Source organism: Limanda limanda, chromosome 13 (genome assembly GCF_963576545.1).
Source record: "Limanda limanda chromosome 13, fLimLim1.1, whole genome shotgun sequence".
Lineage (NCBI taxonomy): Eukaryota > Metazoa > Chordata > Actinopteri > Pleuronectiformes > Pleuronectidae > Limanda > Limanda limanda.
In genome coordinates, this window is record NC_083648.1 from 7,936,653 (window position 1) to 8,219,981 (window position 283,329).

The window sequence follows — 283,329 nt, forward strand, 5'->3', positions numbered from 1 at the left end:
ACTCAGTTTCCATGTACACAATGAACACACACACACACTCACACACACACAAACCTCACCCCGTCACCAGCGTCACTTTTTCCGCCATGAAGGCCTCAAAGGTCAGAGAAACACTGGCAGTGTTTCAACACACACCCCCCCCACACACACACACATTTACTATCAACAGGAAACATCTTTCACGGCAAAGGAAGTGTTACTCTCTAATTGGCCTGATGTGATTCAATGACCAGGCCGCTCTCAGCCAATGGGAGGGGGCTTATTTTAGGCGGCGGTATAAAGGGGAACAAGTGTCCTTCCAGAAAGCGCAGACGCCACCGGGTTCTCGCAGCGACAGCACGGCGGCGGCCGCTCGGCTCAACTTCTGCAAAAGTCTTGAGGACTGAACACGGAGGCATTAGTAAGCACATCTGGTTTCATTGTTGTTTCATGGATCCCATAACACATCCTGAAACCACAGTCTAAGCAAAAGGAGATGGAGGGGAAACCCAGATTGTGCAAAAAAACAACAAAAAACTGATGATTAGGATTCTCCCGTCATGAACGATGAATTCAATCCAAACTTTATGCGCACGTAGAGAGAAACGCTCCATGTGTTCAGTAGCATGTGATGTATCAAACCCATGAATCACCCGGGAGCCAGCAGGCGAGTGGAGGTGAAGAGGAAAGTCCCGTCACCAGGGATTCACTGGGAGCTCGTGACGGAGCAGTTGCCCCCCCGCAGCTGCCACCGATGCCACAGTCTCCTTCTTTTTTTTTTTTTTTACCCCGCACATTCCTAAAGGTGACTGTTCTTGCCAACTTTGACTTTTTCTGTTTTTTCTTCTGAGGCATGAGAGCAGAGCCAAAAATATCATTCCACAGAGGGGGGTGACACTATAGGAGAGGGGGGGGGGGTGCGGGGGGGGCTATGACGGAGTTCCCTGATTAGTGAGTTGCCACCACACGGAGACAAAGGGCCTCTGGAATCACAGGAAACAGAACAATCAAAGAGCCCGGCGCACACATTCCAAGAAAAGCAACACGCAGTCCCACGAAAAACACACAACGTGATCCGGGACATCGGCTGCGTCTGAGACGTCGGATGAAAGCTTCGGCCGAGCGAGTGCGAATGAAACACGGCGGCGAAAGAGTGACACGGAGAGAACGGAAATCAGACGCCGCTATCTACGACTTCTGTTCCTGCTCAGAGAGAAGGAAACGGGTGTAAGTCATGTACGGATAAGAACGGATTCCTAATTATAACCTCGGTTTTATAACCTCACTGACAGGTATTTTCTCAGAATAGCAAAACCTCCAGACCCTCAGAACTGTGGGTTCCCCCACCCCCTCTCCCCCCCCACCAACACACCACAGTGGCCGGCTCTGCTTCCCCTCATGATCCATCAGCTCCCGGGCCTGCCATGGACTCAGGAAATAACTGGCTCCTTCCCCTTCTCTCCAAAATGGCAGCTCGGTTTCCGCAGCATCGGTTTGCTGGATTAGAACAATTCCCCCACCAGCCCATAATTTGTGGGATTCTCATAGCACGACACACCCTAACCCATGTATTTCTATTATAACTCCATTTTTGTCCCTGTGATGAGGATATTTCAGGACGTGGGGAGGACGTATTATCTCATTTGGGGTGAGGGACCCTTTGGGGGTTTTGGGGTTACCGGCCTGGTGGTGGAGGAGCTTCTCGTGTTCTTTGAGCGTCTCCGGTTTCTCCTCGGTTGTTCGGTGAGCAGGTAACAGCAGGGTTGGCTGGAGCAACCTTCAATGTGGTCGCACAAATTCTAGGTCAAGTCGAGATGAAGGGGATCTATTCTCAGCACATAAAAAAGAAAGAAGCTGCTGTTTATCTCTGTGCGTGAAGCCGGTGGGGAACCTCTTCCTCCACGGCTCGGGCCCACTTCTCTAATTTGCGGTGCCTGTGCTGATACCTGATGTGATGCAGCTGTGAGATTATCTGTTCTCTTTTTTCTCCTCTGAGGTTGTTCTTTTTTATGCAACCAATTTGTTTATCAACTAGAATAGCGCTCAGCAGAGCATATAACCCAACAGGCCTCTTTTGAAACCACATTTAAATTCACTAGATATGGATTTGTGTATCTGGATCTGCAGCAAAACTCACAAATATCAGTTCTAAACATGTGTGGTTTTATCCATTAGCTAATCTCTGAGAGGAGAATTGAAATGATAAGAAAATACTTTAAGTAAATTGAAAAAAAAACAAAGTTTAAAGTGTTCTTCCTTGAGTCATGCCCTCCCACCCCTCTATGTAATTTCATGGAGTCGTTTTTTGCATAATCCTGTTTACCATCTAACAAACAAACAAACAAACAAACAAACAGAGGTAAAAACTTGGCGGTGTTTGTTTATCAACTAGAAGAGCGCTCAGCAGAGCATATAACCCAACAGGCCTCTTATGAAACCACATTTAAATTCTGAAAACACTGAAACTCACAAATATCAGTCTAAAACATGTGTGGTTTTATCCATTAGCTAATCTCTGAGAAGACAATAAAGAAAAGAAGAAAAAAATACTTTAAGTAAATTGAAAACAAACCAAAGTTTAAAGTGTTCTTCCTGGGGTCATGCCCTCCCACCCCTTCATGTAATATCATGAAAATCGGTTGAGTCGTTTTTTGCATAATCCTGTTTACCATCTAACAAACAAACAAACAAACAAACAAACAGAGGTAAAAACATAGCGGTGTTTGTTTATCAACTAGAAGAGCGCTCAGCAGAGCATATAACCCAACAGGCCTCTTATGAAACCACATTTAAATTCACTAGATATGGATTTTTTTATCTAGATCTGCACTGAAACTCACAAATATCAGTCATAAACATGTGTGGTTTTATCCATAAACTAATCTCTGAGAGGAGAATTGAAATGTTGATAGTATACTTATTCTTTTAAAGTTAAGTAACTTGAAAACTAGCCAAAGTTTAAAGTGTTCTTCCTTGGGTCATGCCCTCATAGACATATATAAAGACTAGATGTCTCGTTCGACGGAGCCGGACGTCACCACATGGCGGCCATCTTGCTACGGGGCAGCTCGCTCACCCATAACATTGTGCTGGTAGTGGTAAATAACCATAACTTGCTCAATTCTCAACCGATTTTGAAAGGGTCTGGTTTGTTATAAACGTCAGAGATGTAGTTATGACACTGCATAAATTATTATTATTTTTTAGAAAATAACATCATTATTCATAAGTATGCAGTGTCATAAAGGCCAAACAGACTTGTGCACAACTGGCCTACTGGAGAGAATGCGGAGAGGTCTTTGCTGATCATGCCCATATTTTTTGGTCTTGCCCCTCCATCCAGTCTTTCTGGAGAGAAGTGGCAAAAATTGTTTCAAAGGTCCTATGCTTTAATATGAATGTATTGTTCACAACTCTCTATCTTGGGAATATGCCAGATGGGTTGAGTAAAGCGGATATATACCTACTTAGGGTCTTGCTGGCTGCAAGTAAAAAGGCCTTCACAAAATGTTGGCTCCAAAAAAACGCTCCCACTACAGACTCTTTTGTTAATATTGTAAAACAACTACATGTACTAGAGCAAATGACTTATTCAGTCAGACTCCAAAAAGACTTAGGTGAAAAACGATGGCAGAAATGGCAAGCCTACTTGGCCAATGAGTGAGACTGTATGCACGTACTGGGTTTCATACTTTGTCTTTTGGATTTATTGATCACCCCTGGACCTTGAATTTTGGTAATTGTTCAATGTTTTGTATTTGTCTTTTGTTCTCCCTGTACTAAAAGATGAAAATTATCTATAAATCAAGAGTTTAAAAAAAAATTATGCAGTGTCATATCTACATCTCTGACGTTTATAACAAACCAGACCGTTTCAAAATCGGACATCTAGTCTTTATATATGTCTATTCATGCCCTCCCCGACCCCTCTATGTAATTTCATGGAAATCAGTTGAGTCGTTTTTTGCATAATCCTGTTTACCATCTAACAAACAAACAAACAAACAAACAGAGGTGAAAACATGGCGGTGTTGAGGTCATAACAACTTGCTAGTGAACCTCGACAGTGAGTTTCCATGTATTTGAAGTTTCTGCCTGATTATAAACATGACGTGTTGTGAGTCGCAGAGAACAGAACAAGCTGTGAGTCCTCTCCCTGTGTTTCCTGTGCAGCAGTGGATCAGCCCGGCCTGTGGGACTCGAAGGGGCAGGGGCGAGAAAATGTCAGATGAGTATAAATCTTAAACACGCTCGACCTCGGAGTCTGCGAAAACAAATTAGGGGCCAGCAGTTCCCTTTGGCTCGCTCTGCAGCCGCCCACTTTATATACACAACTGGCGGACATGTGTTGCTGTTAATCTCTGATTTGAGAGACAACACTCGACGCTGGCGGGAATGTGTCGTCTCCGTCTCCGAGGCTGCGTGAGGTCCGAGCCGCCAGGCCGACGAGCCGATTGCAGACAGAAAAGCACAAAGGAGAGATGAAGAGATCCAGAGACAACGTGAACACACACATCTCATTTTTCATCTGCAGCTTAAAAAACGAGCAGAGGAGATTAGAGCGTGAGTGACGAGCGATGGATGACACATCGGTTTCCTGATGACTTCCAGCGAAGACGCTTCTACACATGTCAGTCAGAAGAGAAGTGTTGTTTGATTTACTCCATCACACCTTCGCTCCATTAACACAACGACTTTCACACATGAAACTGCACAACATGCACGAGAAGCTGCACATGCACAAGGACACAGATCCGGAACGTTACAGGTGCATCACGCCTGCCAGAATATCTGATAGAGAGCGTTTTGCAGAACACGTCGAGGGAGAGAGAGGAGCCGTGATTGTTCATCGACAAAACATTGCAAGCCACCTCAGGGTGCATGAACCCACAACACACAAACGCTCACGCACACCAAACACACACTTCAGGAAACCATGGCCAAACTGTGAGAAGATTCACTGTTCGAAAAACAGGAAGTGGTTACCAGCTGCATTAAACCCGAGGAGGCTGTAATACTGACTCTGAAAATACACCGACGACCTACTATGGGACTCGTGCAAAGCAGAACCGAGAGAACAGTTTCACCACCTCCTCACAACTACACTTTTTATTCAAGACACAGATGAATGTTCAAACGAACGCGTTATTCAAGGAGCGTCACTCTGGTGCTGGAATGCAGTTCCTCAGAGAAGCTTTGAGCCCGTTTCTCATTAGAAAGTTGTTTTCGCTCTCATGCATTCAGGCCTCTGTCAAAGAGCATCTCTGTCCCAGGAACAAAAGAATGTCTGAACTGCATAATATGCCAAGCAGGTAGATTAGTGAAAGGCTTATTCTTCCTTTCCCAGTGTCTGAGCCTCAGGTGAAACAGAGCAGCTGCAGTTTTGGAGAATGTCACCCAGAGCTGCAGGCTTCTCCTTCCAGATGAGAACACATGCATTTATGGATCAGGCGTGTTTATCTGCTCAGCTCGCCGCAGGTTGACCAAGGGAGGGCATTAATTGAGAGTGGGGAGTCATTAGCTGAGCGGTTTGAGTCAGAGGACGCCGCCGCCGCCGCCGCTGGAGAACAGGTTCTGACGGTTTGAGCCGAGCCGCAAACAAGACTGGCCAGATAAGAGCTTAAGTGGAGATCAGGTGAGTTCTTAAAGTGGTCAGTCAAGGTTGAGAGGGCCGGGACCTCAAACCCTCCAGAGGTCACGGCCTCAGAGAAGCGTCCACTTTGACCTTTGACCCCCTGGAGGACGCCTCACAGAGACGTGGGGACACGGCTCAGACGTGGAGGAAGGAGAGGTCGCTCTGTGTGAGCAACACAATGTGTGTGTGTGTGTGAGTGAGTTAGTGTATGTGTGTGTGTGTGTGTGTGTGTGTGTGAGTGTGTGTGTGTGTGTGTGTGTGTGTGTGACTGAGTGAGTGAGTGAGTGTGTGTGTGTGTGTTTGAGTGTGTGTGTGTGTGTGAGTGAGTGTGTGTGTGTGTGTGTGTGTGTGTGTGTGTGTGTGTGTGTGTGAGTGAGTGTGTGTGTGAGTGAGTGTGAGTGAGTGTGAGTGTGTGTGTGTGAGTGTGTGAGTGAGTGTGTGTGTGTGAGAGTGCGTGCGTGTGTGTGTGTGTGAGTGTTTGAGTGAGTGTGTGTGTGTGTGTGTGTGTGTGTGTGAGTGAGTGTGTGTGTGTGTTACTCACTATTCACAAAGGGATCACATATTTTGTGAAACATCTGACTGATGAATAAGAGGCTCACTCATGCAACACCACGGTGAGGTTACGTCAACTGTCTGCAGTCACCCCCCCCACCCCCCCCCACCCCCCCGGCCGATCCCTGACCCTGACGTGTTGCTAACACACCATCGGACCATCGGACTCATTATACAGTTCAGAAATCACCATCATCCTCATGTCAGATGGAGTCATCTACTACTTAGATTTCATCCGTGGTGCCCTTAGAGTTCAGTCCCCCCCCCCCCCCCAGGATCTCAGCCATGATAAGAACCAGTCCCCGTCTATTCCCCCCCCCCACACACACACAGAAAGCCCATAAATTACAGCCTGATCAATGGTGGGCCCCATTCAGGAAGCGAGTGGCGAGGCACAGATGATACGAGAGATACAGGTTATTAAAGAGGAGGAGGTGGGGGGGGTGGGGGGGGGTTTGAAGTTAACCAGTCGAGTGAGGCCCCTGAGCCGTTGCACCGGGTTAATTATACCTCAGTTGAAGTGTTAAATAGAAGAGTAACCTGCGCTTTGGAGCCATTTATTGAAGCCAGGTGTGGTGAATAAATCAATTAGGGTCTGAGGCTTCAGGAGCCAATGAGCTGGTTCGGTCCTCAGGGGGGGGGCGGCTGCACACGACACGAGTTCAACTCCTGACCGGTTTAAAAACAACTTCATGACAGATTGAACTGATTTTAATAGAAAAACTAGAACGCAAACACTGGAGGATTTGGCCAGAGACTTGATATCTCACAGAAACTTCTTCTTCTTCTTCCAGAAACAACTTTCAGGTGCATTAGCGAGAGAAGAATCGTTTTATTGAACGTGATTTCAGAAGAAAAACAAACATGGAGGAGGACATGATGTATGTTCGGTTTTGTAGAGAAAAACAAAATAACTAAATAAAGGTATTATATTACATTACATTACATTACATTACATTTAGCTGACGCTTTTATCCAAAGCGACTTACAATAAGTGCATCAACCCCGAGGGAACAAACCAAGAACAACAAGAATCAAGAAAGTACAATTTCTTCAAAAGTAAAGCAAAACTACAAAGTGCTATAAGTAAGTGCCATTTAAGTGCTACCAAAGTGTTAGTTTCAAAAAGTGGTTAGTTTTTTTTTATCAAGATACAGTCGGTAGAGGTGTGTTTTTAGTTTTCGGCGGAAGATGTGTAAACTCTCCGATGTCCGGATGTTGATTGGGAGCTCATTCCACTATTAAGGAGCCAGGACAGCAAACAGTCGTGATTTTGATGAGTGTTTAGCTTATTAGTGTTATTAGTGTTTAGTTTTGACCGTGACTTCAGAAGAAAAACAAACATGGAGGAGGACATGATGTTGTATGTTCTGTTTTGCACAGAAAAACTAAATAACTGAATAAAAGTATGCACGTAATCATGGCAGGATTATACTTACAACATCAGCTCCCTCTCACTGGCTATAAGTTTCTGTGGAGGCCGATAGAACATGTTTGATATTTAGGATTCAAGCTGAGAGCTCTCACTTGATCACTTGCATTAAGATTATTTTATAGATCCCTCACACTTCAGGATTATTTGGGCAGATGATCAGAACCTCCTACGACCCCAGGATTGTCGTAAGAGGCAAATCGGGTGTTTAAAATCTGCCCGGTCATCCTCCAGCGTGCAGCAGCCTTTAATTCTGAGCGCTGTGTGGTTATTTTAAATTCTGTTACAGCAGGAACCCATCATGCAAATCCTCCAACTGTTGACAGCGTATTTTCAAATCAGGTTTCATCAGCGGCTCACACACAAGGCCACAGAGAGAAACTGCAGAAAGTCGGAGAGGAAACCGACGTGTGGCTCGTCAAACCACTCTCTCCGTTGAGGTAGCACACTTTTTTGCACTGGTGTGGATCCGCTCTTTGCACCGTGGACCCACCTGGTTAGCAGACAAAACCACACTTCTAACACCAGTTCCTGTCAGCAGCCTCAGAGTGAAACAGCGACACATCAGAATCTGAAAGCGACACGTGCCAAATTGTCGATTCGTACCGGATCTCGTTTGTCTGTCGACCACAGATCACTATCGTCACTGGCTTTTTGCAACCAAACCCTGAAATCAAAATTACTCAGTGGTAGATCCACCCTCCACACCTGAACACTCCCTGTAACTGCTCTAACTGTCCAACGTACAAAAACACAGGTTTCTAAAGTTGCTGCACGCTGAAATCCCCATCTTCACTTTTCTCAGAAATACAGTTTAAATATTATACGTTGCAAAAACAGAAATGAAGTGATACTGAGGGAACTACTCTAGAAACCATCCGTCAGCATCTTCTCTCACCCCTCACCCGCTCAGAGAGCAGCGGGGTTTTATGGCAGTTTGACTCAGGGTTAATGTCCCTGTGCTCCTTTGAGATAACATCTGCAATGTGCAGAGAAACATGTCCGACCCCCAAAGAGCCACAGCTCCAGGAGCTCTCCGCTCACTGAAGGCTGGACGGCTTGCAGGTAAATTCATGATCTTCCCCCCCGGAGGAGAACAGACTCCACCTGAGTGGATTTGAGTTTCTGTCACTTCTCTCACCAGGGGCTGATGCAACCGTTAATCCAGGAAAAGAATCAAATTACAAATCGGTGGCTGTATGTGTGTGTTTTCTTTATTCAAATGGAAAACAGGTTTAAAACTAGATTTAAATAAACTTCTAATGTTCTTAAATACCTCATTTCAAAGTGGTCTTGGGCTCTAATCTAGATGCCACACTGTCTTTGTTACTATACTTTACTGACTTAACAAAAGCAGCAATAATCAATATTTCAATCACTATGATGCATCTTCAGACAGTTATCACCCACATCTCCAGCTCTATGTGGCTTTAAAAGAGCTTTATATCAAATGTCACCTCCTCTGACCTGCAACTTAGGTCAGAGGAGGTCAAAGTCCCTAGAAAGCCAAGCCAGCTATTTCCCATAAGAGCTGCAGTTGTCAATAAAGCAGATTTGTTGTCTCAATTCAAGTTAAGTCTATTTCTTGAAACAAGACGTTTCATCTTTTATAAATAATACAGCAGCTTAAAAACCTTATGACATGTCAAAAAAGCTTGTTTCATCTGAGATATGACTCAAAACAAGATGTTTTCAAGACTGTTTCGCTTAACAAGATATTCAAGATGCACTGTCTTAAAACAAGCTCCTTTATCTGAATTAGATCTTACTCTTTAGGCGATTTTTGTCTTATATTAAGTGTGATGAGAAATTAGACAAATATACTTGGCAAGATTTTGAGTTTTTGTAGTGTAAAGAACAAAACCGGGGCTAAAACAGAGCGATTACTGTATTTACATTCACTCCACAACTATGAATCCAATTGAATGATAATGTTGATCCATAATAACTGGTTAAATACACTATCACGATATCATCTGGACGAGAATGTTGTGTTCCCAGTGTCTTGGACTCGAGTCTACGGGTGAACGCTAACCGGACTTCCTCTCACGTCTCTAACACAGCCTCTCTGTTGCAAGCAGGGATGATTGAGAAACTTTTAAAATGCTCTCTGAGTAACCTCGTATACATCATACAGCTTTTTTTTTACAGGCGAGGTAGAACGACACGTAAACTGAACTTGTGGAAAATCAGCGTCATGACTCTCCTCACACCCATTCAGTCACATAGTCCTGCGTCACATTCAGGGTCCGGTTTTCCACTCACTGACACAGGCGCATCCCGACCTTTTGACCCTTCAGCCGATGACCAATCTCTGCTTCCCACTGGATTTCACACACGACAAATGACACTCGCTGCGACCTTTCATCAGTTTCCCCATCTCGTCTCCGCCCGCAGTCACTGCAAAACAACTCAGCAATAAAGTCCCGACCGCTTGGGGCCCGAATGACATCAGTCTTTGGCCCTTTCAGAGGCCTGCACCCTTTCAATGTCTTCCATTGAGCCCCAAACACAACCCTGCTCCCGGGTACAGGATCAATATCCACTCTCTGAAAGAGCCGGGTTCACTGGAAACAGGCGAGTGCACTCAAGGAATCGTAACCAGGTGCAGGGGAGGAAATACCTGGAGCATTCCGCTGCAGGAATGTTTTTATTAGCCTTTTTACAAATGTCGCCATTTCGAGGTGTGTACACTGTAAAGTGCACTGCAGGCTGGATCACTCAATCAACCCCAGCGCGGCTTCAATGGGTAACCTGTGCTGGGGCCGGGGTTATGCTATTTGAACAGCTGGCACAGTTTAGTTCGGCATGTTCAAATGTGCACCGGTGTGAGGCTGCCGTACCACACAGTCCCCCCCCCCCAGCCCCCTGCTTTCAGCTGGATAGACTCTACTTTATACAGTGTCATCAAAGTGTTGAACCAACAGTGGAGCTCACATGCCGACACTGGACGGGTCAGAAAATGCAAAACAAAACAGAATTATGTTTTAATCGACAGCTCAGTACAAACCACAAACTGTTGTTTATACATATATACATATACATATACAGCACATATAGATTAAATACAAAAGATACTGTGTGTTACTAATGCTGCTTTCAGACTCACACTGAACTCCGGACAGTTTCCTGAGAATCTCCAGAGGGGCTGAATGTGGGTACACAAATTTTCCGGGTATTTTCTGGAAATGTTCCTGCCAGACCCCGGGTGAAACGTCTGGAAAGTGTAGGAGTGGGCTCACGTGAGAATACAGCAGAGTGAGCGGGTACGCTGATGACGTTTCCAACACGGAGCGGAAGAAGAGGACGAAGAAGAGGAGCCATACACGTAGAGGACGCAGACAAAGGTATCGACTTGGAAAGACGACCAGATTTCAGAACTTTTTGACGATGTACATATGACATTAGGAAACGGAAGAGTTTACAACAAGCTGTACGACTCAAGGAGAAAATGAGACATGACAAAAAAACACAACAACTTGTATTTCACAACCAGCTCTTTGAATCGTCAAGTGTCCAAACGGCCGGTGTGAAAGTGTTCCTGTACTTTCAGAGCGGCCACTCGCTCCTGACCCATTCTCATCTATCACATAAAAAGAACCTTTCTCTGCACTTTGGAGAGAAAAAACATTTTCACAGTCAGAGAAGCCGTGAGTGTGTGTGAGTGTGAGTTTGTGTGTGTGTGTGTGTGTGTGTGTGTGTGTGTGTGTGTGTGTGTGTGTGTGTGTGTGTGTGTGTGCTGTGATGAGTGGGACCAGTATGATTCCTGGTGTTAACAGCTAATAAATTGGGGGCCCATCCCCCCGGTGCTCTACTGGCTCAATTATATCCACATGTAGCCATTACTCGTGCCATGTTAGCCCGAGTGGGCTGCATATTTTGAAAAGGTGGGTTTTCCATAACACTTGCTGAAAGCTGCGCTGGTTGTCGAGACACATGTTTGGGTTCTGTGGAAGCCAGACGCTCGCTGTGTTAATGCAGAGGAGCTGTGGAACGCAGCGTGGACCCAGTGTGGAGCCTTTGTTTTCTAAAGCCTCACCACAGTTATGTGTGTGCAGACGATAAACAGGTTTACTACCTGGAGAAAGTCACAAACCTTTCAAAGTTTCTCGCTAGAAACAAGAAAGGAGGAGTTCTTGATTTCAACCTTTTTGTCAATAGGTTTTTTTTCAGCAACACAACTGACGTGGCAATTTAAATTCGGCGAATTTGCCTAAAAGGAATCAAAGCAAACGAGCTGCAATTAAGTCAATAATTTGCATTTTAAGGTTCGGAAGTTGTTGAAACTGTTTTAGAGACGTGTTGATTCCCTCAAATATTGAATCTAACACGTTTTCACCTCAGTTTGTTTGTTGCTTTCTTTCTTTCTTTGTTTGTAAGTGTTGTTTGTTCTTTTTCAGGATTTGCATTATTTTTCAGGGAAAAATCAAATAAGTTGACTTAAGTGGACTTAATGGATTTAATCATCCTCATCATTTTATTATATTTTATTCATGTTATTTTATTATTTTATTGTATTTTGCACTGTGTCTGCTTTTATTGTACAACACTTTGCTTAAATGCGTGTTTTTATACGTGCTATATTAATAAAACAATTGTTACCATACTCAATAAAACAAAAATTTCTAACTAAAAATATATCCAAAATATTGAAGCCATGTTTTGTGTGGCTGGATTTTGAGTCGGTTTCTCTGTGTTCTCCGGTATCGACTCTTTTCACTTTACATCCCGACAATGTAAACAACCCCGGCAGTGTCATGCAACACATTATTCAAATGAGCGTTGTGTAATTACCTGTTGTATATACTGTAGGTCGCTGGCCGCTCTGTTTGGTGACAGTTATCTTCAACAGTGAAACTCAACTGCTCTGTAGTTATGTTAATTCCCCTGAAGATACTGAGTTGAATGCCTCTCCGCAGGTAGGACTGCGTTCTCCCTGTTTCTCTAAACCCACGTTTGAGGCTTTTTTTTTAAATTGGAGTAGGCCTGGAGCCAGCTCTTTGAATGTCACGCCGGCGACGCGTGCCAACCTTTTTCTGCCGAACATTTCTCGGCCCCCTCCGTCTTTTTTTCCAAATAGGGGGGATGGCGAGCCTCAATGGTATCATTCTTTGATTCTGTTTGAATCTGGCCGCGTGTGAGCAGGAAAAGGAGCCAAAACGTGCTTCCTGAGTGGTCCGGGGGGGAAACGCTGTAATAAGCAAGGGGCGGGTGGTTAAAAATAACTGAGCTATATAAGCGCAGAGCAGGATCCCACTCACTCTCAAACTCACACTGGCTCTGGCTGGGCCGGGACGTCCCAAGCAGGCCCGGCTGCCTCTCACACTCACACACAGATTTTCCAGGGAAGTTGGTGCAGCGAGCCACATGAGGCCGAGCTGATGAGTCCAGATCCCAACCGCAGTGACGGAACACTCACAGACACGATGCAATGCCTGTGTTCACGTCACTGACAGCTCAATAACAACTCGTAGGTGACAACACAGGAGCCCATCATGGAGAATATGAGACATATACAATGTACTGGAGGTGAAAGTCTCTGAAGACTCACTGTTACCATGTCGACGGAAAGATGTGCCGTTTGTTTTTCTGTCAACAATAAAGACTCTGAGGTGTTAACATGCAAACACTGAAGGCCGGGACTCTAGTGTAACATGTACGTGTGAGTGAAAGGAGGATATTGATTCACGTGTTCTACTTTCTCTCAGATTTGTGTCGAGTCCTTTGTATTTTGGTCAATCCCTCTGTTTGGGTGGGGTGTACATTTTCTGATTTACAGCATTGATGTAATAGTTCAAAATTTTATATATGTAAATTTTTTAGATGAGAGGAGAACAATGGAAATTCTCAACATCGCTGTTATGAGTTATACATGGGAGAGTCTCTGTAGAAGAGTCATTTGATATTTGATCAAAGTTAGTCTCATTGTTGCTGGTGTAAGAACATGTCAACAACTCTGTGACTCGTTGAAAAAACAAAGAACACTAAAGTCGGCAGCACAATCTTTGTGATTGTGAAATGAAATGTTGCCTAATGGCGAATCTATTGTGTAAATCACAATTCAGGGAAGGAGATTCTCAGAAGGCCTCTGAGGAAACGCTGCTCATCCAGGAGCAGGTAGCAGGGGGGGGTTCTGCAGGCCGGGGGGCTGTGATCTGACTTCAGGACACAGGGTCAAGCACCTGAGGAGGACGCTGCATCCCGACCAGCTCCGATGTGTCCGTCCTGTTCTGGACCTTTTGACCTCAGTGTGGACAGGGATCCTACAGGGATCCATTCAGGCCCACTTCTTTATGGAGGCCTCACAGATCCCCCTGACTTAAACTGAGAAATGTGTTCTGCAGTCGGAGGCGTCCCACCCATCCCAAGTGAGGCCCAATTTACCCCGAGATGAAATTCTCTCGTCGGGTACGTACACTTCTCCACAGGAAGTGACGGATCAGAATGAAACACAAACCTGCCGCTTCAACGTCATGCGAATTAGGGAGTTCTCTCTCCCGAGGAAACTCCCGAGCTGCCAGCTCCAGCTCTCCTGCTCCTTCTGCCTCTCTCTCCTCTTCACAGAGCTGCGAGCGGTTTCACATGAGTTCAGGTTCCTCAAGTGCAAAACCCTTCGGTCCTCTCTGGCTGACATCTGAATCCGCCAGGTGCAGGATTGTCTAGTAAAAAGTCTTCATGCAGTTCTGTTGCAAATGTCCTGTTAACCGGGTCCGGTTGCATCATGAGGTTTCACTGAGTGTGTGAGCAAATAATGGATAAACCAGCTGTGAGGAACTTCCCCTGTAGTGTGAGTTCTGCTCAGTGGCTTTTGGTTTGTGGTGGTAAAAGTAAAAGTTGATAAATAAAGAATATATTGTGAGATAAGGTTGATTTTTCTGTGTTATAGTTAAATTCAGAGTCAAAATTAACATCTCTACAAACCTCCGACATAGCAAACTTGACACCAGAGTGCCAAAAAATAAAAAATAAAAACCCAAACAAAGTCTAAGACAAAGTAAAAGTCACTGAGGTTATGAAAAGTTCAGTGACAGAGACCAAATTAAGTTCCTTATATTAAAAGTTTGAACCATGACAAAGCTTCAGGGCACCTGAGTGTAAACAGGGAAGTGAAAGAGCTCTCACTTTCCCTGGAAGCCGAGCAGAGGAGGAGGAGCGCTGCACGGACCAGGGGTCAGAGCGGGCGGTCAGGGGTTCAGACATCAGGCCGGCTGCTCGGCTGCCACTAAAAACACACTTCCTCTCCAGGCCTTTACTGGACTGCTGCCGCGTGACGCACTTTCCACCGAACACCCGGCGCAGATCAGGGATCAGGAAGTGGAAAGCTCACAGCTGCACTGACAGGGCTCTCTGGTCAGCGTGGACATGACAGCTTGATGAGAGGGGACGCTTCTCTCAGGAGGAGCCGAGCTCGTTCTTCTCTCTTCACACATTCATTACCCTCGCTGGGTGTGTGTGTCTCTCTGGGGGTTCAGATTAAAGAGAGTGTGTTGAAAGTGTGTGCAGAACACGATGTTTTAATCAGTGGTTATTAAAACACTTCCACTCACATGCTGACGTCCTTGTACTGTAACCACTGTTCCCACTTTACTCTCTGACTCTCTGGCTCTTTTTCAGAGGGGATCATATGATGCTGCTATGACGTGAATACTTTATGAATTTCAGACATAAAATCCAAGATATAACATTTTAAAGTGAGGTGCTTTTGTTTGTTGGAGTTTGTGGGTTTATTTTTGTTTGATTGAAAGCAAGATTACACAAAAAACACTAAATGGATTTCCACAGGACTTGGTGGAACGATGAGCTTGGGGTCCAGGATTTTTTTTTTACTCTCTTTAACCTTGTGAGATACAGCATTTCTCAACATCTTGACCATTCTGCATGGAAATCAACTAGGCATATTTAGAGGGTGTGAAATTTGGGCCTTGGCGGAGGTATGGGATCCGAGTGCTGGTCCAGTCTCTCCAAGTTGTAAAAAAACAAGGAAACACCTTAACTATTGTGCTTTTTACACATATTAAATATATATTAGTTATTTGTCACTTCACCTCTCTCATGTTTTGCGTAAATTAATATTAACATGTGAAAAGCATCAGTTATATTGATCTAGTAGTACAGCTGCTGTACTCTCTGCATAATAAGTACTTTTGACATTTCAAGTAAAGTTTGCTGATATTGCTCTAAGAAACTTTTGTGTTTCAATGGAAATATTATTATATTCACATTTTGGCATTGCTACTTATCTTATGAGCAAAGAAGCTGATGACTGTGACATTTTAATAAACTGAAATAAGGGAAAACCTTAGATTGTGGTCCCTTTATGTATTGTATTTATTTGGTATTTTCACGAGGATTTCTTTGTGTTATATAAATGATGTCTTCTTTAACTTGTCTTTAAATCAATTTGCTTTTCAGGACATTACCTTTCAATCCATTGTACTGTATTCTAAATCAAAATTCAAGTTCAGGTAAGTGATTTCACGTCAAGAAACAATATGATCTAAGTGTTATTTAAGGCTTTTAGAGTCACAATTAACCTGCTGACCTCTGGAGCCAGAGGGTCCCTGCAGAGAAAACCCCTCCACGTCAGAAACTAGATCCGTGCAGCCGACACATTAACCAGGAGGCGGCTGAGTTGTGGTGTAAATGTGTCTCCTGCAGTCCACACACACTGCCCGGCATTTACACCTGAATGGGACGTTACCTGGAACCGTGTTTACATCGCGACTGGCGCAGGGAGCCGAGCAAACCGCCTGGAGACGAGCCTGGCGCCTGTTTGGACAAGCCCGCTGTGGAGGGACAAAACCCGTCCTCCATTAATGATAATGAGGCGAGAGAGACACGTCCAACAGGTGGAGGCACAGACACACACACACGCACGCACGCACACACACACACACACACACACGCACACACACACACACGCACACACACGCACACACGAACGCACACACACACAAACTGACTCACTCACCCACACACAGGTTTGCACAGCCCTCCTTATTAAAATAATTGATATTAATTGTAATTAACATCTTATTTCTATTCATCTTCAATCTTATCCCTAAACTTAATCATGACTAGTTCATGTCGAACCTTAACCTATATAACCACAGTTCAAATGTAACACACACACACACACACACACTTACTCAATCACTAACACACACAGGTTTGCACAGCCCTCCTTATAAAATAATTGATATTAATTGTAATTAACATCTTATTTCTATTCATCTTCAATCTTATCCCTAAACTTTATCATGAGTAGTTCAAGTCGAACCTTAACCTATATAACCACAGTTCAAATGTAACACACACACACACACACACACACACACACACACACACACACACACACACACACACACACACACACACACACACACACACACACACACATACTTACTCAATCACTAACACACACAGGTTTGCACAGCCCACCTTATTAAGATAATTGAAATTAATTCTAATTAACATCTTATTTCTATTCATCTTCAATCTTATCCCTTAACTTAATCATGACTAGTTCATGTCGAACCTTAACCTATATAACCACCATTCACATGTAACACACACACACACACACACACACACACATACTTACTCAATCACTAACACACACAGGTTTGCACAGCCCTCCTTATTAAGATAATTGATATTAATTCTAATTAACATCTTATTTCTATTGACTTCTTTTCATCTTCTATCTTATCCCTAAACTTAATCGTAATAAGTTAATGTCTAACCTATATAACCACAATTAACATGTAACACACGCACACACACACACGCCCAGCAGAGAACATCTTAAACATCTTTATAAATCCGGCGTTATTATGATCAAACATTTAATATGCAGATGTTTTATGGACACAGATCTGGAGGTATGAATGGAGCGAGTCATTATCACGAAGGTGAAGAAACGAAACTGGAAACTGACAAATAAAACCACTTGGAGATTTAAAGAGAATCCTCTCGTCAGATTCAATAAAATCAATGAATCCTGACTTTTATGCTTCTTATCCAACGTGTTTCCTGACCCACTGCTCTAAGTTGTATATTTTATTGTGTAAATATTAATATGTATCTGTCCTGATGATTAACAGGGAACCCTGACAGCCTTCATATGAACTTCTTACTGCCGCTCCATGGCCTCGGGCGCTCCTCTGTCACTCCTCAGCCTTGTTCTATTTCACCTCGTTACGTAAGAACGCACGGTTGCCATATCTCCCGTTTGTGTGTGTGTTTATGATTCTCCTGCAACTTGTTTCCAGCAGCTTAGCGCAGGTTGGTCAGGTTTGCGTGGCGTGCGTCAGCGTGCGGGGGAGGGAGGGAGCGCGCTTTATAGGCAGCTCCCGCACCGCTGTGCCGGTCACACGCCTGCAGCAGCCGCTTTATAAAGAGCTATATTTACCAAACCCTCTACGTGGTTTCCTGAGCTCTCACAATTGGCCAGGAGCGAGCTGCCCGGAGAGTTAAAAGGTCGGAGGACCTCCTACCACTTTTCAAAAACTTGTGTTCATGCCCGTGGAGAGACACCACTGGGACGCGGGCGCACGGACTCCAGGCGCAGAACCAGTCGGACTCCACCACAGTTCCCAGTTTGATTACACCGACCAGTTTGATTACCACAGCGAGCAGGAGATGGCTTTATCCGGAGTGATGCTGCCGTCGTTCGCCACCTTCTCCAACCAAAGAGAGAAACCCTGGGAAAACGTGAGTTAACGAGTTGGATACAATGTAACTTTTTTTGTTTCACCTGTTTGTAGCGAAGTTTGACACAACGAATTTGCGTAAAGAGAAACAAAGATGCAAACTTAGTTCATCACATTAACAGAAGGAGAAGTTGTGTGTGTTTTTGTGTAACTTAAACTTGTGGTGCTCGGCTCTGTGAACTGATGGTGTTTTCTTTGCTCATTCCAGAGGTGGAAAGGAGAGATGGACAAACTGGTTTCCAGCAGCTGCTCCATGCTCGAAATGGTACAAAACCTGGACAATCACAGCAAAAAGGACGACGAGGATCTGAGCAACTATCTGGATCTGGATTTTATTCTCGCCAACACGACGGGCTCGGACAGCGGAGCGGAGTACGTGGGCAGCGTGGAGCCCATCGGCATGTACCCCGGAGCCTCGGTGCCATCCTACCCGGCGGAGGAGCACCGATCCCCGCCGCCTCCGTACGGCGTGAGCCTCATGACGGAGCTCCTTCGCTCGGAGGGCTCCAACAGCTTCTCCCTCACCCGCAGCCCCAGCGTGGTGCACGGCAGGTTTTACGTCAACACCGCTCCTTCTTCTTTCCCTCGGCTGGACAACATCAAGGTGGAGCCCTCCATGGACGCGTACGGCCCCTGCGTGGGCATGGTGCCTCAGAGCTGCAGCAAGATCAAGCAGGAGGGCAACGTGTCCGCCTGCATGCTGGGGGGCTTCGAGCAGCCCCGGGTGGCCATCTCCCCGCGGGGGGCCAGCAGCAGCATGACGCCGCCGCTGAGCCCGGACGAGCAAGGGGTGGCAGCCTCTTCCTCGGAGTGCCAGGCCCAGCTGTGCCACTCCATGAACTTCCAGCAGAAGTACCACAGTGCGGTGCCTTTCCCGCACAACAACCAGCAGCACCCACAGCACCAGCACCCGCAACAGCAGCTGCACATGTCCTACCACCACAACCCGCACGGAGCCTTCGGCATGTACGACGAGGGTCTGGGTCTGCAGCCGGGCGGGCACCGGGTGATGCTGACACCGCCCTCCTCGCCCCTGGAGCTGCTGGAGTCCAAACCGAAGAGAGGGAGACGGACGTGGCCGAGGAAACGCACGGCGTCACATACGTGCACGTTCGCAGGCTGCGGGAAAACTTACACCAAGAGCTCCCACCTCAAGGCTCACCTCAGGACGCACACCGGTAAGTCACAGCTCCATCTCCCAGTGCAACCAGTCTGACTACATGTCTCCTCTCTGCACAGCCCAGTGACTCCTCTCTCTCTCTGTGCACGTTCTGACCATGTCCCTTCTCTCTGTCCCTCCAGGTGAGAAGCCTTACCACTGCAGCTGGGAGGGCTGCGGGTGGAAGTTCGCCCGGTCCGACGAGCTCACTCGGCATTTCAGGAAACACACCGGACACAGGCCGTTCCAGTGCCACCTGTGCGAGAGAGCCTTCTCCAGGTCCGACCACCTGGCCCTGCACATGAAGAGGCACATGTGATTGGACCCCCCCAAAAAAGAACTTGGGGTTCAGGGGTGTGTGTGTATGTGTGTGTTATTTTTATTGTGATCCAACTGATGTATTTTTTTTATTTAAGTTGTTCTCCACATGACCAAAGTCCATGGACCAAAGTTTTTTTTTTTATAAATATATATAATATTGAATTAAAAAAAAAAAAGTTTTAGTGTTATTATTTTCTAATGACGTAGCTGGTACTACTTTGGTTCTTTGAAAGCTTTAGAAAAGCTTTGTTTGCTCTAGAGCAGGCAGACCAAGAAGGGGCTGGCCCTGTATATACTACTCTTCCTTGACAGAACTGGAATGCGGTGTTTGACACAAGTGCCTCTCTCATGACTGTGCTACTGTAAAAAAACTCTTTAGTGACAGAAAGACATGGCCACAGACCAGGACGTGTTCTCGTCCACGGGAGTGAGATGCACATGCAGTTGCCAAAACGTGTGCAAAGACAATGTTTTATTTAAACTGCCTCAATGTCCAAATGGCCTGAACTGTTTTTGTATTTTATTGCTTCTTCCTGCTCGGAGTCATTGTGTCTCCTCTGGTGTGAAACTCCCTGATCCAGCCCCTGTGTACACTATCAGGGCTTGATGTCCTGTGCATTATTTTTTACTTAAATTTATAAGAATATGTAAATGGAATTTTATACTGTGTAAAATGTGTATTTATTGTAAATATTAAAAATCAATGAAATTGAATTGACGTCACAGCCTCTCTCTCTATTTCTGAGCGACCTCTTGTTCACACCTCGACTTCAATGAACCACATGCGCCCACTGGAAGTTTCATACTCTGCTCACAGCCGCAGGACCTGCACACCATCACATCACTGACACTAAACGGGTTATACATGCTGCCATTGTATACGGACTTTTTCAAAATATGGCCACTTGATTTCCACTGTGATGCTATGCAGCTGCACGACAGAAAAAGGGCAGCCACTTGTGGGCTTAGCCTATAAATACAAACACTCCATCTCCATAATTACAGAGTGAGCCAGGAGCCGTCTGGACAGAGGGGAACAGCAAACCCTCATCAGGGAGCCCTTAGACTCCCTTTCTGATGGGTAGAAATTATAGTGGGACATCAAAGGGCCTTAATACTACAATTACACAGAGTCACTCGGCACTGCAGTTTCAAAGTATCCGGGTCTGTGCATAATACGTCTGCGTGGTGTCAGTATTTGTTTCCCCAGCATCAAAGAGTCTAGATTCGAGTGGATGTATCAAAACCAGACGGCATCTTTTTAAAAAGGTTCAAAATTTTCTTGTAGTATGTGGTTTTAGTGATTAATCAATTTAAACAACTTTAAACAGAACTTGATAGAAAGTGTTATAGAACGTGACTATAGATGTGTGGGTATAAAACTCTGCTGCAATTCAACACAAAAAGAGGAAGCACATACTTGGTCAAAAATATCCACGCTGGAAGATGCAAATGTGTCACTCTCATTTCCCTTTTCTTCTCACAATATCAATGCATAACTCAAATATGTCAACAAATAATATAAAATGATTTAAAAAAAGAAGCAGATTACCATTTAAAGCTAAAGTTGACACAATATATCTATATCTACCACTGATGCATAATTTAGATTACAAAATAAATGTATTACCATGTGTTTCTTTCTTTCTGTGACCGCTATTACAATACTAAACATATTCCAGTCATGTTAAAAATCACTTTTATTCAATTAAAAGCTAGTACACTTCTGAGCAACTCTAAGAATTGTTTTAATATATATAGATATATATATCATCATCACATACATACTGTGCAATATAATGTTAAAATGATATGTTGATAAATAAGGCAATGCCACCTTGTCCAGTAGGTGCTGGAATATACAGTGCCTACATTATGTGCCGAATAAACCTGATTAGTGTTTCATAATTACAAGGAAGCATTGTGAGGATATTTACACAAATGTCCTTCAGCTGGATCGTTAGATATTAACGCACAGAAAAGACACAGAGCTTAAAAATAACAAATCCAATGGTTGATTGGAGCAAAAAGCTAAAAACTTTCTAAAGAGCAGCCGTCACTGTGCATGAGTGGTGATGTGAAGGAGAAGAAGAAGGAGAAGGAGTAAAAAGAGGACAAATCTAGAATGTAACAGCACCAGCATAAACAACGTAGGTTTACACTTTGTCCATTTGATAGAGGCTTTTAGTTGTATGGGAGTGCAGGTTGTTTGGGCGTTACAACAAGGCAGCCAATGACAAACCAGCTGACATCAGGGGGGGGGGGGGGGCGGATCAACAGCGCTCCAGGTGAAACCGACTGAACTTGGATCAGAAGAAAGGAAGACCTCCATGATTATCTCTACCATCTTAATGACTCTAAACACAAGAAGTTAACTCACTGAAGCTTTGCTATAGGAATAAAATGCTCATTCGTTTCCCAAATCATCACAACTTCTACATTTACATGAATATTCCTTTTGAGGGTTCGATTATATTCAAATGTTTCTTCAATCCACAGACTCTAAGGCCATAAATATAAGATATGCATTCAGGATTGTAAGGAAACACTTGTATCATTTGAAATGAAAATCTAAATCATGCCATTGTCATGCCGATAACTAAAATCTAGTCCTATGAGATGGACTTGGAAATAAAACTATCAATATTTACAGTATATGAACATAACTCTCGCACAAACCCAACAGAGTTCTTAGCTTGTATGGTTTGACTTTCAATAGGACTTTTTAGGAGTAATCAAAGATTATATAAAACAGTTTATACAGTGCACTTTGCAAGTCCTTCATAGTCATTGATACATAACAGATTCATTGCTTTTGTACACAAATAAAATGGTAAAATATTCTTAAGATTGCTTCTTTTTTTTTTGCAACATACAGGCTTTTAGTTAAGGCAGGGTGATTAACCATGACGAGATATGGAGCTAGATTGAGGTTGTAGTGGAGAAGCCTCCTGGTTTAGGTTTCGTTAAATCGCTCTGGTCTTGCAGGATGAAGCCAGGCTTAAATCAAGTGGCTCCGTATCGTCCCTGATTATAGTTGCCATGTAGTTTGAGTCATTTGACGGTGGGGGAAACACTGGTGTCTTGCACAAATTGGTAACAGGGGCTGCTAGTCATGTCGGGCCAGCGTCGGTGCTGTTGTCATGCGCCAGAGGACGGAGGACTATAAGGCAACAGGAGGAGGAGTGGAAAGCTGTGGGGGGGGGGGCGTGCCTGGTCAGGCGCCGGGCATGTCGGCCCTGCTGAGGGCGATGGCGAGCTCCAGGTCCTGCTGCTCCTGGAGCCGGAGCCTCCTCAGCCGGTCCTGCTCCGCCCGCTCGCTCTCCTGCTTGGCCCATTCCAGCTGCTGGTTCTCACTTCCAAACTAGAGCAGGGAAACAAAATGTTAGATGTGGACAAAACACAGGAATGCAGGCTGACATGTCAACACAACACACAAACAAAAAAGAGACAAATCACTGGACGAAAGCCGATGTAGAAACAAAAGGTGGTTGCAAATTTGAAATCAGGCCTAATTTGGCAGAAAAGATAATGTCCACACAACACGGAAAGTATTTGAGATACGACGGTAAGCTGAGGAAAAAAAAATGCATAAATCAGGACTTTATAATTCACTGGGACGTCACAAAATAGCAAAGAAATCGGCACTAAAAGCTTAATTAAAAGGATTTCTACTCAAAAACTCGAGCTACAGCAGTGCCAAAAATCACTGGTCACATAAATATTCAGGAGCTGGATCGATGTGACTGTGGAAACATTGAAAATAATCGTGCTGATGAATCACCCAACGCAGATTCTGCTGTGCGGACAGGTTTTTTTTCACATGCAAAGGATTGACCACCACACCCTCGCACAGTCTTACCTTGACATGTTCGGATCCTGGCAGAAAAACAAAGATTACAATGCAGAGCTCGATGTCAAAAAAAAAAAAGAAACCACACAAATCCCTTTCACAACGGTCATGCTGGCAGGAGGGATAACATAAATTCATGTCACATCAAATGAAACAATCGGGACACAAAAAGAACTGCCATGCATCAACCTCCCACGTGAGAGGACGCTCAGCTGTTAGACTTTTTACACGAGAGCAAAGAAGCGGAAGGTGGAGGACAAAGAGGCAGATTTACTCTGTTGTGCTCTGCTTCCAGGCATTTCATGCTTTGACAGAAAATAAGCCTTTAGCTTGTTCTTCAACACTTGAAAAATGCTCCTCCAGTGCTGCCTGACCGGGCAAGTTCACAGACTCGCCTGCTAACAGTGTGTGAATCCTGACTTCCTGTCTGAGACGACGACGAGCATGCGAAGCCCCTCTACCAGAACCGTCCAAGTGGGTCATGCAAACACGTATTCTCACTTTCATTCGAAGCTCTGAGATGTTCTGTCAGTTGTTAGTCGACAGCCAGTAGAAAACATCAGTCCTGTGATTGCTTTCTAAAGTCACCATGTGAGGGAGAGTTTACAGAATGAGGCCCAGAGACAGAGCAGCCGACACCTGTGAGCCTGCAGCTCCAGAATCCAGAGAGTGAGATCGAAGGGTTCGGCAGCTCATGCAGACAAAAGGGACGTGATCCGACGGAAGGAACTGTAAGTGGACTAGACTTACAGAGTCAAAATGTGCAAAACCCACAGGGCAGTCTTTGGATGTTTTACTCGAGTCTGCCGAAGCATTAGAGTGTTTACTGTCGGCCGCGGAGCAAACACTCTGGAACGGCTCTGACGCACCCGAGCCGAGCACACCCACTGGAGAAGGAAGATATTTCAATAAATACCAAATCCATGTCATAAAAACATTGTTCGGAGGCCTGACTATATGGAGGACAACAACTGTTTGCCCTCTTGGGAAAATCACCTCACACTTCAGAGGCGTGGGTCGTATTCTGTTGCACAATTTTTTACAGGAAGCCTAGAGCTTGAAGCTCTGTAGTTACCCATGGGTGATGTCTGTTTAAAAAAGGTGTTAACCACATTTATTGAGTAAAGCTGACTGATGCATCGCAGCTTGAGAAGCAAAGTGCTGCTTTTTTGGAAAAGAGAATTGAAGAAGAGTGACCCACCCTCGTCTCCAGTTAGCGCTGAATACATTTCCTCTAATGATGTATTATTATCTGCCCAGGACAACACAAAAAGGCTGCATCAGCAAATTCACAGGGCTTCGATTTCTCTAATGAAATACTAATTTACTAGTTACACTGCTTCACAAATGCCTGAAAAATTGCTGCAACAGTTAATTCACACCGGTTTACTCGACCAGAACTGGTTGCACACTCGTTCCTGTGATGCAGAACCTTCAGAGCGGCCCACGTCTCGGAGTGTGGGCTTCTCACTTCCCCATCGTGAACGAAACACATCTCTGGTGCTGGCTCGCTATTTAGCAGCCGATACTCATCTCTACCACTCTCTGTGTGGTTAAGCAAAGGGGAACACCAACTTTCTCACGCTGTGGCTTCTGCTAAAAGAATAAGTGCAAGGTAACAGCGGAAGGGCATGTGTTGGGCATGTCCTGTCAGCATGTGTGTGACTTTGTACGAGATGAACAAGAGGGTAAACATGTCAGGAGGTTAAATAGCTGAGAAGAGGGTTTTTTTTTATAGCTTCTCAGTAAATTCACACAGCATGGAGCTACATAAACAAAAATAAAGTTATTAAACTGTCTTTATTACACATTACTTTTAGAAACCCATGCTAGGATCATATCCTCCCGCCACCAACTTTACTGTTCTAACTTCAGAAACTTGTCAGAAACTTTTCCTGCACCCTCACAGCTCAACAGGGAAGTGGATTTTTTTCCTCATACCATCAGGGCATAATAATCCCTGTCTTATGTGCAACATGTTGTTGCTGCTACATTTTTGTGACAAGTCAAGTAGAACAGGACGACCTACAGTTGTACCGACAACAACAGCGTGATAAATCATAAATGGCATCGAATTCAATTGGGTTAAACCAACAATACATGCTGGTTATGGACAACAATAAACCATTAATGTCAAGTTAAGCGGCAAGCACGGTCATGTTGAGGCAAGCAAACAAACACATGCATAAATTCAGCTCTTACCATAGGGAGGTGCAGGTCGGTTAGGCACACTTTTCTTTGATGGGAGCACGGGGTTGTCTGGTTTCTGTTCGCACACAAAAAAAATCCCTCACCTATCACACAACATGATGACGCCGACAGAAATGTCAGCCAAGATCTAAAGCCCCTGGCCTCATACCAGAGAGACTGTTTTCACAAACGTTATAAACTGGTTAAAAAAAATTAAGAAATAAATCAAGACTGGAGAAGAAGTAACAACATAGTTTTTCTACAGCTTCGGTGGAAAATGATGTTTTATGGTGCAACTGATTCATAACTCACCTTTGACATCTGACTAAAGTCAGCAAAACCACCTCCTTTGCCTCCAAAAGACTGGCTTCGGAAGGGGTCCACTTTCCCAAACACTTCTGTGACAAGAGTACATTGAGAAGCATTTGGAACATTTGAATACATTTATGGAAAGAACCAGAAACTATAATGAAGTTCAGTCCCCTGAACCACGCATTCAAAAGCATCTCTACATCTCGGGCCTATTCTGAGAAGGCCTGCGTACGATTTCCAGGGGAGGGAATGAGGCATGACTGTTTAATTTTCCATGACATTTTCGGGGAAAAAAACCTGGAACGCAGAGGTTTTGTTTAACCTGACGTATGTATCTGATCAACTAATTAGAGGCGTCAGTTGGCGCAGTGTTAACCAGAACTGTGCCCGGCTTGTTTTGAAGCTCGGTGGTATGCTGCTTAATGAAAAAAAAAAAGGCAAACTGTCGATCGTTACAGTGAAAAAACAAAACATTGTAATAGAATATGTTTGTTGTGCATGTGCAACCACAAGAGACCCCATTCATGTGAGCTACGCGGTGTTTTCCTTTACACACAGTCACTGGGCTCAGGTCTACAGATGCCTCTGTGTTCTTGTGGAGGTGTGTAAGCGCTGCAGAGCACTGGCCAGGACCGGCCACTAACTTAAAACAACTTCTACACTGAATGAGGCAGAGCGAGTCAATAGCAGCAGATATAAAGGCAGGACAGAAGCAGGAATGAACTGGTTAAAGGAGTGGCAGTGTATTCTAGTAGAGCAGGACCAGCAGTCACAGAGTTTCTGTTATGCTTGGATCCTGCGAGCCTCCTGTTTTTCCAGGGTAGGGGGGAGTATTTTTAGTTGGCCAGTAGTTAAATGCGTAGGTACTCAACTAAAAATAGCCCAAAACCACAGGAAAAAGTGAAGCCACAGTGAGTAAAAATTGTTTGCCCCTCATGCCCCCAAAAACATAATCTAAATCTCACACGTCACCCAGAAAAGCAAAGAAGGACTCTTTGAGATGGGTTTCACAACGGGGACGTTCTCTCACGTTCTGACCTCTGTTAATAGAGTCACATTGTGGGAAACCTGCGTGGAAAATCTGCACATATTTAGCACGGGGACGACGACGGCTTTCACTCTTTCTATTTGACCAAGTGCCACGGCAGGAAGTCAGCGTAAAGTACCTTCTACGGCAGCATAGCAGCTTCCTGATTACAATAATAGTAGTAAGAAATACTTCAAACAATAAACAAAGGAATCTTTGACAACCTGTTCCGTGTGAAAAGAAAAACAACAAATACAAAACGTCATAACAGACTAAATACTCATTTAAACAGGAAAATTAAGAGTTTTGGACTTGTCCCAGAACAACAGGGATAAACATGAACTCAGAAGAATCAGAGTTAATCATCCTCTGCGAACCGACTTCCAATGTGTGCAGCAAAGTACCTGAGTTGTTTGGCTTGGGGCTGTTTGATGTGAAGCGATCACCGCCGCTGAAGGCACTTGGCTGGGAAAAACAAGCAAAGCACAAGTTCAGTGAGTGAGCTATTCAATAGATCTTTTGTGAATATCCATACGAAACGACCACATCTACATAACCGCGTACACACACAATGGTGAAAACACGTCAGGGCTTGTTTCCACAGTATCAGCACCACAGCAAGTCATTAAATGTAGAAAGGAAAACAGCATTTCAGAGTTTGATCGCTGAAAAACAGGAGGCGTCTGATACCTTGGCTGGCAGTGAGGGTTTTCTTCCGAAGGGTTCTGAGGATGCGAACAAGTCTGACTTATCCGTCCTCTTAAAGAAATCTTCAGATGAGGTGCCTTTAAAGGGATCGCTCTCCTTAAAAGGGTCTGCTCCAAAGGGATCTGGAAAAAGAAAGTCATCTTCAGCATCTTACAAAAAATGATAACCTCCGCCGATTAAGGAGATTGTGTTTCTTTTCCATAGATCATGATAAAGAAAATCAGGCATGTTTAGGGACATAGGAATGTGAAATTTGGTGCAGATTCAAATAAAAATCCAGATCTACAGAGATAAATTGTGGTTTCATGAGGGGACTGTTAGCCCTTGGTGGATGTACGCGCTCTACTGAGTGCCATTCAACATACTGTATTAATATAGTATATTATTTATATTCTTTCACCGCATGAACAACAAAGATATCATATAAACATCAACAATGAGGTGCCTATTCCGGTGGTAAAAGGAAAAGCTTGAGTCACGTGTTTAGCAGAGCATACATCTTCATCCCTACAGATATATAGAAGCAAATGATAGAGAGATTGAAGAATGTGTTGGAGACCTTTGAAGAGATCGGACTTAAAGGGGTCTTCTGTCTGGAAGGGGTCGGCTGGGGCCTCCTTAACACCGCTGGTGTTGAACTTGGCGATCTTCGACTTGAAAGAATCATCCTGGTGCATGAAAACAGAAACACAACCACGAGTTCAGAGAGAGAGAGAGAGAGAGAGACAACAATGAAAGAAAGTGCGCACACTAACTCAAAAGAAAGACAACAAACACAGAATATCTAATCTGTAGTTGTAAGGAATGACTTATAGCCCCATTCAGCAAAAATACCTTTAAATTACAGGAACTAAAAAGTTTGATGAGTGCTGTCCAACTATGAAAACAAGCTTTCAAGAGAGTATTTGTTTTTGAACTCTGGCATCTGAATCGCACTGAACAGGTAAAGTACGGGTAAGAGTGGCAAAAAAGAAAAAGGGTAATTGTGAAGATTGAAATGTTCCCCACTTTCTCCAGTCTGTCTGGGTTTTTGACAGCAAGCCACTAAAACCAGTCCGGTTTTTCAAGTGGAAAGGTCTAGACGAAAAGAATATACACAGGTTTCATCGTCTCCTCACCGTGCTCCTGAATCCTCCGTTCTCCTTCTCGGCAAAACCTTCACTTAAGTCCGGCAGGTTGCTGAAGTTCCCTCCGTTGATGTCGCTCAAAGCGCCGTTGTACTGCTCAATGGTCTTGGTCATCTCCTTCTGGTTTTCCTGGATCATTGACAACTTGCTGCGAGCCTGAGAACATGTAAAAAATATGCGATTCCATTTAGTATAGTTCACGTATTTGATTTCCCAGCTGGCAGAAGTTAGTAAACTGATTTGATTCCACATTTTCAAATATAAAAATATTTTTAAAGCAAAGTAGAAAAGTAGAAATCAGTATTCCAAGAGTAGAAATCAGGCTTCTGCTGGTTAGTGGTTAGTAGCTGAGTTGATGAAAAAAGTAACCTTAACCAATAGAGCATTTTTCAGAGATGAATTTCAGAAAAAGTCCAGAAAATTGGGTCTGAACATTTGCTGGAGTTAGTCTTTTATATGAAAAACGCAGCAGTAGATTGTTTAGGTCAGAGAATACAACAGGAAAATGCCTGGGTAGGTCATGTAGGAAGCAGGACACTTTGTGTTGATCCTGTATAGAAATGCGGTGAATTCTCATTTTCCTGCTGTATTTTCACATGGGCTCACTCTGACAAAAGGGCTGTCGTGAAAAACCCCAGAAATGTCGCTCGGACATTTGTGTTCTCACTTGCAGCCCAACCGAAAAATGTCCTGGGCTCAGTGCATGTCTGGAAGCAACTTCCAACAGTTTCATTTCAGTGTGCTTCAAAGCATGAATCATAAGCAGGACAATGATCGGAGAAATGAAAGTAGAACTTATGTTTCCAAAAGTGAACTTGCGGCATTCCCGACACGATTTCCAGTTAAATAAAACATGTTGCAGATAGCATATGAAATATAAAAACCTTTCTGCCTCCAGTCCTGCATTATGACTGAGTATCCAGAGCTAATATTTGTGTGAACAACTAAACCTATCTAACTTTACAATCTTATCTTTATGCTACAAAACAGTGAGTTAATCAGTTACTTGAACAATCGTTGTGTAACCTGTTGTCTCCACATCTGCACTGACCTGGTTGATCTCTTCCTGGGTGGTTTTGAGCGACTTGATGATGCTGTCCAGCTGGACCTGACCAGAGAGCAGGCTCTGCTCCAGCTGGACCTCCTCCTCGTGCAGCCGGCCCAGGTCTGCCTTGGTGCGGCTCATTTCATCCTCCCTGCTCTGGACGTCGCTCTCCTGAGAGCGGATCTGGCTCTGCAGGGACGATATCTGATACGTGCATGCAGAACCAAAGAGGGAAGCTTTAAATACTTAGACTTGTTTTGATTGAATTTGAGTTTGATTCGTTAATTAAGTTTTGCTTGTTTGGACAAATTAAAGCAGAAGCATTTAGTATTACTGAAGCTTGCTCTCAAGAGCAGGAAAAAACCTTGGTACAGTAAGATGATGATGATGATCATTATACCTACTTGTAAATTACACTCTTAGACTAAATCAATCAATTAGAATGGAATGCTTCATGAATTAACATATTTATAAAGTTACAAAAGAGATTACACGCCACACTTACACTGCAGAACACTCAGTGACTGTTTAAAAATAAAAAACGTATCCTCGACTGACCTCAGTGCTTGACTGAGCGTGACAGTGCGTTCATGTGGTGTAAAAATAATCATAATGATTGCACATTAATATCCCTAACCTGACTCCAAATACCCCACAGTCTTATTAGTAAAGACATTTGAACACAATAAGATCAGGACTGTGTATGATCATATCACCAGAAGCAGACTATTTAATAAAACAGAATTTTGTTATGTATTTTAATAAGTCTCTGACCATTTGAGACTCCTCCTGGCACTTGATCTTGACGTCGTTGAGCATCCCTTCCAGCTTGGAGCGCTGCTGGTCCATCTCCTCCAGACGCTCCTGGGAATCCTGCTTTTGGGAATCCAGGTCCTGCAGGCTGCTGCCTTCTCTGTCCAAGTCATTCTGCATATTCTGAGGAACACACACAGACCAGGAGTTTTAGAAACCAAGCACTGAGATCAACTGCGACTCATGAAATACAAAGTCACTGATGTTTGACTATAGAATACCTCTAGTTAGCCTTACCTGAACGTCACTGTTTTGCTGCCTGATGGAATCCTCCTTTTCCCTGATCTCCTGCTCCAGGATGAATTTCTCTCTGTCGGTGAAGCACGTAGGAGGAGAGCGAGGGAATCAAGTAAGAAATTCTGTTATCAACAAAGCCAACTCTGACATTATAATGTGAAATGCCATTTCAAACTTGAAATCACAAAAGATGAGGTATCTGTTGCAACCATCTGATCAGTATTCTTTTATTTCTTTATTTCCATGGACTATTCATGCATAAAGCACTAACATATATCAGAATATTTAGTATATAACTGTATGCATTTGAAATATAAATCTCTATTTAGTCAAACTGAAACTTTCAAGTTATGTTTTTAGCCTTACAAAGTATCAGTAAAGCTTCATGGTGATATTGTTTTCTTTTCAGAGTCTCTCTAGGAATAAGAAACAAAAACACTTGGTTAAATAAACTAAAACTAATGTTTTAAAAGAGCTTTGATCCTGAGCCTCAACATCACCTCACTGCAACCTTTCCTCCTTTTTCTCAGAGGAAATGAAACAAAACTATCCTTTCCTCCTTATGCTCAGGGTGCAGGGGCTCACCTCTGCAGCTGAGTTATTTCCTGACCGAGGTCATCCAGCTCTCTGATGCCTGTCAGCTCGGCCGACCCTGTGGAGCTGTTGCTGTCCTGAGGCCAGAGACATTGAGGAAGATGAGAAAGAGAAAATGAAGGCAGGGTAAGAGGGTTCACTGTAGGATGTGAGGGTGATGGTAGGGGGAGAACAGAGACACAGAGAGGGGCAAACAGCAGCTCGGACAGGGAAATGAATAAATGGATGCGATTAAGATTTTAGCAGAAATGTTCTCATGTGAAAAAGGGGGGGAAAGGGGGGGAGAAGGAGAGCAAAGGGGAGAAGGAGAGGTATGCAGGAGGGAAGAGGAGCTCCCCACTGATCAGTCTAACAAAACAAAAGACAGGAAGGAAATACAAACACCTCGCACAGCTAGGGAGGGAGCCAGAGATTCAGACAATAGAAAAAGAGAAGTGCACATAGGACAATGCAGAGGAATGTAACTCCACAGTGACATCGGTCTTATCCATCAGTGTTCAACATCAGGCTTATAACAAATTAATGAGTTTCAATTAAAAAAAAACTCAGTGAGAGCACTTGTGAAAGACTTAAAAAAGTATATGTTATTCTAGTCCTTTGAATTCTATCAGACTTAATTGTATTTTTGCTCTATTCTTAACTTCAATTTCTTAATTATAAACACACTACTTGTTATATTGGATTTGGTAAGCACATCATGATGGACATATGTTGACATTGGGTGCAGTGGTGGGTCATTGCGGGTGAAGCTCCAGCAGGTGGCAGTATAAGCCATAAACACAGCTAAAGTTCTAACTAAATTCACAAAAACAACAAAATATGTTGATAAAAGCGAACAACACCTAAGACGTTCTGTGCTTCCTTCTGTTGGGAACGTAACTTGGAAAACTGATGTATAATAAAAAAGGAACAAGGTGTTTACACCCAGTGCTTCAGACAGAGATGGAGAATATGACAGTACAAGAGCGCCACCTTGTGACACAAAGCTAAACTACTCACTCTGCGCATACTGGCAAGTGCAGCAGGTTCAGGCCTCACAGAGGACAGAAGGCCCCCATAGCTCTGTTCGGTTGGATAGAGAAGAGGTCATACACAGAAAAAGCATATAAGCAGGGTTGCAGAGCAAAGGCTAAAAGGCCACAGAGCAAAATGCTGCAGTTGCAGAGAAACATAGATTCCTAATGCACAGAATCAGATGACAGTGACAATATTTGCTTTGGAAATGAGACAGAATTTGAATAAACAGAGAAACATAAAGACGAAGCAGGAGTGAGCTGAAGTCCAGACTCACGGGAACCGTTGCTGCTGTTCCGGTCCTTTCTGAGGGGGGAATCATGTCTGGGGTGAGACTGGAGGGGGGGTCGACACCTTTAGTGACCTTCTGCTGAATCAGGTACATGGCCAGAGAGAACTGCTCATGGCTCAGCTTTCCTGTCCGTTTAGTGTCGGCCAATCCCCTGCAGACAGAAGAGTAAGCTTTACTCAGAAAACTCAGGTACTAGACACTTTGAAAGATAATAATAATATCGAAGAAGGATTAACCACTTCTACTGACGCACTTAAGCGGCGCTTCAAAGTTTTCATCTTATGTTGCACAGAGAAAATGTAATGATTCAAACTGTCCAAAAGATGGTGCTATGGTACTGAGCCTGATTGAGCTTGCAGCACATGTGAATGAGTCATTGAGCCCTTCTCAAGTACCCAGGTATGACAGCATGCGTATGATTGGATCATTTTATCTTGACAATGAAAAGGCCATTTAGATAATAAATGTAGTTTTTCTAGGCAGGACAACAAAATGTGGGATTTTAGTTTTGATTTTATGACAAGTGGACAGCGTTAGTCTGTTCACATTTGGCATTAAAATGTGTCTCCTGTCAGCACTTGTGATTGGATCGCACCTCCCCACTCTATATGCAAATAATCCCACAAGTCAAGGTCAAATTTTGATAGGTTCTATCCAGTGTGTGTTTGTGTTGGTGCAGGCTAGAGAGAAACAGAGAGAGATTTAGGATGTGGTCTCACCATATCTGCGCCAACATCGTCTGGGAAAGACTGGACTGCATAAAGATCTCTATCACCTCGCCGCCAGTGACCAGGCCGTCACCGTCTGAGTCTGTTTGATTGAAAATGTCTTTATATCGCTCCCTGTCAGCCACCGGTACCACCCAGTTCACCGCCGGCTAGAACAAGAAAATAACAACATTTATGTGATTTCAAAAACATCTACAACAAAATCCTGGGACTTTCAATGTTACTGGACATAATCTAAACAGGGCTGTTGAAAAATCAGATTGCAAGGAAATCCAATGTTGTTTTAGGAAGGAAATGAAAATAATTTACTATGAATCCTCCCTATGATGAAAATGCAATGCCTTGCTCAACAGCCGGATGATTTGACACACACGTTCACACCCATACTGGAAATGTGATCACCGTCACTAAATAAACTAATCAGATTGACAGTGAGTAAACAAGAAAGATTCACAGTATAAATTACATAAGGATCCTTACAAAATATGGCATTTAGTTTTTGGTATTTGAGAGAATTTACCACCTTAGTGAGGTTAAAAATAGCTTTAAAAGAACATTTTAAATGACATCCATTGAGAAAAATTGTCACGAAAGCCACGTCAGGTAATTGTGGAAAGACTGTGAGCAGAGAAAGTCATTGCCCTTCACTCTCAGGGAAACCTGTTCCTCCGAGCCGCGGGTGAAAGATCACTTCACAATGCTTGGAGCAATGTGGTGAAACAAGTCCAGCCATTAGCAATAGAAGAGCATCAATACATTATAGGTTGGTTTCTTTGAGATGCCAGGTCCTGCCCTTCTGACTCTTCTTTGATGAGGAACCGGATGTGTTTATTTAACATTTTCACTTTGTATTTCTACTTAGAGAACCCTCTATATATAGAAACAGACATCCTCATACATACATGGGATTTTCCTGGATTACAGGTCACTGCATTTAGATAGATATATGAAGGATGTATTATTTTTCTAAAACAATCAATCCAATCAGTAAGGAATCTGTACCAATGACATCAGACAGATTATAAAAGACACCAATTATTTTAACTAGTAAGGAAGGAGAGAGAGAGAGAGAGAGAGAGAGAGGGAGGGAGAGAGCGAGAGCGTGAGTGCGCACTATTAATACTTATGAACCATGTTATAAATTGTTTTGACAAAATAAGGTAGAGTGCTTCGATTCATAAATAACTACATTAGAGTTATGGAGTTTATCATCACAATGAACATTAGTCTCATTACTTTATATGATAATTCAGACTGTTTCTATATTCGGGTGTATTGTCATTTCTTCCTAACAGCTCCCCAGGACAAGCCCAAGTGAGGAGGCGAGGTGACAGACCTGCGTGCTGGATTTGAAGGAGTGTTTTGGAGAGAGGCTGACAGCACTGACGCTGAGGGGAGTAGAGCTGATCAGAGGAGAAGTGCTTCGCAAGGAGTCTTTGAAAAGGCCGTGGCCGGATGGAAACCCCGACAGACCGGGCAGCACAGCCACGGCACCGGGCATTGCACCGGCAGACTTCTTCCTTTTGGAAGGGGGGATGAGGGAAGTGGGTAGGCTCGTTGGGAGGGGCTCCATCTCCATGGATCGGTACACCAGATGCATGGCCTAAACAACAGGGGAAATCAGTTAATTTATGTGATTAAATGTTACATTTTCTTGTGATATAAAGTATTTTTTCGATTAGCTTACCACTGTGAACTCATCTTTGTCCAAAAGCCCATCTTTATCGACATCACTTAGGTCCCAAATCTATGGAAACATTAACGAAATGCAAGATATACACATGATTTAGCTGCTTTGAATTATTAATTATTAATTATTAGTGGGTATAATCACTCTTAAAGGGTCATGTCACCTTTCCTAACACGTCCATAGGTAGCTTGGAGTTTATCAGAACGGGCCTGACTTTCTCCCCGGAGAGAAGACCCTTCACAGGACCCAGACTCTCAAAAATACCCTCAAACTTCCCTTTTTCATCAGGCTGGGAGAGAAAAGAAAAAAAATCAAGATCAGATGACGAGCTTCACTTTCTTATATCTTCAATAATGTTTGTTTTATTATTATTAAATACTATCAACTCACCCTTATTGCCCACTGCGAGTCAGGCGCTGTCGTGGGAATACTTAACAACGGGCTGCTGCTGTCCTTCTGTGAAAGATAGAGTGAGAATAAGGTAATTTCCCAGACAAACACAGGAACAAATGCAGGAAGCTCCAGGAATGGTAAGTTCCCCAGCTGCCATTTGTCTCTCTGTCACACACACTCCATTTCAACACTTACAAATTTCGGTGCAGCCAGGATTTGGTTGAGGTTGTTGAGGCTGATGTCATTTCCTCCCTGTGCTGAGGCCACCAGTCTCAGAGCGATGAAGAAACCCTAAAGAAAAGAGGAAGAGAGGGTGTTAAACGCACATGTCAGCATCAGCAATCACTGCAAATGTACAGAGAAATTCAGTGTCACCCTTTTATCCAGAAATCCTTTCCGTTCCGAATCTGCCAAATCCCAAACCTAAGGGAAATAATAACAACACAATCTAGAAGCCATAGATTAGGTATACACTGTGTGTGTCTCATGTGTTCATGTGTTTGAAACCCACCTTCCCCAATGTGCTGTCCGACAGCCCGGACTTCTTAAGGAACTGCGCAGAGTCTCCAGCTGATATTCTGCCTGTGTTCCCAGGATCCAGCTACACACAAGAGTCAAGACACACACAAGCATGAAGTGGACACATGGAGACACAACTTGTGTTTGTTACAGGGACAGAACTGAGTGACCAGTAGCAGCTAGTGGACGTCTCACCTGTCTGTAGTAGTGTTCATAGGCTGGGTTTCCACCCGAGAGCTGCAGAGGGCAGATGGGAGAGACAAACACAACAACATGAAGCTGACTCACAACCAGAGAGTAGACAAACTGGAGCTGGTAGTTCACACTCTTTGACAAAGAAGAAGATAAACAAAGCTAATGCTAGCTAGCTGCTCATTGGCTTTGGTTCCACTTTAACGATACATAACGAACAGGTGCCTCTCTAGATGTTAGCTTCCCTGTGCTAACAGATGTAGCTTCCCCTCTTCCATGGAGGAAACCCACAGTAACTTTGTTATCTTCACTTCACTTCAACGAGCCAACCAACTCGTTCCCCCCCACAGCTAAACGTCCCTGATACGGGTCCCCAGCTGGGGGTTCACCGCGGTCTGTCCAGCAGCGGACAGGGGACATCACAGAGACACTGTCCCCGTCCCTGGAAGGTGAGCAGCTTCTCATTTAACAGGCTTTTAGGGACATAGTTCGCTTCTTACCTGACTGAGCGTCATGAGCGCCGCCATATTTCCTGGTGTCTCGGGAGCGCGCATACGCCCCTTAAGCGAGGAGACGCGGGGGCGAGCGGAGGGAGAGGGCGGAGAGGTTCCGGGAGGAAACCGTCTGAGTCACAACACCTGCGGCACTGACCTGGATTAACCGGGCCTAACCGGGACTAACCGGGCCGAACCGGGACAGGAGCTCGGACGAAGTTAACAAGAAAGCCAAAACAGAGCCAACAAAAATATTAACAGTATCAGGGAAAATATGTTTTAATGGGATTTACTTGGAAGAGCTGCAATCCTCCCAAAGCATGGTGTACTTTTTGAGCGACAGCTGTGATTCAGTTGCTATTAAACTTGAATATCATAATTTTATTTAATTTGTTCATTAAATACTAGACCGTGTCATCCATAAAATGCCTTCATTATTCTTTATCATCTCCAAAAAGCTCAACCTGAGGAATAACAAATGTATTTATTATGACCACCAGCATATAATCCACATGTATTCATCGAATCAAACCATCTCAGTTTCAGAGATTCCACTGTTCAAATACAGTATATGCTGTATCTTTTTTTTGTTTTGTATTTAATTTTTTGTTTTTTATTTTATTTATCTCCTGCGCAGAAGTGAGCTGCGCAGGATTAATTTAATTTAATTTAATTTGGTTGTATTTTGTATTTTTTACAATGTGTTCTCTTTGCCCACAAAAATATGTAATCCTATGATATAACGATAGTTTAATTATTAACTTGTAATTGGTCCATACATCATTCATTTGCAGCAGTATGTGTTTTCAAAAATACCACATGCCCTAATAACCTGATCATTAAATCTTTAAATCTCATTCATTACAACAATCAGTCTGACGTTTATTCTAACTTCTGTAAGAGCAAGGAAGTATAAAATAAATATAATTGAAATTATATATACAATTGAAACAGAATATATACAGTGGAATGCATTGCACATTAGCCATGGAATTCCACAGATAGGAGTGAGTATTAAATGGATAATAGTCACCCCTTTAAATTGTAATTATGTGTGTTTACAGACAGTTGTTAATTCAACACAAAAACGTCACCCTCTTTTACAGCAACAAATAACTGGAAGTCAATAAAGTCAAAAATTATTTTTGAGACTAATGTATTTGACGTGTACTGTGACATTTTGGTTTGGTCCATTGACACAGTAGATGCAGGGTATATGACCCACACTGCAGCCGGCCACCAGGGGGCATTCAAGAAGCTTCTCTTTAGGGGAACAGTCATACAGTCCATCCTTATACACAATCTATGCTCTCGACCACCAAAGACATAAATCGGATTACCCACCCAGCAGTGTTAGCAGCAGGTCCTCAAATCCAGTTTTTTGGATATTCACACCACTCTAGTTCGAGTACATTTATTTTTCTGTCAATATTTTGTTTTTAATGACACATGACTGGTTTCTGTAATCTACAGTTTCAGGACATGCATGTATAATTTAAAAAATATGACAATTAGGCAATATGGTTATAATCTTTTAATAAAAACTTTGGTATCAATAACATTCTGTCCAATAAAAATAGGTTTGACCCTAATTGATGTCATGAGTCATACCAGGGGCTCGCTCACTGTCTGTTTCTCCAGACTTTCAGGAAACAATGCATGTCCAATCACATTCCCATGAACACATGTTGAATTCATGTCATTTCAATGTCAGAAAACATTTACACTTGGGATTTCATTCAATTGTGCCTTAAAGAGTGTAGAAAGGAAAATAAAAACTCAGTGCCAAAGACATAACCAAAATAAGTTACACTACAGACTGGAATTCTGTATTTTGTGATTATTTTTACTGTAAGCTTTACAGTTTTTGCCAATATCATGTCAGGTTATGTGGATTCTGTGTTTCAACCAGGCTGAAAAAGAATTATTAAGTCAACATATGATTGTCTCTATTCTCCACCGATCACAATTTGCCATATCATCAAACTTTTAATCACAGATGAGTGAGTGTGCAAAGGGAACCTGCAAATAACATGAATGTGTAAATCAAGGAAAAACAAATCTAGAAAACAGAAGATGTCAGCGCCTCCTTATTTTCTGTTTTGACAAAACAAGGGATGAACTTTGTCGCTGAAAAACCATATAAATCAACAGGGCAACATCAAGACCAAAATGAAAGAGAAACTACGTCTGTTAACACCCACCTGCCCCACTTCACTACATTTGCCCCCCAAGTTGGGTCGTGTCCAGATCTCAGGGAAAGGATGCACAGCAGCCACATTACCCCTGGGGAATACAGGACAGAGTTTCTAAAGGAGGGACAGAAAAGCTCTGGCTCCTTAAAGCTCATCTTTAAGTTTTGCTTCCTCTTCATCCATTTCTGAAAGTGCCTCTTCCATTGCATCCTTTGTGTCTTCCTCATCCTCCTCATCATCATCTTCTTCATCATCCTCGTCATCTGCTGCTTCTTCCTCAGCTTCAGCTTCGATATCTTGCTCTTTGTTCTTCTCATCCTCTTCTTTTCGCTTCAGGTCATCTTGCTCCTGCTTCATTTTCTTCTCTGGTTCCTGTGTGGAAAGTTAAGATAATTACAAACCGTGTCCCTGGTTGATGTATTTGGTTTCTCCCCGACAATAGTTTCAAGTGTTGTAAATGTAACAAAATATATATATATATATATATCAATCTACCTTTGTGGCACCCCACGTCTCGTTTCCGATCTCCTCTGCTTCCTTCACGTCATCTGAGATGAGGAAGTTGTCAAAAATGGTACCGGATTTCACCTGAAATGAAAAGTAAAACATGTTAAACTGGGGATAAATATCACTGCAACAATAACAGGACAACAGGAGGATCTCCTTTCTCACCTGCCACAGATCAAGACCTAAAACTCCAATGTTATCGAACTTGTAGATGCTGGAATCTGCGCTGTATTCAGGATTGTCAATCTCGGGATGCACCCATGATCCTTTGTAGTTGGGGTTGTCGACCTGCTTGGGTTTCCATTCTCCCTGTAACAATAAATGTTGATGAGTCATTAACTCTGAATTTTAAAGCATTTCTCAGATAGAACGATCGTGAAAAATTGTTTAACCTACCTTGTACTCTGGGTTGGGGATCATGGGGGGCTCCCACTCTCCATCCATATCCACGTCCCAGTCTTCAGGCTTTTTAGCATCAGGGTCTGGAATGTTTTCAGGTTTGTCCCACTCCTAAAAGAGGAAAACACACACAACTATGAATGAAAGCTCCTTAAAGCCCAGGACTCAAGTGGAAAACCTGTCAGCATTTGAGATTGATAAACATGATTACGCAGTTATAAAGTAAGCTCATTTACCTCAGGCTTGGCGTCATCAGCATCGTCAATCTTGGCACGATCATCCCAGTCCTCTGGCTTCTTGGCCTCAGGGTCCTTAACCTTCTTAGGAGGCAGGAGGTCCCAGTCTTCCTCCAGGCTGCCAGACTCCACCTTCTCATTGTCAATTTTCACCTCATAGGTCTGATCTGGATTCAGGATCAGTGTGTACAAGTGGCTCAGCTCATCATCCTGCAAGAAACAGATATGATTGGATTTACCTACTGGAGCAGAGGCGATGCATGTTTGCATTTTATTAGGGTATATAAAAAAATAATTTGAAAGTCTGAATTACCTTGCACTTGATCTCTTTCTTGATCAGGTGATTCTTGCCTTTGTAGTTGAAGATAACGTGGACTTTCTTTGTGCTGTAGCCACAGATATCAGGACCTGAGGGAAATAAATTAAATTACAACATTAAGCAAATTTTGTAATTGTAACTATTCAGTTTACGTTTCATTACTGCGTCCGTCACCACTTACCAAACATGATGTAGTATGAGGAGTCTCCGTGCATTGCAGTCTGTTCCAAATCAGCAGGGAAGACCTTCACGTAGCCGCCGCCGCAGTCGATCTTCTGCTCGTGCTTCACGGTGAACTGAATGACCAGAGACTTGCCCTCGTTGCTAAAAGGCTCAAAACGGGCAGAGGAGGCATAGAACCGAGCATCCTGGCTGGTCTGGAGACCTGAAATACAAGGTTCAAAAATAAATATTTAGCAAAACAGGTTCTCTTTAGTAAACTGTAAAAAAAATGTAGAAACTCCAAGTAGAGATGTTTTGATAACAGCCTCTGATGCTGCTGAAAAATTCTGTGTTGGGCACTGAGGTTAAACCAGTTACGGAAGTTAAGTGTCTTGTTTAAATCAGGAAATATTAATGCTGTAGAATCAAGATGCATCTGACCAACACATTTAAAAAGATCAGAGGAGACGAAAATGCTGTATTGATAATAAGAAATGTAAATTTAAAAAAAACACCTATCCAGCCTGGTGTTCATAAAGCAATTCACAATTTTATAGTTTTACTATCTATTTCACAGGCAAGGCCATTTTGAATTTACTCAAATTACTTTCACTTTCTCTTATAGTCTACTTTATATGTTTATGACTTTGTGATGCATTTCTCATGTTTTAAACAGAGCTATGTTTTGTCGATCAGTTTGAATTGCATTGGATTTGTTGCCTCATCGATATAGTTTGATCTGTTGAGCTCTTATACTTTATTGATCTCAGACTTTACACCAAAATACCGTATTAGCATATTTGAGGCCCTGATGCAAATACAGTTGATTCTCATTTGAAGATACGTGGAGTTAAACCTCATTTACCTTTGTCCTTCTCAGCGTCTCCGTAGAAGTCCCCAGCCGTCAGCTTCCACTCCCCGTAGTCCGACTTGTGTTTGGAGCTCACCCAGCGACTTTTCCATTCATCTGCACACACCAGGGACAGCGTTAACCCCGGAGGAAGCTTCCAGACACTTCCAGAGAACAGTCACACAACAAATACAACCACACCTGCACGTTTAACCCATTTTTTTTGTTTTAAAACCTGCAGACTCCACAACTTGAACGTGTAACTTCAGCAGGGTGGGACGTCACGTCTGCTATGCTAGCTTCGGGGCCTTGGCTAAAGTGAGCTAGCTAACAGGCTATATACCTCATGCAAATTAAAAGTCTGATGTTAACACTTGATTCCTCGAACACAGGGAGACTTCGATATCAAACCCAATTATAAATTCACAGGTAAAAAAAGCGAGGAATGAAATAAACACACGATTTGGATTTAACCCCCCAAACCAGCCCGTGTTGAGCAGGACTATACTGGGACCACCACCCCACTGGGAACTCACCACCGTCCAGGAACTCCTCCCGCAGGTAGACCTTAGCATGAGCACAGTAAAGCGCCACGACCACCGCTGCTACACCGAGGACCTTCATGGTTCTTCTGCCCCAACACAAGCTGCTGCTGCCGGGGAAGTCTCAGCTGGATGAAGACCGAGAGAAGGAGGAAGAGGAGGAGGATTTTTAGAGTCGCTCCAGCGAACAGATGTCTCCCTGTGATTGGCCGGGGACAAGCCGAGGCTGGACCAATCACAGGAGACCACGAAACATATGTCTTCCGCGTACCGCTGATCCGGAATCGTCATGTCCAACGTGTTGTTGTGGGAGACGTCCGGTAGAGGGCGCCAAATACTAAGGGCCCTGGTGTTAGCTTAGCCTCACAAAGTCAATAATAACATCCAGGGTAAGATAGCAACCAGAAATAATGAACTGTAATAATTATATACAAGTCTGACCTTTAGCCTTTATTTTTAAATGAGCAACTTAGGAGCTTGTTTGCTGTTATAGTGTTTGGCTCAAAAGTTCAAAGGAACTAGCATTTGGGTTCCTGCCTGTAGTATAATTCATTTACAAGTGTATATTGCCCAATTGTATCGTCTCATAGACTCTCATAGATATTATGTATAAGGGGGAAATGACTGTTTTATGGTGAGTTGTGACTGAAGGGAGTGGCGGAAACAAAATAAACGAGGAAACCCTGTGTCCATAGCTTTGCTCGTCGACGGTTCCTCATCTACATGATAAGAAAATAAAAATAAAAATAAAAAACAAAGTTTAACTCAAACTGTACATTGTCATTTGATCAGAGTTTCAATTTAAGACTTTTACATATAACATAACTTAGTTTAACACCAGTTTCATACTCAAGTATGAGATGATGTGGCTGGAAACTGTTGTATCTTTCTGGCTGTATGTAGCCTAAAGAAGATTTCTAATGAGAATTGAAACTAGTGGTCAAAGTTACATATGTAAATAAGAAGTTGAGCATGTTAAAGCCCTCAAAAAGTAAAAATTAATTTGCCTGAATAATAATAATAATAATAATAAAACATTTTTAGGGCTGCAAAGCAGCCCTGGGTGGGCCCGAGCACATCCATTTTGAAGCGTTGCATGCTTTTTGTCTGAAAAAACAAAAATAACCAGTTCTGAGAGAGAAAGAGACGTGACCTTTGCAAGACATAAAGTTTCCTTTGATCTAGGAAGACTGAAATCAAAGGATTCATGGTCCATGTATCTCCGCGTTATAGAACATCGTGTTTTAATGGCGTGTAATCAAACTTTGACGCCACGCCACGGTCACACTGTGTGATTAAAAAAAATCCGTCAGTCAGTTTTTATCTCCATCTTGTTGTGATGACACTCATCTCAATTTGAAGTTGATTCGATGAAAACCCTGGTACAAGTGTATCAAAGAAAAAATGTGGAATATGGCCAAAATGGCCACTAAATACAAAATAGCAGGCTTCCTGTTTTGTTTTTCCAATTGCATCTAGAGACTTTTTTGTTTGTCTGGTCATGATACACCTTTGTATTGATTTTTGTGAAGATCGGTCAATGGGAACACCTTCCGGGGGTCTCGGGCTATCTCGGGGGGCACCGTTGAGCCATTTTGCGACGCCTATTGAAAATTCCTTCAGAATACGTAAATTTTCACCACTTTCTAACTTTCTGCAAATTTTGGTAAGAAGTTGAGCATGTTAAAGCCCTCAAAAAGCCAATTCATTTGCCTGAATAATAATAAGAATGAATAATAATAATAACAAGAAGTAAAGTAAGTGAATCAATTTAAATGCCCACCTTGTTTCTTCTGTCAGTCAGTAAGGGCAAGCCCAAATCGTGGCAGCTGAGGTCGTAGAGGCACTTCTGGTGTGAACAGAAACTGCAACACTGCCAGTTAAGTCAGTGTGGCAACAAATTCAAGGGCCTCGGATGCCACACTGACTTTGTTGCCTTTGAGGCAGCTGCCATTGATTCCACACTGTTTCAAGGCAGAGATGGGATATCATAGTCATTATCAAAGGACTCTTAGTTTAATACACTAACATTCATAAGAACATTTAAAAATAGAATCACTGAAGCAATAAATTGATTATAAAAATTGGTTTTCCAATTAATTTTCTGCTGATCAAGCTGCTAATCATTCCCAAAATGTTAATGTTAAAATGACAATTGGCTAATAAATCACTATTAAACTACTCTGAGTCGTCCATACAATAATTCTAATAATAATAATAAATAATAATAATAACCAGGGGTCTCGGGGGCACCGTTGAGCCATTTTGCGACGCCCATTGAAAATTCCTTCAGAATACGTAAATTTTCACCACTTACTAACTTTCTGCAAATTTTGGTAAGAAGTTGAGCATGTTAAAGCCCTCAAAAAGCCAATTCATTTGCCTGAAGAAGAAGAAAAAGAAGAAGAAGAAAAATAATAATCCTTACAATAACAATAGGGTCCTCCCTGACCTTTGATCAGTGCTCGGGCCCTAATAATAAGAAATAATAATAGTCCTTACAATTTCAATAGGGTCTCACCAGACACCTTTGATGTCTGTGGTCGGGCCCTAATTACCTGAACTACAGTATCTCTGAACTGTAAACCAGTTCTCCTGTTGGTTACTGAACTTTCATTAACTGAGGCTGACCTGAAACTGTCTCGAGCCCCCTCCCACTTTGAAAACCTGTGGCCTACACTCATGGATATGTGATATTCTGGCCTGCTCCATCTGGACTGATCCTGCCATTCTAACTTAAAGTATGAATTATCATAACGACCTACTACTGGGGAAACAGCAATATAGTATTTCATTTGTGAAAAACTATTTTTTGCAAATAAGCTATTGCTAATATGTATCAAAATGAGGGACAACAATATGCGAATAAGTATCAGGGTTAGTTGAACATTAATCAAGAGTTACTGGGTGAGTGGTCAAGTCAATATTAAAGTTTCACTGTTTAAACTTAGTGACTTCTAGTGGTGAAGTTGCATATTGCAGCTGAACACCCCTCACCTCACCCTCCCCTTCCAAACATGACAGAGAACCTGTGGCATCCTTCAGTCGTCATTAAAACTCAAAAGGTGTTAAGTTTGTCCAGTTTGGGATACTGTAAAAAACATGGTGGCCTCTGTAGAGAGGACCTGCTCCTGATGTAGATGTAAATTATTTAAATACAATGGGCTAATTCTGGGTATAGAAAATTACAATTTTTACAATTTAGATGAAACACACATAAGGGAAAACATCACTAGAATTATTTTATATTCAATTTCTGCCAATAGATCCCTCTCATCTAAATCCCAAACACTGGACCCTTAAGCCATTGACACGGGCACTGGTGCATGTCAGGCACATGTTTGTAAGGCAAGTAACTTTTTGAGTGACATGTGCACCTCCTCAAAGTGAAGAGTGGGATGAAGACGAGCAACTGGCGCCAACCATCAACCCCCCTGCACACACACACACTCCCACACACACACATGCGCATGCACATAAACACTCACTCCGCAATTACGTCAAGAGGAGAAAATGGTGTCCCTTTGAAAAGTGTTCTTAATCAAACCCAATTATTTCCGCTCTTTTCCCTTATTATTTCCACCATGGACCACGTCCCGCCAGTCAGCCTGTTAACTAGAGCCCGGGCCCCAGCGAAGGTCATGCTTGGCCAAGCAAAATAACATAATAATAATTACTAGGTCTGAGTGCGTCTCTTGTAATTTCAGGATGTTGCTACGTTGAGTCTTTTTGACAAAGGTGTGGTGAGAGAGGTTATCACTAAATATAGCATGGTCAAACACTTCTCATCTACATGCCTCTGCTGATTTATTATGCCGAACTGCTCAGGCATAGAAATGGTGAGAAACTTAGGTGATTTCTCTCCCTGCAACAATATTAGGAGGGCGGAGGGAGCAAGAAACAAACTTTTGTCTCTGTCTAAAATTGCTCATACAGTATAGACATTGGGTAAAATGCATACATTCAGCATTTTTGTTTGTAACATTTTAAAATTTGTAATCTAAAAGATTAGGTTTTAACTCTGCAAAAAAAGTTAACTTGCTTCTCAAGTTACATACTGCTTTTGTGCAATATTATCAGATCAAATATAGTAACTATAACCCTTAGTAGTAGCCATGGACATATTCGATTTTTGCTATCACCACCTTCAGACGATATGTGCACACCATTGTTACTTTAATATCATGACCGTTTAACAGACCTATTAAACCTGCATTTTCTGTATCTAACAATTTTCCTCATTAAATTCCTAATTTATTTTAGTTTAGACAGAAGTAGTATAGACATAAGTGTCTGACCGACGCAGCAAACTTATATCAACTTTTAAATGGTGAATATTGTAGATCAGGTTGTTACTCATCTGTTGCTGCAAAATACTGCAAAAAAGACCACTGCTCAAACCTTTATCCCAAAATAAATTGGGGCAGTTAAGCCACACGAGCTACTGGAGGGCAATTAAGGCTTGAGCCCTTGTGGCCTCTGCAGCCTAGCAGGCGGGGCCTCCTGACACCCCTGGTTGGGCCTGATGGAGTGGAGCCTCATCTGCCTAACGGCCTGGCAAAGCTCCACAGGCCTGGGCGAGCACAACAGGCCTCCATCAGGCCAGCTTGCTCTGTCACAGCTTACATGGCCTATTGTATGTGGGCGCTCATTAATGGCACTAAGTCATGTTGGTGGCTCACTAATGGATGTGTGCAAAGAAAAACAAGGTCTACAATCAAAGTGCTTCTACAGTAGTGCTACTGTAACTTTATTCTATGTTTTGCACATGGAAAAAAGGAGATCAAAGTTTAAAAACCTGGAAGAACTAGAAATTAGTATACAATGATACTTAAAACGGATGCAAAAATAACAAACATCCACAAATAGTAAAAAGAAAAGTTCCTTCTTATTTCTTTGGCCTTTTCGTCCACCGGTGTGAACGGGGATTAGAACAAAACAAACAGCAAAACCTATACAACTGTGGATGATGCCATTTCTAAAGGCTGTGATATACAGACAATTGAGGACAGTATTATCGATGGAGTCGTATTGATTCAGGTATTGATCAGTTTAACGTCATGCCGCATTTTGATAAAGGGATGGGGGAGATGCTTAGCAAGATCTATTCCCTGGAGTCCATGAACTAAAATGTCATTTGATTTATTGATTTAGAGCCACAGAAGAAATCCTAATCAGGAAAAAGGTTGTTTTGCTAACACAGCAGCCTTCGACATCAGTTTAATGCAAAAACATAAAAAGAAACACGTTGTCCTCTCCTCCCATTTGTGGTCCAACAGTTTTTATCAAACTGTGCTTTTTCCAAGAGGTACGAGGGGCTGCCAGCCTCCATTAACTTTCTCAGCTTAAATCCATTTGACTCAAGTGACTATTGTGTCAACAATGTAATAAGAAGCATCCTTTACCAATAAGGATGGAGATCAAGACAATAGAAGTATAACACTGGTATGTAGTGTTGTATCTGTAAATTAGAAATAATATAAACGAGCAACTTTGAGGGGGAGTTAATCAGGTCTTTTAAAGGGGTTTTCAGGGGCATCTGAGGGCATGCTGTCTATGGCGGAAAATCCGGGGTTAATCGCTTTAAATGCAGTAATTAGGTGTTAAGAGGTATGCTTGTCTGTTTAAATTAGCCCTCGAACCAGATTATGCTCTCTGACTTCCTATAACCTCCCCCATTCGGACTCCATGCTCTCCAAAAGGCCATTTCAATGATTTTTAAAAAGACAATCATATTGCTTTTTAACCCAAATTACAATAAAGAGATGAAACTTTGAAAAATTTGAAAGTACAGTAAAAAATAAAAATAAAATGGACAAAGTGAAAAAGCCCACCAATCAGATAATCACGGGGGAAAAAACTATTTCTTGAGGATTAGATACCAACAAACACCCTGAAAGTGCAGTTCAGTGGCCATTTATGTAAACCTCATGTTATCACTTCAGGGAAACAGGAAGATCTTACACTCAGGTACCTGTAGTGAGAGTTAGCTTCAGAAATTCTAAAGTATATTTCAACAAAGAGGTCAGAACGCCACTGGATTAAGACAGCAAACTTATATAAATGTTTTGAAATCTGTAAAGTAATAACTCTAAATGAAAAAAAATGTTGCTAATACTGACCACATTGCTCTATTTAGTCTCTTATATACTATACTGTATTTCATTGTGTCAGTAAAATGTCTGAAACTGGTCAGAAATATACAAAATTAACAGGGACACTAATTTAAAGTGTCAACACATTCACGTTGAAGATTTCCTCTCACTCCAAAACAAAAGAATATTCCCAAACATCTCATGCTCAACCAGAATAATGACCACCAGAGATTTGATCATTAATCCTTGCGACCAAAAACCTTGTTTGGTCAAAATTAATAACTTTTTTAAAGTTAATTTTTAAAACACCAAAAATCACAAGAAGTCCAATTTGAGAGTTGCTTGTTAGCCTCATTTAAAAAAAAAATAGCAGCCTCTCAAACTCCTTTGGTGTCATGTACTGTATCCTCTTCATCGGTACATGAAACTAACAGTTGAAAAGCAGTTTGTAAACATTCACGGGAGCAGCTCAGTAATCCGTCCATAGCCACATCACATGTGCTGCCAGGTTTTATCCATGGACTGAATGTGCTCTTTGGCCTTCATCCTGAGTGCTGCGATGCTGGTACTCCTGTCATCCTCCATTGGGTATTTATCGTTGAAGCTGGGAGGGCACTGGTAAGCAGGTGGGCCCATGGGCTGCATACCTTGGACCATGCCAGACGGGCTGTTGAGAAAGCCGTGGCTCTGATAGGCGGGCTGCATTCCCTGCGGTGAGCCCATAAACCCCGGGATGGTGTGCATGGGCGTGGCACTGGACATGGGCGAGGTCAGCCAGGGATCCAGGGGCATGGCGTTGCCCACGGGACCAACGTTGGGAGGCATCGAGGGGCGACTGAAGGAGAGCATGGGGGAGTCGTGAAGCTTCATGGTGCTCGTGTCCATCTTTTCTTGACGTCGCCACTTGGCCCTTCGGTTCTGGAACCACACCTGGCCAGAGAGAAATGAAATGAGATGAGATGCAGTGACAAAATAGTACTGAGACAAAAGAGCAGGAATTCAATCATGAGACAAATACATATAAGAGGGGATTGTGTGTGCCACTGTTTATTTTCCTGAATCATCATTAGGTAGTGAAGTCGGCCGCATTCCACTCCGCCACAGAGGTTATGTTGTGGCCCCTGTTAATTTGTTTGTTTGTGGTTTAGTTTGTTTATTTGTTTTCAGGAGGATTACGCAAAATCGTCTGTGCGGATTTCTACAGAACTTGGATTGAGAAAGAATGAGACATGGGCCGAGTTAGAAACTGTCACATTTTGTCATGGAAACCAACCAAAGGCCGATTCCAGGATTATTTTATTGTTAATTTTCTTTAACAATGTGAGATAGGGTGTTTTTTGTTGTTGTTGTTTTTACATTTTCACAGATTTCCCAGGGAAGAATAACTGATCTTGATTGAATTCTCAATTTGGAGTGGCTTGATTGAATTTAGGGGAACTGTTGGAACTTGGCGGAGCTGTACGTTCTGAGTATCACTCTAGTTTCGTTGGATTCTGAAGCATGAATTGATTAAATCTGTCACTTTGGCGTTACGTAGTCTTTACCTGAACTCGGACCTCGGGCAAGTTGACCTTCATGGCTAGCTCCTCGCGGCTGTAGACGTCCGGGTAGTGGGACTTCTCGAAGGCTCGCTCCAGCTCATGAAGCTGATAGGTGGTGAAAGTGGTGCGATTTCTTCTGTGTTTCTTCTTAGTGTGCTCCTCCTCTTTAAGGGTTTCCGGAGACCCCTCACCCTCCTCCACGCTCTTCTGCAGGTCACTCATTTCTCCATCACACTTGTCACCTGAGAAAAGGTCAGATTCTGAAATGAAGAAGAGAAAACATAGATAAGTAAGAAATCTTGTGTCTTAAATGTCAACAACAGACACCCATTGGTTAATCTTCCTTGTTGGGGATTTACATCCATCAACACCTTTCAGAATTGATGTAACAATGACCAACTGGCGTGCAACTGGTATCAAGCCACTAAGAAAGCCTTAAATTTGGCAACACTGCCAAGTTAACAAATCTTATGTGGCAGAGTAAAGCCAAAGACGTGAGGGCAGAGCAAGGTTGAGCTAAAAGAGCAATTAGGGATCTAAGTAAGTATACGGAGGCTACGACCTAAACCACAAAGCCAAATCCATCAGTTCAGGGGCCTCCCTGTGCATTACCCCACCAATAACAGGACATGTTCATAAATCTATGAGATTTGACAGCTTAAAGAAAATATTTGGCTTTCCAGACTTGTGAGAATAGTGATTCACAAATACAGACATTAACTCCCCAGGTAACCGAATACCTTGTCACCTGATTCTTTACCAGAAGTTAATTTACATCTGTTGGCGATATCCGACTACAAATTGTGTTGCATGAATATGAAGACTTTAACAGTATTATGATCACTAGACCAAAAGCTTTCTTATTGCATTTTCTACTTGATCTACAATATATTGTGTTTGATCTAGTTCAAGGACAAAAACATGTCACCAGGAGAAAACATCTTTACTCGTGTGACTGTGAATTATATCAAAATAGAAGTAATTTTTTGGATGTTCACTCCGATCAAAAAGTGAAACGTTAACTCCTCTCCTCATGATAAAACAGCTTAATGACTGATGAGCCTTTATACGGTTGATGGTTTGGAACCCCGGGGGTTCGGTGAGTCCAAATGACAACGTCTTTCACTGAATTCTTCCCCTGCAGTAATCCCATGGTAACAGATGCCACCAGTTAAAGCTGCGAGTGCCCGCCTCCCCTAATCTAACAAGGGACTTAAGTTGGCTTCTGCACAGGTGGAGTAAAGAGCCATATTGTGTGATCCAAGAAATTAATGTAGAGCATGTCGTGTGTGTGTGTGTGTGTGTGTGTGTGTGTGTGTGTGTGTGTGTGTGTGTGTGTGTGTGTGTGTGTGTGTGTGTGTGTGTGTGTGTGTGTGATGCACCAATGCTTTTTAATCGTATCACTTCACTGGTCATCACATCACTGGTTTGCAATAAGGAGACGTCGTATAGCAAAAGCTTTGTGTTCAGAGTTTGTTGTGATATTAAAAGCGTGATTATTATAAACATGAATATAGAATGAATGGGATGTTTTTTTTCTGAATGACAGCACATGTTTTCCATAGCAGCAGAATCCTGAACTACAGCCTTTGCATTCGGTTCCACCTGTGGTATAACAAGGCAATAAACACCCCATATTGGGTGGAAGCCTGCAATATCAGGAGCAAATATTGATCAGCAAATGTGGTAATATAAATGTTAAGTTTCTTTACATGTTTCCATTGAAATTAGATTCTGTGGCCAACTTATTTCTCTAGTGGATCCAAGGAGATACAGATCATTCCTCTCTCTTTCCTCTTTCAATATCCTGGTCCTGCATCGGACAGAAATGCTCCAGCCGAGCTCACCCACCATCTTCTGTCAGTTGCTGTTAATGTAGTTTGATGGTTACTGTACTGTTCGCATATTGTATGTAACACCGAAAATTCACACTGTGGCATGTAACAAGATGCAGTTTTTAGGGGTCCACAGGATGCATATTACATAATTTAGGCTGAATAAGTTTACAGCAGGCCACATTCTGGCAATTTGAGTAATAAATCACTTGTGGATTTGATGGTATCCAGGATTCTACAGTGCTTTAACTGCTCTTATGTTGCTATAGTCAAGCTAAGCACATTTTAAATGACAAAAACAGTGTAATTTCCAGGAAATATTTCAAATAACATAAAACAGTTTATTAAATTGCATAAAGCAGGTGATGGTGTCAACCCCATAGGATTTATTTTCCAAAAATGTAAAGTATCTATTAACATCCCTGATTTACAGTGGGCAGCAATGTTACAATCAACCACTGGCCTCCAAAGCTCTTACTTTCAGCCAGAGTCACCTGTTGGTCCACATTCACTCGTGTAAGAACATATATTCTAAGTTTCCCAAAGTTACCAGAGCAACAGATAAATTAGGCAGAATGGACTTTTCTCATGATCATCATTTGAACAACTAGCGCACAAGTGAAGCTAATGACATTAACCTTCGCTCCCTGCCAGTCCAGTGTGTCGCTATGACATGATACCTGGGCCCTGGCACTAAAACACGTGAATGGAACGTAACAGTGGGTATCATCAGCTGCCACACGTGTATGACATGTCAGTGAAATGTGTATAATAAGATGTACAAAGCATTCCTCAGTTTTGGCTTCGTATCGATAGATATAGAGCAGGTCAACACAGATCCTCATGTGATTTAGTCAGGCATGTTTTAGTGATGGGAGAAGAAAGTCAGGATTCAACAGCGTAGCTTGGACACTCATGAGTAAAGCTACAGTATATCATAATGTTGAGCATGTTTGCTCGAGAGCCATTAGTTGATAATCCATCATTCTTCCACCGACAGGCCTTTCAGTTGAGGTTTTTCTAGAGTAGCCACTTCAAATGTGAGTTGCAAAAAATAATATTATTCAAACCAAAATTGTATCTGTTTAGAGGGACGTACACAAATATACTGTAACACCACTGAATATTGTCACTGTAATATCAAACAAGCCATAATGTCCAATAAAGAGAGTGGTTGTGAAAAGATGGCATTTAACTTCTTCTTTCTGGAAGAGCACTCGTCCAAAACAGTGGGAAAACTTTGTGGGAGTATTGTATTCTATTCTCTGACAAACTTAGTTCCGCTCCAATTCCACTTGGTGCATGGTTCAAGACAATATGCCCTGAACATATTACAATTCAAACACATTTACTAGAGTTTCTGCGGTCGACAAAGATTTTTTAAATCTCAAAGTACTCACCATGGTAGGAGGAATGCTGGGAGCTGTCGCCCAGTTCTGGAAGGTGCCCGTACGGGTCGAGCTGGACCTGCTTTTCAGAGAGATGAAGGTCTTCTCCGTTGGCTTTTTGTTCGTCACCATCTCCTACCGAATGGAGTAAAGCGTCCTGATCTTTAGTGAATCCAAGTATGACATCAATGCTGTGGACCCTGCCTCCACTGCTCGACCCGGCATTTTTTGCAATGTCATAGTTGTCCAGGCAACTATCGTCCACTATTCCAAGGGCATCCATTGACAAATGCATCCGATCCTTCTTAAACACTTTTTCTCCTCCTCGAAAAAAGTTGGAACGTGACAAAGTGGGACTAAGCAAAGCAGCTGTTGCACAGAGCGCTTTAGGTTCTGCTTCACGTGCAATGGGGCAGATTTATGTGGTGCATGGGGGCCGTATCCTTTAAGGATAACTTCTGTGACGTTCAATATAGTGTTTCCACAGAAGCAGAGCAAACTTGCATCTTCAGCTGCAAGTGAAAAGAGAAATACAGTGCAGCTGTGAATTTACATTTAAAAAGTTATTATTATTGCTATACACATGATACTTGTATTACAGAGCAGTTTTACATGTTTCAATTAAAATAAACTGCGTTAATAATGAATGTGAATATCTTCCATTAATTTCGTGATACTCGACCATAAGAAAGTTCAGTTTAGGCATAATTCCTATTACTATTGATAATTACAGCCATAAACTTGTGTTGATGATATAAAGGAAGAAAGAAAATAAAAATACGAAGAATTCAGCTTTGGATCTGAGTATGTTTAGCATGTAGAAATCAAATTATCTTTCCAAACTGTTTCCCATTAGTTTTTACTTTGACTCATCACATGTTTAAAGAGTTACTTCAGCTGAGAGTCGTTGGTTTATACACCCAAAGACGTTTGAGCCTTTTGAGAGGCAGCAAAAAACAAGCTGCATTTTGTCTATATTTTTTTTTAATCTTTTAATGAAATAATGAACCTTACAGAAACCTTTTCACCAAAAAAATCTCAGAACTAACAGAAATGGATTAACATTAAGTAAACTTACCGCTCCTCAGGTTCCTGCAACGCACATGGTGTCTACATAGTCCATAAGTCGACTAATGACACTAACAACATGTAGTGTAGGCACTTGTTACTCCCAGTTAAGTCCTTGAAATCCCCTGCACACAAGTGAGCAAGGGAGCGACTGTTGGGAGCCCTCAGCAACAAGCACAGATAATGTTGTTCTCCTCTGGAAAAACTCTCCTTAACCACACAAGACACCAAAGCTTGCAGGGGAATGGTAGTAAAACCAAAGGGTTTAAGAGGTTTATTAATTGGAATCCTTCCCCTTTAAGAATGACTGACAGTTGTTTTCTGGTCAAGTAATTGCTCCAAATGTGTCCTGCATTCAGACCACAGAGGGAGGTCATTGCTAATGAAGCCTCCACAAAACTTTCTTTCAAAAAATCTATTGTCTGAAAGATAATGGCTTGTACTGAGAGTTTTCACTAATCCTTTCATTATAGACAATGTAAGGGAGAAAAGACACAGAGATGGACTTTTCATTTGAATGGCTACACACTGTTCATAAAATAGTTTAATTCAAGTAGGCACCTAATTCTTTATGGGCACCACTGCGTTTGGAGCGGCAGACTTTAATAAGGAAATTAAACAAAGAAGTGAACACTCACGGTTTAAAGCAAATTTTTATTACACTGCATTGTTTTGTAAGGGAAAAGGAAGGGGCTTATTTTTGCTATAATGGTTCTCCGATTAAGGAATTCATCAAATCTATTTTTTTATTTCTAGTAACTATAAATAGCACAGAACTAATGAGATGCCCTGAACTTTAATAATAGACGACGGATGCTGCACGTTTCATGGTTGGATCAGGAGGAGCAGCAACAAGACAAATGAGCGATGAGTTAAAATGCAGGTTTAGAGAAGCAAAGTAATAAATGGACAATCCGCTAACCTACTTTAACCTAATTAGCCTAGTTTAACCTAATTAATTCAAACGCGACCAATTAGCGGACAAAACCAATGTTGAACCTATTCCCAATTATCCCTTTAAAATGTCTCAGTTGCGAATGTGACTCAGAATCATATTGCTTTCATGTGTTGAATAAATAAACAAATAGCGTGGCCTGACTGTGAACTTGTCTCGCTTTCCTCCGATGGTTCCCAGTGGAATTGGGTTGGGGCATGGGGGGTGTTGCATCCTGCAGCCTACACAGTTCTACTTGGCCACTTGGCAGAACCGAAGCTTTGGCAGCTCCAGTAGGTGTTGCAGAGATCAATCCTGTCCTTAATGAGCCTAAAGACTTCACTAGAGATTTCCTCTGACCTCACTCCTCCTATGTGGAAGATATATTTAGGAGCTGTTCGCACGCCAAATTCAAACTCCAACGTAAAAAGTGCTGCCACATTTTTGTGCATATCTAACACAAGAAAACAAATGCTCCAATTATATTTTTTAGCATTGAGTAAAGTCTCGAACATCAGAGCACGTATACCATATACCCACGTCTTTTTAGTTTTTCTGTATTTAGACAAATAATTTAGGCAGAAACTTTGCAGATCATTGAAAGTATAGACATACAAAAAAAGAATAATATTAAAGTGATAAAAAGTATTTCTGCTCATACAAGGGAGGATCTTCTTTCAATTGTTTCACCATCTTCTCTGGGTCAGAGTGACACAGACGTCTTCACACTTGTTCCTAGCGAGGGCATATGTCTAAGCAGCTGAGGAATTCTAAACGCCAACAAGTTTAAAGCCATCTGGCAACACTGGGCTGCGTTGCCAATGCTTCTATGGGCAGAATGCCTATGGGTTAAGTGGCTTTGGCCCTACACCTTTTCATGGTTGTCAAGGTTGTTTTCTAAGATAGCAGAAAGCCTTTTACTTTTGCCTGAGACCGACAAACTTCCCTAACAGCTACATGAAGTAAAGAAGTTAAAAATGCCTCTGTGGCAGGATTTACTGTGAAGTAGTAGGTTTCTACCATATGATGACGGTAAGACAGTCCGGCCATGTGAGGTGTTTTTTTGCCAGGTTCTTCCAACTTTTACTATATGCACAAAAAAAACCTGGAAAAAACAGCCAATTTTCAATTAATAAGATAATTATCCTACTTTTAATATCTGGCAAAACATTGACAGGAGCATTAACTGCCTTAGTAAGCGGATATCATAAGATAATCAATGGATTTAGGGGATGATAATTAGTCTGATTAATTAGTAAACGAGGTGAGAAGATTCACTGTGATTCTGTCCATTCATTTGTACACCGAGAGAGTGATTGATATAATTATCAGATGTGTGTGTCTGTGTGTGTGTGTGTGTGTGTGTGTGTGTGTGTGTGTGTGTGTGTGTGTACAGCATGCACATGATAAAAGAAGAGTTTGACGTTATTAATCATATTATATGCATTAATCATATACAGTGGCACTGATATCTGTGTTATCAGTGCAGGTTAATAATTTGTATATAAAGAGTTGGTATTCTCAGTTGACTGAAGCATGTTGGTGTTGCATTAAACCACTGGTGTATATCAGTAGTTCAGCTTCCTTAATGGCTCAGTTCCATTAGCGTGCTAGCTTGTGTAATGCATGTTCCGGCCTCGTAGTGACACACACATTCTTAGGATTCAGCTTATGATGACCCGTGGTTATTTAAACTCGTTAAATAGATAAAAATGTCAGATCTTGCATCTGTATTTGGAAATTCGACGACGCTATCGACAGGTAATAAATTTTCAGATCCAATTTGAAATATTCTAATGCGGACTCCATCAATGAAAAATATTAATATAAGACCTGGTCCTAATACCAGCTGAGTTATAGATGAGGGGACTTGATAATCATTTTATCACATTGATATATTAAAGCTGTCCCTCTTTGCCTGTTTCCCCATTATCCTAATTGAGTACAAATTGGTTAAGAGGGTGCAGCATAGCCATCAAGCTCCTTAGTTTTATCAGATGACAATTTAAGCCCTTGGCATCCTATTAGAAAGAAAGCGGCTAATGTTTAAAGGCGCTGTGTCAGCTTACAAGGGGGAAAGGGGGATGGTGAGCAGCAGGGGGATGACAGGGAGACAATGGAAAGGGAGGGTAAAACGCTGGTCATGTGATCAGTTTTTAAACGTGAAGGAAAAGCTCATTGGGTCACATAGTGTACAGTCGTAGATGTGCCGGTTCAATATCAATATCTTGTTTATTTTTTTTATTTCAAATGGAATCTTTATTCAATGCTGACTCTGCTTTGAAGCTAATTTCAAAAAATATGTTTCATGTCTTTAAAAACTAAAAATATCAACAAATACCATTTAGACATGAGAGTGAACAGAGGAGGACAAACCGGTATCAGGGTAGAAAGTCTAATCCTAGCTTATGCAGTATGTCCTATAAGGTGTTCTATAGGTACAAGCATTTCAAAATGGCTGCCCAAGCAAGGTGCACACACTTCCAGGGGGGGGGCTACAATTTTAGCCCGGTGCATTTGTCCTATACTTCTATGCTATTTTAAAATCTGGTTATTTAGTATTTGAACCATTGCTAACAATGACACATAGGTCGGGGGAAAATATGTATGATTGGAGCAATCAGGTATATCTCTTTTAATCTTTTAGTTTGTCTCAACAGCACCCCCCCACTTCCATTCCTCCAGATTACAGGACTTTCATTGCCCTATGGTCTTCTTCTTCTTCTTCTTCGTCCGGTTAATTGGCGGGTGGTAACCAACGTCAAGTTGTATTACTGCCATCCACAGGGTGTTTCAATATCCTACTTGTTCTTCTTCTTCCTCATTCAGAACTGTTATTATTATCACTCTTCATATTTGATTGCAAGGGTAATAAGAGAGCCCCGGGGGGGGGCATTTTGCAGTCACATGAGAGTCGACTTCTCCTCTGCAGTCTCCTTTTATCTACATCCATGTTTTGAAGCCTATAGAGAAATGACTCATCGGTCTCCTCTTCCTCATCTTCATCCACCAGGTTTGGAAGGTCCTCTGGGAGGTCGATGTCATCTCCGGCCCAAATTGCGTGCACATTGTTGCACGTTTACTTGTGTCGAAAATCTCTTTATCCTCACTCCACCTTGTCCAGGAAGCCTAAGCTCAAACAAGTGTGTCCACGCATAAGCACAGTGTATTAAAAGGTTAGAGGGTAGGCAAAGAAGCAGGTGGCTTTGAGTAAAGCTTTCCTTAAAGATCAGTGTCTTATCATCAGCAGCATTACCCATAGGCATTACCACATTACAGTAATGTTGTTAGCAAGGGAAAACAATTGACTCCAGCAGCACCTGAGCGGAGTCAATGAGCTCACTCTATGAAACATTATCTTATTAATCTAATCAATTACTCACACGTTACTGTTTGGGTGTGGTTAATCAAGCTGTTTACTGGTCCTCATCCTTTTATGACTCTGTGTGGATCTGTGAGAATACGAGAGTACTAATACCTTTTGTTTTCTTTTGCATCCTTGCCACACTTGCTGTTTATCCTACTTTTTACAAGTAACGAAGGAAGACAAAGTTCTCTTGTCTTTGTATATTGGCACAGACTGACCTAATGGGGGCGCTGTGACTGAAGATCAGTAAACCTTGAAGTACTTTGAGTACTGCAACTAAAGGAACTGCAAGGTTTAGTTTGAAATCTCTAACATCCCTGAACTGGATTTGACAGAACACATCTCTATACGTTTGGTATTTGCATTTTAATTATAGCAATGAAGGCCTCTTTATATAATGTTTTTCATACTTATACAGAGGTAATAATTTGAATCTTTTTAATACTAATTGTAGTAGTTGCATTTAGCCAACCTTTACATTTCGAGCTAAAACAATCGGATCATTCTTCCACATCAAGATACACCAGTTATTTAATTCCATCAGTAGTTGAATTCAGGTTTATTCGTAAATCATTTATTTTATAAATAAAAACACACATTATCTCCGGGTATTTTGCAGTGTAAGTAAGGTTCCATGTTGGCACTACTTGACCCATGTCTATTTAAGGGTGGTCTGCTCAGGCCCCGACTCTGTTTTAATAAGATTATCTGAACCGAGAGCTGCAGCTTGGCACAGATTTGCAGTAACTTGGTGCCTTTAAGTTCTTTGACAGGGCTGAACTCCTCCACATTGTGCTGAACACCATCTCTAAGATACCGTTTTGTGCTTCGACAGTTTATAGATTCTAGTGTAACCATAGAAACTGCAAACAGCTAACACAGTGAGATGTCCCTGTGCCGCCCCCATCACTGTGTTGACAGTGCAGACGACCTGGAACAGTGAACTGTGAGTCAGTCACAGACCTAGATACTGACTCTTACACACACAAAACAAAATGTGGACTAATGTACCTTATTCTCGGAATAAAGCTTGAATGACAGTCAATTAGAATCTTAAACAATAAACAAAACTTATTGAAATCCTGGGTCTCGGTGATGTTTTACAAAAATGACTGACACATCATTCAGTTCACATTCTCCGTTGGACGGTGAGACCCCAACGTCATTAATAATCTGCCTTTTCACTTGATAATTGAGGATAACTAGCACATCTGCATCCCCTGAGTGTGTAATGTGATTAAATAATAATTGTTTTAAAGCGCACTGCCTAAGAGATGTGTTTAATGGCGGCTTCTTCAAACTGAGCCCTGACCAGTTATTGCTCACAGAGCCTAATCTGCTTCTCTGGCTAATTTGAGCGCCGAGGAAATAAACCCCCACCTAAAGCTACCTTTTAAGCCTGGCTCGCATCCGTTGATGTCACACACGCATCACATGACGCCGCAGAGGGAAGCGAATTCAAACTGCCTAATGCACCCCCGCACACTTATATAAAGAACTGTCAATCAATATATTTCAGTTGTTGTAGCTGTATTGCTGTTAAATCAATAACGGTCATGATCTTGTAGTATATAAGCCACAACATGAATTTAATTAGAGTATTTGTGTATAAGGAAAATTATTTATATTTTTCTTCGATTACAAGTCACACATTTGTATTGTTAACTAAACACACTAGTTCATTGTCTTTTGTGGCAGATGGACCACATCTGTAGGAGTTTGCTAAAACCTGTCCAGAGGAGTTATAGTCATATATGTTTTAAAATACTCAGATCGACGGATCATATTGTATCTGAAGAAGTTGGACTTTTTGGTTTGTTTGTTTTTATATTGATGTTTCTGAGACAAACATGGGGAGGGGGCCCACTTTAAGTCATACTAATCACACCTGCTAATCCCTGCTTATGGATATGTAGGTCATATTTCCTATGCTATCTCTCAGCAATTTACAAAGAACATTCGCACATTAATTGCACACTTTTGTCCATGAAATATCAATATCTCTGTATTTTATTTTAAACAAAGTCCTTCTACTGACAGACACAAAAACATTTAGACAGTTTAATGTTATTTAGCTTCTTGCTGTGCACAAGGAAAAGCACCTTTCCTACACAGAGATAGATTGATTGTGCACAATAGATTTTAAGCTGGACTTCATAAATATGATTTTCTTACCACTGTCGTCCTATTGGCATCTTTGCTTACTCACTTTTCTTCCACACCTCAAACTCCTCCCTGGATATGACTTTGGCTTCTGGGCTTTCCTTCCCACGTGTTTCTGCTTCTTCGTCATCTTCGTCTTCCTCCTCCGATGAAACTCTTCAACTTGTCCCCGAACATTTGATTCATGATATACCCCAAAGCTCTCTTCAAATAAACGTTATTTAGTCCTGCAGGGATGAGAGGAGTCGATGGCTGCAGGAGAAGTATAACATAAAAACCAACAAATTACCAACAAGAGCCTCTCACTATTCAGACTTCTCAAAGTGAAACGTTGGCTATTGTGTGCCGAGATGATCAGACTGTATCAATAACTTGTGGCCGGAGGAAAACCTCTCAAGAGCTTAGCTCATAATTGGCAGCCGACAGACAATAGAGAGTCACTGTAAACAAGAAGCAGGACGATAGACCTTCAGGGTGAAGGCGGCTGTCTGCTTCCCCGGTAATTACCTCTGCCAAGAAGGTTGGGTTTTAGCCCCTGTTCATTGGTTTGTGTGTTTGTTTTATCTATTGGTTTCCACTGACTCCAAAAAACATATATCAAACTACACCTGGGTTGATGCCTGAAAGTCGTATTTGATTTGATAGTGACATTTCAAGGTGTCCACCTCACGGCCATCTTTAGCAGATCCAGAGCCTAGTTTACACCAGTTCAAGGGATTTTCTGTGTGTCCTGATGGGATTCCTGTCACTTGTAGATTTGTAACTTCTACGTAAGCTGACTCTGTAACTTAAACAGACTCAAGTTGCACTTAAGATACTTAAAATCTCACTGATTAGCTGCACCGTCCTCCACCTTTGTCATATTGTCCTCATGAGACTCAGTGTTTTAAGGACACAGTTGACTTAACACCTCAGTGACCTAGAACCTTTGTACCCAACCCAGAACTAATAAGGCTGTGTACGTCAAGCTTTCAGGACTTACTTATAATCACAGAGTATCTGTTCGAATTATTTTCCGTAAGACTAAAGCCACATTATTCAACTTTAACAAGGTGTGGCAACCTTGTGATTAATTATAATAATAATAAAACATGCATTTTATATAGTAACTTTAACAGAAATAACATCTATAGGCTAAAAAAAAGAGAATAAAATGAATAAATTAACCATTTAATAAAAACACAAAGTTGATGATTAATGTAGTGAAGTGAATTTGTTTAAATCAGCCAAGAGAAGAACATCTGGACTTTCCGACCGATTAACTACGTTGACTTACTGGTGACTGGACTTCATTCATTACAAGGACTAACAATTCAAAAGGTGATTTTTTTCAACATTTATTTATTCATTTAACTGTTTAGTTTATTTATTTAAGTACCAAACAAATGTGAGAATGTCACCTTTAATATTTGTCTTTAGGTACTTATGTCATGTTATTGACTTGTCACTTTTTGGTGTATTTATTAAACTACAACTTCATTTTCATGATTGTATCCTGGGGTCATGTGCTCTGAAAAACTTGGAAAAATTGAGTAGGGTTAATTAAACATATAAGTCCTCTTGTCCTATAGAGACACCAAACACTTGTCTCCGTCGTTCTTCACAGTCTTTGAGGTCCAACAACTAAAGAGATGGAAACAGTTTGTCTTCAGTCTGAGTTGGACTCAGTAGAAGTTGCAGAACCACAGGAAATTCAAACATACCACAGATGTAATATTCTGGCGTTCCTGAAGAGAAACCTTTTTGTTATTCTCACAGTTACAGCTGTTGCATCAGGTAAGTGATCATCAAACAAACTTCACTGTGGAAATTGTGTTGCCTTATGACAAACACAATAACTGACTAGCCTGTGCTTCTGCTTCTTCAAGGAATTGGTTTGGGCTTTGCTCTACGATCCATTAACATGTCAGACAGGGATGTAAGATACTTAATGTTTCCCGGAGAGCTGCTGCTGAGACTCCTGCAGATGCTGATGCTTCCTCTCATCGTTTCAAGTCTGATTTCAGGTAAGATGCACTCATCAGCCTGTTAAAATGGATTTTCAGGCTCTCAACAAATACATGGTTTGACCCACATTTCATGTCGTAATGGCTCCTGTTAATAATCAACACAGTGGATAAACATGTGTCGTCTGTTTGTCGAACTGAGGCTCTCAAAGACTTATAGACTATACCATATAGTATAGACTTCTGTTCAGAGTTTCCCTCAAAAGTTTAAATGTTTTCACATTCACGAATATAAATATTGGATTTTCTGTAATTGTGCTTTAAAATAGGAGTTTATTTACTCTTTATGAGACGAAAAAGATAAACTGTATATTTAAGGTGTTTTTATTTAATCTCATTTATTTTATGAAACTCTCTGTTTTTTATGTTATAAAAATAATTGAACTATACATACATATCAAAATGATTTTATAGATTGTATAGATTTATTTTTGTATTTAAGTATTTGAATGTGTCAGTCAGGTTTTAACCCAATAAACAACTGATTGTACCAGCAGATTTACATTGATACAGTTAAGGAATGTAAACATGTTGCACCTTCTCTTTTCATCAGGCACGTCGTCTGTGGACAGGAAAGCTTATGGGAGAATTGGACTGAGGGCGATTTGCTACTACCTGCTCACCACACTTATTGCTGCATTCACTGGCATCATTTTAGCCGTCATCATCCAGCCAGGGAACTGGTCCAGGAACACCTCAGCCTCCTCTGGTGGTCACGCTGAGGCTGTGCAGACTGTGGACGCTATTCTGGATCTAATCAGGTTTGTGTGGTGATAATTATAAACTAAGAGGGATTTATAAGGGTACAGATATCAGCCTTCAAAAACACCTCATATGTGTGTTTTTTTTTATTTATAGAAACATGATTCCCTCAAATCTGGTTGAAGCTTGTTTCAGAAAGGTAAGATCTGCAGTGGCTATGAGTTGCCTTTATATCGATAATCTCACATATTATTACTGATTTTAACATTTGCTTGTTCTCCAGTTTAAAACAGTTTATTCCAGGAGTGATTCTACAGGATTTAATATCACTGAGGCCGGTGAAAACAGTGAGATTCCTCTTTTTATCTACCTGCAAGGCGTAATCTTCATTATTCCTATCAACATTGATACAATCAAATTCCACCTCTTATTTTACTGTCATCATTTGGACCCTGTAGACAACACTGTACCAGTGCCGGGCTCGTCAGATGGTATGAATATGTTGGGGCTGTTGGTCTTCTCTGTTGCCTTCGGCCTCATTCTGGGCGGCATGGGATCTCAGGGAAAACCTTTGAGGGATTTCTTTGACTGCCTTAATACAGCTGTTATGTCTCTGGTCAACATTTTCATCTGGTAAGCAGGGAAATCTCATATATAGACTTAGATTGTTGCCTTGATGTTTTTCAACTGTCTCTAGTTTGTGGAGCCTCTTTGATTTTCTCTAGACTAATGTGTGTCCCCTCTGTATACCACAGGTACTCCCCTGTGGGAATCCTCTTCCTGATGGCAGGGCAGGTTGTGAAAATGACAGATATGGGAGAGATTGGCCTGGAAGTAGGGATGTATACTCTCACTGTGATTGCTGGCCTGCTCATTCACAGTTTCCTCACTCTGCCCCTCATCTACTTTTCTGTCACACGGAAGAATCCCTTCAGATTCATGAGTGGTGTTCTGCAGGCTCTCGCCACTGCCTTTGGGACGTCATCAAGGTGAGCCAGTGCATTAATACCAAACATAACAGTTTGACAGAGTTAAAACGTCTTTGCACTTCTGTGTTTTCACAGTTCTGCAACTTTACCTGTAACTCTGCACTGCATGGAGGTCAATCACAGCATGGACACACGGGTGACCCGCTTCTTGCTTCCTACTGGCGCCACTATGAACATGGATGGTGCCGCCCTCTATGAAGCAGTGGCAGCTTTATTCATAGCCCAGCTACATAATATGAATTTTGGCCTGGGTCAAATCATCGTCCTCAGGTGAGTTCATATAGAAACCTTGACCATGTAGAAGTAGGTCTGTCTGCATCTACCTATTTACATATAAGACTACTAAAATAACTTTTTTAAATCATTTTTTATTGCTCCCTTTATTGCTCCCTATTATAATTGATAACACTAAACAACTTGTATTAGTAATTGGCATTTAAATGGGTAGAAAACAGACATAACAGCACAGGACCAGTTTCCTTTAAAGTACCCATCGTATGCCCATTTTACCACAGTTGATATGGGTCTTAATAAAATGTCTGTAACATATTTTGGCCAAATACCACAAGGATCATTTAAAACAGCACCCTTTTCACCCTGTCTAAAACAGCCCTCCTCAGATTTACCTGTTTTGAGTGCCCCCCCCCCCCCTCCTCCCTCCTTCACGAGATACAAGCGCCCAGATTTTTAGCTATCCATTACCTCTGTAGAAATATGGCTACTGGAGATGAAGATACAATCTTGCAACCATATCATTTTGAACCAGAGTCAGGTGGGCCGAAGCCTGGCTCCGCGTTAGGACTGCCCGGCTCCACCGGCCCGGTTAACGCTAGCCCGGCTCCCCGGCTAGCTTTAGCTCGCGAGCTAACCAGGCCGGCCGCGAGTCAACCGCCGGGCCGGCGAGCTAACCGGGCTAGCCGCGAGCTAGCCGGACAGGCCGCGAGCTAACCGCCAGCCGGCAAACTAACCACTCCCATTCGACGCCATCTAGCGTATCGTTTCTGACATAGAGGAACCACAACAAATCTCGGGAGTTGTTTTTTTTCAGAGTTTTTGGGACGGTAGAAATGCTAGATACCCAAATTAACGTGTAGAAACACTACAAAAGTGAAATTTTCATAATATGTGCCCTGTAAGGTTGACGTGGCTCCTTCTGATTGGTTGAACTTGCAAAAACGTAATTGACTGATCATAATTGGCTGATGCAAAGATCCCTGCAAATGATGTTCTGCTTGTTTTGGATATACCCCAATAAATGGATAACCCATGCTGCTTCCAAGTTTGATTGTTACAGCTTCGAGCACTGGTGGGGCAGGCATCCCACAGGCTGGACTGGTAACCATGATGATAGTGTTGTCATCCGCTGGACTGCCCACTGAAAATATCTCACTGCTTATCATGGTTGACTGGATTCTGTGAGTGAACATTTCTTCACAAGGTTGTATAAGGTTTTGAATTTAAGGTCGGAGATAAGAACAATTTGAGTAAATTGAATAGTTTGAAACATTTTGAAATCAATCTTTTATCTCGTTGGTCAAGTTTCTGCTATAACTGAGATATTCATGTTTGTTTCTTGAAAGTGATCGTTTGAGGACAACCACCAACGTCCTGGGAGACTGTATTGGTGTCGGTGTGGTTCAGCATCTGTCCAGACGTGAGCTGCAGAGCTCCGAGCCTGCAGGAGAAAGTTTGATGGAAGAAAACCTCCATCTATGAGTTTCATGATACTTGACAGCATCATTTTCTATAAGCTTATGATTCGTGATAGCAAAATTACTAATCAAACCAAACTTCCTGTGATAAATATATTTGACATGTGTTCATTTAAATGCTTTGGCTTCACTTTTGAGCAGCTTGCAGTCTGTCGTCCATGATTATCTACAGTCTGTGATGTATCCTAGTTTATAACCCACTGTAGTGGTTAGGGTTCTTCACAGGGAACACTCTGCCACCACCTGGTGGTAGAAAAGTCAGTGACCAAGTTACATTTGCTATTCATACAGCCTTTATTGAACTGTTTAATATGTTATGGTGCTACATTTAATGGAATCAAATACAGCACAATGCTTCACTGCAACTGAAATTATTGTGGTGTGTGTTTACTCTGCAAAAAGCTTCTGGTTTATTGAATAAAAACTGAACATCAGAAGATCCTTTGCACCTACTGACGATTAAAAACATCTTTAGATAGTGTAGCACTCCAAACAAGACAATTAAAAGTTCAGAGAACCTTTCCTCAAACTCCTCCCTAAATATGACTTTGGATTCTGGGCATTCCTTCCCATGTGTTTCTGCTTCTTCGTCATCTTCGTCTTCCTCCTCCGATGAAACTCTTCAACTTGTCCCCCAACATTTGATTCATGAGAAACGCCACAGCTCTCTTCAAATAAACGTTATTTAGTCCTGCAGGGAGGAGGGGAGTCGATGGCTGTGATTGGTCCGCTAATGACAGCATTTCGGAACGACATCATTCCGGACCTCAAACTTCCTGCTTCATTCCCTGTATCACAATAAACCCAAACACAACTACGATTCTACGATTAATGTGACAAGTGTGTTAAGCCAGCAGAGTTGTTCAGCTGACGGTGGCTGGTTAGAGCACTAACAGCATGTGTGTACGGTCTCATACGGTTATAACAAACTTTCATAACGGCGCTAGCGGGCTAGCCACCATGCTAACTGCGGTGGTAACAGCGCACAAACCCGCTGTCACAACTTCAATTCCACTGCTATCATGGCACTGTTTCCCAAACAACGCCAGGTTAGAAGTAAACACTGGGTAGTAGTTAGTGTCGGGAGTCCCTGCTGACTGTGTGTGGAAGCTTGGGCGGAAGCTAGCTGCCTCCGTGTAGCTTCAAGCTGTGGGATTAGCAACAACCTTCGGAAACAAGACCGGGGAACCGCTGCGCTATGAAACGATGGCATCAGCATTTTAACCCACTGGGTATCACTTTATTTTATTTAGTTGCCATCGTTCACTGTGTGTGAGGAAAGCTGGGAGGAGATAAATAAACAACGTGGACTAGTTCTGAGATCTCATGAGGTAGGCTTCTCTAAGCTTTTCTTCCGTTGCGCCACCTACTGTTCATTCACATTGCCAAACAGGGCGGTACAAAATAAAATTATGAAGTGCACATTTCAGGTCAACAAGGACTCAGCCTATAGTGCAGTTAAACCATGGCTTATTACTTTCTTTTTTTTCAAGTTTGCTGTGAACATAGCAGTCAGGCTGGAGGCGAACACAGATACTGAAGCTCGGTAGAAACCAACTGCAGCTTCTGCTCTGATCAAGAAGCTGACGCGCTGATCTCTGAGCAGCTGAGACCAGAGAAACTCTGTGTTTTCACTGTTTCCTTTGATAAGAAGCAGCCGGTGAGTCAGTGAGCGGCTGCTTCACATTAACGAGCTCTTATCTCACAGTGTCTCTCTGAACGAGTGAGCGGGGGCGGGGGGCGGAGCCCCGGGACGGGTGCGATATCTGGGAGCACACACACACACACACACAGACACACACACACACACACACTCACACACACTCGCCCGCTCCTGGTACTTCATGACGGCCTGATACGATGATGTTTTAAAAAATTATTGTGACTTAGTCAACCACCAACATGCAAAAGTGTGTGTCACACGGCGAAAGCGTGAGAGTTGGCAGCTCTGCGTTAATCTCGTGAGAAAAAAATTGACGTGGTTAAAATGGTTTGCGTTAACGCAGTTAATAACGCGTTTAACTGAGAGCACTAGTTTTAGCCCCTGTCAATTGGTTTCCACTGACTCCAAAAAACATATCTCAAACTACACCTGGGTAATGCCTAAAAGTTAAATTTGATTTGATAGTGAATTTCGATAGTGTCCACCTCACGATCATCTTCAGCAGATCCACAGCCTAGTTTGCACCAGTTCAAGGGATATTCTGTATGTCCTGATGGGATTCCTGTCACTTGTAGATTTGTAACAATTACGTAAGCTGACTCTGTAACTTAAACAGACTCAAGTTGCACTAAGATACTTAAAATCTCACTGATTAGCTCCACCGTCCTCCACCTTTGTCATATTGTCCTCATGAGACTCAGTGTTTAAAGGACACAGTTGACTTAACGCCTCAGTGACCTAGAACCTTTGTACCCAACCCAGAACTAATAAGGCTGTGTACGTCAAGCTTTCAGGACTTACTTATAATCACAGAGTATCTGTTTGAATTATTTTCCGACAGACTAAAGCCACATTATTCAACTTTAACAAGGTGTGGCAACCTTGTGATTAATTATTATAAGAATAAAACATGCATTTTAGATAGTAACTTTAACAGAAATAACATCTATAAGCTAAATAAAAGAATAAAATGAATAAATTTACTATTTGATAAAAACACAAAGTTGATGATTAATGTAGTGAAGTGAATTTGTTTAAAATCAGCCAAGAGAAGAACATCTGGACTTTCCAACCGATTGACTTGACTTACTGGTGACTGGACTTTCAAGGACTAACAATTCAAAAGGTGATTTTTTTCAACATTTATTTATTAATTTAACTGTTTATTTTATTTATTTAAGTACCAAACAAATGTGAGAATGTCACCTTTAGTATTTATCTTTGGTTACTTCTGGCATGTTATTGACTTAACCTTAACATTATTAAACTGCAACTTCATTTTCATAATATATCCTGGGGTCATGTTCTCTGAAAAACTTGAAAAACTTGAGTAGGGTTAATTAAACATATAAGTCCTCTTGTCCTATAGAGACACAAACACTTGTCTCCGTCGTTCTTCACAGTCTTTGAGGTCCAACAACCAAAGAGATGGAAACAGATTGTCTTCAGTCTGAGTTGGACTCAGTAGAAGTTGCAGAACCACAGGAAATTCAAACATACCACAGATGTAATATGCTGGCGTTCCTGAAGAGAAACCTTTTTGTTATTCTCACAGTTACAGCTGTTGCATCAGGTAAGTGATCATCAAACAAATTTCACTGTGGAAATTGTGTTGCCTTATGACAAACACAATAACTGACTAGCCTGTGCTTCTGCTTCTTCAAGGAATTGGTTTGGGCTTTGCTCTACGACCCATTAACATGTCAGACAGGGATTTAAGATACTTAATGTTTCCCGGAGAGCTGCTGCTGAGACTCCTGCAGATGCTGATGCTTCCTCTCATCGTTTCAAGTCTGGTTTCAGGTAAGATGCACTCATCAGCCTGTTAAAATGGATTTTCAGGCTCTCAACAAATACACGGTTTGACCCACATTTCATGTCGTAATGGCTCCTGTTAATAATCAACACAGTGGATAAACATGTGTCGTCTGTGTGTCGAACTGAGGCTCTCAAAGACTTGTAGACTATAGCATATAGTATAGACTTCTGTTCAGAGTTTCCCTCAAAAGTTTAAATGTTTTCACATTCACGAATATAAATATTGGATTTTCTGTAATTGTGCTTTAAAATAGGAGTTTATTTACTCTTTATGAGACGAAAAAGATAAACTGTATATTTAAGGTGTTTTTATTTAATCTCATTTATTTTATGAAACTCTCTGTTTTTTATGTTATAAAAATATTTGAACTATACATACATATCAAAATGATTTTATAGATTGTATAGATTTATTTTTGTATTTTAGTATTTGAATGTGTCAGTCAGGTTTTAACCCAATAAACAACTGATTGTACCAGCAGATTTACATTGATACAGTTAAGGAATGTAAACCTGTTGCACCTTCTCTTTTCATCAGGCACGTCGTCTGTGGACAGGAAAGCTTATGGGAGAATTGGACTGAGGGCGATTTGCTACTACCTGCTCACCACACTTATTGCTGCATTCACTGGCATCATTTTAGCCGTCATCATCCAGCCAGGGAACTGGTCCAGGAACACCTCAGCCTCCTCTGGTGGTCACGCTGAGGCTGTGCAGACTGTGGACGCTATTCTGGATCTAATCAGGTTTGTGTGATGATAATTATAAACTAAGAGGGATTTATAAGGGTACAGATATCAGCCTTCAAAAACACCTCATATGTGTGTTTTTTTTTATTTATAGAAACATGATTCCCTTAAATCTGGTTGAAGCTTGTTTCAGAAAGGTAAGATCTGCAGTGGCTATGATTTGCCTTTATATCGATAATCTCACATATTATTACTGACTTTTAACATTTGCTTGTTCTCCAGTTTAAAACAGTTTATTCCAGGAGTGATTCTACAGGATTTAATATCACTGAGGCCGGTGAAAACAGTGAGATTCCTCTTTTTATCTACCTGCAAGGCGTAATCTTCATTATTCCTATCAACATTGATACAATCTAATTCCACCTCTTATTTTACTGTCATCATTTGGACCCTGTAGACAACGCGGTACCAGTGCCGGGCTCGTCAGATGGTATGAATATGTTGGGGCTGTTGGTCTTCTCTGTTGCCTTCGGCCTCATTCTGGGCGGCATGGGGTCTCAGGGAAAACCTTTGAGGGATTTCTTTGACTGCCTTAATACAGCTGTTATGTCTCTGGTCAACATATTCATCTGGTAAGCAGGGAAATCTCACATTTAGACTAAGATTGTTGCCTTGATGTGTTTCACCTGTTCGTCCTGCCACCTGTCTCTAGTTTGTCATCAGTTCACTTTGTATTTAGGTCAACTGATCCCCACACCTCACCGTGGCAATATGTTTGTTACTTACCCCAAATTATTAAGTGATTATTAAGTGCCTTGTGATGATTGTTTGAAAATCTATATATCTATCATCCTCATGCAATGAACAACAAATATCCTTATTGTAGAGCCTCCTTGATTTTCTCTAGACGAATGTGTGTCCCCTCTGTATACCACAGGTACTCCCCTGTAGGAATCCTCTTCCTGATGGCAGGTCAGGTTGTGAAGATGACAGATATGGGAGAGATGGGCCGGGAAGTAGGGATGTATACTCTCACTGTGATTGCTGGCCTGCTCATTCACAGTTTCCTCACTCTGCCCCTCATCTACTTTTCTGTCACACGGAAGAATCCCTTCAGATTCATGAGTGGTGTTCTGCAGGCTCTCGCCACTGCCTTTGGGACGTCATCAAGGTGAGCCAGTGCATTAATACCAAACATAACAGTTTGACAGAGTTAAAATGTCTTTGCTCTTCTGTGTTTTCACAGTTCTGCAACTTTACCTGTAACTCTGCACTGCATGGAGGTCAATCACAGCATGGACACACGGGTGACCCGCTTCATGCTGCCTACTGGTGCCACAATGAACATGGATGGTGCCGCCCTCTATGAAGCAGTGGCAGCTTTATTCATAGCCCAACTACATAATATGAATTTTGACCTGGGTCAAATCATCGTCCTCAGGTGAGTTCATATAGAAACCTTGACCATATAGAAGCAGGTCTGTCTGTATTTACCTATTTACACACAAGACTACTAAAATAACCTTTTTAAATAATTTTGTGTTGCTCCCTTTATTGCTCCCCATTATCATTTTTATGACATAAAAAAGCTGAGACACTAAACAACTTATATTAGTCATTGGCATTTAAATGGGTAGAAAACAGACGTAACAGCACAGGACCAGTTTCCTATAAGGTTGCAGTGGCTCCTTTTGATTGGTTGAGATAGCACATAACATTTTTTAACGTAATTTACTGATCATAATTGGCTGATGCTAAGATCCCTGCAAATGTCGCTCTGCTTGTTTTGGATATACCCCAATAAATGGATAACCAATGCTTTGTCCCAGTTTGATTGTTACAGCTGCGAGCACTGGTGCGGCAGGCATCCCACAGGCTGGAATGGTAACCATGATGATAGTGTTGTCATCAGCTGGACTGCCAACTGAAAATATCTCACTGCTTATCATGGTTGACTGGATTCTGTGAGTGAACATTTCTTCACAAGGTTGTTTACGGTTTTCGACTTTAAGGTTGGAGATAAGAACAATAGAGTAATAAAGTGTAGAAACTTTATATTTTGTTGATCCTGTTTGGAATTGAAAGACCCAAAAACTATTTGAGGAAATTGAATAGTTTCTTTTCACCTGTAACATTTTGAAATCAAACTTTTATCTCGTTGGTCAAGTTCCTGCCATAACCAGAGATATTTATGTTTGTTTCTTGAAAGTGATCGTTTGAGGACAACCACCAACGTCCTGGGAGACTGTATTGGTGTCGGTGTGGTTCAGCATCTGTCCAGACGTGAGCTGCAGAGCTCCGGGCCTGCAGGAGAAAGTTTGATGGAAGAAAACCTCCATCTATGAGTTTCATGATACTTGACAGAATAATTTTCTATAAGCTTATGATTCGTGATAGCAAAATTACTAATCAAACCAAACTTCCTGTGATAAATATATTTGACATGTGTTTATTTGAAATGCTTTGGCTTCACTTTTGAGCAGCTTGCAGTCTGTCGGCCATGATTATCTACAGTCTGTGATGTATCCTAGTTTATGACCCACTGTAGTGGTCAGGGTTCTTCAAAGGGAACACTCTGCCACCACCTGATAGTGGGAAAGTCAGTGACCAAGTTACATATGCTATTCATATAGGCCTTTATTGAACTGTTTAATATTTTATGGTGCTACATTTTATGGAATCAAATACAGCACAATGCTTCACTGCAACTGAAATTATTGTGGTGTGTGTTACTCTGCAAAAAGTTTCTGGTTTATTGAATAAAAACTGAACATCAGAAGATCCTTTTCACCTACTGACGATTAAAAACATCTTCAGATATTGAAGCACTCGAAACAAGACAATTAAAAGTTCAGAGAACCTTTCCTCAAACTCCTCCCTAAATATGACTTTGGATTCTGGGCATTCCTTCCCACGTGTTTCTGCTTCTTCGTCATCTTCGTCTTCCTCCTCCGATGAAACTCTTCAACTTGTCCCTCAACATTTTATTAATGAGAAACGCCACAGCTCTCACCAAATAAACGTTATTTAGTCCTGCAGGGAGGAGGGGAGTCGATTGCTGCAGGAGAAGCATAAAGTAAAAAACAAGAAATTAACAACAAGAGCCTCTTTCTATTCAGGCTTCTCAAAGTGAAACCTTGGATATTGTGTGTCGTGTTGATCAGACTGTATCAATAACTTGTGGCCGGAGTAAAACCTCTCAAGAGCTTAAGGCCGATGTATGCTTCTCCTTTTTTACTGACACGGACGAAAACGGACAGAGAAACGCCCACTCCGAGCGCCTCGGAGAGCTTTTTGTGCACCTCTGATTTGTCTAACTATCCGTGGGCATTTTGGAGAGCCTCGGGACAGCCCTTGGCTGTGATTGGTCCGCTCACGACAGAATTTCTGGACCTCAAACTTCCTGCTTCATTCCCTGTATCACAATAAACCCAAACACAACTACGATTCTATGATTAATGTGACAAGTGTGTTAAGCCAGCAGAGTTGTTCAGCTGACGGTGTCTGGTTAGAGCACTAACAGCATGTGTGTACGGTCTCATACGGTTATAACTAACTTTCATAACGGCGCTAGCGTGCTAGCCACCATGCTAACTGCGGTGGTAACAGCGCACAAACCCGCTGTCACGACTTTAATTCCACTGCTATCATGGCACTGTTTCCCAAATACCGTCAGGTTAGAAGCAAACACTGGGTAGTAGTTAGTGTCGGGAGTCCCTGCTGACTGTATGTGGAAGCTGGGAGGGGAGCTAGCTGCCTCCGTGTGGCTTCAAGCTGTGGGATTAGCAACAACCTTCGGAAACCAGACCGGGGAACTGCTGCGCTATGAAACGATGGCGTCAGCATTTTGACCCGCTGGGTGTCACTTTATTTTATTTAGTTGCCATCGTTCACTGTGTGTGAGGAAAGCTGGGAGGAGATAAATAAACAACGTGGACTTCTTCTGAGATCTCATGAGGTAGGCTTCTCTAAGCTTGTCTTCCGTTGCGCCACCTACTGTTCATTCACATTGCCAAACAGGGCGGTACAAAATAAAATTATGAAGTGCACATTTCAGGTAAACAAGGACTCAGCCTATAGTGCAGTTAAACCATGGCTTAATACTTTGTTTTTTTCAAGTTTGCTGTGAACATAGCAGTCAGGCCTCTTATTTCAGAAACAATGAACCTAACAGTTGGGTTACCAATAAAAGGTAAGCCTACTACTTCTTTGCTTTCAGCCAGCTACTGAAACAGACAAGCAACAAAATAACAAACAAACGAAATACACAGGCAAGTGTCGGCCTACTTTGAAATAAATTAAACACAGAACTTTGTAGGGCTATTTGAGTCCTCCCCATATTTGTGGAAAATGTATGAAATAAGAAGTACCCTATTTTGAAATAAATACAAACGTATAGCTGCAGCCTAATAGCTTAAAAATATATATTTTAGTTGGCGAAATATTAAAACAAAAAGCGAGAGCAGGTCAGTATGGGGTGCCGTTTGTAAAGCAGCTCACGCTGAAAATAACAGCAACATTTTGTCACATTTAGCTTCAAACCATGTTTAAAAAACTGGTGTGAATTTTTGAGAGTCACTTTTTTGCACATTTACAACAATATTTGTCAAGTTAGAGATATTTTAAATATTTAAATCCAAATGTTAAATGTTACACTTAAATGTTAAATCTAAATGCTAAATCTAAATGTTAAATTTAAATCTAAATGTGAAATCTAAATGTTTAATCTAAATGTTAAATCTAAATCTAAATGTTAAATTTAAATTTAATCTAAATGTTAAATAAAAATCTAAATGTTAAATCTAAATCTAAATGTTAAATCTAAATCTAAATGTTAAATCTAAATGTTTCGGGTGAAACTAAATATTTAACTAATATGCAAATTAAAATGCCGGTAACAGGAAGTAACAAAATAAAATCTCGAGAAGGTCAGAGTGCGCCCCCTTGTGGCTGGCTATAGTGGCTACAGGTCATAAGTCCCGCATCCTTCATAAAAGTGACACTAAAAACTCAAAGTGCTCTTCAAATAAAGTTTCTCCAAACGTGTTTGTTAATTTATGTAGTTAATATCACGATAATCCATGTCCAAGAGTCCATTTCCCCGGATAAAATTATTCGTTATTTGCCACTATAAACACACTCTGACCTCCTCAAGCTTTTATTTTGTTACTTCCTGTTACCTGCATTTGAATTTGCATATTGGTAAAATATTTAGTTTCACCCGAAACATTTAGATTTAGATTCAGATTCAACATTTAGATTTAGATTTAACATTTAGATTTAACATTTAGATTTAAATTTAAGATTTCGATTTTACATTTAGATTTAACATTTAGATTTAACATTTAGATTTAGATTAAACATTAAGATTTCACATTTAGATTTAAATTTAACATTTAGATTTAGCATTTAGATTTAACATTTAAGTGTAAAATTTAACATTTGGATTTAAATATTTAAAATATCTCTAAGTTGACAAATATTGTTGCAAATGTGCAAAAAAGTGACTCTCAAAAATTCACACCAGTTTTCTAAACATGGTTTGAAGCTAAATGTGACAAAATGTTGCTGTTATTTTCAGCGTGAGTTGCTTTACAAACGCCACCCCATAGGTCAGACTGGAGGAAAACACAGATACTGAAGCTCGGTAGAAACCAACTGCAGCTTCTGCTCTGATCAAGAAGTCAAGAAGCTGAGGTGCTGATCTCTGAGCAGATGAGACCAGAGAAACTCGGTGTTTTCACTGTTTCCAGTGATAAGAAGCAGCCGGTGGGTCAGTGAGCGTCTGCTTCAAATGAACGAGCTCTGATATCACAGTGTCTCTCTGAGCGAGTGAGCGGGGGCGGGGGGCGGAGCCCCGGGACCGGTGCGCTATCTGGGAGCACACACACACACAGACACACACACACTCGCCCGCTTCGGCACTTCATGACGGCCTGATACGATGATGTTTTAAAAAATTATTGTGACTTAGTCAACCACCAACATGCAAAAGCGTGTGTCACACGGCGAAAGCGTAAGAGTTGGCAGCTCTGCGTTAATCACGCGAGAAAAAAATTGACGTGGTTAAAATGGGTTTGCGTGAACGCCGTTAATATCGCGTTTAACTTAGAGCACTAGTTTTAGCCCCTTTCCATTGGTTTCCACTGACTCCAAAAAACATATCTCAAACTACACCTGGGTAATGCCTGAAAGTTAAATTTGATTTGATAGTGAATTTCGATAGTGTCCACCTCACGATCATCTTCAGCAGATCCACAGCCTAGTTTGCACCAGTTCAAGGGATTTTCTGTATGTCCTGATGGGATTCCTGTCACTTGTAGATTTGTAACTATTACGTAAGCTGACTCTGTAACTTAAACAGACTCAAGTTGCACTAAGATACTTAAAATCTCACTGATTAGCTCCACCGTCCTCCACCTTTGTCATATTGTCCTCATGAGACTCAGTGTTTTAAGGACACAGTTGACTTAACACCTCAGTGACCTAGAACCTTTGTACCCAACCCAGAACTAATAAGGCTGTGTACGTCAAGCTTTCAGGACTTACTTATAATCACAGAGTATCTGTTTGAATTATTTTCCGACAGACTAAAGCCACATTATTCAACTTTAACAAGATGTGGCAACCTTGTGATTAATTATAATAAGAATAAAACATGCATTTTATATAGTAACTTTAACAGAAATAAAATCTATATGCTAAAGAAAAGAGAGTAAAATGAATAAATTAACCAATTGACAAAGCCACAAAGTTGATGATTAATGTAGTGAAGTGAATTTGTTTAAAATCAGCCAAGAGAAGAACAACTGGACTATTAGTTACTTCTGTCATGTTATTGACTTTTCACTTTGTTCTGTCTTTATTTAACTACAACTTCATTTTCATAATATATCCTGGGGTCATGTGCTCTGAAAAACCTGAAAAACTTGGTTAGGGTTAATTAGTCATATCAGCCCTGTCGTCCTAGAGAGACACCAAACACTTGTCTCCGTCGTTCTTCACAGTCTTTGAGGACCAACAACCAAAGAGATGGAAACAGATTGTCTTCAGTCTGAGTTGGACTCAGTAGAAGTTGCAGAACCTCAGGAAATTCAAACATACCGCAAATGTAATATTGTGGCCTTCCTGAAGAGAAACCTTTTTGTTATTCTCACAGTTACAGCTGTTGTATCAGGTAAGTGATCATCAAACATACTTCATTGTGGAAATTCTACTTTAATCCACCGTTGATCTGTTTTACAAGACAGTTTGGGACCTGCTGCTTTATATAAGCATTCTTATTCTCCAGCACTTCTCCTTCTAGAGGCTCTGTTACATTTTTTTTTTTACCCTGCCTTATGACAAACACAATAACTGACTAGCCTGCACTTCTGCTTCTTCAAGGAATTGGTTTGGGGTTTGTTCTACGACCCCTTAACATGTCAGACAGGGATGTAAGATACTTAATGTTTCCCGGAGAGCTGCTGCTCAGAAGCCTGCAGATGCTGATGCTTCCTCTCATCGTTGCAAGTCTGATTTCAGGTAAGATGCACTCATCAGCCTGTTAAAAGGGATATTCAGGCTCTCGACAAAGACATGGTTTGACCCACATTTCATGTCGTAATGGTTCCTGTTAATAATCAACACAGTGGATAAACATGTGTCGTCTGTATTTCGAACGGAGGCTCTCAAAGATGGTAGCCAGTGGCGATTTTAGCATGAAATTTCTGGTGGGGCAATTTTGTATGACGTCATGTCACCGTCACAAAAATAGAGGTGGCTGATTATTATAAGCAGTAGGCCTATATAGACCAGTGAGATATACCATGGGCTGCATTTTGAGTGCCAGCAGGGAGCAGAAATCGAATTTCAAATACATTTCACGTGCTTTAGCGCTCAGCCCGACACAAAGATGTTGCCTATAATCGAGCATTAAAGTAAAATGATTACAACAAAGTAAAAAGATTAGACAGACACATAGCTCAAATAACTTGAATAATTTATTAATATCAACATGACATGACACGACATGCACCAGCTTCATCTGCACAACACTTTGTGTTTTCCTCCCTTAACTAAAGAAGGCCTTCAACTGTTTAGAGTATGCAGTCATTGCTAGGTGTCATGGATAATAGAGTTAATTTCTATATTCATTTTATATTATATATTCAAATGAACACTTATTAGAACAATGTTTATCTTTTGCTTCCTGATTTGATACACTTTAGATAAGAACCCAGTGTTTTATTTTTCTTCTTTGCCATAAGAGACAGAACACGGTCAGCACAGATGTGTCTTTCAGGCTCGTCCGTACCTAATAAAATGATAGGAAACATAAAATATGGCATTATTGTAGAAGAAGTGTTACACAAAGTGTGTATCTTTATTTTCTGTGGATATTCAACTACTGATTTTGAATATGGTTTTGGATTAAACTGTGCACTACCAAGACAATGCATGTACTGTATGGAGTTCTTCCACATTATTAGTATTGCATAGCTTATTCTCCAAACACACTCATCCTCATAAACGAACGCTTCTCTCTGCTGGGTGGACCGGATCATGTAGCATGACTGCGGGCTAGCCGCCGAGCTAAGCTAACCACCAGGTACACGTCCCTTTGAATCACTACTTACAGATAAATACAATACTAAACTTGACTAACCTCAGAAACGGGAGCTCACACGTCTTTAGCCTCTCTGCCAGGAGAACAAGCTGTGGCTTGTTCTCCTGGCAGAAGAACACTACTTTAGGTTTTTCAACACTTTTTTCACTGTTACAGTGTTATCTACAGGGTCCAAATGATGACAATAAAAAAAGAGGCGACATTATATTGTATCAATGTTGATAAGAATAATTAAGGTAATGCCTTGCAGGTAGATAAAAAGAGGAAACTCACTGTTTTTTTCTACACTTTTTTAGGCGTTTCTACACTAGGGCTAGTGTAGAAACGCCACTGATGGTAGCTGTTCTAAAATTGCATATAAACTTATAGACTATAGTATATAGTATAGACTTCTGTTCATAGTTCCCCTCAAAAGTTTAAATGTTTTCACATTCACAAATATAAATATTGGATTTTCTGTAATTGTGCTATAAAAGAGCAGATTTCTTTACTCTTTATGAAACGAAAAAGATAAACTGTATATTTAAGGTGTTTTTATTTGATCTCATTTATTTTTTGATAATTTTTGTTCGTTATGTCATAAAAACATTTGAACTATAAATAAATATCAAAATGATTTCATAGATTTTTTTGCATTTGAACGTGTGAATCAGGTTTTTAACCCAATAAACAACTGTTTGTACCAGCAGATGTAAATTGATACAGTTAAGGAATGTAAACCCCTTCTCTTTTCATCAGGCACGTCGTCTGTGGACAGGAAAGCTTATGGGAGAATTGGACTGAGGGCGATTTGCTACTACCTGCTCACCACACTTATTGCTACAGTCACTGGCATCGTTTTAGCCGTCATCATCCAGCCAGGGAACTGGTCCAGGAACACCTCGGCCTCCTCTGGAGGTCGAGCTGAGGCTGTGCAGACTGTGGACGCTATTCTGGATCTAATCAGGTTTGTGTGATGATAATTATAAACTAAGAGGGATTTATAAGGGTACAGATATCAGCCTTCAAAAACACCTCATATTTGTTTTTTTATTTATAGAAACATGATTCCCTCAAATCTGGTTGAAGCTTGTTTCAGAAAGGTAAGATCTGCAGTGGCTATGATTTGTCTTATATATTGATACTCTCACATACTGTTAGTGACTATAAACATTTGCTTGTTCTCCAGTTTAAAACAGTTTATTCCAGCAGTGATTCTACAGGATTTAATATCACTGAGGCTGGTGAAAACAGTGAGTTTCCTCTTTTTATCTACCTGCAAGGCGTAATCTTCATTATTCATTATTCCTATCAACATTGATACAAATCTTTTTTTATTGTCATCATTTGGACCCTGTAGACAACACTGTACCAGTGCCGGGCTCGTCAGATGGTGTGAATATTTTGGGGCTGTTGGTCTTCTCTGTTGCCTTCGGCCTCATTCTGGGCGGCATGGGGTCTCAGGGAAAACCTCTGAGGGATTTCTTTGACTGCCTTAATACAGCTGTTATGTCTCTGGTCAACATATTCATCTGGTAAGCATGGAAATCTCACATTTAGACTTAGATTGTTGCCTAGACAAATGTGTGTCCCCTCTGTATACCACAGGTACTCCCCTGTGGGAATCCTCTTCCTGATGGCAGGTCAGGTTGTGAAGATGACAGATATGGGAGAGATGGGCCTGGAAGTAGGGATGTATACTCTCACTGTGATTGCTGGCCTGCTCATTCACAGTTTCCTCACTCTGCCCCTCATCTACTTCTCTGTCACACGGAAGAATCCCTTCAGATTCATGAGTGGTGTTCTGCAGGCTCTCGCCACTGCCTTTGGGACGTCATCAAGGTGAGCCAGTGCATTAATACCAAACATAACAGTTTGACAGAGTTAAAATGTTTTTGCTCTTCTGTGTTTTCACAGTTCTGCAACTTTACCTGTAACTCTGCACTGCATGGAGGTCAATCACAGCATGGACACACGGGTGACCCGCTTCATGCTGCCTACTGGTGCCACTATGAACATGGATGGTGGAGCCCTCTATGAAGCAGTGGCAGCTTTATTCATAGCCCAGCTACATAATATTAATTTTGGCCTGGGTCAAATCATCGTCCTCAGGTGAGTTCATATAGAAACCTTGACCATGTAGAAGTAGGTCTGTCTGTATCTACATATTTACATATAAGTTATAACTTTTTTAAATCATTTTCTATTGCTCCCTTTATTGCTCCCTCTTATTATTGATAACACTGAAAAACTTGTATTAGTCATTGACATTTAAATGGGTAGAAAACAGAAGTAACCGCACAGGGCCAGTTTCCTATAAGGTTGTCCTGGCTCTTGCTGATTGGTTGAGCTTGCACATAAACTGGCTGATCATAATTGGCTGATGCTAAGATCCCTGCAAATGTCGTTCTGCTTGTTTTGAATATAACCCAATAAATGGATAACCGATGCTTCGTCCCAGTTTGATTGTTATAGTTGCGAGCACTGGCGGGGCAGGCATCCCACAGGCTGGACTGGTAACCATGATGATAGTGTTGTCATCAGCTGGACTGCCCACTGAAGATATCTCACTGCTAATCATGGTTGATTGGATTCTGTGAGTGAACATTTCTTCACAGGGTTGTTTAAGGTTTCGATTTCAAGGTCGGAGATAAGAACAATAAAGTGTAGAAACTTTATATTTTGTCGATCCTGTTTGGAATGGAAAGACAAAAAACCATTTGAGGAAATTGAATAGTTATAAACATTTTGAAATCAATCTTTTATCTCATTGGTCAAGTTCCTGCCATAACTGAGATATTCATGTTTTTTTCTTGAAAGTGATCGTTTGAGGACAACCACCAACGTCCTGGGAGACTGTATTGGTGTCGGTGTGGTTCAGCATCTGTCCAGACGTGAGCTGCAGAGCTCCGGGCCTGCAGGAGAAAGTTTGAAGGAAGAAAACCTCCATCTATGAGTTTCATGATACTTGACAGCATCATTTTCTATAAGCTTATGATTCGTGATAGCAAAATTACCAATCAAACCAAACTTTCTGAGAAAATTATATTTGACATGTGTTCTTTTGAAATGCTTTGGCATCCCTTTCGAGCAGCTTGCAGTCTGTCGGCCATGATTATCTACAGTCTGTGATGTATCCTAGTTTATAACCCACTGTAGTGGTCAGGGTTCTTCACAGGGAACACTCTGCCACCACCTGGTGGTAGGAAAGTCAGTGACCCAGTTACACATGCTATTCATATAGGCCTATATGGATCTGTTTAATATGTTATCGTGCAACATTTTATGGAATCAAACACAGCACAATGCTTGAATGTAACTGAAATTATTGTGGTGTGTGTTTACTCTGCAAAAAGCTTCTGGTTTATTGAATAAAAACTGAACATCAGAAGATCCTTTTCACCTACTGACGATTTAAAACATCTTCAGATAGTGAAGCACTCAAAATAAGACAATTAAAAGTTCAGAGAACCTTTATTGGAAACAATGTACTTTAAAAAAAACATTAAAACAATGTTTATATGTCTAGTTTACATTCTGCATCAGTCAGCTGAACTGGACCTGCAGGGAAACACATGCTTTCAGTCACATGTCGGCATATTTCAGTATTTTACTGCTGTGCAAAGTAACGTTGCTAATAGAAATCTATAGCTGGGAGAAGAATATGAAAACGGTGACTGCTCCGGGGCTGAGCTCAGTGCAGTTGAGGGAGGAGAGGGAGAGGAGGGGAGGAATGGGGCAGGAGGGGGTGAGCATCACAGATCGTGAGACGAGGAGGGGTTTCATCAAGGGAGAGAGAGCTTAGAATAAATGGTGAGAAAAAGCAAGAGAGAGAGAGAGAGAGGAGCTGTGTGAGGGAGAGAGGCAGAGAAGGGGGGAGATGCTGTTGCCTGGTAACAGCGTTGAAGTAGAAAACCCAGTGGTTTCCAGCTCGTTTGAAAATAATCTGACTGGAAACGATGGATGCAACACGGACCGACTGTGAGGGAACAGAAAACAGATGATTGTGACTCCGGACGGGCTCCAGGGAACCAAAGAGAAGGTAGGCATGTGTGATTATGTAACCGCCATAACACAGCTCCCACCCGGGTGACATCACCACAGCGGGATTAGAGCCCTGGGGTAGGGGCATTATGAGTCTGTGCAGGGAGGAGGAGGAGGAGGAGGAGAGAAGTATAAATGAGAGGGAGTGATCATCATGAGACAAACTAAAAGCTCTGCATGAGGATTATCTTTTGTCAAAAAACAAATCAGCACAGGATCTGACCGGTGGAGGGAACAGTGAAAAGATGAGAGCAGGATGGAGTCTGATGTGTGACCACCCTGGTTCTCCTCTCCTCTCTGCAGGAGGACAGCTCGGCTCGTCCCTCAGCCTCCATTAGCAGCATCAGGATCCAGCCTGAGGTGAGGAGCAGCCTGCGGATGTCCCACCTGCAGATGTAAACAGTGATGACGCTCACTTGGACGATCTAAAAATAAAGAAAGAGGATCTGAAAGAGGATCTGAGAGCAAAAGGAGGGAAGCTCTCCAAACACTGAAGAGGCGTCCTTCCTCTCTACATCATGTGAGTAATGTTCCTCTGCATGTAAACAGCTGGATTAGATGGTTTTCTTCTTGGAGGACACATTCTGATCAGATGCTGTTTCGTTCTGCTTCAGTATGTGAATCCATTTGTGAAGGAATGTGTGAAATGCACTTTCTCAGTCAGCTTCTTAGTTTGAATAATAGGATCCTTATCATCTCTGCCAGAGTAAGAACATCTTTTAATACTGAATACTGAAAGACATTAGTGTTATTCTGTATTTGTGTGTATTTTTTATCATTGATTCATTGAAGTGATAGGATCAAGATTTAGCCACATTTGACCCTGATGAGTGTCGGGATTGTTCGGTCATTCAGCAAGCAAATCTCATTATTATGATAATACACACACATATATATATACACTCTGGTTGTTACTTCTTCATGAATATTTAATGTTACAGAGAAAGGCCGTGTTTTCAGGGGCTTTACTTTAAAGTCTTTTTATGTCACTGACCTCGTGTCTGTAAATTTTAATTTCAATTTGAGGAAAGCTACTGTATCACGTCTCTGTTACCTTTCATCATCAGTGGCTCTATTGATGATTATCTCATGCACGCTGCAAGTCATGCAAGTTATTTCACAAGGCACAGAAGGAAATGTGTGTGTGTCTGAAATTCTATTTCGAAGGAAGAGCAATCATGATTGAATTTTATTTTAAAGATCTAATGACACAGATCTCCACCAAGGCCCAACAGTAATTCACATATTTAAATTCTCTATAGATCTTGACTTTTATTCGGATCTGCCACAAATTGAGCAGCCTCATAAATACCAGTCCCTTTATCAAGTCTGTTTCCCTTCACAAAGATCCATTTATTATTCTCTAAGACATCGAGTAAAATTTTGAAAAACATCCAGTCTCGCAATGTTAAAGAAAGTGACGAAAACATTCAAGGATCTGTTCACCCAGTTCCGCATCTGGTCCTTTCCCAACCCACCACAACATTTCAGTAGTTATTGCATAATCCTGCTAACTGACAAATAAACACATGAAATGATGACCTCCTTAGTGAAGGTAACAAATGCATTTATAGCAAATATACGTGCAAGTGTAGTTTAAGTTTCTTGGGCATCTACAGCAGCTTTCTTTCCTCCTCTGAGGCAGAATTTCCACTCTCACGTTTGACTGGCAGAGCAGCGGTGAAAGTCTGTCCTCACAAGTTAGTGTTGGGTAAATGAAGGCAGCGCTGCCATCTGGACACAAATCCCCAACAAACACGTGCTGCTGCAACATAACTCATCACTGTGCAGTTCAGTGTGCGAGCAGCTGAGCCTCGGAGAGAGAGAGACATCTGCACTGACCACAAACCTCACGCACTGATCTGCTGCTTCCGTGGGAACTTTCTCTCCTGATTCTCAGCTGCAGTCGCATCCCGGATGATCGATCTCCTCTCGTGGTGCTTTCTTAAAAGATTATATATGTGTGAGAACAGAAGAAGATTACCCAAAGTGTGATATAACCAGAAGGGTCTTATAAAAGTAGCAGTTAATGAATTCCCTCGCTCTGTAAACCTCAGTGCTCCAGTCACAGCAGCACCAGCCTCCTGCAGCCCGAGGCCCTGCTGCTTTTAGTCCACATTTGCTTGTTTATTCCATATGTGCTCTGATGTGTGTCGCTAACAGCACATCAGTGCCGTCCCAGTGGACAAATGGACTGTGGTAACGTCTGCTGCAGCGTGAACTCTGACTGGGACAGGGATGCAGGAGGTACACTCCTTCCCCCCATACGCACGCTTCTGACACAGAGCTGCCATATGATGTCTGACAGTTCCCTGTGTGACTCTGTAAAGCTTTACGTGACATGTCAGGAAACGACATGCAACTTCAGTCGGAGCCTTCTGGCATCTCTGCTTCAATACGCCAAGGAGGTCATGTTTTCAACCCTGTCCTTTTGTTTGTCGGTTTGTTTGGACGGATTAGTAGTTTGACAGAAGGATGCAATTTGGGTCAGAGAAGAACCCATTAGATTCTCATGCAGTTCCAGAAATGTTTTTATCACTTTCTTTCTTAACATTACACGATTGGACTATTTCCAAGGGAAAAATTCATGGATCTTATTAAAAGACAATTGACAATTTAGAATTTTTGGGGTCAAATCTTTTAATATTTGAATGTTGGCAGAGGAATGCGCTCTACTGAGAGCCATTCTAGTTTGGTTATGTAAAATATGATCACTATCTGCTTTGTGCAACCGCTTCTGATTTGCTTGTATCACCCTGAGGGGCTGTGTGAGCTATGTGGAGTTTTATTTTTGTCTCCTGCCTCAGGGACGGTGGGGGAAACAAACCCAGTGGGGTTTAGTTTTGCCTAATTTTTGTCACTATGACTCTTCTGCACATTCACCCACAGTGACATTTTGTACTTTATATTACATTTTTTATTGTTGGTTTGATTCCTCCTCACACCAGTGCTGTGCTGCTGCTTCCAAGAGGAACTAATTACACCAGAAACCTACATCAGCTTTTACTTTACTCAAGGGACAAATTAAGTGATTACTCAAGCTAAGAAATGAAGCAAAGGCTGCTGGAAGAAGTGTGGACTCAAGGTGATACTAAATCCTACATTTCCCAGAATACAACTGCATCATTTCTCTCTCTACTTCCCTCCCTGCCTGGTAAACACCCACATCTTTCCATCCTCCACACCCTCAGTTTGAGAGTCTGAAGCCTGAAGTCAGTTAATCCTGATGAAATCACCAGAGTTGCAGTAGATGTCTGAAATGGGTGGAGTGTTGCTCCACGACAGCGTCATGCAACTGTGTGTTTTCCTCCCTGGTGTCTAATGAATGACTTTATTTCACATGTGTGTCAGCCTCAGCGAGCTGAAGCCTGTCCTCCCCGGCCGAGGATGGGCACAGCAGAAGCCACTTTACGTATGGACAGCATGGAGGTCAAGGACGAGTGGCAGGACGAGGACTTCCCCAGGTAATCCTGCGTTTGAATGAGTGAAGGAGAGGGAGAGCATCTGCTTGTGTGTGTGTGTGTGTGTGTGCCCAGTTTGTCCGATTTGTGCTCATGCTTTGACAAACAGGCCACAGCAATGATCAGTCGTGTGTGTGTTTGATGCTGAGGGACGGCAGGTGTGTTCTGTCCTGGATGTCCTTGTGTGTTACGTGAGCAGAACAACAGGAGAAGTCAAACACATCAGGCTCCATTGTTGAAACAGTCCTCCGCCTACACTCTGACTGTCGAGTGTTCCTACCACAGAGGGAATGTGTGTGTGTGTGAGAAATGAACGGAGGGAAATGGATTATTCACAAACATTCACAACATATTTACACACCTTCATTTCCACAAGTTGTAATAACATAACTTTACACTTTGATTAAAGAAAATTGAATAAAAAACTTAAAATTTCATGTTTTTCCTGTTTGTCTTTTGTGTCAAAGTTGTTGCCAAACAGAAACACAAAGGAACAGTCTTTCTCGTCTCCATTGTTTCATCCACTCCCTTAATGTCCGTTGGTTCCGCCTTCAGCTTACCTCCACAAAGCCACTGACAACATAATAACAGCAATTACTCAAACAGCAAGCCCGTGCTTGTAGTGTTTAAGGGCGTGTGTGTGTTGTGTGTGTGTGTGTGTTACTAAAATAACGTCCTCATCCCCCAGCACTGTGTGTTCAGTTGTCTTGATGGAGAGGTGATGGTAATTACTGGGGTTGTTCCCGAGAAAAAACACAAAACACAAAGAGCAAACTGTCAAGAGATACTGTAGAGTTTATTTTAGCATCTTTTATTACAGTGTTTTCAAAATGCTTGCAATCAATAAGGCTAAAGTAACCTTTGACTAAGCAGCAGGAGAATAAATTCAAAGAGAAACTGCTGTATTTACATCAGTTCATCTGTAATTTATAATGTTTCTGTTGTTATTGTTCTTCTCCATGTTCAATATTCCTGTCTCTCCCTGCAGGCCTCTACCAGAAGATGGAGATGTTGATTCTTCATGTGGCCTCACAGACAACAGAAAATGTAACTTCACACATAGCATTGAATATGATTTTTTGTTTTAAATCACTACTTCACTTTGTATCTAAACTCTCCCGTTCTGTTGTTTCCAGACCCCCCCGCCTCTCTGAATGTTGGCGAGAGCGTGGCGCAGCACAAACGTCGGACCCTGGTGGCCCCCGACATGAACCTGTCCCTGGATCAGAGCGAAGGGTCCGTGCTCTCTGACGATTATCTGGAAACGCCCGACGACCTGGACATCAACGTAGAAGACATCGAGACCCCCGATGATACCGACTCGCTGGAGTTCATCAACAACGGCAACGAGCTGGAGTGGGAAGGTCAGACAGAGGTCGAATTAGACTGAAATGTTTCAGCATATTTAGTAAGAAAGGTGCTGCTCAGGTTGAAAACATCACAAACACGAGAAATGTCCAACTCCCTAATCTACCTCATGAGGATTTCATAGATGTTAGGACAGAGGAATGTGAAAACCAACTGACCAACAACTTTCTTGCGTCACCTTTGAATCCAGATGACACGCCGGTGGCCACCGCCAAACGTCTTCCAGGCGACAGCGAGGAGGAGAGAGACTCGTCGGGTCGTCTGTGGCGAACGGTGATCATCGGCGATCAGGAGCAGAGGATCGACATGCAGGTCATCAGGCCGTACCTGAGGGTGGTCACACATGGAGGTTAGAGTGTGTGTGTGTGTGTGTCTGTGTGTGTATATGTGTGTGGCAGGGGAACTACTATCTCTTATTTACTTGATGCGTTTTTCCGATTTAAAGTTGCTTTTTGTAAGTTTTTGCTGTAGCTGCATAGCCAAAGCCAGCATTAAGAGCTCTTTACTTTACAATCAAACAGAATCATGCAGGTTAATTTTGTGATTGATTGATTGATATCAGTGTTTGATACCAGAGGTCTCCCTCCTCTCTCAGGTTATTATGGCGAGGGTCTGAACGCCATCATCGTGTTTGCAGCCTGTTGTCTTCCTGACAGCAGCTGTGAGGACTACACGTACATCATGGAGAACCTCTTCCTGTGAGATTCATTCAACTTTTTTTACAACAACTTTTTTTTTTGAACATTTTGATTGTTGTTCTGCTTTTCTTTTCTTGTTTTCCCTCAAAAGAAATAACCTGAGGAAATGTTTCAATGAAACAAGCTTGTCAGATCGTGCCTGAATAGATTAACTTGAAATGATAGAAATAAGAGATGAATCAGTTTAACAAACCCTCACTTATTCTTTTTTCATGCCCGAGTCAGATGTGAGTTTGTCTGCTCTGTTGTCAGATATGTGGTGAGCAGCCTGGAGCTTCTGGTGGCAGAAGATTACATGATTGTCTACCTGAACGGAGCCACTCCTCGCAGGAAGATGCCCGGCATCAGCTGGCTGAAGAGATGCTACCAGATGATCGACAGGAAGTAAGGCAGAGACTATCAGAGCAGTTTGGGCAACTGTGATGGGAAATTAATAGATAGTGAAGAATGTTGGTGAAAGGGAATCAATGATTTTAAAATTGAAAACATCACTTAACACGTGAATGTCTCCTACAGACTGAGGAAGAATCTGAAGTGTCTCATTATCGCTCACCCCACATGGTTCATCCGAACCGTCCTCGCCATCTCAAGACCCTTCATCAGGTGAGGACGTGGTTATGAGCTCACGAATCTGAAAGAACAGAGAGAAGACAGAAGATAAATGGATTTACATTAAAGCCAACACCGTACATAAAAGTGTTGCTTTTACATAACCAGACATGAGCATCTGTGGCACTAACTACATGTGGCTCTATGTTTTCTTCAGTGTGAAGTTCATGGATAAAATCCGCTACGTTCACTCACTGACGGAGCTGAGCCAGATCATCCCCATGGAGCATGTGCAGATCCCCGAGTGTGTGCTGCAGTAAGTACTCTGAGCCACCAAGGGTCAACATTGAGTTACCACATGTGTGTGTGTCACCGCATGTTGTATGAACAGTTAGAAAAATGCTCAGTATAGTGAACAGTTTGTTATTATTTAACTGAATGCGTGGTTATTCTGGTGTTATTGTTTATTTTCATGCGGTTGGCTGAAACAGTGTGGGATCAAGATGGTGTGCAACGTGTTGGCAGTGACAGAAAAGTGAACGAATTGAGATCAACATTCATTTTTTAAGACTTTCTGTCTTTTGTTGCAAGCAGCAGGCATCTTAAAACTACAATCAGATGAAAGTCCAACAGAGAGAAAACAGCGGATCTGTATTTCTGTTTGATTTGATTTTGAGGCAAACTGTAGGCGGCTGTACTTTAGAAGTTGGTAGCTTCAGCTGAGCGAGGCTTTGAATGAACAAACACAGTGAAAGAGGCCAGAGTATAAGAGAAGAAATTATCTTTTATTCATCTTCTGTCTGCCACCGATGAAAAGCATATGTGTGTAATTACACATCATTTACAGATTTCTATCCTTCACTTTTAAAGGTATGATGACGAGAAGATAAGAGCTCAGACGGAGAGGTGAGCGATGAAGTTTTATTTGATTTTTAAATCATTTTCCTGCATGTAGTTATTTAGTAGTTCCTTCTTTTCTTACAGACAAGAGCAAGATCAGCAGCACAACAACTCAACAGCAGCTAAAGAAAGGTGACTAATATACACACAGTTCCAGCAGCTGGTATGGAAAACTTCACATGTTTCTTTTGTATAAAAGTGGTGATTAGACTGAAACCATTAACTTTAACGTCAGTTCTTTCCTTTTATGACCTGTCACCAGTTCAGATTATGAAATAAGGCCGTTCTCCTCATTAGAAGTAAACTGGGATGTGAATAGCTGCATGGAAAATCAAGTAATCAAGTAGACTCTTCTCTTTAGGTTTAATAACAGCAGCTACACAGCTCAACCTAATATAGGATAGATGACTGAGCAGAGTATTGATGTACTAATGGCTTGTCTCTAATTAAACACTTCCAGGCCAAAGTCAATGATAGCAGATGTTGGATGTGACATCTGACATTAAGGTAAGGGATCTTCTTCACTCAAGTACCTTCACACAACATGGTTTGTAATGTCAAGCCACCGTAACTAATCTCCAACATGCAAGGAAATGTTCTCTTCTGCACACACACACACACACACATAAACATGCTTATGTGTGCAGAAGGTTCACGATAGAGTAAATACCCTAAATGATGGACGATGGCCTGTCTGCAGTGTTGTGTCACTGAAAGGTCCAAGGGTTCAGTTCTTAGTGCAGGGACACAAAGATCCAATTCCCAGTTTGGGCAAGTCGACCAGAGCGAACGAGAGGATGAGTCGGACCTTAAAACTCTAGGATGTTTTTATGTTCATAAGTAAAATGAAATCAAACTAGAGTTTAAGAGTTTAAGTCCAATTTAAAGTACATCTCTTTACATGGTAACTGTTTCTTAAATGAATGTAAGTTATATTTTTTAATCGTATAATACAAATTGCATCCAAATCAAGGGCTAAGGTTAAGTTAAGGTTATGAAACTGAAGCTTTAGTCTGCGGTTGTAGCCACTTGCTGTATTTCCCCTCTCTCTCCCTGCTTTGAATCTAAATCTAAACCCTAACCCTAACCCTGACAATAAAGGTGATGGAATGCCAAAGAAAGATATTTTTTAAAAAGTTATTTCAGAGACAAGTGTTTATTTCTTCCTGGTCTTATTAACTGAGTTCACTGAAACCCTGAAGCACAAACAACATCTCAGTGGATCACTGTTAAATCCTGGAGTCCGGCTCCTTTACACCTCTGCCAAGTCATGTTTCAGCTCTTTACATTCAGATTGAACCAAGTCCAAGAAACGTCAGCTGATCCCGGGACATCGTATTCCCTCCGAACACTCTCTGTTACATAAAGCACAGCTGCTCCTCTCGTTAAGCTGCTGCAACAACCGATCGACTCTATTTTTAATAGGGATGCACAAGGGTCCGGCAAATTGATCTGCGCCTCACGACCCACCCGCTGCAGCAAGCCCGGGTGGGGAAGGGTGGGTTATTTTAGAATCACCGCCCCACTCATACACATTCGCCAACCTGAGCTGCTGACTGTTCCTATCAACCTCCATATTTCAAAAGAGCTATCAACCGAAATGACTGGCCGACATCCCAGGAATCCCAGGAAGCAGAAGGAAGATGAATAGTCGAACCTCCTGTGTGTCATGTTGGATCTAATTTAGTGCCGACTGACCTGTTGCCAAACTGAATCGTTATATTTGAGTTTTTTAAATTGCGGAGTTAAACCATCTGTATTTTGCATTGCAGGGTTTGAGATGGAAGAACCGGCGTGGGGGAACATTCATTCATTACTGCAGGAGAACTTCACAAATCTCCCGACTGGATTGCTGGCTGCAAGACAATCATTTCTCAATATGTCCTCCGCTGCTCCTATAACTGAAAGTTAATTTGCACCAAAGGCATCGACACATACGTAAAACTAAATCCAAAAAATTGTTTCCGCTCCCTGCATGATGAGGTGAGCTTCATCTACAGCATGACTCCCATCGTATAAACACACATCTGTGGACTCGGATGAACCTTCAAACATCTTCCGACAGAGAACGTTGTGTAAATAAATGTTGATATATATTTTTGAGAAAGGTGTTTGCACAGATATTTTTTTTTATATATATATATATGGATGATATGGAATGGGTATCGTGAAGTTTACTGAAAAATGACGTGCAATGATATTGTTCTTAGACCGACAGTTAGATGTTACCGATGCAAACGTGTGTTGCAGTTCTCAAAGTTTTTCCAGAGTTTGATATGCAGGTGGCATGCTCGTTCATATCCATGTTACATGTTGACGTCCATAACGTTTGTTTTGTCATCATGTTTTAAAAGATACTTTTACAGGACAGATGCAGATGAGTTTAATTCATTTCTATAAGTGTTATTTATGAAAATGTGCCATTTACTGTTTGTAAAAAAATTAAATGAGTGAACTTAAAACATACTTTGTCGTGACTCTTGTTTCCAGACTTCACCTCTGATACAGCCTAAAGTCCATATACATTACAAATACACTGCTTATAGCCAATATACATTAAAAATAAACAGCCTAGTTGATTGAATATGCATTTGAGTATTATTATCCTTATACTCCAGTATTGCATGATACTTATTATCACTCACTGATGCCTATTTTGACTCTTGCTGCTGTAATATTGCAATTTTCCCCATTGTGGGACTAATACAGAATTATCTTATCTTACACATATATAGCTTTGCCCTCTATATATTAAAAATTAGACAGCATTACATATGCATTACAAATGTACACTGTACAGCCTGTACACAAAACAAATATACAGCCTAGTCGATTAGATATACATTACATATCCATCTTTGCCTGTATACATTACAAATGGTCAGCCTTGCCCATATATATATAACAAATAGTCAGCCTCCCCGTACACATGAACAATTTGCAGCAGTGCCAATGTACGAGACGAATATAGAGCATCAGCCTTAGCCATGTACATTAAAAATGACAGCTTTACATTTGTAAATATACAGCCTTGCGCCTATACATTACAGCTTATATCTAATCCCTTTTACAACCTCTCGCTCCACTTTGCCCCTGCTTGTTTTTGACACGTCCTGGTGAGTTATGAAAGGACATAATTCTGATTTATGAGCGTCATCCCAGCGGATGTTTTTTGCATCATTTGGACTTCTCGAAGGGACCCGTTACTTTATATTTGCAAGGTCACTGAGATGAGAACGATATGTCACTCGTTGTTCTGTGTGTTATTGAAAGGTCTGTTGTGCAAAATCTATCAGTACGACAAACTATTGGTTGATTGATATGTTAATATCAGATTACGTCTCAGTCTATGATAATATTAGCATTCTAGCAAAAATAGACAAAAGTCTGTTTCCTGATAGTTAATGTTGAATAATTATAAAGAAAAACACATGGTCACTCTCTGAAAAGTAAAGAATATATCTCGTACATTCCAGCACCGAGCTACAAGCTGGAGGCCAACGTCTTATTTTAGAATCAAGAGAGGAAACAGGAGGAACATCTTTCCTGTCTCCGTCACACCAACACCTCTGTGGCTGACTGACTCACACCTGGTTCCAGGCGTACGTGCACAGAGACTTAAAAAAAAAATAGTTGGAAAGATTAAAACAACCAACTTAGGTCATGTTAATAAGTGAACTATTAGCAAGGTTGGATGTTTCCATTCACATTTGTGCTACACTAAGCTCATTTACCCTCATTAACCAGTTATGAAGCCAACATCGACTAAGATGGAGGAGGTGGGGTTTGTGACCTTTACTGCAGCCAGGCATTAAGGGGCGATGAAGACACTTTGGCTTCACTGTAAAGGCGTCCATATTTATATACTGTACAGTCGAACTACTTACTACTGCAGAAACATGAGAGTCTCATTTGAGTCATGAAAATGTAATCCTCGATAAATGTCAATCTTTTCCTTTAAGCCTTGGAAATGTAGATAATTTGACAACTTCCCAGGTAATTTGATTGTCAAATTCTAAATGTAGGCGTCAACATAGGGCTCAAGTGAAGGTTTGTCTTGTTGGTCTTAGATGGAAGAAGAATGTTCCCCACATGCTGTACATACCGGATCACATGCTCTGGGGTCCTAAAGTGTGTCTGAGCGTATGTAGGGCAGTTTTATAATCCTGAATTCTTTACCCACAAGTAACTTCCTCTGTTTACCAACAACTAATAACCTCATGACTGACAACGACTTTTATCTAAGAGGGAAAAATGTTCTATCGGATCCCTTTGACTCATGTGAAAGTATCTTGAGTTGTGAAACACGAGTTCAGCTTCTCCTTCACACCTACGCTTGCTGAGATAAGAGGCCGTAAAAAAGACTGTAAAACAACACTAAGTGAGACCGCACACATCCGGAGTTGTGTGAGGAAACGGTGGAGATAAGCAGTGGGCTTCTGCACGTTCAAAGAAAAGCTGCTATCAGACATGCGGCCGCGACTCATGGTAACACAGCCTGCGGCCATGCTCTCCGGCCGGTTGCATCAGAAATATGTGTGTGACACAGTAGGCAGACTCACAACAGCCGTCTAAATATAACCGGCTGCTTCTGGTTTTCACCCGTCTGGAGCTGTCGAAGCATGGAGAGTTTTTCCGTGTGAAAAGCCAAATACCCAGGTTGTTTCTTTGTGATACAGATGTGTCAGGAACAAGGTGTGACTCATACCCCCCCGGCCTGAACCACACTGAATCCTAATGATTGTGCTGTTCACAGACTTTTTCCCTCCTTTCTAAATGATACTTTTTCTTGGACAAAACATCTCTTTGTCTGAAAGACTTGGAGTTTGTCAATATTATCTCAAATTCCCAATGATTGTAGAAGCTGCAGACTGTAATGGTCACCCGTCTACAACTGCAGACTCACCACGTGTTTGTCAAGCTTATCACAAGGTTTCATTTTACGTTTCACATCTCGGCCACATCACTCGTTTCTCTCTAATAGTCTAAGAACTCTGGTGGTGTGGGATTTGTCGAGTGTCCACGCTGACCCCCTGGACAGCAGGTGGAAAATCACGGATCCGCTTTCATGCAAATGAGACGTTCCTACTCCGTCCTCCTCTCATGCTGTGTAGTGTCAGCTGACTGGCTGCTGGACAAAGAGGCCTGATTGGTTTGGGGGGGGCGTGACGCTGCATCAAATCCCTATATATACCCGGCGTGGAGATTGTCTATCAATGAAGTAGTAAAAGGAGGGAACGTCTGTGGAACAGAGCGAGGGGAAGGTCTTCAATAGAAACCTTTGGTAGAGACAGTTTGATTTGGCTGGGTTCCCTTCTTTTATTTACTTAATTCCACAAGTGACCAAAACACACAACAACTGAAAATGAAGTTCATCATCGGCATCGGAGGGTAAGTGTCATTCCACTGATTCACCTGCTCGTTAAATACCTAACGTGTGACTCGTGTTAATGGCATCAAATCTCTTCTGATTGCAGAGTGACCAACGGTGGGAAGACCACTTTGACAAACAGTCTTCTAAAGACATTACCTAACTGCTGTGTGGTGCATCAGGATGACTTCTTCAAGGTAAGATCAATGCAAATAACCGTTTAGTTCAGATTTAAAAATCAGTGAACATTCAATTCAATGCTACAATAACTATTTTTATTGTGTTTATTTAAGCTTGAGTTAACAAGAGAAGTATTTTTGATATATTATTTGTTAAATAAGCTGTAGCCTTGAGGACATTTTGTGCTCAGTGATTATCAGCCAGTCTGAGATGTGCTGCCATCGCAGTAGCCTAGTAATGCATCTGGCTGATTGTTTCCTGGACAGCCAATGAAAGGGCCGAGCGTCCCCACTTAAAATGTCTCAGTCCAACCAACGTCTTGCATGACTATAAACACAATTTGGTTTTAAATTGTTTTTTATAATTATAAAAAAGCCAGAAAATGGTATCTCTTCGTGCTGCATTCAGGGTCGGTCGACATCTCGTCAACACCACTGACTTTTTTCACATTATATAAAATGGAGAGAAAGAGAATGAGGGTGGTGGCTGGATCCGCACAGTTCGGGAAAGAAAATAAAAGCGAAATAAAAAAAAAGATCGCAATTTTTCTTACAAGAGGATTTTGAGACTTAGACTTAGATTAGTTTTAGTTTAATTGAAAACGATAGTTCTCCGACAAAGTCCTATATGGAGCCTCACCACCCTTATGCAAAGTTTTTGGAAATACTAAAGACATTATTTAGGATAAACTCAAATTTCGTCAGCGTTTCGCTACTTTAGGTGGAGACGAGTCCTTCACTTGCCCTGTCCAGGTGTGATCAGCTCCAACTGGTTACTAGGTTGCAGCAATGTTTTATTGGTGACTGTTTCAGAAACCTGATCAAATAGAAGTCGGGGAGGACGGCTTTAGACAGTGGGATGGTAAGAATGGATTTCCCGTGTAGGAAAACCATGCCGTAATGTACTTTTTCTTTCCTGCACATTTCTTAAAAAAACAAACATTGGATATGTCATCTATTATGTGAATGCTACAGCCATTCACTGTTGGTGACTAGTTTCAAGCACATTGTTGAGCAGCGTTGGTTGCATGTGTGGTGAAGATCCTCTCTTTTCTCTACCCTCTAGTTATCAGCGCCCTGGACATGGAGGCGATGGTTAACACAGTGAAGGGCTGGAAGGAGAACCCGGTCAAGTTCGCCCGCTCTCACGGGGTCAGTCTATCACCTGAAGCTGAGGAGTCCGACTCAGGGGAGAAGGGGATCCATATTCTCATCATCGAGGGGTTCCTCATCTATAACTACAAGTGTGTTCCGCTCATTATCACTGAAAGATTTGACATCTTGACCTCTAAAGCTTTTCACTAACCTGAGCTCCTCCCTCTAGGCCTCTGATCGACGCTTTTGACAAATGTTACTACATTGCCATTCCTCGGGAGGAGTGCAAAAGGAGGAGAAGGTAACAAGCTCTTCAACGACAAGTTAAGTGTTGGACACTATATTCAGGTTATAATATGACCTGATCTATTATGTTTCCGCAGTACAAGGTCATACACAGTCCCCGACCCCCCCGGCCTGTTCGACGGCCACGTCTGGCCCATGTACGTGAAACACAGGAAAGAGATGGAAAGCAACTGCGACACGTTAGGTTCGTTAAACCGATTATTCCCCTTGACAACTAAATGTCAGTTTCCTACATTAATCCATCTTCCTATCCACAACCTGGACGTCACAATAAAAGCAAAATGTTTCAAACCGTTTTTCTGATTTGTCTCTGAACAGAGTATCTCGACGGGACGACATCTACGGAAAACATTTACAACAGAGTCTATGAAAGCATTCAGAACTCCCTGCTGAACAAATTATAGGTACGAGGAATCCTGAGATGAACGGGCTGTGACAGATGAACAACACGTGTTTTATTCAGAGTGTGTAACTCCTCTCTTCTCTCTCTCTCTCTGCAGCCGGACGGGGTCAACAGCGGACTTATGTATAGACTTGTAAATATGATGTTGAGTAAATGTGTAACACCAGCTCGGTTCTTCTAGTCTGATCTGTAAATAGTCAATCATGTAACTTATTAAGAACTAATGGCAGAAGTTGTCTTGTTTTCTATAATCCTGTAACTTTTTCTAAAATGATGAACCACCTCATGACTGCCCGATGTTTAACATCAGGGGCAGATATCAAATAAGATATAAGTCAAAATCCCCATTGGGAGGAACGATTTGTGTTATGCAACATAAAGAAATGACTGAATCCACTGTATGGCTCCTGTTCTTCTTCTCAAATCACTCATTCACTTTGTTCACATGTTTTGTTCAGGGGTATAAATCTCACGTTTTACAACACAAACACTGATAAAGTCCTGCAGCTCTTGACCCAGTCTCCTTATCACAAAGATAACCTCCGCAATAAAAAGCTAGATAGAAAAATTCCTCCGAACAGACAATAAGACGCTGATTACAGGAAGGAAAATCATAAACTCAAATGTCAGTTGAAACAATGTGAAACATAAACGTGACAAGAGCGTCACTCAGCAGAGAGCATACATGTCTCTTTATGAAAACACATTCCAATTTGAAAGATTTTTATTTGGATCTGTACCAAATCTCACACAATCATAAACATCAATCCCATGAACATGCCTGATTTATTTAATTAAGATCCATGAATTATTCTCTGATGAATCGATGAATAGGTTTCAAAACACCTCATGTCACAATGTTAGAGACGATGAAAGAAAAACACTTTGATCTGGATCCACACTGAAAACCAGTCGTTTGAAAGGAGACTGGATTTACTCTCATGCTGCTGCTTACAACACATTGATAATGATAATGGATTTTATTTTCTAGATTTTTGTTCCTTTTATTTGAAGGAGCTCAAACATACATTATTAAGAACTTAAAGACAAATACTTGACATCATTATACGTTGAAAGCAGTTCTGAAGATGTGAGCTTTGACTAAAGACTTTACATTAGATGTTATGTTTAGTATTCTTCCTGCTGCAGCTTGGTCGGTGGTGTTTGCCTTAAGCCCTGAACTAATCCTTAACCCTCTTTTATGTAAGTTGCCACACAATCAACATATAGTGCTTTTATTTGCACTTGCAGCTCGAGGTGGAACTAGTTTGAACTAGTTTTTAAAGTAGATTCATCCACTAGTTCCTAACCGAGTGGGTGGGAAATGAAATGATCAACTGGAAATAAGGAAATTTGCATCAAACCTAATATTTCTTTTATATTAAATATCCGTTTACTTTGAGTGTAGTATCCATCCAAGAAGTTTAGAGGGGAAATGTATTTTCAGTGGAAATGCAAATGTCAACCGACTTGGTGTTTATTAATATTGGTATAACATAACAAAGTATAACATAGTATTTTATAAGCTTATCTTATGGTTCATTTTTTAATATCTGTTAATGTGAAAACAAACAGATACACTTGTCCAGAAACACTTGAATTGAAAGTTTCCTTCTTGAATGTGTAAAAGGTTTGAAGTTTTGTAAGATGGAAATAATCAAGTAAAGTACTTAGTTACTTTCCAACTGTTGTTTCCAAGGTCGCAACTTCCACAAAAGTTCAAAAGTCCTTTAATAAAGTCGCCCACACTGATCTACAGGCGGCACATGAAACATAGAACCACAAGTTTTATTGATATTTGAGATAAAAAACTCAATAAGGGTTACATATTATATATTATATATATTATATTGGGACCATGAGGGTTTCATATCCGGACTGTAAAACAAATGATTAACAAATCAAAGGTTTTTATAATCCGAGCAGATAGAGTCAAAGATACTCTGCCTGTTTATTACTCTTTATTATCACTGTTCTGAATCTGAGCTTGTTCTGATCCCTGAAAAGCTCTCACTGTACTTTACTCGGTCCCGGGACCCAGGGCGTGCTCGTGGGGGGGGTCGGGGTCTTGTGATGCGTGTCTGAGAGTTTTTAAATGCTAGCACTTGGCCTGGAGCAGCTCTGTCAGTTTATATTTAGGATAAGGGTCTGGGGTGTCAGGGGAGTATATTTAACAAGTACACACACACCCACTTGACGCTGCACAGCCGGGTCTGACTCAGGGGCCAGTCCCCTCACGCCACCTCAAGGCGGGGGGGTAGAAGAACCTTGTGGGGCGGCATGTGGTCCCACGTCACCCGCCGCCATGGAAACCCCCCAAAGTTAAAACTGGGGTATCCATATTAGGATTAGGGTGGGGAGGCAGTGACCCTGGAAATGATGAGTGGCTATCACATGTCCCCCCCCTCTCATATGAGTGAGTGAGGACCCCTGAGGCATGTGAACAGTTGTGAATGTGACACAGAAATATTTATGGCTACCGCACTGAGACAAAATGGAACAAGTGACTTGGTTAATGTGCAACACTTGACTTTAAATCCCCCCCCGTCGTAAATATTATTCATACCCAGTAGATAAACACTATTTATAAGGCACCATAAATACTTTTCATATGAATATTTAGAGATTTTAACACATTTAATTTGTGTTAAATATATAAACTACACCCATAGAGGGTGATCTTAAATCACACAGTGACAGTTTAACTGTTTATTCAACATAACACAAAGTTTAATCTCTACATGCTTTCAGGGTTGTTTAGACTTCCTAATTACGTTAAATATTTTTTTATTATTATTATTATCCAAATGTTTGGTCTCCAAACATTATTCTATTCTATTCTGTTTTACACTGTTCTATTCTATTCTATTAGAATATATTATATTATATTAGATAATTTTATATTTTATTTTATTGTATTATGTTATATTATATTACATTATAATATGTTATATCTTTCATATTATATTATATTACATTATAGTCGTTATATTCTATTATTTCATATTATGAAAATTACATCTTAATTTTTTGGTGTATAACTTTTTGTAATGTCATGTCACCTCAGACTTACAACTCTTGACTTAATGTACTTAGTTACTTACACCACTGATGCCACGTCCCAACACTACAGACCAAAACTTGTCGGATTTGACATTTGACAGAATTTGTGTAAAGTTTGAGTCGGTGGGTCACGTGTCAAGTGGTCTCAACACTAACTTGTCACGTGTAGTTAAATGAAAGCCAGAGGACGGACACAGGGACAAGTCGCTCGGAGCTGAAACGTGAGGAGAGCTGACCACGCTGACTCTGGCAAAGCTCAATCAAAGAGGAGCAGGACACAGGTCACAAGAAACCTGAGGATGTGCCGAGCTGCAGCTGCCAAACCACATGAAATTCACTATTCATCACACTTTTCTATTTCCATTCAGGTCACATTGCATAAATCAGCTCAGCTTTATTCAAAACGTTGCTGTCACAGTGTATCAGGATGGAACCTAAGTATCCACATGAGTTGAGATTTGCTCAGAGATTAATCATTTTTACTTGTCAAACATTATTGTCAGCGTCTCACCTGTCTTGTCTCCCCATGATCTGTGGTAAACCTTCAGGATCTATCATTTTACTCCTCAGACTTGCAGTGTGAGGCCTCGGGGGGAGGACAACAGGTATAATCCTTGTAGGAGAAGCTTTCTTGTGGTAAAACCATTTTAAGACCATCATCTTCGATTAATCTCACAAGAAGCAAAGCCTGGACACCTAGATTCATGGGATCAGATATATTCAAAGCGTACAAGAATTAGTCTTTCACTCAGGGTGAGATCTGCTGCTGCTGCTGCTGCTGCTGAGCACCATGAAAACAACCAGAAACTTTATTTTATTTCCAAGCAACATTAATTTACAGAAAACATTAAGTTTTTTTTTGTGGCAACATTTATTGTGATTTGTTTACTTCCACTTCAGACACACAAGAAAGACTCAATTCAACGTTAATACTCACTCGCTAAACTTTGTGGTTTACATGTCCTGCTCGGGAAGTCTTGTGCCAAACCAGTACCGAGGATCTGCCGCTCTTATAAATACGGTCTGGAAACAGGTGGAGCCGAGCTCTGCAGCAGGGGGTGGGGTTTCTTCTTTGCCAAGAATAGAAAAACACGCGGCCTCACCACCATGTTGCCCTATTTGGCAGAGGAAACACTCCCCGTGATCCTGCATGTGAGAGGTGACACACACTGAACTCTGCTGGAGTCCTCTGTAGATCAGAAGGTGTAGATTCTCCTCTGTGCGTGTGACTCCATATCATGCAGCCGCACACGTCCCTGTCGCTGAGTCATGCCAATAATCTTTAATCTTTAGTTAAAGTCATGTTTGTACCTGAGCTGCTCAGTAAAATACACAACATGCTCCACAAACTCTCAATCTGAACTCTCTGAAGTCACCTTACAGAAGTCCCCTCCTGTTTGTGTACTTATATGTTTGTTCTTAACTTTTGTTTTCTTTGTTTTTAACGTGTATTGTTCTTTTAATTGTCATTTTCATCATTTTAAATGCTTCAATGTATTATATAGGGCACTATATATGCCAACGTGCTGTATAAAGTGCTATTACCATGTTCTGCTGTTCATGTATTAGAATACACACATTTTCAGTTTGGCAGCTGTAACTATAACAGCCTATAAAATATGATGCATCATCTAATTCTAAAACAACTTCTTAACAGGTTGTTTTGTACAAAAGAAACATAGAAACATAGAAATATAGAAAATAGGGATCCTAAGGAGCCAGTGATTAAAATTACCATGTGCCTGTGCACTCTTTGTTTCATTCTGTTCTCACTGTGTCGACGTTGCTTTTTGCACGTAGTTAATTGACCTTTGAACCACCATCTGTATAACTTTATGAGGTCGCCTGTAAATTGTCAATAAATAATAAGTGATTGGATTCTGTGAACAGACATAACAGTACACTCTGTGTATTTCCAGGAATGAAAAATATTAATATCTATATTGATGTCAATAAATCTCAGTTAGAAGCAGAACATTTAATTACAAAAAGATTGAATTCAAGAAGTATTGAAGGTCAAACGAACTTTCATTTGAAACATTCATGTTTTAAAATGATATTGGAGTTTGTTTGCATATATTGTTCAGTTTGGGTTTAAACCATTGAAACTGGGCTTAAACGTAGACAGAAATAATAAAAACATTGTTTGTTCACAACAGAGTCAGTGAAGCCTTAAACTAGGATCTCTTCGAATGGACTCATGGGATCTATAGGACTGATGATGAACTCTCCACAGAGGAAAGGTAACGTGTAGATGCAGCCTGCCACCGTGTGGTGGATCTGTAGTCCTGCATGGGACCGTGGAGCCGAGTAGAGTTGTTTTAAAACGCATCAGATACTTCTTGTGATTTTTGATATTGATAAACTGAACATTTCAGACACTTTAATGATACGAAGTCAAACCAAATACTAATAAAACAAGTTTCTAAAGTCAGTCTTATACATCAAAGACTCATTAAACTGTGTTTCTCTGCAGATTCTAATTTAGAAGACGACTGATGTGAAAGTGAAGTTAAAACCCTGATTCAACAGAAACCTTTTTCTTTATTTCTGCAGTGAATTGATTCTGCTACTTGAGGACGAGCAGGTTGACTGGTCACATTCAGATGACTGCAGCTCACACCAGTGCGTAAAGTTTACTCAGCAAACTCCCTTGTGTAAGGCTTGTGTAACGGGACCAAACCACGGGCAGGGACGGGTTAAATCCTCCTGACAGAAACTTTGACTTTGCATCAGTAACTGGGCTGAATTAGATAAATGAGTTTGGGGGGGGGGGGGGAGACTCCAGCCCTCCTCTCCTGAGAACTGATATGTTGTTCTGCGTAAAAGGAGCAGAGAGCGCACTCCTGCTTCCCATCCACCTTCCACCAAGAAACATCTGTGCGCGCACTGCATCCCATTAATTTATTTCCCACTAACCTATTGAAGGGATTTCACTTTCATTTAGTTTTTTCACTGCCATGGCGGGATCACTTTTACTTTTATACGTTTTCCAAGGACTACTTCCCCTGATCTGCGGGCAGCTGCGCTCGGCTGGGCCCTGGCGGCACCGGGTCCAGTGGCAGAACAACGGGCAGGTTTACAGTCTGATGAGCACCGGGTCGGAGTACCAGGCTCCGGTTCGCTCCAGGAGCCAGTCGAGGGTGTATGTGAGCGGCAGGAGGGACGGCACCAGGAGCCAGATGTCCGGAGCGCACAGAGGAACCATGCTTGTGAGAACCGGACAGGGTGAGTCCAGGGTGATCAGGACCGATCCAGGTGGAGAAGCAGGGTCGTATGCACTAGGTAGACCCTTTGTGCCGGTGAATGCTCATGCATCAGGGGCCAGGCAGCAGGGAACAGGAGCTGCAGGTTATCCAGTTGCACGACGACTTGTCCCTGAACACATCAACAGCATCAATGCATCTGCACCGGGGTCTTCAGCTGATGTCCCCGGGAGAAGAGGAGGTGTGAGGGTGGACTCTCCCGCAGGAGGAGAACCGGGACCCGGTGCGCCACCTTTACGCACGGTGCCACAGGCTGTCCCTGTCCTCCGGCAGACAGGTCCATCCATCCCAGGGTCTCCCACAGCTGTGGAGAGGGAACCTTCAGAGGATGCTTCCAGCGAGGCGACCACAAACAGAGAGGACATGGTTAACGACGACCCTCGAAACCCATTTAAAAACCACAGGAATTCAGTTTTCTACAACTTGTATCCCAGCAGAGAGAGACCAGGGGCGCAGCGTCCACCCGACTCAGGATATGGAACAAGATACTTTCAAAATGGTAAGAGTCACATTTGTGAGTTTATCCTTGTTAATTAGCAATGGATTCAAATCCTAGACTAACATGGTCTTCCAAAGTACATTCACTTGATTACTGCATTTTTCATGTAGTAGTACTGTATATAAGTGGATTTATCTTCAGGCTTTCACTCCACTAATTCAAATATCTGTACTTTCTTCTCTCCTGCATTTTTGCAATGCATTGTGTGAAATCTTAACATTACATTACATCTCATTTAGCTGACGCTTTTATCCAAAGTAACTTACAATAAGTGCATTCAACCCTGAGGGTACAAACCAAGATTAACAAGGAACAAGAAAGTATAATTTCTTTAAAAATAAAGCAAGACTACAAAGTGCTATAAGTAAGTGCTATTTAAGTGCTACTAACATAGTATTTTAGATTTTTTTAAAGATTTTTTAAAAGTATTCAGTGACAACAGGAGTAACATTCATTGGTAATGAGGTACTCACTCTGGGAAAGACTACACTTAGAAAGTACTTTTACTTTTAATATAAGTATATATTTAAAAACAAGTACTTAATGTTACTAGAGTAGAAAAGTTAAAGTGGTACCTTTACTTACCTGAGTACATTTTTGACTATATGTTTTTACTTTTACTTGAGTAAAATGTTTGAGTTCTTCCTCCACCACTGTCCTATCCTGGGCATCAGTCAGGATAAAACCGACTCACTCAAAATGTTTCATCTCCTGCACTCGTCTCACTCACTGAGAGAAAAAAGATTCATGTCAAGTCGGGAACGATCCCGTTGGTACAGTTTATCCCAGAATGACACATCAGGAATGTAAAAGTGATGAATTAAGCCAACAAAACACAAACAGCTGCTTGTATTTACCAGTTTATTCTCAGTGTGAGCAGAGAGTGTATCAACATCAAGATCTCAAACTTGGATTTGTCCCTTTAATTTCCTGCAGGGCTGCCCGACCTTGTGCCGGACCCATATGCCATCCAAGCAGGTGCTTACATCCAGCGCATGCAGATGTACGCGCTCCGCTGTGCAGCTGAGGAGAACTGTCTGGCCAGGTAATGTGTGGTGCCAGGAGTGATTCACCTCTTCAGCACGCTCACAACAGCACGTAGACACTGAAGCAGACACACACACACAGACGTTACACACACAGACATGTATTTCCTTTGTTTTTACAGCTTGGCGAAGATACATTTTACATGATTGAGGAGAATTCTTCGGTGGTTTCGAATATCTTTGAATTATCTCAGTTTCCTTGAGGATAAATGTTAAGTTGATCGAGTTACAGAAACTGTTTGACCTTATTATGGAGCAGTGATTCTCCAACATCTTTTCCTGCCAAGACATAAATGTTCTGGATTGGTTTTCCCAAAAGCATTAAGTGCAATGGAACAAACTCTTTGCGCTCCGTTACTTTTAAGACAACTGGTTCCCCGGGAGCTCGGCCAGTAGCACTTTCCAACGCAGCTTATACGTCCATTTCCTCCTGTGATCCATCCAAGGTCGGCTTATGGACCCGGCGTGCGAGACATCGACTTCAGAGTCCTCCTGAGGTTCCCCCAGAAGGTGAAGAATCAAGGCACCTCGGACTTCCTGCCCGTCAAGCCGAGATATCAGTGGGACTGGCACAGCTGTCACCAGTGAGTCTACACAGCCGGACATGAAGGGAAATCACCCAGATGTTGTGATTAGCACGGTTCCGCTTTCATCTGATAACAGAGAAACACCACACCCTCAAAGTTCAGTCAAAGTTTTACTCTCAAAGAAAGTCCTCATCCTAATCTATCCGCCCTACGTCCTCAGGCACTACCACAGCATGGACGCCTTCAGTAACTACGACCTGTTGGACGCCATCACTGGACGTAAAGTGGCCGAGGGACACAAGGCCAGTTTCTGCCTCGAGGACACCGGCTGTGACCCTGGATTCAGGCGGCGCTACGCCTGCACATCCCACACACAGGTAAAGGGAGAAGATAGATAGATGGATAGATAGATGGATAGATAGATAGATAGATAGACAGACAGACAGACAGACAGACAGACAGACAGACAGACAGACAGACAGACAGACAGACAGACAGACAGACAGACAGACAGACAGACAGACAGACAGACAGACAGACAGACAGACAGACAGACAGACAGACAGACAGACAGACAGACAGACAGACAGACAGACAGACAGACAGACAGACAGACAGACAGACAGACAGACAGACAGACAGACAGACAGACAGACAGACAGACAGACAGACAGACAGACAGACAGACAGACAGACAGACAGACAGACAGACAGACAGACAGACAGACAGACAGACAGACAGACAGACAGACAGATAGATAGATAGATAGATAGATAGATAGATAGATAGATAGATAGATAGATAGATAGATAGATAGATAGATAGATAGATAGATAGATAGATAGATAGATAGATAGATAGATAGATAGATAGATAGATAGATAGATAGATAGATAGATAGATAGATAGATAGATAGATAGATAGATAGATAGATAGATAGATAGATAGATAGATAGATAGATAGATAGATAGATAGATAGATAGATAGATAGATAGATAGGTAGGTAGATAGATAGGTAGGTAGATAGGTAGGTAGCAGGAGTATTATTTTGTGGCTTATAAATTTGAATTTCCCAGATTAGCTGTGAAAACTTCCAGTACCAAGGTTAATTTGATGGTAAATTTGACACTCATGGGGAAATGGACCAAAATAAAGTATTTTATCTAACATTATTTTATCACATTAAAACAGTGAAGATATTTAATGGGACCAATCAGAGGCTCCAGAGTTTTTTATTTTTTTCTAGACATTTTCCAGCTCCACGCCTGAAACCAAAAACTGATTTATTCCAAAAACATCCTGAAGACGTTGGAATATTTATTATATCTGTTGTCTGGGTCTGAGCTCTGTGATTCTGGCTTTCCGCTCTTCAGTCCCGGTGTCTTGTAACAGCTTCACTTCCAAGAGCTGTTTATTTAAGTTATTCTCAAATCTGCCTCATTTGCAGCACTTGCAGGAAAACAGTCGTCATACCACACTCAGGGTTTTGGATGTTGTGTGTTTCAGGGTCTGAGCCCAGGATGTCATGACGTCTACGCCGCCAACATCGACTGTCAGTGGATCGACATCACTGATGTTCCTCCAGGAAACTATATCCTGAAGGTAAGCAACGTGTCAGCCTGACTTTATATCAACTCTTCGACTGCAGAACATCTCTCAGATTTTGATTTCTCAGCACTGAGGTTTATTTTACTGAACTGCCTGCAGAGCAAACTCTTATTCATGTTTTGTTTTCCCAGGTTACTGTCAATCCCAATTTCCACGTCCTGGAGTCGGACTTCACCAACAACGTAGTGAGATGTGATATCACGTACACAGGAATTTATGTTCAGACGCGGAACTGCAGAGTAGCAAGGTAATGTAGAGAGATTATATCAAACACAAAGCTGCATGTGATTTATTCTTTATTTTAAACAGCTTAAACACTCTCATAATTATCCATTTGCTAATGAAAACATTGTTATCTTAATTATTAAGCCAAATAAACCTTTTAATCCTGTTAAATTAGTTGGTAAATGCATTATTAAAGAGCAGAAAATATGGTTCTTTATGTAAGTTTGAATCAAAAAGTGAATGTATAGAAGTTGTAAACAGTCTGATTGCAGGTGTAAGATCCTGTATCATTGTGTGTTGTGTGTGAACATGTTCTCATTTCTTTCTCTCTCTCTTTCCAGGGGTTGAAATCTGCATCAGCATCAACACTCTGATTAACAATAAGTGTAAAAGCCAAAGAGTTAAATAAATAAACTGTAACTTTGTGCAATGTTGCTGCCGGTGAGTCCGATATGTTGCATTTATTGATTCTAAATGCAAAAGTTTACACCAATTTTGTTCATGAAACAAGTGAGATCACCAGAAATAATAATTCCTACTTACATGGCTTGATTCATGACATATTTCCTTTGGGCTTAACAAAGACGAGTACTGTGTTTGTATAGGTTCGGTACTTGAATGCATGTTTTATTGCCTATTTGGTGCTATTTGTTGGTCTGTGTCTTGTTTTTTCTGCTTCATGTTATTATTACACTTACGACATTTGGTTTATATGAAGGATGAATATTCTATATTTTTGTTTATGACAAAAAATCTCATGAAAAGACCAAAAGCCAACGATACATTCATTCATCAATCAAAACTTTCTCACCTCTCTTTGCTGTTTGTGGCTCTTAATCCTGAACCCAATGTTAATCTTTAAAGATAAGTCACAAATATGTTACATTTTTAAAGAAATTATTTAACAGCTGTACACAGTTTTCAATGTTCATTGTTGATTTGAATCTTTATAAGAAATAGAATATCACCTTTATCCACCTGATAATCATGAATATCTCTAATAGCAGTTGAAGTATGTCGGTGGTGTATGTTTATGTAAATGTTTGCTTGTGTATATCTAAGTGAATGGAAAATGTTGATAACTGAAATGTAAAACTGTTGATATTGCTTGAATATTGTTGAAAATATGTATCTTATTCTGTTAAATTTAATGCAATAAAGATGTTTAGGAGTGAAATGTCTTCCCTGTTCTTTTCTAAATAATAATAACCACATGCATCACTTTAATCTTGTAAAATAGTGGAGAAAAAAATGCAGCCAAGGACAATTAAAGAACATATACTTCGTGTAGGTTTTGAATGTGTCTTGTTCCTCTTGCATCTCTGCAGGATGATCTGTGTCTCTTTGTGAATGCAGCTTCCCTCGGAGCGCTGCGTTCCGATGGCGGCCTCAGAGACAAACAGGCCGCAGACAGACACCGGTGGCATGTTTGCTGACAGGCCTCTGTGAAGACACAACTGGCAGGATCTTATCCAGCCGCTCCACATCCACTAAAACACAGCCCGAGCAAGATGAATGGAGGCCTCTTCTCACCCTTTCCTCCTCGGCACATGTAAAAAGCAGCGTCTCTCGACTGCCGGCCCAGAATTCACCACATCGTCTGGAAAGGGATTGTCCAAGACGACAGCTGACAGCACCGAGATATGTTGCCTAGGTTCGAGGATCGACACAACCAACAGAGAACATCTCCAAAGACAAATGTGTTTGTGCAGGAAGCACCAGACTGTTTCAAACAGTTAAAGAACGGCAGGAAAAAGCACAAATCGAGAGCAGCGACTCATTCAAAGATGTTTCTTTACCTTAAACGATCGCTCAATCCCAAAAAGGTTTATACATTGTGAGGCCATTTCGAATCCAAGTCGAAAACATGCAGCCTCTACACAATGTATGCGCTATTAAATGCACAGATGTGAGCTATTTACAACAAAGCAGAGCCGAGTCTCAGCTTAAGAAAGCGAGGGAACCAGGGATATTAAGCCCAAATGAAATGGTTTACGTTGGAGTTGCCAAGGTGCTTCCCTGCCAGGGGAGATTGTCTGTGTTATTGAGAGTCTGGAAAATCCCCCCAACTCCTATTTAGTCGACTCCTTTCCTGTGTGTCTAGGAGTTTTCAGGACAATATTTACAGACACTGGCTGTTAGAGCAAAGAATATCTGAGGGTAGAACTTCTCTGTGTCCAACAAGTGGAAAACTCTTCAGTTTACTATGTTCACCATCTGAGTTCAGCCGTGTTAACATGTTATCATTTGTTACAGCTGAGGCTCATGCGTAGTTTTGCAGGTATTTGGTCAAACTGTGGATCAGAAGTATTACAAATTAAGTTTAAACCTTGTTATGGCACTAGATGTAAAGTTGTCGGGTCAAGTCAAGTAACAAGTCGATACAGGGGAAAATGAACATATGAATCAAATTTAACAGCAATCTATCAAATAGCTATCATCATATTTGACCAAAAAACTAAGGTGTGGACCCCATGAAGACACGAGTGGAAAAATCTGATAATCACTGATGTCATCAGTGTCTGTGGATTATGAATGTCTGTACAAAATGTCACGGTAAGCCATCCAACAGTTGTCAGGATTTTTCCATCTGGACCGAAGTAAAAATCCAACTGACAAAAAGTTATGTCTGGATTCTGCAATTGTAGGATTGCAAACACATTTTTTTACATTGAAGTTAATTCCAGCAATAACCAGACTGGCTCAGTGGAAACACATACCTGCACTCAAGGCCCAACAGTCCCCTCATGAAACCACAATTAAATTCAACCAAATCCAGATTTTTATTTGGATCTGCACCCAACTCATAAATATCCGTCCCAAAAACATTGTTGCTGTCATGAATTCTTCTCTGAGAAATCAGCCAAAAGGATCCGGCTCCAAGCTAAAGTTTGATGGGTTCAGGTTCTTCCTCGGGTCCAGCCCCACCCTTCCACGGAATTTCACAGATGAAATACTGAAATATGAAAAAAACCCTTTGGAGGAAATAACAATAAATTAGACCCAGATCTTTTTTTAATGATTGCCTCTATCCTCTGATTTCTGTCATACCTTCTAAGATCTGTTTTAACATCCGAAATCCGTTGAACTTTAACCTGTTCTATAACAAGCTGATCACGTGATGAGGGCTGGGCTGCTCCTCAGTGCTCAGCTGGTCTCCTCCTTTTTGGACCAGCGTGTCATTTTAAACATGTCACGCTGTAGAGAAGACAGCCACTGTTTGCTCAGCTGTGCAGCTTGACACCAGCATCTGGTTGGAGTCTCGCGTTGGCTTTACACAAGCATCGGCAAAGGCGGAAAAAAAAGAGAGAAGGCCGGCTGGCACCTTTCACTTGGCCACAACAAATACAGTCCAGCGTGCAGGTAGGTAAGGTGAGGGGAGGACGGGTTCGCAGGATGCATCTGCACGTCGGCGGGCCAGGGTTGGGAGAGGTTACCGAGGGCAGGGTTTGGAATTTGTAGGGTCATATTTCAACAAAGCGAGATGGGGGGGGGGGCACGTGAGAGCCGGCGGGGGACGTAACAAAGGAACACGCTCAGCCCAAAGGCAGCGTCTTGACAGGTTGGTTTAGGCACCGAGCAGAGACATTCCTCAGCAGTTCTGTCATCCCGTCGAGATTGCGAGCGGCGCTGAGGTCAGCCGGCGAGCAGAGAGGGCGTGGAGGGCAGACACACTCGGCCACTTCCTGTCCCCGGGGGTCACTCGCACAACCGGCCGGACACAGAGCTGCAACTGTGGAGAGTGAGAAGCGACGTGGAGATCTGAGACAAAACACAGAGGACTTATCTTCCAGTGGGACTGATGATGAACTGTGTTTCTCTTTCGAGCTGGGTGGTATTATGACTTGGGTGGTATTTGAAGGGACGGCTCAAAGGATTTGCTCGTCTTTGATTGCTGATCCGCCGGAGCGTGCGAGTGTGTATGTTTCATCTCCTGCTTCAAACACTCGTATTAATTTCCCTCGAATTCGATTTGTTCTCTTTAAAAGGCCTGAAGGGAAGAACCCGGTCGAGTTGGGAGCCGCGAGACACAAAGGAGTGTTAGACAATGAATTCCATGTGTGATCGTCTTTGTAAAAAACACTTTGTTGACTAGAGAGAGAAGAAACAGACAATCCAAATCACTTTCATTTTGTCAGATGCCTGTTTAGTTTGGAAGTTTTAGTATTTCAAGGTAACCTCCACAAACAAATCTAATTTCTTTCAGTTTTTATGCAACTTTGATGTACAATAATGAGACACAGCATCTTTTCTTTTTCTGTTATCTCTGATGGTATAAGTAAGAAAAGAGTATCAGGGAAGGGTTGAAATTATTTTGTGCTTTGTTGAAGGAATAATAAAAACAGCCCCCTAATCGTGTTAAAATAAGAATTTAAGGATATTCACTGCAACAAGATGTCACCAACATTACAACTTGAGTGAATCATCAACAACGTACACATGTACAAATACGATAATTATCGTACGTCCGTGGCAAAACTGAACCAGTTTGAAACTTTAAACAGAGGAAAGTCAAAAACCTTTTTACAGTGTAAGTTATTTTTTGAAACTAACATTTGTCTGCGTTCTCTGTTGAATAAATACAACTGTAATTTAGATCCTGTTTCTAAACTATCTCAAACTTGACTTTAGCATCTCTGTGCTGTTATTTCTGAATTAACATATACACCATTACCAATATCTACAATCTATGATATTCTGCTGCAGTCGATTTGATATTTGATCTACAATAAACATGATTTAAAATTATGTTAAAATGGAAATAATAGAGCCCTATGTCAATAAGAATATATTAATATATAACCAAAATCTGGCCACTGTGTTTTTCTAGTCATTAAAGCAAACCACAGTCTTTGTTGTAATCAGTTTAGTTTTACATGTTATGATCTGAAAGCTGTTTCTCTCCCTGCCTGGCTCTGGAGGCCGCTGGGATCTGTTAGCACCTACATGTTGTTCAGGATCCGACCCTGGCCTCAGACACAAAGACCCTGGTTGTTCACAGAGCTGCAGTTTTTCCATCCAGAACCCCAAACAGATCAGGAAACAAATACTCCGCCGGACAAGCATCCAACACCTGCGGTTTGAACTGCATCCTTCCCGTTGTGTTATTTTTGGGTGGATGAGACAAACGGGAAGTGGCGGTACTCAGAGTCAGTGCTGTTCTTGGTCTGAATCTCCGTCTGACATTCCAGAATCAGTCCAGTATTTGCAGAGGCAGAACTTTGCAGCGGCTCAGCCCGGGTGCCTCCTGTCTGACAGGCTCCTGCAGACAGGGCGTGGAGAAAGGCCCAGACTTGGACTGTGTCAAAACCCACCAGGCTTTATGTGCTGCACATCCAGGCCAACAGATTCTCAAATGACCACTCTGAGGATTGATGGTTGTTTCTGCGATTGGGTTCACACGGCGCTCGGAACTTCTCCTATCCTCAGACGTTTGTTTTAAAAGTTTGACTTCAAATAAAATACATCAAGGAATGGTCTTTAAGACAGCATTTTTTATCTCAGTGCCAAAACAGACCTCTCCTGTGAATAGCAGGCAGAGGGATGTTGTATCTGAGAAAATAGTGATTCGAATGTATGTTTATCTAGTATTAAGTCATTTGAAAACATTAGAAAATTTTCAGCGTTACTTTCAAGTTAGTTGCTTCAAGTTATTAATCAAACAAACATGCTAAACATGGTTTCCAACATTCCAACTCCTCATGTGTGAATATGTGCTGCTTTTCTTGGTTTTCTAGCTTTTGAAAAATGTATGATTTCGGGCAGGGTCATGATCATTTCAAAAACAACTATGTCAGCAGTCTTTGTCTATCTCATCCTTCCCCATCTCTCTGCTTAGCTGCAGCCTAAATTTGCACTATTATCGAATCATCGCACAATAGAACATTCCAGGGCCCATTTTTCATTTTGAATGTTGCTCTTGACAAGAATTAAGTTGACAAAAACAACCTTCAACGTCTCATTCGATTCTTTTCATTCGCCCTCGTAACACAATTACTCTCACAGCTCATCCAGACTGCAGACACACACAGTGAGGGACAAAGGGACAGTTCGCATGTGTTACCCTTCATCCGAATATCTCCATCAGTGAGGCAGACATGAAGAAAGAAACAGTTGCTACATGGGGAAATGGTGAAGTATCGCACCAGAAGTTTTAAATTATCGTAGTTTGAGGGAAATTATCGTACGAGACCAAAGAAGGGATGAAGGGATGAGACGACTGGCTGGAAAGACATCATGTGACAAAAAATGCATAAAGACAGACGTGATCCATATTTTACTATCAAGCTGATAATACGAAGTGTTGCGAAATGATAAAATTATCTTACATCATGGAAATTTTGGCATTATTGATCATACCGAGGGCAAACTTATTGCATGCTATATATGAATACTACAGTTATCGTAGAGCTACTGGCGAGGGATGCATTTTGCTCTTGTTTAATGGTGGATGTATTGTAGTGGTTCCCAGAGGGAGGCGCTGCACTCTGATGGAAGCCGGGCCCTTTGAGAGCAGAGTGGTGAAAGTCTCAGACAAGATTTAAACAAACACTGACACAGACGCTGGCTCGACCGGCCCGGGCTGCGAGCAGCGAGCGAGCCCCTCTGACAGAATAAGGCCACGAGAGATCAGACACTGCCATCTCCAGACCAGACCAGAGAAGTATTCCTGATTCCACTTTAACTTCTGCTCCACACAAAGGACGAACAAATCATTTGTCAGAGTCAGGGGTGATAAAACGCTGGCGTCATTTCCTTTATTTCTCGTTAAAATGTGGGACATCCAGCAGTCAACACAACATCTCTGGAGTTAGATAATTGAGATGTCAGATTGATTTTGTATGAGAAAAAGTGCAGAGGAATCTATAATATTGCAGTTTTAGCTCCGCTCTGCTTTTACAGCTTTCTTCTCTTGTCGCTGTTTTTCCTCTTAGGTCCTGTGACAACCACGGGAAAGACAGTCTGTAAAATATCTGTATAACAGTTTAGATGAATCTTAACACAGCATCCATTAGTATCACTAGCATCCAGACTGGTGTAAGCTGCCTGACCACAGATGTTTCTTTCTTCAATTTAACAAAAATAGTAAAAAATAAATTAACACTGGCATGAAAAGATACCCTTATGTTTCTATGGGCGGTTGCAGCAGTTCACAGTTTATCTTTATTACTCTCCACTACGTCTCCAGTTCAAAGTGAAAGCCCGAGTCGTCGGAGAGGTTCCAGCGCCACTCGTCCGTGCGGCTGCGCTCACACACTCACAGGTCGACTCCTGGGAGAGTTTTCCCTTTGGAAACATCTCCACCTTCAGGCCGTGCTCTGTTTCCATCGGCTGACAGCTCGTCTCAGCGGCATCAGCTCCTGCCGAAAACATCATAACAAGAAAAAACAGAGAGGGGGGGGTAAAAAAATAAGAATTTAAATTCAGAACTCAGCTGAACCTCCACGAGCTCCAAGTCAAGGTTGCTTCCCCCAAATCAAATACTGTGCACACAACTTCTGCTTTTTCTTTTAAACTTTCTACTTTACTGAAAGCAAGACGTTGTGTGTGTGTGTGTGTTATAATTTTGTCCGGATTAACGTGGTATCAGGGAGAAACTTAGCTGAGGGCAGAAGAACAGAATAAAAGCACATGAACACAACACGAAGAAGGACAATTAAAGATGAGAGGATAAATAAACAATTGAAAACCAATTCTTAAAAACCCAAGTTAGCCCAAATGCAACAAGATATTTTAACATAGTGAAATTTTGTTTCATTAATGTAGAGCAGTCTAACTATGGTGTTCTGAGCCATATTTAAACCATACTGGTACATCTCTTACACCAAATACTCAATGAATTAATGTAGTTGTTTGTATTGACCTTGAACACTGACCTTTTTTTTTTTTTTTTTTTGGGAGGCGGGCACTTTGTCCTTTGTTGTCCTTTGCTGTCCTTTGTTATGTCTCTATACTGTTGGTATACTGATATGTTTGTTTGTACACATTACATATGAAACTGAAAATAAAATATTTTTAAAAAAAAATAAATATGGTGTTCTGCAGAGTGTTGCATTATCGGTTGACGGCTTACTGTTGTGTTACTGTAGTGTTTTCATGTCCGTCTGTAGTGAGTCTATCAGAGGTAGTAAACTTTATTTTACTTTCTTCACCAAATTTCAGTTGATATCGCATTTAGTCGTGCATATTCACAAATAAGACTAATCAAACTGCCACAAAGTACTAATCTGTGGCTTTCGGGGCCCTGCTGGTCTAAGACTTCAGGTCACAGGTTCCAGCATCGTGGCTGATGTAAATATATCTGTCCTGGTCTCTGTCGTGACTTGTGTTTCTAGTGTCTCCCACCCTGTGTCACCAGTGTCTATGCCTCTCACTCTTCCTACACCTGCCATCCATCACCTGTCCATCAGCTCACTGACACAGCAGTGCTTAAACCCCAGGTCTTCATCACCCCTACATGTGTTTTAAATCACTGGAAAATGATTTTTACTGTAGATAATTGTGCAATCAATTCTAACAATGAGTAAATTCAACAGAGCATTTTTGTCAGTGCACTGTGTAGCTGTGTGCCTGCCTCTCCATCTGGGATGCTCACTGCTCATCTCACCACGTTCCTCCAGCTCCTTCTCCTCCATCTCTCCTCTCTGTCCTCCACCCTTCACCAGCTGGAACCCTCACTTCCTGACTCATTGTCTGCTGTACCCACAATCCTCATTCAACCGTCTTTATACTGATGTTCTGCATTTGGATTCAGCCTAACACAGACTTTATAAACTCTGCTAACTCAACATTTTAAATTCCCTCTGTTCATTTCTTCTTCTGCCAGTTTACTTTTTATGTAATCGTATATGGCAGCATATAGTTCGTTATAACAACTGCAAAGGGGTCATCAGTGTTTATTGATGGACTCATTATTAAGACTACGAACTACCTTAGGGGGAGCTAATGGAATCCAAATAGTAAAACAAAACAAATAAAAGCCTGTGTGTGTGTGTGTGTGTGTGTGTGTGTGTGTGTGTGTGTGTGTGTGTGTGTGTGTGTGTGTGTGTGTGTGTGTGTGCGTGCGTGCGTGTGTGTGTGTGTGTGTGTGTGTGCAGTTCCCTTGGGTAATGGTTTAGCTACCTCCTGTAAAACTAATAAATAATAAACCAAACACAACAGTTACTCGATTCACAACATAAACAAAGGAGTGTTTGTGTGTCTGTGTTGCTTAGCACACATTCTGTTGTGCTCTGGGTGACTAATTCGGATGATTCAGTCCTTGTCGGCAGCATTGACGCTCTGAAAGACTCTGAAAGTGAAAAGACAGGACGTCGTCTCAGAGACAAGCTCCGTTGCACTTACAGCCAATCAAAAGCCTATCTCACTAAATGAATGAAAGCTGGAGATCAGGCACTTTTCTCCCGGCTGCCGGCGTCGACTCCGAGCTGCAGCGCCGCCGCTGCGTCTCTGCTGCAGCAGGACGTGGCGAGGAGCTGCTCTGCTGTGCGGAGGTGCTCCTGTTTATATGGACGTCACATATATACCAGGAGTTTGCCTCACTCCGTTCTGGCACGTGGCCAGGGGGATTTTATGATTAAAACCAGATTGTGCTTGCCCAACTCTGAGAGGCCAGAAAAATAGATTGCAGTAACGCATACTCTGCACAAGAGGGAAGTACAGAAACATGCAGCCTCTGCAGCATCTGCAAAGGTGGACTTGTTTTTTAAGGGGGAATACTACGTATCATGCATGTGTTGTTTAAATGTTCCTATTGTGCTGCAGGGAGTTTTTCACAGATGTCATCTTGTTATTAATTCTAGTTCCATCAGTAATGATACTTCTGAGTGTGGCATCAGAAGAAAGGTTCGATTTCTCGTCATCGCCCTCCAACAGTAAATTATGCCAATTGTGAGTCAGAGCTTTGATCATCCTGTAAACATAATGACTCCTCTTTTGTGTCACATAATTGGAGTCAAGTGACTCGAGGGTCTCGCTGTGCCAATAAACCACTGAGCTTCTGCCAAATCTCAGAAAAGTCAAAGATATGGTAAGATGACTAAGATACACTGTAAAACAAAACAAGTCAGAATGATCTTCTTCTGAGTTTTAGGAACTAGAATGATACATGTTTTATAGATAGATGGTCTTAAAATATGCAATAAAGTATGTTTAGTCCTGGAATGTTATCACCTCAAAATATTCGTTTCACTTCCAGGCTGATCGTCAATGACGTCTAAAATAAACGGAACTTCAAAAAAGGGCTTCCTTCTCCTTTCACTTGCCGGGACAGGCTCATTTAGCAGTGTAGTGAAGACTGGGAAATCATGTGACATCAACAAAAGCAGACACATCCCCCTTTCCCCCCCACCCCCTTTCTGCCGCCGCCCACACACACACGCATACATCAAACACTCAATAAACCCTTTTTTGTAACTGGGAGGAACGCTGCAATTCATTTACTGACTTTGAAAACCACGCTGCCAGTAAACACGGCGAACGTCATCAGCTGCGAGCGCCGACGCAAACATCAACACTGTGAAAGTAGTGAGAGAGAAAAATAAACATCCTCTTGTTATCTGAGCTCACCATGAGTTGTTCCCCTGCCTGGTCCCTTCTGACCGACCACTCGCTGCAGCAGGGTCTCATGTTTCAAGCCCCCCTTGGCACCGGGGCAGACCACCACCAGCCCCCAACCCCCTTCACACCATGCTGGTGCTCTGGCGGCCCTTCGCGAGGTAGGCAGGGGTCCTCGCCGGTTTGGGAGGCGGGTACGGGCCCTTGCCGCACCGCCCGTTTTGCGGGTAAGGTGGAGGCTTCTGAGTTTTTGAACTGGAGGTGCTGTTCCCAATGACGACCTTGGGGTCCAGAGTCTGTGGGTGGGGCTGTGGGGGAGTATGGGGGTGCAGGTGAGGCGGGTGGCCGTTCACCCGCGGCCTCTCGTGGTTGGCGTCCTTACTGTGGCTGGGTCTGGTGAAGCGGCTGGTTTTAACCACAGCTGCCATGTGGACGGGGGAGGGAGAGTTAGTCCTTAAGATGATTCGCTCCTCGTGGACGTTTGGCGACGCCAGGATTGCAGCCGGCTTGTGATTGGACAGCGGCGCCGCCCTGGTGTCACCGCCATGAGCCGAGCTGTCGGAGTTATTGGACGGCCCCTGAATGCTGCAGGGCGCCTCCTCGCTGAGGTCAATACTGGCGGTGAGACGATCAATCTGCTGGACCACCTGAATGATAATAAAGAAGGTCAATACGTGTCCAAACTGCAGTGATGGAAAATAACTGAGGACATTCTGTACTGTTGAATCTGTACTTGTGTACAGTTCTCAAGTTAGTTACCTAAACTTTATTTACATTTAGTGTCACTTTATTCTCCACTTTATTCCAGAAGGAAATTCTTAATTGAATGAAAAAGAGTTAACATGGAACACAATGATAAAGTGCAGAAAATTGTTGAGATTAAACATGTGGTTCCAGCAGATTTTGTGAAGCAGGACTTTCTTATATCTTCCCTCCCTCATCCCATGACCTCTCATCTGTCAGGTGACACGTTGGGATGAAGCTGTTGGACTAAACCAAACAGTATGAGGGGCTGATTTCAAGATACAAGTCCTCCTCTTCCTCTTGATACTTGAGGTACATTAAGCTCATAAATCCTCTGTTACTTTACTTAAGTATGATTTTACTGCAAGATTTTACCCGTAAATTGAGTTTTCCTTTTCCAACACCACTGCCAAACGGTATTTACAACCACAAGCTCTGACTGTGCTAAAACTGAAGTCAAAATCAGCAGCTCAACCGAACCTTTTCAGACCGAAGCTGTTTTTAGATGTGCTTTGTTTTGAAACTGTCTAAATGCACAATCACCGTGATGATTTTACTTTTAAATGTATATTCGCCTCCCACAGATGCATTCAGTGGTGAATCGATGCTATTCCACAGCTTCATGCAAAATGGACACTGGAAGAGCAAGGCATAATTCAGTAACAGTCTCCAGCCAGGCTTTTTAATGCGCTGGTCGGGAGACTGCCAACTTCAGGCAGCGTTCTGCAAAAGGTCAGAGCAAATCGTTCTCAATCGCTGCTTGGGTAAGAGACCGTGAGTCACAAACAATGCAGTCAGCAAGTACACACACACACACACACAACCTGTTTCAGTCTCATGCTCACACAGACACACAACCTGTGTCCAACCGATCTGCACTGTGACTCTTTTGTTAGCATCGCGGCTTAATCGCTTTAAACGTGACGATATCCAGGGGAGCCTCTGTGAAAGGTTGGGACATCTGCACCTGACACCGGCCATCGTGGTCAAACACCCGATTTACATCTATTCAACAAACAGAATGACAGGATAACAACGGAGCCTCCTACCTCTCTCATCTCCACGTGAACTTGCTTCAAACCTCCCAACACACCCTCCAGATCTGTCACCACTTGCCGGATCTGATCCCTCACCGAGTCCTCCCTGCTCTTTGGCTTCACCACCTCAGCAGCCCGGTGCTGGTGGTCGACGGTGGGTGTTGGGTTTGAGGTTTCCGCACTGCTGATGCCAGAGAGAGGGATGCAGGGCCCCTTCCGTTTGCTTTGGTTCAAGTGTTTTTGCGGGACTTCAGTGGGGAAGAACCCTTTGTGGGAGCCACTGCGTCCGTTGTAACCTTCCTCTGATCCACCCCTGTGTTTGCCCCAGTCCTGATGGATATCTCTTTCCTGCCCTCCCTCGAAAAGCCCTGGCCTCGGTCCACAGTGGCCATTTGGCACGGGTACATGACCCGGAGGGGAACAGTGATGGCTCTCCTGGGTGCGTTCACATCCTTCCTCTCCCTCGTCCACGCACACATACCTGACTGTCCTCCTGTGTCTGTATCCTTGACCTTTGACCTGAAGATGAGGAAGAGGGTGTGGCGTCCCGGCCTTGAAGGTGTGCGCCCTGGTGTCACCCTGCGCCACACAGCCACACTGTTCTCTGACAGGCGGGTAGTGTCTCACCCCAGACTCCAGTGCGTAGCTCCACTGGGCAGGGTTCAACTCCCAGGGGCACACTAGGCTCAAGTCGTCTGAATGAGTGCACGGGCCGGGCCCGGCGAACACAGGCCTCCTCTGTGGGCTGCGGTGACCGCTTCGCTCTCCCCTGTCCACCAAGAAACCTCTGCCTCCTACGTCTTTAACCCGAGGAGCCGGGACGTCTCTCCTGCAGTCCGGAGATGGGTGGTCCGGCTGTCTGGCTGATGCTGGTTGGTATCCCGGCCCACCGTGATGGCCGTACGGCTGCTCGTGGTGGACACAGTGCTGGCAGGGGCAGGGGGCCGGGGTGCCCTTGTGCTGAAGAAATCGATGGTGTCCCGCTGTCTGTGCGTTTTCTGTGTACATGTCCAAAGGAGTCCAGAGGATTGTGTGGAAAAGGCGTCAGAAAAACAACTGGTTTCCTCCGCTCCCTGCTCTCTCCAGCCCAGTCATTCACTCCCCCTGTTTTCCTCATCTGCGCCTTCCCACAAGAAAACTTTTTCTTCAGCTCTTTTTTCCTTTTTTCTTTCTCTCTACCCAAGACTTCTCCCTCCCCTTCCTTCCTGTCTGTTGTTTCCCTTCTCCTTCTCCTTCTCCTTCTCCTTCTCCTTCTCCTTCTCCTTCTCCTTCTCCTTCTCCTTCTCCTTCTCCGTTTCCTTCTCCTTCTCCTTCTGCTGCTTCTCCTCTCCTTCAGTTGTTAATCTCTGCTACAGCTCTTTTCCTTCCCTGGACAACCGCTCTCCTACTTATCCCAACTTTTTCTTACTCCTTCTTCTTCCTCACCCTGTAGCCCTCTCTCCTACACTGGGCCCCTCTCCCTCCCTCTCTCTGTCTGTCTCTCTACCTCTCCCGCCTCGTTGTTCTATCTCATTTGCTGCTGCAGGCTTCTACTCTCTCTCTCTCTCTCTCTCTCTCTCTCTCTCTCTCTCTCTCTCTCTCCCTCTCTCTCTCTCTCTCTCTCTCTGGCTGTGTATTTCCCGTTTCCTCCCCTCCCCTCCCCTGCTCTCCTCTTTTCCTCCACCTCTTACTCTGCCTCTTGCCTCTGGTTTATTCCCTCACATACTCGGCAGTACCTGGATCTGTGAGCTCCTTCTGCCTCCACCACCTGAGGTTCCAGGCTCCTCCGGTCAGGGACTCCATGCAGGACTTCAGTCTCTCAGATAGTGTGCGAAGTGGCTCATTAGCCCAAACTAAAGCCTTTGCACTCTGCAATTAAACACTGTCTGGGACTCCGTGGCCAGAGCCCGAGAGAGGAGGGGAGGAGAGGGGAGGAGAGACGCACCGGGGGAGGTGGGGTTTCTAGCAGCCCTCTGAGTCAAGGAGACAGAGCCACTGCTTTTGTACGAGAGGAACACTTCCATGCTTCTGAGTCGCCTTCATTTTTCTACCTCTCTCTCCACCAATTCATCCCATCTCTTCCACTCCTGCCATTGTCTCAGATAAAGTGATGTAACCTCAACAGCTGAGCAAAGCTTGGTCACCATAGTAGCTCTGATTATAGGAAATTAAGCCTCCTGCCATATAATAGCTGTTTGTGTGCTGTCAGAAATGTCAAGCTATGCGTTAAAGCCATGTTGGACTGAGCATCCATTTCATTACAAATCTCCCCTATACATAACTATAATCTCTACATGAATGGGACAAAAAAAAACTCCCTCACACAAACAGTAAAACAGGATATGCAATCGAGCTCCCCCCCCACGTCTAAAATAGCATGAGGCGTTTATGTTGCGGCTCAGCGACAGAGGACATCCAGGCGTTTATTTTCAAAGAAAGCTTTGAAAACAATGTGTTGTACAAAAATCAAAATAAATAAACTACTGGGAATCACAACATAGGAAGATAAAGAGGGTTTATGCATCCCAGCAGGAGGATGAGCAGCAGTCCAGTCACAGCTGCTGGGAAACACTGCTGCTGTATAGATGAAACAAAACTGCAGAGACTACACAAAACACATATAGTAGATATTCTCACAGGAGAGGGATGTGAATCTATATAAAACAGGGATGATAATCAGTAGTTAGTAAGTAAGCAAAGTTTTCAGGCAGCAAATCTCCAGTGACTGATTTGTTTGGCCTCTTTGAAGAAGTGAAAAACGAGCTGTGAAAATAAGTAGTTGGCCACATGCAAACACATGCAGCGGTTACATGGCAACATGATTATTCATTTGCAGTTCTGCTTCTGCTCATCTGGCAACAATCCAACTGACATCGTCTCAAACAGGAAATATCTGATACACACCCTCAATAGATCCTGAGCCAATCTCAGCTGTCAATCATTTGAATATCGTCTTATAAGTAATTAAACCAAACTTACTGGTAAAATGAACACATGCACACACATCCTAGTGAACTGAGGAACTACCAGAAATGAAACTGAAACTGTCTCAGAGAAAGATGTATTTGACTTGGACCTTTTAGTTTGGTCTATGTCCCAGCTGCTAATATGGAGGAGGCAGGTTTTATGGCCTAAATCAGCAGGTGGCGCTCTTGTCACTTTAGCTTCACTTTTGGCGAGTTTTCATGGCATCCATCTTTACTTTCTGTTTATAGTTTGAACCTAAACTGTAAATTCCTGTGCCCTGGAGTCAAAAGAAGAAGCTGAAAGGTCGTAAAACATTCCACCAAAGTGCAGAGTCAGGTGATTTTTCTTTGTGAGCTCAAGAACAATCCCACAAGTCATTTGATCAAATGTTAATGTAAAAATATTGATCATAACAGCTTTAAAATCAAGAATACTGTTGTCAGTTAATCTGTAAATGAAATACTTGAGAAATCAAATTACGTCAATTATGAAAATCCAGTTCTGCTCACACTGACATAATGAACCAAGAGAAAGAGGCAGATACCAAATAGAAAAACCTTCCTATCATCTCTCAGCACTTTGATATTGTCCAACCCTAGAGTACAATAGTTTAATCGATGTTAGTACTCTGCTGTTATACATATTTCATGGTCTCTTAATAAACCACCCACAATCAAATATACTGACAGGCGCTTTTAAAACTGCATCATCGTTAACTTATGAAAACTTCCACTTGTCCTTGACTTGAGCAAATTATCAGCAGAGCAGTATTTCCACCTGAGTGCGACATTTCAGGCTCTTTTCCACTCCTGAATTGAAGCACTGCACTCCAAAGCTTTGTATCTCATCCATATGCATACGATCCAGACAGAGAGTCGATAAGTGGAGACTCGGGAACACCTCAACCTGTCATCTTAATCTCAGTGTTTCTTTAATAGCGATTCCTCAGGCTCATTCTTTCGCTACCCGCTGCAGTAGAAATATCAAAAGTTGAAGATGTCATACACCCATTAATTTAGATGGGTGTAGCATGTGTGTGTCTGTGTGTTTGTGTGTGTGTGTTGCCTCAGAAAGTTCCCAGCTTGTGAGGCTCTTACATCAGATGTCTTTGTGTCGGCCTGCCCACTTCCCGCTTCGCTGCATGACTGCAGGGCAACCACAAAGTAGAGAATGGGATCCACACTTCCCCACTCGCAGCTCCGTGCTCTCACATCCTCGCCAGGGTCAAGATGACCTAATTAGAACATATGGATGATTCCAAATTAGACTATAACAGGAGCTCAGTATGGTGTCGGGGACGTGTCGTATGATTTGTGGCCTATTTACCCTCTGATGCAGCATCCCAGGATATGCAAATTGTTCCTTATGTTACTGGATTCATGCAATTTATATTGTAGGTGATATGATGGATGTTTTGTCTGTGACTTCCTCAGACTCTACAGGCACATTTTAGCGTCGTTACCCCGGCTTCCAGTGTGTTATATTGATATTAAATTAATTTCAATTAATTTTCCTGGAATTTTAACTATCATCCCTCAGTGGGTCTGCAATCATGTTAAAGTACCTTCAAGACATAGCTTTTGCAGCTGTGGTCAACTTTAAATCAGTAGTATTTAGTAGTAGTCCTTTTAAATCAATCTATAGTAACATTGCATTAGTCCTTATACGAGTTGAGCCTGTGTTTCTAGCTGAAGGTTTCTATATATTAAAAGGAGTGAGAGTCCCAATGGGCTCGTACACACATGCATTAGCGTGCATGCAGCTAGCAGAGCCTTTGTTGCATGTCAGCCCTGCTGCTCTCTCTCTCCCTGCTGTGAACTTTGAAGTAAAGGTAAAATGTCAGAAATAAAAAGGCACATATTACTTTGTCCCTTGTGCTGTAAAAGGAAATGTTGTCAGGCCACATTGTGTTTATAAATGACTCAGAGAGTTAGACAGGTAAAAATCCCCTCGGTTGCCTGAGCTATAAGAAGATATGAACAGTATGAAATGATATTGCACTCTATTTTACTTACACCACAAACATGTTGGTCAAAACCTTCTAACTTTAATTATTGAATATTTCCAAAACATAAGCAGCTATAAACATCAACCTTTTCTAAATACTACAAAATTCTGAATTTAAATCTGAACTATCTGATAAGCTAAAAAGATTCATTTTCAGCTTTTGATTTTTGACAGTTTTGGACACTCCATGTTCTATGGACCCATTTTGATTGGAAGCAAAAGAGTAATCAGATTCAACACAGCTCCTGTTTATCACTATTCAATAAAAAACAAACAAGCTTCTTAATAACCCTCCACAACAGATTCAGCAGTGCACTCTTTGAAAACACTTCACAGAAAGTTTTAAGCATTTTCAGGGTCTCGTCTTGAATCTGAAACGTGAATCATTCATGCAGCGGCTCACTTCAATGCTTTAATGTAGGCTGAATGTATAAGAAACAAGGAGCACCTGTGTGACACTGCAGCACTCCTCTGCCTTTCTCTCTCTACACCTTCTCCTGAGCCGCTGCTGCAACACTCTAATAAAGAAAATCTATGTTGCCTGAAATTTTGCATATTCATTGTACACTGAGAGGTTTAATGAGGATGAATAGTTCCTGCGTCTGCAGATGAGGTCAATCTAATTTCACTCGCAAGTTATCTCCTATTGTGTGTATTGCATTGCGATTTCCTCAGGAGCTCCCATCACCATGAAACAGACACAGCACAGTGTCCGTCCTGCTGCCTTGAAATGAGATTATAGGTTTATAATATCAAATACTGGCACGATTCATGCTTAGTCACGGAGACTCCCCCTGCAGCCAAGAATGAAGTGTGACTAAGGTGTCCGACTGAGAGTATGGAGCAGATTCAATGTTAAACTGTTAGAAACACCTTTAAGTGCCTGCTGGAGGAGACGTACGTCATCAGGGTGGACACATGGTCCATTCACACTAAAGAGGGGACTGTGTTTGAGGGACTTGTGTGGTAAAATGAACTGGAGAAACCAGAGGGGCGTATTTGTTTTTCCACTTGTTTCAGAGATGCCATTTAAAGGAGACACATGAATGCAGGGATTTAAACCCCTAAATATATATACAGTATATGCTTTGAGATAATAGTTTCCTTATTTGCTGTGTTTTTATTAGGTGTGTGACATAAATCTTTCCAAAATAGATGAACTCACTCTGAACGATATTGAAATACACCATGCACCCGAGTCCTGTCCAATAACCAGAGTCTCTCTCAGAGAACAAGAAGGAGCAGAGTCTGACCAATTATTGTGGGATTTCATGCTGTTATTGTTAAAGTTGAATTGTCCTTCTCTCTCTGTTGGGTTTTCACATGTGATTCAGGTGTTTAAATGTCCAAAGACCATTGAAGCAGAACTGAGGTGACTGGGACAAGTGAAAGTGGCCATAAAAAAACTGCAGTCAGAAGAGATTCTCCACCGTGAGATTTCCAGACTAGCGACAGCGCTGAGCCCATTTTACAGAAAACCCTGTTAGATCCAACACCCGGTGAGGTCACATCTTATATCAGTGCACGTCCTGATTTTAGGGAACACAATGGTTGCGTTGTTCCAAAGAGGATTATGAAACAATTCCTATTTCCCAAGCCAGGAAACCCAATTGCATCATGCCACAAAAAAAAAAACCTGCTGTGACATGCAAATCCAAGGATACATTTCCAGTGAGTTTTTGTGAGAAAAGGTTAAATTTGTGTTGTTGGAAAAGGGAAGTTGAGACTCGAATGCTCTAAGAGACACGAGGTTGGATATTAATAAAATCCCTGCCGTCAACTCTTTGTACAAGATTGGATAATTATTGTCACAAGAGAAGATTTACTTCCTACTTTTCATCTTCTCTGTTAGAACGAACGCTCCTTGAGACGATTCCACTTATAGTGAGTTATTATAAGCAACTGGTCTCCCAATGCATTGCGCATACTGTCAACCTGCACAAAGCTTAAAGACCTCAGGGTGCTGTAGCTAATTTGTCTTTATACCCTGAGCATCAAGGGCACCAAGCGGGAGCCTGCTGTTAAAAAAAAAGAAGCCTGAAATACAAATAACAATGGCAAAAAGCACTAATGGACGGGATAATGATGGAGTGGAGTGAGTGTTGCCTTGAGAAGCACAGCAGAGGTGGCTCGCAGGAAGCTGTTGCCATGGCTGAGAGGAAGAAAGTGGAGAAGAAATGTTTTAATCTTTCCCCTGTTGGGGTGAGATGCATCGTAGGGACATGGGGACAAGACACGGCAAAAAGCTGGTGTAAATATGATTTGATTTTTGAATGGCGATGGTGGAGGAGGGACAGATTGACGCATACTGTCTAACATGGGAGGGATGTCAGATAGTAGGGACATACAGCAGTGGATGTTTGTGGTTAAAACTACATTCAATGTGTGTTAAGTAATTCTGAGACCGGATCCACGAGAAATAGATAGTGTGGATTACGCCAAGACCCCGAAGCTGTGCCAATGTCAGATTGACAGATTGTATTGTTTCAAGGATGAACAGTGACAGTGATGAATCTGGGAGATTCTCCACTGTACAGATGCTGATGGGAATGTCAATAGTTTAGCAGGTATTTGGCATCAGCTGTTTATAAAGATGGACGACATGATGGCTCCCCGAAGGTGAAGCCTAGGGTCTCTATCAAACTCTGGAGGCTGGCTGCAGTATACGCCATAAACCCCGCCTCCTCCATGTTAGCAGATGGGACAAGGAACAAGCTAAAAAGTTAAGGTAGACATTAAAATGTTTTTCTCATAGATCGTAGGTAAGTTTGGTTGTAATCAGTTGTTTGAAGGTATATAAGTATGGTGAAACATCATGATTGAAAGCCGACACTGACATGTAATTGGTCAATTTCCTGAATTGTTATTGACTCTGGCTCCAAAATGATTTCTTCAGCGTTGGTATCCGGGATATTTTTGTCATTGATTCTGGAGGAAAGTGTAAATATCAATAGAAATACTAAAGTACTGAATACAATTTGCTTACAATTGCACTTGAGTACTTATATACCTCTCTGATAAACATACTTAGTGAAACTCTGACAAGCTTTTCAAGGACTAAGTGTGGGTTCCTTCCTCTACCTTTTATGTAAAGACTTAATGTGCAATATCAAGATTATATCATAAGTAACTTGGACGTTTCTGCATAAAACATTTTAGTTCATCTCTTATTTTAATGAAATGAGTGACAGTAGCAGATTCTCGCCCTTTGATATTTAGATATTTGCCTTTGAGGCACCAGAGTAAAGGTCAGCATCTAACTGAGAAACATTCAAGCATTCAACCGTTTATCTACAACAACTTCAGAGTATTAAAAGATCCTCGAGAAATCTTACAGAAAAATACTTCCATTTGAAACAAGTCGAAGTAGTTTGCGATTTGAGAAATACAAACCTTTGACTCTTGATGTTCATGAATCCACAGGTGGATATAAGTGTCTTTATCAAACTGTCCATTAAAAAGCTTGAAATATAATTACTCAAAATCACACTTAGCCTCATGGTGATGCTATGAAAAGTTACTTTGATTGTTATCCTCTGGGAACCACTCCATCTTATAGATATTGAGATATTTCACAGAGAACTTTCTACTGCTGGTGGAACTTGATGGAGTCACTGGGGTTCATCCTCTGGGAACCATGAATATATTTTCCTGCATGATGTTAACCAACCCTTTTTCTTTTTTGATAATTCACAACATAAACCTTGAGCTTGAAGAAAAGAAAAACCAAATGACTCATGGTTATTAGTTGTTAACCAAAGTGTTAACCAACCCATGAAGTAGATGTTGAGATATTTAACAAGATCAAGCTTGAAAACATTAAAATAAAATCTTCTACTGGTGGACCTTGAAAAAAAAGACACACCATTAGAATTCATTAGAACCATCCTCTGGGACCCATTAATATATTTTCCTGTAAAGGTGAATCAGCCCATCCAGTGTGTTTTACAAGCTACAACTTTAAAAACTTTCATCTGAAGATTGATTGAATAGGACAAGGAGTCATTAAGATGTATCTTCTAGGACGCCAGATACGTACAAACACAGTCAACATGTTACCAGCCCTGCATACATAAGGAAATAAAAAGTTATCTAACTTAGAATCCCTTTTCTTTTCTTTTATCTTTCCTTTTCTAATCGTGAATCACTGGAATATTTTCCTCTCAGCTTCTAAAAATCATATTTCTTTCTTCTGATCTGGTCACAATAGTCGTTTAAAACCCCTGAGAACAGGTTAGACACATTTTTGTACTATTAGACCATCACAAGCCAAAAATCAGGGAACCACAGTGTATCTGTTCGTTCACATGACAGAGTCGAGGATCCAGTTAATTAAAACTGATCACGTCACATCAGGGGAATCAGAGGCTCTGCGGAGACCCACCACATTAAGATTTGATAAACTCGTTCTCAGATGCCAGTGAGACATAATTACTGCACAAATCCTGCTGTAATTCACATTAAACAGAGGATTAAGGTCAGATCCCTTTTTTTAATTTGCAGCAACTTTCCAAACACATTAGCCTGCCCTTCAAGATCAGGCCCGTTCCGTTTGTTCGGAGTAATTTCTCGTGTTTGCACCCCCACCCTGAAAGAACAACAGCTGAGTCATTTATTCATCACCATTCAAAGCTCTGTGTGTCTTTCACACAGCAAAGTCAGAGTTGATGGTGAAAGCGGGAAACTGTTGAAAGTGCTGTCGAGCCTCCAGCCTTCATATTCTGAGATGAGTAGCAATGAACTCCACTTAAACTTGACAGCCGCTCACTATCTGTGGTGCTTGAATTCAGATAATGTGCGAAATACTCCAGGGAAACCAGTTAATGTCATAATCTGCATTTGCTCCGTAGTGTTTCAGATCTGCTGCAAGTGATGACTCTAAATTGGCCTCAAACAAAAACCTTTACTCTGGAAAAGATGAGCGTTTGATTTGTGGATATTTCAAGTGGCGCTCAGTGTCTTTTATTGAGTAGAAAGTAGAAATGTACAGTAGATGGCAAAGAAAATCATCTTCTGATTCACTGTACAGCCAATTGAAACTGAGACCAGTGCTTAAAAGTTCAGTGTGTAGAGTTTAGTGACATCTAGTGGTGGAGTTGCAAGTTGCAGCTGAATACCTCTCACCTCACCCTCCCCTCCATAGAGAAGACCCACTACTGATGTAAATATAACGTATTTAAATTTAAAGGACCCATTTTAGGGTAAAGGAAACAACAATTTGTACAATTTAGATGAAACACACCAGTGAAAACATCACTAGGATTATTTTAAATTCAAATTCTGCCCATAGATCCCTTTCACCTGAAGCCTACACACTAGTACTTTAAGTCATGAAACATGCCAGCACAGATCGTGGGTCATTAAAAAGGCCGGAGACCTCACTTGTAGAAAGTTTGTGGACGTGTCCTCGTGCAGCCTCTGAGTCGGAGCTGCTGCTGACGGTCAGTGAAGGCGTCAACAGGGTTTTTTAATGCTTGGTAAACAGCCATTTAAGAAAGATGGCAGTCCTGCAAGACCTCGGTTGAACCACCTCCAGGAACAGCCCGGCCTGGGAGTGTGGTTTTAACACACTGTGCTGACACTATGCTCAATCTTGGCTCCGGCTATGCGACGTCTCTTATTTTCCTAAGTGGCAGTATCTTATTTAGTGCCGCAGCTCTCATGGAGCATTGTCCTGTGAACGCTGGGGCTTTTCTTTTCGTTCCTTTAAATCACTGTCAGATCTGTGGTGAAGATCACATGAGAAACCTCTCAGGCTCAGGCCTCTGTGCATTCACTTGATTCTCAGTTCACGACGGGACTGAGACTCATGTGTGTCAGTTCAGGAAGAAAATGTTCACAATAGGAAAGAATAAGACACATTCATCATCTTGCTTTGTGTGAATGTTTTTATAAATCAAAGGCTTAATCAAACTAATTATCATTATTTGCGGCGCCATCAGGACACAGTTATGATCCACAGCATTTATGAGGGTGTGTTTATTCATAGCTGCCATTAAAACTAGCCCTGAAGTGCAAATCACACAACAGCAAATCAAAACACACAATAAAACACGACTACATTAAACTTTAACAAAAAAGGGAGGTACCAGCTATCAACAAGGATGGTTGTTGTGTTTTTTATTTGTTGTGGTGATTTTTTATGTATGCTGTTGTACTTTATTATTTGTTGATCAGTTTTGTCATTTTGTGTTATGTTTTGTGTGTTGATTTAAGTGATTTACTGTTGTGTTTTGCTAATTTGTCATTAAGTTTTGTTGTTGTGTTTAGTGATTTGTTATTGAGTTTTATGTTTTGTTGTTGTGTTTTTTTATTTGCTTTTGTGTTTTCCCATTTATCGTAGTCATTTGCACTTCACGGCTACCGTATTAAACACACAATTTTAACAGCAGAATTTGTTTAACAAAAACTCAGCAGAGACTTGCATTCAAGCGTGAGACGTTCAGCGTTTGAAAGCAGTGCAGAGTGTTTCCTCCTCTGAAGAGATCGTCCCTGGGTGATTATTTATCTACTTTTAAACTGAAACACGTCCTCTGAAGCTTCACTTCAGATTTAGTGACTATAATTACCTCCCTTGCATTTCCTGTGTGACACCGCTTGTACCGCAGAGACGAGTGGCGCAGACAACCTCACAGCTTGGTCTCCACAAGTGTCACCGACCCACACTAACCACTGGGAGGGTCAAAGGTCGGACACTCGTGTTCACAGATGTTGTTTTCCTGTCTTGTTGCAACTGGATCTCTACTGATCCTGCAGCTGCTCACAAAGGCAATGCTCTTTGTTTCCTTCGGCGTTTAAAACATTTTCTAAAGAACTGATCTTTGCACCTCAAAATAGATTGGAATTCTCATCATGATCAATAGGTGGCAGTCTCGATCTTTGAGAGTTTTGCAAGGTCACACTTACAGGAAGAGATTAGAGCTGCAAACAGTGAGTCAGGTGCATTTGACTAACTAATTACCACACAGTACATCTCAAAACACGTGTAAATCTGTCACTTGATATATAAAATATCCTTTATGATTAGAAAACAATGCTATCCCACATGAAATAGTGACGTGAACAAACTTATGATGGATGTTAGAGTGAAACAACCTTTTCTGACACAAGGGTGCTGTCCTTCATTTTCAATCTTGGCAGCTGAAAGTCTTCATTCAAGCATTTATCACCTCCAGCTTTTGATTAATGCAACAGCTCCCTCTACGGCCCATCCTCCCAGGATCCTGCAGCACATCCAAAAAACCCTCTCGCCTGAGTGCTCTCTCTCTCTCTCTCTCTCTCTCTCTCTCTCTCTCTCTCTCTCTCTCTCTCTCTCTCTCTCTCTCTCTCTCTTTCTCTGCTGCTCTCTTATATAACTTGCTCCCTCCAAAATACCCATTGGCAGTGCACCCAGCATAAGGTTGCATATCAATCCACTTCTCTCTGCATAAAGAGCGGCTCTTCACATGGCTCCAGTCCATCTCTGTGGCCTATCACACACCTCCCTGCAGAGCTGTGCCAAAGTCCTGGCCATGGCGCAAGGACGGAAAAAAGTCCTACGATTATCAACCTTTAGTCAAACTGTTAACGATAGATAGATAGATAGATAGGTAGGTAGGTAGATAGATAGATAGATAGATAGATAGATAGATAGATAGATAGATAGATAGATAGATAGATAGATAGATAGATAGATAGATAGATAGATAGATAGATAGATAGATAGATAGATAGATAGATAGATAGATAGATAGATAGATAGATAGATAGATAGATAGATAAACATACAGATAGATAGATAGATAGATAGATATACAGACAGACAGATAGATAGATAGATAGATAGATAGATAGATAGATAGATAGATAGATAGATAGATAGATAGATAGATAGATAGATAGATAGATAGATAGATAGATAGATAGATAGATAGATAGATAGATAGATAGATAGATAGATAGATAGATAGATAGATAGATAGATAGATAGACATACAGATAGATAGATAGATAGATAGATAGATAGATAGATAGATAGATAGATAGATAGATAGATAGATAGATAGATAGATAGATAGATAGATAGATAGATAGATAGATAGATAGATAGATAGATAGATAGATAGATAGATAGGTAGATAGATAGGTAGATAGATAGATAGATAGATAGATAGATAGATAGATAGATAGATAGATAGATAGATAGATAGATAGATAGATAGATAGATAGATAGATAGATAGATAGATAGATAGATAGATAGATAGATAGATAGATAGATAGATAGATAGATAGATAGATAGATAGATAGATAGATAGATAGATAGATAATTAGACATTTTTCTCCCAAGAGCAATAACGTCCGTAGAATGGCTGAAAGCAGGAATTAACACAGATATACAATTTAATAATTATAGCTACGACTGCCCTGCAACAGAACCACATCAATCAATCTGCATAGTACGACACAGCTTTAGAGATCGGGCTCAAATGATTGAATGATCAGAGACTTGTTGGACGTCTGCAGCCAAAGCGCAGTTTACCTTCAAACTCCTCCATCCACATAATGGACAATCAGGCCTGTCGGAGCCAGCTAGCCCATTAGCCCGGGCTAATGCATCCAGGACTCCCCGCCATGCGCTGCCCATCACTCTCGACCGGATCCGGTTTCACACAGGAGCCGCCTCATCTCTTTGTGCCGGGGGAAACTTTCCTCCAAAACAACAACCCTTGGGGGGGGAAAAACAGTTGAGGTAATTTAAAGGTCCGGGAGTATCTGGAAAAATAATTAACATTTCCAGGTTTTCACAAGACAGACATATTCTCAGAAGAACAAGCTGCAACAACCTGTAAAATGTAGAACTTGTGTAATGTGCGTGTACAGCAACACGTATCGGATTCCGGTTTCAAAGTGTAAAGTGGATATTGGCTCAATCAGAGGGTGAAATTGTTTTTGACCAGGCCTGTGATCTTGGGTTTCACAGCTCTGCCTTGCTAAATGGACCGGGTGCATTAGGGGCCAGAGAGGAGCGGGCTGCAGAGTGCTCTTAAAAGGCAGAGGAGGAAAACAACAACTCCAGAGACAGCCTCCCTGCTCCTTTCTCTGTTTTTCAGCTGCGGAGGGACAGTGACATGTAGCAACCATGTATGGACGTGCGGCGTGTCAGGTTTCTGCCGTCAAATCAAAACAAGCCTCCTGATGGAGAGAGGGGACGAATGGATACGGAGGGTATGGTGACTGACACGAGGGTCCTGATGTGATGGAGGGTGAAAGTTTTCCATTCGCTCTTCTTTGTAACAAGTGGATAGAGTTTACAAGTTTTTCTTCTAATGGGCTTAGAATACCAGGGGAGCGGTGCTTGGACAAACAAAAGGAGAGAGCAAGAGTCAATTTCTGTGATCAGATTTATTTGGTGAAATATCTCATAACGCAAAAAGGAATGTGAGATGTTTTAATCTGTTTTTGCATTTTGAATTTTCGTTGCACCGGCTATAGCTAAGTTTGCCTTAAGTTAACTTTCCTTCTCTCCTTTAGTTAAATACTTGATATAAATAAACAACTTATTAGGTTACTTTGGCAAACTTCATAGCAAATAGCTGCTTATTTAAACATCCATCAATCATCTGGAGTTTTGATGACTGCAGGGTCAATGTTCATTCCTTTCAACTCTGTTTTTGGTCTCCACCAACTCGTGAGGGGACGATCCTGCTCTTTAGCTCGTCTGTGTTCACAAACAAGTTGCTAACTTTGTCTTTCTGCTGTTTGGTGCATACCAAGTGTTGCACAGTGGGTTTTTAGAGCTTTTTAAATGAAAGCAGCTGCCGGCTGTGGCAGAAAACTATGCAAAGAGCGGTGGGAGTGAACCAAAACAATAACGCTGTCGACCAAAACAAAGACTACTACGACATTAAGTTGAGCTGTGAGAAACGCAAGAGATTGGATATAATTTCAGTTTTATCATTACACTTTTCATATAGCCTGTTTAAAGGACTCATGAACTGTATTATATACTTTTCAGAGGTTCAAGAATGAACACCCAAAGAATTTTCTTGTCTTCTTTGTCTGATTTAAAAGTTGCCACTCATAACTTCTTTCACACAAGTAAAAAGGTATTAAAGTTGGGTACCAGTGTGTTACTGCAGTGTAGAGTATTACTTATCGTGTATGATTTACGATCCCCGCGTTTGATCAAAGCTCTCACTTTGAAATAAAAATGAAACAAAAAGATACAAGAGATAAGAAAACATACTTTAAAGATGAGGTTACGTTTGATATTTTACAAACATATCTCCGGAATAATTGAGGGGATTGATCAGGTATTCAGGTTGCTTGGTTTTTGACTGTTCTTCTCAAATTTCTCTATTTAAGCATTGTGGTAATTTCTCTGATTTACATCCCAGCTCTCTCCCTTAATCTCTTTTCTTTTTGACAAAACCGCTCCATTTGTGTTAGAAACTAGCTTTTTTCGTGAATGTTTTTGTCGATGTGCTCTGTTAAATCTGACACCTACTGCACTTCTGTCAGCCCCCAGGTTTCTGTCAGGTTTCTGCAGTTGTTCCCACTTGTTAAAATAGTTTTTTGGAAGTTTTTTAGTCGAGGGGTTATAGGGACAGAGCATGTCACACCTTGTTTAACCCTATGAGGCAGATTATGTGATAATAAATTGGACTGAATGATTGAAAACCTTTATCACTTTGTATTTCCTCACACCCTGAAACAATTACACATCCTGTCCATTTCAACACAACCTTTTCACTCCTTTATATTTCACTCTGTTCCTCCCCCACACCCCCCCTCCATAATAACAATGACGCATCACGCTGGAGCAAACATGCCACCAGCGGAGTGTGTAAATTCCACACCTGTCCGATTATCCTCCTCCCTTCTCTCCCTCCCTTTCTCCCTCCCTTCCTACCTCCCTCTTTTGTGCCTCCTCTCTTCTCCACACATGCTCGCCCCCCCCTCGTTCACTCACACCTCACACTGAGAAGCTTGAGGATTGGAAGGCAGCGCTGGGAACATGCAACAGAGAACTGGGACCGACGAGAGCTTGACCACACCGAGGGCCTCTTCTCTTCTGTCTCATTAACCACAGCTTGGCTTTACTCACAGGTGAGTTGAGATTCTCGTCCTTTTCACAGGTGCTTTAACAGCCAGATGAAGGAAGGTGGATTTTCCCGCCCTTGGAGGAATTTGGGATGAGATGCAACAAATGTGAAAATCCTTTGCATGTGTCTTATTCATACTTTAATGCAGTTAAGTCCATCTTTTCTTGATCAAGGAATGTTTTTACTTAATATGACTCTACTTGATTGTTTGTATCGACTAGTTTCCACTGTACCACTCTCTCCATTCTGTTCCCTTCATTTTCTCTTTCTCAATCCCACTCTTCCAAACACTTTTCCCTCATAAGAACTTCCCCATTTTCCCCCTGAGAAAGATTCAGGTGATAATGGATCGCTTTGTTGTCCTGCTCATTTCGTGCAAAGATGGATCATCCTCACACTTCTTCTCTGCAGGAGAGGAGGAGTTAGCCGCATGACAAAGGCTGCAGCTGCCTTTTCTTCTCAAGAAACGGGATGAAAAATGACATAATGGCAGCTGAGCTCAGGTAACTTCTCCCGGACATTGATACCCTTGAAACTAATCCAACCCCTGGGTTGTGTTTACAGGGTTTGTGCCGCTGCGAGTGTGAAATCTAAGCTATTTTGAGGGCAGAGTCTGAGATGATGACTTATTTGGGTAACAAGACTGAAGGACTTAAGATGATCTCCACTTAACCTTGTGTTTGTTGTTTTACTGTGATTAAACCAGTGTAACTTGCAGGAGATGAACACTTGAAGCCCAAACTCAGATCCTGTCTTTTCAATTAACACAGACAGAATGGATGCATGTGCGTGTTGTGTAAGGCTCCAGATTGTGGTGGCACAAATGGCGTGAGTGAGTTGTTTTTCATCAGACGGTGATGTCATGACACCACTGTTCGGATGGACTAACAGTTTGTAACAGAAATCTGAGTCTGTGTCCTGAGGCTCAGGCAAATTATCTGAGTACAAACGACGAATGAAGAGACTCCTGATGGGAAAGGAGAAATTGATATCTGCTTTTAAAGCAAAATGTGCAGTGAGCTGAACTTTCAAGGGATGTGCCGCCCAGCGCCGGACGCATCATCCAGGAGAGGTTTGCCTCTACACTCTTTCATTTTTCCTCCATTTCAGGGACTTTCATTTATAATTTCATTTTCTGCTACTTGAGAATTTCTATTTCACCACATTTCGCATTTTAAATATTAAACTTTTACTTCACTAAATGTATTTGTTGAAAGCCAATTATAATAAAGTTGCAACGTCAAATTCTGCATCATTAAATGCTGTTTACATTTTTATACATCGTTATTAATAATCCACTTATACCTAATGTAAATATCTAACTCCGACAAGCACTGTGGATACCTGTACTTTTATATACCTTATGTCCTTTTTGCTGTTAATCTGTGACTTTACCTTTTACTTGTAATGTGGTGATTTCACATTGTTTCCTTCCTGATTTTACTTCTGTAAAGGTTTTGAAAACTTCTTCCACCAGTCGATCGGAGAACGGATGTGAGGCCATTTCATTTTTACAATGGTCATTAACATGCAGGTCATGAAAAGAGCTTCTCTGTTCTTGCATTTCAATGTAATAAACTGTGGTCGGACTCTTCAGCCGACCACTACTCTTACGTTTCCATTCATTATTAGTGGTCAGTATATATTAGACTTGGTTTTTACGAGACAATTACCTGCTAACTCTCCCTTTAATGTCTTCTTTGCCTGAAGTGAAGCTGGATAAACATTATCACTTTTACTGGGCTGCACGTGACTGCACCTCCATTTAAATCTGTGATCGCCATTAAAAATCTGTATAATTTTATGAGATGTACAAACTTCTTGTTTTCTTTTCTTGCAGAATGAGAAGCACAAAGCTCAGATGTCCTTCTCTGCGATGACTTTTCTGAAGATGCAGAACTTAGCTCATTAGTGAGCATTCAACTTAACAGGAATTGTTCACAGTGGCTAAGTTCAGTGTCTGACATGAAGGAAGGAGCTCCGAGCACACCTGAGCGTCCGGGACATCACAGCCGTGAGGGAAGGAAAAGGATGAAAAAGCACGACCACATGTATTGTACAACAAAGAGAAAATGCTGTAAAGGGATTTGCATGTCCAGACAAAAAGTGTAACCCCTGGTTTCTTCTGATTTATTGTAAGTTTATGAAGATGGACAAGAAATGAAAACAATGAATGACAGAAGATCTAGTCACTTTTATTACAAAATGTATCATGCACATTTAAGCATTTTCTGAGATAAGATAACTTCAGTATTGTGTTACTCTCTGTGTGTCAGATCTGCACTTTCCTTGCTGTGCAGAGTTAAAAATAGAAGCAGAACTCGCTCGATTCTGTGCTTTCAATCATTTTGGGGAATGTTGCAACGAGGCATTTTTTTCGGCTGTGTACTCGTGTGCCTACTGAACTGGTTTCAGTGTGTCTTTGCAGAACTGGCTCAGTCCAGCAGGAACAAGAGTGACATCCAAAAGGCACCATTGGTGCTAACAAGGCCTCCATCATCATCCTCCCTTTAAATAATCAGAATAACCAGAGACATGTTAAATAAACCACTCAGTGGCAGGTATATGTCAGGAGTGATGCATTTGTGATTGTGACACATAGAAACAATGTGTGTGTGTGTGTGTCTATCTCTCTCTGTGTGTTTGTGTTTGTGTGGGTGTGTGTGCCTCCTAATTTGTCTTCCTGTGTGGGTGAATATGGCTGCGTCTGCAGGCAGTCGTTATCAGCAGCAGCTGATTTGTGCTGAGTAACACTTTACCCCCTCTTCATTCCACACAATATAATAAGCTGTCAGTGTGTCGGCAAACTTCTTCACCAAACTGAGGTACAGTGTGATACAGGCTCGACACCTCTGCTCTCATTATGCACCTGAGTGGGCAGAGGCTGCATTAGCATAAAGCTAAACTGGTCATCACAAGACAAACTATTGATTTTGTACATATCCTCTGTTTTCAGGGTGTCACTTAAACGAGAACTTTCCACCATGGGCCACCTTTGTTAAAAACGTGCAGACATGGACAAAAATGTTGCTCAGAAAATGAACTGGTGTTGATTTTCATGTTGATTTCACTGAGTAAAACTTGTCAGAATATGAATAGTAGATTGGACTTTTTATTTATTCGTCATGCATGGTGATTTCTTCTATTTCACACCCATAACTGTACAGCTCAAATTATTATCTTTTTACAGCTGAAGGTGGAGAATGTACCTTAATAGTCAAGACACTTTTCTGTCTGTGCCTAGCTGAGGATTAAAATGTTGCCAATCAATGTGACAAACATCTGTTCTATGGCATCATTTGTGGGACTAAGAACAATTTAGGACTGGGTTTGATTTCAGTTATAAAAACACTATGGTAAAAACACTGGAATTTGTTTTTGCCGATAATGGTGATTAAATTATCCAAAGCTGGTGTATTTCTGAAAATTTGATTACTGAAAATTCATTTTTATGTCTTGTTGTATTGTGGTTTTAAGTCTCTTTGTGGTCATGTTGTGTCTCTAAGTGTTCGATATTTGTCTTTTCACAATCATTTTCACCTTCCTGTAGTAATTTTCGTTTTTTTTTTAGGTTGTCATTAGTATATAGAACTTTTAAATAAAAGAAGTAGTTCTTCTTTGTATAATTTTTAAATTCATTTTGTGTATTCCTGCACGCAACAGTGGGGAAATCACAACCAAATTAAAGGTTTGAGAGTTTTTAAACATAAAAATGTCATATGTGTCTGTGTGTGGGACGTAACAGCCTGTTAACATGTTTAAAAATATAAATCTATTTTTCTAACTTTAACAAATATGTAGGGAGTCACTTGTTTACAAATACAGACAGTTGCTGTGCGCTGAGTTTGCTGTAATACCTCACACATCCAGTAGGTGGCGCCTCCAACTCACCCTGCTCAAGCCTGGTCTGTTAAACACATTCACGTAAATGATGGAAAATAATTAATTGTCGTAAAATTACAAAAGTCCACATTTAATCCAACCTGAATATAGTCCATTTCCATTGTGTATTACATGAGTATAATTCTCTGTATTTAAGATTTTTATATATAAAATGTGAAAGAAGGTTTTTATTTTATGACTTCTTCTGTCTAAACCCCCTTAATTTAATAATTTTTCCTGAGCTCCAGGTACAAGCACAACTCGTCCACTTTGAAATAATCTGAAACAAACGACAAAATCAAAATATTATACCCTTAAGTATTAATATTTAATACTTTTTTGAAATCATATTCTTTTTCTCAACAGCTTTCATGTCATGTGACCCACTGACTCCAAACCAAAGCTGAGTTGTGTTATCACCCTGAAAAAAGAAGACACATCTCCTTGTATGTTAGTGCTTCTTGTATTTTATATGAATATTAATGATTAAAACAATAAAAAAATATTTAAAATACAGTTATTCAAGTACAGAATTGTTTTATCTTTGGTCTCCATAATCCAATAATATATTAAAATCCCGTCTTGAACGCTTTAATAAACATTTATATATTTTTGAGTAATAAAAATGCTTGAGTGAGACGTTCACTGCCAATGGGACGTTTACGTACATGTCTTGCGTAAACCCTCTGCACTTTTCAGTTGTACCTGCTGTGAGCGAGCTGTCCAGTCCCTGAAGGCATCACTTCATTTCCACCTCGTCAGTGTGTGCGTGTGCGTGTGCGTGCATGTGAGTGTAAATCTAGGAAGTAAATTCTCGACCCGGGGCAGGAACGCGGTGGACACGTCAGATTCCTCCACTTCTCTGATAGAACTGTGATTTCAAGGAAGTACTTATTTCTCCCACGAAATGCGTGTGAGCTCCTGGGAGGAGATTTGAAACGGAGAGAGAAACAGTTTCCTGTCTCACCTTTTTCCTCTGGAGGCTCAGGTGAGGGAAGTTTTTCTCTGACTTGGTTTCACTGGAGCTGCAGGAACTCGTCTCCTCTCTCCTTCGCTGTCGTTGGGACTTTTCCAGCTCTTCAACATGAAATTAGCGGTTTGGTGAGTTTTTATTTGGACATTTGAATCCAGTTGGACACTTGTTGCTGTCACTGTTTGACATTTGTCCCCTGGGTGGATGTGTGGGAACTTAGTGTGGTGATTTAGGGAAAAGAGGTTAATTCCTGATACTGCAGGTTGATACTATGTGTGGAAATGAGGGAAGCAAAGTGTTTTAATGTGTTTTGTCGTTTTTTATGCCAAATGACCGTACTTTTAAAGTATGTTCACTGAGTTTCAGAGTTTTCAACCAAAAGAACACTTATAAATATCAGAGGACAAACAGGTAAAGAGAAAAAAAGACTAAGACACCGAGACAGAAAAAAGTACAGTACACAGAAGGAATATACAAGGGGGAGAACCTGTACCTCAGGACCATGTTAGACCATGTAGACCCATTCTAAGAGCTGATCTGGGCCCTGTCAACCCCACTGAAGTCTGGAAAAACTGTCTTTCAGTCTTTAGGACATACTCAATGAAAAATATCCATGACAGATAAAAGGAAACTAGTGCAACAAGAGTCATTAGTCGATTTCATGGCGACTATCAGTGAACAGACCTCTATGTCTTCAACCAACTTCTCTAGCTGGACCCCGTCCTCCCCTATTCACTCCAGAAAGGATCCTGGATCTTGTAAAAACTTGAACAGCTTGTCTCTCAGCCAGAAGCATATCGCTTCCAGAGAGATACATTCCATAAATCTCCAGATCCAAAAACCATATGCGGACATTGTTCAATATCCAAAGAGGGAGAACACATCTCCTGACCGGAGCAAGACAGTAGAGTGGATTGAATGATTGTAAAAAAAGGTCCCAGCCAGAAACCATTTACAAGAGGACAGTCAAAAATAGTTTTACACTTATTACAGTAAGTTGAAAGCAAAGGTTTGAACTTGATATGTTTCACTGGGATAATATTAAGCAAATAAAAATAATTTTACTGTAAAAAGGAGGTTTCGGATGCTTAATTAGGTCGTGCTTAGATTTAGTTGTTTTGATTTCATTTTGATTTTCATCATCTAACTATTTCATTAATCTCATGTGTGTGTTTCCACAGTGGAAGCTGCAGAGAGATGTCACAGTGAGTTATGCTGAAGCCTGCGTCCGTGTATCAGGATGAGCACTACAGACGGAGCCGGGGCCCCTGAGCAGGACGGAAGGGCCGTGGTCGTGCAGATCTACCCCCGGGTGTCCCAGGAAACGGCCGTCTACTGTCCCCTGCAGGTGAGCGGCAGCGACAATGCCAGGTCCGTCATCCACAACGCTATCGTCACCCTGGGCCTGGACTCCAGCCAGAGGTACTCCCTGCTGGAGGTCAGGGAGAGGGATGGAGAAGAGATGCCTCTGGAAGAGGGCGAATTTCCTCTGGAGCGAGTCCTGCTGTGGCCAGCGCAGGCACAGAGGTGGCATCCTCGGGGCCAGGGCCACTACTTCATCCTGCAGCAGCAGGCAGTCGCCATCGGAGGCGACCAAGAGAGCAGCACCGAGGACTATGATGACCTCTGCAACCTCCCAGCTGTGACTGACCAGAGTATTCTGGAGGCCTTACGCCAACGCTTCTACAAGTTCAAAATCTACACCTACGCCAGCAACATCCTCATCGCCATCAATCCCAATAAGCTGCTTCCTGTTTACTACAACCCCAAGTATATCAAGAAGTACGAGAAGCAGCCACTGGGCAAACTAAGCCCTCATATATTTGCGGTAGCAGACGTGGCCTTCCGCACCATGCTGAGCCGGCAGGTCAACCAGTGCATCGTCATATCTGGAGCAATCGGCTCAGGGAAGACGGAGAGCAGCAGTTACCTCATCCACTGCCTGACCGCGCTGGGCCAGAAGACCTACTCCACCGGGCTGGAGCGGACCATCCTTGGGGCGGGACCGCTGCTGGAGGTAGGTGACTCCAGAATCCACTGACCCCTGCGTCTGTAGTTAAAGATTGACTTTCTCGCTGTCTGACACGGATATCAAACACACAGTTATCGCAGTTTCAGATTTCTTAGCTAAGGGGTCATAACAATCAATCAAAAGATTCCGATTATCAGTCAGTGATAAAGCGTTGTAGTCATTTAATAAGACCTTTGGTTGGAAGAAAACTATTATTAGAAGACAGTGTGATGACTCTGGGAAATGTAGGAATCTTTTTGTGGCCATTTTGATCTGTTCGCACTCAAAACTAGAGCTCTAACTAACGATTATGCTAATTTTTAAAGATCAAATTTCTTGATTAATCATGTGATCTTTTCAAGAGTCTTAATCTTGTTGGCCTGTAGAGAGGGACATTAACTGAACCTACATTCTGACCTCATACAGTCATGGTGGTATGAGTTTGTGGAACACCACTTGGATGTGGGTGATTTTTTGTTTCAGGTCAGGGGCAGAGTCCGAATCAAACTGAAACAACTTATTTCATGAATATTATCATGTTAATCATGCTATTCTGGTTAAAAATAAACAGAATCCACTCCTGTAATACAGGAAATATATTCCAGACCCTTGTGTTTTCCACTTCCTGCAGTTAAACACACGATTGTGTTCAAGAATACCCACAAAAAGCTGCAGTGTGCCCCATGAATGACTTTTTTAGTAGTTGTGTATTTCTGAGATAAACTGCCACAAGTGATGGATTATCATCAAGAGCCATTTACATGAACCAGATCGACCACATTTTGATTACATAGTTTCCTCAAATTAACCTAACTCAAAATGCAAACACAACTTTACATTTACATTTAGGTTAAATGGTGTGTTTGATGTTTCTGTGGCTCTCTTCCACAGTAGCTGTGTCAGTGTCAGGAACTTGAAGCCACAGTTCCCTCAGATCTCGGCTTTCTGTTTCAAATGTCGGTTAAATTACACAACATGTTCAAATAACCGACATGAAACTAGGCCAGATGGTTTTTTGAAAAGGGAACTTTTAAACTCGCCTCTTCAGAACATGTGTTTTACAGGAAAAACACAATTTCTTTCTCAGTTTCCCAGTTGTCAGTCTGATTTCAATGCTCAGGGAACAGATCAACGAGTGGGAACTGGAAACATCAACTGGTTTCACTTCATTCCAAAACCAAATTTCTGAAAGGGAAACATTTGGTTCATATTTTGAAAGTGCAGCATGTGACTCTTGCTTTATACCTTTTTTAAATCCACTGTTTCTGCCAGTAAATGTGAACCGTGTTGGAGCAGAAGGCGTGGAGACGTGTCGAGCCTGGTTTTTTCAGATTAGTGCTTGATCCATTCTCTGTCTCTTCATCAATACACCAGTTAACCTTTCACATGAATGATCCTGGTCCTCTTGGTACTGTTCACACCCCCACACACACAATCCCAGGGGGCCTGCCTCTTATCGGACAGAGAAACAAGATATGTATTCCTCCCCTTTCTGAACAAGACGAACAGGCTTTTCCTAAGTATTAAGTATTTTTCTGCAGAATGATCTCACTGGCATTTTGTTGTTTTGAGCTAATCTTCTAAAAGTCAGAGGTAAGTCCTGAGCAGAGAGTGGTTTGTTGTGTTAATGGCAAATTGAAAATGCAGAAGAAGTGCTCCGATGAAGAAATATTGAGGAAGAATATAATAAGAATAGCGGAATTGATCCAAAGCCGTCTTCCATTTGCACTAGTGAAGGTTTTTTGGTTGTTGTGTTTCTTCAGACGTTTTGCTTTGCCCCTTACGAGTTTCCTTTGCATTCATGAGTCATGCCCTGTGAAACTTGTTCCTTATCGGAAATCTAAGAAGTGTAGCTTCCTTATCTTTCCCTCTCACGTGTCATTAAATGATCTCTCGCTAAAGTTGAGTGACAGACAAACTGCCACTGTACTCGGGGTTTCTCTTTAGAATGTAAGTAATGAATAATGCAATGTTTGATGCATGTTGTTGGATATTAAAACCAGGAGGAAAATTGCAGTTAATAGCCAGGGAGTGATGACACCTTGCGGTGGTTGCTGGAGGTTTGTAGCTCGCTCCACAGGGGGAATGTGCAGGGCGTTGTCCTGGAGGGAGCACCAGAGAGAGAAAAGAATCGGGAACGTGTCAGAACAGGCTCAGCCAGTTTGCGGGAAAACCTACAAAGCAAAGCAGAAATCACCTTATCGCTCTCAACCTAAACCCCATTCTCACAAAAGCACCTTTTCTCCCCCTCTCTTCTCCCTTTATTCCAGCTGTGTGTCAATCCAGGGATCTCAGATTCGTCCTGGCTTTTCATTTCAAGAGAACATTCATCCCCCTTTTCCCATTTTGACAAGCATATTCTGTCACATTTTAAAGGCCTCCACATATTCCAGCTAGAAATGCAGCTTTTTATCTTAGTCTCAATTTGTTTGACAACACCGGTGGATCCTTTGCAGCCTCCTGTATCCCATAATCCACTTTGCAGCATTTGCATCAGGTTATGTTTTTATCAGCATGAGTTTGTGGGGATTATGCAAAAACAACTGACCGACTCTCCATGAAACTTGGTGGACTGATGCAGTATGACTCAAGGACTCTGCAGGAGTTTGTTTTCACTTTCTTCAACGTTGCGAAATAGTGAATTTAAATGTGGTTTCATAAGAGTTTAATTGGGCCTTGGCAGAGTAAGGATCCTTAATCTGGGCCAAAGTCTTCGATTGTGTTCACGACATCCTTGTTAGTTCACAAAGCCAGTTAATGATCACAAGATAGATCCCAGGGAAATATTCCCAAACCTTTAAGTTTTGGACCCCAATATCTTCCAGAATAAATATATGAAGTATCACAAGACTCCATGGGAGTGTTTACGCTTCCAGATAGCAACTCCCTAAAGATTTGAGCTGAGGAAGCATTGGTGTTTATTTCCATTAAACCAGTGAATCAGATCTATCCATTGAACCCGAACTGCTTGTCCATGTGAGCCTGTTAAACTTCTGTCGCTAAAAACAATACGACGTGCAGAAAGCTAGTCTCGCTTTCTGTCTGGTGCGTTGCTTTTACCATCACTTCTCATCTGCCATCTTTACTGGTGATGTAGGCTTCCACTGTTCGGAATCAACCGCTCCCATTGGCTCTGGTGGGTGTCGTCACAGCCAAGTGTCGGATTCAGAGCACGAGAGCCGGGCTTTGTTAGTAAACTCAAACAGGAATAACACGGGATTATTCTGGGCTGAAAGCAAAGAGGAGTCGGGCTCAGTTTGTTGTGGTGACAGAAATAAAGACAAATATATGACGCGAGGAAGATATTTAGTTCAGCTGAGGTTTCGCAGCTGAATACTTCAAGGAGAAACAGACCTACAGTTTATATGATAATAATACTGTGTTTTCTCTGTAAGCGATACGGATCAGTAAAATTATGTAACTGACTTTTATTGTGTAGTAGCGTATGGTAGAAGTTAACAGTTTCTGAAATGAACCAAATACTATTGAAAACTATTTTGGTAATTTCAATGAATCCTGTGAGTGATTGTGAACAGGAACTGCTGCCTTGTGTTTTGTGTTTAGGGACATTTGGGAAAAGGCCTTAAACTGGCAAAAAGACACAAGAATATAAGAGCTTCAATCACTTCAAACATAAACCAAAGTATAGGTGTGAAAACTTTTTATGTTCAGTACTTTAGAATATCGATCACAATGTAATTATTCAAACCACAAACTCAGAGAACAGGATAGAAAAAGAAGGAAAAACATGTTGTCTATAAAACCCTAATGCCTCTGAAAGTTCTGGATAAATCTGTGGTTTAACTGGTAATCGCCTTGCTGCTGTGAAACCAGTGCTGAGCGCTCACAGCTAAAAGTTTGGGACCGAACTAATGAATGAAACACAGTGTGTGAATACTGAAGTGGATGCAGGGTTTGAATTCTATCAGTGGTTTTTATTAATCCTCTTGTTTTTTTGTTGTGAGTATTACAGCTAAATGGATGTGGTAACGATTAGGACTTAATAGAACAATTACCTTTTATTATAAGTTTATAGATGATTTATTCTGTGCATGAATTAATCATTTAAGATATAAAGCATCAGGAAATTAGGAAAAATTATCATTTGCTCGATAGCTGTTAAAAACTCTTCAGGTACTTAATTCATATTGAAAGACATGTCACAGCAGATAAGTTATCACAGCTCATTCTGTAAACTCTAGTATTATGAAACCTTTTACCCCTGGTGGATTTCCCCTTGTTTCCTGCAGGTGAATTTCTGGTGACAAATATGCAAATCTTTGACTCTTTGAATGATCTGTTATCTGTGTTCCTGTAAATCAGGAGGATTCCTCTGAGCCTCTACGTCCTCTCTTTTAAGATCATGTCCTTCAGAGGATCCAGTCCCCAAACTGGGACCTGACAAACACCTGTTCTCTCTCTCTCTCTCTCTCTCTCCCACCATCTTTACATGTTTCCCCTCCGCATTCCTTTCATTCTTATCTCGTTACATCTACCATCTTTTATCGAGCTGGTTGAAAATGAAATTCTTCACCTCGGTGCGTTGCAAAAGCTTCACAGGAACATTCCAGCAATTCAGAGCTTTACAGTGTGTGATCAGTGCAGATGGCAGACCTGTCTCACCATCTGTGTAGACATTACTCCGGCGGGTTGAGACACGACTCTCTGCACAGCTCTCACAGGAATGAAGACAGGGATATGTTTGGAGACAGACCTGGGCTCAGTTGGGATTTTTCTTTTCCTTTTGGGAAAGGTTCAGTCTTGGGAAGTAGAAGCTGATCCAGAGTCAGCAGGTGCTGATGTGTCATTTTACCCACTGACGTTACCTAGGTGGAGTCTCCTGTGCTTTTGGTGGTGAACCTTGGATACTGTCTCCAGTGTGTCATACAATAACACACTATGCAATGTTTGTGGGAGGGCTTCACTGACTGATTACCCTCATTATTGTTTCTCAAAGGCTAAAAAAACAATCACAAGGTTTTTCTGACAAATAAACATGACGAAATATCTAAGTTAGTCTGAACCACAGTTAAGGTGTTTGATTTAAGACAATTGAGGTGAAACTATCAAATAATAAATGGATTAGTTATTACAGTAATTTAAAATTGACTGTTATAATAATTTTTAAATGAATATGAGGGAAATTCAGGATTATTTTTTCATTTTTTATTTATCGCTTCTTTTATTTTAATTTTAAACTGAAGGGGTATTTGAGATGTTAATTGGCAAAACAAGCATATTTTAAGACAAATACAAGTTTTAACTACATTTCCTCACTTTTTACACTGAATTTTGAATGGATCAGTTAAGAAAATAAGATAAAGGAAGTTATTATTTGAAGCTCTGCACATAGAGCAGAGCAGAACAAAAAATAATATTCCTCACATTTGAGATGTGGGAACAAGCTAAAGTTTTGTACAACTAGTGAACTCATCCACTACACGTAAAATAAATGTTTATTTATTTCATAAGTTCTTTGAGGCTTTAAGGATTTAATCCTCGTCATCACTTCATTATGTGACTGATGTGATTCTCCCGGTTTGACTGCATTTTTTAAAAACATTGCAGTTTATGAATGCAAATCAGGCAGACTGAAATCTGATGTGGTGAACAAGGGTGAATTCCTAAAGTGGTGATGTTGTAAATCATGTGATTCAATTGTAAGTTCTTGGAAATTGTTAAAATCAGACAAACAACTTTAAAATATGGAAAAACCTCTCTTACATAATTTCAGATTTATGTTTTAAATCCTTATTACAACAGTTTTCTATTTCCCACAATTCTTGTTATTCTTATTAGTACGTAGGGATTTGTCACTTCTTGTTTCGCAGGCTACACTCATGAAGAGAGTTTGCAGAACTCCATCTTTGCTCTTTTCCTCCAGGAACGCACACTCTACCATCCAAACACCAAACTGATTTAATTTATAGCTCCTCTGAGCAGCTGACATTTGCAGTGTTTAGGTTTTGGTGCCAGTGTCTGTGACAAATGTGTCCGTTCATTTCCGTGGAAACTTATACTCTCTATATTTCAAACAGGCTTTTGGCAACGCCAGGACTTCAGAGAATAACAACTCCAGTCGCTTCGGGAAGTTCATCCAGCTCCAGTACCTGGAGAGCGGTGTCATCAGAGGGTGAGGCGGCGAGTTTTATTATCCTCCACAACCTCCTGTGCTCCTTTTTTAATGTATCCTCCAGGCGTCTGCGCTCCTGTTTATTTTCGGAGGATGTCTTTGTTAGGCAAATTTTTCTTCTCATGTCACAATTGGTCAATGTTGGCAACCTCGGCAAAGCGTCGCAGGCTTTGTTGACACTCTCCTCTTCTCTGTGTGTGTGTGTTTCTTGCAGGGCAGTTATTGAGAAGTACCTACTTGAAAGGAGCCGCCTGGTGTCCAGAGATAAGACGGAGAGGTAAGATGAAGACAGGTGACATTTCAAAAACTCACATTTTAACGGAAAATCTGAGCATGGAAATGAATCTCTACTGAGACCAACCTTGCTCAGACTAACAAACAAGGGCGGCTTTGGCATAATACATGCATGGGCCAGCGACTGAACCACCCTTACCCCTGACGGCTGTGACGACTGTGTGTGATAGTGCTGCGAATAGAAGCCTTGTATGAATGTGTGTCTGAATGGACGAATGTACTTTAAGGTGCTTGGAATTCTCGATAACACTTGTGGACGGCTGTGGCTCAGGAGATCGAACAGGTCGTCCCCGGGTCGTCCATACCATGTGCTGAAGTGATGCTAGAGAAAGGGCTCAGCATAAAAGCTCTATATGAATATGAATGCACGGTAAAGCCTTTTGAAAGATGTAAAAGCCTTTTGTAAATACACTCCATTCACCATCGTACCTGCGCCCTGATCTGTGGAAGGGGTCAGGAACAGCAGACCTCACTCAAAACAACCCGCCTGCAGCGCCGTGTTGACTGAATAACACGAGCCCTGACCGACTGTACCTGCGCTCTGTGACCTTTGACCTGCAGGAACTACCACGTGTTCTACTATCTGCTGGTGGGAGCGTCCAAAGACGAGCAGGAGGAGTTTCACCTGCTGAAGCCGCAGGATTATCTATACCTCAAGCAGGTAACTTTGATCCACAATCTTTACAGAGGCATGACACAGTGATGTGTCATTTAATACTGTCAAAGGTGGGGGGGGGGGAGGGAGAGATCAGTGTTTTATTTATAGACGGAGAACAATAATATCTTGAAACCCTCACATAAAACTGTAAAACACTTCCCCTAGGCGCATAGTGCTCCTGTTTTCCTTCAAAATCATTTTATTACATTTTCAGTTTAGGAACATGTCGACCTCCAACATGTTTATTTAGGTTTCAGTGAACATGCTTTACTTTATTAGCACTTAAATTCATTTAGTCATATTTATTTTTTACTGTGTTGTGATTGAAGTCTCAGTGTAGACTAAACAACACAAGGGGTCAACCTGAAAACATGGGTCTCTGTGTGGTTTATGGTGTTTTTAAGGTATTGTGACAATGCAACTTGGAAGAACAAACAAGCTTTTACCTAGATCATGTTCCAGTTAAAAACATTTTTTATTTTTTAGTAGCTTTTCCTCATATGTGGGTGCATTTCAGTTGCAGCAATGAGTCGTGGATGGCGCTCAAAAACAAAACAGAAAGTAAACCTTTAAGTTCAGGGATGAGAAGCATCATTTTGCTTGAGTCAGTGTCTCTGAATCTGATTTTTATGTTCATGCATTTCTGATGATGAAGAATGACTCTAAATTAAACTAATTTACATGTGTCAACACAACCTGGGAAATTTAAAGTACCTTTTTAGACACGGACCCATGGAGTTTTTCCCACTGTATTCTCACATGGAGTCACTCTGACATTTACTGGACATTTTCCCAGGGGCCCGGCAGGAAAAAATTTGGAAAATGTCAGGAGCAACTGGCTCTGATATTTGCATTCTCACAAGCTGCCCCAATGCAATACTTCAGGAAGATAACTGAGTTCAGTGCAAGTCTGAAAGCAGCTTTATAAGCAACAGAAGTAAACCAAAGTGGATTATAGAGAAACTGAAACGAGATAAATATTCACAAATGTACATGAAAGTAAATAAATAGCATGAGAATAAAAGAAGCTGAAGAAAATGGAGGATTCTGATGTTGTTTGATATAATGTTTCCATGCATAAACCTCTTTTGCTCTATGCTTAATATTCCTGTTAATATCTCTCTTCACATCCTCTCTGTTTATTCTGCAGGTCTTCCTCAGTCTTATAGATGATGAGGAGAAACTGGGGCAGGAGTACAAACGGCTCCATCAGGCCATGGAAATGGTCGGCTTCCTGGCCTCCACCAAGAAACAGTATGTATGGTTTTTATAACTCAGCTGAGGCAAATTGTACAAGCAGTATAAGAAAACACAGCAAAGATGACTTTAAAAATAAAATATAGGTTAAAAAGGAGTTAAATACAGAATAAATAAGTGCAGTTTCCAAAATGTGTAATTGAATGATTTAATAAAAGTCTGAGACAAACACAACAGTTGATTGATTTAAAAGGAACTCAGATTTGCATCAGACCTGCATTTCTCTGGAACAGGTTCCACAGTTTAACGTCAGCTGCACTAACCTGGAATATAAAAGATGAGCGTGAACGTGAACTCTTGTGAAATTCAGACCGAACCTTCTCTGAGAGCCTCAGCTTTCTTTGCTCATGTAACAGGTCATAGCTTGTCAAGTGAAGCAGGAGAAAAATGCAGCAAGCATGTTGGCAAGTGCCTGACAGCCTTGGGACACAGCGCGCACATGAAAGCAGCAGCAGCATAGTTCTCGATCCGTCCTTAGCAGACACCTGTAGAGCTGCCACAGGAATCCAGGGCAGAATTGCTTGTGCACATAGTAAATCAAGTAAATCTCATTGATTTGCCACGTTTGTTAACAACTATCCTCGAGATTTTACAATTCTAGGTGTGCTTGCTCAAAGGCAACACCAACACAGCAAAGTTTACTGTTCACAACACTGACTCCAAATTCACCAGTCTCACATCAGCTTAGTGTTAATACTGACTTGCTGATGAACCATCAACCAGGCTGTAGAAACAGGAAAAGAGATAAAAACGAGATGCAAAAGTCCGTCTACAGAACATGTGTCTGAGAACATGATCAGTTGATAATCTGAATATGGAGCAAGTCATTCAGTTTCTAGAAAATTAAAAGTTCTATATATGTATTTCAGGCAGAAATTATGTATTATTTTAATGCCTGTCCTCGATCCTCGTCATTCCTGTAACTAGCAAATTAATTGAAATACTTTTGCACAGAAGTGAATGGGTTCTTTCCTGACCCATATTGAATCCTCCCAACATTTGAAATTATTCATTATTCAAGTAATTTTTTGCATAATCTTGCAGATATACAAGCAAACCAACAATTAATAAACAACCATAACCTCCTTAACAACCATGGTTTTACCCAATATGCCACAAATAAAGCCCCCCAGTGTGTCTGCCAGATGTGATGTGCCACCAAAGAAAAACACTGACCCCTTGAGTGTGTTTGTTTGTTCCGTGCAGAATATTTTCCACGCTCTCTGCCATCCTCCACCTGGGCAATGTGACGTACGCCCTGTCAGAGGACACTCAGGTCCTGGAGGTTGGATCTGCTGAGGTCCTGTCGACACTGTCTGAGCTGCTCAAGGTGCGTCCTTAAAGCCAAACACACATCACTAAATCCTCATCTGGGTTTATTATCTACATCCAGGTTTAATCTTGAATTGTATCGGTGTGTTACGTCAAAAATAACTTTATAGTTTAGATGAAATTTGGAGCTAAAAGCAGCCTTAATTCTGTATTGTTTGATAACAGTTGTTTTACAGTGGATTAAATATAAACAGTATATTTATCACATGTTGAAAAATTTTCTCAACTTTTTCTGTTTTCAATTTATTTCCAGGTGAAAGAAGAGATGCTGGTGAAGACTTTGACCAAGAGGAGAGTCGTGACCACCAACGCCACCATAAACTATCCGTACACACTAGAAGAGGTATGGTGTTTAAATGTATTATTAAGGCCGCCAGTTTACCTGTAATTATTATTAAAAATTGTGCATTAAATATACGATTTTCTGTGCAGGCCTCCAAAATGCGGGACTCCATGGCCAAGTCTCTGTACAGCGCTCTGTTTGACTGGATCGTCCTTCACATCAACCTGGCGATGCTCAACAGACGGGACATGGAGGACTCCGTCTCTGTAAGTCACCAGGACTCACCACGGGAGGATAACATGTGTAATGTTCCCCCAAGAACTCAAAGTATTCATGTTGTCCTTGTTTCAGTGTTTGTCCATCGGTGTGTTGGACATGTTTGGATTCGAGAACCTCCACACAAACGGTTTTGAGCAGCTGTGCATCAACTACACGAATGAAAAGCTGCAGCATTACATCAACCAGAACATCTTCAAGCTTAAGCAAGTAGGTGTATTTAGATACATACACACACATATATACTGTATATTTCTGCTGAAACATTTTTCCAGTTTTATTTGTCTTTAGGTTTCTATGGACTTGAAACGTTTTATTTCTGCAGCTGCTGTTTCAGCCTGTGCTCTGTTATCTCAGTGCTTGCTAATCCCACAATATCTAAAAATGTCTTTATTCCAGTATGTTCTATTTGTCCATTACTACTGTTTCATTTAATTTACATTTGATCTGATCGTGTGATTGTGAATAAAACTTTATTCCAGGAGGATTATGTGTCGGAGGGCCTCACTTGGCAGAACATTGAATACAGCGACAACAGTGGCTGCATCAAACTGATCAGCCAGAAATCAACTGGAATCTTCGACCTGCTGCAGAACGAGGACGAGTGAGTGATCTTCATCTGAGACATTGCCACGATTTTCATCTCTCAGATTACAACATCTGATGGGTTAAGGATTGTGTATTAGTACAGATGGGTCTTATTATATTGTCAATCATTGGTTGTCAAACACCAAGGAGGAAGAATAGCTGTTGACAAATGCCTGTAGCTACATTATTGTGTGTTATATGTTAAAATAATTTAATTACAACTAGTTTTCCAAACAAAAAAAACAGGGTACATACAGCAAGAGTAATCATGGAAGCATTTTATCTGTGGTGTAAATGTGACTGGGAAAGCAATATTGAATGATAATCTAAATAAATGTACATATACGTAGATATTATCTTAAAATGTTTTTGTTGAGCTTTAGAATTTGCTGTTATATCATCATGTCACTACCTTGTTCTATCAATGAAAGCAAATAATCAGTCAATACCTTTAATTGAACAATGCAGCAGATTCCATTGCTGTTCACATGCTCCTCTGTTTGAGTCTCATTGTCTTTCTCCTGTATCACATGTGTAACTGGATATGTTGGCCTCTGTGTGTTCCTTCAGCCCCCCCGAGGCCACAGATGAAACCCTGATGCACCAGCTGAAGCAGCAGCATCACAACAACCCCCTTTTTGTACCTTCTCCGAACACAAAGCTGACTTTTGCCATCCGACACTTTGCTGGGACTGTTGAATATCACATCCAGGTGGAGCATTGTTCCCACTTTGCAAACGTCCATATTCATCCGTGTGAATTACGTTTTCTCCGGCCACATTTGAAACTTAGTACTTTCCATCATTCCCCTGAAAAAGGGTGTTGATCTGCTGTGGCCTTGTCAGATAAAGCAGTGTGAGAAAAACCTGAAAATATGTGAACTAAGTGAATGATTAACCCGGCTCCCTCCTCGCATGTAACGAATGTGAAGCCTCACAGATTCTCGGACTTCTAGAGCAGAAGTTTTCAGAGTGTGAATCCTGATTATTTTTATTCTCCAGGACTTCAGAGAGAGGAACTCGGAGCACATGCGTCCTGAAGTCGTGTCTCTGCTACGCAGCAGCGAGCGGTCCTTCCTGCATCAGCTGGTTGCTTCCAGCCCAGAGGCGCTGTTCAGATGGGGCGTCCTCCGAGCCACCATCCGAATCCTCTCCGTGTTCAAAAACCTGGGACGCCAGCGGGCAGACAAGAGTAGGTGGCTTGAGCTGCTAGTTGAGTCACATTTTTACCTGGAACCAGCAGCTGCATTCCTCACTCTGTGTTCCTCAGAGAAATGTTGACTTGACAGTGAATTTGTTGTTGCTGGAAAAGCTGGTTCCAGTTCCTCAGCCATGACGACTTTTTACAAGCGACACCATCAACGTGTTTCTCTTTTTCTTCTAGTGATCAATGTTCTGATGATTTTTTTTTAAACTGACTTTTATTGTCACCACAGGCGTCAGACGGACCTCCCGCAAATCCCTCAAAGAAATCAGACAGCGCAACAGTAACAAGGACCGACTCTCCAGGTGAGTACTGAACACAACACCTTTATTGAATCAGGCAGGAACATTGTGTTATAGAGTTAGCAACTGTAGCCGTTAACCATCCAGGTCTGATTACAACATTGCATTTAAAAATAATTCATTCAGTTTCTTGCGTTTTTCTGTTTTGTCGCTCAGCTGTATTTGTTGAGGAAAGATAAAGTAGCCTGAAATCCTGGTTATTCGCTCTGAACTCAACTGAGGATGTTTTTATTATTATATTTATATATATTTGTATTTATTGTTCTGTAGGAATTTAAGAGTGATCCAGACCAAACGACGTGTGGTTCACCATTAATGAAATCCTGTAAAAAAAAACATTTACTAGTCAAAATGCAAAGATGCCACTTAAAAAATACAAAATGTTTCCAGCCACAGCATCACTCTGGACTTCTCCTTCGATCGCTCTGACGAACATCCCCTCGATGTATTCGAAGACATCTTCATCAGTTATGAAATGAGAAAGTAAGTCAGCCATATTCATGTAGTTTAAACTAAAGTTGATCTACTTTTTAAATCTTGTTAACAGCTACAGTCTGTACTGTTTTTTGTTTGGAGACTCATTTCATGTGTGTTGTCTGCAGGCGGAGGAGCAAAGGAGGTCGACAGAAACAGCTCATTCCAAAGGTAAAGTGTTTGTCAAGTGTTTGTCGTCTCAAGAGTTTGTTATTAGCTGTACGATGTATTAATTAATTAATTATCATATCTCATCAAACAGAAACTCATGGATTTTCGGTCACTCCAACATATTGTTGGTCTCACTGCGCACGACCGAACAAGCAAATCCGTCTTCCACCCTCACAGGAGAGTGATGCCTCTCACAGTCAGTTCTCAGCTGCAGGTTTGTCATCTTCTTCTCCTCTTCTCTATATGTAACTTTGCCGTGTTGCTCATGTGTGGTAGGGATCAGCTAAAGAATTATCCTAAAATGATCAGAACCATGTATCTGGTGAGTCCTAATAAGTAAAGGGTATATCTATTGAATCCTTCAGGCTTCACTCAAAAAGCTGATGGAGACGATTGAAAAAGCTGAGCCTTTTTTCATTTTCTGTCTTCGCTCCAACACTGAAAAGGTAAAACGTAATTTATGAATCTGCAAAATTATCCTGATGAATTTAGTCTCAGCTTTTGTTATCAGACTGATGGTTCACTTAATTGTTTATCACAGAAAGAGCTGCACTTTGACGAAGAACTCGTGCTGAAGCAAATCCGGTACACAGACATGCTGCAGATGGTTCACATCCAGAAGTCTGGCTACAGTGCTAGATACACATTCATGGTAGGAAGAAAACACTAGATATTTACAAAGCATTAAAGGAACATAAAAACCTCAAATAGTACAGTGATAATACTGTTTTTCTGTTGATAACAGGAGTTTGTGGAGAAGTTCAGGATGTTATTCCCAAAAGGAGCACGTGGAGCTCCTGAGCACATAACTGCGCTGTTTGAGAAGATGAAGCTCGACACGTCCACCTACCAAATAGGAACAACCAAGGTGAATCAAAATCATCACTATTTTATTATGAATATTAACTCTGCATGTTCCTGTGTATTACGGTGACCAGAAAGTAAAAGTAGCATTTCTACGGTAACTGTAAATGAGACAACATCCAGGAAATTCATGAACATACGTCTCCTCATGTAAACTGCTACACTTGATGGTTTATACAAGGTCATAAAAACAATAACGAATGAACATAGATGTTGAACTGACTTCACAGTACAACTAACCCATACTTTTCTGTTCTTCTCTTTCATCTGCTCAGGTTTTCCTCAAGGAAAAGGAGAGGCAGCTGCTCCAAGACACTCACAACAAAGAGGTGATGCGTCGCCTCGTCATTCTGCAGCGCTGGTTCCGGGCTTCTCTCATACGACAGCACTTTCTGCAAAAGAAAGATGCCACGCTTCTCATTCAGGTGCGGTTTGTGTAAAAACATGCTTTGGAATATAACAGTACTTTCAGGGATCTCCTTATGTGGACTGCTGGACAATGAAAACTCTCCATCACATTTAACAAGCACCTTGTTGATATTGTGACACAGTAACTATTCACCCTCACATTTACATGACTCTTAATCAGTTAAAGGTGTCACAATGCCATTGGCTTCTCATTTTGAAGAGTGAAAGGTGAATAAAGATTGAATTAGATGTTCTGACATCAGACTGAGGTTGACGGAGGATTTCGGTTGTTTCAGAGGAGCTGGCGTGAGTTTTATGAGAATCAAAACCAAGCTGCGACCGTGATCCAGACGGCGTGGAGGACTTCCCTGAAGAGGTCGAGTCAGCAGCAGGGGAAGGTCGAGGGGACGACTCGGCCTGGAAGGAACAGGTACATAGACCGCTGTATGATTCAATCGATTACCTGTCTCTCTTCAGATCAACACGGTGTTCAGAGGCATGTGTGCAACAGGTAGAATAGTGTTCAAAGACAATATGAGCCAATATAGTTCAGGTCAGTGGTTTGATCCTCCACTCCGTGGGCTAAATTTCATATGGGCACGACACTGAACCCCAAATTGCTCCTGACAGTTGTGCTGGAAGTGTTTGGAGGATTGTGAGAGAAAGTGACTGAAAAGCACCATTAAAAACACAAGAAAAAAAACAATATGTATTATGAATACAGTTACTGCAATGCCAGTCTAATATAATGGTTCGTACTCAACAGCATGACAAAAAAAGAGTTCAAGAGGCAGCAAAAGGTGGAGCTGAGCCCCAACCGGACCCAGAAGCTCGACCCCGACAGCAACCAGTCGGCACCGAGGGACCAGAGCCGGGAGAAACGAGACGGCAGAGGATCCCCCCCGACGCTCACCAGGCCCCACTCCTGCCCTCTGGACCCTAAAGTCCGCGTCGAGGATTGCTCCACCAGCCCCTCCAGCAGCTCGCTTCAGCGCTACACAGACATGGAGGGCTTCAAGGAGAAGGCCGAGAAGTGGAAGGAAAAAAAGAGTGAGGGCGAGTCGAGTCCAGAAACATTCAGGCGAGATGTACAGGCGGATAGGGTGGATGACTTTCAGTAAGTAAAAGCTCTATTATTCTATCATTATTCTGCATATCTTGATGCTTTTACCAGCAAATGCGAAGTGTCTAAAATTAGTTCCCCAGTAATCTACAGCTTTGCTCTGTTTTCCTTCTGTGAAACAGCCGAAAAGGGAAATCCAAGTCTGTCGATGAACTGTCAAAGATCAGCTCATCAGGCTCCGATAGTTCACCTACCGGCTGTGAGGTAAAATATAATTTAAAGCATGGTTGTTGTTGTTTTTTGCCACTTAGACGTTGACGAGCTGTAGTTGTGTGCACTGTAAACGTATGTTACGATCACAAAGCCGTGGAGGCTCCTTTCGAGTCCGAGCCCTCCCAGTCTCTTCCTCACCACCTTTCCTGACCCAATTAGGTCAGGGTGCGCCTCCGAAAGATGCCCAAACGCAAACGGCGCTTAGCCTACGCCCGCAGCGGGTTGATGGCTAACTTTGGGGGCTCCAAGGAGAGCGAGTACTGGAGCTTTCCGCTGCCTCCCCTCAGCCCCCACGTAAAGGCCATGAAGGGCTCGGTCAGTAGCGCGGATGTCCGGGGCTATAAACCCCGGGACAAGGTACTGACCAAAGGGACGCTGATCCACGATGCTGCTTCTCTGCATGCAGGCCTCGCATGTCTATGCCCTGAACAGAACAAGGGTTATGTTCTTGTGGAGCTCTGCATATTTCTTCTCTGCAAACCAGCGCAATGATAAATGAGCAGTTGCTTCCAAAGTGAGAGGAAATGTGAAAACCTATTTCCACAGCGCATTGCTCATCTTTTTTTCGACCCCTTACCCAAATGAGTCTTGCGTCAGTAGATTCAATTTACAACAGAAGATAGTGACTTGTTTCAGTGTCGGTTTGTTTTTGTTCGCTTCATAGTTGAATCCGGGGTTTGTTCTGTGGCCTCAGGAATCCCAGGTTATAGCTTTATACAGGCTTGTTGTGATTGTGTTAATGTACATGCTCACTAAAACTTAACCATGGCAGCTTGTGTTGATCCTAATCTATATATGGACCAAGTTTTAATTAACCAATGTTTAAAAATCCTCACTTTATATAATTTAATCGGCACTGGAATATTTTTCATTACTCATAAAAATCCTACTTTTTTTGCACAGAGCAAATCACTTCAAATACTTAACGCAGTAACATGGGTAATATGAATCTGTAAATTTGTCTTTTAAGTCTTACTAACCTGGCGTTAATGAAAATAATGACATACACTTATTAACTATCATACTAATTGAAAGGAACAAGGTTAAAGTTGAGGTGGCAGCAGGAGACCGTGTTCCCTTGCATGATTAATACAAATGGTGAAGGACTAAAGCGGCTGTGCTAATATTTGATCTGGTTTACGGGTGTGTGGTATGGTGGTGGAGGAGCTGTGGGCGGAGCTTTGGAGGCGTTTGGTGCGATCTGTCGCTGCAGGTGAACATGGCGGGGGGGGAAAGGTGCTAACTCTGATACCAGCGGTATTTATTTTTGTCTTGTTAAGTCGGTCACACGTCAAATTGAAGTATGTTCACGTCTTAATACTTTTGCAGATTTCAGCAGAACCTGATGGGGCGAGGTTCAGCCTCCAGCCCAGGACCAGCAACGAGATCTCACGACAACAGGTGTCGAACCAATCGCAGCTCACCACTCCTGAGAAGTAAGAATTAATAATAAGTAAATTAATTAGCGGCTTGAGTTTTTAGAAGCAATTTCTTGCATGAATATAACCCCTGCGTGGAATAAACACAAATTGTCTTTTCTACAGGATCTGGTTTCTCAGCAGATTCCTCAAGAAACGAGTACCGAAACTTTCCCCGAGCAGTGACTCTCCTACAGGTAAAACCGGTAACATAAATCTGTAGTTTCATTCTTTTACTTGTGCAGCGCAGATATTTGAAATATACACATGCTTTAAATACACTGTAGCAGTAGCACAAACATGTGAATATGATGATGTACCCTGATATACCCACGCTTCTGTTTACTGCCACCTGGAGGTCAGTTTCCCATAAATAATTGCTGTCAGACTTTTCACGTCATTTCTGTTAAATGGCTTTGAGATTGAAGAGAGAATCTCTCCAGATAAAGCTAAATTCATGTCCGACGAATAACGCCGTCTCTACTCATGTCGCCTCCAGTCACCCTGCCCAGCTACACTCCACATTCCTACCACATGCCGAGCAACAACAGTGGGAGGCCCGATCGAAACCCCACCATTAAAATCAGCCGCACCACCCGGTCGATCGAGTGGAACACATCTCTGGACCGAGAGATCAGCGACACCAAGGAGCTACGACACCTGGACGAGTTTCTCGGAAACCAGGTGAGATCGGGAGGAAAAAGAGAAGAATGATAAATCAACTCTTCACACTTTCATGGCTGTGCAGATAAATTGTCTGTGTCAGAGAACGGATGATTTATATATTTTGATTAACTCTCTGTTCTTCCTCGTTTCCTCACCTCTCATCAGGTCAACGAGCTCCGAACAAGAATAAAAGAGCTGTCGCAAACAGAGAGCATCTTCCTGACAGCCACCATGCAGTTCAGAGAAACCATCAAAGGCATGTACTCGTTGGAGGTGAGTCCATTTCTTTCCTCCATATGAACGAGAACCTTAAAGCTTCATCGCAGGGGAACAGTTTGGTTCTCCCCTTTTTGTTTTAGCATGTATCACTTTTGTTTATTTTACAATCGCTGGTCAGAAGGGGATTGACGGTAAAATCGTGATTAACAGTTTCAATGGGCACTTTGTGACCAACAGAAGCCGAAGATTGCCTACAAAGATCTGATGAAAGGTTACCACAACAAGGTGAACACACTCGCTGGACCCGGAGGGGAGGCTAAAGTCTCCCTGGTGGTCAACCTGTTCCAGTCCGTGCTCGACGGCTTCATCAGGGGCGAAAAGAAACGAGTCGAGTCCGAACCGCCGAAGGTAAATGTGAGAATTTAAGACAATCATCACCCTCTGAACCATTGTGACAGTATAAACTAAATATATTTCTCACTCTCTCAGGCGCCTAAAGGGACAAAGAAGAGGCGGAAAAAGGAAAAATGTGTAAGTTTAATATCTCTATCTGCACTGTTGGGTTCTCTCAATATGAATCTAGTGAAATAATCCCAGTGTATATTCTCTGTCCCAGCTCGACAGTCCTCTGGATCACCTGTTCAGCACCTACCAGGTAAACATCATGCAGTCATGTGACTTGTGTGGCTCCTACATCTGGGGGATGGAGAAAGCGTACATGTGCAGCGGTGAGTTGGAAAAAGCGTCACAATCAAATATTAACAACTAAAGAAACACAACGGCCTTAAAATAAACTAATCTTTTGTTCTTCTGTTTTTATTTTAGCCTGCAAATTAATATGTCACAAGAAATGCTTGGACAAAATCATCACAGATTGCTCCACACGCTGCGCCAGACAGGTAGGAACGAAATTTAATATTTCCTAACTTCGCTTTCTCAAGAATGAATCCCTCACTTTAACTCGTTCTGTCTTTCCGTCCGACAGGATGAAAACTTGCCCGGCTCCCTTCACTTTGGGGTGCAGGTGTGTGTCCTCACCAGTAAAGCCAACCCTGTGCCCAAGGTGGTGGAGATGCTGCTGTTGTATGTGGAGATAAACGGCCTCTACACCGAGGGCATCTACCGCAAGTCGGGCTCGGCCGTTCGAGCGAGGGAGCTTCACCAGATCCTGGAGACCAGTAAGAAATGTCTAGTCCTTGTCTCTGTTAGTTTGATCTACTTTGAATGTTTGATTACTTTTATTTTAATCGTTCAAGTTCAATTAAAAGTCTTTTAGAGTCAATCACGTAAAACGTACAACAATTAAAATATATTTAAACTCAATACTTGTTGGTAAAACAAATCTACAATCACATCCTTTGCCGCTCAACAACATTTACTGAGAAATGACTTTGGACCATTATAAAGAAATGTTTTTTTAACTCTGTGTTGTCTGTCTTGTTCCATCAGATCCTGAGTCAGCATGTTTAGAGAACTACCCCATCCACACCATCACAGGTCTGCTTAAACGATGGCTCAGAGAGCTGCCTGACCCCCTCTTGACCTATTCCCTCTACAGTGACTTTCTCCATGCTGCAGGTGAGAAAATATGAAAAGAATTCATATTTTCATTTCACATATAAACCTTGAGGGGTCCCGTTACAACGTAGGCCTTTGTTTTTTTTATTTCCCTTAACACATTCCTGATCTGCTTCTTTTTTTCCACTGTCAGAGCTGCCTGAGAAGGATGACAGAATCCGGGCTGTGTACCAGAAGGTTGATGAACTTCCTCCTGCTAATCACAACACATTGGAGCGGCTCATCTTTCACCTCGTCAGGTATGAGGGTATTTGTTTGTTTTGTGTATTTGGTGTCAACTTGGGAGAGAACAGGGAGATCTTGACCTTTGTGTCTTTTTAGGGTCGCAAAGGAAGAAGAGCACAACAAAATGACGCCGACCTCTCTGGCTATTGTGTTTGCCCCCTGCATCCTGCGCTCTCCTGACTCTGACGACCCCTTCCTGGGTATGAAGGACGTGTCCAAGACAACACAGTGAGTCAACCTGCTGCACATCCCTCACCACAGTCCTTTATTTTTCATGTCACAACACGGCATGTTCCAGATACTGTCTGTGTTTCCAGAGATGGATTGTGATTCATGGAGGCGCTCTGTTTTCTGCAGGTGTGTGGAGACGCTGATCCGTGAGCAGTTCAGACGCTACAATGAGAAGATGCAGAATATCCAGGAGCTGGAATATGCCGAGGCCCTAGCTGTGAATCAGCTGAAACTGAAGAGACAGAACACGGTGAGAGGACAACACAAGACCCGGTTTTAAGACCTGGCATCAGTGCTGAGGTCTGAACGTAACCGAATGCGTGTTCGGAGGTGGTTGTTGGATTTAGTGAGGCTGCATTGTCTTTTGTCCTTTGACCAGCTACATTCAAATATTCAATCCAACATGTTTCTATGCTTTTTTGTTTGTGCTCAGTCACATTATAAAAACTGATCACCACATAGCAATTGCTTCTTTTTAAGATTCATTCAGCCCATCCCTGTCTCTAGGGAGACACATACACACACACACACACCAACACACACATGGACATCGGACTCATCTGTTTACTCAGTCTGGGTTAAAACAACATCATTTGATCTTCACAAATGACGTATGTGATTATTTGCACATGGAGCTGGGAAGCAAGCTTCGACACGAGTGGTAACAGGAGACAGATTCAGCAAGCATTTTAATTCTGTTCACTCTCAAAGGCTTTCCTGATTAAGAACAGGCAGCCCTTTTTGCCAATTGTTAAAAGTTAATTTTAAACAAAAACTTGACTGTATCTGAGTGATGAGACATATTGAAATATAAACCTAAGCTTAAAGATGAGAGCAACTATTCTGAATATATCTATAGTTCCTAGAGTAGTTGGATGTTACTTGTGGAATGAATTCCAGTGGAAACAGCGTCTCCATTTAGCAGTTTACGCCCAATCACTAATCTGATCCATGTGCAGGTTGTTGAAAACCCTTCAGAGCTGAAGGTTCCAGAGGCAATCAACATTGATGAAACAGAGATGACTCTCATCGAAAGGATCAAGTCCATCAAGCAAGAAAAGTGAGATGAAGTTTTTTTTTTTTTCATTAAAGTTCATTAGAGATTCATCAGAGTCTGAATATTGACACTATCTTGTGTTGTTATCTCCAGGGTGGACCTGGCCTGCAGGCTACCTGACCTTGAGCAGGAGAACTCCGACAACGACAATCTGGACTCATCGTCATCTTTGAGCTCCGAGAGCCTCGATGACCCTCTGGGGAGCCTGGAATCGGAAGGTCAGTAGGGAGGTAAGGTACTTTCACCTTCCCCTGGGTTTAAGAAGAAAACACACCAGCAAAGCTAATGTAATCATTTAGTGTATTTTTTTTATTTTCATTGCTCTACCTCCTAAATACATAGTTATGTCATTGTGATAGCAGCTCCTGTCACTGTGCATGCATTTGTTATAGGCACATATATGAATGAAGTAGTTGCGTCTCAGTTTTTTCACGTACTGTATTTACAAACCAGTGCAACAATATGAATCTGTCACGGAAAGATTTTCCAAAGAGTGTGCATCATAGGCTGTATGTTAAGATGAGCAATATGAAAGTTCCCCAGAAGTGAAGCCAAAACATCAACAAAACCTAACAGCAGATCGGCCAAACTAAAAAGTCTAAATTTGATGAGTGGGGTGAAACATCGTGACTTAAGATTGGTCCAGCATGTGTGGGCTATCTTCGGGATCTGAATACTGACCTCGAGATATCACATCTCTCTGATCAGCCAACTCCGACCATGGCCGTTTAGAGAAGCTATGAGCACTTGTGTTGCAAGTGAGCAGATGTTTGGTTTTTCTCTTTATGGCGCCAGAAACCCTCTTATAATAATAAAAAAAAACTGACTCCATTCGTAGTTCCATTTGTTTTGTGATTCCATAAATAGGCTTTACAGCTAAGTCCACACATGAACTTGTGGTTGTACACACTGTGTCGCTCCCACTGACAGAAAAGCTACAACAACACACCCACACTCGACATCAGCGTACACGCCCACCGCCATTTAACACATAGTTATCATTCTCCACCAGTCACTCACCGCACGCAGCTGCACAGTACTTTGTGGTGTAGACATTCATCATGTATGTACAATTTTTTGTGCTATATTTCTTTTATATATTTTATACTTTTTATTGTAATTTGTAGTTTGACACAATAAACTAAACTCTATAGACCTAAACGATGCTGACTAATCTGATGTTGCTACCTCCAGGAAAGGTGACCATGCGATTGAAATCGCCGAAACCCGACTGCCCGGTGAAACCTCCTGACCTGGCACAGAGAGTCCGGAGCCTGATGGCTCAGACCAACAAGTTCACACCGGGACGAGGGACAGGTGTTACCCAGTCCATGGTATTCCTGTCGAGCCCAGACAACCCCTCCGCCAACGGGAGCTTTAACAACCTGGACATCCCTTACATCGATGAAGATGAGGATCTAACTTGAGCACAACACCACCACCACCAATATGTTAGATTTTCTCAAGTTTGTGTTAACAGAAGTTGTGCACTTTGTTTTAAAGACTTTTCCATTTGTCAGTGCTGCTATGGAGACAAAGTGCTTTGAGGACTTATTTGTATTTAACGGAGAAACAGTTCCTTCCAGGTTTTTAATCACAGATCTGAAAAAGAACCATCAGCAGGGTCTCATTCTTGTGTATCGCTGTATGTGATTTTAAACATATTTCAGAATTGTACAGGACGCACGTTTTAGAAAAAGGTCCCTTTGAGCTGTGTATCATCTGTAGAGAAGAGAAGAGAAATGTGACTAGGAGCAATTTAGGATTCAAGTACCTCCATTATTCACAGACCATATTCTGAGCTGACGACTGTGGTGCCAATGGATGTGGAGGAGTTGTTTGTGAAAAGAACAAATAAGTGTACCAAAAAAAAGTTCTAAAATTGTACATAAAGTGATTTTCCATTGTACAGACTGTAAAATTGTATTTTGGGCATTTGCTGAATTATTTGAAACTGATCAGTTGAGTTTTTTGGGCTTTTCTTTATACTGACTGCAGTGAGTGATCCCTGATTCAACGAACCTACAAAGATGGTCGTACTGCTGTTATCCAGACTGAAAATGTACCCCTCTGTCTTTTTTATTTCTTTTTCCAAGGCTGTGCAGTGTTCACTAAGTAAACACTTTGTCCATACATTATTTTATATGCATGCATGTACATTTTATAGGGGTTTAGGAATACTGTTTGTTGTGGTGGATGTCTTCTAATTTTGACTCTTGATTCCCCAAATGAAATTCACTGACCATTTTCCAAGTGTCACTACATGAACTGATAATAATAACTGCAATCAATAATTCATCCTTGACATCAACAAGTGTTTTAAGAGTGTATGTCATATTCTGGTCGGACATTAGGATGCAAGTACATGGTATCACCCTGACAAACACATAATGCACAAATAAACAGTAAATGGAAATTGAATTAAATAGCAGAGCCCTATTTATATATCTATTATTTAGAAAATTGACAAAACAATTTTGGAATATGTTTATTGGAATTAATGCTGTAAATGTTGACAAGAGACACTGCAAATAAGTCCAAAGGGATGAAATTAAATCAAATTATCCATAAAAACAAAACATAATATTTAGGAAAATAGGATTTATTGCAGTGCTGTTGACTGTTTAGACTGCACTTGTTTCAGTCAGGTGTTCCTAATAAACTGACAACTGAGTTGATGTTATGGTGATTTTATGTTTCAAAGATTTATTGCAGAAATGGGCCAATGATTACTATGTACCTTTTTTTTTTTTTACAATTCAAATCCAGAATGGATGACTTTTACATCTAGTATAAATATTTCTACAGTGTGGAATCACTACTTCAACTTGGATGACAGATCTGACTACCTCTCCCACCACTAATGAAAAGTAGATCAAGTAAGCACAGTGAATACAGTATTATCGTTAATGTCTGACAGGCATCGTCAAGCAAAGCCCTTCTAAAAATTATTGGATCCTTTTATGTACAAAATAGTCATGTTTAAACTATAACAACACTTTTGTTATGATACTGGAGGTTGAGAAGGTTGTGTTGGATTTTAGTTCTGACGATCCAATGTTAAGTGAACATCTTGGAAGGTTTGTTTTTGTTATTTTTCTGATGTGCTTTTTTTTCAAATAAAGTTTTCTTTTGTCCTGAGTGTTTCGTCTGCAGCTTTAAATGCAGGAACTGGGCTTATTTTAATGATGGGTTATTGTACACTTGACTTTGATATTGAACATTTTTAATTTGGGGTTTATATTTATTATATGGACTTTTAGAAACCATTAATTTTACATGTGAATATCCCATCCCTTATATAAACAAATTAACAAATCATCTCACCACATTCCTAGTGGGTGTTAGAGGAGGAGAACTTTAAATGATTATTCTAAGACATCCTCCCTGGTAACATTCCCTCCATGTTTGTTTAGAATCTCTGGTTATCTTCTACACACACACACAGACACACAAAGGGATGAAGACGACACTCCTCTTCCTCTTCAGTGTTGTTTACAAAGTAGAACAACTTGTCCATTAACTCGGCGCATCAGGCGTTTCCTTCTTGTTACCCGCGGTGTGACGTTGACATATCCCACCATTTGCGGATCATTGGCAGTGACGTACTGTCTCTGAACCAATCAGCCGCGGAGTTTGGGTTTACGCGTTTAGCGGACTAACCAATCACCGAGCGGCCTTGCACTGAAGAGGGCGGGGTGCTCTGTCTGGTTTGCGGAAGTCGGGTTGACGTGAGGCGGGGATGAGAAATCATCGTTGAGTTAGCCCGCTGCTAACCGCTAGCTGCTAGCTGTTCTCCCGGAGCCAGCTGCCGAGCTGTTGTCAGCTAAGTAGCCCAGTCGCTGTGTTCTATTCTCCGCTAACAGGCACCACGATGACCCGCTGACAACCAAGAATGGACATAAGTTAACAATGACGGGGGAGAAAAAGAAGAAGAAGCGGCCGAACCGCAGCATTCTTCTTGCAAAGAAAATTATAATAAAAGATGGAGGAAGTGTGAGTTAAATATTTATTTATCTTCGTTGCCCGGGCTTGTCATTTAGCCACACCGGCCCCTCGACCTCCGGGGGTTGGTCCGGAGCGGTGCTTGTGTCGCGAAAACGCAGAAGTAAGATCGGGCGCTTGGTGGTTTGTGCCCGGCAGGTCCGTTAGCTGGGACCGCCTAGCCTAACGCTAAGCTAACTAGCATGGGGCTAACGTTAGCGGCCTGCGCTTGTGTGGTGGTTTACACGTCAGCTCGGCTAGCAGCTAGCTGTGTTTTCCTCAATCGTAACACCTTCGTTTACAATAATTCAACCACCCTCAATATATTTTTATCCAATTTTAAATCAGCTCCTTTAAATTAGGGACACGATAGATGTGGTTGGGTCTTGTTAGAAAAAAATGTCCGTGTGGCACGACGAGGCACAAACAGCAGCTTGGTCCTCGTTAGCTCGTTAGCATATGTGCTGAACGGTGATTGGGGTTATTTTTCCATCCTTTTCCAATACACTGACCGTGTTTAATGCAAATATTGTACAAATACTGCAATATATGAGAGGCAATGCATGGGAATCCTGACCCTTCGTCCATAATGGTGATATAGATGTTACCATTTACTGCGAAATTACACTGTTGGTGCAGTTATTTTACATAACTCTGGAAAATAGCGAGGTAGTAAACAAACAGTGCAATCGAAGGCCGCATTTAAACTATAGGAATACACACAGTAAAGTATTTAACCGGTTGTAGACTACGTGCTGAAAACACTGTACACACGTAATGTGCTTTAAGTTGTTGTGGATACGAACTGTTATTGTGAGCTATACAAACCTTGAGAGCTCAACTAAAATAGAAATGTAAATAACAGTGCTGCAGTATGAGATGTATTAGTTTTATTCTACACTGGGTTTGCTTGGGGAAATTAAGCAAACATGGGGTTTAAGTCAACATCCCAGGGCAAGTAAAACACACTGTCCCTGCTGAAGCTGATATCACCTGTTTAATGTGACGTGCTGTTTAACCAGTGCCTGTGCTGGGTTATTCCCAGTGTGATGGTGCTGACGTGTGGTTAATTATCATCCTGGGGCTGTTGCTCCTGACACATTTATGCCCCCTTCCCCCGGTTCAATGACACCTGTGACCCAGCCATGATGACACCGTTGCATTATGTTGGTTAAATATCACGTCAAGGGATTGTAGTGACATGGATCCTTTAGATGGTTGGAAGCAGAGATTGTCCCAAATTAGGCAGTGGGCAGCGAGTGGGTATGATGGGATTGTTATAAATATAGTGAGGTGGCAGTGTTGCTTATGTAATCAGCCGGACAGATACATACCAAACATGCTGGATATCCATATGAAGGCACACAGAGTTGTAAACATAATGAATGGAACAAGGAACTTCTCCTTTTTCTCCACACACTAATGATCCAGTCACACTGATGATAGCCTGTCAGCCTCTCCGTCCTGGCTCTACTCCAGCGAGGTCCTTAGTTCAGATTATTGTTTTTGCTGGACTGTGTTAGCTTGGTCTGACCACTCAGCCATTAAGACTTCACTATCAACATCCTAATAGGCTTAGACGCTCACTAGTCAATAACAAAATGCGATTTGGAAAAAAATTGTGGCTGGGTGTTCATTCAATAGAGAGGTAGTTGCGACATTCATACGATGGAACATTGTTCCTCATTTTCTCCATGAAACTGGTGGTGTGACTGTATTGTTGGTTATCATGGAACAAAAGGGGAGGGGTTCCTGTAAACTGGTTTCTGGTACTATTTCGTTTTCCCCACAAGCGGAAACTACAAACCACACATGTGGTTAAACCAGTAGCTTGTGTCCTGTTTAAGTTAGTTTACAATCTCCACAATTATCACACCTTGCTGTGTTTCTTGCTAAGCATCCTGCTCAGTCTTGCATGCTCGCTCCAACAAAGTTTATATCTAGAAAGGGAGATAAAACTTATTATAGTTTGTGTTTTGCTATTTGCAGATATAGGTCTCTGGTTAAAGTGACCTAGTAAAGTATAGCACCAAATATTCAGATTTTGTACCTTTTTAAAACTATGATTTCAAGGAATTAATGGTATAACATTTGTTTTGTATATTAGTTTAATGTCTAGACTGAATAATTTATTTTCTCCCTGGTTTCTATCCTGATAATTACCCTCACTCAACGCATTTATTTTTGTTCTCAGAATTAGGTAATGTAGCTGATGTCCATGTTGTCTCACTCACAGTGGTGGTTTGCTGGAGAAAGGACTAATGGGATGATAAAATAAGTGTTAGAACTGATCATCAACAGAAAACACCACATCTTCCATTAGCTCTTTGTGCTACAACAAAAACTGAACCATCAAACTGGTTTCAGGCCTCTGAATTGCAGATCACATGTCAAATGTATTCAGCCATTCAAATAGTATTTTATTATGTAAAATAAAGTATCTTATTATAGACTAAATTGAGTGAAATGGCAGCCAAGTCTGATTATCAGGCTATTATGTCTCCCTTGTCAAACATTGACCTTAAACTGGTATATTTACACATACAGGAAATTGCCTTGGTGTGGTTGGTGCATTGTACATAAAACAATATGTACAGTAAGAACAATAAGCTATGTACTGTATGTAATACAAATGTACAGTGTGATTTCTCATCAGCATTTCCCTCAGTACAGAAAGTTCTTCTGAAGGTCAGGAGTAAATAAAATATATTTCACAACTTATTTACATGCTCTTTCCCAACTGTAGGTTGTTCCATGGGATCAGCCACCATCTTTAGTATCTATTTCAATGCTGCCTAAAAATAGATCCCCTGTTCGAGGTTAATGTGCCAACACTAACAGGCTCTTTGAGGCATGTTGTTTGTTTTGATGCTTGTCAGCTAACCACCCTTCTTTCTATGTGTGTGCCTGTCTCTGCCCTGCCACAGGGAATCGGTGAGCCCAGTGTTTACCATGCCGTGGTGGTCATCTTCCTGGAGTTTTTTGCATGGGGTCTCCTCACCACCCCAATGCTCAAGGTAAGCCCGGCTACACCTGCTTTCATATGACAAGCCGTTTTTTTAAATTGACATAAAAGTTTGTTGTTTATTCATATCAAACGTGACATTTCCTATTAAATCACTCGTGGCCCATCAGTGTCTATGAATAATTGAATCTCCAATCAACTGAGCGAGGTCCTGGGTGGTTTTGTGTTTTGGTTTTGTGTGTACTGGCAGATGTGTTGCCAGGCTCTAATGGACTGAGAAATATGAATAGGGCATCAAACAGTTTTATTGTCTGAGCACCAGTTCTTTGTTGAAAAGGCTTATCATGGGGGTCACTGGTTTGTGCTGTCAGGCCCCTGCACAGATGCCAGGCAAACCACGCGACACATCCACCTCAGTGCACTGCAGATTGGTCGGGTTCAAGTATTTGTTACAGGAAATTTCAACAGTATTTTTCAGAGGGTTTTTTTTTGGTCCAAAATGTGACCTTTTCTTAAAGAAACTGCTTCCATCAGATAATCATCAGTCAATATTTAAAAAAAGACTGGTGATTGCTTTCTCTAAGCAAGATCGGATGACAAGTTTTATTTTATACCAGCACAAATAGTATATTAGCAGTTTCCATTTTTTTTCCTACATTTATTTAATTGTATATCCATGCTTTTATCAACACAAGCATATTACTCTGTAGAAATTTCTGACTCAAACAAATGATGAGCAAACATCTGTGAGCCACATGGTGTAAACCAGACAGGCTTTTGTAATGCAAACTTGCCAGCAGTCTGCTGTTTGAAGAGGTGGTTGTTTGGGTGTGTTTGTAACTGTCGAGCATTAATTACTTGGGGTTTGTTGCCCTCGAGATCCCTGGGCGGAGGCAGGATTTGCATTTTGGACTAATCAGAAGGCGCCTGAAAATGAGAGGGACGGCTTCAATGCTCCCAGTGAGCACACGGCTTCATTAGTATCCAGCAGCAACAGCCTTCACTGAGCATTCACAGTCTGTGTGTGTGTAACTGACTCCCAGAGGAAGAGAGGGGGATTCTCAGCCATGCCATGAGCTTTCCCTCTTTGCCGCTAAACAATAACCAGACCCTGTAGTTGAGTCCAAGCTCCACACGTCCTGATTTAAATTAAAGGCTTCATGTCCCCATACAAGTGTCAATGGCACTTGCCTGCAATTCTTGCTGCACACAGACATTGTGGACTTTGAACTGAATGTCCCAGGGATTTTTTACTATCTAAACAACCCTTTGTCCCTTATGTATTAACACAAAGTTAAAAAATAATGTAGGAATGGCATGTCTGGCTGTAAATATCCTGAAATCCTGAAATAGTCTTTGCTTGTGGAACAGCAGCAGTAAACTAAACATGGTCATGAACAGAAAACGTATATGTATTTTAGACATTATAATTCCCTTTTTACTTTTCTTTATTTTGATGTAAATCTGTTTCCAAATAAAAAAATCTGAATATTTAAAACAAATAAAATGTAAAGGACTGTGTAGCCCTGCTGATTTATATGTACGGCTCTCTGAGAAGTTTCGAGCCGGCAGTAATATATTGAATTAAAACAGAAAATAAAATTAATTAATTAGATGATGTAACATGCATGTATAACCTGACATTCGAGGAAGATGTGTCAAATGTGATATTACCCAACTCTTTCACAATAGTATTCACTACAAGTTTAAATGCATCATCACAGCATTTGGTAAACTCCCAAACAGGTCATGTATCTCAGCTCACTTGTCTTGTCGGGTGTTTTCAAAACCCGAAACTTATTCAATCCCCCAATAAACGAAACATCACCAACGTGTAGTGCCTCAGAACAGAAAACGGGTTGAGCACGACTCCTGTGAGAATCCAGGCCCTGGGCTGAAAATATATTTTCAGTTCCAGCTGTGATTGGCTAGAGAAAAGGCCACTGGAAAAAATGTAGGGAGTTCATCACATGTCACATTTTTGACCAAAGAGTATGAGAGATGTTCAGGGAGTAACAACTCCAAAATAGCAACCTGCCGATCTGTGATACAACATTTAGGTCGGTAGTGTGGGAACATTTTGGTTCTGTGAAATTAAAATGTCCATCATGTTTATCTCCAGTGTGATTGTAGCCTGTAACTCAGTTTACATGCCAGTTCTCAACATGTGGGTCAAAGCCCTGTGAAAAAACAATATTTGTATTTCTTCATCTCAGTGATAATGTGCACCGTCTAGTTTTCTGTCTCAACCTCGGTGATAGAATCTATTGTTTTATTTCTTAATTTCTACCCTCTGTCATTTGTTTGATTACTAGCTTGTTGCTCAGCGCTGTCATACTTGTTTAACCTTTGAAAGTAAACAACCAGTGTAGGTCACAGTTTGAAACCTGAGGCAGACTGTGTGGATAAAGGGTCTCATGTGGTTTTATCTGTGTTTGTTCTCCAGGTATTACACGAAACATTCCCCCAACACACATTCCTGATGAATGGGCTTATTCATGGCGTCAAGGTAAGAGACAACAGTAAAAACCTGCTGCAGTTCTCTGTCTCTCATGACGCCATTATAATGAAAACATGTGCAAATTTACTGAATTGCAACAGTTGTGCTTATTTGTTATCTCGTGTTTTTTTCCCTATCCTATCTTTTCTATCTACTGAAAGTAAACACTTTCTGTGGTATTGACTTAAACACTTTCATGCACTTTAGACTTAACGAGAAAGGAATTCATTAGCAATAATTCCTTTTTCCTCTCTTTATACTTTTGTTTACCTTATTGTCTTTTGTGGATTAATAAAATATGAAATATCCTACTTTATTTGGTGCATTTCATGTCAGTTGTCAATCCATAGGGATTTTGTCTTGTTTTTATTTGCCCATGGTAGATTTTCAGAGCATGTGAGCTCTCGTTTAGTGTTGTCCTGCTTGATACTAACTTAGTTACATGTTAGTACCCTGAAGCTGTAAAGTAACCACTGTTAGTCAGTCAGCTAGACTCAGAAAAGTACATCTGAAACACATTTTCAAGCGTTAAGGACCCTGACAGATGGTTTTCAGGAAGGAGAGAGTGTCTAAAGAAATCTTGTGTAATTATTTTAGATTCACTATTTGTTTTTGCGAGCACAACTGTTGCAGTGTCTACAGTTTGCGTCTGATCTTCTCTCCAGTTATCAATTCAGTTTTGGGTTCAACAAATTCATTCTTTGTACAGTTAATCTCAAGTCCTCCATCTCTCTCTATCTCTTCCAGGGTCTACTATCATTTCTGAGTGCTCCTCTCATCGGGGCATTGTCAGATGTATGGGGACGCAAGTCTTTCCTGCTGCTAACAGTCTTCTTCACATGTGCTCCCATTCCACTGATGAAGATCAGCCCATGGTGAGTGCAAACACCAAGACTTTTCCTCTGTTTTCAGTTTAATAGAATCAGTCCATGTACATACAATGTTACCAAATAATCATTATACAGGTTATATGTTAGTTATATTGGTAACTTGGTATTAACCCCATTGTAAGTCCTCGTTAAATATCTGCTGCTTTTCCTGAAGTACAGTAGAGGTTTGGCTTAGTTTATTTTGTTTGTGCTGATGAGCCAATTTCCTTTCTTCCAGGTGGTACTTTGCCGTCATCTCCATGTCCGGCGTCTTCGCCGTCACCTTCTCTGTGATCTTTGCCTACGTGGCCGACATCACACAGGAGCATGAGCGGAGCACAGCATACGGTTTGGTAAGTAGATGGCTGAGAAACACTGATCACCATTCTGTTAAACATAACCACTGAATAATTAGATCAGTATTTGTAACACTTTCCAATAGAGACCAAAACCGTTAATAAAGAACCACCCTATGAAGGGAAACACTGATCCCCTCATGTTTTGCTCACCTCATCTCTGCTCTCCTCTCTCTCCAGGTATCGGCGACCTTTGCAGCCAGCCTGGTTACCAGTCCGGCCATCGGAGCCTACCTGTCTGTGACCTATGGAGACACGTTGGTGGTGATCCTCGCCACGGCCATCGCCCTGCTCGACATCTGCTTCATTCTAGTGGCAGTGCCAGAGTCACTGCCAGAGAAGATGAGGCCAGCATCGTGGGGGGCACCGATCTCCTGGGAACAGGCAGACCCCTTTGCTGTGAGTAAAAACAAGAGTCCGTCATTTTAACTTTTAGACATACAGCGGTTGATGCTCACAGACATGTCTCAGAAAAGCTCTAACTATATGATGTAATAATGACATTGAGATGTTTAAGAGGTCACACGATTTTCTCTGGGATGCTGTGTCCCTGTACTACCAGAGCTAGCTACTTTTTCTCCATTGCCTGGATACTCCATATTGTTGTGGAAACCCTTCTTGGGTCCATTCACACATTTACTTTGAACTGTCCATTTATGATCAGATCTGTATAGCCAATTGCATTTGAAGATAAACTTAAACAAAGGGAAATGTAAATCAAAGTTTGAATGTCCATACCTAACTTAACAGTTGAGGATGAAGGTGTTGCTTTTTGTCTTATGGAATAAGGAAGCATGGTTCAGTCAGCACATTAGAAAAGCCAAAATATTCATGTTTTAAATTCTTGTGACTCATTTTTCTTGCTTTTCTCTTCTCGTCCAGTCTCTGCGTAAAGTGGGCCAGGACTCCACGGTGCTGCTCATCTGTATCACAGTGTTTCTCTCCTACCTCCCAGAGGCCGGCCAATACTCCAGCTTCTTCCTCTATCTCCGACAGGTAAAACCCTGCTCTATCTGTTTACTGCTTCAAACCAGGAAGGCTACAGAAATGATTGGATTGCAAAGACAAACATTGTTCAGACATGTTGAGAGCACCTGCTCCCACATGTGTCTGTCCAATGTATACTCCACCAACTGTTAAAACCAAAGAAATGTTGTGATTTTTGGTAACTTGGATACATTTTAAGGTGACGTTGTGGTTCCTTAAAGAGGACATTATAATGTGTGACAGAAAACGTTTATACTTTAACCTTTAATGTTTCTAATGTAAAGCTTACATCACAACTGATAAGCTCGGGGAATGGCCTCGGAACAACTTGCTGAAATTTGTCGAACACACACTTTCCCTTACGTTGCTTTAAGATTAGATCTGCAGGTTTGCTGAGCAGCCGCTTTCAGTCCTTTCTATAAGTCATGCAAATTCATTAAGTGTCTCAGCAAAATGTTAACAGTGAAACTAGCACATCTGAAAACACAAGTAGCCAGAATCTGACAGATTCAGATGCTTATTTATAGACTGGCAGCAGCTGGCCGCTCTGAGATAGACTGACGAGGTGTGATCCCCCCCTTCTTTCCCAAACTGCCTGAACTGAGGGCTTCTAAGTCTGTGTAAACAATGTCAGTTGAACCAGTCGAGCAAGTCTGATGCACAGAAGCTTTAAAAACCATCTTGAAAAGGACGAATAAGTTGCTCTAGCAAACATTTCTCACCACACCCTCATGTTCTCTTGTTGCCAAAATGCTTTTTAATGTACATCTCTCCCTGTTCCTGGTCGTATTTTATATACACCTCACACAAGCTGCTCTGTCCCTGCTGCTGCCTTTAGTGCAGGAAATGAAGGTCAACATATTTGACCTAAATACGCCACAGAAGAAGCAGAGGAAAAAGAGACGCTCTCCTTGTTGTTAGATTCAGCAAGTGTTCACAGGCTGCAAACAAACCCCTTTCTTTAATTAAGTTTGAGGATCATTGCTTCTTGTCTTTTCGTGCACAATCATGTCCTAACCTGTGTTATCTTTTCACTCTCCCCCTCAGGTTATTGGCTTCACATCCGAGACAGTGGCTGCCTTCATCGCTGTAGTGGGGATCCTCTCAATAATAGCTCAGGTACTGGAGAAAATCCTCCTGTTGTTGTTGATGTGATACTGAGTCATTCTCTTTCTCTCTTTTATTAAGCATTTCCTTTATTGAATTATCACCAATTTCCTGAATGAATTAGATAATCATCTGAAGCTGCTTTCAGACATTCACTGAACTCTGATTATTTTTCTGCGACAGATGCAAAAATTTGAAGATAAAATAAAAACACAAATATATCCGGTGGAACCTCCATGACAGACGATAGATAGTGTGTGTACAAGAAGACAGAAATTTCTTCTTTATTTGCTCCAAAGTTATTCACTTCACAACCACAGACGACAGAGAAAAGCAGCAACTCTTAACATTTGATGGGGTGAACTAGTAAAACTGAGTATAAATAATGTTGCCGATCATTTATTGTTTCTATCAACTATAAATCAAGCTCTTTGTCAGAGTTATGAATGATGGGCAAATTTGATAGACTATTTTTTCCGTTACTTCATACCTGTGTTGCTATCTTACATAACCTGTTCACTGTGTCTCCTCAGACGGTTGTGTTGGGGATCCTCATGCGTTCAATAGGAAATAAGAACACGATCCTGCTCGGCCTTGGCTTCCAGATCCTCCAGCTGGCGTGGTACGGCTTCGGCTCTCAGCCCTGGTCAGTAACACACACAAACACACACCTTTTATATTACATAGGAAGTGGTTACATTTTAAGGTTTAATCAAGAAATAGTTTTTTTGTACCTTAAATGTCCATCACTGGTCACTTTTGTATTGGTGGAGCTCAGACTCACAGGCCTGGTTGAGTATCTTAAAGATCAGTAGAGAGACAGTGAGGTGGCTTCACAGAGCAGATATCATCTCAAATGAAGGAGGAAGTTCATCTAAGGTGACAAGGCACTTCCTGTTACATGACGCAAAACCACAGTCCCGTGTTGCTTCATTCCACTCAAGTCAAACACCAAACATTTATCCTGAACATTACTCTGTAGTGTTTTCCTATATTACAACAAACCTGAAACAGGATCCGATAAGTTTAAAATCTACAACTGGAAAAATAACTCGACTTAATGCTCAAAAATAACCCTTAGGGTCCAGTAAACTTGTACAGATTTGAATTTGACAGTTATCCAAGTAATGTGTTTTAATGCTGTTTCTAGACTTGAACCCCTTTGCTCTTGTCTCACTGTTGTTGTTATACCTTAACAGACCACTAGAGGGGAGCAAATCAGAGTTAATCAGAGTTACTTCAACGAGTTGGTGATTCTATAATCTGATAGTTCTCAGACTCTCTTTTATTGTGCCTATACCTACTGTGCCAAATCATCAATTCAATTTATCCTGAAGTGAGATAATAACCACTTTTCTCGTTGTTTTTTTTTCATTCTTGAAGTTTTTTGAATTTATGCATTTAAGTTTTGAAACGTAGGTGGGCAGATAAACTGGTTCAGGCTATCCCACTATCCCGAATTAAATACTTAATGCATTGATTTTTTCTCCCAAGTGAATTCTCTGTGTACATAGACATTGTGTGTGTTAGTAAGTTATGTAACGTTTGTCTAGAGAGGTATTTTAATTGCCAACGACTCTCTGCCAGAGGCTTAATGAAGTCAGGTGAGGTCAGTTAAAGAGCCACAGAGTTGGCAGACAAAGGAGGTCATGCTGGTTAAATGGGGGCAAGCACAGGATTGTTGAAGAAGCCAGAATCTCTTACCGCTGGATAGAATCCAGACAGAAGGGAAGGGACACTTTACTAAAAAGGGGGATGGAGAGACAAAGAGAGCTAGAAGCTTCTTGAATGCATTAGCCATAATAGACTTAGCAATTTTTTAACTCTCCTTCAGGGATATGTATGATCAAAATTGAGGGTTAAAACTACTTTTTGTTTGTATCTTTAACAAACGCATGTTGTTGTTTGTAGGATGATGTGGGCTGCAGGAGCCTTAGCAGCCATGTCCAGCATCACTTTCCCGGCCATCAGCGCCATCGTGTCCCGTAACGCAGATCCAGATCAACAAGGTGAGTCTCGAAACTGGTTGTTTGAATTTATTTGTTGTGCTGCCTATGTGATACAATAACTATACGTGTTCAAAGTCTCAAATTGAGGGTAAACTGTTTTCTCCTGGTTTACGTAATTGGCAAAGAATCATTTTAGATTGTAATAAATATTGAACAGGACAAACCCAAAAGGTTTTTCAGGTCAAATATCAATTTTGAAATAACAACACCAGACCTGACACACACATGGCCGGTAATTATCCAAATTATAGAAAATTATCACTCCAGAACTCGTTCTTCATCATCTTGTGTTTGTGTGTGTGTGTGTAGGTGTCGTCCAGGGGATGATCACCGGGATCCGGGGCCTCTGTAACGGTTTGGGTCCTGCGCTTTACGGTTTCGTCTTCTACTTGTTCCACGTGGAGCTGACTGACACAGAGGGCAATGAGAAAGGGGGCAAACCCAACATGGCCAACCCCACTGATGAGGTGAATATCAACAGAAAAAATGGCATTTGGGTCATTTACACAATACAAAGAATATGTTGCTGTGCTGAACTAAATACGTTTGCCTCCTCTGCAGAGTTCCATCATCCCCGGGCCTCCCTTCCTCTTCGGTGCATGCTCAGTTCTGCTGTCTCTGCTGGTCGCCCTGTTCATCCCAGAGCACACGGGACCCGGCGCGAGACCCGGCGCCTACAAGAAGCACAGCAACGGTGCACAGAGCCACTCCCACAGCCCCCAGGGCAGCGGGGCGGAGGGCAAGGAGCCTCTGCTGGAGGACAGCAGCGTATAACCTCAGCTAAGGAGGGGCCGACACCCTCACTCCACCCCCAAAACCCTTGCACAAATGAACAGACACACACATTTCCCCACATGGACACGCTCCCACCTCAGGCACACATCAGACCCGAGTGCCGCTGAGAGGTGCAAGTGTCTGTGTTAGTGTCCACAGCACAAAAGTGGGCACTCGTTCCCTAGCAGCCCTTTTTTGTTTTTTAAAAGCAGGAGACTTTGAGGACTCTCTATCGACCCTGCACGGAGAGAGTGTGTTGGGTTTATTTTCTTTGGGCTGCAGTGGAAAGGTGTGTGTGTGACTTGGTTGAGCTGGACTCTTTGGTTTCAATAAAATGAGTGGAGCATACAGCAGCTCGCCCCCTACTGGTGCAACACAGAAGGGAAGTGATTTGGTTTAGAGCGTGCGTTACTAAATCCCCGTGTGATTCCTCGTATTCCTCCTGTAGCCGGCGAAGCGCCAACTCTGTCTGTTTGTTCCGACAGAAGCTCAACAAACAGTTTAGTCGGACGCTTCGCTCTCGGTCTCACACGAGTTAACTCCTGTTCTGAGGTCACCACAGCTCCAGGAAGGGAACACTGTTCTTCCTCTGAGCGCTCGCAGCAGGGGAGCACAGTAACTGTTCACCTGAGGGAGGAGCCTCTGCAGGGCAGCGTTGGAGAGTCTCAGCTAGGACGAGTCAACCAGTTCACTTAGATAAAGCTTCGTAAGACCACACTTTGTTGAATTGTCACACTTCTTACAGACGGGAGTGTGCAACTGAGACCACTTTATTAGCTGAACCAGTTTTTTCAATGTTTACTTGCCATTCTCTAGATTAGTAGTACAGTTTGGGTTGTATATTTTTCCGTTTGAACTGAAGGCTAGTTGTGCTTCACGTTTTTATTCAAGAAACAAATGTTGCCTTGAAGTGACTTAAGATATATAAATATATAGATATTACGTAACCTGTATGAAGACCGAGGTCTGAGGAGGCTTTGTAATCATACGCTATCGCTCCCATCGGAGCCGTTACACATTTTTAAATCCGTTTTGGTTTCACGTCCTTCCTGTTACTTGGTTTGCTGATGTTTTGTAGCCGACAGGGTGAAGGTTTATTTATGAAGCTTCTGGACCATAAGGAGCTGGAGTCAGTGTTGGCACTGACTGTGCATATGGACAAATATCATTAGGTTAAACAATATCAGTAATGGAGTTTGTGATGTAATGGACAACGATTGGGAGTGAGGTGAGCAGATACGAACGTTACATATTATCCTCGACATTTTAGATCTCCCGACCTGTAACGTGGTAGAAACTTAAACATGTGAAACTCTGAAACCCGCATTTAACAGACTGCAGATTATCCACAAGGGGGCGCTGTTGGCTCACTGTCAACCTGCACCATCTGTAGGCCATTCAGCAGCAGTCGAGATCAGTAGATGCAGGAACGTAGAGCGCCTTCTGCAGGCGAGGGAAGGAATAGCTGCTTCAGTATTGGCAGATGTGTCCTCTGCAGAATTTGTTTTTGAGTTCTTTTTCATTTTAGCTTAAAAATTAAACAACCATTTTCTCTTTTATATATTTGTATCTATACACACTTAAAGTAACAGGGTTCCCATTCTAATAAGCTAAAGCTAACTGCTAAAATATATATAATTATTCATCAAATTAAACCACTCAGAAAAACAACGCAAAACGACATTAAATAATTATATAACCACTTTTACAACTGATTAAACAATACGATTAATTCGTCCTTTTCATCCTCCAGTCGACCACAAACCTTTAGTTCTTAAACCTTTAGTTCTTAAATCTTCAGTTACGAGTTTATAACTTACATTTTAGGACTTGGATCATCACAAATTTTCCCATTAAACAAATCAAAATTTCAGAAACAATAAAAAGGAATCATCTGCAACATTTGGTGTCTGATAGTTTTCATGATTAGAGTTTTTATTACCTTTCTGCTCTGAGTCCTGGTGTCTGTTGCTGCTGCTGTCGTCACTTTCCTCGCCCCAGGTCGAGCTGCAGCTCTGTCACCGGCTGATCTCGGCTGCGTCTGGTTCTCGGTGCTTTCACACCAGTGACGCTGTGTTCCCCTTTGTTCACAGACTGTTAACAAATCGTAAATTGTTCCCGTCACAGTTTTCAACAGTTAATTTGAAAATGCCCCGAAGTGCATTTAAAGCAACCAAATGACGTCCTGATCTGGTGAAGTCGTAGCTAACGGTGGTTTTTCGCGCTGCTTAACATCTCTGAAGTGAAATGTGCATCATGTGTTTTGTGCCAAATTTGTTTTTGGTTTGCTTTTTTTCATACTGTGTGTGTGTGACTGTTTATTTTCTCATGTCTTAATTTTCTTTGGCTGATTTTTATACTTTTAAAACTTCATACAAATTTAAGGAGTATTTGTGGCTAGATGGTGAAAAACCAAACGTCTCTGTTTCCAGTCTCGGTCTTCACTTGATAACATTTCATCTGGGTTAGTTACATTTGATCAGCTCCGAGTCACTGAATGTTCGAATCCAAGCTGCACACGTCGACCACGCTGCGCCCTCGAAGTCTCCACGCACCTGTCGCTTAGTTTGTATTCTTTCAGAGGGGGTGTTACCTAACCAGAAGCTGTTACTCTTGATTTAATCTCTGAATATCATTCTTGTTTCTTTTTTTTTAATGCATAACTTCTTGGACCAACACAGTAAATTCAGATCCTTCATAAATTGGTAAGATTCTGCACCAGCCCCACGCAGATGACTGCAAATGTACAAAACTCACCTGTACGTACAGTAAATGTATATATTTAATCGCTCAAGGAGACGGCCGCCTCTCGGCCTATTTGGTTGTTTGGTGCAATTACGATCTATTTCTCAACTTACCTGCTAGCCACTCCTGTTTTTAGTACGACGTGGTCTGTGGCCTGAACCCCCCTCTCTCTGTGTGCCTAAATTTAGCCAAGAAATGAGTATGGCAACATAAGTAAATGGTGGTTATTATGTAAATATGGGAAACTAATGACAAACTATTTATTAAAGGTTTATTGTACAATGAAATGTTTGCTTCTGCCTTTGTGGGTGTTGGGGGGGGGGGGGGGCGTGCACCATATGTTGTCAGAGCAGAAGGGTGAGTCAGCAGTAACCTAATAATAATCCTCAGTATCCTCATGTATTTAAAACGAGGATTCTAATCCTAAATCTAACGGCTGCTAAACCTTCTTTTATGTCTCACTGGAGACAGAATCCTTTTAGCTTTACTCACTGTTCATTACACCAGACTTTTAGTTTCATTCCCCAACTTCTTCCGTTGGTTGTCGAGTAATCCGGCACTTTCTGAGATCTACCGTGGCTCGAGTGCCTTTTATTACCTACACACTGTCAACAATACACTCAGCCGTTATTAATGCACAGACCTAAGCTCATTTACTTTCTGTGCTCTGAGCCTTTCTTTATTAAAACCACATGCGAGCGTCGGTCCAGGGAATCTGAAGGTCTTAAAGAAGTCTGAAAAAAAACAGCATTGATTTCACTTACCTCAAACTATTATAATAATTCGGAAATATTTTCTTTAGCTTGCGGAGGCGGTGAACCTTCATATGAAGTAGAGATTTTTAATCCATCTGCTGCAGCTCACGTTAAATAATCCATTAACTATATCATTAGGAAAGATTATCTGCAGTGGAAAAGTACCGTTACATCCCAACTGGTTTTAAGTGATTCCTTTCATATACTTACGGATAAAATGGATAAATAAATGGTTACCACTGAGCAAGTGTTTACAAGATGAAGGTCATTAATCACATAACAAGACTGAAAATGCATATTATTTAATGCAGCTGCTGTCATATTGTGTAGCTCAGATTGTGTCATGATTTATGAGCTGTGTAACTAATAGTTTACTTTTAAATGGGTTTCAATTTCCTGCTGATGAATTGGCTTTTACTATTTGTTTCTCTGCACAGAAGCGTTCACAGGTCCAATGGCTGATCAAACATGAGATGGATCCTTTATCTTTTTGAGTTAATGCTCCTGACACTAATATTGTGTTGACTACTTTTATATCAACACTTTAATAGACTTATATTCTGAACTGTTGCCTGTAGATTGAGAAGTCATTCAGATAATCGTCATTTTAATACATTTGTCATGAATTAATTGGTAAATTGTGAATTGTTTTTACCATAACATTGCTCTTTTTACTATTTTCATGCATCTGCAGCAGGACAACTTTATAAATCCGAACTCATTCCTCCCCAGTTATCGCTCTTGATTTCCCCCATGTGCTGAAATGCCCCCTGTGTGAGATCCAAGGTGCTTACTCATCACTTTCTCTCTCTCTTGCAATTGACGGATTCTTTTTCCTCCACAAACAGAGAGGACTTGCCAGCCGACACTCTCCCTCTCTCAAAACAACATTTCCTTCTACATGAAGAGAATAATCCTAAACCCTCTGCCTCACCGTCTCTCTCTCTCTCTCTTTGTCGCTCTGTCTCTCTCTCTCTCTGCTGGAATATGATGATGTGCGCAAAAGTGGAGCAGCAGGTGTTATGTGGTCTTAACCTGGAACAGAGGAGATGATGATAAGACTCTTTACCATAATCCATATTGTTTCCTCACAAGCGTTCTAACAGGCACTTGGTGGATTTACTTTCAATGGACTCATCAGCACAACTGTGTCTCTTGTTGAGCAGCGACAGTCCCCAGCTACTGATGCAGGCTGGAACAGTGGAAGAAACAACTGTCCATGTCAAACTATGATTTTACTTTGAAAGAGGAGGGGGGGCGCCTGGATTTGTGGCCTCCAGTGACCCATCAACAAACAGCAGGTTGCAGCAGACCAATATACACCCCATCCCAAGACTATACCCCGGGTTAAAGTGGGCTAGCTTGTTTTCTAGCCCGGGTATAAACTGGACCAGCCCAGAATTTAGCCAGGGTATAACACAGGTTATCCTTTGTCATAACCCCCCTAGGCCAGATTACTGTATTCACTTGTTCCTGCCCTGATGGGGTAATACCACCCTCACCTCATACGTAAAACAGTTTAAAAAATGCCCTAATGTTTCTCCAATGTCTAAGTTTGTAATTGTATTGTATCTAATATTTAATAATAAATCCAGTATATTTACCTTACCCCCAAGTTACCTTATTTGTGAAAAAGGAGAGATATAATCTGGTTCAGCCCCAAATATATAGATTATGATGGGGGGGAAAAACAGTAGACCTTGAAATACAGACACAAGAGGGGTATAATTTGGACTAGAGAGGTATATCCTGGGCTATAGCTTACTTTATACACCGGGGTATCAAACCGGCCTAGACCAGAATATAGCCGAAGTTATAAAACAGGTCTCGGGATAGTTTGGGGGGGGCATCTTTGCTGAGATCACTCAGATCACTACCAAGGCATAAAGTTGAGGTCGAGAGTTTCTCTGTGGTTTGTTCGTGCTCGTGTTGGGGATGAAAAGGGGCCATGTGACTATTTGGGGGGGAGTTGCTGGAATGTATTGTGATGCAGAGTCGCTGTCATTGCACATTTACTTTCCAGGCTTCAGTTAGGTGCATGAGAGCGGAGGAATGCTCGCATGCTTTGAAACACCGGCCTCCGTGACTTGGCTGGAGGCCACGCCGCAGTCCACAGCGCCGTTCCTATAGATGTCCATTAAAATCCGAGAGGGAGAGCATCCATCATCTCCTGCCTCTTAACCTACAGTATTGTCTTTTGCAAACACTGGGAATGGCGTCAGGAAGAAGGCTTTCACAACCCGCGGCCCTGCAGACGCACTGGGGAAGGGGAAGTGGCCCCAGCGGTGTGAAACCCACGCACGGCAGCATCTTTTCCTGCAGAGGAGAGGTGCAGTGCGCTGGCGTCGAGGAAGAGCCCCGGGAATGAATCATGTCTGAACCTCATTGTTCTCCCAGTCACACAGGTCTGTGTGAACCTCGGTGTGTCACTAACCTCTGCCACGATTCCCTGCGTTCCCATGTTCTATAAGCAGACCACCTCATATGACTTCCTGGCACATGGTGGCCGACGATTAACTCAGGGTTAGGTGTTGGCCTCCGCACACACACACACACACACACACACACACACACACACACACACACACACACACACACACACACACACACACACACACACACACACACACACACACACACACACACACACACACACACACACACACACACACACACACACACACACACACACACACACACACACACACACACACACACACACACACACACACACACACACACACACACACACACACACACACACACACACACACACACACACACACACCGGACTTCAACATCCCTGGAAACCAACATCTAGCATGGACAGTAAAAGAAAACACCCCCGGTCACAGTGTGTTCACCGCCTCAGCCTTATCTCGGTGAACCCTGACCCTGTTGTTGCTGCAGTCCATCAGGCTGCTCCCCACATACTTGTACGTTGGAAGAAGCTAAAGGTTACGACGTGTGGCTGTAATTAATACAGCAGAAAGTGCAGCATCAGGTTTTTATGTAAGAGCCCTTTAATCCCCCCCCCTCCCCTGCAGTGAGGTGATCACTTCCAACAGATTTATGTCACAACTGAGAAACGATATAAACTCACACACACCTGAAAACTGAAGAGCCACATCGGTTAGTTTTGCATCTCTGAGAATATTATAAACAAATCATTTTGCTTTCCTCCATTTTCCACAGCGTATGAGCTTTTTAAACAGCTTTTAACTTCCACTGTGCCTCAGTCGCTTGAGATTTTCACTTTAATCTGTGGCCCGAGTCAAATATGAAACCTCGGGGTCACCGGACCTGTGTTAGAAAGAGTTTCTACGAATCATTTCCCTCGGGCGACGTCTTCACCTAATGTGGTTTAAAGCTTATTTAAATCAGTATTTGATAATGATTTCCTGTGAGAGCAGCCACGTGTCGTGATGAACAGGCCACATGAGCCTTCAGCCTCATTTAGCTCATTGTTTTGATTTCATGCCACATTTGCTGTGTGATTCAGGGTCATCACGCCGATAAACTTCATTTCCAGCAGCGGCAAATAGCAGCTTACAAAGGAAAAGCTTCCCTGGATGCTGCCGGTCCTGCACCAGGCCACCACCACTTTGTTACCTCATAAATACACTTTCTTTCATTCTTATATTTGCTAAAACTTCCACCATGAACACGCCTCCTCCAAGTAAGTGGATGGGACATCTAATTACTTATTCAATGCTATAAAAATGAGGTGAAATGTCCTGATTGCAAGATTTCAGATGCACAAAATAGAAGCTTTCTGGATAGTGGGAGGAAGTGGAGTCGATGGGTGAAACCAGAAATTATTCCGCTCTGCTCAGTTTTCCTTGATGTGGAAATGATGAACTCTTGTCAACATGTTATCCATGGAGGTTAAATACCATGATGACATGTCAGGGATGAGAAATTGCCTCTCTTTTTTTTGAGTTCTCCTGACTTTTTGTGTTTCTCGAATCATATTCAAACCAATAAATTAAAAGAAAAACTCAAAGTTTACTCTCTAGCTGTTTCTGCTTTCAGACGTAAAACGAAACCTCCCATTAATCAAATGGATTCTGTCAGTATCACCTGATAACACCTTATAAAACTATAAAATACATATTGATTTATTGTTTATACTGTATTTATATATTTATTTAAAGCATTTTGTTTTATGTCTGGCTCTTTGTCTTTGTTTTCCCCTTGACAACTAATTGATAATGAGCTGCTGAAGCCTTTTATTTATTTATTTTTGCAGGACATCCACGTTTGCCTATTGTTCAGCCTTCAGCTCTGGTTTCCCAACAACGTAACTCATTTCAACAGCCAACATGTAAATATCGGATGTTGGAGTTCCTTCCACAAGCAGCATCAACACTTAACATAACTACAAGTCCCTCAGACAGGAAACCAATGTGTGGGGAATTGTGTAAAACCAGTTTCAAGTTGCACTAAGTGATTATTATTATCATTCTTAACAATTCCCGCCGGTATAGTCATCTAAACATATGGTTTGCTTTGCAAGAGGGTGACCAATTATTTGAAGTACTCAGCCTATGATGTATCAGTGTTGATGGAGGAACCGACAGCAGCTCCTTCACGGCAGCTGATGCAGAAGTTCTGCTTTTTGTTGTGTTGTTCCCACTTTACAAAGCAGCCAGTAGCTTCCTATGGCTTTTGTGTTGTGTGAATATCTGTTCAATGATTTTTTAGCCCTTGTTTAAACTCAGAAATCCACCACCCTGAACATCAAGTATGATTGTTCCCAGTCTCATATTGTTGTTGTGTTATGAAGGTTATGTTTTCTTTGCTGTTTGTTTGTCTGTCAGCAGGATTACTAAAAAACTATTTGACTGATTTTCTTGAAACTTGGTGGAAGGATGTGTTGTGGGCCCAGGAAGAACCCATTAACTGTGAGAGCAGTTCCAATTAAGGGAGCAGACGCAGGGATTGTTTTTCACTTTCATTAACGGGATTGGTGGAGGTATGTGTGTGATCTCGGAGCGACCGTTTAATTCTTATTGGTTTTAAAAGTCTACATTTAATTAACAATTGATCATCTCAATCTGTACAACTCCAGCCTGCTAATTGTTTTTTATACCTCACAGAAATCATTATTTAAACCAATCAACAACACGCATACTGATCAGCTGGGACGTTAAGTCAGTCATGAAAAGTACCAGCAAAGAAAGTGTACTCAACTATTGCACTTAAATACAATACAACACTTTATTGCAGTATTTCCATTTGACTTTTCACAATACATCTGCTGCACAAAAATTAATTAATCAGGCTTCATTTAAGTTTAGGATTATATGTGACAACAGACAAAGATATTACACATAATGCATATTAATACTTTTTTAATATGCTGTTTTTTATTTATTTAATCAAAGTATTCAGATAATATTGTATAACACTAATATGCTTCTAAACAAGTTCAAATTTTAGGTCTTAAAGTATTTTTTGTTCTTATTAGAAGGAAATACTGTGATTTTTACTTAACAAAATATTTCTCCATCCACACACTCAAACACAAACATATATTTTTATACAGTATATATCCACTATATAATAAAACCTGCCTGCTCTTGCTGATTGGTTTAAGAACCCCCCCGACCTTCCCGCTCCACCTTTCCTCTGCCAGCGGTACGACTTTGCTCTTAACAGTTGGACCTGACCTTCCGACCCCAGCAGAGGTCAGGATCAGTGGGATTGTCAGGATTAAAGGTCGCAGCTCAAAAAAACCTGAACTCCCGAGCAACGCACAACACTGTTCACTTCAGCTCACGTGTTTACCACTCATTTGTTTTCGTGTTTAGCTTTTTTTGTTCATCTGAGCCTCAAAAACACATCAATAGTTCTGGGCCCTAATAATCCTAATCTGACCAAAGTAGATTAGTCGTACTGTATGAATCCTGCTGGTTTAAACTAGATATTAGAGAGTTTAGTGAAAATGACGTCATCCTACATTCGTATTGATAATGAGCAGTTTTCTTACTTTATTAACCATATAGATACAAAAAAAATCTATGTTTTAGACGCAATGAAGCTTAGATGTCCACACACATCAGACGTATAAAAAATAATGTAAACAGTTGTGACAGGTTTTTTTATCTATCTGTACTGGTCTTTATCTCTATCCCTATTCCTCTGTATCTCTATCTATATATTTTTCTTAATATAACCCTACCCCTCTATCCCGTTCTCATATCTTCATATATCTTGTGATGTCTCTATATATCTATTTCTCTATATCTCTCCATGTTTCTATCCATCGTTTTTTTTTTTGGTGTCAATATCTCTATATATTGTTAATTGTCGTACAGAGATTATATGATACTCAATGTAAATTTGACATTGATTCTTGTTCTACTGTGCCTTACCTCCTAATAAAAATATTTAAAAAAAAAAAATGTTTCTATCCATCTATATCTATTTATCTGTTTCCATCTCTCTATATATAGAGTTCTACCTATATCTAAAAACCATTGTCTCTAGCTCATTAAAGTGAATAGGGACATGGCTTCCTCCAGTCTCTGTCTATTAATCTCATTATGGAACCTCCTCCCCTCAACATACTCGTCCATAAGATTAAGCTTAACGTATAGAAACCACAACGGTGCAATTTAGCTCTGATTCATCCATAATGCAAGATGCTGCTGCAGTGCATGATGGTCCAATCGGCTCCGATGCTGTAACTACTCGTTAGTGACCCTTCTGTGCTTCTTTTAAGTGGCACTTGTCGAAAAGGCGTTGACGAGCAATCCCAAAGAACGTGGAGCTTCACTTCTGCTTCCGCCATTTCAGACGTGTTCTCTCAGATAACCACGGCGGCAAATTACTCCAGGTGCTGATGATCTGCTTTCCTGTTTCATGTGAAGAAGGCGTCGAGTCCCACGGAACCGAGGCCTGCATCCGCACTGAGCCGAGCGGCCGGCGTTCATTCACACCTCAGACAAATAAGAGAAGATCTCACGATGAAATGAGGACTGAACGTGTCGGTCAGGGACGCAGCTGCCACAGAAGTCCCGTAAGAGCAGCTTTTTAGTGTTCCAGTAAGATCTATTTTAGTGTAATACACAACAGGACATGATTAACTCGCTGCTGCTGCTGCTGCTGCTGCTTGCACGGAGGATGTAAACAGGTAGTGAATTAGCGGTTGTGACACAGACAAACATGTCGGGGGAAGAACAATCTCAGATATTTTCGGCCCGGAGAGCTCAGTTGGGAACAGAGTGTGAAATACGTAATCGCAGTCGGCTTCTTTTTTTTTTCCAGTCGTATCTGTCCGAGGGTGTGAGAACGGTGAGGGATCAAGTTCTGAGAAAATGGTTGAATCAATCAGGGATTTTCCTTCCTCTTCTCCCCCCCCCCCGACCCCGTCAGCTTCCTGAAATAACAAGGAATCGTCCTAACTGTCAAAACACGAACGCTCAAACCGGATCGGGCGAGAAACAGCCAGTCTAGGAACATGGTATCTGGATTGTTTAGATCGAGCCTTTTGGGGACTTTCCAAAACACCATGTGACCTATATGGAAATTAGAAAGGAGGCTAACGGCCAAATGCAGTTACCTTAAAGTGACCTTGGTCTGTATGCTCCCTCGGTTACTCTCTCTCTCTCGCTCTCTCTCTCTCTCCAGGTGATTATGCAAGATACAACTTGTGACTGCACAAGGCGAGATTTGACAAAAATGCTTCTGTTACAGAGTTTCACAACTTGCTTTGACTTTGTTTTCACATCAGTTACAAACTTTCGACACCCAAAATGCCCTTCTTCATTTGACCTTTAAATGCAAAATACAAAAAAGTAAAACCCGATGTGCTTGATGTTCAGTCGAATGCGTATTATTGGACAAATCTGTCATTAAGTTACTAAGATGTGTGTTTGTAGTCTTGTAGTTGTTACTTTTAACTACATTAGGTAAGAAGCATTGCAACACAACAGGGCTTTTCAGTGGCCCTGTCATGTGACTGTGTGATGTAGTGTTTACAAAATGTGTTAAACAATGTCAAACATTACATGTTGCTTTGCATAAGTATTTAATTACTGTGTTGTTGCTTTATACTTACCTCATCAATGAGAAATTTATTAAAAAGGTTTATGTAACTTAAACAATTAAATGTAAATAATCCATTTAATCTTAATCCCAGTATTTGTTTTGCCTTATTTCACGCTTCACACTAACTATATACACAGCGTTGCACTAAAAGCCTGCTTTCTTAGATTTGTTCAGCCTTTAGCTGTGCCAAGGAAGTTCTGTTTTCTTCTGTTTTTGTTTGTTCCTTCGCAGAATTACGCAAAAACTACTCAACTGATTTCCATGAAATTTCCTCGAGTGGTGGCGCATGACGCAGATAAGAATCTGTTTTATTTTTGGTGCGTTTCCAGGAGCAGGGAGTGGATCCAGAATTTTCTCGTTAAATTAGCAGGATTATGCATCATCATGGATCTCGATGGGAAAAAAAATCATCTTGCACGTTTAGGGGACAGATATATGATATTTAAGTTATGCAATTTGGTGCTGATTCAAAGAAAAAAGTAATTCAAAATCCAAATTTTGTGAATTTAAATGTGCTTTAATTCCTGAGCATTTGTTCGGGTTATGCAAAAATGACAGGACAGGTTCCCATGAATCTTCTTTCTGGATTTCTCAGAGAAGAACTCATGGATATGAATGAACTTATATTTATAAGCGTGTGCAAGTTTGTGCAAATCCAAATAAAAAGTGTGCATATAGTAAATCAAAATGTGATTTCATGAGACAATGAGTTATATCCACGTATTCCATGCTTCAATTAATTTATCCTCTTATTCCACTGATGTCTTTTGCTTGGAACAACCGATCGAACCGAAAATCATCTTGCACGTTTAGGGAACAGATATTTAATATTATTGTTATGCAATTTGGTGCTGATTCAAAGAAAAAAGTAAATTAAAATCCAAATTTTGTGAATTTAAATGTGCTTTCATGAGGGTGACTGGTGGTTCTAGTGACTTCCAAGAAGGAGGTTATGTTTTCCTGAGCATAACCTGGTTGGGTTATGCAAAAATGACAGGACGGATTCCCACGAATGAAGATATGTGTCTTGAAAACCTTTTTGTTATTCTTCTATGAGTATTATAAACATGATTTCAGCTATGCAGACAGGATCGAAGGTAAATTATAAAAAACTGTATAATTTATTTGCTCAGAGAAGAACTCATGGATCTGGATGAACTTATATTTAAATCCAAATAAAAAGTGTGCATTTTGTGAATCAAAATGTGATTTCATGAGACGCTGAGTTCTATCCACGTATTCCATGCTTTAATTCATTTATCCTCTCATTTCACTGATGTCTTTTTGCTTGGAACAACCGATCGAATCCCCCTCTCCGATTCAAACCCCCTCGGGAAAAAAAAATGCTTCTGAAATATACCCCATGAATAAAAACGACTAGACTTCCACACTACAAATTACTGGTCGGGGAGTAACTGCATTACTTTCCACCACCTGACAGTGGGATCAGTTTGTTGTGTAATCCAATAAGCTCCAGTCCGTATTTCCCCTGAAGCCCATCTGGCTCACTGGCAGGGTTTGTTTACTGGCTGGGGAAGGAGAAGCGGATCCTGCAGGAGCTGGAGAGAGAGAGACTGGACAATCTACCTCAGTCTGTCTGTGGGACATGAAAAGGGACAAATACCGCTGAGGAACTTTTATCTCACCGCTTTTTGTGCAGCTGCTTGTTCTGTAGGACGGAACTTGGATTGACGTGCATGTTTTTTACAGAAACCCTCCTGCATTGAACCAGTCAGAGAAACTACATCTCTTTAAAAAAGAAGGAGACCACCACCACGGAGACCACCGGAGTGCTGCCGAGCTGAGCCACGACCCCGGGGTCCCACGGAAATCTGTGCACACGTTCGGGGGTCTCGACGGATATATGAGCACCAGTGGAACCAGTAGGGGAGATGTTCGCGACTCGCTGGAGGACTTTTGAAAAAAAAACAAACACACGCTAACGCCACGCACGCTTTCTAAAAAAAAAAAAAAACAACCTGAATAAGTTCGGCTGTTTCTTTTTACATTCACCCTCCCCCTGTGGGTGCAGCTTTTCTCCATTTTTTATTTGCATTGTTACGTGAATTTTTTTAAATTTAATACGGTTGGAAAAAAAGCGGCGCAAACTTCTCTCTCTCTCTCTCTCTCTTTCTCGTGGCCTGGACGGGAGTGGTGGAGCCAGGCTAGGCTAGGCGGCTAGCAGCTAACTAGCTAGCTAGGTGGCTAGCTCTGACGTTAGCCTGCGCTCGGCTTTGTTTATTTTGTTGCTCTTCTTTCTTTCCTCCCCCCTCCACTCGGGACAAACTCAACCGGGACAACCTGACATTGAAAGACATCAAACAGAGGAGCCGTGCGTGTGCGTGCTGCGTGTCCACACTGCCCCCCCACCCTCCTCCTCCACATGAGGTGGCTAGCTTTAGCATCGGTAGCCGGGGCGCTAGCTTGCGTCTGACCCCCCCCCCCCGAACACGTTGGTCCTCCCTCGATCCTCCGCCCATCTTCCGGGATGTCTTTTATTTATTTTTGTTTACCTGTTGGCCCACGCCACCAAACAAAACCAGTCTCCTGAAGGTGTCCCTCCTCCATTTTGAGCTGTCCTCCTCCTCCTCCTCCTCTCGCCAAAGGGGACAAACCGAGCTGTTTGGACCCGGGACAGGAGCTGGATGGTGTCTCACACCGAGTCAGTGATGTGTCCCCGGACTTTGTGTTTTGTTTTGACCGCTGTCTGCTTCGTGGTGAGCTGTCATCGAGCGACTGGAGAGAGTAAGTAACACTAATGATCGAGCTTTTTCTCTCTTTTCTCCCCCCCACTGTGTCCATCAGAAGACACGATGCTGTCAGACAGGAGACATTAGAGACACGTTGGATTTTAATGTGTTATGATGATGTCTGTCCTGTGTTTATCAAAAGTCTGTGTCACTGGAGAGATGATCAACACTCACATCTGATATTATTCACTACATATGTCACAGTAATGGTGGCTTTAATCCAATGTTTTGATTTTATTCTTTATATTTTGATAGAGATCCATAGACATGTATAAGCCAAACAGTTGCAAATATCTTTACACGTTTATAATTATTTCAAATAGATCAATAAATTCAATATGCTGATAAATGCTTTAAAATGTTAGAGTGGAATCACTAAATGCTGCCATGTTGACATGCAGAGTTTTGTTTTGTTACTGATGGTAATTTGAGGTAATTTGAGGTAATTTATCAAATGTCTGTGTCACTGGAGAGATGATCAACACTCACATCTACTGTTATTCACACGTTTCCCTACATATGTCAAAATAATGGTGGCTTTAATCTAATGTTTTGATTTTATTCTTTATATTGTAATAGAGATCCATAGACATTTATGAGCCAAACAGTTGCAAATATCTTTACACATTTATAATTATTTCAAATAGATCAATAAATTCAATATGCTGATAAATGCTATAAAAAAATTGTTGAGGAGTGGAATCACTAAATGCTGCCATGTTGACATGCAGATTTTTTGATTTGTTACTGATGGTAATTTGAGGTAATTTATCAAATGTCTGTGTCACTGGAGAGATGATCAACACTCACATCTACTGTTATTCACACGTTTCACTACATCTGTCACAATAATGGTGGCTTTAATCTAATGTTTTGATTTTATTCTTTATATTGTAATAGAGATCCATAGACATTTATGAGCCAAACAGTTGCAAATATCTTTACACATTTATAATTATTTCAAATAGATCAATAAATTCAATATGCTGATAAATGCTTTAAAAATGTTGGAGTGGAATCACTAAATGCTGCCATGTTGACATGCAGATTTTTGATTTGTTACTGATGGTAATTTTAGGTAATTTATCAAAAGTCTGTGTCACTGGAGAGATGATCAACACTCACATCTACTGTTATTCACACGTTCCACTACATATGTCACAGTAATGGTGGCTTTAATCTAAAGTTTAGATTTTATTCTTTATATTTTGATAGAGATCCATAGACATTTATGAGCCAAACAGTTGCAAATATCTTTACACATTTATAATTATTTCAAATAGATCAATAAATTCAATATGATGATAAGTGCTATAAAAAATTGTTGAGTGGAATCACTAAATGCTGCCATGTTGACATGCAGATTTTTGATTTGTTACTGATGGTAATTTGAGGTAATTTATCAAATGTCTGTGTCACTGGAGAGATGATCAACACTCACATCTGATATTATTCACACGTTTCACTACATATGTCACAATAATGGTGGCTTTAATCAAATGTTTTGATTTTAATTCTTTATATTTTGATAGATCCACAGACATTTATGACCCAAATAGTTGCAATCCTTTTATAATGCAAATGTCTATACACATTTATAATTATTTCAAATAGATCAATAAATTCAATATGCTGATAAATGCTTTAAAAAATGGTTGTGGAGTGAAATCACTAAATGCTGACATGCAAAGTTCTGTTTTGTTCCTGATGGTAATTTGAGGTAATTTATCAAATGGCTGTGTCACTGGAGAGATGATCAACACTCACATCTGATATTATTCACACGTTTCACTACATATGTCACAATAATGGTGGCTTTAATCAAATGTTTAGATTTTATTATTTATATTTTGATAGAGGTCCACAGACATTTATGACCCAAATAGTTGCAATCCTTTTATAATGCAAATATCTATACAAATTTAGAATTATTTTTAAAAAGATCAATAAATTCAATATGTTTGAGGAGTGGAATCACTAAATGCATGTTGATATGCAGTATTTTTTGTTTTGTTACTGATGTTAATTTGAGGCACGTAGGCAGCAAGTTGTAGACAGTCATTGCTTTTGAGGGACAAAGGTTAACACTTATCTGGCTTTTTGGAGTCTGCAGCAGCAACTGTAAACAAAATGTTTTGTCCCACATTCGTAAGCAGTCTTAGGATTTGGGATCATAAAAATAATAATACATTAATTGGACTGTGCTGTAGATTGCAGATTGGAAAGCATGGACTTGTAGCTGTGGTCTGTACAGGAATGGAACAATAAGCTCCCTTTAAAGCTCCTGACAATCCCCTTTATATTCACCAGCCAACCGACCCGGTGGTGATAACAATGAATGAACACATTTGCAGTCACCCCGGAGACATTTTCGCGTTTCTCAAACACTCGCAGCTTCACACCACTGGAATCTTTTAGTTTTGAGCAAATATTGGTTATACTCGCGGGTAAATGCTGAGCAAACCTGGGGGACCACTTGCATGTTTAAACTGTTGTACAGTAAGTGTAGGTGTTTGTAAAAGATGACAACAACAAGGACCTGGTTGATAAGCAAGACTCATTTATTTCCCTGTCTATCAGGAAATGTTGATAGGTAAAGCAACTTTTTACATATAAACCTGACATTACAGAGTTTAAAGCATTTTACATCCAAATATTGATTAAATTAGTTAAGTAGTTGAAGGAAATCAGATTCAAACAAAAACAATTCTCTTATAATTTACTTTATTCAGTCTGTAAAAGTTTGGGGTTATAATAGATAAGAAAACAAAGACAGATCTTCCCCAATATATCCTGTGGCCCATCCAAAACACAAACATTGAATTGATTTGCAATAATGAGGTTATTGTCATTTTAAAAAGTGGAACCATGTCATTTTGGGCAATTTGGTTAAACAATTACATATAATGTATTATCAAAATAGTTGGTGTTTCATTAAATATTTTTTTTGCCGCACTACCTTTTTATTGTCACTTTAAATTGTAATTTGGCAATATCATTTAATACTTTAAAACATATTTGTATTAATGTCGGTCAACCTAGATGATTTCCTTTCTTTGTCTCTGAAGGAAAGTCCATGCCCAGATACATTACATTGATTTTGGGGCACAAAAGGCAACACATAATAGGCTTATATAGGTGTTTTAATTACTTTCATCACTCTGTGAATACTAATGAATTGATCTGAAGTGTTAATCCCTTTTTTCCTATTGTTCTTGTAGGGAAGAAAAAAAGCTTTAGAGCAAGTTTGTGTTACTTGTCTTACAATAATCCTGACGTGAGCACATATACACAACACACAGTTGTGTTAGTTCAGAGACGGATTGACAGGAGCTCCTCCTCCTATGTTCAGTATAAGCAGTTTGTATTTTGTGTTTGTGTCCAACAGTGTGTTGCCCCAGGTCGCTTTAAACCTCACACTTCTACAGTCCATGGCGGAAGTTGGTTTTTAAGAGGCGCTCTGAAGGAAACAGAAAAGCACGACTCTCCCACCGATTATCAGATTTTAGTGAGGGTTGAAGGGAGCGTCGCCATTAAACCAGTCGGAACGAGAACTTTGGAGACATAAATCAAAAGCAAGTTGAGCAACTGCGCTGTGGCCGCCCCCCTCACTCCTCTCAGACGTGTGTTTGAACCACAGAAGGGACGAGTGGAACCTGGGCCTCACACTGGCTGATTTCATAAGCCCGGCTGACCAGTGGCGAAGTCAGGAAACCTCCTGTGCTACTCGTTGGTCACTGTCCAGCTCAGCTTAGTGGAAAAATATTCACTTCATATTAGAGGCTTATGTTCAGTGGCAGTGTTAGTTACTATGTTAATTTATTCACTATTGAGTGGCAGTCGAGTGAGAGCTAAAATATGTCCAAGTACCATCATTCTGTTCCTATGTTTTCTTCTTTTGTTTAGTTTTTTACATCCAGCGTATTGAGCCCAGGGTTAGGCCTCTTGTTTAGTAAGGAGCATTACACACATCCGTTTTGAATGAGTTGTGGTTGTTGAACAGCACTTACTGCTGTCTTGAAGGTATCTCAGAAATCCAAACTATTTCAGGACTCTTTTAACCATCAAGCTTAAAAAACATTTAGTCGTCTTGGGATGAGATTTCTTACCCTACCCCTACTGTTTGCAGTAAATGACAAATCAATGCTTAATTTGTGTATTCCTAAAAGAAATTGTAAAATACTATCGGACCATTTGTCTGTGTTACTGTTTGTACTGGTAAAGCTTTATATTTTTATATGCTATTGCATCCAATAATCAGTATTTATCCAATCATCAGAACCTTAAAAATAAATAAATAAATCCATTTGCCAATAAAATAAATGTATTTAATATCATACTTCTTATGCTTTACTGTAGTCCCCTCTTCCTGTCTGTAATCACCTCTGTGGTGTTGAGAAATGTCTCGCCCACTGCACTAACTTATTGATTACACGTCATGAGTTATAGCCTATCAACGTCATGTGACAATAGAAAAACGCCTGTTTCATATTATTCATTACTGTTTATTTAGCTGTGGATCAAATCAATTTTCATAGAAATGTTTAAGTCATTTGGACGGCACTTTGCAGTTCTCCCCCTTGGCACGAGTGCGGGCAGAACGTTTACATGTAGGCAACACAAACAAACATGGAGTACCGTGACACAGAGAGGGTTCATTCTGAACAGCGGGTAGGACTCAGGACAAATCAGGGAGCGTGTACCTAAAAGAGGAACTACTTATCGTGCATGGATGTGGTTTGGGTATGAAAAATATGAAATTGACCAGAAAACTGTTCCAGGCAAATTGTGCCACAAACTCAGCCGCACAACAGACTCAGACTGGAACACCACTGACCTCTTTCCCCTACGCAAGGAGGTCAGAGAGAGAGTTAGCAGATGGGAGCTGCTTAAATATAGTCGAGGTCTCTAAACAATCCCCAAACTCTTTATATACAGCATGTGGTAAAAAGTCCCAAAGATGGAAAGGGTAAAGATTACAAGTTTTATCTTCAAATATATTTATCTGTATTGATGCCAGTTTGTATATCTGCCCATTTCATTGTTATTGTCAAAAAAAATGATTATTATTTAATTTCTTGTCTTGCACGATAAGAGCAACCGTTATATGTTATTTACAAGTGCCCAGATAGAAATAAAATTGAACTGTCGAACTAGACTAGCACTCAGGAGAGCGTATACCTCCACCAATGCCCAACAGTCTCCTTAAATACAAGCTGCACCAAAATTCACACACTCATAGATGTCAGTTCCCTTTATGGGCCTCATTTCTTTCCCCATCAAAATACAATAATTATTCCCTGGGAAATAAGGTGCATAATTTAATGGATTCTTCCCCGACCCATCCTGTATCCTTCCACCAAGTTTCATGGAAATCCGTTTAGTTGATTTTGTTTAATCTTGCCCCCTTTCAAGCAGATAGGGGTGTAAACATAACCACCATGGCAGATTATTTAATAATAATATTTTTTATCGTATAACGGTCCGAAAAATGTTTCTTCTAGATGGATAAAAGAATCGTCAATGATTCTGGAAATAACATCAAACTCAATTTCTGAGGTTTTCCAACTTGTATTACTTGTTAATACAAAAGCTAAGGTATGTGACTTGAATGTGTTGTTACTGCTTAAGAGGCGAAAACTGTGGTCGACTTCTTTCTTGGTTCACCTCAGGTTGTGAACTGAGGCCTCAGGTGGTTTGGTTGTCAGACTGTGGCATATTGTTGTGCCATGATAAGAGTCACCTAATCAGCAGTGTCAAACAGCAGGAAGCCAGTGGCTGTCTGCTGTCGAGCACAACTCGGGGTCCGGAGCAGGTCTCGTATGTGGGCAACGATTCAATCAGCTGCCACCCTGGGTTCACTCCTCCTGACAAAACGCCAACTGTAACTGTCACCTCTCAGCCACCCCTCCAAAATCACTACACACACACTTCACTGCGTCTCAAGTACCAAAGTCATGAGTGGATTTGACATGAACACAATAGAATGATTTTGGCACTCGTCACCCTTGACAGTGACGCTCTGATCCGGGCTGACGGGTTCACGTTTGAAAACTATATACAGCTTTGAAATGGAGCAATCAGGCACACCTGCACTCGCTCTCTCTGACCACGCAGGCGTCGGACAGGGAAGTCTTGTTGTGTCAGATCTTTACCCTTGACACCGTGCTCCTGTTAACAGGAAATGTGCTTGTTATTGTGCACTCACACGTTAGAGGTAATGATTACCCCCAATTGTCCTTAATGCCCACATGATCTTAAAGGTTTGTAAAACTGTTATTTCGGACGCAGCCTGTGATTCTTAAACACCATGTTAATGTCACATGGGTTTTTCAAAGGAATCAAAGTCCCAAATTTAAAAAGAAACAATAGGCTTCTAAATGTTTTATTTTCCTATGCCTCTTTTGCTAACCAGCAGAAGGAATATTTCGTAGGCACATGCAGCTGGTGGGCAACTGACTCACCAAATTATCCTGGTCTAAAGCCATTTATCAATACGATAGCCATCACATTATCCCAAGAGGGAACTTTGTGGTTTAATAGGCTCCCTCTTTTACTCACTTTCACTCTATTTAAAGGCTGGGCCCGGATTTACTTTGGCTTAACTTTATTCCCTGTTATGCTTTCCATGGCACCCCTACCAACCGTCTTCATCTGATAAGCCACTCTACCCACTCTGCGCCTGCTTATAATGTATTAATTTATATATTGTCGAGGAACTTACTAACAGCTGTAATATCCCATCCTTTGCATTTGGGAGAGAAGACAAACTTCACAATTAATTCATAATGCAGCCAAATACCTTTAAAGTTAAGCATTGCCTTGAGATAATACAGTTGGTTTGACTGTGGTGTTTTCTTATTCCTCTAATTCAGAGAAGAGCTTTATTAAAAGTTGTTAGTGTTTGCAGTCTACCTTGAAGGGATGTTTCACCCAAAAATGAACAATCACTCATTATCTACTCAGCACTATGTCGTTGGAGCGTGGTTGACGTGTTTGAGTCCACAAAACGCTTCTGGAATTTCAGGGGTAAACAGTGTTGCAGCCAAAACCAATATAATGATATATGGTAAGTAAAAAAGGATTTGGCAGCAACGCTATTTACCCCTGAAACTCCAAAAAGTATTTTGTGGAGTCAAACACTTCACCCCTCCATCAGCATAGTGGTGAGGAGATAATGAGTGAATTTTCCTTTTTGGGGGTGAACTATACCTTTTTTAAAGCGGTGTAATGATTATGTTTTACAGCCCATCTTAAAGTGGATTACATAATGTGTTGTCAGTTTGGAGACAGTGAATGTATCTCGATGACCTCGACATTTTGTGGTTGTGTGGTTAGTTTTTAGTCTAGGTTGGAAAACATCGGAACAGCACAAACCTTGAAAAGGGAAGTGTTGCAATCACGGAGTGTGTGTGTGTGTGTGTTCCTGTGTGCTCATTGAGGCCTCAGTTCTCTGCAAGGCCGGGCTATAATGTACACCATTAGTCTAACAACCTGTAGCCAACTCCTCCCCCCCCCCCGACATTCACCTCCTTCACAAGATCAGAATTGCCTTTTGATGCTTGCAGCTGCAGTGAGAACATTGTGGATTTGTACATTATACCCATGAGCACACAGTGGACAGATGGTGACGTCTCCAGCGGACTCCCTGCAGTATAGATATGCACAGTACTCAACACCTCACACTTACAGTTGAGTGCATGTTGATTTAAATTTAGGACCGTCCCGTGACACAGGCATGATTTTCATGAGCCGATGTACAGACATACTTAATAATGCTTAAACCAGGCCTAGAAGTTACAGGGTTATGCTGGTGTCATTTTATCATTTAACTGAATATTCCGAGGCCAATGCCAAGGTAGTAAAAAAATGGGCGATATTGATATATTAGCCTTCAATTCAACATTTACTGTTGTAATGCCTCATGATGCTGTTATTTTAATATTGTGGATAGAATAGTTTTAAGATATGGAGCTGGAAAAGAGCTTTAAAATCTTTTTAACTTAACTTTTTAAATGTCAATCTCTAATATATGTTTTGTCTCATGCAAATCTCTTTCCAGAAATAATCTCTACTCATCCTGTTGGTAGAATAAATTAAATGTTTGTTGTTGTCCTTTCATTTGATCAATAATCCATGAAAAAAAGACAAGAGAGCAGGTCTAACCTTTACATTTTGAATTGACCGAGTCTGCGGGTTTTCCATCTTGTTATTATTAACAGGCTTTTCTTTGCTCACAGTGTTGTTGAAATGGGAAACCATCACACTGCTCCGTTTTAATTAACCTTAAAAGTGGATCTGTCTCCGAGGTGCAGGCAGTGATGGAGATAGATAGAATCTAATGGCATCAGTCAATAGTGATCTGTCCCTCTAATGCCTCTAATTGACAATTCAGAGCACCATTGCGGTGTTTGGCTGTCTCGCTCAAAGTAGGTGATGTATAGAGAGCTGGAGCCAGCCTAGTTTCCGTAGTAACCTTTGTGATGTCTCCCAGTTTTTCCAACAAGCTTTTAAATTCTGCGACGCACCTGGTTTGTTTTGCCTGAGTCGTGTAATGTCGTCAGTGTTTCAGCGCCCTACTCTGAAATAACCCAAAAATTGTGTGTCCATTTGTGCATGTGGCTTTTCTTAAAAAAACATTTTTTGGTTCCACGTCTGCCAGCGTTTCGTTCCTAAACTAAGTATTCACACATGGTGAAGTCAGCCCGGCCAGTTCTTTCTCTGCTATAAAATTCCTCACTTACACACCCGGGCTGCCATGTTCCAGTTTCCAATGTGAGCCACTATCGGCACGGCTGGAGTGTATTAGATTCTCTATTGGGAATGTGGTGCTAAAAATACTGGCCTGGCTGAAAGTGTACACTGATAGGAGCCTGGACTCGCTGCCCTGTGATGATTCGCCTTCTCCACAGGGTCACCCAGCACTCTGCTAGTCGACTTCACTGCCAACACAGAATCACCATCCCCTCGTCGTTTCACACCGCCAGCGTCTTTGTTCACGGAACAGTTCTGTTTGACTGCGTGTGGCTCAGTCTTGTAAATGGCTTCCTTCATGGATCTAGACTTTGCTGCAGGCTCCCGTCAGTTACTGTCAGTTTGATAGGAAAACTTTTATTTGGAGGTGGATGTGTTGAAAGAACAGATTTTTGACTTTCATGCATACAACTCAGCGAAAGGAGCTGCTGATCCAAGCCAAGTTGCTTTTAACAGGCGGCAGTTTAAACCCAGGGCTCATATATTTAGATGTTTCTCAAACAAGCCACACAGTCGTTGGCCAAACTCTCGATAATTGCTGTAAATTGAGCTTTCTAGTAAAGGTCATGGAGTGAAAAGCTGGTGTTTGGACACAGTGTTTGGACACCGCGTGTGTGTATGCGCGTGTGTGCCAGTTGTCTTGTACTGTTATGCAACAGAAAGTGTAAAATGAGCCGCTGCCATAAAGAGCTGCACGCCTAGCTGTTATACCACTTCCCCACATGGCTGACCAGTTGGTCTGATGCGCCCATCTCAACGGTGGGTCGCTCGGTAAACAAATGCAGTCCTCTCACCAGGCAGCACACCTCCAGCTGCACCCAGGACTCGTGAGCTGTAACACTGTGGCTGGAACGTCCCACAATGCACCTGAAGAGGAAAACATCTTTATGACCATCATTATTTGTGTTATGTCACAAGCATGTGCTCCACAAGTTGGCTGGTTTCCAGTGGAGAGAGCTGAGGAAATCCTCATTAGTGTTGGTGTTCCTCATGCAGAACCTCCCCCTGAGTGTAATAGGGCTTGATATATTTTGCAGAAGGCTTCAAGATCAGTGCACGTTTTATCTTCAGCTGCAGTTCTCTTGAGATTCATCTAGAGTGGAAACGACATGTTGATTGATTAATTCAATAAAGCAAACTAATAAAAAGAGCAATTTCCTGCTTCTCGAATAGGGATGCACAATAAAACAATATCACTAATTATCAAAGTATATTTTTCATCCAGAGCAATATAACAAAAGTTCAATATATTCAGATCTATTCCTTATTTATTGTGAAAGCAGAATGAGGAGGAATTACATGTAATTGATCCACCTCAGATTTGTAATACATTTTGCTGTTTATCAGATGCTTGTCATTTTCTGCCTGAGAAGAAGATTTCTAAACCACAACCTTACCTCAGGAGCAAGAGAGAGTCTTTGAACCTAAAACAAACAACTTTGTGATAATTAATTATGATAATCTATTATAATAAAATGAAAATGATATACCAGCCCTATTCGAAAAATATAAACTAAACATGTAATTTGAACAAATCACCTGGAGCTCTGGTAACTAGGGTAAGGCTCTGTCTTTACTATTTGACTTTCATTAGACTAAAAGATTAATGAAAACAAAAATGGACAAGTAAATTATCTCGAGTTGCAACATTCACATTCATCTATTATACTGTCATTGTGGTACAGTATAATTTGAGGTGATTGACATGGGACGTGTCTGCACAGCAGCAGAGTCAAGGAATTTCTCATCAAACCAGATCATGTGTCTGGGTGAGGACTGACGCGGCCCCAAACTTACTACTGGGGCAATAAACGACCATTAGTGCTTGAATTCCCCTCCCAGACAAATACTTTTTATGCATTAGCTAATGTTTTTTATGGTCTCGAGTTACAGAAGCAACTCCACAAATCAACCCAGTGTAACCAAGGATGAGCACAGCTCTGATGACAGCGCTCCATATTTGACAGTGGCTCGCTGCCAGATATGTGGTTGCTAAACAAAATGTCAGTGAAGATAGTCTGGTCTTCATCAAAGACAGACACACAACCGCGTACTGTTCAGTCAAATATCTCTAATTAAAGAAAGATATATTATATCTCCTCCTTTTGTCCATCTTACTTCTTCGACCCTGTTTTTCCAGTTTGCAGAGTAAACCTGTAGCGTTGTAATCTTCTGTCAGTGGCACCAGATAAATTGTCTTAATGAATCTTCCTGGTCTTCACATCTAAGGGTCATAATATCACCTTTTCATTATGCATAATACAGTTCATTTACACATAAGACATCACTAAATCTCAATCTCTCCACACATTATTGTTTAAGCCTTTGAGATCTATTTTGTGAATGATTCATGAATGAGTCTAGTTTCTAAAGAACCTGTGTCTTTCCTTTCTTGTCTCTTCAGTTTGTGTAAGCAAGGACATCCGCAACAATGTGACCAACATGCAGACGCTGGAGAACTGCACTGTGATCGAAGGCCACCTGAAGATCTTGCTCATGTTCAAGACCAAGCCAGAGGATTTCCACGGCCTCAGTTTTCCAAAGCTCAGAGTGATCACAGACTATCTGCTGCTCTTCAGGGTTTACGGCCTGGAGAGTTTCAGTGATCTCTTCCCCAACCTGACAGTCATCAGAGGCAACAACTTGTTCTTCAACTACGCCCTAGTATTGTTCGAAATGCTGCAGCTCCGAGAGATTGGCCTCCACAGCTTGATGAACATCACCCGAGGTGCCGTGAGAATCGAGAAGAACCCAGACCTCTGCTACCTCTCCACTCTGGACTGGTCCAAGATCCTGGACACGGTGGAGGACAACTACATCATGGCCAACAAGAACGACAGAGAGTGTGGAGACGTGTGCCCGGGGGCGCCCCTTGGGAAGACCACCTGCCAGACGACAACAATCAATGGACACTTCAGTGAACGCTGCTGGTCGCAGAACAGATGTCAAAAAAGTAAGAAGACCTTTGTTATTATTCTTTAGAAAAAAATATTTGGCCTTGGTTATTGTCAGTAGTGGAACTGGTGTCATACAATCTGCACACACAGAACGAGTCCAGGACCATCCTGCTGAGGATCACTGTGTCTGTCATTCATCTTACCAGCATTGATGTCAAAGGAGCAGACTAAAAAATAGAAACATGTGTCAGTATAATTCTTTTGTCACTCAACAATTACTGGAAATAATCAGTTGTTGTTCTCTTGCTTATAAGAAACTCACAGGACTTTTGGCTTCCATCTGGTAAACCTATATTTCCTGCAGCAAATGTTATGGTGTTGAGTAACAGAACTATTCCCATTTACAACCGTCGTGATACATGTAATGAGAATCCTGGATCGTTGCTAAAAACCACAGAGCGATAAAACGATCAATTGCATTTGACTGCTGGGATCTGTCGCACACAACGGATGTGGGAATCTCTGGCGTTTTTGTGAGCTTTGCCTGCCTGCTGAGGACAGTAACAACTTTACGGGTGTTTTTTTGGTCACGGCCCTGCAGCCCACCAGTGTGATAGAATTCTGAATCTGATTTCTTTCATTGATGCTGATGGTCCGTTTGCGTATGACAGACAAGTCTGTATTTGTATGTGTTTGTGAGAAAGATAATTAACAAAGTATTTCAGTATTATGAAAAGAATAGGTAAAGCTGCCATTATCTTGCTTTTCTTGGACTCAGCTGCAGCTTCTGGTCTTCAGCAGATGGGTTTTATTCAGTAATATCTCATGTTAGTCACTGTCTAGTTTTTTGATGATAATCTAGTTGAGTCTAAAGTTTTAATATAATTTTTTAGATGATAAACATTTAATTTCCCAGGAGGCTTTTGATTATATTCATAATGCTAATCCAATCCCTGCTATTACATTATTGTCAAATGAATTCCTTGCCAGAGACTAGTAGCAGCTCCTTGTGCAGCTCTTTCCCAGCTACTTTCCACCGACACGTCATTATTTCCATTCTACTTTGGTTTTACTACACGTCTAACCAGTCTAACATTTACAGAATTCAACTTTCCATTAGGATCAAATAAAACCTGATGGGGGTCTGTGTTTCAAACCAAAATAGCTCTTTGTTCGCAGCCGAGTGAATGATGAATTTGCAGCTTTAAAGTTGCTTTGTGGTATTGAAATGTCAGAGCTGTGTCATGTGTTCAGGTTAAGTTAAGTAGGCCAAGTTCTGTGTCAACGCAGCTTGAACTGTACTCTTAATGTGACGCAACACCTCGCCAGTTAGTCTATGAATGTTTACTCTCAATAGGCCGTGCTGCTGTCATTGCTCCTCTCGTGTGTGGAGGAGGTGAAGAAGATTGTGGACATCATGACACATTTCTCATTCTCCGCTGTGAAGCAATAAGCTCCTGCGACACGGGCTGTTCCCTATATGTTCTGGCTTTTACTGTAAAAACCACAAGCCCACCCGTTTCACACTGCCAAAAAGGTTCAAGTTCGAGTGCTGAGAAGAATTTTGCGCATGGGTGATGTGTGAACACCTTGGCTCGCACCCGTTACGCAACAGTGCGGTACATTAGTTAGAACCGTTCTTTTGAAGCAGTTCCCCTGCACATGTCTGACTTTTCGAGCTCTCAGTGATGTTTGTTTGCTGTGGCGACTGCATGCACTCTCTCTCTCTCTCTCTCTCTCGAACTGAGCACGCCCCATTATTATGCTCTCCAGTCCTCTTGCCACTGAAGAGTGTTTTTATAGTTTTTCCACTAATGTCTGTGCTTGAGGTGATTTCTCTCCGTCATCACAAATCCTTGAAGACATTTGCAGAATGGGCCCAGAAGACCTACTGTCAAATTGTGGCGATGTGGTGAATTTCAAGGGGGAAGTGTTATATAAAAAGTCTCCCGGCATATGATTTCCTAATTGTGTGCCATAATCTGTTGATGAATCAACGCCAGATGCTGACTGGCGAGCACTGGTCTTCAGCCATGGGCCTGCATTCAGCACGGGCAGGGCTTGTGGTTTTGTGGTCTGGGACCTGCGGTTTTTTGCCTACTTTCGCTGAAGCATGAAAAGACCCGTCAAGCCCCAGCTTGAACCACAGGACAGAGAGCAAGGCATTCGGTGTCCCTTTCAGATGTTGTGCTTTTTACTTAGTTCTTATTATAGACCTACAGTAGCTCTTAAAGGGAGCTACGTGCATCTTTTTCTCTGTGTTAATCTGCTGCTCGCTGCAATAACTTTCATCACAGGGCTCCAGAGTAACTTTTTCCAGTAGTTTCCCAGGTGCTCCCTAGTAAAGCTTATGAGCATCAGCACTAAAGTTTAGGCCTTGAATCAACATGCATCGCCAACACATTCATAACTTTTCCATCTGATTTATGCTTTGGTGATAAATAGGAAATTTACAGAAATAGCAGAAGACAAATAAAAGATTTACAATGATAGCATAAAAAATGTGGTCGGTACATTTCTTTCATTTACAGTACAACAAAACAAGTAAATAGATCATATCCCCCTGAGAGCCACTGGGTCTCTGTACATGTGAAGCACAACCCCATAGCTCTTTGATCCTGACAGGTGCTGTGCTGCCTCTTTGTCACCAGAACCCCCAGGCTAGTTCCCACGATCCTTTTACTCCCTCAATAAAAATGACATGTTATCTCATGTACAGTTGAATGTTATCTGGAATTGCCCTGTACTGTTCAGTCGTCCTTCTTGCCAAATATGTGACGTTACTCGGTTCAAGTTTCTGTTTTTGACATTAAGCCGCGGGTGAGAAATTACAGGATTTTCTAGTTGTGGTTGGAAGCGGTTGGTATTAGTAGTGTTATTCAAGTATCTGAATAGATTTTCTGATCGATATAAACTTCAGATCGTGTTTCCCAAAGGAAGCAAGAATACCGGTACATCTAAACGTGCATTTTTTTAACTGTGCATGGCAACGTTCTGAATTCTTTGTGACCTCCTCAGAACACGCTGTATCATATGATAGGGAATAACTTTCTGATTAATATAAGCTTTAGATCGTCTATTACTTGCAGAGATAAATTGGAAATAGTTTTTTTTACATAAAACATTTTTGATCTGACCTCACAAATACAATTTTTATATAAAAATCCAGTTTTTCTTTCCTAGCACTATAGAAATCAATGGAATAGAGCTAAATTGGCAATACAATGCACTAGAAAAGTTGGCAATACAATAATTCTTAGCATGGGTACTGCAGAGAAAAGGCAGTGGTTACATGCTGCAAGTGACGGAGGTGACGGTGTGTCGCACACACTTTCTGTCCACCGGGAGAAAACGAAGCTGAAGAACCACAAGGCTTGGCTTAGTTCCCATGTTTGGAGTCACAACCCATTTCCCTTCCTTGCTTCTCTAACAGGGGTAATTTGAGCTTCTCCCAGAGCAGCCACTACTAATTTCCCCCTCCTTTTTATACCAAATTGGGTGCGTCCATTCAGTAAAGTGGCAAAGCAAGGTTGCAGGAGATGCTCATTATGGAAGCTGATTGGATTTGACCACACACACACACACACACACACACACACACACACACACACACACACACACACACACACACACACACACACACACACACACACACACACCATGTCAACAGCTGTAATTTTTAATTTAATTAATTGAACTATGTATTACTGTGTGCCTCAGAGGTAGTTTCAGATCTTGAGTTTTTTGTCTTGCATGTCTCTATTTATTTATTTCATGACTTACTGGTAATAATCAGTAGTTTCCAGATTGTCAGTCTTTCATAAACACAGGCTTTTTAAATCTGCTGGCAAACAAAGCAGGCCTTTATTTCCTTTTTAAAATTGAGTTAAATTATTATGTGGCACAAAGGGAGATATTACTGTTTAGTCTTTTAATAAAACATTTCTTGCCAACACTCATTTAAAGATAATGGGTATTTGATTATGTTTTAGTAATGGCTGTTATGTGGCACAGCTTGTTGGGCTGTTAGGATGTCAGCTTAGCCTGAGCTGCAAAAACAGACTGGCAGCTGAACATATTGGCTGTGACTCAATAAGAAAGCAGGGGCTTCCATTTGAGATATTCTTTTGGACTGCTTAAGAGCAGGGACAAAATGTCCACCGATTTATTTGCATTTTTCTTAAATTATGTGTATATATTCTTAAATATATGTATTTACTATAATTATCAGTGGGGCATTTTCTAGAGAGGTGACAGCAGCAAAATAAAAAAAAATGAAAGTGAGGGGATTGAGGGATTGGGAATAACAAGGAACAATGGTGCCTGGCCAGACGCAAACCCATCATGGTTCATGGTCATGGTCAGCCAGACCATAAAACACAAACGCTCTCAGGGGTCTCCCTAATATTGCACATGTAAGGCCACCTTCTTGTCCGGGAAATTCCCAGTGTTAGTATGAAGTCATTTTTCAGTAATTATATGTCACACAGGTTGGATTACTGTGAAACAAAATCCAATGGCGTTATCTTTATTATTTTTACTCGGTGCAATCTCATGTGTGGAGTATTAGGTCTTTGTTATTCTAGTGTTATACTGGTGGGAAGCAGTGACAAAGCTGAAGTAATAATGAACTAGTAGAGTACATACCTTCGCCAAGGCCACACACTCGTAGATATCAGTTCCCTAAGTATGACTGATTTTTAATCAAGATTCATTAATGATTCCCCAGCAAATATGTGAAAATATGTCATAATGTTGAAGAAATCCTTGATCCACCCTTTGGTCCAGATCTGCCCCAAAATGAGGATGGACTGATTTCTTCCATGTTCCATCCGTCCACCAAGTTTCATGGCAACCGTGTCCAGTAGTTTTATGTAATACCAACCAACCAACAAGGGAGCAGGGGTGAACACATAACCTCCTTGGTGGAGGTAATAATAATGGCCCCTATCGTCCCTACAGCTTTTCAATCATTCTTTAATGGCTGGCTTTATTATTGCTGGAATATTAACTAGACACTTAAGCTTTTGTTCTCTTTGTGGAGCTGTTTCTGTTGCAGGCTGTTCACAAAGCTCAGGGCGGTACACAGTAAATGAGCTTGAATTTCCCAGGAGGCCAGTATTTTACACACATTATTAAATGTGATCTTAATTATCTCCCTCTGCCGGAGATGATGATGATGAGACACCCAAGAGGGACCGTCCTGTGCACCGCAGCAGCTTTCACTAGTCTGTAGATCTGTTACATATTTAATAAGCTGCCATAAGGTGGAGAATGGATCTGAGCCGCCACCTCACACTTGTTGAATGTGTGCATCTGTAGCCTGTGGGCAAGGGGAGGATCCTGTCGGGTGATGCTGGTCGTCTCAATTGGGTTTTTGTTATAAATCACATTTAACCCAGGTCAGGTGAGGATCCGGCGCCTCTTGGCTCACATTACATATATCTCCCGTCCGATCACAGGATGGAGTTGGAGCTGTGTCAGGGTCAGTGTACGTGGGCAACACAGACACGGACAATAAATCACACGGAGACACAGCCTGTGTGTGTGTGCGTGCGGGTGTGTGTTTGCAGCTATTGTTTAGTCTTGCTGCTAGGAAACACCAGACTAACACTGGGGTGTAATCGTGGATATGAACACATCAGTCATTCACCCGGGCCGTATCGGAAGGAAAGGCGAGGTCACCAGTCACGGCAGAGGTGTGGGGGGGGGGTGAAGGGAGAGGCCCCACCTTGCTGTTGACCTCAGCTCTCTACTGACTTTGCTGCTGCTTCCACACACATCGGTCATCGCCCGTTCCACCGCGATCCTTTTCCACCGCGAACAATGGCAGTCGAAGAAGTTCATGGAGCGTTCTTCCCAAGTATTCTTCCCAATTGTTTCCCGTCTTTGTTGGTCTGCTTCCTCTCCGAGGTTATGAATGGACTCTCAGGCCTGGATTGCCGCCTTGGTAGCAGCAGACACTTTATTGAGACCAAAATACTGATGGGTGGCCGGTGGAGGTCAGCAAGGCAGGAAGAGGACTAAATTAGCTGCTAGTAAAGCTGTCTGTGGGGAAATAAGAGGATATTGTAACTGGACTTTATTATTTTGGGATGGAAGGAAACGCTGCCGTGACAAACTACATTTTTTTTACATTGTCGTCACTGACATTGTCGTCACATATTTAGGAAATTATAACTGTATGTCACTTTTTACTCATCGAGGTTTAAGGACACCGCCCTTTACTGTCTCTCTGACATTAAGGCTAGCATAATTCATCTTCATGTTTTCATTGCCAGACGTACTGCCTCTAAAACATAAACTGTGTTCGAATGCCAAGTCAGCCAAGTCCTTCTCCCATCACATGCATCATTCCTGCCGTTTCTATTTTTGTCATGGCCTCCATTCTTTCACTATCATCTATGTAATATTAAACCTTTAAAGCTTCCTGTGCAGTTTCTTGCCCTTGCAAGAAGAGAGAACTAAATTTAATTGTGTTCAAACTGAAGCAAAGGTGTTAGAAAATGGACACTTGTGAAAGTCGTTACATCCTTGCTGAGCGTTAACAGCTGTTCTGCTGAGTGAAAATGTCCTCAAGTCCCCGGAGAAGACAAACTTACTTTACCCATGTGTTCAAAATGATTGCCTGTCCCACGTCTTCCAATACTGACTGCTGTGATTTTATGACAGGACCGCTACATCTATTCAGAGATCTCACAGCGTTACATCAGATGTCGTCCAAACACAATAAATACTGTTCATGCACATATGGCCATTGTGTATATTTCGCGGTATAGGACGTTGTTTTTTTATTCCTCTGAAAGAAGCATTATAATCCCAACATCGTGTTTGAATTCTTCACTCGTCTGTGAGCCATTTGTCTTTCATTTTTTTGGTTCCTTTTCTTGCCTCAGAGACATTATTCTTTTTTAACATCTGGTGCAGAACGTGGTAAGTAAAACTTTGTGTAGCACTTTTTGCAACAAGAGTTTCGCAGTCAAAAAGCAGAACAAGCAAAAATAGCAAAAGGTGCTACATGTATGCATCCATCAAAGTTCTTTCTTTGCAGCCAAACGTTGTTTTTATTTCTATTGAGCCGCGCTACTTCTTCATCAGATGGCAGACGGGACGCTAAAGTGGCACCTGAACTGCGCCTCTTGAGGTGATATTACGAGATACGACGGGCCAGGGCTTTTAGATTAGAATGTTAACTTCAGTAACACAGTACATCAACATCTGACAAAATACCACAACTGTTATTTCCACACATTGTGTCAATTATCAGTGAATTTCTTCTTTACTCAGTTGTTGTATTTGACTGTAGATTACAGTGTTTGAGACAAAACGGAACAAAAATACATAATCCTACATATATGTAACTCAATTAGTAGACCGTACTTTGTACAATAATTAATAACATGTTTTGACCTAATTTCATTCACAATAGTTTAGTTCACGAGAAAAAATTATCAGACAAAGCAACTGTGCCTAAGCTCTATTTTTTCCCGAACCTCAACAGTCTTCTCTCTTCATGGTTCAGTTTGTAGAGCGCAATGCTACTATCCTAATACAGGCCCCACACACACACACTTACACACACACACTTACACACACACACACACACACACACACACACACACACACACACACACACACACACACACACACACACACACACACACACTTACACACACACACACACACAAGTCCTTTCCTTTGAGCTGACTTAACAGCTCTGGCATTCAGTCTTATATGAAGCTGCACCCTGCGAACCCTCGCCGTTCAGCTACTGGAGCCATTCCCTTGGAATCCCAGACATTTCAAGCATCTGTTAAAGCTGGGCCGACTTCTCCACCACTGTACGCGCTCACACTTACAATCGACAGTCGATCTACAGTATCTTACTACTGTATTTCTGCTGGTTTTATCAGACCAACATGGAAATATTTACTTAATCTGACCTCTCACCAGTTAAACACAGCTTGTGATCCAGATCAGTTTGTTTTGTCATTTTTCTACTAATTATAAAGCAAATGTACATCTGACTCTCACATTGCATTGTGGGTAATATAAACACCACTTTTTGACAAGGTGAAAGATTTGTGGAGAAAAAATATCTTATCCCTTTTAACTGTCCATGTTTTGAGTCCTGCAGTATTATAGGAGAGTAAAGCTAAATCAGATCAGTCTTAAAATAACAGGATCTGTGTATCAACCTTTTATCAGTGGGCTTGTGTACTTCCCAGATTTTCTATTTATTCTAACCAACTGGTTGTTGGAAGAGCTGTAGATATACATTTAGAAAAACATCCACTCGAAGGATCCAAGTGTCATGAATAAACAGCGTTTTTCATCCAGGGCAGACACCTGTGCCTTTTTTCTGTCCTTTAATAATTAAATATAACTAAATAAGGAAAGGAAATGACGGAGAAAAAACACTTAACGTTCCCGCTGGTGGCCCTAACTTGTTTGCTTCATCAAACAAACTCAATTTACTTATAGAAGTGGATTAAGGAGACCTTCCTATGTGACTCTGTTATTGTGAACACTTTGTGCCTGCTTTCATTTATTATTTATTTCTGTGGGCAGCTGCACACTAAGTAAGAAGATTAATAGCGTTGGTTAAAATTCAAATTTAAAAATGCGACAAAATGTGAGGCTGCATTAATGGTATAAATGCTTTTAATGTCCTAACACGGAGATACTCATTGTTTCAGCCTGACACTGAGCCCTGAGAGGAAATGAAGATTCAAGCCCATGGCGTGCGTCATTTGCCTGTCAAACAGGCAGCATAATTGACCATCAGTGATTGCACGATGTTTTATCATTTCTATTCCAGTCACGGATAAACCGGATATCCTGCCCTCAGATGATAGCAGTGTCTGGCTGACGCTAACAACAAAAAGTGCCTTCCCATGTTGTTTGTGTGTTTTTGTCCTATTAATGGAGAGCCGGGCTCGGCTAATGAAATTGTTTACGGCTGCTGCTGCTACCCGAGTCGCCTCCACCGAGCCTTGCTGTGGCTGAGTCAGACCAGGTGATGAGGACACACCGGAAAGCAAAAGAGACAAATAGTTCCAGGCAATAATATGCGTCTGTTGTTGTTAACACTTAAGATTGCCTTAGATTGAGTTGGATAAATCATTGGTTGTTTCTGTGTCTTAAATGTTTCTCTAATATTTAGACGTCACAATATGCATTTATGGTCCTGACTGATATCTGTCTTTTCTTTTTCTTGTTTCAACAAGATGCAAAGAATTGAATTCATTCATTCATTAGAATAATCAAAAGTCCTTTATTTGTAAATAGCTTATTATCAATTAATTATCAATTAATGTATCAGTTATGTTCTATTGATTTGTCAATTAATACATGTATTTAAAATGTCCAAAACCAGTAATGAGTGACAATTTCACAGAGCCTACACACAAAGTATTCAGGATTGTTGTTTGAATGACTTTAGACTTTTCTTTCTCTCCAAACACAAATTTGTAAGTGGTTAGTGGTTTCTTTTTAATAAGAATTTAACATTGCATAGTTTGTCCAGTGCTCCTCTCTGTACAAGTCTTTCCAAACTCAACCTCTTGACTCAAATGTCACACACTCCATGAATTGATTCATTGTTGATTTTGAACAGCCATCCATCTTCGTTTGCCGCCAACTAATTGATATTAAAGGGATAGAAGTAGTTGGCATGCAGTGAAAAGGACACCGTCGGGGATTTGTATTTTTACAGAGAAATGCAAATGCTGGTGTCGACTGACTGTTATTTGTTGTATTCAAATTGAACAAAGGGAAAAGGCCTCAGATGTCTGGATCATGTTTCATCCATTGGTTTTAGGTAAACCTGTGAAATATAATATCTTTATAAAGGTAATTTCATATCCACATGATACATATCATTTCTTGTTACTATTTCTATTTCTCAACTATGTAAATTGTGGTTACGTATTTGCAGTTGTACAGTAAGTCACAGTCCTAGTTTCAGGTTCTTGCAGGAACGTGTTTTCCATCACATTTTTTTATTGGTCTGCCTCCTGTATAAACATCTATTATTTGTCGATCTGACCGTAATCAACAACACGCTCCGGGATACTCCTGAAACCTCATCTACCAGCTCGATGAAGGGAAGATAAACCAAACATCAGGGCTTGTGGTCTGCAATCAGCAATATCACTATTCTGAGATCAGTGTAATGTTTCTCTGCGTTTTATTTGTGATTGTTATTTAAACTTCCACAACCATCTACCAGAAAAATACAGTGTGGAGGATTCTACCAAGCAGAATAAAGGACTTTGAGTCATTACTTCTGATGGTTGACTGAATGCATGAAAACCCCACATGGTCCTCAGAAGAGCTCATTTCTCCAAACAGTTCCCTTAAGTCCAATCAAGCCGCATCAAATTGAACACACTCATAGATATCAGTCCTCTAAATATCCTTGATTTTTTTATTGGATACTTTCGATGTGACTTACTTGCTTGGTGAAAGGTCTGGATTGGTTATATCTTGGGGTTTAAGAAGCAATTTGAAGATGTTTCCTTGGCCTCTGTGCAACTTTTCTGACATTTGATAGACTTCAATGGTTGTTTCTAATCATATAAGACCTGTATGGATCTACTTCACTTCTGCCTTTTTTATATCTCTTGCCTGACATCATCATCCCTAAATATCTGGTCAGCTGTTGCGCTGCACGAGGCAACAAGTGCCAAGCGATCCATGTCACATTTAAATCATATATCAAACTTCAAAGTTCAATTTTGTCAGCTTATTCTTGCACTCGTGTTGCTCTGTTGTTATTCTGTCGGTTGTTTTTAGAAATCAGAAGCGGAGTGACAAATCACCATTTTCAAAAGCACTTTGTTTGTTCCTTCTTAGATTCTTCTCTTCTAGGCTTTCAGCATAAAATAGTCCTTCATAAGAAACTAAATACCACCCTGGTCATGGCCGTGGAATTTTAATTACCAACCAGCACACCGCCACAGTCCCGTTTGGCATTTTCTTGGGTCTAATATGATCTCAACACAAAACGCCTCAATGTGCTGTTGTTTCATCACTGCCTTAAAAGGAACCTGGAAAAACTCACCACAAACCAATATAAGGGAGGATTGCGGTTAATGAAAAGCACAGAGGCTCTTAATTTTAGGCAGAAATCCCAGAGTTTTTGGGTACGGTGTAGTTTAGTTCTATCCTCTTTGCCTGTAGGATTCCTTATTGCTTACGGTGTGCTTTTTAATGTTGGTCAAAGGAACAAAAATAGAAAACTCTTCGCTCAACTTGGTGTATTGGTTTCAGATCAATCCAGAACTGCAGACAATGGAACTGTGGTGAACTGTGAGTCATTCCTAGCAAGCAATGCAAAGCAATTTTTATTCCACACCACACAAGTGGCGTTGGCTGGCAGTCGGCACAGAGCCGTTTCTTCACCTCCCTCTTCCAAGCTGGCTTCGCCCTGACAGGGTGTATTCATCTCTGTCACACTGGAGCCTGGAGTTGTGTTGGCTTGTTGTTGTTGTTGTCCGTGTCGGGCTTCGGGGATTCAGCGTCTCATTGTGTGGCCTCATCCAAGTGTAACCTCCGCTAATGAGATAAAGAGCCAGGCATTTCTACACCATTATTCCTCCTCCTTCATGTGATCCTGCTGCACTTTGCACAAACCGCATGACAAAAGATCAGACGCAGCTCGACCAGGGTGCCAGAGAAACCAGTGTAATCAGGATAAAGGGTTCAGAGACACAAATTCTGCCTCAGGACTTTTTCTTAAGATGTTTCCAGTCATAAATAAATCTTGAGTCCAACTGCTGCCCTGGCACTTGGCTCCCAAAACCCCATTGATTTATTGTTGTCAAGTGATTTTACTTTGCACAAGTAGAAAGATAAATATTAAAGATGCTGACAAGATCTAACTGGAGCTAAGAACTTCATGACACAAAACAAATGTCATGTAGTTCTGTGTTAGCTGCTGCATCCATAATAATAATAATAATAAAATGAATAATAATATAAATAAACCAGACCTGAAATTTGGATGTTTTTAATGAAAGAATGACAAACTCTTCCAAACAGCCCCCTGAGCGTCCCCCCTCCCTGTAGGAGATCAGAGATGGCTTGGGGTGGCCCCCCACTCAAAGGTCCTCAGGGTCTCAACCTTGACAACATTTATGACAAGCACAAAAACAAGTCTATTCTCTTCAGTGTGCCCACTCTTGTTTTTATATTAGAACCCTTTGTTATGTCTAATAGTGAATCATTTGGTATTGATTTTCACTTTACATTGATTTTATCTGAGCAGACGTGGCCAAGTCAGCAGCTGGCAAAGCCGTACAAATCTTTTCAACAGTGAGTGAGTGGTTTGTTTTGGTGCTTTGGGAAAGTGGTTGCCCACTTGTTCTTTCAGGTGCACGTCTGAGGCTTAGCATCAGTCACTCAAATGGATTTACCCAATGGACTGACACACATTAACCTTCGCCACTACACCCACACTTGAGCCTCTGTTAAAAACATCAGACGTACAAGATTTAAACTTCAAAAAGTTTAATTACTTTGACAATTATTTAAAAAAAATACTCTGTTTGGAAAAAGAGCAATGGCTTATTGTAAAAAATATACTGATCACATTCACATGGCATTTGGCTTAACACTGGTGCTGCAGTGCAATTCTTTGTTTTATTTATTTAACCAGAGCCCAAAAGTATTCAAATTTAAAAAAAAAAATAATAATAATTAATGTTTCATTTAATGATTGATCATGTTCTCTATTTTATAGATAAATAGATAGATGGCTGGATGGATAGATGTACTTTATTGTTCCCAAATTGGGAAATTCTTGTGTTACAGCAGGATGTCAAGGGCCTTGCACATAGAGCGAAGAACAAGAGAATAAATACAAAAGATGACAATAAGAGACACACATGCAAAGTTGCAGTAATTGTTTGCAAAGGTAAAGGGAGGAACATGACTAAAATAAATAAATATGAACATAAGATGTGCAACAAGAAAAAAAGCTCTCATGCAATCAGTCTGTAAGAGCAGGCGTCGGTTGTTCAAACACATCTCGATTTTGGATGGAATTTTGTTGTGTCGCTCTGGGGCCGTTGAAGTCTCCAAAAACCCCTAATGAGTTATAGACAAGATGAGGCATGATCCATCACTCACTGAAGCTGCTCCGCACAATACTGACATAACATGATTATCTCAGCAGTAGTTTGAACCATTACGACAGGAGAAAGACACTACTCTGAATAAAAATCATTATTATATAGACTTTGTTTTTCCTGCTGTCCACCAAAGATAGATGTGCAACCGAAAGTACTTAATAAGAGCTATTTGTGCTTCAGATCAGTATATAAACAGCCGATTTGTGGTCTGGAGGAGACTGAAAGAGAACTGCAATCCTGCTCACTTTAGTTCAGCCACAGCCTGTTACTATGTGGCGCTTGTGTTTTTTTTGTGTGTTTTTTTGCATACCTCCGATTGCTGCTCCTGCTGCTGTCTGACTGGCTGGCTGGGAGAGAGGAGAAGAGACGAGGCGCACAAAGGGTTAAAGCGTGTGCCTGTCCTCCTTGGAGATGGGAGAGGCCATTTGTATGGCTAGCTCCCACAGCTAGCCAACACATTGGCTAAGGCTGAGGGTGGATCTGCTGCTGGGCCTGTGCTACGGCATGGAGCCCTGCTGCAGGATCAGGAGTCAGCCAGCACAGACAGCCAAGCTTTTGTGTGTATGCACGTGCATATGGGGGGCGGGGGGGGGGCGTACGTGCGCTTGAGGGGAGAAGTTGAAGGGCAGCTTTTGAAATGAACTTTGGAGGTGGAAAGGGAAATTATATCAATATTATTTGTTTTTAAGTGCGGAGAGAGGATCTTTAATACTCTGTAAACCCCATTGTGAGGTAGATTATTTGGACGAGCAGACTGACGCAGATAAAAGGTGGTTATGTCATTTGTTTTGCTTGCACTGTGTGCCCCCTTAAGCTTCCCCTTTTCGCTGCCATTCTCATATTGCTGCTCTCCCCCCCCCCCCAAACATACTCTCTTCATTTGCTTCAGGAGCTTACCTCCATTAATGTGAGAGGACCAAAGAGGGGGGGTTGTTGTTTTGTTCGTTTAAGGACTGACCTCATGACACTAATGAAGCCGTGCTGTTTTGGACATATACTCACTGAGTCATGCCTAACGAGAGAGGCTTCAGAGAGCTACAGAGAATAACACATTATGGAAATTCATTGTCTGGCATAATTGGAGATACAGCACCTGACTGCGAAATGTGGCTTTGCTCTATGTGGCTAAATGTTTGTTCAAGCCAATAAAACACATGCGAGCTCACATTTGTACGAGCCGACCTGTGACCTGCCCCTAACCCCGGGCGATTCATTATCTCCTGTGCTGCTGAACTATCTTAATCTGGCTCTCGTGGACCAGAAGCTAATCTCATCAGGCAGGTCGGTCTGCTGTATTTACCTCCGAGTAGCCTCCGTGTACCCTTGCTCACTCGTCCTCACACCTATAGTGAGACACCGTGCACAGAAACTGTGCACGCTCAAACATGCACACGCACGCACACCTGCCAATCCTGAGAGTCAGTTATGTAACTTGTTTATTTACAGACGGTCACACATGCGTATGGACGTATGCATGAGCAGGCAGCCCACAGACTTGTGTCTTTGTCCTCAGCTGAACGTGCTTACGCCCCAGAAACATCAGTGGACCTTTGTATGTTTGTGTGACTATCAGAACACTGTATCTTTCTGCTATCAGTGTTTATGTCTTCTGTGTGATCACAAGGTGCTTGAGTCCACGCTGCTGGAAGAGGCCTGTGCTCAAATAGTGTTCAGCGACTTCAGAGGATTCAGAGGTTGTTTGATTTAAGGAAATTGCAGCGTGGGGTTTAACAGTTTATCAGGGCACAATTTATCTCACATTTACAGTCATCGTGATATCAACGTGCACAATATACGTATTGCCAAAGATTGCTTGAGCTGCAATAAATGGTGTTCCATGCGCCGTGCATTCACGCGCTGCAGGTCAATATAATTGGCCAATCAGATGGAGCCCTACTGCCCTAGATGATAAATAAAGCTATTCCGGTCATTGACAGGCCTGTTCCAGGGTTTGTCCCTCAAAAATCAATCACAAAAAGCCATTTAATTTTTCCATATCTAAATCTATCTATTCTGTGTCTATTCTGATCTAATCTGTGTACTTTCCATTTCTAAACAAATCTTGCGGTGCTTACCACAAGGAGGTATTATTAGACTGTCCCCAAGGTATTGCAGTTCTTGTGTAATAAAAATCTTTCCAAGTAAACAGTACTGTTTTGTTACTTCAGTAAGAAAAAGCTGCAAATGTACAAGGCCCTTAAATAAGATGAACAACACCAAGCAAAGCCGTCTTTCATGTGTCTCACTTGCAAATAATACTGTATGCTTCAAATGTTTCTCCATCGTCTCTGTGTCACTTTCACAAAACTTCTGGCTAAGTGTCTGTCTTTAGTCATTTAGTGTTGGATCCCTGCTGGTTGTGCTCAGTATGCTTGTTGGCCAATGGCAGATGGTCCTCTGGGCTGCTGGCGAGTGTCGTGTGGATGGATTTCTCTCCTGTGGACGGAGAGATTAGGCCTTATGAAATTTCTGTGGTGTTTAAGATATAAAGATACAGTATGGTGCTGTCATTAGGGACTGATTCAAATCATCTATAACATCTGGCGAACTGAAACGATATGTTTGATTGGCATTAAGCTCCTGTTTCCTGTGCTGCTCTTCCCGCAGCTCAAACTGAGCTCGTAATGCATAACCTTTACTTTCAAATGACACACTTTGCTTCCATGGGATTCATTTCCTCCTCAACCTGACCTTGTTCTTCTTTCCCTACCTGCAGTGTGTCCTGTTCATTGCAAACACCGGGCCTGCACCGAGGACAACCAGTGCTGCCACGACCAGTGCCTGGGCGGCTGCCTGAAGCCCAACTCAGCCAGTCACTGTGTGGCCTGCCGCGGCCTCCAGCTGGAGGGGGACTGTGTGGACCGCTGCCCCGAAGACCACTTCACCTTCGCGGGCTGGCGCTGTGTCACATTCGCCTTCTGTCAGGATCTCCACAACAAGTGCAAGCGGGAAAAGGAGCGCAAAAAGAACTCCGACTGCTACGAGTATGTAATCCACAACGGGGCCTGCGTGGCCGACTGTCCCTCCGGCTACACCACCGTCAACTCCTCCTCGTAAGTGGACACTCATACCGACGACCTGAAGCAACAGATCATGAATCTGGTTCATTACTCTTCATCCATACATGCAAACCCACATAAACATCAAACTTAATCCAGGGCCGATAGGTCTGTGTTGATTATTTTCCTTGTGCAATTTTGCTAAAAGCATACCTGTTGAGGGTGCTAAAAATAATAACAGTGCTTTCATTTACAAAAGCATTCGGCTTACTATGTACGGATTATTGTTAAAGACTCACGTATTATGCAGTAATCATTCGATTGGTGTATTAGAGCTGGAGACACCGGTCAAAATGCCATAAAGTCAATTTATATGTTTTGGTTCCTCATTTCTGATTTTTATTTTAGAACGACAATGATACACAAAAGAGGTAGTTTAGCAGTTCAGCAAGAACAAATGATGCAGCGATCAATTAGCTTATTTTTTGTTTATAGACATCAAATTCATCAGCCAATACTTTGGGAATCATAATATTGGGTTTCTATGTCTTTTTAAAACAATGTTAGGCTTCTCAAATATCTCAGATCTGTTGTTTTTCTCTGTCGTACATCACCTTCAACTGAAAATTCAAGTTTTGGTCCCAAATATAAGAAAGAAATGAACATGATTTTATAAATGCAGTGTACGATTTAAAGTAGTCTCACGTCTAAAGCTGCCTGGCTTTTGCTCTTATCATTGTTTTTTTGTTAATAGCATAGGATGAGTATACTGGAGCTGAGGATCAGACTCTGTGCACATGCACCTCTGAGTGTGAGCGAGTGCAGACAGCTAGGTCATATTAGTGCAGCGCAGAAGGACGTCTGGCACATCTGTGTTTATGATTTTAACTCTGTATCCATCTGTTGCCTGTTTTGTTTTTTTTGTCCCCCACTTGCTGCACAAGATTGTTGGTTGATTACCAATCGGTGGCGTCTTCATTGCCGCATACAAGCTATAGGCAAGTTTTTCATCTCTCGACATCTGTAATTTACAGCTTTTTATGTGTGTATCTCCGTATCTGCATTGTAACTGGCTTGCCTCCTTAAAGGAAGGGTGTAGTACATGTTCTGACCTGACAGTGACCTCCATCGCCTTGACACCTTCATTGACCGTGACAGGCCTGTTGATTAGTGTGGGTGTGCCTGCAAGCACAGACACTCCAGACAGCCCTAATCATGTCGCTCAGGCAGAGGCTGAAACCACAGCTGGATCCTTCAGGACCCGCTGTCTTGTGTCACAAGGCTGTTTGACTGGCTCACAGTTAAACAGCGGAGGTGTCAGGGAGAATTTGGGGACAGACTGAATCCCCTGGGGTGCCGGGTCTCGACCCCCCGTGGTTGGCTGCAAATAGATAAGGGCTCTGTCTGGCAAACAAATGCAGCAGTGTAGGTTTGACAGTCTCTCATTCACAATGGTGATGACAAGGACAAGTGGTTACGCTCTGGTGCGGAGATTGTAATGTTATGTGTGTATTCAACCTTTATTTATTCACTGAGGGTTTGCAAAGCACATAATCTCCATTTGAGTAACGTTTAACTTACATTCTGTACATTTAGACCTGAGAGGTTTCTAGCTGGACTCTCTGAGCAGATCCAGCTCCACTGGAGCAGATAAAAGCTGAAGTCCCTTGTTCAAGTGCACCTCAGCGAGACATGAGAAGGAAAGCGAGCTAAAGATTTTCTTTTGCTGCCTAGCAGGTACAAGGTTTTGATTCAGAAATAGAAAGCGCACATATCCAGATAGACGGAGAAAGTCTCTGAATTATTATAATAAATGTAACATCTGTAGCTGTGCCACTCTTCATCGCAACTTGAATAAATACATTATTTATATATTTTCTGTTCTGTTCTATCACAGATCAGCTGATTAATTTGTGTGGCAGAACATATAGTATTAAAAAAGCCTCAATAATAACAGTTTTACACCAAAATTAGCATTATATGAGGATGAAGTGAATAATGTGTTTCAAGTAAAATAATTACTTTGATTTAAGTTCATCAGAGAATAAATTCCAGTCAGCCACTTATCAAGTTATATCTTGAAAATATGAAGTATTATAGTTATTTTTACATGCTTGTATCGTGTCCTTTGGTCTTTATTGCACAGATTTTGGTAAAGTGGAGGTGGCATTGTGTGATTTAAGAGCTCCGCAGTTCAAATCTAGAGCTTCTCTGATGCTGATGTGCAGATGTGTTCACCTCTCGCCGGGGGTTTTAATAAACATACCTGCTCATAGAAAAACCTAAAGCTGCTACTGACCTCTACTCGTATCTCTGCCTTTTCCCCATGACTCCCTTTCTGTCCCCCTGGCATCTCCCTCACATTTGTTGGCTTTAAGTTGAGCTGTGGAGATGAAAGTGAACCAGATAATAAACCATGGCCTTTTTTTTTTACACATGACAGACCCACTTTAATTTTGTGTTTGGCTTTGATACAGGTGGTTTGTTTTGCTCTTTTACAAGCAAGACATGGCTGCAACATTAGCAAACTACTTCCGTTTCACCTTCATAATGTATTTTACTAGACAACGTCATAAAAACTGTAGCACATGAGCTGTCGCCCAATTCTTTTATTTGGCATTCACAAAAAAAGAAATACCTCATGCTTCTGTATTTGCCAATGCCGACTAACTCAACTGTTGCTGAACAAAGACGTTCTCACCTCATAAACCAGTCAAAAGCAAAACAACTTGAACACATGTAGTACTTAGGACACTAACCCAGAGCAAACAGTCCATTGTTGTTTAATCTGTGCCTTAATTCCCTTAAATTGAAACCCACAAAAAATAAGTTGTTGGCAGCGTGTGACGTCTGTGATGTGTGCTCTGGCTGCTGGGGGTTTCTGCGAGGCTGCAGAGATTGTTGTGTACTTTGGATTTCACCTCATCAAAGTTTGCACTTACCGCATTATGAGAGCGGGATTGTACAGACAGCTTTTCAGGAAATGGGTTAATATGGTTGGCATACAAAGGCATGGCCATATACTTGTTATGAGAAGAGACTTGTTATGAAAACATTATGTAAGCCAGGTCGTTCAGCTTGGTTGTCAAGGTCAAAGTTTGGGCTTAGTTCATTTTCAGTTCAAACAAAACAAAAGTTCAAGCTGGCATTCAGGATAGTGTTTAGGTTTAATCCTCATTGTTTTTATTCTGCATGCAGTGCAGCGAAGATTTCTTTGAAGCAGCAATATTCAACATTTTCATTACGGGAATACTTGTGTGTGAAAGGTGTAATTCGAGGTTATGAAACACCCAACTCTGCAGTTCCCCTTTGGCTCTGCAGAGCTTTAGATCATCTTCCAGCTCATAGTTTGACCTTTATATTCGACAACTTTACTCTTTAGGTTCAGAATCAAAACTATTTTGAGCCTCAGGCAGCAGCTTTCAGTGTAAAGCTTTGAAGACGCACTGTGCACAACCTGCCTAGCTTCCAACATGAAACAGAGTTGGTTGCATTCAGCTGCAAAAGAGCCATATTTCCAACATGAGGTGGTGGAGACCAAAATAGAGCTGAAAGAGAATGCAGTTCTGTGTTTGCTTGCAATTATATTCACCATATCATTTTAAAGTCTGATGAAATGTAACAGTGGGTTCCTGCTGCCCTGTGGTGGCAAAGAGGCAGGTTGAAGGTGTTTCAGTGTTGAAGACCAGAAAGAAGTTTAAAAATGACTAATAAAATATAAAACATTTCATTTGTGACTTCAGCTTACACAGTTATCTTGTGGACACAGTTTGACTAATACTTGTTTTCTTCTTTGTTATACAGGCTCAACTGTATGCCCTGTGCAGGGCTCTGTCCTAAGGTGTGCATGGGTCTGAAAACTGTGGACTCTGTCACTGCTGCCCAGGCTCTGAAAGGCTGCACTGTTCTCAATGGAAGCATGGTCATTAACCTGCGTGGAGGAAGTGAGTATCTGTGATTTGTCTGATTCAAACTTCAGTTCAGAACAGATAATAGCAAGTAGTGCTTCAGGTTTTGATAAATCAAACAATTAATTCAACACTTAATATTCAACATGTACCTTAACAATTAACACACAAATTACAATTACCAAAGTCAATAAATACAAGTTTTTTGTCAGAACAGGGTAAATAGGTTTATCATTTTATTCAGCTTTTGCATATAGAGGAATGAAAAAACAAAACCAGTTTGAGAACTTAGTTTGTCAAAGAACAGTTGTGTGTTGCAGGTTCAGAAGTCACTTTAAAGGCTTGTGCTTTCTGGTTTTCTGTAGACAACATAGCAGCAGAACTGGAAGCCAGTCTGGGTCAGCTGGAGGAGATCACTGGTTACCTGACAGTGCGACGCTCCTACGCCCTCGTGTCACTCTCCTTTTTCCGCAAACTGCGTGTTATTCGTGGAGAGGAACAGGAAAGCGGGTGAGACTTCGTCTTCTGAGCTCATCTCACCCACGACATTTCAGAGCCTCCTCCTGTAATTATGAGTTAAAAGCGGAAGGACTGACCTTTTCAAAATGTCTCACTGTGGTAGCTGTTTCTGGTTAGAATTCCCCAAAATCATATGTGAGGTTTCATTCGGACGAGGTAGAGGAACCTTGCAGCACAACGGACTGTGCTCACTGTAAAAACATGTTCATGTAATCTTGTGTGTTCTGTTCTAGGAATTACTCGTTTTATGCCCTGGACAATCAGAACCTGCGGCAGCTCTGGGATTGGTCCAAACACAAGCTCACCATCCTGCAGGGGCGCATGTTTTTCCTCTACAACTCCAAACTCTGCATGTCTGAGATCCGCAGCATGGGAGAGGTCACAGGAACCAAAGCTCGGCAGCAGAAAATGGACGTCGCCACCAAGACCAATGGAGACCAGGCCTCATGTAAGAGCCTCTTCTCCAGGGACGTGTTCATTGCTGCACGAGTTGCTATGGCCACAGGTCGACCTTAGCACAACCGCAAACAACGTCATAGTTATTGTCATGATGGTCATTTCCTGTCCTTCTGTGTTTGCTGATGTCTCTCTGCAGACCTTTACTGATATAGTTTAGAACAACCAACAGAGCAAAGGACAGCCAACTATTGGACATGGTGATACAGGATTTGTGCTATTTATATCACAACACACCAATATTATTTTAACAAGTTTATTTTTCCTAAATACAACATCATAAAGCAACCCTAGAATAATTATTTATGGGATAACCCTAATTCATTTAGCTATACAGTGTATATAGTGTCTAAAATGTCTATATATAGACACAGCATACCAAATGCTGTAGTTATATATATATTTAGTGTCTGCCATGGGAACGAACTCACACATAAACTACTCTTGTTAGTTCTGCCATGGACAGTAAAAACTTGATGGATTTTTGATGGTTCACCGATGCGCTGGGAATTCCTGGTGCTCCAACTGTCCAGTCCGACTATGACAGATGGGTCCAGTGTCACTGTGGTTGTGAGAGAGAGAGAGAGACACAGAGTGCAGCAGCAGGGCAAGGAGGGTCTGAGAGAATCGATGCACCGCGCACATGCAGCTCTGCAGGGACGCAGTTAGCATAACACTTTGTTAGAGGTCTTTTAAATCATTATGAGAAGTTCATGATGAATCTATTTGGAGACAAATGAGACTGTGTCGTACAGGTCTATTATATTTTGAATCATTAAGATTATAAAGACTAAGGGACAGGACATGAGTAAATTAATACACTGAAAGTCTTGATGAAGTTCCTAACCAAATAATAACAATTCGTTCTTTTTACGTTCAGTAAACTGTGTGTGATGCTTCTTATCCTCTGAGTCGAATTAACCCTGTGCAGGCTGTCAAATGTTCAGCACGGGTAGAGGACGTTTTGAGCATGGAAATTAATTTGTGACCCTGGTGAGGCATGTGTGACACACTAAGCATAACATAAAGGTTCCCTCCCCAGTATTTTCTGAGCTCCCAGTGTCATCTCACAGTGAATGAATGGAACGGAAAACTTAGTGCTCATATATAGAGATCGAGATTATAACACCTACTTGTGTTTAAGCATTATGTCTGGGATAGGAGTTCTGGGTGATGCTTCCATCCCGACAGACAGCAACACTTCTTAACTCAGCATCACCACTCAGCTCTTATCCTTCAACAGTTTTTTTTGCACAAAGCTTGTATAGGTCTATCCAGACAGATTAAAAAAATTTAACGGAATATAGTTTATCAGTTTTATGGGCGAATTAAATCTTTTTTTCATCTTACTTTAGGAATGTGGCTCACAGTTTTATATCTAAAACTAATCCACTAACAGTGATGGAGTATTCTCACTAATGTCTCTTTATCACATTTTCTGCTTGTAGCTTCTAATTGATCCAATGTGTCTTCTCAGGTGAGAACCACCTGCTGAAGTTTACCCAGGTCCGAACCATGAGCGATAAAATAATGGTGAAGTGGGAAGCGTTCTGGCCACCGGACTACAGAGACCTGCTGGGATTCATGGTGCTGTACAAAGAAGCGTAAGTAAATCTTTTTTTGTCATCATGCAGCCACACTCACAATCACACTTTGTTCTCTGCTCGAAATAAAAAAAAAGCTCTCTGCTGCTCAAGCACTTGAAAGATAAGAATAAGCTGAATAGAAACACGGAGATCAGTTGGACCTGGTGGGTTGTGCCAATGTTAAATTGTGCTTCACTGACTCTTGTAAAAACACATGCAGAAAAATAAAGATAAGGACATCTGTGAACAATGTGTCCTCTATCTGAAATCAGTGTTCAAGCACAACAAGCTTTCTATACTCTTTCACTTTCAATCTGATGTATTCTATGTTCTCAGTAGACCAGGCAGCAAAATGGAAAAATGTTCCGATTGAATAATCGTGACACCGAGCCGACAGAGAAGGAATATGAAAAAAAGCATTTTGGATTCAACACCACAGATGGAAAAATCATGCATAAAAATGAGGCTGTCTGCTGACTTTTTAAAACACAACCGCCTGCAGTAACATCACCAAATATTATGAGGTCACCTCTTCATTTCTACAGCCTGTTTTGCAATTAGGCTATGTGGGTTGCAATAAATGCTTTTAGAGAAAAAAAAAGGTCATTTTCATTTATTCAAATTTTTTCAACCAGCATCATTTTGCTTCTCTCGGGCCTGAGTGACGTTCACAGAGCTCTTTCCCTCGAACGACTGCTCCGATAAACACGATGATGAATTGACTGAAAAAGTCAAACTGAAACTTGATATCCTTTCTCAAGTGGAATTCAATTTGGGCCGACATATAACACACTTTTCGTTTGGATATTGTTTTATGTTTTCCCCCCACAGACCATTCCAGAACGTAACCGAGTTTGATGGGCAGGACGCCTGCGGCTCCAACAGCTGGGTGATTGCTGACGTGGACCCTCCAGATCGAGCCCCCGAGGGGGAGAAAGAGCAGTTTGAACCAGGTCATCTCATCCTGCCGCTGAAGCCCTGGACCCAGTACGCCATCATGGTGAAAACTCAACTCTCAGCCTCCGATGAGCACCAGGTTAACGGAGCCAAGAGCGAGATAATGTACATCCGCACCAATGCCACCAGTAAGACTGATTCAGATTTGTGTTTTTTTGAATGTCTTGCTCCTTGAATTCTAAGTAGGTATATGTATAAATATCTTTCCAGGCTGTGAAGCCAGCAACACTTTCTCTCGTCTGGAGAACACAAGGTCCTCCAACACGGCAAAGCATGACTACATATCGTTGTCTACATCTGACTCAAAATACCTCACATTTTCAACAGCAAATGAACTTAATGACATTTCTCCCGAGGCGGTGTTGCCTTTTCAGTGGTGTAAATCTTCATGTGTACAGAGCACAGTCAAAATGCAAGTCACAACATGAAACTGGAGCCGTACAGGATTTCAGTGGAGAATCAGTTAGTCCTCAAAAAAAGAGGTGAATTAAGTTTCCTCCTAAAGGCTCCAGGTCACAGGTAATAAATTAAAAGTGAAATAATAATTCTCTTTCTTCATGCGTTCTCTCTTTGTACAGTACAATCATAAAACAGATTATAGTAGTAAACTTTATCTGTACAGCACAGTTCATACAACCCAAAGTGCTGAGCATTTTAAGGCAGTACAAAAATCTCTGTATAAACTTGCATAAATAAGAATACATTTCATATATCATCCATGGCTACATAGATTTTGAGCCCCTGAGTCCATCAGACTGTAGTTGACAAAGGCTGCCTCTCCGTGTCTTTTGGTTCTGACTTCAGGAACAGCTCAAAGGTTTGAGTCAGTGGATCTAAGGGAGCAACAGACACTTCTTCTTGACCACCTAGGTCAAAGTTTAAAATGTATTCTGCGACAGACAGGGAGCCAATGTAAAGATTTTTGGGGATCGGAGTGATGTGGGCTCAATGTCAGAACAAGACAAGCTGTACTTGATTTATGGCTTTGATAGGTATACCAGACAGCAGCGATAGAAGGACACCTTAGTTACGTTTCTCATGTGGCGAGAGGCCGACCCAGTGTTCAAGTCTGTCCAGCAGAATGTTATGATCCACAGTGTCAAATGCCGCACTGAGATCCAGTAGAACGAGAACAGAGAGCTTTTTCTCATCTGTGTTCATTCTGAGGTCATTCACAACTTTGACCAAAGGCGTCTCTGTGCTTTGCTGGGCCCTGGAACCACACTGGAATTTCTCAAACACAGACTTGCTGCAGAGGAAGTCATTCAGCTGTCTGCAAAAAATGCTACTCAGAAAAGGCAGTGGTTTGATTAAAGCAGTTTCTTGAAGCTGAAGGAACCGTGCTTGTGAGCAGTGAGTGATCAATTTCTGTTCCAACTTCTTCTGCAAAACAGTTAAAAGAAAACTATTCTAAAAAAGTGGTGGGAATGGATGTTACATACATGTGCATTCAGCAGGTTATGATTGTAAGGAGTTCCCATTGGTGGAGAAGGACTGTGCATGTACGTTCTCTAATGAATCCTCCTCAAGTTGAACCAGAGTTCCTGCAATTATTTTTAGGCTTGTCTTGAATCCACATTTCCCGCGGTGTTACTATCATTGACTGGTGGATTGAGCATTGTGCCTGTCAGTCTGACTGCTGCCAAGACGTCCTTGGCTTAACAGCCATGAGGAAGTCAGATGGCACAAATCGCCAGGGGCACCACTGACCTAGGGGGGGGCCGCCTCGTGCAAGATGTCTGCATCAGTCCGTCACGCCGCGATCTCAAATCTCTTTCCCAGAACCTAATTGGACCCTGCCACCCACCGAGTGTGTGTCGTGTACAGAATTGTTTGTCACAGGCCTCCTTTCACCCAATGTGTATTCCTTCCCGATAAACAAATTCAAACACGACAACCCTCACTCACGTGGAACAGGCTTCCAGCGGAGCCGCGTGCTGCGTCGGAAGGGCAAAGCTGTCATTGCATATTAACTGTCTCCGGGGAAACTTAGTCTGACAATGCAGGCGGACCAGTTTGTTGCACCCTCATGAAACAGGCACTGTATAATCACAGTGACATCAATGCTCGAGTGTCTGTGGCTCCTTATGGTTCAATCTGACGTCCCCACCCACCGCTCCCTCCTCGTGTCAGTGTTCAAACCACAAACTCATTCCAATCAGAAAATTATACAACACGTGTCAGTTGGCACTTGTTGTTGGTGCCAGTCTCTGTTCTGCTTATGAAATCACACATGATTATTATTACTCAGGCGTTAGTGCTTCTCTCACTTGTTTACTTAAGTAGCACATGTTGTACTTTGTTTTGCAACATGAAAAGACAAGTGAGCTTTCAGTCTTAGTGAAACTGATGTGCAACATTTAAAGATGATGATGTGTCAAGTGTCCGTAAGCTAGAACCACAACAAGGTGTTTCGTAAGCATTGCCAACAAGTTACAACAGATGAATAAAGCCATGAATATATACCAGAACGAAACAAATAATCTGTCTAAAACAAGAGTAACAAAAGACAACACTATACCATGCAAGCTGTGAATGTGAAATTTTAAATGATTTAACATTTTTGCACCAAAACTGTGAAATCTACAAATCAAAACTATTCAATACTTCTTGAAATATTAAATCACAGCTTAACACCGATAATAACTAAACTTCCAAAGCCAAACTGACAACCGAGATTAAAATAAAACTGAAATGAAACTGGACACCAGCTGTGGCACAGACGCGAGAAAGTACCTTCAACAAATATGTAAATTACAACTTGTGTTACCTTGCAAATTAGATTGAAACAGCTTTTTTTTGACAAATTCCAATGATTGTAGACGTCTGCTAACTGTGATACCAAATGTTTCAGATTTATTCATGCATTATTCATTACTCGTGATCATGATTCACATATAATCTCTGAATTGCTTTGCTACACAACCAGCTCATGGTTTCATTTATATTGGCAGTGTTTTAATAACAACTTCTCGGACAAATTTATTTTACTTAGTGAAAATCTGATTTTCAGTGTTGATGTTATTTTAGGTCACTTAAATGCCTCTGTCAACATTTAATTCATGTTAATTTAGATCCTGAATGGGGATTAATGGCCAGGAGCAAATGCATGTACCTATTATAATTGTTTATGTTTCAGGATTTAATGTTTCTATAATCATGATTTAATTTTTACTTTGTATTTATTTTTTGGTGCTTTTAGTTTCTGTTTCCCTGATTCCCTTCAGGTTTTGGGTCCAAACTTCAAGTTGACAGTTGGAAATATAAATGTTTTACTCCACTTACCTGTAAAAAAAAAACCCGTCTTGCTCTCTCTCTAGAACCCTCCGTCCCGCTGGACGCCATTTCCTCATCCAACTCTTCGTCTCAGATCATCCTCAAGTGGAAACCTCCCAATGACCCCAACGGCAACATCACTCACTACCTGGTCTTCTGCCAGCGTCAACCTGAAGCCAGCGAGCTTTACAAGTTTGACTACTGCCAAAAGGGTAAGCCACATTGTTTGTGGTTGTTCTGTCATTGTGTCCAAGTCTGTATTAGTGTGTCTGAGTCTGAGAGAAAGAAAGAAAGCTTTTCTTTATTTGAAGAGCTTTTCTCACTCATAAGCTTTTCCCTGCTTCGGTTTGCTCCAGTCTGCTCATAGGACACTGTAATGATTGTGTATGCCTGTTGATGGGTTATTAGAGGGGTGATTAGATATTTCAAATATATAGATAAACATAATTTGCATATCAACACAACAAAAGCTTGCTGCTTTTATGTACAAAAAGAAATGTGTCAGTTTTAAAAGGTGTAACCGTTGCAGCCCATATGTCCTTTAAATTGATATGGTTGATAAATAAACAGTTTCTGGCAACAACAAACATGTCGATGGTGAAGGAGGTTGTGATAATGTACCTCTGCAAAAGCAGCTCTTAGTTCCTTTGCACAGTCTGTCCTCAAAAAGTTGTTGAAGGTTGTAGTGGTGAGAAGGATCCCAGGCTCTTCCACACAGTAAACACCTGTATCCCATCAATACTCAAAGCCTAGGTATCAGTTTCGGTATTGGGACTGAAGACGATGCATCGCTCCAGTCCTATAATTGAACAATTGTTCTTTACAAGGATACAAATATTCTGTACCAGCTCAGCAAGAAAATCAGGTGCTGGAATCTTTTGCTTGGGTGCAATTATGTAGCTTAAACTACACAAAACCACATACTCAGACAATCAGGATCCTCCCCTCGCTCTACATCGTGTTCAGGCAGAGTTCAGACATTTATCTAAGTTCAAATATTATTCCCATCATAACCCAACCTACATCAGTGCCCCTCCATGTTGGTACGACACTGAGCCCAAACTTTTGTCTGTCGAACTCCCATAACTCCCACAACATCCAGAGAGATGGGAAGTCCATGGGGAGTTCATGTCACTAGTTATTAATCTCCACGAGAGAGGGTGAGGAGGAGGTGAGGGATGACGAGGACAGACATGTCCCGCAGGCGTGTGTGTGTGGTTGTGTGTGTGCATAAGACTGTGTTATGTGTCTGTGTTAATTGCAGCTGTCATGCCATTCTTTCTGATTTGATTGTTTCCATTTTTTTCCCCTGGTTGCCACGTCCGACTTCATTTCATCAGGGATGAAGTTGCCATCGCGGGTTCCCACGCAGGTGGACAGTGACGAGGAGCACAAGTGGAACCAGACGGAGGAGCAGGGCCCGGGGACTCGATGCTGCGCCTGCCCCAAAACAGACAAGGAGCTCAAGAAGGAGAAAGAGGACTCGGAGTACCGCAAAACCTTTGAGAATTACCTGCATAATGAAGTCTTTGAGATCAAGTAAGACAACTGACAACAGACTTGTCTTTTTAAGAATGAAAATCAAGAAAACCGTAGCGATTGGCTTTGTTATTCATGAACACGGTCCTCAAAATAATATTTGTGAGGGTTTGGAGCTTTAATAAATCACAATGGCTTTAAGATAATTTTTTCTTTGCTTTTATGTTGTCAAACTCAATTCAGTTCAACTTTACTTTGAGTTTAACTTCACACAAAACAGCTTCAGCCTCCATTGCATCATCCTAGGTTTCGTATTTGAATCACACAAAGTACTTTTCATTAGGAATAATCAAAGTACTGTATAACTTCCAAAGCTATTGGACCAGCTAACTTTATGCCTTTATGTTATTGTGGCTCAAACTACTGCCCACTGCCGTTTCTGTTTTTCCAATTAGCTGTTGGTAATTGTCCTCTGTCCCTTAAATGTCTTCTACTTTCTAATGTAATGTCTTTCATACATAATGTAAAACACTTTGAACATTCTTTGCCTTCTCTTAGACGCTCGAGACAGCGGCGCGCTGTGATGGGAATTGCCAACCACACGAACCTCTTCCTCACCACCGCCCCCAGCCCGCCAGAGGGCACACGCACCCCCAACGGCGAGGACGAAGAACAGTTCGTAAGCATCAAGACGGTGGTCACCGTCCACGCCAAAGAGTCCACTGTCATCTCCAACCTGCGGCACTTCACCAGCTACCAGATTGAGATCCATGCCTGCAACGACCCAAAAGACCCGGCCCGCTGCAGCATGGCGGCGTACGTCAGCGCCCGCACGATGCCCGAAGGTAAAGAAGGTTCACTCTTGTTAAGTGAATGTAGGACTTACATTCAGCATCAACCTTTATACCTTTACCTGCCGGGAAGTGGGAAGTAAAGGAATAGTTTCTACTGAAGTTAGCATTTTAACCATCCAGTCCTGGCCCAGCCAACTCGTCCCATTGATACAAAGTGCAGCGTCCAGTCTGCCCTGGAGAAGAAGTGCCGCTCAGAGATCTTATTACAGCCTCATGTCTTTTAAACACAACGTTTGCTGAAACTTTGCCAAGCGAACTTCACCACCACCTGCTCCTGGCAGCACAGTAAATTTACAAATAGCACCTTTAATGTCACACTCCAGCATCTGGTTCCAACTACATTTACGTATAATTATGGAGGAAATTACACTTTTTATGGGACCTCTTTTGCTGGTCATGCTAGCTCTGTACCTCATGGGTATTTCTTAATTATTTTTTCCTGTAACTAACGTTGAAGAGAGGGAGGAAACATGCAACTAGTGTCACAACCATGAGGCCAACCGGACACCTCTGCAGCTCCTCTTCTGTTTACTCCAAACAAACCAGAGTCTGAGTAGAAATATCATTTGTCAAACCATGTGACTGTCGTACGCAGACAAAGCCGATGACGTCGTGGGTCCGATCAGCTACGAGGTGACAGAGAACTCGGTTCACATCACTTGGCTGGAACCTAAAGCTCCTAATGGTATGATCATCCTGTACGAGGTCAACTACAAGAGGCTGGGAGACACTGAGGTGAAGAATCACACTGCACACACATTTGCACTCTCATCTGTTATATGACTTTATTGCCCTGGTGAATGTAGTGACGTGAGTCGCTGGGTCACTGAGTACATGAGTTCACTGCAGGTTCACCTCTGCACATAAATTAATTCTTACCCAGAAAGCACTCTTCATATTTCCCTTCATTAAACCAGAGGCTCGGCTGTGATGACAGACAATTTCACTGAGAATCAGATTTAATGGATCCATTTTATAATTAGCCGAGCAGTCGTACAGACCAATTAGAGCAATACTTGTTACTTGACTTGTGTTTTGAAAGTTGGAGCTTGTGGTCTCAGTAATGTTTTTGTTTGATAACCTTAATGAAGAAGTAATGCACCCATTGCACCTTGTTTTAGTTGCCATAGAGACGGGTCTACAAAACAAATCAGTCTGATGCTGCAGATGGTTGTTTGGTTTGGTAAACAATAAAGAAAAACAGATGTTTCCTCAGTGGAAACAAACTGTTTGAACACGGCAGGAGAAGAAAACTCATAAAATGTTATTTCAAACATGAGATTTCAAACTTTAAAAAAAATTTTTTTTTATAAAGCAGCTGTTTGTCAAGCGATGTTGTTTCATCTTTGTTGTTCCACCGCCTGACCTCAGTGTTGCTATTTTCACAGGAGTTGCATTACTGCGTGTCGAGGAAAATGTACAAAGAGACCCTTGGTTGCAAGCTGAAAGTGATGCATCCTGGGAACTACACGGTTAGGATTCGAGCCACGTCACTGGCCGGGAACGGATCTTGGACCGAGCCCACATATTTCTACGTCCAGGACGCAAGTAAGTCTCCGTCTGCCACAAAGTCAAACACGGCTGGTTCGTGTTCTTCCCCTGAAATGTGTCTCATTGTCTGATTCTGTTCCACAGGCGACCCTCTCTACATCGTAAAGATCGTCATTGGACCGGTCATCTGTTTCATCCTGTTGCTGTTTGTGACCGTGACAGGATTTTTCTTGTTCAAGAAGAAGTGAGCAAATACTTCATCCTGTTAAAAGCTGTTTTCTTATTATTGCCCATTTTTTTGCAAAATTTTAATAAATACTTTTTCCCTTATAGTCAAACTCAAGGGCCAAGTGGTCCCATCTACGCTTCATCTAACCCAGAATACCTCAGTGCTAATGATGGTAAGCTAAGTTTTCACACATTTTGATCAATAATATAGAAGCTCTGTTCTTTTTAAACTTTTTTTTATTTAGATTTAATTTTGCTTTAAAGGATTGTTGCATCTCTCTAAAAAATAAACCTACATTAAACATTTAATTTACTTGAAATATCACTAGATTTGGAAAGATGCTGGTAAATGGGAGAAGTCTGACCATCTGCATAATCATATTCACCTGCTCTCATGTGCTTGTAAACTCCTGTGCATGTAATATATTTGTGTTAATGTGTTTGCAGTGTACGAGGAGGACGAGTGGGAGGTGGGCAGAGACACGATCGCCATTTTGAGGGAACTGGGTCAGGGCACATTTGGCATGGTCTACGAGGGCAACGCCAAGGACATCATAAAGGGCGAGTCCGAAACACTCGTAGCCGTGAAGACGGTGAACGAGTCCGCGAGCCTGAGGGAGAGGATCGAGTTCCTGAACGAAGCCTCGGTCATGAAGGCCTTCACTTGCCACCATGTGGTAAGACGAGACGACACCTTTGGCAACAGAAATCTATTTTCCAATAAGAATTGTGATTATGAGTTCTGGTTAATCACAGACTGTGTTGAAGTGCTGCAGGAGGTGTAAATGAATGGATCCCAGCAGTGTTTGTAAGTGTCTGTCAATAATTAGACACAGTTCTGGATCTAGAATGTACAAAATGTACCATCATGTGCAAACACCACACCTCTCCTGCGTTTAGCTGTGCGCAGAGCAGCTGCTTCACCTTGTGGCCGTTCTCATGGTTGCATAACATGATCAAACCTCAGTGTATTGAAACAAATATCCCCTCGTCTTCGTCTCCCAGGTGCGTCTGCTGGGTGTCGTGTCCAAGGGCCAGCCCACGCTGGTGGTGATGGAGCTGATGACCCACGGAGACCTGAAGAGCTACCTGCGCTCTCTGCGGCCTGATGCTGAAGTAATGAGATTACAACACACACCCCTATATCACAAAGTGAATTCTAAGTTATGTTCATATTAGTTTTAGGTTGGATGGAAGTCGTAATTTGCTGAATTCTCCAAAGTACACCTGGAGAAACATTTTCACACTAAGGGAAATAAAATCCGAGCCATTGAACTGTCAGTGGTTTACACATGTTGCACATATATGTTTTACTTTACACATGTGTCTCAACCCAGGATCCTCTGCTGCACTGTCAGCATGTACTTTGACACTTTGTGAAAGGGGAATTGAACAGCTGCTGTCCGGGCTGAACACTCAGCACAGACGTACAAATACTGATCAACTGAATTTTATCAATGTTTCGATTAATCAGCAGTTTGCACATTAATTGTTGACTTTTCGATGTTGAGAATCACATCTAAAGAATGTGATCAGAGTTGACATCAGAAAGGAGGATGTCTATTTCCTGAAACAGTATTTATTATGTTGTGTTGTATAAGTAAGAATAAGTATCATGACATGGTTTCCCAATTAACACGTGTGAAATCAGATAAATGTAAAGTTTCTTCTTCTTCTCCCGCAGAACAATCCAGGGAGTCCCCCCCCCACTCTGAAGGAGATGATCCAAATGGCCGCTGAGATCGCAGACGGCATGGCTTACCTGAACGCCAAGAAATTTGTCCACAGGGACCTGGCAGCCAGGAACTGCATGGTGGCCACCGACTTCACCGTCAAAATAGGAGGTACGTTTCGATAAACCACGACAGACACTGGAGATTTGATTTGACTAAAGCCATCATGTGTAGAATTTGACATTTTTAGGGCCTGGAACCCCTTCGGTGGTATTTAACAACTCCATCCACGAAGTTGTAATCGTTATATAATTTACCAGTAATTATGTACTTATATAATCTGCAGTATTAGGTTTGTACGCGGCTGGTATAATCCATAGATGCGGGTCAACTGTGGCTCAGCAGGTAGAGCAGGTTGTCCCTAATCTCAACAACAACAATGTTCAGGTGAAACTAAATGTGTATTCAGCATCGGGATAAGAAGATGAACAACAACAACAGCAGAAAGACATTTCAAAGTGAGATAAAACACTTCCCTGGCACAGGAAGCTGCAGGGGAGTGGGTTTTAAATGAGACGTGTTCAGATACAGCACGTCACGATATCATCAGTTTGACTTTAACTAACCTAATTTATAAATCTCTTTATTTCTTCCCAGACTTTGGTATGACGAGAGACATCTATGAGACGGACTACTACCGTAAAGGAGGGAAGGGTCTCCTGCCCGTCAGGTGGATGGCTCCGGAGTCTCTGAAGGACGGAGTCTTCACTGCCAATTCAGACTGCTGGTCAGTGACACTTCTCATGTTGTGTTGAGGTTCAGGTGCTGTAGATAGCATGTAATATGTAGTTATGAGTAATAGTTGGTCAAGTGTTGCCTAAAAAAAGCCTCAAATTAAATGATTTATCATCATAGGTCGTGGTTTAATGTGTTTAATGTGTTTTTGTGAGACGTTGACAACAAACTCGTCCACCACAGTTGATTCATTTCCTCCCGAGTCCAGACCAGAATAACAAACAGTAAACACATTACAAATATTAAATGTGAGACCAGCTTTTCATCCGGCCTTGTTTACCAGCAGCCGCCACCGCTGCTTCTGCCCTCGCCCCCCCCTGCTCGCTCCGACCAGTGTTTACAGGCAGATCCACTCTGTCAGGTGTCTAATTGGCTTGTCCTCATTCTTCCTGTGTTTCGCCCTCTTGTTTTCCTTCCTCCTCCTGTTTGCCAGGTCCTTCGGGGTCGTGCTGTGGGAGATCAGCACGCTGGCCGAGCAGCCGTACCAGGGCCTGTCCAACGAGCAGGTCCTCAAGTTTGTCATGGACGGAGGTTACCTGGACCGACCGGACAACTGCGCTGACAGACTGTGAGTGCAAGAGCTGAATTACATAAGGACTGGAAAGTTGGAATATCTAACCTGGGTTAAGACTGTTTATTCCCAAAGTCCTGAATCAGAGCTGCTGGAGTTTCATACATTGTAGATCACAGCAGCAATCATACAAATATAATACAAGGAAACTATAAGTTAATATCAGGTACTAACGGGAGCCTGTAGTAGCAGCTCCTGGTATTACTGTCGGTTTCTTGTGTTTTTATCTACCTCAATATTTTTTATTTTATTCTATTGTATTGTATTTTATTGTATTCAAATATACCGGCTTCTATGACGACTTAATTTCCCTTCGGGGATGAATAAAGTAATCTATCTATCTATCTATCTATCTATAGGTGACCACTTTATTAGGTACACCTCTAAAATCCTTTAAAGTAAATGTGTAGATTCACGTTTCACTGTTCTTGAGATCAGAGTTAAAAGTCTTTTTGTACAGGACTAATATCTGTTGTGGTAATTAATACTCAGTGTTTGTTGGATTGACTCAGATAAACTAAGTATTCATACATTTAACATTGTTTCATCAAATGAATGTTAATGGTCCGTCAACAATCTTTTCATCTGTGATTAAGTTCTATATACATTATTCTTGAACAACAAATTCAGCTCTGGACCCAAGTCTCATGTGACCATGCTCTCCCTCTCCCTGTTTCTCCACCCAGACACAACCTGATGCAGATGTGCTGGCAGTACAACCCCAAGATGCGGCCGGCCTTCCAGGAGATCATCGAGATGCTGCGGGAGGACCTGCATCCTTCCTTCCAGGAGTTCTCCTTCTTCTACAGCGAAGAGAACAAGCCGCCCGAGAGCGAGGACTTTGACCTGGACATGGAAAACATGGAGAGCATCCCGCTGGACCCGTCGTCCTACTCCCACAGGGAGCAGTGCTCGGACCGGGACGAGGCCTCCTCCATGGGCCTGAGGGGCAGTTACGAGGAGCATCACATCCCCTTCACACACATGAACGGGGGAAAGACCAACGGACGAATACTGGGCCTGCCGCGCTCCAGCCCCTCCTAACATACTACACACATCCCGCGCAGAAAACACCATCGACGCTATAGATTTGAATATATTTTTGTCTTTTGTTGTCATTTTATATAGATCCCACTTTTATCACACTCTCCTCAGAAGCCGCTCAGTGCAAATCTCAGGACCTTATTTTTCTCCTCAGATGCCACAAACACACACACTACAGCAAGTTCTCACACGGACGGCAGAAGACACTTTTTTGTATTTAAGGATGAATCTCCCATGTCTTTCTTGTTAATGATTGTAGTTCATATACTGTATATATATGTATATATATATATACATATATATATATATATTGCCAAGTTTGTTCTCGACTGGGCGGATAATGGATTCAACTGTGAAACAAACTCTTGACAAACAAGAAGGCTGCTTAACCCACTGTCCCTCCCCGAGTCCAGACTGTGCCCCCCCACCCACCACACCCACCTCACCCCCCCGATTCAACACGAGGGTTCAATCCCAGATCGCTAAGTCTTGAAAAAAAGTGCCCTTCTATTTTGTCTGTGGCCTACATCAGTTGTCATGGAACTGTTTGTGAATCTTTGTACACAAGTGGACGACGAACTGAAAAATGAAAAAGGCTTTGGGGAACTTTGGTCCAAGGCCGACACATCCTCGAACAAACTCTGATCCACTGGAGAAGCTGGTTGAAGTGGCTTACCTCCTCACACTCTGCAGTATTCCAAAATGGCTCCCAGGATAAACACAGGACTTTTTGTCGGGTTCTTTTTTTTTTTATTTATTTACCTGTCTTTACTTTTTTTCCCTTTTTTTTGAGTTTTCACATTTACAGCTGAAGGATATTTAAACCGTTTTCAAAAACATGTTGGCGAACGAGTTCCTCAGATTGACCAATAGCTGCTTCTTTGGTATATTTTAGTGGGTATAGAAGATGAAAAATATATATATATAAATATATTATTGATGTTTTTGTACATAGCCGATATGTTGTCATTCTTGAGGTATTTCCGGTCATAGAAAATGTTTTTACATGTTAGTCTCTTATGTTTATTTTTTCTAATCCAGAAAAATCATACTAATTAGCTTTATTTTTGTTTTTTCGGACTCATGATCAACCAACAGCACTTGGTCTCTTCTCGCTATGCGATGCCCGGGAGGAGAAGCGTTCTGGCGTCTTCGGCTTCAGATGTCTGCCCATCATATCAAGATCAAATAAAATAGTGCTGTAAATATTGCAGCGAGGTGCATTCATGAAGAGGCTCTGCCAGCGCGTCTGTGTTTCCACGTGTATTCAGTCGGGGTTCATACAAATTTTTGGACGATGACGTAACTGTTGCTTTTTTCTCCCTGTGCACCAACACAATGCATTTGAAAAGAAGCCATTCAGATGTGACTGTAAAAGTGTAAACTTTGAGCTTTAATTCAAGGGTTTTAACAAAAAATAAAAACTATATGAACTTTTCAGCTGCTGGAAAGGAATAGGAAAAAAAAAACTAGGATTATTTGTATGACATGAGACTGTGGACGTAATGAAATGGTTCGTTTGTGGATCTTTCTTTTAGTTTCATCTTCTCTGAAATGTGTTGAGTGACTTCACATGAACAATATTCCGTTTGTTTCCCTTGAGAAGCTTTTCAGATTCTTTCACTTTGTGTTTGCGATCATTATCCATCTGGCCAGAGAAGCACCAAATCAACACTTTATTTGTTTAGCAGCTTTCGTGCAGCAGGGTGAAGCTTAAAGTGCTTCACAGTTGAATGAGGAGCCAAGATTAGGACAAATGAAAATGCTGACAATGAAATACTGTTCCATTAAAATCGGTTTTATAAACGTCGACAACAATCAAATCAAAAATATACAATAAATACAGGAAATAAAATGGGATAAAAATGAATTCAGATCATATTAATAGACATAAGTGACCCATTTTGATAACAACAGTAAAGTCTGAACAAACAAGATATGCAATTATTCTAAATATAACGAAACATGAATCATAACACAAAATGCAGCCACATTTTTTTTTCTCCATTTCTATGTTTTCCTATATAAACACTGATAATGACAAACAATTTGTTGCAGTTCTTCGGGTTTATTTTCAGATTATTGACTCACCGGATCAGTTCGACTCACCACTCTAACCTGAGCTCCCAGAAAAAGGTCTGTGGAGCAATGACGCCATCTACTGGACAGCAATGGAACGGACATTACCCACTATGTGATCACTCTCGTACATAGTGTGCTTTAAGACACACATAAAACTAACTAAATAAATGAAATAGAAACCTAAATATGTAAAGATACACTTAAGACCAATTCATATCCACACCCAGTGTTTGACACGATGTCCTCCACACTGTTCTGGAACTTTTGACTGTCACACACAACCTTCTCCAGCAGGTGGCGTCACCCGTTATGGAATTAATTTGTACTTTTCTAAGCCTATTTTCCATGTTTGCTTCAATGTTGAGATGAGAACTTTCAATTTAAAAAAAATACAGAAAACATACAAAACACTTAAATAATGATGAAAAAACTAAAAAGGCCACTGACCTCTACAGTGTAAAATGGTAGCACCTGTATAGAGAATAATTTATTCCAGGAGGAGGAGAAGCATCTTTATTTACTCTCTTTGATTTATATTAATTGCTCTTTAACTGCATTTTGCTTCAGATATTTTGTTCTTTTTCTAAAATATAACTACCAACATCAATTACAAACAGATTACACAAAAACTACTGAACACATTTCAACCAATCTTGAGTTTGTGAAGTTTGGTGCAGCCTGGTTGACTTTAAGGAGCTTTGACTAAATACATGCCTGCAGCTGAGTGTCACGAGAAACCTATAAGACATATATCAACATTTATAAACTCATACCAGTGTTGTTGCAGTATTAAGGACAGAATAACGAAAATTAAATAAATAAACACAGGGTCTGATTCAAGCAGCACAAACAAGTCCAGTAACAAAAAGACCCAGAGAGTCGTGTCCCTCAATATCACTGCAAAAATAAGCAATGATAGTGCCTTTTTTATCATTTTAAAAAGTAATACAATATAAGCTGAATGCATGCTCACTATTTATATACAACTATATTATATTACATAGTACTTTTGGTGGTCCTCGACTTGTTTATGAGAAATGTCTCTGTCTATATAAACAGGTTTTTCTTATTCAAAGGTTCCAGTTGATGTTTCCTCATCTGAACATGCAGGTGTCTGAACTCCTGTGAGGACAGAGCTGTTGTTCCTGATGTGCTGCACTGAACAAGTGATTCCCAGGGAGGGAGGGAGGGAGAGAGGGAGGGAGGGAGGGAGGGAGAGAGAGAGAGAGAGAGGGAGGGAGGGAGAGAGAGAGAGGGAGGGAGGGAGAGAGAGAGAGAGAGAGAGAGAGAGGGAGGCAGGAGGGAGGGAGAGAGAAACGGAGGGAGAGAGAGGGAGGGAAGGAGGGACGGAGGAAGGGAGAGAGGGAGAGAGAGAAAGAGGCAGAGAGGGAGGAAGGAAGAGAGAAAGAGGGAGAGAGAGAGAGAGGGAGGGAAGGAGGGAGGGATAGAGAGAGAGAGGGAGGAGAAGGAGGTAAGGAGGGAGTGAGAGAGACAGAGGGAAGGAAAGGGGGCGGGCTCATCCACAGGAGGCTGCAGTGATTGGTTGATTTCTCTGGTCTCACTCTCTCTCTCCTCCCCCCCCCTCTCATTCAGTCTCTCGCTCAGTATCTCTCTCACCCCCCCTCTCGCTCTCTCTCTCTCTCTCAGTGTGTCTCTCTCTCTCTCCCCCCTCCCTTCACCTGATCACTGGGCTGCAGCTGTTTATTCCCAGTCTGAGATGTTTTGAAGTCAACACCAGGTGAGAGGAGACTTTTAACTGGGTTTGTTTTTATTAACTTGAGTCTTTACTGGGAACAAGTCACCGGGACTAACTGGGTGGTTCAGACTCGTTAATGGATCCTCAGCTCTGTTCACTGTAGAGAGAGAGAGAACCAGCTGTTTGCTTACACTGGGAGTAATGGCGCAGCTCCTCCTTCCACCTGTGGACCAGCAGCTCAGACTGGTTGTAGTGGTTTCTGTCCCAGCTTCCAGGTTCTATACAGTCTATGGTTCTAACTCACTGAAGTCAGTGGGACTCGGTCAACGCGTCGGTAGCTTCCTGTAGCTTCGAGCTAACACGCAGTCACCTGCTGGTTTCATCCTGTCAGCACCTGTCTCCTCTGAGGTTGATTTACTGACTGCTATTTTAAATCAATATTAATATTATACATATTCTAATGCCTGCTTACATTGGTTCCTCTAATTGTTTTTATCATTACCTTATCTAGGTTTTTATCTATAGTATTTTATGATCTTTATTTTACCAACTTGAGTTTACACTTGTAAAATAATAACATAAATAAACTAGACTTAGATCCAGCTCAGTTCAACCCTCATCTTCACTTTCTTCACTTTAGAAAACAACCAGTGTCGTCGATCCTACTTAAATGAGTGTGTTTTGTTTCTGATGTTGTGTTTTCAGGTTAAATGTGATTTTTAAAGTGTTGTGAAACTTTACAATTGCTTCGAAACAGGAAATGAGGCAAACAATGTTGAGATGTTATATACGAAGAATTGTAAATAAAATGTAATGGTTCAAATTGCCTTTTTTAATATTGAAGTCAAAGTCGCTCTTGTGGTCACTGCTGTAAAGTTGCAGTTAAAACAAACCAGATGAGCCAAAATATTCTATACGATGGATCTGAAGTCTATTATCTTCTTTGAAAGTCGAACAACTCCAAAAGAACAATTACACACAGAAGGAAAAAGCAAACACAGAGACACACAACAACCACAGAGACCCACAACAACCACAGAGACACTGTGTCTTGCTTTCTGTGATATTTGGACATTTCTCTCTGTCCAGATGGGTTCACTCGGGGACTTACGGGAAAAGTTCAGCAAAATGTCAGAAGGAATGGACCTTCTGACATTTCTGTTTTCACATACATCCCCTTTGGAAAGGTTCAGGTCCAGAGTTCAGTGCCTGTCTGAAAACATTGAGGAGACCACCAAGTATGGGGGGTCTTACACTGGTCTTACTTCTAATAATCCGCCCCTGAGTGAAGTTAAAGTGGCAGCGGAGGTTGAGATGTCAGTTGAAGCTCTGGGTTGAGTTTCACTTGAGCTCTGATTTAAAGCTGAAGAAGCCGTTAGAGTTCAAGCACTGAAAGGAATCGAAGCCGATGGCCCGTGAGCGATGAATTGAGCTGGAAGTGTCGGCAGAAGTGGAAGTCTTCAGATAAATGAGTGTGCCAGTTGAAGTGTAAAGTGGAAGGGAATGTCCCGTGAGGTGTAGTCACTGAACAAAGTTGTGTAGATGTTGTGTGAACAGAGGAAGCTGGGAGTTTAGTGAGTCCAAGTATAAGAGAGGAGCTGAGATGTCAGTTAATGACTGAAAGCAGATTCCCTCTGAGTTCCCGTAGAGGATTCAGTGAAGGTTGGATTCTCCTGTTGATACTGACAGGAGCACATTGTGTCATGTGTTTACAGCGCGACACACACAAACACCACCCGCACCTTGAAGTGAATCAGTAACAGAAGCGTGACCTCCGCTGAGAAAGTGTGTAAAACCTGCTGCAGTAATGAGGGACCGATCTCAGGGTTAGTTTAATCTACGGTTGATAAACGACACCTCTGCGATGACGTGAGAGCGGCTCAGTCCTCAGGCTGAATCAGAAACATGCCACACAGATCACTTTGGTTTCTTTGTGTTCAGCTTCCTCATGCTAATGGTTCCAGTTTCACAGTTGCTGGTCTGGTTGGTGGAGGTTGTCAGGCCCTTTCACTCTGCCTGGTCACGCTGGAACACCTCAGCTCTCACAGGCAGTTCATAGTTAATAGTGATCAGGACTAGGGTGGCAAAATTCCGGGAATATTCAAAGTTGGAAACTTTCCATGGGAATATACGGGAATTAATGGGAATAAACTGGAAATGTTGTGGGTAATTTATACTAACTTTATTTACCTTGTCATATACAGACATAAATATAAACATTTTGTTTTGTCATAGGCTGATTTGAGCCCTGAGGAAACTTTGGGCACTTGACTATATGCTTCTGCATTGTTGTGTCATTCTTAACATAGGTCTTTGCACAGTATTTGCAAATGTACACAGCCTTTCCTTCTACATTGGATGGGGTGAAATGCCTCCACACATGAGATAGTGCACCTGGCATTGTTCTGTAGAATAAGATGAGAAAAAAGATTGTAAAAAAACACTAATGCAATGGCAGAGATATAAATAGTTAGCCAAACAATTGGAATCGTCTGTAAACATATTTTACAATTGATGGATAAATGAATGGAAATAGGCTAGATGAACAGATGAACAATCCTCAATCAGCATGCTAATATATTTTCCCGAGTAATATCATCGAAACTTACCTGACTAGTCCTGCACTCTACAGCAGGCCTCAATAGCCCTGCTGTAGAGTGAAGGATGCTGGGAATTATCTGTGCATGTGATGGAAGAATGCACAGTGGAGGTTTGAAAGATGTTTTTATTGCTCAGCGTTTAATTTTTTTTTTTTTTTTTTTTTTTTCAAAATTCCCAAAATTCCCGAGCTAAACTTCCCATGGAAAGTTTCCGGAAATTTACCGGAAACTTTCCACCCCTTTGCAACCCTAATCAGGACCCAGCGTGGTTGTGGGTGAAGCTTCTTTCCACAAACACAGCATTCAGTCCCTGTTGTCCCCCCCCATCGCTCCGTCCTCTGCAGGAGACTCGGCAGACTGGCTGGTCTTGTTTTTGTCTCTTCAGGGGAATGACCCGTATTTCGTGCTGCTGTGTTTCCCTTTCCACCCAGCGTGAATCATGTGAGGTGTGGCTGCCACTCACCAGGGGCCGACCCATGCGACCGCACTGTGGCTAATAGCATACCATGAAGCTCAGGAACAAGTCTTTAAAGAAAGTTATATGACACCAAACCCCCGGGGGAAACGTGCGAAGCAAATGGTCACGTGAAGGTGTTAAGTTGCTGTTTGTTTACATGTTGAGGAGGTGTGTACGTCTTTAATGTAACATATGGTACACTTAGAAACTCTCATGTTTATAGATAAATACTTTTATATATATTGTATATAAAATAAGCATAGACGATTTATATTTAACTCATGTTTTTATACTTTTTTTATATTTATAAAGCAAAAAGTTTCTGCCATTTCTTTCTCCAAAAGCAGAAATCAAGAGGAGTTATTGGGAAAATATGTGATTTCATTGGCATAGTTCTTTAATAAGTCAGATTTTCCTTCAATAACTTTGTTTTACAAGAGGACAGTTTTAATATTTGCACAAGTTACTGATAATTCATGTCCTTCCCCACAGAGGTTATGTTTTCACCCCGGGCAGTTGTTTGTTTTTTAGGTTTGTCAGCAGGATATACAAAAATAGATTTCTGCAGAACTTGTTGAGGGATTAGACATGATTTTTTTAAATTGCTTTCTTTAAAATTGCGATATGGCAGTTTTTCAGTTTCTATTCTTTACAGACATATGAATTGGACTGATTTCTATGAGTGTGTCCACTTTGTTGGTGTTTGATTGACTTTAATGCGACTTTTGGGCCTTGGCAGAGGTACTGAGTGACATTGGAGTTGTAAATGTGCTGCACTGATCCCCTCACTTCCCTTTAAGACCACCAGCTGATTTAAGTCTTCACTTTTTCTCTGGACTATCCTGATGGAATTGGCACCAGATTTGGTTTCAGACCTTCATGGTTCTCACAGAATGATTCTTTCACGACCTCTGTGAACGTCTCTTGGATGTGATAGAGTTCGGTGCAGACTTTCATGTCTCCCTCTGCAGGAATTGTTATTACTGCAATGATGCCTTTACCGGACTCTGATCCCGTAAAATACATATTGATTTAATCTGGCAGCCTAAAAGGAAAAAAACATAATAAACACTGATCCTCCAAGAGCCATAACAAGTTGTCAGGTGCATTCACATTATTTATTGTGAATACGTTGGTTAATTCAAGGTACAAATCCTGCAGACACTGATGTTAATGTTGCAGCAGCAGTGGGATCATGTGTCACACAGGTGAGCCAGAGGCGTGAGGCCCGGCTCCCGTGGGAGTTTGTGTCACAACCTTTTCTCTAGTCAAACAGTCATGTGTGTTTTAGGCGTGTCTTTAAACAACTGCTGCTTTTATTGTAAAACACAATCTGCTTTGAAAAGGGATGAATGTCATTTGAATGCAGTTTGTCAACTCTTTAGCCATTGGGGATTATTTCCTATGTCTTTGTAGGTTTCAACATTATACACATATATTTGTTCAGGGAGATTTCTGTTTTCCTCTTCCTGTCTGGTTTTGCCACAAACGTTGCTGCTGCAGCTGAATTAGGTGGATGTCTCTGTAACCAAGACCCTCGAGGGCCCGTTAGCATGTGCACAGACACTTCCACAGAGAGCAAGGTCAGTGGAGCACTGGGCTCCAACTGGGGATGACTCTGATGGAGTTGGCACCAAATTCAATCAGACGGGTAAAAGCATCAATGGCCGTCGTTTTCTGGAAGATCCTCTTTTGTTTTTTATCGACCGGTTTAGTAGGATTTCCAGTGTCATGAGGAAACTGTGGAAGATACCAAGTCAAACCACGGTGACTCATTCTCAGACACAGTGGAGGAGATGATTGGCTTTTAAAGCCGTGTGAGAACAGAGACACAAGGAACACTTTAATTAAAAGCCACATTTAAAAGGATTAGTCAGTCTGAGGGTTATTATGGAGTCTGCCTGCGTTTTCACATCTTCTGCAGAGATGAGTATCTCCAGAGTCCAGGGGAAGACACTGAGTAGATAAGAGCTTCGCCACAATCATCTTGTGTTCCATCATTTGCATATACAGGGATCAACATTTCCTCTTTTCAATGAGCTAATTATTATAATTGTGTAACTGTTTAAAATACAATGTGGTACATAGTTGTTGTCGTAGTGCAGCGTCTCTGCTCTGCAGCCTGAGAGCTGGTCTGACCTGAGCTGTGATGTCACATTTTGACAAACCAGTTCCCTCTCCACAGTTGAGTTTAGCAGCAGCCTTCTGTTTGGCTTCAGCATTACTCGACATGATGTTGACTCATTGTCCTCTTCTCTTCAGCAGGTAGCGTCTCTGTTTGAGGATTTAAGAGTCAGCAGCGTGGGGCTTAAGGCAACTTAATAAAGGTAAGTTTGTTCCATTTTCTCTGAAAGAATTCAGCATCTTGTAGCACCGAATTATCTTCTGTGTATTGACCTAAAGTTATTTTAGTTTATGTCATACACACTAATGCAGCTTCATCTGATTCATAACAGGGCAACACTGCACATTCACCTGCCACTTCATGAATTGCTTTATTGTGTTTTTAATAATATAAACTTCACACATTTGTGGTTGTATTTTAAAAAAAATTGATGTTTGCTGCAGATTGTCATGGTGGCTTCATTTTTTGGACAAACATGTAGCCACCATGTCCGTCTTATTTAAAGGAGACATTTAATGCTTTTTCAGTTTTTTCTTTTTCTCTGGTTTATTCTATAAGTTGCGTGTGCACATATGTAAACGGTGTGCAAAGTTAAAAAGCCCAAATGGAGCTCACTTGTAATAAATATAGCCAAATATGTCCAGGGTCTTCTTTGCTCACTCACAAAATATATATGTTCCTGTCTCTGTCACTCACAGACTCTTTGTTGTTCTCTCTGTCTCTCTCTCTCTCTCTCTCAGTGCTGATGAATGTGTCTCGGCCTCGGCCTCCGATGGCCACGCCGCCAACTTCCTTAGTCCAGGCATGACTGTCACCCCCAAAAAATCCAGTCCTCAGCCTGCTTCCTCTTCTCACAGCACGAGTGCCAGGTTGGTGAACGTGTATTTTAAAACTTTATTTCCATCATCTTCACATCATGTGTCACGTTAACGTTACATCCGACCTTGTCTGGATTTAGTTTTTCCTCGGACATGAAACTGTTTCCAGGTTCGTTCTCGGCCTGAGAGACGCGTCGTAAACAATCTGATTCTGAGTCATAAACAATTTTTTCCTTGTGATATCATGTTGCTTTTTGCTCTGTTGCAAAAACCCTACTAGATACTTATCATTTTCATGCTTTTTTTGATTTATAGTTTTATTATTTATAACTTATTGGACCTTGCTTGAGAAAAGTAGCTGCAAAGGGCAATTCTGAGATTTGGCTTAATAAATATAAAAAGATCCAATAACAGAGCTGATGACAATCGTATTTATCTTTAGTGACAGAGACACAAACAGCCTAAAACTTGGCACGAGATAATCATCATCATTCATCCATGTCTAATGGAAACTCCACTCTTGAATCAAGCAATGATACCGAAGGTCCACAGCAATCTGTGGTTGTGTGAGCAAATGTTTTAGCGCTGACATCACATTTTCATTTACCTGCTGAACCTTATCTCATCACATTCCAACTAGATCTGATCCAGTGCAGATGGATGACGTGGACGGCCTCCGGGTGAAGCCTCTCTTCCCCTCAGAGGACTCGCTGTCACTGGCTTCCTCCTTCGCTGAACCCATCAACCTAGAAGGTCGGCTGTGCGCAGGGATGAGGAGCTGCTGAAAGCTCCTTGTTGCTCTATCACAATAGCAGGATTTAACTAAACAGCTCAATGAAGCTTGAATTTGGCCGTGTGTTTATTTTTGTGAGGTTTAATCCTCTCTTAGTATGTGACAGTGTACAAAGACGCATGTTTGTTCACTTTGTTTATGACACTAACAAATGCTCCTCAAAGTTTTACTTGATAAAATCTGCAGTTTAGTGTGTGTAATGCTGCAGTGTCATTATTGTTATAACATGTTTGTAATGGTTCAATTCCCCTTTTAAGAGCAGCTATGATAGATTTTCTTTTTGTTGACTTGAACTTCCCTGTATTTCTATAAGAAGACCATGTAGCACAAACCTTGGTGATATATATACGTGTGACTGTGGCTGTCCATGCTCTCAGATTCCCATTATGCTCGGCTGCGAAGTGATCTCGAGTTCGATGCCCAGAACCTGGAGGCGGAGTCCTGGAGTGTGGCTGTGGATCAGACCTACCTGAAGGCCCTGAGCAAAGAGGCTGTTAATAGACAGGATGTCATCTATGGTAGGCAGAACCAGCTCAGTCTCAGCTTAGATTAACAGAATTTTATTAACTCTATCAAAGAGGGTTTTATTTGCACCTGTCTACTGGTTCGTTAGTCAGCAAGATTTCCCCAAAACTACTCAACAGATTTCATTTTAGTATCAAATATATTCACCCCAAATCCAAAAGTGAAATTAGATTTTTGTAACGTCTCAGGAAGTGTGTGTTCATTCAGACAGAACTTTCTCATGAGAGTTCAGGGTAATTGTTCTGTTTAAGATGTTAGTTAGAGTCTGTAATTATGGAGATGATGGATGCTTTACAAACGTCAGCGGGCCGTTTGATGGGAAACAGAAATGCTATGATAACAACTGGCGACAGCAATTTGGTTCTGTCTAACGTGACAAGTTCACTTAAGAAGATTGTGTGTTTCCAGCTTTGATTCTGCTTTGTTTACAAATGTCGTTGCCATGGAACCCAGATACATGTTCCCACAAGTGTCAGGCACTCGACACAGACGTTTTTTTCAGACTAGTTTCCTCTTTATCAATTCCTTAGAGTTGATGCAGACGGAGATGCACCACGTGCGCAACTTAAAGATCCTCCTGTACGTCTACATGCACGAGCTGAGGCAGTCCCAACTGATCGATGAAGCCAGACTTGAGTGGCTCTTCCCCGGAGTGGACACCCTCCTCGATCTCCATCAGCACTTTCTCAATTGCCTCAAACTTCTTCAAAGCCAAAGTCAGGAGGAAGGCAGCGCCAACAACTACCAGATCACACAGCTGGGGGACATCCTCATCTCACAGGTAAGTCAGAGTAACTTTAAAGTTTAAGGAAACTCTCCAGTGAACATGGTTAGAGAGGAAGTTGCAAAGATCCGACGTGCGGATCTGACATTGTTAATATTGTGCCGGACAAAGGGTTCTAAAATTATCAAAGATCTATGCTTTATTGAGGAATAAATGATTGTGTTTAGAATACACACTTGTTTTTCCTGCTTAGCACACCTCTCTCTTTTCTTTCCTCCACCTCCCACCACCCTCGTCACTCACTTTGCATGTGCTGACTGAGTCTGCTCATGTTCATAGGAATGGCGGGTATGTCTGAATCGCTCTGTAAGGTCCATTACAGGTCCATAAGCCCAGGAATGATGCTGTGTCACAGGCATCACATTCCTAGAGAAGCATTTTCCCCCTGTAGTCAATATCCTGAATGCACAGAGGCAGCAGAGCTTTCTGCTGAGTTGGAGCTTCATGTTCAGAAGTGCACGGGAAGAGAGGAATCAGATATCTGGAAGCTTCATGTTTTCAGATTATCTTTTTCTCCCCATCTCGTCGACAATTAAAGAGCAAATGAAACCGTTCTGGTCTTGTATAATGTTAATCTGGATTAACAAGGACGTAAATCACAACTTGACTGGTTTGTTTAACTGGCTTCTGATTATATCGTATTAGCTCTATGAATCGGCCTCTCTTCAAATGACGTGTAATTCTGCAGCGTGCCAGATATCTTGTGTTTCAATCTGACCCTGGATCTCTTGGTATTTCTGTATCTGGAAGAAACTTCAGTGCAATATTGTGACTATTTAACCGAATAATTTTTGTGATAGTTTTCAGATCAACTGGGAGATGGGATGATGGACTGTTACAGTGTTTTCTGCAGCCATCAAAAAGAAGGCATCAGCTATTACAAAGAGCAGCTGCAACACAACAAGAAACTGCAGGTTCTCATCAGGGTAAGAATCGACTTTCTTTGCATGGACGTGTTACCCTTCAAGACACAGGGAGCCAAAATCTGCATGTGTTGAGCATCAGTGTAGTATTTACGAGGTACGACAAACAACCGTGATAATATCCAATTAAAAAATTAGTTTGTGATGCTTACAGCTAATAAAGAAGAGAGCAGAATAGTCCTAAGTGCTACATCAATACTTTTCTTATTTCTTTCTTACAGAAATTACGTCAACTTCCTCTAGTGCGAAGGTTGGGAATCCCTGAATGTTTTTTATTGGTGACTCAACGCATCACAAAGTATCCCGTCTTGGTGGAGAGAATCATACAGAACAGTGAAGGTAAAACCTCACCACTCATCACATATTTGCCCCCTCTACATTTGGCTGTGTGTCACATTCTTTGTCGTTATTCAGACATTTACAAATTGAAAATTACTGCATTCCAATCAGCTTCTGCAACCAAAATTCTGGTTGAAATGGTCCCTAACATGATCGATGAAATATATTTCCTTCTCCTTGCAGCTGACACAGAAGAGCACAAGTCTCTGGTCCAAGGTTTAGTGCGAATCAAAGACACCATCTTCCAGGTGGACGCTCAGGTGAGTGAATATGAGAAAGCTGCTCGTCTGAAGGACATCATCCTGCATCTTGAACCAAAGTCTCAGGGTCGACGGAAGGACGGCAGGGTTCTCCGCAGGGAGGATCTGATCCAGGGAGGCAGGACGCTGCTGCACGAAGGCACCTTCACCTGGAAGGTCTCCGGCAGACAGAAAGGTTGGTGGAGAGATTCTTGTCATTGTGGCTCAATCGATGACCATTTATTTAGTTATTTAGAGTTTTGTTACTTTTGTCTGGACTTCAAGGAAAAATATAAAGTTTATTTAAAGTTGGAGAATTTAGTAAATTAGATTATTGGCAAATCACAAATTATTTATTGAAGCTTTAACTTTTTGAAATAACATAAACATGATATCTCTCCTATAGACTTTAGTGTGCTGAAAATTGTCTTTGTCTATTTCCTTTCTCATGAAGATTTATATATTAAATGATCACATGTTTCTTCTTCAGTCAGAACTTCTTGAACTTGTCATTATAAATTGCAGTAATGAGTTAGTGCTGTGATGAAACTTTAAGGAATTATCCAGTGGTTGACAGCTCAGTTGATTTACTGCAGTGTTACTGGGTTGACGGGTGAACTTGTGTCCTTTTGTTGTCTAGGAGAATGTTCAATGGGCCAAATTGCCTTTGTGAAAGCAGAATGGTTGAAGGAACCAGTTGTGTAGCAGCATATTTTTATATAATTGCTAAAGATGAACAATCGCACAAAATATAAAACGTCAGACGTGTCTCTGTTTCATGTTGCTCTGCAGCTTGAGTCAGAACATTTGTGCTGTTTGGATAATAAGCGTCTCTAATCGTCCCCTGCAGAGATCCATGCTGTGCTGCTGTCAGACGTGCTCCTCCTCTTACAAGAGAAAGATCAGAAGCTTCTGTTTGCTGCTGTGGTGAGCTCCGTCAAAACATATCTAAATATCTCAATATCTATATCAAACATTTATACACATGTATATTTGATTTATAGTCCCCCCCACCCTCTTGTACAGTTTTTAGAGCGGTTCTGGATTCAGGTTGTCCAAACGTCCCACTCTTGAAAACACAATATCTCAGTTATGTCAAGAGGGAATTTCTTCACAGTTTTGCACAAACGTTCACTTGGACTCAGAGATAAGCTGATTTAGATTTTGGGGGTCAAAGATCATGGTCTCACTGGCTTCACAAAACATGTTTTGGACCATAACTTGAAGAATAAATGTCCTAATTATGACATTTACAGACAAATGGGAAATGGGAAAGTTTGATTTCTCTGCAAAAACACTTCTCTGGTCATTATTTAAAACCATAACTGAGGAGCACAAGGGGACAGTGTGTGAACATATTTCCTGCAACTTGTCCGGTTGGTGGATTCGAACAATCGTGAGGTGGTAAGTCTTGTTAATAATGTGTCTGAGCTCCCGGACATACCGTGATGCTCTATAAATAACTACTTATTGTTCAAAGTTGATAATCTTTTAATCGCGAATGACGAGGATTGTTTTGAATATTAACCTCTTCTCTGTCGTTGTGACTCATGCAGGACAACAAACCATCAGTGATCTCCCTTCAAGGGCTGATCATCAGGGAAGTGGCCCAGGACGACAAAGCCATGTTTCTGATCTGTGCCTGCACCTCCAGCCTGCCCGAGATGTACGAGATCCACACGCGCTCCAGAGAGGAACGCATCGCCTGGATGTCGCTCATACGTGAAGCTGTGGAACAGTAAGCTGAGAGATTCTGGGCAGAGGAGAACAGCCTGAGATTTATTGGGAAAACAAAACTCTTTCTTGTAAATGATTGATGGAACAGTTGCAGTACATCTAACAATGGAAGAACAAAATAAGTGCGTCACACCCTGTTCAAATAGTTAGTCGCTGAGATTCCTCTGACCTCATCACTAAGGCTCTTGCAGTCATTCAAAGCAAAAGCTTTATCCCCCTGGGTTTAAAAACTGTTATGAGATATTTTTAATTTTGAAAACGAAATGTGATTTTGATTTGTACCTTTGATTTGCCAAAATGTCAGATTTGTCAAATTTTCTTCTTCAAATTGGTCATTGGAAAGGTTTTAATTTTGGCCAACATGAAAAGTCAGGGTCTTTATATAAATTTATTTTAAAGATATATATTCATGTATTCATAGAAACCAATATTGAGTCAAATGTCTGTGTTGTCCAGGTATCCACAAGAGGAGCAGCATCGGGAATTCATCGCTAAACTGCAGCATTGTCAAGGTAAGAAAGAGAGATTATTGAGCCCTTAATAAATCACACGTGAAAAACTGTCGACATCTTATTTTTCAAATGATGCTTTGTGGTGTTAGTTTATTCTCTGGGGAGAAGTTTAGGAAAAAGTTGAAGTTAAAATAAGAAATTACTCAAATAGCTATTCCGAATGGTTCTGTGTTTTCATGTGTGTGAACGTTTTTTAAGATTTTAAAGTTTGATTGAAGAAATGTTAGATTGGGTCAGTGTCACAAACCAGATCCTCATAAAGGAAAAGAAACTTACAATGCACCCATGACTTTTGTGTTTTATATCCTTCATATGTTGTTTTTTGTACCAGCGGCTGCTTTTATATCTGTGTTTCCATCCCATTTATTTGAACAATGTTTATTTCACACTCGTGTAGATGCTCTGAAGGAGAGGGATGAGCTGATAATACAGAATCTGACGGGGAAGCAGCAGATCTTTGCTGCTCTCTATGAGAGTGTGATGGAGGAGGAAACGCCACACAAAGGCCTGCTGCTCCGAGGAGATGCTACTGACCTGCAGCAGGGGGAGATGCTCCTCAAAGGAGCCATTGATGAGGGTTAGGCAGTTTCTTATGGCTGTAACAATGAGGCAGTTTTCAGAAGCCGGTGTTTTTGCATTGAGAAGCCATGAAAACCCGACTCAAAGTGAAATGTTCTCACGTGTGTTGTTCCTCCTCCATCCAGTCGTGACTCAGAGCCCTGACGACGTCTTTAGAAGAAGAGATTAAGGAGCTTGTTCTTTTGTCTTGCAGTGGAAAACCTGCAGATCCTGCTCTGCTCAGGAATAAAAGATCCAAACCCTCCAGTGGACGAGAGTGAGATTCAGGGAGGAAGGCTGAGGCGGGCCGAGACCTTTGCAGCCGGCGACGGCGACTCCTATGCAAACACCATGAACAGTGCGTTGTCTTATGTTCTTATATTAATATTGATGGACAGACCACAAAGCTAAACTTACAAACGGTTGCTTGTCCACACACTAATATCCTGCTGAGTTATTTGCATGAACTGTGAAGAAATCAGATCTAAGTCATACACGATTACTATTTGACAGACTAATAAAACAGCGAGGATCCCTCGCTGTTTTTTAAAACTTTCTTGAATATCATAGTATTTCGTACAACGTACTGTTTGGTCCATATTAAAGAGAAAAATTGCGATTTCAAAACCATCGTAATTTAATGAAATCAAAATCTTAATATTTCAAGGTAAACTCAAGTTGTACCATATAAGAGATCTGTTATTTATTAAGTATTTTATAAACAATCATCAGCCAAAATGAAGAAACCGCCCAGATGTTGTGATTGAGTTGACTCTGGATGTGTGTGCTTCCCTGTCCTCAGGTGGGGGGGATGAGGACGAGAGGCCGGGCAGCGCCGAGGGCGGAGTCTCGTACATCAGTCGAACCAGCAGCAATCCTCAACTCCAGGAAACGTTCTGCTCTGAAGGCGTGGAACAATCAGTGAGTGAGACGAGAACGATCTCAACCAGGCCTCCATCTGGTGATTAAAGAATAAAGGAAGTATTTATGTTTCCTGTTTTAATTTCCTTCAAGGCTGATGACGACGTACTTTCTGAGCCGGACCTGAATCCAGCCTCCAGTCACTTCCCTCAGGCAGAGGTGACTCTACTAATACTTTTATTATATACTTATTTTCCATCTGTACTCGTACTGATGTGTGTCACTTACTTTTCCCTGTAGGTGTGTGACAGGGTCATAATGCTCGCTCAGATGCTCCACAGCTTACAGGTAACACTCTTGGCTTTATGAAGTTTGCATTAATGAAAAGAACATCACAAGTTTTCTTATGCTTTGTTCTTATTCAATCTTCAGGCATTCATAGCCCAGCAGACCAGCCAGCTCGAGCTGCAGCGTGCGTATCTGTCCAACAGCCAGCAGCCCACTCGCCACTACAGCAACGTGCTGCTGGAGCGGGAGAAGCAGCGCAACATGGAGAAGCAGAGGGAGGAGCTCGCCAACCTGCACAAGCTGCAGGCGCAGCACCGGGAGGAGCAGCAGCGCTGGGAGAAGGACAAGGAGCGGCAGAGGATTCAGGTGGAGGCCCTGGAGGCTCAGCTGCAGCAGAGGGAGGAGGAGTGCAGCAAGTGGGAGGAGAAGCTGAGCGGGGAAAAGGGCGAGCTGGAGAGCCAGTGGGAGAACTACCAGCAGGACCTGGAGAGGCTGAGGGAGTCGACGCAATCGGTGGAGAAGGAGAAGGAGCGTCTGACGCAGGAGAGGGAGCGTTTGGAGCTGCTGCAGGAGAAGTTCAAGTCTAAATTGATGCAGCTTCCAAACTCAGGACACTATGAGGATCCGGCACAAGTAAGGAATCAGATTCTCTGAATATGTATCTATATTATAAAATGTGAGATGAGTTCACTTATTCATTTCCTCTTTCTCTCTCACAGCAGAGTCTCTACAGTTTCCCTTCATTCAGGAGCATCGTGAACGGAACCAGGGGTGTGAACCTGACTCCAAAGCCCAGCATCTTGCTCAGTTCCAATCCCATGGACGTTCCTCCAAAGGTTCCACCGCGCAGAGAGAGCATCCTCCACCAGGGGGCCAAATCCGAGCTGCCCCACCACCTGATCAGCACCACCAACCAGGTTCTCAAACCCCCGGCCATGCAGCAACAGATCCCCACCAAGCTGGCCGCTCTGCCCAAGGGGAAGGACAAGGGCTCCAAGAGCAAAGGGTCTCACCAGAGGACACACAGTGCAGGTCAACATTATGTCTTTGTGTTTCAGTACAAGCATCTAGCACTTCTGCATTGTCTTTATATTTCTAATATTCTTCAGAAAAATCTGGTCTTCACCATTTATCCATTTATCTTGATCATAAGCACAGAAACCAGTTAATTTCCTAATTTTTTTGTGGCAAACATTTATCTGAACTTTTAAGAAACACAAGTTTCTGATGTCCGCCTACATCTGGGCTTTATGTAAGAAAGCAGTTGTCTGACTCGGTTGCTTTGGACATTTTCTGGAACTTTTCGGGCCAACCCCCTAGTAAGATGAAAACAATAACAGCAAGCAAGTGGTTGTGTGGATGTCTGTTACACTGGACAAAAAATATCTCAGGAGGAAAAACAGTTGTTATACACGTAGAAGAAGCTGACGTGTTTATGTGCTGTAAACTAATTTCTTCATACGCGATAAGGCAAACTAGAGAAAAGACTTCACGTCTCAGCTGTCCTTTATCGGCAGTGGAGTAGTGGCCCAGTTGTTAGCTCAGATTCTGTTGTTTCAGTAACATAATTGCATGCTATTTTCAAACCACGCCAAACAAATTATCCTGAATAAAACAGGAAATGAATAAAACTTGTCTTTCTACATCTCCAGCCTCTATAGATGTGAGCCAGCTGATTCCAATCCGAGTGACGGGGAAAGAAGGAGGCAGCATGAGAGCCCAGAGGAACGCCAGCCCTCAGAGGATCTACCAGACGGGTACAGAATACCAAACAAACAACACACTTCCTGCAAGTGGCTCACAAATTAAAACTGCAGACACTTTTACTTTCCCTGCCAGTAGGTGGCAGCATCAACACGTCTACATGTGCAGGTTGTTAGTTTCCGCTTGTACTTCAGGTGTATTCTGTAAACTGGTAAGCGACCAAACAGCCCCACCTTGTGGGGAATTAACAAAAACCTGGTGAATTCGGATCTTGCCAAACAAAAAGCAGGAGTCGTCTGGCATTACGATTCTTTTTTTAAAGACAGGTCGTCATGTTACAACGGTCCACCCGTCTTAACTCAAGCTGCTTCACAATGAGGCTTTTTTCTCATGAATCTCATGTTTCTTTATTTTCTTTTTAAAGCTGATATGCTATGCTGGTGTTTCCTGTCATAATTTCCTTGCTGATAAAATATAACACGTTGCCTCTCAGGCTCCTCCTGCAGCTCTTCTCATTTACTGTGATCCTTGTTCCCTCAGACATCTTCAAACCTCCAGGATCTGCCCACAGTGTGAAGATGTCTCCGTCGTTCAGCACACACAAGAAGAGCAGCAGCGACGGTCCTCCACCGGCTCCACCTCCTTTCCCCAAAGAAGTTCTAGAAGCAGGCAAAGAGAAGGTGATCTTCCTTTAAACACAAACCACAGACTGAGGGGAAAAAAGATCATGGAAAGAATGAGATGTGAGCTGTGAAAAGAGACTTTGTGTGACTTCAGGATCCCACATGTGACCAGTATGAAGAGGCCAGTCACTGGTAGTTCATCACTGGAAACCAGAAGAGTCAGCTGAACATTGAAAAAAGAAATATGATGGACATGGTTTATTAAGGAAAAAAAACAGAGGCCTATTTGTACATTCAGGAACAAGAATATTTTATGATTTTTATTTTTTTTTATGATGTTGCTGAAACCTTCCTGAGTATCTTTTATCATTTTTTATTTTAAATGAAAGTTGGTTGGCTGTAACCTTTTAGCACTCGTGTCTTAACTTATACGCTTTTCTTTTTAATTTAATGAATGATGAATATGTTGTGAAGAAGCTATAGACTCAATAAGTTTACATCTGAAGTGCCAAGCACAACATTTTGTAACAGAAAGAATCAAATCCCATTGACGTGTGTTGGTAAAGTAACAGGGTTTGTGCAAGAAGCTTGAGTCTGGTTGTAAAGTTACACTTTGTATAAATGATGAGAAGCGAAGGAGGAGAAGTTGTCGGTTTTCCGTGGAGGCTGTTTGTGTGTTTGTCTCCTGGTTGGAAACAGTGACGGCGTCAGCAGGAAACTTTCAGGTTCACAACCAGACGACTGTTAAAGGTTCAGTGTGTTAGATTTAGGTGAAAGGGATCTATGGCAGAAATTCAATATCAATTTGTAATCTAAATTATACAAATTGTTTTCATCACCCTAGAATGGATCCTTTATATTTTAATACTTTGTACTTACATCAGGAGCGGGTCCTCTCTACGGAGGCCTCCATGTTTTTTTTACATTAGCACAAACTGGACAAATTAACACTTTTGGGTTTTTTATGACGACTGAAGGCTTCCACAGGCTCTATCATGTTTGGAATGGGAGGGTGAGGTGAGGGGTATTCAGCTGCAACTTTCAACTTCACCACTAGATGTCACTAAGTCCTACACACTGAACCTTTAAACAATATCCCGACATCATTTAACATGAACTTTGATTATTTTCTGTGGTTGACGCACTGACCACTGTCTCCTCATCGTGTTAAACATCTCCCAAATCCCAACTCACAACACAGAATAAAAAGATGAGGACTTTACAACCTCCTTGTGGATTTACTTCGTGTGGCTGAAGAAAACTGAAGTTTTTCGTTTTTTTTTACAAACCCAGATCTTTTTAAAGTCTGCATTTAAACAGGTGATGCCCATGTGATCTGTGTGTGTAGCCATGAACTTCATACTGTGAAAAAAAATCTTCCAAAATGAGGCTGTGACAAAAAAAATTCTGCTGCACCTCAGAACAGAAATATTCAATTTTAAAAAAGAAGCGTAACCACATGATTCAACTGAAGTTTCTCTGTGAGTGACCTCTAGTTACATTGTGCATGTTGAAAGTCTTTTTACCCATAGTGCCACATTATCCCACCGATCAATAGGTTGGTTAGCTGCAAAGGCCTGTACTTCTAATTCTCTTTTAATTTGTATAATCGGCCATAGTTTACTGCGTATGTGAGAGAGTAGGTATGATTAATACCAGGTGTCTAACACACACCTTAAACATTGTGAGGCATTTAATAAAACTCCCATCAAACACTGCTGGTGCTCAAAGACAGGTTATCGCCCCCGGGCCTCGTTAACTGCCTAATGACTATTTCTGCTGTCAGAAAACGTAAACCTCAAACTCCCTTTGATTTAACTTTGGTGTTTAAGCGTCACTGGATTTCAGGAAAAAAGTACAAACATGTCTCCAGGCGGTTTGATGGTGAGCCGAGCAGATCCAGAGTGAGTGGAACCACAGCCCAGGAAACTGAGAGGCTCTTTGTCAGACGGCTTTTCCTCTCGGCCAGACACACGATGAAAAGACACATTCAGACTCGGAGGCATCGGCATCTCGAGTCGAGGCGCAGACGGCATCCTGAGTGAAGCTGAGACCAATCACATCGCTTTAAAAACCTGCAGATCAGGGACATGGGAAATAACCTAGTCCTCAGATCCATGTGATGTCTATTCCAACGCATTTCAATGATAGACAAAATTTTATACAATCTTTAGAAACGTGAAGTCAGCTAACTTGGTTGTAGGGTCTCAAAGAATCTTTTTGCGACAGGTTTGAACCAAGGTGGGAGGTGCAGCGCCCCCTGGCTTCCAGCGTCCATGCTGCAAACTGCACATTTTGATTCTGTGTGATGATGTGCGACAAAAACTAATCAAACCACATCTCAAATACAATGTTTGTTTATTATATGTTTTCCTCAACAGAGGCTTTAATAACCACTTGGTGACAACAAGGTGAATAATCCTATGTCCTGTAGAAACACACCTCTGACCTTTGACCCTGGACCCCTACACACTGGTGCACAGGGTGAAGCAGCTGCAGGGCCCTGGTGTTCAGGATAAAAACTGGATGTACAGATACCTTGGTTTCCATTTCTTTACACATAATTTACAGACATAAACCAACAACTTATGTCGGCACACAAATTAAAAAAATATTGTGCAAATGCTTCATTTAAACTAAACTAGGAACATATGTAACACAACCCGTCACTCGCGCGTCATCATTTAGAGAACAACACTCATGATTGTGGTAAAGCAACTTGTACACATTCCACCGCTCCCCCCCCCCCCCCCCACATGGACACTGTAAGGCCAGAACCAGTTGTTAAGACAGTTTGAGGAACTACTTGGGGAATAAAAAACGCGATGGCCAACATTTGGCGCCGATAATGCAAACGAAGCCCATATTATAGATTATACACTGCTTTTTTATATAAAAAGGTCAAAATCATAGCATGCAAAACAAGAAATATACCAAAAGAAACACGAGAAAACATCAACAAAAATTCTTCAGTGTTACAAAAAAGATTCGAACAACTTTGGCTCAGTCAACAACCAAGATGGCGCCATGATTAAACAGGTGATGGGCGTCTTCAGTCATCACCGCTGTGCTTTATATTCTGACAGATTATAATGTATCAGAGAAAATAAGGGGCTCCGTACATTTCTGATGTAGTGCTTGAAGCAACAGTTTTTATAACGAGATGTTCTGAATCACTTCAGGTGGCGATTGCAGTGTGTAACCTACATAATACTTCCATCACATTTCCTATTATATATTACTCGTGAAGATGATTGACGTGACAGCTCCTTCAAAGTGAAGCCAAATCCCCTAAAACTGAATTAGCAAAATTTCTGGGCTCCTCTGAAGAGTCTCCAGAAAAATCTGAGGGATCTTCAGATAATTCATGATTGAAAAGAAGAATTAAAACACAAGTCTCTCTTGTTTTTAGACTTTTAAACTACATTGTGGAGTCACACGTTGAATATCTGCCTCTGAAACGTGGAGGTTTGAAGTAGGACTCAAGTAGAAGATATTACAACTGTAGTGAAGTAGACTACTTGAGTAAATGTACTTTCCACCACTGATACAGATGGTACTTTATGTAGTAGAGGCGGGTGTTGGTGCTGCTGTGCAGGTTTTTATACTTGTGTGTATGTATGTGTGTGTGTGAGTGAGTCAGTCGTTCAGAAAACGTAGACCTCACCTGCTCGTCCCTTCACACCAAGTGCAAATAAGCGACAGTACTTAAAATGTCCACTGACTGAAACACTACATAGAAAACAAAAATCACAAACAAATAAAACATGAAATGAAAATGCCGTACTAGAAGTCCTTTCAGTTAGATTTGTCTTTGTCTTCGTCGTTCTCCGGCGGGGGCGTGGCTTGAGGCGGCTGATTGGGCGTGTCTTCGCTCTGAGCGGCAGATTCTGATGTTAGCGGCTCCGGTTTGGTGGAGAGCCCTTCGGTCTGCGGCGTTGCAGTTTGTGTGCAGTTGATCGGTGCGAGCATTATGGCCGGCTGCAGGGGACAAGAAACCAGGAGCGATGTGAGATGGATGAAACGAGTCAGCAGGAAAAAAACGTACGTTCATGATAATTACAGATACAGAGGAAGGTGAGACACACATCCAGAGACGATACAGTCACTCCTCTGTCCACAAGCAGGTTATGATTCACCACATCATTAACAATTTCATAATTCTACACTGTGGTCAGAGGGTTTCCTGTAGGCAGAGATGGAGACGTTTGGAAACAGAAGTTTATCCAAATCAACCCACAGGAGGTTCCAGGCCCATTAAACTGATCAGAAACCACATGCTAACCAGACTACCAAACCAGTCCACACCACCATCAGCACCACCACTGATGGCGGTTTGCTAAATTATCACAAAGATGTGCACACACACACACGCACACACACTCACAGAGGAAAAAACACGTTTACTCTGGAAAAGCAACGGAGAAATGAGCTTTAGTGGGATGGGGAGGTTTTAATGGTGAAGTGTGAAGGAGAAGCCCAGATAGAAGAATACCTGCGATGACAGTCACAGACAGCTGAGCCCTCAGCAGCAGACTAATGCACACCCACAGTGAAATGAAGGAGCAGCGATGGGGGGGGGAGAAGGGGACAGCACAACAGAAAAAGCAGTTGGAACGAATGGAATCATTTTAAAAGGAGTTACTCAACTTGAAATTCACTTTACTCTGCTTGTTATTTTACACTAGATTTCATTTTTGGGGGGGAGGGTTTGGTTTTTCTTTTTTTTTTATAGTCTTTCTGTTCTTCGGCAGTAGGCGGTCATATCAAACTGGTATTCACCACAAATCCACTTCCAGTCCAGAACTGGGGCAACTCCCTGCGCCACAGCGCTACAGTGAGGGAGGTGAGCAGAGTGCAGGGCACCAGGTAGAGCAGGGCGGGCTGACCCATCTGCATCACGGCCAGCGCCACGAAGGTGATCAGCAGGCCGATGCCATACGCTGGAGAGAGAGAGAGAGAGAGAGAGAGACAGTCAGACAACAGCAGAGGGTCAATAATTCCAAAACCCGGTCGTAACCAGGCAACGCTTAAGATGAGTTTTTCCAGTGGGAGGAGCTGCTTGTTCTTGTAATTCATTGTTTTTATCAGCTTATTGAGAACTTTGGGGAACAAATTCATATGTGAAAATCAGGAAAGTGAAAGTCTCTCTTCACTGGTTCTGCAGTTTGTCTCGTCCACTACAGACCTGCACTTTCACCGGAGTTAAAATGTCCTCTTGAACCAATTACTGAGTAGTACGGTGAAAGTGTTATTCCCCTTCCTCCTCCTTTACTGTCCCATCTGAATAGAGTTAATCATACCAGTAAGGAAACATTTCACCAAGTACAACAAGCGCACACACACACACACACACACACACACCCCTGTACGTACCGATAGTACAGCACACAAAGTAGATCCCGGAGGACTGTGTTAAAAGGTCAAACCTGTGACAGTACGCCACCAACAGACCTGACGGGAGAAAACAAAGAATCTTACATTATGTGAGGAAGTTACATAATTGTGCAGATAATAAGTTATGGGAATTAAAATGTGTAACTGTTATTATATAACATTAAATATGCAACCTTTGTGGTTGTTGACTGTTTCTGCTCTCACGTGGCGACTATATGAATGTATTAGACTCTAAGAATAGGTCAAATGTGGTTTTATAATTTTCTGCTGGTGGCAAAAACAACAATATGATCTTTGAACCGTTTGAGTGTCTAGTGCTGTGATGACACATTTAATTACCTGGTACTAAGACATCACCAAAGCCCAGGAGGGAGAAGGGCCGGTCACAGAGCGCCAGGGGAGAGAAGTTCAACCTCGGCACTTTGAGCACCATGGGGAGCTGCAGGAAAAAGAGTAGTGTCACTATCAACCCCTTCTCCTCTGAGCTGAGAGGAGCCGCTCAGAGCAGGAGGAGGTGGTGGAGGAGGTGTTATGTTTCTGTACGTTCACCACACCACATCCCACCCCAGGGGGAGTTGTGGAATTTGAAAACAAGCTCACCTTTTCGGAGGAGTCAGAGGGACCAGCCGCTACCTCCACCATTATACTTTCCCCGTCCTGTGGAGAGAAGGTTGTGGTCACGTGAGCACGATGCAGTGACAACAGGCTGAAACTGTCTGAATAGGTTTTAAGTTTGAGAAGAAAATGTCTGGACGTACCCTTGTAAATAAAGGTGTAATAAATACGAAGAAAACATCGTAGACAAAAAGGACAGACAGTAGTAAAGTGCAAGCCTGCAGGGGGTAGACAGAAAAATACAGGAAATTAGTTCACAAATAGCCCCAATTAATCCTTTACAAACACGTTTGAACCTTCTACTGTAATAGTTTGTGTCCATGAGGGTGCCGGCCCACCTTAAACGTGGGGAGTCTGACGGTTTTGAGCATGTAGAGACAGAAGGCGATCCCCAGGAAGTCCTGCAACACCCACGCCCACCTGCAGGACACACAGCAGCAGCGTGAGTTAAACAGCATCATCATCAGAAACACCCAGAACACAGACAGATAGAGTCACACTGTTCCGCTCCAAAGACACCAGCAGCAGAGGACACGCGTCCTTCAACTTAAAGTACCGGGTGAAGTCAGACAACAGACAGATAGAGAAGAGAGACCAACACAGACAGACAGACTTACACACAGGCTCATTTCAGTGTAGATTTAGTGTAACTGTGGCAGTTACCACACGGACGGAGGAGAGAGACCCACACAGACAACTGACGTAGTTACACAATGGAAGCAGTAAAGATTACAAATGGTTCTGGGAGAGAGGCGCGCATTTACGCCGTCTGTCTTTTTAGACTTATTAAGACACTGTGGAGGGAATTTGACCCGTTTTTCTCGTGCACTTACTGGTCTTCTCTGCGAAACACCATCCAGATGATGCTGAGTCCGATGCAGAAGGCCGACAGCAGCAAACTGCGGATCTGTGGCCGCTTGTGCAAGTACGGGAGGTTGTTCTCTGGGATCCTGGGATCAGAACACAAATCGAGAAATGAAACCATAATAAAAGACATTTATCTTTAAAAAAAAACGGTAAATCACAAAAAGAAACTGCCAATAAATACATTCCTAAAATGATCTCTGACCGCATTATTGTAGGTTCATAATTCTGAATGTTGAATAAACAGTTAATTACTGAATATAAAATTCAGTTCATGAACTTACACTTATATTTTATTGATTATTTATTAAATAACAGTTTTTAAAGGATTTTTGAATGGATGCTAATTTTAAAATTACCCCCTGGAGTACCTTCAAGTACCCCAAGGGGTACGCGTACCCCCATTTGAGAACCACTGAATTAGAGAATATGAAATAAAGAGAGTAGATCATAAAAGACTGACATAGGTTTGTTTAGGTTTAAAAACTTGGGGAAATAAGTTTAAAAAAAACTTGTAACTAGTTGGAGCTTCAGAGAAAATATATGAGGTTCTGACGACAGAGGTTAGCTTCCAGAGACGAGCCCGATGTGAGCGGTCTCACCTGCACTTGCAGAAAGGAAGCCTCCTGACGAAGGGCCACATGCAGCTGTAGAGCCCGACGGAGGAGGCCAGACAGAAGATGCCGATAACCCAGATTGCTACAGTGAGGAAACAGGAGAGGAAGTTTAGTGTTATGACATGATATCCACTAATACTCAGGAAAACACTTTTCTGGTGTGTTTGCTCTCTGAAAAATGTTGTCCTTAAATATTTGAGTTTAAAATTGAGGGAAGGAAATATTATCACACATTGTTATCTGAGCTTTTCTGCAGTTTGATTCTAAATCTTGGTTTTTAGCTGCTCAAAAAAAAATTACAAAGCTTTGATTTAAATTAGGCAATACCGATTCATTGTTTCAATGTATTTTAGTCTCATATCTGATGAGCACCTGAATCCTACTTGTTATAATGTGTGTTGACATCAGTCTTGTGTGAGTGTGTGTGCTGTGTGTGTCTGTGTCGTACCCAGGTAGTCGTAGAAGAAGTAGAGCAGCACCAGCATGCTGCAGCACATGACCACGAACACACAGATCATGATCGGGGTGACGTCCACCGTCTCTTCGTCCGGCTTCTCCGCGCCGTCGTCCCGCTTGTGCTTCATGTAGCGTCTGCAGGAGAAAGGAGAGTCAGCGTTTGGACGTTGGGATCATGTTTACAACTTCTCAAGCCTGATGATCAGCATCAATAAAGACAAATGCTTGTTGTGCCAACTGTAGAGAACAGATTTGCCAGCTTCTTGGGTTTCATCTGTTTTATGAAACAGTTTTCACTGATGACCAACCTCCCATCAACAGTCAATATCTATCCATGAGTTATAGTCCAGGCAAAGTAGCGTTTTCCGACCGACTAATTGTAAAAGAATTTTTTTCAGCATAGATCATTTCTATGAGGTGTCCAAAACAACATACTAAAAGTCCTAAGAAATCTTAGTTGAGGAAATATGTTTAATTCTCATCAATGTGTGCCAATAAGGCCCGGCAACAATACACCCCAAAAAGACTCTTTTTTTCCTTTACTCCAATCAAAATAAAACTTTACACAATGAAAGTAGCCATGAAACGTAACATTTTTTGTATTACAAGTTTCTTTTGAAATGAATTTGACAAGCACATGAGCTCCACACTTATTGAATATGTCCTAATTTGCATAGGCACCATTCATATGTATTACAAATACACACATAAATTCATTTTCAAAGAAACTTGTAATACAAAAAATGTTACGTTTCATGGTTACTTTCATTGTGTAAAGTTTCATTTTGATAGGAGTAAAGGAAAAAAATAGTCTTTTTGGGGTGTATTGTTGCCGGGCCTTATATGCACACATTGATGAGAATTAAACATATTTCCTCAACTACGATTTCTTAGGACTTTTAGTATGTTGTTCTGGACACCTCATAGAAAATAATCTAAGCTGAAAAAAATTATTTTACAATTACTTCTATTTTTGGCTCCAAAATGGGCTACTTTGCCTGGACTATTAGCCTTCGTTCCCGAGTTCAAACACACGCTTATATTCCAAAATATTTTTGCCCATGGGTCCTGTGCGTCAGCGACCCCATCTGATTGGGCCCTCAGTCACCCTGGCAACTGCACCAGGGAGCACGGCCTCGGATTGGCTTTAGCCAATGAGTCACTTATAACACTGCCCTTTGGAGGAGTTGTAAGGATACAACACAGACAAACACAAACACACACACACACACACACACACTTCTTTGAGGAAAACAGGGCAATCACACACTGGCACTTCTTTGCCAAGAAGACGATGACTAATCTTCCCCAGAGACGACTCCTCTTAAAAATTAACTGTCATCAAACTCAGAACGGATGGAAAAAGCATGGTAGGAACAGTGAAGAGACTTTGTGTCATGTCTTAAAATAATGTAATTGGTTGTGTTGTAGAAGATATTGATCTAAAACTGTATATTACAACCTAAATAAATGGAAAAACAAGCATCAGAACCCAAATGTCCAGACATTTTCCAGAGGTTGCCTAAGTTTAAGTTATTTCAATCAGCTCCCAACATGGTGTCCACTCACTTCTTGCGGTCTCGGCTGCCGGCCCAGTAGCCTCCGATGGCGACCGTCCCTACTGCCATCAAGAAGATGATCACCATGTTGTAGTCCAGCACCGGCTCATTGGGCGCATACATGGCCACAAGTGTCTCTTTACCAAACCTCTGTAGGAGTTAGATGTGGGAGTTAGATAAATCAATCAAGCCAAGTCAAAATGATTCAGATTTGTGTTTTGGTTTATGAGTTATAAACCCGTCCGTCTCTGTCTGACTGTAATAAACACTACTGAGCGATCAGAAAGAGAGAAACGGATCCATATAATGTAGTCGACCTCTCACCGTGCTTATCTCGAGCATGTCAGAGTAGCTGAGCAATGCTACAGGAATGTCAATCTCCTCATACTGGGTCCTGTTTCCTGCTGGTGGTGTCTGCAGCGAAAGATAAAACAAACAAAAATGTTGGTTTCTGTTTTCTGAGGTGAAACAACAGCTTTAAATGTTCTAAGTTATATTCAGGTTACCAGTCTCTCCCTGCTGACGATGACTATGCCCTTGGCACCGTTTATCTGGGCCAGCCGGACCTTCTCATAGAAAGTGCAGTTGCCCCGCATCACCATGGGGACGCGATTGGGGAAACCTCCCTCCGGGACGTCAGAGGGCGAGCACAGGATCGATGATGTCAGGTCATAGATCGGTAGACGCGACTACAAGAGAAAGTAAAAAATCTGTTATGGAAAATTGCTAATGACGCAGCATTAAAGGCTTCATTTCCCGTCAGACTGGATCCAATTATTAAAAAGGTTGTTTCTTGATTCAGCACAAAGGAGCTGAACTGTTTCTGTCGTGCAGGTTCACTGTTGATGACAAACACACAAACTATTTCTGTCTCGACTGAGGGGTTTAACCAAATGAAAACATCATATCATTTTGATGATTCAGACATATTTTCCTCTTGGGTGGATTACTGTAACTCATTATATCATTATCAGTCATGGAGATCTCTAGCATCTGCAGCTGGTGTTTGTCTCCCCGGTTCTGTTTGGCTGTGAAGTAATCTCAAAGTTATCTTTATGTATGACTGTAAAGGGAACTTGGCTACACCTCTAATTCATGACTTACTGCTTTATTCAGGTCCTGAGGTAGACGTGCCCACTGGGAGTTGAAGAAGATGCAGTAATCCTTTCCTTTGCTGCTGCCCTCGTCACTGAAGTGGGCCATGCCGTACTCTCCCGCCACCTGTCGACGTACCAGCAAGATTAGTGTCACACCACAGGTCCATGAAATCAACCACTACTCCCAGCAGCACCAGAACTGCTGTAGTTTCATGTGGAATTCGGGTAACAAGGTAAGGTGCTGACGATGAAGTGTGGCCACATCTTGGTGCAAATCATTCAGAAATGTTATACCCATCTGGGGAAGTAACTAACACCTATTTTTACTTATCAATTATCCTGATTAACATCTTCACAACCAACATATAAACAATATATTTTAAAAAGTACAAAGTCTTCAAATCTCTTGTTCACTCTGACAAACAGTTAAAAACCCAAAGATACTTAGTTTATGTGATACAATGTGAAGAAAAACAATAAAGTTTGTAAATGTTTAACCCGACTCTCTGTTATAACTATTTTATTACTTAGCCCTTAATGCACAGACATCAGGATGATTATCGATACATCTACCGATATGAACATGTCGATCTTGTTGTGTATCGAGCAACATCGTCCGACCAGAGGAGAATAATGATCACCAGTGGAAACATACTCTAACAATGCATATTAGAAAAGTATATTGTGATCATTGTTATTACGGTTGTATAACCTAGCCCCAAATGCATATATATCTCTATATATATATTGAACCTTTGTGATATTGCTATTGTTGAAAAGTACATTGTGATCATTAGAATAACCGTTTTATTACCGAGCCCTTAATGCATATATATATCTGTCCATATAAATATATATTGAACCTTTGTTATATTGTTGAAAAGTATGTTGTGATCATTATTATTACGGTTTAAAAACCTAGCCCTAAATGCGTATATATCATAGACTGTCTAATAAGGGACTATATATATATATATATATATTGGACCTTTGTGCTATTGCTATTGTTGAAAAGTATATTGTGATCATTAGAATAACTGTTTTATTCCCTAGCCCTAAATGCATATCTTTATATAAATATTTAACCTTTGAGATATTGCTATTGTTGAAAAGTATATTGTGATCATTAGAATAACCGTTTTGTTACCGAGCCCTAAATGCATATATATAGATATATATATCTATATATATGTATTGAACCTTTGTTATATTGTTGAAAAGTATGTTGTGATCATTATTATTACGGTTTTAAAACCTAGACCTAAATGCGTATATATCATAAATTGTCTAATAAGGGTCTATATATATATTGGACCTTTCTGCTATTGCTATTGTTGAAAAGTATATTGTGATCATAAGAATAACTGTTTTATTCCCTAGCCCTAAATGCATATATATCTTTATATATATATTTAACCTTTGTGATATTGCTATTGTTGAAAAGTATATTGTGATCATTAGAATAACTGTTTTATTCCCTAGCCCTAAATGCATATATATCTTTATATATATATTTAACCTTTGTGATATTGCTATTGTTGAAAAGTATATTGTGATCATTAGAATAACTGTTTTATTCCCGAGTCCTAACTGCGCATTAATCGTGATGATCATATATTTCTCTCCCGGTATGAGAGCATTGATCTTGCTCAGAGGAGAACCAGTGAGCACCAGTGGAAACACGACCTGCTCCATCGCAAGCTTAGTTTTTAATATTTGATGCTGACACATTATGATCGTCAGTCTGATATCGGATCCCCCCCCCCTGGTGGTGTCATGTCCGACCCTCGCCTCCTGGCCGCTGTTAGCTAACACGTGTGACCCCCGGGCGCTGCGTGGTGGTCGTGGGGTAAACACGGTGCTGGTGAGGCCGCGAGGATCCGGGTCCCTGGTGGAGGAGACCCGGGGAGAATGGGTCCGGGGCCCTCGGTGGATCCCCGCTAGCTAACTTAGCTCATAGCATCCCGGCTAGCACCGCTGCTCCCGGGGCCACGGGGGGAGGGAACCCGGCTGGAGGAACCCCCCCGGTGCCGCTACACGACCCGGACAGGCGGGTACACGTTCCCCCGGGTGGGGTCGCTCACCTTGTGGACGAGGAGGACCACCCAGAGCAGAGATCCATGGAGCCTCATGATGCCGAGCGAGCTGCTGCTTCCCCGGTAAACACAGACCACTGGCCGCCAGCGACAACCCCCACCAGCTGGTCCGCCGGGACACGCCCACCTCGGAATGCGGCAACGTTTATTGGCTGCTGCGTCGTGACAGAGGGAGTGAGCGCATCTCTGATTGGTTGAAGTCGGAGTCCGTCAAAAAATCAAGAAATTAAATGTCCTCTTATTAATAAACATAATTATAATAATTGAGATATGAGACGTTAAGGTTTTACGGAAAAGGATTAGGGCCACTGTGGAAAAGACAAGTGAGTTCTGAGTTTAAAGTCAGAATTCTGAGATTAAGTCAGAATTCTGAGAAAAAAATCTGAATTCTGAGTTTAAAGTCAGAAGTCTGAGATTAAACTCAGAACTCACTTGTTTTTTCCACAGTGGCCCTAATCCTCTTCCGTAAAATGATATTCCCATTTGTAGTGTAAGGTTTATATTAAAAACATATTCTTTACCTATTTTATACTTTCACGTGTTCTATTGTCTTCCTCATTGTGACGTTCTTAACTTAAATGTGTAGCTATTTGAACTGCACCCACCTGTATGAAAGGTGCTATACAAATAATGATTGATCCCTTGATTGGTTGATGCGACCAAATGAAACTGACTTAAAATGACAATTATTTGTTGTTTGAAAGCTGCTGAAAATGTGTGATACAAAACAAATACACAAGTCATCACAAACACACTTATTACACCTTTAAGTACCTATTTTGCCTATTGAGGAGCCAGCACACAGGCGTGTTTAACTTGGAAACAACACAAAACATGAAATCAAAAACAATGACTGTGTGTTTTTACTTTGTTTTATGTATTTTAATGTACTCATGTTACTTTATTTAGCTGTGTTTTGCTATTCACTGGGGGGATTTAGGAGTTTTCCTGTATTTTCATGCAGGAAGTACTTTGGTACATTTGGTACAGTCCTCGGGAACATGATTAAACCTGGAGAGTTATTGTGCTGCATATGTCCTGGTAGCTATAAGTTACAGGATGGTGGGTTATGGTTATTCCCAGCAAGATGAATCCCTGCAGACGGGGAATAAGAAGAGAGGCTCCAGCTCTGCTTTCCATCCACAACCATCTATTTTCACTGTAATTACAGTTTACTGAACACGCCCCAGTGAAACCTCTGATTGATCTGCAACCTTTGGCCTTTTTAACCACAAACTTTGTGAACACTTGAGATTATTGTATATATACTATATGAACATACTCTTCTGAAATGATTTGTACTCTGATTCCCTTATTGAGGTGTGAGAACTGGGCCTTTTTTAAATATGAAACAGTCCCTGGTGGTCTAGTGGTTTAGATTTGTCACTCTCCTGGTCGGGGAACTTCTGTTCAACACAATTATCTTGTCTACTTTGTGTTATTATGTTGTAGAAAACTCCCTCCAACTTCATATTCTTCTTCCTTGGACCAAATCCTCTGCTACTAACCTACTGTCATTACACTGCATGTTATCGTTCAGATGAAGGTGTGTGGTCACATGAACAGCTTCTTAATGAATCATGTGGACATTCACTCTCATTGAACCAATGACTTCATCTGTTTTACCAATGACACCAGGTAGTGGTTTAAATTCCAAGGAGACTTCTAGACACAATTGATCTCAATGTAAATTAAATTAATGATATTAAGTAAAATTGTCAAACAAAGACATCAGATGTGTTTTTGACGGTACTTGTTTTCTAACCAGCAACAGATTTTGTGAAAGGGTAATAAACATGTAACTGTTTTGTAAAATTATCCAGATAGTTATTCAGGTTTAGGTTGGATGGTGCTTATGCAAGTTATTTTCATTTTTGTGTTGTGTGTGTTTAATGGTTACATGATCTCGTAGTTTTTGATCCCTGTGATCCTGTTTCACATAAAGAACTTTTTTATTGTATCACACCTACCTGCCATTAACGCACCTATAATTCGATGCAGAAAAACATATTGAAGATAGAAGTTTTCTCTCTGGGTTTACTCTGTGTCAAATTTTCAGTGTGGTGTGATGTGTTATCTTGAAGTGTCTGATCTCAGTCAGTCTGTAAACTTTGCTGTTGCAGGCTGGATCTTGTTATTCATTGACGTACCGCAGCGGCTGATTCACTCAGCATGATGTCATTCCATATGTCCCTCCTTCTGCTGCACTTCTACCTGCAGCAAGTCACACAACAGCACCGGAACTGGAACCATCTCTGCCTTCACAACACAGACTGCAGCTCCAGTCTGTCTCACGTGCAGCCTGTGGGTCTCTGCTGTTGAAAACAACCCCATACATTCCTGCTCTGACTCTACATAGTATTAGGCCAATGCACAATGGAAAACTCTGCCTGCTATTTCCCCTGATGCATTTCCACTTAATATTTAAGCTGTCATCGGTGTATATATATACTATACGCACATTATGTGTCATTGCTACTCTGTGTGTATACAACTGATTTTACCTGTACATGAAAAATAAACTCAAATGAATGTACGCATTTACAAATTATAAAATAATCATTGATGTTAGGTCCCTGTATGAATCATTGATAAAGTCAGACATCAGAAACAAGTATTTTTGCTAAATTCAAAATTTATAAAAGATTCATACGGTTTGAGATGAACAAATAACAATAATTGTGATTTCTTTTTTTCCCATCCGGTTTTTTGCTGAACTCACACGAAGAACATATACTGCCTAAAACATGAAGTATATAAATTCATCTTTCTTGTACCAAACTGTGCCCATATGTATTATTAATATTATAATTATTATGATGATTAGTTTTAATATTATTGTTGTTGGGTTGTTGTTATTATCATTATTATTATTGTTAGATGTAGTAGTAGTAGTAGTAGTAGTAGTAGTAGTAGTAGTAGTAGTAGTAGTAGTAGTAGTAGTAGTAGTAGTGTTACATAAATATCACTCGACTGCCAAGATAAACCCTAAACCTGCGAGGCTTTTATTTTGAAGGCGAAGCGGAAGCAGTGTCCCCCGCTGTGTCTCCCTGACACGGCTCAGTCTTCAGTCTCCTCAGAGGAATGCGGCTCTCGCAGCTGAACTGAACCGTGAGTGTCCGTTTCACTGTTGTTTCTGACTTTTATACGTTTCACCTTGAACTTTATCGACTTAATCTAAATGTCATTAATCGTATTCTGTCCCAGCGAGAGCCGTTGTTTGTTCGGTTTCGGCTTGTTAGCTTCACCTGCTAGCGTTAGCTTCCTTCCGCCGCCGGGGACTCGCTTCACTCCTTCATCTTAAACACAACTTGTGTTGTTCTCTTGTTGGAAAAAGTCCCAAGTTTGTCAGTTTTTCACGTGTTTTCTCTTGTGTGTTTGTGACATAAACGTGACGTAATGTAACGTTTTCTAACGAGAATCCACGAAGGAAACGTCTCCGCTGCCTGGAACACATCAGCATATCGTCCCAGAGATAGAATCAGACATTGTGTGTTTGTTTTATTTGTAATCACAAGATCAGTCAGATAGAATTAGATTTAAATGACCCGTTCTGTGGAGTGTGTGTGTGTGTGTGTGTGTGTGTGTGTGTGTGTGTGTGTGTGTGTGTGTGTGTGTGTGTGTGTGTGTGTGTGTGTGTGTGTGTGTGTGTGTGTGTGTGTGTGTGTGTGAGCTCCAGCCTCTTTCACTTGAGTCAGAGATGGAGGGTCCGGGGAGGAGGTGATGTCAGTGCCTCTGGAATGTGGAGCTCTGACATCAGCCTGAAACTCTCTGAAAACTCAAGCTGTGTTGATTCAGGCCAAATAAGGAGCAAAGAAACACAGGTGAACGGACGCGAGTTCCTCTGCAGGAGGAAACTGGAGTTTCAGACTTTTAAACACACGTTAAACTCACTTACTTGGTGTTATTTGGGTCCCTGGGCTGGTTCCACTCCACAGCCTCTATTGGTTCCTTATACATCTCTTTCTGTTCCTCTGCAGTGAATCTCGAGGCATCGCTCCCTTCACATCATGGCTGGCTTCAGGCAAGAGGATGTGGAGTTGTTTTATGAGATGGAAGAGGAGCTGGGCAGGTATGTAACGCTTCTCACACATAACATTGTAAATAGAGATGTCCTGATAACTTTTTTCCCTTGAAAATGCCATGAATACAAACTAAAGTGACCCGTATGGTTACATGAACTGAACCGTGATCTACTTCAGATCCAAACGGGACCAAAAATATTGAAGTGTGTGTCAACAACACATTGAAAACTGCTTACACTGCTCGGTAGTTTGTCAATGACTTGTATCCTATACTCAACTTTGTACCTTAGCCCTTTTTCTTCTGCAGTAATGCAGCAAAAGTGTGACATCACTGGCTCTCAATGTGACTTTCCACCTCCGCTGTGGTGTAGTGTCTTTGCAAAGGAGAGGACAGTGTGTGTTTGTGTGTGTTTGTGTGTGTGTGTGTGTGTGTGTGTGTGTGTGTGTGTGTGTGTGTGTGTGTGTGTGTGTGTGTGTGTGTGTGTGTGTGTGTGTGTGTGTGTGTGTGTGTGTGTGTGTGTGTGTGTGCCCAGAGAGAAAGGTATGCAGATGATAAATGGGAGAAAGTCAAACTCTCTGCACATTAATACATTGTGAAATTCACCATAAGTCCACATTTATCCAACGTATCTGTGTTGATATATGAAAACACTGATCACCGATCAACAATGATTTTCTCATTCCCGTCTTCCTGCAGTGGACAGTTCGCCATTGTTCGCAAGTGCAAGGAGAAGAGCACAAGCATCGAGTACGCGGCCAAGTTCATTAAGAAGCGGCGGCTGTCGTCCAGCCGGCGGGGGGTGAGCCGCGAAGAGATCGAGCGAGAGGTCAACATCCTGCGGGAGATTCAGCACAGCAACATCATCACTCTGCACGACATCTTTGAAAACAAGACGGACGTGATCCTGATCCTGGAGCTGGTGTCTGGGGGAGAGCTCTTTGACTTCCTGGCTGAGAAGGAGTCTCTGTCCGAGGAGGAGGCCACTCAGTTCCTCAAGCAGATCCTGGATGGCGTTCAGTATCTTCACTCCAAACGCATAGCCCACTTTGACCTCAAGGTCAGTGCACTGTGTGGTTAGGACGGCTTGTTTCTGACACTCTGGATAAATGACGTGTTGGAGAGAAGAGAAAGGTGTTAGAAGAAGTTAATGTTGCTCAGAGGAGATTGAATAGTGGACTTAAATCAACCAAGTTGCCACAAATGTGACCCCAAACCAGCTGAAATGTTGCTCTGTTTCTGTTAAATGTTTATTTCTTAACTTATTTCGTCCTCCTCTCTCATTGTTTTACTTTTCAGCCTGAGAACATCATGCTGCTCGACAAGAACGTCCCAAACCCCAGGATCAAACTGATCGACTTCGGGATCGCTCATCAGATAAAAGCAGGAAACGAGTTCAAGAACATCTTTGGAACGCCAGAGTTTGTCGGTGAGATCCAGTTTAGCCTCCTGCTTCTACATTTAACACGGTTTAAATGTTCCACTTTGAAAAATCCCAAATCAGTTTTCCTGCTCGTTTGTGCCCACGCTGGCAAGAAGGATCAGTTTGTCTCAGATCTCCACATCTGGTTTGAATTAAAGTGCTCATTCCTCTGTGCTTTACAGCGCCAGAAATAGTAAACTATGAGCCACTTGGACTGGAGGCGGACATGTGGTAAGATGTCAACATGGTTTTTAGTTTTTTTCACTCTACAGCTTTATGCTGTTTATAGTTTCCACTCACGTTTGGTTCTTTTCTTCTCCACAGGAGCATCGGAGTGATCACGTACATTCTGTGAGTAGTGACATCGTGTTGGCAGAAAACCAGAAATCAACTCACTCCTCCAGCGTAAGTGATGTAAATCAAACTCTGTTCCTGTTAGGTTGAGTGGAGCTTCGCCGTTTCTGGGTGAGACCAAGCAGGAGACCCTGACCAACATCTCAGGCGTCAACTATGACTTTGACGAGGAGTATTTCAGCAACACCAGCGAGCTCGCCAAGGACTTCATACGCCGCCTGCTGGTCAAGGATCCAAAGTAAGAAGATCTAATCAGTTAATGCCACAAAACAGCACATTTATAAAATAGGTGAAAGTCCCAAAGTCATTAATCTTCTCACACTGGGGGATTTTTTTTTTTTTTTGAAGGAAGAGAATGTCGATTAATGACAGTCTTCAGCATCCCTGGATTAAGGTGGGTGTTCAACATTCAAATTTACATAAAAATGTAAAATCATATATATTTTTGTAATTTAGGCCAGAGATATTTAATATTCTGAAACTGCTGAGAAATGAGTCAATGCTTTTGTGTCGACATAATTAGGTTAGTGTGATTTATTGTTCTGCTCTGTGGATACAATTAAAAGGCTGCAGCCCATCTTCTAACAAAGACACAGCACAGGGAGCAGAATTCTGTCATGTTGGCCTTTCTTCATTAGCTCATAGTGGAATTTAACTCCCTGGATTCTACAATCACACTGTCAACACAAAACGTGATCTGATCTGAGTGTTGATATAGAGTGCCATAGAGGCAATTAATTAACTTGTCTTAGAGGCGATTAATTAACTTGTCATAGAGGCAATATTGTGATAAAACAGATACTAAACATTGGCAAGGTACATTTTTTTGATATGGCAAAATCCTAAGCACCAAAAATTTATAATTCAGTATAACATGATAAATATTACCTATAAGGTGCAATAACAACCTAAGAATATGTGCTCATTATGATATTGTAGTAGAAAGGTATGTTGGTGAAATTAGTTAATTTACAAATGCTTTATTTTCCATTACAAAGTTACATACTCACCTAACCTTAACCCTCACTGCAAAAAAATCCTGTAGTTAGTTTGGTCACATTTCCTATAAAAAGCTGATTTAAGACATGAAACGTGTTTGTTTATGCACCAAACTGAATATTAACTTAATATATTTTTATTGGATTTCCGACTCTGATGTGTCTCGGTATTTCAGTCAAAAATCCAGATTATCAGTCGTGGTATCAAATTTCCATCCTTATTTCAAAATGTATTTTTCCCACCCTCCAGGTGATCAAGAGGAGGAACGTGCGTCCAGAGGAGAGAGACCACAAGCCTGAGCGCCGGCGCCTGAAGACCACTCGTCTGAAGGAGTACACCATCAAGTCTCACTCCAGCATGCCGCCGAACAACACCTATGTCAACTTTGAGCGCTTCTCCCAGGTGCTGGAGGAGATCGCCGCGGCAGAGGAAGGCCTGAAGGACCTGGAGCGCAACCAGCGCTCGTGCCAAGAGGATGTGGCGGCGCTGCTGTCCATCTACGAGGAGAAAGAGGGTTGGTACAAGGAGGAGAACCACAGCATCTCCAGCGACCTGAGCCACATCCGCCAGGAGCTGCAGCGCTCCCAGACCCAGCGCAAGAAGTGCCAGGAGGAAGCCCGAGTCACCATGCAGGCTGCCAACATCCTCAAGCGCAAGTTTGGGCGCCTGGAAAACCGCTACGATGCCCTGGCCGAGCAGGTGGCCTCCGAGGTCCGCTGGGTGGAGGAGCTGGTGAAGTCCATATCTGCAGAGAGGGACGGGCTCAGCTCTGGCAGCATGCCCTGAGCCGGGCTCCCGTCCAACAAAGACACTTTTAATCTCAAGTATCGTCCTGCCCGTCTTCTCCGCATGCGTCACACACAGCAGCGTGGGAGTGGGTCAGTCGTCCTCATAAGCTAGGCAGCTGCTTCCAATCAGGAAAGATGTTCCGCCATTTTAATGTTACATCGAGAGAAACCAGCAAGAAGCAGAGAAGCAATATACTGAACCCATTCCCTTTTGAAGAGGCTCATTCCTGTGTTTTATACATTAATTTATAATTTTAGAGATTTCACGTACTGTAATGCAGCTGTCGTGCATCCAATGTCACACAATCATTTGCAAACCACATTGGGATTTCGTTGGTTTTGTAAATAGTTTTAGTTTTTTTTAGTTATCTCTTCAGACGCTAAATTCAGCTGAATTTTCAAGAGCTTTAAAAGTCATTGACGTCTGCATCAGGTTCATTTCCAGTTTTGTGAGAAAGCTTCACAGGATTCAGCTGATGGAAGTCAGGGGTGTTTATTTTATCCATTTACATGCATTTGTGATTTAATTGAAGCTGATTTTAAATCTTAAATTCTTTCATATGTTGGAAAAGAGCGTTGACTGTAACGGATGCAATAAATCCAAACTGAGTATAGAAGAGTTAGAGCAACACTTTAGTTTACTGGTCCATTATATCGAAAATTTTTGAAAGTACCACATACGTTGGTAACAGAAATACAGGGAAAATAGTCATAAAATGTATTTTTTCCATTCAAAATTAAGTAAATATCTATGAAGCATTTGTTTATTATCGCAAAATGTATCCTTTTATATATTTTTTAATTGTTTGTTTTAAGTGAAATTTCCCATTTACCTGCTGTCGTCTGTGTACCAGCTGATATAATTTGAAAACTTCCCTCAGAACTTTGAAACTAATCCAAATTGATGGACCTGTAGAATAAAGATGTAACCAGGTTTGAGAATGTAGAAGCTCATCTTTGCGGTGCCTGTAAACTGATGACATTTCTATCACATTGATATCGCTCGATGTCTTAAACGCAACAACTTTTGCACAGTATCCTTGTTAACCAAATTGTGTGCATGGGAACTTTCTCTGTGAACTGTATCTCCTCTTAGTTTTTCTGTTTCCATTCAGACCATCCCTGCACACCTGAAACATTCCACCGTTAAGTTTCACATCCTGGCAACACATTCCCCATGTCGAGCATAGAACGTATATGACGTAGTCAATAGTACTTTTCAGTAGAGAGCTGTACTCCTTTGCACTTAAATAATTATAGCAATGTTCCAAAATATATTTTGATTTGTGTCTAAGATGTAAAAATGGCCTGTCTGGGTTTGTGTCAAATAAACAAAGTTATAACTGTTACATAGTCGTTTGTGTTTTTATGACCCTCTGCCAAGGGACTTCATGTTTTCACACAACACTAGGCAATTACAGTACACATTATTATTCGGTGTATATATTTTGATTAGAATGATTTGTGCATTACACATATCATTCTGCAGCATTAGTATTGTGTGCATTATAATGCATACCACACTAGGCAATGAATGACAATATGTTATGTCATGCATTACATATTATTTGTCCTGTTACTCCTCCCGCAATTTTTGTCGCAAATACACATACACAAGCTATTTGCTTATTTGGTGTGACTTTAGGAAAAGAGAGCGAAGAGAGGGATGTGAAGATAATGGTTCGTCCAAAATATTTTAATGATGTAAATATTGGAAATATGTTTTATCTTGTAAATAAATATTACAAGTAAGATAACATCTACCTGTGTATGTCTTTCTGAATATAGATACAGGATTCATGGCTCTGATCAATTAACACAGTGTTGGAGTTAAACACATCAGTGTGAATGGTTTAGTGTGCTACTGTTCACAACAACACAACACAGCAACACAAGACAAACAATGTTTCTCACATTTTTTATAATTGTTTTTATTTATATATTAATTATGACAATAATACAATAGTAGCAACAATAAATAACCTTGTCATCAGTAAGTTTTCATACTTATTTTAACTGTTTTGCTGATGATACATGATACAAATCACGACATTAGGCAACCATCAGTTTTGAAAACCTTGAAGATCACACAGCAACCTTTGTGTAACAATGTACATTTTAAGTTGATCGCTTGTTTACAAATGATACAAAGATTTTCTGGAACCATTTTGAAACAAATGGATAAGTGGAGCTACAATCACTACGATGGAATGACCAGAGGTAATAGAATCAAACTGCTCATCTCTCTGAGTGGACTTCAATCTGACGAACAACTGGAAGCAGCTGCAGGTGTCGGGAGAGAAATCCGTGGCAGTGGTTTCTGGAAAATCTGTGCGTCCAGGATTTCAGATCAATTCACATTCTGCTCCATCTTTTAACCAATGGAATCAGAAATCAGCCCGAAAAACTGTTTTTCTTTGACCTGGTCCCGAATAGAAATGTAACAGGCTCATGCATCTTTCAGAGAGTTGATGTGGGCGCAGAGTTTGAGTGCAGGTCCCAGTTTCAGGTTCATGGTGCTGACCAGGTGATCCTCGGTGAGAAGCAGCAGAGCCTGACCGTCGATTTCCTGCGAGCGAAACTCTTCAGCTACGACTCGACCGCCTGGAGAAAGGAGAAAAATAAATAGAATCCTGTTCAGTTTGATGAGGACAGATATTTGATTTGATTTATACAAGCGCTACAACTAATAATTACATTTCTCAACTAATTATTTCTCTTCAAAATAAATAAATAAACGAGAGAGACACTTGTGCACCATCAGGTATCAGCTCTGACCAGTTATAAAGAAAACAATAAGAGTGCAAAGATGTAATTGATTATTAATGATAGCAGTAGCAATTCATATAATACTGCATTAATAATCATATTGATATGGATATTAATATTAATAGTTGTTATCCTACAGCTCTGGAGTCAGAGATACCTGCAAAGAGAGAAAGAAAGACGAAGGGGGACTATTGGAGGAAAAAGACACATAGTTATTGACATGAGGTAAAATAAATAAATGAATGTGGGTGCAGAGAGACAGAGAGAAGGGGAGAAGTGCTTCGTGCAGGCTGTCTAGACCCAAAGGAACATAACTAAGGGATGGTTCAGGAATCACCTGATCCAGAACTAACTATAGGCTTTATCATTAAGGAACGTTTTAAGTTTAACCTTAAATGTAGAGATGGTGTTTGCCTCCCAAACCCAGAGTGTGAGCTGGTTCCACAGGAGAGGCGCCTGGTAGCTGAAGGCTCCACCTCCCATTCCACCATTACATAATCTTGGAAC

General features: G+C 41.6%; 18 protein-coding genes and 1 long non-coding RNA gene across 32 annotated transcripts in view; 12 read left to right on the forward strand and 7 right to left on the reverse strand.

The window, feature by feature from the left end:
• The first annotated feature begins 18,075 nt into the window (after positions 1-18,075).
• On the forward strand, positions 18,076-20,507 carry LOC133017736 (Krueppel-like factor 2). Its single transcript, XM_061083900.1, has 3 exons — positions 18,076-18,314; positions 18,522-19,491; positions 19,616-20,507. Exons 1-3 carry the CDS (start codon positions 18,120-18,122, stop codon positions 19,789-19,791), a joined length of 1,341 nt encoding a protein of 446 aa, XP_060939883.1. The 5' UTR covers positions 18,076-18,119; the 3' UTR covers positions 19,792-20,507.
• Positions 20,508-21,475: 968 nt separating this feature from the next.
• Positions 21,476-37,066, reverse strand: LOC133018082 (epidermal growth factor receptor substrate 15-like 1). 4 transcript variants are annotated; one of them, XM_061084384.1, is made up of 24 exons: positions 37,028-37,066; positions 36,531-36,572; positions 36,328-36,417; positions 36,192-36,239; positions 36,012-36,107; positions 35,814-35,879; positions 35,587-35,712; positions 35,421-35,480; positions 35,070-35,336; positions 33,725-33,882; positions 32,991-33,156; positions 32,699-32,761; positions 31,691-31,776; positions 31,106-31,178; positions 30,830-30,991; positions 30,062-30,259; positions 29,002-29,166; positions 28,443-28,551; positions 27,866-28,005; positions 27,580-27,640; positions 26,149-26,234; positions 25,849-25,912; positions 23,656-23,672; positions 21,476-23,157 (listed from the first exon to the last, which is right to left on the reverse strand). In XM_061084384.1, the coding sequence occupies exons 1-24, from the start codon at positions 37,052-37,054 to the stop codon at positions 23,011-23,013; spliced, it is 2,517 nt and encodes an 838-aa protein (XP_060940367.1). In that variant the 5' UTR covers positions 37,055-37,066; the 3' UTR covers positions 21,476-23,010. The 4 variants fall into 4 exon arrangements, with proteins under 4 accessions (XP_060940367.1, XP_060940368.1, XP_060940366.1 ...); XM_061084385.1 differs by lacking the exon at positions 23,656-23,672 and having other exon boundaries at positions 23,085-23,157; XM_061084383.1 differs by having other exon boundaries at positions 23,089-23,672.
• A 1,476-nt stretch (positions 37,067-38,542) lies between these two features.
• On the reverse strand, positions 38,543-62,570 carry calr3b (calreticulin 3b). 2 transcript variants are annotated; one of them, XM_061084057.1, is made up of 10 exons: positions 62,565-62,570; positions 42,226-42,330; positions 41,705-41,806; positions 40,859-41,062; positions 40,672-40,766; positions 40,359-40,568; positions 40,120-40,233; positions 39,889-40,032; positions 39,712-39,804; positions 38,543-39,588 (listed from the first exon to the last, which is right to left on the reverse strand). In XM_061084057.1, exons 2-10 carry the CDS (start codon positions 42,311-42,313, stop codon positions 39,361-39,363), a joined length of 1,278 nt encoding a protein of 425 aa, XP_060940040.1. In that variant the 5' UTR covers positions 42,314-42,330; positions 62,565-62,570; the 3' UTR covers positions 38,543-39,360. The 2 variants fall into 2 exon arrangements, with proteins under 2 accessions (XP_060940040.1, XP_060940039.1); XM_061084056.1 differs by lacking the exon at positions 62,565-62,570 and having other exon boundaries at positions 42,226-42,376.
• Positions 48,327-53,596, reverse strand: LOC133018309 (retinal homeobox protein Rx2-like). The gene is made up of 3 exons (XM_061084628.1): positions 53,103-53,596; positions 49,871-50,127; positions 48,327-49,256 (listed from the first exon to the last, which is right to left on the reverse strand). Exons 1-3 carry the CDS (start codon positions 53,383-53,385, stop codon positions 48,819-48,821), a joined length of 978 nt encoding a protein of 325 aa, XP_060940611.1. The 5' UTR covers positions 53,386-53,596; the 3' UTR covers positions 48,327-48,818.
• Positions 61,626-66,402, forward strand: LOC133017836 (excitatory amino acid transporter 1-like). 4 transcript variants are annotated; one of them, XM_061084054.1, is made up of 11 exons: positions 61,626-61,942; positions 62,194-62,398; positions 62,491-62,628; positions 63,182-63,389; positions 63,487-63,529; positions 63,614-63,677; positions 63,789-63,963; positions 64,086-64,319; positions 64,395-64,589; positions 65,600-65,734; positions 65,900-66,402. In XM_061084054.1, exons 2-11 carry the CDS (start codon positions 62,254-62,256, stop codon positions 66,033-66,035), a joined length of 1,473 nt encoding a protein of 490 aa, XP_060940037.1. In that variant the 5' UTR covers positions 61,626-61,942; positions 62,194-62,253; the 3' UTR covers positions 66,036-66,402. The 4 variants fall into 4 exon arrangements, with proteins under 4 accessions (XP_060940037.1, XP_060940034.1, XP_060940036.1 ...); XM_061084051.1 differs by having other exon boundaries at positions 63,614-63,963; XM_061084053.1 differs by having other exon boundaries at positions 62,229-62,398; positions 63,614-63,963.
• Positions 66,403-68,388: 1,986 nt separating this feature from the next.
• Positions 68,389-72,915, forward strand: LOC133017838 (excitatory amino acid transporter 1-like). The gene is made up of 11 exons (XM_061084055.1): positions 68,389-68,820; positions 69,098-69,267; positions 69,360-69,497; positions 70,051-70,258; positions 70,356-70,398; positions 70,484-70,547; positions 70,659-70,833; positions 71,139-71,372; positions 71,448-71,642; positions 72,031-72,165; positions 72,411-72,915. The coding sequence occupies exons 2-11, from the start codon at positions 69,123-69,125 to the stop codon at positions 72,544-72,546; spliced, it is 1,473 nt and encodes a 490-aa protein (XP_060940038.1). The 5' UTR covers positions 68,389-68,820; positions 69,098-69,122; the 3' UTR covers positions 72,547-72,915.
• A 4,611-nt stretch (positions 72,916-77,526) lies between these two features.
• On the forward strand, positions 77,527-82,113 carry LOC133017882 (excitatory amino acid transporter 1-like). Its single transcript, XM_061084125.1, has 9 exons — positions 77,527-77,725; positions 79,548-79,755; positions 79,849-79,891; positions 79,978-80,041; positions 80,149-80,323; positions 80,397-80,630; positions 80,706-80,900; positions 81,250-81,384; positions 81,609-82,113. Exons 1-9 carry the CDS (start codon positions 77,623-77,625, stop codon positions 81,742-81,744), a joined length of 1,293 nt encoding a protein of 430 aa, XP_060940108.1. The 5' UTR covers positions 77,527-77,622; the 3' UTR covers positions 81,745-82,113.
• A 675-nt stretch (positions 82,114-82,788) lies between these two features.
• LOC133018272 (caytaxin-like) lies at positions 82,789-91,872 on the forward strand. The gene is made up of 14 exons (XM_061084593.1): positions 82,789-82,830; positions 83,136-83,192; positions 86,024-86,044; positions 86,184-86,296; positions 87,416-87,657; positions 87,852-88,010; positions 88,257-88,359; positions 88,612-88,743; positions 88,876-88,962; positions 89,126-89,224; positions 89,779-89,814; positions 89,893-89,940; positions 90,269-90,315; positions 91,581-91,872. Exons 1-13 carry the CDS (start codon positions 82,789-82,791, stop codon positions 90,306-90,308), a joined length of 1,179 nt encoding a protein of 392 aa, XP_060940576.1. The 3' UTR covers positions 90,309-90,315; positions 91,581-91,872.
• A 3,171-nt stretch (positions 91,873-95,043) lies between these two features.
• LOC133018131 (nicotinamide riboside kinase 2-like) lies at positions 95,044-97,544 on the forward strand. 2 transcript variants are annotated; one of them, XM_061084446.1, is made up of 8 exons: positions 95,044-95,199; positions 95,286-95,376; positions 96,172-96,220; positions 96,425-96,602; positions 96,683-96,754; positions 96,837-96,943; positions 97,078-97,163; positions 97,260-97,544. In XM_061084446.1, exons 1-7 carry the CDS (start codon positions 95,174-95,176, stop codon positions 97,161-97,163), a joined length of 609 nt encoding a protein of 202 aa, XP_060940429.1. In that variant the 5' UTR covers positions 95,044-95,173; the 3' UTR covers positions 97,260-97,544. The 2 variants fall into 2 exon arrangements, with proteins under 2 accessions (XP_060940429.1, XP_060940430.1); XM_061084447.1 differs by lacking the exons at positions 95,044-95,199; positions 96,172-96,220 and having other exon boundaries at positions 95,309-95,376.
• A 2,647-nt stretch (positions 97,545-100,191) lies between these two features.
• Positions 100,192-101,206, reverse strand: LOC133018159 (uncharacterized). The gene is made up of 3 exons (XR_009682800.1): positions 101,163-101,206; positions 100,737-100,921; positions 100,192-100,540 (listed from the first exon to the last, which is right to left on the reverse strand). It is a non-coding gene; the product is annotated as an uncharacterized LOC133018159 (long non-coding RNA).
• Positions 101,207-103,167: 1,961 nt separating this feature from the next.
• On the forward strand, positions 103,168-107,425 carry loxl5b (lysyl oxidase-like 5b). Of its 2 annotated transcripts, XM_061084842.1 has the most exons (7): positions 103,186-103,734; positions 103,804-103,990; positions 104,927-105,035; positions 105,483-105,620; positions 105,784-105,940; positions 107,073-107,168; positions 107,306-107,425. In XM_061084842.1, the coding sequence occupies exons 1-7, from the start codon at positions 103,186-103,188 to the stop codon at positions 107,423-107,425; spliced, it is 1,356 nt and encodes a 451-aa protein (XP_060940825.1). The 2 variants fall into 2 exon arrangements, with proteins under 2 accessions (XP_060940826.1, XP_060940825.1); XM_061084843.1 differs by having other exon boundaries at positions 103,168-103,990.
• A 6,700-nt stretch (positions 107,426-114,125) lies between these two features.
• On the reverse strand, positions 114,126-121,208 carry LOC133018426 (uncharacterized). The gene is made up of 3 exons (XM_061084792.1): positions 119,750-121,208; positions 117,969-118,603; positions 114,126-114,760 (listed from the first exon to the last, which is right to left on the reverse strand). The coding sequence occupies exons 1-2, from the start codon at positions 120,743-120,745 to the stop codon at positions 118,082-118,084; spliced, it is 1,518 nt and encodes a 505-aa protein (XP_060940775.1). The 5' UTR covers positions 120,746-121,208; the 3' UTR covers positions 114,126-114,760; positions 117,969-118,081.
• Positions 121,209-140,457: 19,249 nt separating this feature from the next.
• On the forward strand, positions 140,458-166,757 carry myo9b (myosin IXb). Of its 2 annotated transcripts, none has more exons than XM_061083773.1 (40): positions 140,458-140,760; positions 141,814-142,649; positions 148,682-148,776; positions 148,991-149,053; positions 149,632-149,731; positions 150,879-150,982; positions 152,192-152,315; positions 152,571-152,660; positions 152,750-152,866; positions 152,952-153,086; positions 153,359-153,480; positions 154,035-154,176; positions 154,466-154,655; positions 154,900-154,972; positions 155,360-155,452; positions 155,572-155,614; positions 155,706-155,828; positions 155,980-156,060; positions 156,156-156,266; positions 156,360-156,482; positions 156,754-156,903; positions 157,183-157,316; positions 157,653-158,003; positions 158,132-158,213; positions 159,552-159,658; positions 159,767-159,837; positions 160,140-160,324; positions 160,472-160,579; positions 160,763-160,933; positions 161,015-161,056; positions 161,142-161,253; positions 161,351-161,424; positions 161,511-161,703; positions 161,975-162,103; positions 162,237-162,342; positions 162,425-162,556; positions 162,686-162,809; positions 163,519-163,619; positions 163,710-163,834; positions 164,811-166,757. In XM_061083773.1, the coding sequence occupies exons 2-40, from the start codon at positions 141,873-141,875 to the stop codon at positions 165,041-165,043; spliced, it is 5,436 nt and encodes a 1,811-aa protein (XP_060939756.1). In that variant the 5' UTR covers positions 140,458-140,760; positions 141,814-141,872; the 3' UTR covers positions 165,044-166,757. The 2 variants fall into 2 exon arrangements, with proteins under 2 accessions (XP_060939756.1, XP_060939757.1); XM_061083774.1 differs by having other exon boundaries at positions 163,710-163,846; positions 164,811-164,880.
• A 587-nt stretch (positions 166,758-167,344) lies between these two features.
• mfsd14a2 (major facilitator superfamily domain containing 14A2) lies at positions 167,345-182,199 on the forward strand. Its single transcript, XM_061083589.1, has 12 exons — positions 167,345-167,612; positions 170,528-170,617; positions 173,012-173,074; positions 173,813-173,940; positions 174,173-174,287; positions 174,471-174,689; positions 175,173-175,286; positions 176,325-176,396; positions 176,918-177,030; positions 178,296-178,393; positions 178,703-178,860; positions 178,955-182,199. The coding sequence occupies exons 1-12, from the start codon at positions 167,529-167,531 to the stop codon at positions 179,165-179,167; spliced, it is 1,467 nt and encodes a 488-aa protein (XP_060939572.1). The 5' UTR covers positions 167,345-167,528; the 3' UTR covers positions 179,168-182,199.
• A 10,065-nt stretch (positions 182,200-192,264) lies between these two features.
• On the forward strand, positions 192,265-241,539 carry insra (insulin receptor a). The gene is made up of 21 exons (XM_061083724.1): positions 192,265-193,470; positions 204,634-205,182; positions 220,982-221,318; positions 225,069-225,208; positions 225,538-225,682; positions 225,925-226,139; positions 227,625-227,751; positions 228,565-228,818; positions 232,011-232,178; positions 233,307-233,505; positions 234,004-234,290; positions 234,895-235,034; positions 235,688-235,847; positions 235,935-236,034; positions 236,124-236,191; positions 236,466-236,695; positions 237,024-237,134; positions 237,703-237,862; positions 238,349-238,478; positions 238,920-239,054; positions 239,744-241,539. Exons 1-21 carry the CDS (start codon positions 193,371-193,373, stop codon positions 240,099-240,101), a joined length of 4,113 nt encoding a protein of 1,370 aa, XP_060939707.1. The 5' UTR covers positions 192,265-193,370; the 3' UTR covers positions 240,102-241,539.
• A 2,322-nt stretch (positions 241,540-243,861) lies between these two features.
• Positions 243,862-260,680, forward strand: arhgef18a (rho/rac guanine nucleotide exchange factor (GEF) 18a). 3 transcript variants are annotated; one of them, XM_061084475.1, is made up of 21 exons: positions 243,862-243,921; positions 249,199-249,263; positions 249,802-249,930; positions 250,520-250,632; positions 251,050-251,190; positions 251,728-251,978; positions 252,782-252,907; positions 253,126-253,243; positions 253,427-253,678; positions 254,333-254,409; positions 255,039-255,220; positions 255,676-255,731; positions 256,129-256,308; positions 256,504-256,647; positions 257,092-257,210; positions 257,304-257,369; positions 257,451-257,498; positions 257,583-258,071; positions 258,158-258,470; positions 259,091-259,195; positions 259,683-260,680. In XM_061084475.1, the coding sequence occupies exons 3-21, from the start codon at positions 249,866-249,868 to the stop codon at positions 259,835-259,837; spliced, it is 3,000 nt and encodes a 999-aa protein (XP_060940458.1). In that variant the 5' UTR covers positions 243,862-243,921; positions 249,199-249,263; positions 249,802-249,865; the 3' UTR covers positions 259,838-260,680. The 3 variants fall into 3 exon arrangements, with proteins under 3 accessions (XP_060940458.1, XP_060940459.1, XP_060940460.1); XM_061084476.1 differs by having other exon boundaries at positions 258,161-258,470; XM_061084477.1 differs by lacking the exon at positions 249,199-249,263 and having other exon boundaries at positions 243,866-243,921.
• A 1,824-nt stretch (positions 260,681-262,504) lies between these two features.
• sppl2 (signal peptide peptidase-like 2) lies at positions 262,505-272,529 on the reverse strand. 2 transcript variants are annotated; one of them, XM_061083849.1, is made up of 15 exons: positions 272,455-272,529; positions 270,378-270,494; positions 269,780-269,962; positions 269,598-269,687; positions 269,284-269,423; positions 267,707-267,849; positions 267,244-267,340; positions 266,611-266,727; positions 266,116-266,197; positions 265,921-265,995; positions 265,763-265,819; positions 265,502-265,601; positions 265,142-265,219; positions 264,548-264,708; positions 262,505-263,746 (listed from the first exon to the last, which is right to left on the reverse strand). In XM_061083849.1, the coding sequence occupies exons 1-15, from the start codon at positions 272,500-272,502 to the stop codon at positions 263,564-263,566; spliced, it is 1,671 nt and encodes a 556-aa protein (XP_060939832.1). In that variant the 5' UTR covers positions 272,503-272,529; the 3' UTR covers positions 262,505-263,563. The 2 variants fall into 2 exon arrangements, 1 of the variants encoding a protein (XP_060939832.1); XR_009682786.1 differs by having other exon boundaries at positions 263,678-263,746; positions 264,416-264,708.
• Positions 272,530-275,514: 2,985 nt separating this feature from the next.
• Positions 275,515-281,402, forward strand: dapk3 (death-associated protein kinase 3). The gene is made up of 9 exons (XM_061083833.1): positions 275,515-275,577; positions 276,447-276,538; positions 277,189-277,549; positions 277,789-277,918; positions 278,095-278,143; positions 278,237-278,263; positions 278,352-278,504; positions 278,615-278,660; positions 279,515-281,402. The coding sequence occupies exons 2-9, from the start codon at positions 276,477-276,479 to the stop codon at positions 280,049-280,051; spliced, it is 1,365 nt and encodes a 454-aa protein (XP_060939816.1). The 5' UTR covers positions 275,515-275,577; positions 276,447-276,476; the 3' UTR covers positions 280,052-281,402.
• A 702-nt stretch (positions 281,403-282,104) lies between these two features.
• phc3 (polyhomeotic homolog 3 (Drosophila)) overlaps positions 282,105-283,329 on the reverse strand; it is an 8,561-nt gene continuing 7,336 nt past the window's right edge. The window contains exon 15 of the mRNA XM_061084865.1: positions 282,105-282,657. Coding sequence (XP_060940848.1) covers positions 282,503-282,657 — 155 coding nt within the window. The 3' untranslated portion in view covers positions 282,105-282,502. The remainder of the gene's footprint in view (positions 282,658-283,329) is intronic.

Excerpts from the sequence above, each read along its gene's own strand:
- mfsd14a2 (XM_061083589.1), top strand. The coding sequence starts at position 167,529 with ATGACGGGGGAGAAAAAGAAGAAGAAGCGGCCGAACCGCAGCATTCTT. Across the intron at positions 167,613-170,527 it reads TAATAAAAGATGGAGGAAGT|GGAATCGGTGAGCCCAGTGT; the intron begins GTGAGTTAAATA and ends GCCCTGCCACAG. Across the intron at positions 174,288-174,470 it reads GGAGCACAGCATACGGTTTG|GTATCGGCGACCTTTGCAGC; the intron begins GTAAGTAGATGG and ends CTCTCTCTCCAG.
- calr3b (XM_061084057.1), bottom strand. The coding sequence starts at position 42,313 with ATGAAGGTCCTCGGTGTAGCAGCGGTGGTCGTGGCGCTTTACTGTGCT. Across the intron at positions 41,807-42,225 it reads GGAGGAGTTCCTGGACGGTG|ATGAATGGAAAAGTCGCTGG; the intron begins GTGAGTTCCCAG and ends TGGTGTGTGCAG. Across the intron at positions 41,063-41,704 it reads AGACGCTGAGAAGGACAAAG|GTCTCCAGACCAGCCAGGAT; the intron begins GTAAATGAGGTT and ends CTTGTATTTCAG.
- loxl5b (XM_061084843.1), top strand. The coding sequence starts at position 103,186 with ATGGCGGGATCACTTTTACTTTTATACGTTTTCCAAGGACTACTTCCC. Across the intron at positions 105,036-105,482 it reads GAGGAGAACTGTCTGGCCAG|GTCGGCTTATGGACCCGGCG; the intron begins GTAATGTGTGGT and ends GATCCATCCAAG. Across the intron at positions 107,169-107,305 it reads CAGGAAACTATATCCTGAAG|GTTACTGTCAATCCCAATTT; the intron begins GTAAGCAACGTG and ends TTGTTTTCCCAG.
- LOC133017736 (XM_061083900.1), top strand. The coding sequence starts at position 18,120 with ATGCCCGTGGAGAGACACCACTGGGACGCGGGCGCACGGACTCCAGGC. Across the intron at positions 18,315-18,521 it reads GAGAGAAACCCTGGGAAAAC|AGGTGGAAAGGAGAGATGGA; the intron begins GTGAGTTAACGA and ends TGCTCATTCCAG. Across the intron at positions 19,492-19,615 it reads TCACCTCAGGACGCACACCG|GTGAGAAGCCTTACCACTGC; the intron begins GTAAGTCACAGC and ends CTGTCCCTCCAG.
- arhgef18a (XM_061084475.1), top strand. The coding sequence starts at position 249,866 with ATGACTGTCACCCCCAAAAAATCCAGTCCTCAGCCTGCTTCCTCTTCT. Across the intron at positions 256,309-256,503 it reads CAAAGGAGCCATTGATGAGG|TGGAAAACCTGCAGATCCTG; the intron begins GTTAGGCAGTTT and ends TTTGTCTTGCAG. Across the intron at positions 257,211-257,303 it reads CTGAAGGCGTGGAACAATCA|GCTGATGACGACGTACTTTC; the intron begins GTGAGTGAGACG and ends ATTTCCTTCAAG.
- LOC133018272 (XM_061084593.1), top strand. The coding sequence starts at position 82,789 with ATGATTGTGACTCCGGACGGGCTCCAGGGAACCAAAGAGAAG. Across the intron at positions 83,193-86,023 it reads GCATCAGGATCCAGCCTGAG|TTTGAGAGTCTGAAGCCTGA; the intron begins GTGAGGAGCAGC and ends CCACACCCTCAG. Across the intron at positions 87,658-87,851 it reads CAACGAGCTGGAGTGGGAAG|ATGACACGCCGGTGGCCACC; the intron begins GTCAGACAGAGG and ends CTTTGAATCCAG.
- LOC133018082 (XM_061084382.1), bottom strand. The coding sequence starts at position 37,054 with ATGGCGGCGCTCATGACGCTCAGTCAG. Across the intron at positions 36,573-37,027 it reads CGCTCATGACGCTCAGTCAG|CTCTCGGGTGGAAACCCAGC; the intron begins GTAAGAAGCGAA and ends TGCCCTCTGCAG. Across the intron at positions 31,777-32,990 it reads GAACAGCAGCAACGGTTCCC|GACAGCAACAGCTCCACAGG; the intron begins GTGAGTCTGGAC and ends CTCTGGCCTCAG.
- LOC133018309 (XM_061084628.1), bottom strand. The coding sequence starts at position 53,385 with ATGCATTTGTCAATGGATGCCCTTGGAATAGTGGACGATAGTTGCCTG. Across the intron at positions 50,128-53,102 it reads CCAGCATTCCTCCTACCATG|AATCTGACCTTTTCTCAGGT; the intron begins GTGAGTACTTTG and ends TCTTCATTTCAG. Across the intron at positions 49,257-49,870 it reads TGCCCGAGGTCCGAGTTCAG|GTGTGGTTCCAGAACCGAAG; the intron begins GTAAAGACTACG and ends CTCTCTGGCCAG.
- LOC133018131 (XM_061084446.1), top strand. The coding sequence starts at position 95,174 with ATGAAGTTCATCATCGGCATCGGAGG. Across the intron at positions 95,377-96,171 it reads ATCAGGATGACTTCTTCAAG|AAACCTGATCAAATAGAAGT; the intron begins GTAAGATCAATG and ends TGACTGTTTCAG. Across the intron at positions 96,603-96,682 it reads TTCCTCATCTATAACTACAA|GCCTCTGATCGACGCTTTTG; the intron begins GTGTGTTCCGCT and ends TCCTCCCTCTAG.
- LOC133017882 (XM_061084125.1), top strand. The coding sequence starts at position 77,623 with ATGTCAGACAGGGATGTAAGATACTTAATGTTTCCCGGAGAGCTGCTG. Across the intron at positions 80,042-80,148 it reads CACTGAGGCTGGTGAAAACA|ACAACACTGTACCAGTGCCG; the intron begins GTGAGTTTCCTC and ends TGGACCCTGTAG. Across the intron at positions 80,901-81,249 it reads GGTCAAATCATCGTCCTCAG|TTTGATTGTTATAGTTGCGA; the intron begins GTGAGTTCATAT and ends GCTTCGTCCCAG.
- myo9b (XM_061083773.1), top strand. The coding sequence starts at position 141,873 with ATGAGCACTACAGACGGAGCCGGGGCCCCTGAGCAGGACGGAAGGGCC. Across the intron at positions 152,661-152,749 it reads ATCCGTACACACTAGAAGAG|GCCTCCAAAATGCGGGACTC; the intron begins GTATGGTGTTTA and ends TTTTCTGTGCAG. Across the intron at positions 160,325-160,471 it reads ACGAGTTTCTCGGAAACCAG|GTCAACGAGCTCCGAACAAG; the intron begins GTGAGATCGGGA and ends ACCTCTCATCAG.
- LOC133017838 (XM_061084055.1), top strand. The coding sequence starts at position 69,123 with ATGGAAACAGATTGTCTTCAGTCTGAGTTGGACTCAGTAGAAGTTGCA. Across the intron at positions 69,498-70,050 it reads CGTTTCAAGTCTGGTTTCAG|GCACGTCGTCTGTGGACAGG; the intron begins GTAAGATGCACT and ends TCTTTTCATCAG. Across the intron at positions 70,259-70,355 it reads GCTATTCTGGATCTAATCAG|AAACATGATTCCCTTAAATC; the intron begins GTTTGTGTGATG and ends TTTTATTTATAG.
- LOC133017836 (XM_061084051.1), top strand. The coding sequence starts at position 62,254 with ATGGAAACAGTTTGTCTTCAGTCTGAGTTGGACTCAGTAGAAGTTGCA. Across the intron at positions 63,964-64,085 it reads CTGGTCAACATTTTCATCTG|GTACTCCCCTGTGGGAATCC; the intron begins GTAAGCAGGGAA and ends TGTATACCACAG. Across the intron at positions 64,320-64,394 it reads GCCTTTGGGACGTCATCAAG|TTCTGCAACTTTACCTGTAA; the intron begins GTGAGCCAGTGC and ends GTGTTTTCACAG.
- LOC133018426 (XM_061084792.1), bottom strand. The coding sequence starts at position 120,745 with ATGTACACAGAAAACGCACAGACAGCGGGACACCATCGATTTCTTCAG. Across the intron at positions 118,604-119,749 it reads TTCACGTGGAGATGAGAGAG|GTGGTCCAGCAGATTGATCG; the intron begins GTAGGAGGCTCC and ends ATTATCATTCAG.
- insra (XM_061083724.1), top strand. The coding sequence starts at position 193,371 with ATGGTGTCTCACACCGAGTCAGTGATGTGTCCCCGGACTTTGTGTTTT. Across the intron at positions 236,696-237,023 it reads CCTTCACTTGCCACCATGTG|GTGCGTCTGCTGGGTGTCGT; the intron begins GTAAGACGAGAC and ends TTCGTCTCCCAG. Across the intron at positions 239,055-239,743 it reads GACAACTGCGCTGACAGACT|ACACAACCTGATGCAGATGT; the intron begins GTGAGTGCAAGA and ends TTCTCCACCCAG.
- sppl2 (XM_061083849.1), bottom strand. The coding sequence starts at position 272,502 with ATGAGGCTCCATGGATCTCTGCTCTGGGTGGTCCTCCTCGTCCACAAG. Across the intron at positions 267,341-267,706 it reads CTTCTTCTACGACTACCTGG|CAATCTGGGTTATCGGCATC; the intron begins GTACGACACAGA and ends TCCTCACTGTAG. Across the intron at positions 265,820-265,920 it reads TTACACCTTTATTTACAAGG|GACGGGGAAAGTATAATGGT; the intron begins GTACGTCCAGAC and ends TTCTCTCCACAG.
- dapk3 (XM_061083833.1), top strand. The coding sequence starts at position 276,477 with ATGGCTGGCTTCAGGCAAGAGGATGTGGAGTTGTTTTATGAGATGGAA. Across the intron at positions 276,539-277,188 it reads ATGGAAGAGGAGCTGGGCAG|TGGACAGTTCGCCATTGTTC; the intron begins GTATGTAACGCT and ends GTCTTCCTGCAG. Across the intron at positions 277,550-277,788 it reads TAGCCCACTTTGACCTCAAG|CCTGAGAACATCATGCTGCT; the intron begins GTCAGTGCACTG and ends TTTACTTTTCAG.